Here is a 284,786-nt window from a genome sequence, read left to right as displayed (position 1 = left end):
GGGGCCCCAAGAGCGGGGCCCCGGAAGTCGCCCCAATTTGTACCTTTTGAGATAAAATCTCTAGTTGGTGCTGGTTTTAAATTGTATGGTGCTATTCATTTATTAAGGGATCTAATAAAATAACCTCATCAAAGGTTATTCTGTTTTTCTTTAGCCAAAAAACTTCCTTCTTAGGCCTAAAAATAGTTGTGGCATGGCTAGACGGTGTTGATCTGCAGCAAGACATCTTTAAGTCATCCTGCTTTATAGGTTACTTTCACATTAATTTGGTGCTCTTGATATCAATATCTCTGATTTGCAGATGAGGCCTCTGAGATCAAAGGCAGAATGTCCTATTCAGAGTCCCACAGCTGGGTCACCTGGGACATATGGCCTTTTCTGCTCCTCCAAACTTCCCAAGCAAGTAATGACTGGGTGAGATGAAAACATTCGTAAAATATTCAGCCACCCTTTTTGTCTGTCTTAGAAGTCATCATGTTCACCTTAGGAATGAGAAAAACTGTTTGGACAATGAGAAATGGGTTTATCAGTTACTTCTGTATTTTATTGCCATATTTTTTTCTATTGTGATAGCATCTGAGTGCTTCTAGAAGCTACCACTAAGCTCTATTTTGTTGTTGAATTATATTGAAGCTTTAAGTGAACAGAGCCTTCATTTAGAAGTTGATTTTGAGGATTTTGGTATCTGGGAGAAAGCTTTTTAGTCATTTGAGCATCCCCTTTAAAAAAATTGCCTAACCTGCCCATAATTCAGGTCCTTAATGGTTTAAAAAGAGGGTATGCTTTTTATTTATCATTTCCCTTCGTGATGCCCATCCAGCACATCAAGGCTCAGCTCAAATGCTCTCCCCCCGGCCTTTCCTTTCCCATGTCTTTTCCTTAACTCTTATTATATTCTTTGTTTCTCTCAGTCTTAAGCCTCCATTTAATGAGAACAGGGTTTGCATCTTAATCTGCTTCATCCTCATGACAGTGCTGAGCCGATGCCGTGAGCATGGAAGAGCATCTGCTGCTCTCCGTGGGATTGTCTGTCCCAGATACGCCTGCCAGCAGCCGCAGAAATCAGAGAACTAGAAACTTTACAACTATTATGCAACCTTGGAAGTGTTCACCAAGAATGGTTTTCAACATTGTCATTAATGTTTCAAATTTTATAATTAGCTGTTAGAAATCTGCCAATTCAGAGTCCTGTGATCAAAGAACTAAATTATCTCCAATTTCACTTTGAAACGAAAGTACAAGATGACACCCATTACAGCCTGGTGTTTTGCATTTTGCTTCTTTTCCATCTGGCCCCTGCCCACACTATATGCTCTAGCTCCTGAGTCATCTTTTTATCTGTACAGTACAGAATCTGCTCTTCCTAAAAATGATGTCACATGGACAGTTCTCAAGCTGTTTTTAAATTATCTCATGTGGACTGATTTTGCATTAGAGAGAGAAGGAATCATTGGGATGTCCAGTTCCACGAAGGCTGGAGAGCTTGCCTCTGGCACCATTTTACTAGCTCTTCTCTACCAACGACCTTTGTAACAGGGTTGGTATCTCCTCACTCAGTTTTAGTAGTGGTAAGTGTACCATGGTGTTGAAGAGATAATGGAGCCAAAAACTTCTTGTTGAAGAAATACTCATCTAGCAGAGATAGCCCAAGCTTTGATATTTTTGGTGTTCTCTGGAGAAGACACGTCACATTCAGTGGAGTTTGCCAGGTTCAAAACCTACCAGTCTTTTCCCTTCAAGGCTTCATTTTCCACATCCTTAAAATTTGAGACTGAGTTATATTATTTATAGGGTCCTTCCTAAACATTTAATTTTTCTTCCTATTAACAGAAATGCAAATGTGCTCACAAAAGTTTTATCAGCATGTTCCTAATTTCCATTATGGTTAACATATAGAGAAGTAGTGGAGTAGTTTCTGTAAGGCAGCTCTCTTCCCCATCCAGTGGAGCCTGAAGCTCATAGGGCAGGTAGTCAAAAAAGATGCAAAGTTGGGGAGAACAAGGGGGAACTCACAGGATTGGTTGGAGCCCATGAGGACATACTGCAATGTGTCAGTTCTTGTTGCCTCTGACCTTGATAGTGTGGGCATCCTGCAGAAACTGAGACCCTTCATCGGAGAAGCTGAAGGAAGATCCAGGGGAACGTGAAGCAGTTTCAGGCCCAGATGCTGATTTTTTCCAACAAGATGAGCTACTTAGTGTGGCTGCTGCATTTCAGCTCTCCAAATCTTGCACAAGAATTTGTGGCTCACCGTAGCTGGAAACATAGGGAAGGGAATTCTGGGAAATGAAGTTCAATCTTCCAAATTGGTACATTACAAAGCCACCAGTGGTTGTCACAGGATGGTGAGGTTTCAGGTGATCTTCACTTTATATTTTACGTGTTAATTCCTTACGATGAGCATGTATTATTTATATAATCTGAAAAAAATATAAAGCTATCCTCTTTGGGGAGAAAAAAAACCCAAAATCCTTTACTAAAGGGAGTTATAAGAATTGAAGGCTCACTATTAAGAATTAAGAGAGAGGCCATATATCAGGCAAGTGAACATCATAGCTTTTATCTGAAAGAGGTATAAAAAGATAACATTCTTTTTGTTTTGTTTTGTTTTTTGAGACAGAGTCTCACTCATTTGCCTGGGATAGAGTGCTGTGGTGTCAGCCTACCTCACAGCAACCTCAAACTCCTGGGCTCAAGTGATCCTCCTGCCTCAGCCTCCTGAGTAGCTGGGACTAAAGGCATGTGCCACCATGCCCAGCTAATTTTTTATATATATACTTTTAGTTGTCTAGCTAATTTCTTTCTATTTTTTAAGTAGAGACAGGGTCTCGCTCTTGGTCAGGCTGGTCTTGAACTTCTGAGCTCAAACGATCTGCCTGCCTTGGCCTCCCAGAGTGCTAGGATTACAGGCGTGAGCCACCATGCCCGGCCAAGATGCCCATGTTTTAATTCTTCTTTTGTCTCATAACAATTGTTGACATTGGTCCCAGGCCCTAAAAAGTAATCAAGATGAAAAATGAAATACTAATGAAAACCAGTTTCTCAGTCACTGTAGCTTCAGTGCCGAAAAGCAACCTGCATGTTGCACCATCCTTCATAGTCCAAGAGGTACTGTTGTAGATGACATAACTGACACCAGAGTTGGGCTCATAGGGATTCTCTCCCCTCAGATACCCAAATCCCTTTCTGTAGTGTATAGAAGATTCTGTGTTGACACACCATAAAGATATTGAGATAAAGAAGAAACTAAGAAGCACATTTTTAACACTTCTATAGTATTCTAAGATTTAGAATCAGTTCTCTAGACTTAGAAAAGTTGGGTGGCCTTGGATGATATCTGCAGCCATGAGTCTCACATATTTTACGAGCTTGGCACACATGACAGTTTCACCTAGCAGCACTTTTGGGTCTTCCTGGGGTTATGCCGCTGACAGGATGTTAACTATAATCTCACCCCTTCTTCCCCAACTCGTGAAAACACGTCAGAGAGCAAGTGAGTGAAAGTGATATTATGGAGATGACCTTCTGTCTTCTGGAACTTAGAAAAGGCAGTTTTGAAATTAGCCATTAGTGACAAAGTTTATTTGCAGTCTCAGTTGAGTGTCACTACACTGTGGTTAAAAAATTGTGGTCTCCAAAATGGCATGCATGTAAAATAACAGTTCAATACCATGTGGGTGTGGCAAGACAGTATTAGAACTAGTTATTTCTTTTTACCTCATCATTTAAAAATTAGAGTTTGTTTTATAACATAGTGTTATTTTAGAACTAACATTACTACATGTGTCAAATTTATAGATAAATATCCATATAAAGGGCATACATGCTAAAATTTTTTTTACTGATTGGGATATATAACCAAAAAATTTTGGAAATCATCAACCTAAAAGAAAGTGAAACTCATTTAAATGCAAACTTCATAGAAGAATTAGTACTCAAAGTTTTAGAAGATGACAGTGGTTAAGAAGTTTAAAGGCCCAGTGTTTTTTTCCTACTAATTAGTAAAACCCACACTAAAAGCTACTACAAAAGCTAGAAATAAATGTATAAAAAAGAAAGGAAACAGGGAGACAGTATTGGGATGGAATGAGAACATCTTTCATCCACCCATGCACACCCACACACACAGGTAGTTATAACTCTGCAACAGTTCAGGGAAAAAATATAACAAAATGGACAGCCTCTTGGCATTTTGATTGGCTTTTAGCATTTGGTCTCTTTAAAAAAAGGCAATTAGTCTTATAGTTCTACAGTCCCCAAGCCCGGGGGCCATGGCCTGTTAGGAACCCTGCCACACAGCAGGAGGTGGGCCTGTGCTGTGGGTGGGGAGCTGGGCGAGGGAGCAAAGCTTCAGCTGTATTCACAGCAGCTCCCCACCATTCGCATCACCACATAAGCCCCGCCTCCTGTCAGATCAGTGGCAGCATCAGATTCCCATAGGAGCTCAAGCCCCCCTTTAAATTGCACATACAAGGGATCTGGGTTGCGCACTCCTAACGGGAATTTAATGCCTGATGATCTGAGGTGGAGCTGAGGTGATGATGCTAGTGCTGGGGAGCGGCTGCAAATACAGTTTGTCGTTAGCAGAGAAGTCTGCACAGTAAATGTAATGCGTTTGAATCATCCCCAAACCATCCCTCTGCCCCCCTCCCGCATCCCTCTGGCCACAGAAAAATTGTCTTCCATGAAACTGGTCCCTGGTGGCAAAAAGGTTGGGGACCACTGCTATAGTTGACCCTACAGTATTTAGGAAAATGAAAGCCACATGTGAAACTAGAATCATTTAATTATTCACAAGCCACAACTCCAGGATGGAAAGGCACTGGGTACCTGGAAATGACTACACATGGCAACAAGCAGCTTATCTTCTTTATTAACCAGAAGTTTCTAGGGGCCATGTGGTTTGTGGTTTGAGGCCAGATCTTTTCCAAGGGAATAGGTACTATACATCATCTAAGTCTACACTGTCTTGTGAGAATCACAGTGGAATGAGCCATAGGCAGTGGGAAAAAGCATAACTCTCATTGCAACACTCATTGTGTCACGACCCTAAGGTGCAGCATGAACAGGATGTAAGGTTCTGTAATTTTCTAAACCAGTATGACTGGGAAGAACAAAATCTGCAATCATTTATGAGTTAAAAAAAAATCACTGGGAACATGGATGAACCTTGAAGACCTTATGCTCGGTGAAGTAAGCCATTCACAAAAGGATAAATACTGTCTGATTCACTTACATGAGGAACACGAGTAGTTAGTAGAGACACAGTAGAATGGTTGTTGCTAGGACAGGGGAGAGTGGGGAGATACTATTTAATGGGTACAGAGTTTCAGTTTGGGAAGATGGAAAAGTTCTAGAGATGGATTGGGGTGATGGATGCACAATAATATGAATATACTTAATGCCATTGAACCGGATACTTAAAGACAGTTAAGCTGATAAATTTTATGTTATAAATATTTTACCACAATAAAAGAAATTTTAAAAATCATGGAAGAAATCAATAAGGAAAAATAACTCAATGTGAAAAAAAACACTTTTTTTAAATCAAGAAATAAGTACATAGCTCCAAGCTCAAGGTCTAGGTTGACGACTAGTCATTGGGTCCTATTAAAGGGCAACAAGCTTTAAGAACAGTCAGACAAGCGACCATGTAGCTCCGCTTCACTCCATGCCTAGCTGTTCCAGACTTCCCAGTACTGATGAAGCATCACGTTGTTCAGCTTTGCCCAGTCCTGTCATTCATAATAGACGAATGAAAAGGCCCAGAAACCTGTTCTGTTTGGGAAGGTTTTCTTTTGTTCCAGGCTTCGGTGGTTAATATGCTTAACGAATTTCAGAGTCTCTCTATCTCTGTAGACCAATGCCAAAGAATTATTTTCTGGATTCACTGTTAGCAGCTGAAATAGATAAATACAATGACACATCAGAGTCCAGAGCTTATTCTCAACTCTTTAAGGATTCACCACTGGATGGTTTCCATATCAAGTACCTACACTGGGGATAGGAAGGTCCTCCCTTTACTAGGGGAGAGCTTTTGTTCTGGCTGTTAAGACATACTCTAACAAGCTCTATTCTAGCACATACCCAGAAAGGTTTTACCTATTGCAGTTATTTCTTACTGAAAGATTTGTGGGAATGCACCACATGGCTCTTCATTTGGAATTTCTCAGGAGGGTAGAATAAATGCTTAGTGATTACCATTTAGCATGTTTATTCCTTGCTATTTTTGGATAGAAATTAGAACCACTGCCAGGCAGATTGACATGGATTTATCAGCTAAAGACACTCGTAGAATGTCATAAAAATTGGGTCTCTGAAGAATGAAAGCTTTCTCATGAACTAAAAAGGATAGTTTGCTATCAGAAGCAACTTACCTCTTCATCTTCACCTTTAGCAATGTAGGAAGTAAAGCCACCAAACTCTGGCTCCCAGCCTTAAAGGGGAAAACAAACAGCATTGAGAAAGCTCTGTCACTGCAAGAGTTACATCACCATCTTAAATCACTGATCCCATGCTGCCTAACAGGAAGGGATCTGGGAGTTCAGTAGTAACCAACTCTACGACTGGTGAGCTTGAATTTATCATCTAGCTTATCAACGATTCCCTTTCCCCTAAATGCCTAATTTCCTGAGACAGCTGAACAGGCTCATTTCAATGAATTCTGAATAAGAAAATTAAATGCTAAATTTATACCAAGAAGGGCAATTATTAATACATAAAAGCTGTAAGCCTTGAGGGATACTTACGGGAAAATTATGGCATGGTCTCTCTCCCCATTTCCTAGTCCAGATATAAATCCTACTTTGAACTGGGAGACTGAAATTCATGACCCCCAAGATCCCTTCCAACTTTAAGGTCCTATAATCTGAGATTCTGGCCAAGGCAAATTACTTCTGAATTGGTACTGCTGTAGGGCGTCACTGGGGAGAGACGGCCTCTCCTGTGGGAACAGTTCACTGCTTTCCTTCCTCCCCCTTACCTTCACAGCCACAGTAGAGAATTAAGTCCAGGGCAAATTCAGCCTTGCAGTTGTCATGGATTAAAGTGTAGTGACCGGTCTTCCAATGCCTCAGTTCTCCTTGGCACGTGGGGACACTTACTTCTAAAGAAAAAAAACAACAGAAGAAGGACCAGAAAATTGAAACAATAACTTTAATGCAACTGGTAGATTGCAAGGGAATGATAATTAGGAAGGATACAGCAATAAGGGGAAATCGTTCCCATAAATCTTCAGCTGACCTGCTGTTCCACCAATTCAGCCTTATAAATGATTGTCAGAAATTACCACATCTAACTGGGGGTAAAAAAAAGTTGGATTTCAGTTTATCTCAGATGGAACAGATTTAGTTGCAAAAAATGAAACACGAATATTATTTTATCTAATCTTGGAGTAGAGAAGATATTTCTCAGCTTATCACCACCAAAAGCAGAAACCATGAAAGGCACAAATAGATCTGATTACTAAAACATTTAAAATTTAAAACATGCTCAACAAAATTAAAAAGCTAACTATTACAACCTGTAGAACAGGGGGTTAATAGTGCTATATGTAACATTTTTTTATAATTGGTAAGAAAATGACAAAAAGGCTAAAGGAAAAATACACTGAGGCCATGACAGGCAGTTCAGGAAAAAAAAATCAATAGGGAAAAATGTACAGCCATGTACCATTAATCAACCAAAGGCAAATGCCATGTTTACCTAACATGATCGTTAGTTTGCTAGGAAGAAAGAAAACATTATGTACAATGCTGGTGGGAGGTTGGCAGGTTTTTGGGAGGGCAATTTGGTAACTGCCTCAAAATTTGATGTATCATCTGTGTTTCTAAGAAGGCGTTCTGAAGAAATAACGGATGCATCCTCATTTATTATGACGGTGAAGAACTGGGAAAAAATCTAAATGCTCAACACAGGACTGATGAAGATCATTTGATGCAATAGCTTGCAGGCATTAAAAATTACACTTCGAACAGTGGTTTTCAAAACTTTTAGCTGTGGAATACATTCTTGAAATAAAAGGTTCTAGAAATGGAATGATGGAAAGCAGATATTTGTAAAACTGCTTTGGTTGGGGGAAGCAAGGATTTCCTAACTGAGGAATGTGTGCAGACCTATTATATTGCTATAAAGGATGTACGATGATGAAAAAGAGGTTTATGAAATAGAAGTTTGTAAAATATTAAGTGGGAAAAATATAGATTACAGAACAATATGGTATCATCTCATTAAAAAATGTGTGTGTGTGTGTGTATATATATATGTATATATACCCCCCTACTTAAGTATATACGTGTATATGCCTACATAGCAAAAAAGACTGGAAGGATATATTCTAAATGTTAATATGGCCGCCTGTAGATTATTATTTTCCTTTCACTTACTTGTTTTCCTAACATTTTGAAATTGAGAGTTATTTTTATGTTGTTTTTTAGAAAAACCTTAAAATTACCAGGTCTATAATGGTTCTGGTTATCCCACTAGATGTGCTCTCCTTATGCCAACATTTAACACGGCTACATGCCCAGCTTTTATCGATAACAATTTTAAAAGAAGCTTTATAGCTCTTCTTTAAGATGGTAAACTTTGTAAATAGTAATTTTCTCATTCACTTTTGTATTCCCCACTGTTTTGGCCCAGGACTTTGTATACAGCAGATGCTCCATAATAGAATACAGCATCTTTTGGTTGCCCGTATAGATTTTCTCCCAAGTTGCAGGTTCCCATGAAAATGAAAGCAAAAAGGAACAGAAGTGGACAAATTTTGTTACAAAGCTCTAGAGACTCCATGGATCCTCACCTGGACTCCTTTTAGGGTCTAGGCATAGATGCCAGTACCAATTATCAAGGAGAACTAATCTTTCAAAGAAAGGGTATCCTGTGTATTGAATAGCACAGAAAAAGCCACCTGGGTCTGGCTTTTCTAAATATTTGTGGTGACCAAAGTGACTGGCTAGTCAGTGTTGGGAGGCCACAGAATGAGTTACGTTGCTTTCAGTTAGCATCTCACACTGCTGATTTTGTTACCACAGGTATTCACCCCTATCTCGGCTCTCCTAACTGCACAGGGTTCTTCTCAAGAAATTAGAGTGGAAGCAGGGGTTGGTAAAACTGAGGAGAGGAACCAGGTAACAGATTTTTCTAATCTGACTTAGTAAGTGCTGAGACATCTAAGCTGAATTTGTAGTTATTCAGTTAATGGTGCCAAAATTTTCACAGGAGTATTACCTCTTACATTTTCTGTATTTTTCTTTTCCAACTTGTTTCTAGATGATTAAACTTCCTCTACTTGTAATAATTTCCTTCTACTTATTTGTCCAAATTCAAGCAAGTTTTCATAGACTATTATTTGTCCTTAGCTTTGATATAGGCTGCTAACCTTCCTCTCCTTTATGTTCTTGTGTTTTAGAGTAATTTTAGGCAAGTTATTTTTCTCTCCACCACTTGTACTATTCTTAGCCTAATAAAATGTACTAGCTGTTCTTCCTACTAGAATGCTTTTCCCACAGATCCTCTTGTCATTCAGATCTAAGCGTAAATAGCAGCACCTCGGAGAGCCTTTTCTAGATCACCCTAAGAGGCCACTCAGTTATCCTTATCATATAACCCTATTACTGTGTTCTGCATAGCACTGATCATTATTTGATGTTTTCAGTGCCTCTTCAGATAAGAGGCATGATTGATGCATGTCTCTGACCAGGGACAGAGGCATGCAGCAATCCTCAGGCAGAGGTATATAAGGGGTGGATGTGTCTGTACACGTTTAATCTGTCTTCTACTAGAATGTAAGCTCCCAGAGATGAGAGACCTTATCTGTTTTGTTCTCTATCTCCTAAAATAAGGCTTAGTGCATAGAAAATGCTCAAGAAATATTTGTTGAATGAATAAATGACTGAATGATGAATGGTTAATGGTAAATAAGGACAAATCCTAACAACACCTTACCTGACTTTGTTTCATTTTCCTCTGGCTCTGGGCCTGTCTGTTGGCTACTGTTGCCAACGGCTGCCTGATTATTCTCTGGCTCAGAGGAGCTATGGCTAGTCCCTTCTTCAGTGCTAGCAGCAGCAGAGGCTGCTGCTTCCTCTTTTTTGTCATCAATCTCATCTTCTTCTGAAGGAGCCAAGAAGTGAAGCTTCAGGCCTGTGAAGTTGGAGAGCAGCAAGAACAGTGCCTCTGAGCGAAATAACTCCATGCAGTCCTTCAGTATATCAGGAAGCTTACTCTCCTCAGCTTTCTCATAAAACCTGAAAAACAGCATTGTCAGTTGTCCATCAAAGCCACAGATGAAAAATTACTCACAGAATAAAAGTGGATCGTTAGCTTTGTACCTCTCTTCCTCAATCTTGGTATAACTTACTAAAGCCTAAGTTATTACAATAGTGAGATTTCGTTAGGGCCTTCTACTGGATGTCCCTGGGAACAAAACATCATTAGGGCAAATGTTCTATTATTGGAAGACAGCCCTGTAGAGAAAGAGGTGGGTGCTGAATGCAGAGGCAAATAATCTCAGATGATGGGTTCTACCTTTTGTTAGGGGGACCTCGGCTGTTCCATTCCACATCTCCTTTCTCCAAGGCCTCACAGACCTTTGCAAATTTCTCAGGCTGGAAAATGAGCAAATAAAAAAGAAGTCAGCAAATCTCACTGTGACCCACACTGGTTTGGCAGGTACAGCAGCTCTGCAGAACATCAACCTGGCTGATCCCTAAAGGTCCAGCTGACTCTCACTCCTTTAACACAATATCCCCTACTCCTGCTGTGGTGAAGCAGAGCAAAGACTGCATAGATCATCAGCTTGCTGAAGATAAGAGACTCGATGGCCATTTTGGACCATTCTCTTACGTAGCTGTGTATCTTACATTACATTGCTAAACCTCCCAAATTCCAGCATTTATAAAATAAGGATAATTAACACAGACTTTTTAACTTACGAGATACTGTGAGAAAAAAAATTAAATTGCATTACAATCAATGTCATTACAATGAAAATCTCTGTATAACAACACTCTCTCGGCCCCAGCTTGTTCCCTTATTTAATTAATAAGCTCTAAATTCCAAAAGTTAGGTACAATATAAGAAGCTGTTTGATTCATTATATATTCTCCATAAGAGGCTTTACATTTATTTGTTTAATGCAGTTTCCCAAGTGGTCCTAGCAGTAAATATGTGAAAAGGGGAAGGATTCCACAGCATAGTTTAAGTAAGCTCAATTAATAGGGTTAAATTTACTATAATACTTCTCAAAATCTTAATATGCTAATGTCAGCAATAAGATTCTGAGAGAGACAGAGACAGTATATAGTATCTCTCAACCTTTTTTATTTATTTATTTATTTATTTTTTATTTTTTTTAAAGCCAGTCAAATTTAGCAGTGGGGGGTTGAATACCAACTTTAGTGACACTAATGTGAATAAGTTCTGATAACCCACTACCATCGGACCAGCCTCAACCTTTATTCATGGAGGAACAGCTCTTAGGACTATGATTCCATGGGACCCATGGTTAACTGTGAAACACCACACGAGCCTGAGTTATCTCATTTGGCCCTCACAGCAACTCTGTAACAAAGACAAGGCAGGTATTATCCCAGCATAACTGCTGATGAAATAATGACCCAGAATGGGCCGGGCGTGGTGGCTCACACCTGTAATCCTAGCACTCTGGGAGGCTGAGGTGGGCAGATTGCTCAAGCTCAGGAGTTCGAAACCAGCCTGAGAGAGACCCCGTCTCTAATAAAAATAGAAACAAATTAATTGACCAACTAAAAATATATATACATTTTAGTGATAGTCAAACTATTTCATACCAAAAAAAAATAATAATAAAATATATACACAAAAAATTAGCAGGGCATGGCGGCCATATGCCTGTAGTCCCAGCTACTCGGGAGGCTGAGGCAGGAGGATCGCTTGAGCCCAGGAGTTTGAGGTTACTGTGAACTAGGCTGATGCCATGGCACTCACTCTAGCCTGGGCAACAAAGTGAGACTCTGTCTCAAATAAATAAATAAATAAATAAAGACGCAGAATGAGTTTGTGATTTGCTCAAGTTATTAAAACCACAGAGCGATGACACAAATATAGGTCTTCTGATTTCTGACCTCCTTCCACTATAAACAAGCTGCCTCATCCTTGTCAAATATTCATTAATAGATATTGATCCATTAGTAATCTGTCTATTATTAAAAGTAATAATAAGCACCATATCCATCAGACTAGAAAGGTAACTATACATAACTCCTCTGGGTGGAAGCTTCTGTATATTTGTGTTTACCATTAAGACTCTAGAGAACTGGAAAATACCCAAGGGACTCTTAATCCACAAAGCAAACAACTGACACCAATGTGAGCTATCATTATTCTTTCTATATTTTATGTGAAGAAGGGAATGACATGAACATTCTAATCAGGAACAAAACAAAAACCCCAGTGATGCCTATTCATCCATTCAGGAAGCAAAACTGCATGCCACACAAGATATATAGAACAGGATATGCTAGCCTACCTTAAGAAACTCCTTCAGGAGAATTTCAGAACTTTCTTCAAACTCTTCTTGAATTTGAACTTGGTAATCCATGTCCAGATAAGTAGGGTTGATCCAATCATATAAAATTTCATGCTTAGAAGCAGCAGATGCAAAAGTTAATTCCTACTGGTTTTGTTTTTACATCATTTCACACTAGTAAAACACATGCAAATCCTCATAGTTTAATAGGAAAATTTTGCCTGAGAAAGACACTATCAAAAGTGTAAGAAAAGTACAAGGGGCAAGCTCAAAGTCTAGTTTCATTATCAGGGAATAGTTAATTTTAAAATCAGAAAAACAAATGATATGCTATAGCTCCTAAGATAAGGATACCAGCAATTATCCTTACATCTTGTGGGATGTGAGGGCTTCGAGGTATGACAGGTTCAAAGTAGTTGGGCGGTCTGGTCAGTGAAGGACCATGAAACCAGCCGCTTATAGACAAACGTGACTTTTCTTCAGAGAGGACTTCAGACACCTGAAAAGACAAGTCCGGCAACACATCAACACAAAGAATAAGGGGGAACATCACCAGCCAATGCATATTAATTTCAGGGTCCTCTATGCTAAATGTACAATCTCATCAGATAATGAGTCTAACAGGAAGCTGTCATGTTTAGATAAAGGGTAACTAAAAAGCACAATCCTTAGTACTCTATTTGTGGCTTACAATCTTTACCTGGTGAAAGGACACTGGAGACACTTCAAAGAAAACCAGTTTGTTCCATGCAGGGATAAGAGACTTGACAATCTGCTTCGGCTGATAGTGTTCTGCACCAGAAGAGAACGCATCTATGAATGTGGTTCATTATCATTAACCAATTCCAGGCTGCCTCATTTGACTCTTGACAATTCCCAAATTTCCGAGGGTATCTAGATGTACCCTCCAGATCCTGAAGTACCACACCCTTCCATCTGTCTCACTCGTACTTGCTCGTTTGCCTAGATGGCATCTGTTCTTGCTACACTATCCATCTATTACTGAGGAGGGCTGGAATAAGTTCTGACAGTTTCCTGGAGTCAACCATTCAAAAAAACCTTGACTTTTTGTCAAATGGACTGGTCTCAGCAGATTCATAGCCACAGGCAGTTTTTTTTTTTTTTTTTTTTTGAGACAGAGTCTTGCTCTGTTGCCCAGGCTAGAGTGCTGTGGCATTAGCCTAGCTCACAGCAACCTCAAACTCCTGGGCTCAAGTGATCCTCCTGCCTCAGCCTCCTCAGTAGCTGGGACTACAGGTACGCATCACCACATTTGGCTAATTTTTCTATTTTTATTAGAGATGGGGTCTAATTTTTTCTGTATATTTTTAGTTGTCCAGATAATTTTGTTTAATTTTTTTGGTAGAGACGGGGTCTTGCTCTTGCTCAGGTTGGTCTCGAACACCAGAGCTCAAGCGATCCTTCTGCCTCGGCCTCCCAGAATGCTAGGATTACAGGTGTGAGCCACCATGCCTGGCCCACAGGCAGCTTATAGGAGGTCTACGCTTCCATGATCAGTATTCACAAAGTAGGGCCTGAACATTTCTCATCTTAAAATGATTCTATATCTCTGGAATAATGACTATTTTAAGTACAACTTAAAAAGGTAGTTGTCAGGGCTGGCATTAATTCCTCCTGAGGTAGGATATAATAATATAATGAATGGCTTCTACTTCCTTTGAGGAACCCAGACATTGTAGATAAGAATGGTGATACTGAAGCAACTCAGCTTTAATTCAGAAGTGGCCACTGGTGGTGAAGAGGACGCGCTTGTCTTACCATCGATGCTGTACAGGTCCAGGGTGCCCCCAAAGCTTCTGTCCCAGGAAGGAACCAAGTACAAAATGAAGGCTATCCGGCGCCCTTCCAACTCATCGTCATGGCAGAGTAGGGCATCTACAATAGTGTAAGGCACACATTAGATCCGTGTGCAGACAACGAACAGCTGACATCTGACTCTGCGTTTAATATCAGTCCACCTGACATTCATCTGTAATGTTAGTTTCAGCTTTAAATGTCCTCCAGCTTCAAAATGACACTTATTTTTTCTCTTTTGTAAGTACAGAAAGAAAACTCAGTCAATATAGAAAAGTCTAAAAACACTGAAGAATGCATGTATAGATAATCCAGATATAATCACTAACAATATTTTTGCATATATTCTTCCAGTATTTTTCTTACATAAATGTATTTACTTTTTTTTAAAAAATGACATCCTATAGTGTGATTGTGCTTTTTAAACTACATGGCAAGTGTCTTTCCATATCAATATACACACTGATATCACTTTTAATGGCTATAGTTATTCTACCATATGGATTATGAATTTACCTCCTTCCTTCCTTTTATCAATTTGTATTTGTTAATTAAATGGTTTCTATTTCTTGGCTTTTATAAAGAATGTTTAATGAACATTATTGTATATGGATCTTTTTGTACATTAATTTCTTTTTTTGTTTATTATTATTATTTTTTATTTTCTACATTAATTTCTTGAGCTAAATTTTGAAAAGCCATTTGGTGGGGCTGAACAAGGTAGTCGTCCATGCAAGGTTAGACACAGAGGGAAAGCTATGGTGAACTGAGATGTTTACACATGGAGGGATTGTTTCGATAAATACAAACATTGAAGATATTGGGAACCAGGCTTTTCACTGTTGAAAAGGGAATTACAAATATGGAAAAGGAGGAATCTAGAATGAACCTTGTTGTGTTAACTGGAATTAGAGGAATCACTATGAATTTAGTTTCCTATATCCCTATCTATAGTTATATAGAGAAATACAAATGTCAGTGTATGTGTGCATCTGTGTGTGTATGTATATACATATACATATACACACACACACACACACACACACACAACCTCTTTCCACTGGAAGGGTCTAGAAACAATGATATCCTAATAGCAAAGACACTTAGGAGTCAAGAGCTTGATTTTTAAGTATCATTCTTCAGTCAAAGGAACTGGGGTTCTTTGGAAGAATGGCCAACTCCAGGACATTCTAGGACCTGGGCATGGTAAATACAAGATAAGCCTGGAAAATCTTGTTTTGCTAAAGTAAGAAGTAAAAGAATGATGGGGATTTAGCAAAAGGACATAGAAGTCAGTTGGAAGGCTTTTGTTGATTGAATCAAGGACAGTAAGAGCATCAATATAATGATAGTAACGGAGAACAGCCCATTACATAAATGGTAATCCATAAATCCATACCAATATAAATGAATGAATAAGTGAGGAGAGAGAAAGGTTTTCTTCATAGTGGAATGTGACAAACAATAAATGTAGAGAAATGATTGTATTATAAAATCACCATTTGGCAACCTTGTTAAATTATATAGTACTAATAATTTAGCAAGAAACAACAGAGAATGCTGTAACAAGTGAATCAAAGTTTGATGGGAAATGGAATATTTATGTACTCTCCCCACAAAATACATACTGACAAAGGGAAAGAGAACAGTTGAAAATACTGACATGAGCTACCACCTTAATCAAGTGATCTAAGTTATCACTAATAATGTGACACACAGAAACTGTGTACCACCTGATAGGATGCAGTGAAAAGAATACAGCATTAATTCTGTGATATTCCTGCCATGGATCTAAGCATGAGGAAACATCAGACAAACTCAAACTGTGAAAATTTTACAAAATAACTTGTTTGTAAATCTTCAGAAGCCGTAGGATTATGGAAGTCCAGGAAAGACTGAGGAAGTGTTGTAAACTGAGGGAGACTGAAGAGACATGATAACTAAATGCAACATGCAATCCTAGACTGGATCCTTTTGCTATAAAGGACCAAATAATGAAATTTCAACGGGGCCTGTGAATTATATTGGAATAATATATCAACATTAATTTCCTAATTTTGGTAATTTATTACTATCACATAGGAGAATGTCCTTGTTGTAGAAATGCCTAAAGTATTCAGGGATCATGGGACATCATGACAACAACCAACTCTCAAGTAAAACAGGAAATATATTATGTGCATATGGTTGCCACTTTTCTGTAAGTTGGAAATTACTTCAAATTAAGAAGAAAAATAATAATGGGAAATGAAGGTATATGATATGGGTTTTTGTATGTATCACCGAATTACCCTCCAAAATTTATTAGCAATTTATACTTCCCCAGGACAGTATATGAGAACAAACCTAAATCAAAATTTTATTTATTAAATTAAAAAAAAACCCCACTTTTCCTTATAGGTAAAAAATGAAACTTGTTTTCAAAAAAACAATCATGGGGCCAGCCTTGGTGGCTAATGCCTGTAATCCCAGCACTTTGAGAGGCTGAGGCAGGACTGCTTGAGCCCAGGAGCTCTAGCCTGAGTGAGTGAGACCTTGTCTCAAAAACAAAAACAAACAAAAAAACAACAACATTTATATGCTTAGAAAGGGAACTGGAAGGATATACTCCAAACTGATGACAATGGGTATTTCTGAAGAGAAGGTCGGGCAGGGAGAGGTAAAGGAGACTTTCATGGTTTATATCGTTTACTTGCACATTGTTTGAATTTTTTTCCTTAAGAATATTTATTTATTACCTTCAAAATAAAAAAGAAGACAAAATAGCATTGAAGGAGATGGTTCTTTCTTAGGAAGTCTAAGTTTATATTAATAATATCGTCTCTGGATTTCCTGATACTTTATGCAAAGTTGGTGTATATGTATATAATGAGCATATTCCTGATAATATGGTCAATAGCTTTCATCAGATGCCCAAATAGAACCACTGCTTATACCTTCTGATAGGGTGGGAATTTCTACATATGAACTGGGTCCTTATTAGGAAGATCCTGACTCTTTGCAGGGACATTTAGTCTAGTATTTTGGTACAGTGATGATATCTTTCCATCATTGTTGAGTTAAAGCCTTTAAATCTTGCCAACATCAGGATTTTTTTGTTTGTTTTTAAGAGACAACGTCCTGCTGTGTTGCCCAGGCTGGAGTACAGTGGTATGATCATAGCTCACAACAGCCTTGAACTCCTGTGCTGAAACAATCCTTCCTCCTCAGCCTCCCAAGTAGCTAGGCGTGTGCTACCAAGCTGGCTAATTTTTAAGTTTTGTAGAGACGGGGCTTTGCTATGTTGCCCAGGCTGTTCAGACTCCTGGCCTCAAGCAATCCTTCTGCCTCAGCCTCCCAAGTGGCTGGGACTATAGGTGTATGCTACTACACCCTGTTAATTTTTTCTATGTTTTTGTAGAGATGGGGTCTCACTCTTGCTCAGGCTAGTCTTCAACTCCTGGCATCAAGCAATCCTCTACCTTGACTTCCCAAAGCTGTGGGATTACAGGCATGAGCCACTGCATCAGGTCCTGACATCAGGACTTGGTCTTCCTTACCAGTGAATTCATATTTAGCACAGGACATGTCAATAGTTGATTCCAGGTCAATTTCAGAAATGTCAGAAAGCCAGGTCCGGAAATCTTCAAACAGAATTTTCCTAGAAATGTAAATAAAAGATAACTTGTTATGCCAGTGTGGGCTCTGTTTGAATCTAGGCCACAACTGTTCTTTCCTAGAGGTCACATTTTATTCAACAGATTCATTCTCAGATCTTATTCAAGAGATCCTGAGAAATGTTTCTCAGTTTAAACTCGAATAGTTTAAGACTTGTATTTTCAGAGAATAAATGTAAATCTCTATCTACCATGGGATATTTTTGTTCTAATGTTGCCTTTTATATTTTCAGTATTCTCTTCCTCCTAAACTATTTTTTTCTTTTTGAGACAAAGTCTTGCTCTGTTACCCAGGCTAGAACTCATGGGCTTAAGCAGTCCTGCCTTAGCCTCTCAAAGTCCTGGGATTATAGGCATGAGCCACCACGTCTGGCCCCATAACAGTTTTGTTTTTTTTTTAAATAAGTTTGTTTTTTCACCTATAAGGAAAAGTGTTGTTTTTTTATTTAATAAATAAAATTTTGATTTAGGTTTGCTAGAGTGCAGTGGTGTCATCACAGCTCACTGCAACCTCAAACTTGGGCTCAAGCAATTCCTCCTGCCTCAGCCTACCAAGTAGCTGGGACTACAGGTGTGTGCCACCATGCCCAGCCAATTTTTTCTATTTTTTGTAGAGATGGAGTCTCTTGCTCAGGCTGATCTCAAACTTGTGGCCTCAAGCAATCTTCTACCTCGGCATCCCAAAGTGCCAGGATTATAGGCTTGAGCCACTGTGCCAGGCCCCTCCTAAATGTAAAGTATGCACTATCATGGCAGCAGTTTGGCCTTTGTCATAACAACTTATCATACCAATGTTCTATTCCAAATTACTGATTTTCAGACATGTTTCCCAGCATTAAAATGGAAAGCTCAGTTGTTTTCCTTTACATACTTTACTTCGAATATCAAATGTGTGGGTTTTTTCCCCCCACACTGACCAGTTCACTGACACCAGCTGGGGTATCCTACGATTCAATTCTGACACCACCTACCTCGGATTAGCACAAGTTAAGGGCTTAGTCCCAGAAGACTGCCACCGCCCCGCTCCCTGCAAACACACACACCAATTAACTTTTTTTTTTTTTTAGACAGAGTCTTACTCTGTTGCCCAGGCCAGAGTGCCATGGTGTCAGCCTAGCTCACAGCAACCTCAAACTCCTGAGCTCAAGTGATCCTTCTGCCTCAGCCTCCTGAGTAGCTGGGACTAAACGCATGCGCCACCATGCCCAGCCAGATTTTTCTATATATTTTTAGTTTTCCAGCTAATTTCTTTCTATTTTTAGTAGAGACAGGGTCTTGCTCTTGTTCAGGCTGGTCTTGAACTCCTGAGCTCAAACAATCCACAAGCCTCGGCCTCCCAGAATGCTAGGATTACAGGCGTGAGCCACCACACCTAGCCTACACCAATTGTTAAGTCCAGCATTAACAGAAAAACCCCCAAACCCTGTAAAATAATTTAAAGAGGATTTATTTTGAGCAGAGTATGTGTGACCGACAGCCTGAAGCACATGGTTTTAATAGGTTCTGAGAAAATGTGCTTGAGGCAGCCAGGTTACAGTTTGGTTTTATACATTCATGGAGATAGGAATTACATATAAAATAATAAATCAGTAAGTGGAAGGTGCATATTGGTTTGGCCTGAAGGTGGGTTTAAAGATTCTTTGATTCCTAATTGGTTAAATAAATGAAGCTTTGCCTAAAGACTTGGAATGTTTTAAGATAAGGAAGTTTGTTAATCAGAATAAAGCCACAGACATATACCCAGACTCAAGTGATCTGTTAAGTAAACTGATGGCTTGCAGGTGTGGTTTAACCCTTGTCTTGCCTGGCCATAGGCCTGTTAATGATTTAGTATCTTACTATTACAAAGAATAACTCCAAAAGGGAGGGCAGTAACAGGGCTTGCCTGACCTCCCTTCTCAAGGTTGGCAACTCAGCTTTAAGATTTTTCCGGGGTCACCCTTGGCCAAGAAGGGGTCCATTCTGTCGACTGGGGGACTTTTTAGAGGTTCCCACAACTTCCCCCTAGGTTTGATAATTTTGCTACTGATATGGGGCAGGGACCTCTCTTAGGGGCCTGCCAAGTTCCCCAGCATGGAAACAAAGGAAAATCTTGATCAAATCCCTTTTAGGGAAGTTGCAGGCACCTGGCTAGCCTTGAAAAGTGAATAGGCAACCAGATGAGAATAATGGCTCTCCAAGTAAGCCAGAGTCATAAGGTGTTTTAGTGTCCCATGGAAACTAAAATACAGCATCTTAACATACATTCTAGAGTTGTTTTTCAGAAACATCCATGGATATGGAAAATGCAGAAGGGAGAAGTAAGGGAACTGAAATCTGATCTCCATTCTTTGTTCTAAATTTCTGCCTGAGGGGCCTGTCCCACATCCTAACATTCCTTTCCACTAATGCAGAAATGTCTGAATCCACCTATGACTCCTCCATTTCAAGACAGCCACCTTTTTGGGCCAGGCAAATGTATTTCCACTTATTGATTTACAATTTTGCCTGCCTTTAAAAACCCTGGCTTGTAAGCCATTGGGGAGTTTGGGCCTTAAGCAATAGCTTCTCATACTCCTTGCATGGCACCCTGCAATACAGATGTCCCTTTCTCCAGCTGCAACTCTTAGCTTTGGTATCACACCGGGTAAGTGGACTCTAGTTTTGTTCGGTAACCCTAGAATGCCTCAGAACTCAGGAAAACAGTTTGCTTACTAGATTACTGGTTTATTATAAAAGGATACAACACAGGAACAGCCAGATGGAACTGCCCACCCAACATGTGGAAAATGGCATCTCCAGTGTTAATTTGTGTTTCCTTGGTTACTAACAATGCAGAACATTTTATCATTAAGAACTTGAGTCTTGGAAGGAGACAGACTTGGGTTTGTATCCTAGTTCCCTTAAACGTAATTTCTCAGTCTGTAACATGCGATGATAATGTCAACAAAGATTATATGACATAACATGTAAAGCACTTAAGTAGTCTGCCTGGCACATATTAGGCATCTAACGAATATGATTACTTGCTTACCTTAAAGCAGAGATATGAGGCTCTTTTCTCTTCTTCAAATCATCAGACTTGATCATGAAATAAGAAAAAAAAAGGAATTTCTTCATATATTATACACACAAAAGACAGTAGTTTAGTGAGTTACTCTGGCAGTATAGCATTGTAGTTAAGGGCCTAAAATATGAAGCCAGATTGCCTAAGTTTGACAAAGGGCCCCTCCATTTAGTGGCTCTTTGACTTGGGCTATTTAGCCTTTCTGCCATATACACTGAACAAATACTTAAGTAGTTATTATAGTGAAGTTTATATGCTTGTTGAGGGAGGTAGACAACAAACACAAAAAGTGTTAGTATAAAGAAGGTGGTAAGTACATAAGGGAAAAAACCACAGGGAAAGAAGGATGGGGAGTATTAAGAGGGGGAGGGGCCTGCAATTGTAAACAGGGTGGCCGAGGCAGACTTCAGTGAGGTGAAGCAAAGACTTGAAGGAAGCTGGGAAGTGTGGCAAGGGAACAGCACGCAAAAAGCATTCAAGGCCCTGAGTGTGAATGCATGCCTGGCCTATTCAAGCTGTTTCCAGGGGACTGCATGGCTAGAGCAGACAGTGAGGGGGAGAGCAGTAGGAGATGAGGCCAAAGGGGTAATGGGCACCTTAGAGCCATTCTACATATTTTGGCTTTTACTCCAAGAAACGAGGAGCCATTGGAGTTTTTGTGCAAAGGAGTAATATCTTTTTGAGGTAAAATTCACACAACATAAAATTTACCATTTGAACTATTTGAAATTGAAAGTGTACAATTCAGTAGATTTTAGTATATTCACAATGTTGGGTAACATCAGCACTATTTAATTCCAGAACTTTTTAACACTCCAAAAATAACCCCTTCTCCTGTACCTAGAAGGTCACTCCCCATCCTCTCCTTGCTCCAGCTCCTGGCAACCAATAATCTACTTTTTGGCTAAATGTATTTGCCTATTCTAGATATTACATATAATTGGAGTCATACAATATGTAGCCTTTTGTGACTGGCTTCTTTCACTTAGCTCAATGTTTTCAAGGTTCATCCATGTTGCAGCAGATAATAGTACTTCATTCCTTTTCATGGCCAAATAATATTCCATTGTGTGGGTATACCACATTTTATACATTTTGGTGTTTATCTATTCATCAGTTGATGGACATTTGAGTTGTTTCCACTTTTTGGCTATTGCAGATACCAGTACTTCATTCCTTTTCACGGCCAAATAATATTCCATTGTGCAGGTACACCACATTTTATACATTTTGGTGTTTATCTATTCATCAGTTGACGGACATTTGGGGTTTTTCCACTTTTTGGCTATTGCAGATACCAGCACTTCATTCCTTTTCATGGGCAAATAATATTCCATTGTGCAGGTATACCACATTTTATTTATTTTGGTGTTTATCTATTCATCAGTTGACGGACATTTGGGTTTTTTCCACTTTTTGGCTATTATAATGCTGCTATGAACACCTGTGTTTTTATGTAAACATATGTTTTTCAATTCTCTTGGCTCCACTTACATTTTAAAAGAACACCATGACTGTGACTGTGTAGGTGGGTGAGGGTAGAAGGGAAACTGGATGATACATTAATAGAATAATCATGGTGAGAGACAGCTCAGACTAGGTGTTGGCTGTTGGCAATGGAAGTAGTAAGAAGTGGGTTTTTCTGGATATACAATTATGTGTCACTTAACACAACATATTGTGATAAAGTCGTTAAGAGATTTCTCATTGTTGGAACATCATGGAGCATACTTACACAAACCTAGACAGCATAGCCTATTACAAACCTAGGCTATATGATAGTATAGCCTATTGCTTCTAGACTACAAACCTGTGTAGCATGGTACTGTACTGAATACTGTAGGCAATTGTAACAGAATGGTAAGTATTTATATATCTAAAAACAGAAAAGGTACAGTAAAAATGAGGTATTATAATCTTTTGATACCACCATTGTATATGTAGTCCACTATTGACAGAAATGTTGTTATGCAGTGCCTACCAGTATTTTGAAGGTAAAGACAGAATCTCCCAATGGACTAGATATAAGATGTAGGAGAAGAATCAAGGATGACCTCATTTTTGGCATGAGCCACTGGAAACATTAGGTTGCCATTAACTGAGATGGGGAAAACTGCAGAGGAGCAGATTTAGGGGGAGGAGACCAGGAGTTTAGTCTTGGACTTAAATGTGAGACACTTACTAGAGATCCAAGAGGAGAGGCAAAGCCATGAGACTCCATGGAAATTTGTGTACCATAGGGAAGTGGTCCAAGGATTAAGCCCTAGAGTACTCTATCATTAAGAAGTCAGGTAGAAGATGAAAACCTAGCAAAGGAAACTGAGAAAAAATAGCCAGTGGGGTAGAAGAAAAATCAAGAGCATGGTAACCTGAAAGTAAAGTGAAAAAAATGTCTCCAGGAGGAAGGAGTGAAATAGTAGGACAAATACTGCTGATAGGTCAAGGAAGGACTAAAAACTGGTCATCAGATTTACTAATGTGGAGGTTACAAGTGACCTTAACAAGTATAGTTTCAGTGAAGATGTAGACGTGAAAGCCCGATTCAAGTGGGCTTACCAGAGACTGGGAGGAGAGGAATTTAAGACAATACAGACAACTCTTATAAGGAATTCTGCTGTTAAGGGGAGCGGAAGAATAGGGTGGTAACTGAAGAGGAAAGTTAGGTGAAGAACTTTACTTTTTCTTATGATGAGAAGAACAGTTATTTTGTATGTTAACCGGAATGATCCAGAGGGAAGGAAAAACTGATAGTTTCCTCACCTGTAAAGTGCAATATACTTCTTTTGCAGAAAGTGCAATATACTTCTTTCTTGAGTTGTTATGAAGAATTAATAAATATACAATATTGGGCAACTACTAATGACAAACTTGGTTAGGGGGGGTTGAAGATGTCAGAGATCCAATTATCAAGTCATTACATACCACAAGCAAAGAAAAAGGATATGGATGAGGACCGAAAGGGCAGGAGTCTGAGAACAGGTTTTATATCTGCTGTCTTAGGGTGGGAGGTCCCATCCAAAAGTGATCATAGTAAAAATTATTCACAGCAGTTTCACCAAACTGCTGTGATCCAAAGTAATGTGGATCCAAAGTAATGGCTGCTCCTTTTTTTTTTTTAAACACCCAGAGCACTTTTTATTATCTTGCCTCTCATGTACTTCACAATGAAGCATTTTCATCTACCAAATTACATTAAGTAAAAACCACTTTGATGTCTCAATTTTAGTAATCAGAGATGCATATAGCCCTAAATCAACAAGAGGCCAAGTGTTTGATGATTACAAAGGCAGATAACTGAGGTTTTTAATTAACCTGTGCAATCTTACTATGGATAATTTAATTTTCATTATACTTCCTGAATTATTAAGAGTCACATCATTCACGTATTTAACCTAGTTAATTCAATCATTTGTATAAAGTCCAAAGACACACAGATTGGGGAAGGGCTGGATACAAGATGACCAGATGATCAGCTCTAGTGTAAAAGACTAAAAGAGAGAGAAATCTGTTATTTACTCTTATCCCAGATAAAATCAAATGGGAAAATGCAAAGAAAACAAAATAATTTGTCTTTATTTTATTTTTTTGCAATTTTAAGGACTGATATCTTTGAGGTTTTTCTAACGGATTTCTAAGAGTGATGTACTCTATGTACTGAAAGATATATTCCGAAACTGGGGAAACCAATGTCCTATTAATATATTTCTATACCTAGACTGGGTTGTATCTTTAAGAGCAGAAAAGCCTAAAAAGATAGTCTTTTCTGCCAAATTATAAGTAAACTTTCCACCAAAAAAAGAATGGATTTAACTCTCTGCAGGACATATTACAATGCAGAACATACTGTAATACATCAATTCACCTAAAAGAAAGACATGAACTCAAAATTTTAAATGGTAATTATTTTCCAATGTACAACTCTCTTCATTATATCACTCCTTCAAATGTACTTAACTTCTTTGTTTATAATGTACTTACTCACTGGGTTAATTTATTTCTTGACTATCTCTGTCACCATCCATTATCATCCTTTTTTTTTTTTTTGAGACAGAGTCTCACTTTGTTGCCTAGGCTAGAGTGAGTGCCATGGCGTCAGCCTAGCTCACAGCAACCTCAAACTCCTGGCTCAAGCAATCCTTCTGCCTCAGCCTCCCAAGTAGCTGGGACTACAGGCATCCGCCACCATGCCCGGCTAATTTTTTTCTATATATATTAGTTGGCCAATTAATTTGTTTCTATTTATAGTAGAGACGGGGTCTCGCTCTTGCTCAGGCTGGTCTCGAACTGCTGACCTCAAGCAATCCGCCCGCCTCGGCCTTCCAGAGAGCTAGGATTACAGGCGTGAGCCACCTCGCCCGGCCTATCATCCTATTTTTTTTAAAGTCTTACAGGGCAGGAATTGTCAAAGTCTCCCATACAATAATTATAGCAGTTAACACTCGGTAAGCTTAGGTTAAATGAAAGAATGCTTTTAACAATGTCAAGGTGAGGCCCTTCCAAGGCAAATCCAACTTAAAACCTCTAAAGGTATTGAGTGATTTTATAGACAAAGAATTTCTGAGGTGGAAGAGCTAATGTGACGGGAATAAATACCTGCTGGAACTTATATAAATCATTATACTTTTCATGGAAGTCCAAGTTCAAAAGTTCCTTCTGAAGCTCTTCCAAGAAGTCTTGGCTTTGAATGAAATTTGGGATCTGGCAGTGAAGAAAGGGGTCCATGTCCATGACAATGGCTTCTGTTGGAAGGAAAACATTACACTATGGCTTTTTCCCCTTTTGTATTTTATTTCTTTTCTTTTGTTTTTTTGAGACAGAGTCTCACTCTGTTGCCCGGGCTAGAGTGCCGTAGCCTCAGCTTAGCTCACAGCAACCTCAAACTCCCGGGCTCAAGCAATACTTCTGCCTCAGCCTCCCGAGTAGCTAGGACTACAGGCATGTACCACCATGTCCGGCTAATTTTTTTTTCTATATATTTTTAGTTGGCCAATTAATTTCTTTCTATTTTTAGTACAGACTGGGTCTTGCTCTTGCTCAGGCTGGTTTCAAACTCCTCACCTTGAATGATCCTCCTGCCTCAGCCTCCCGGAGTGCTAGGATTACAGGCGTGAGCCACCATGCCCTGCCTGTATTTTATTTCTGACCCCCAAGTAACACAGCAGAAAGAATACGAAAGGAGACGGTCATGAATTTGGGGGAACCTAACACTTAAAGTCTAAGATTTGGGGTAAGATTTATAAGCTCTCCCCTTTCTTCCTTTAACCACTCAATGCTACTTTTTAAAGATACTGTTTAAAATACTAGTCCTTAAGATGAGTACACTAAACTAGGGTTGATGTCACTAAACTAGGGTTCCTACTCTTTTTTTTTAGTTTCAATGATTATTTATTGAATTGAATGTATTTTAGATTCTTAATTCATTTTCCCCAAACTTACAGTATAAAAGTAAATGAGAGTAGCAACACTGGCTGGTAATTTCTCTTTAATCCTGCCTTTTCTTTTCCCAAGTTACTTTTGGAGGGATTTACTATATATTAGTATATCTTTAAAAAAAAAATCAATTCAGGCATAACTATCTCTAATTCCTTGATTTCTACCCCAACATTTTACTCACTGCCTCTGATAGGCTAGATTACCACCCCTGTAATAATTACCAACTCCTAGGTGCCAGGCCCAGTGGTACTTTAAAGGCATTATCTCATTTCATCTACTCAACAACTCTAAGGTAGACATTACCACTATACCCATCCTACAGATGAAGAAATAGAGAAGTCTCTTGAGAGCACAGAGCTTGCACTTTAAACATTAACCTATCACTTTCTGTATGTCTCCAGCACACCCAGGACTCACCTCTTCAAAGCACTTCAGGACTAAAACAAAAATCAGGCCAAACTTTAGAAGGGAACATATAACGCATTATAAGGTGATATTTGAAGTTGAGGCTGGAATCGTTTGATGTAGGTTCCTTCCCTTGGTCAAAAGGCATTTATTTTCATGAGTCATTTAGCTGAACTACAGGCATGTAAAAAAACGGGTAGGCTCAGGAGCCTAATATCTGGCAGCTCACAAGAAATGCTCTGGGCTAGACTGCCATGGGACAACGGAGCATTGCCTTTAGAGGAAAAATTACATAAGCCATTCAAATATTTGTCCACATGCTTATTTTTGTTCTGTTTTGTTTGAGACAGAGTCTTGCTCTGTCGCCCCGGGTAGAGTGCAATGGCGTGATCACAGCTCACTGCAACCTCAAACTCCTGGGCTCAAGCGATCCTCCTGCCTCAGCCTTCCGAGTAGCTGGGACTGCAGGTATGCGCCACCATGCCCGACTAATTTTTCCTATTTTTGGTAAAGACGGGGTCTCGCTTTTGTTCAGGCTGGTCTGGAACTCCTGACCTCGAGCGATCTTCCCACCTAGGCCTCCCATAGTGTTAGCATTACAGGCATGAGCCACCGCGCCCGGCCTCCAAATGTTTATTAGTCCTTACTCAGAGAAACATTTCTTGATGCCTGCAAACTTATTGATCCTATTCAGCATCTTTCTGAGGTAAATACTATTAACTACTCCGTTTTGCTTAAGAAGGAATTGAAGTTTAAAGAAGTTCAATCCATTGCCCAACGACGCAAAATCAGTGGAGAGGATTCTAACTCACTAATCTGATTCCAGAATTCACCTATCAACTTCCTGAAACTCTTCGGCCTATGTTTCTTCCTCTTCTCAGGTTTCTAATTTCAAACTGAATTTGGAATGAAAGGGAGCAGCCGCCGAGACAGGGGGTCGGAGGTGGCCAAAGTCCTCGAAGAGCCTCCTTCTCCCCTGCGGCCCCGCAGCCTAGGGCTCGGCTCTATTCCCAGGTCGTCTTCAGAGGCCCCAGACCCCTGCGCGGCGGCTGCTCCCTCACAGAGCCCGGTTACCGTGACTGAACGGCGTCCTACGTCTCCAGGCCTCTGCCACCTGCTTTTTCAAGGTTTCCTCCGTGACAGCGGCCGAAAACTCCGCCATCACCTCCTTCTTTCCCTTTTTTCCCACCCGGGCAGGGCCGGGCTCAGCTGGCCGTTTCCCACTCATCTCCTCATAAAGTATACAGCCACGCCACACTGATCAAGAGGCTACTTTCCTAAGGAGACTACAATCCCCAGAATGCCCCTTTCGCATGTGCCCCAGTGCTACCCAATGGGAAGTACCAAAGTAAGAGGAGGCGGAACCTGTGCCTCGCTTACCAATGGAAGCTTCAGATATTGCAGCCATCTCACCGGCGATTGGCCCAATGGCCCTCGGTCTGCCAGGCCACCGCCTCTCTACTTCCTGCCGCCAGAAGCGTCGGATGCACTTCCGGCGTGCGTTCGCCTCCTCTTGCGCTCTCCTGTTAATGGCGGGCGGCGGCTGCTGAGCGGTTTGTAGATAACCGCTGCCCGCACCGGGAAGGTCTGCCCTGCCTCCCACTTTCTGTTCGCCGCCAGTGCCGGAGCTCGCCAGCATGTCTGTGGTACCGCCCAATCGCTCGCAGACCGGGTGGCCCCGGGGAGTCAATCAGTTTGGCAACAAGTACATCCAGCAGACCAAGCCCCTCACCCTGGAGCGCACCATCAACCTGTAAGTGCGGCCCGGCCTTCGCGCGCGTCCTTCACCAGCATACCTCTCCTCACGAGCGCTCCTAAAGACTCTTAGTTTTTCCGGTGGCTCTACGCCTTCCTCACCAGCCCCGCTCTGGTTGCGGATGCGCGCCTTCCTTGCTCCCACAGGCTCTTTTCCCGTCCTCCAGCCCCAAGGGATTAGAATCTTTTTTGACGGTGTTAGATTCCTTTTCTGAAGAGAGGACTTGTGCCCATTCCCCTGTATTCAGTCATTGTGGGTAAAACTGAAGTTTGCTTTGAACTCGATGCTTTCCCCCACCTCTGCGGAGGTAACCAACTTAAAAATGTGGTTTTTATCCTTCTAGTCCGATGCGCTTTCACATCACATACGTGGTATGCTTTGTGTGTTTTCATTTGATGTGAATGTTATAACGCAGTGTCATTTTTGCAGTTTTTACTTTAACAGCTTTCGAGATCTATCTATAATGCCTAGGTCTAGTTTTAACCTTTTAAGTGCTATATAGTATTTCATTTTATGAATACATCACGTTTTATTCATCTGCTCAGGGCTATCTCTCCTACCCTATGCATTCACCTGTCTTCTCTGCAGCAGTGACGGTATTCCAGGTACCCAGTAGGCCCCAGCTTGGGAGTTTGGATGCTGTTATGGTTGGGCTTTCAGACTGAGGGAACCAGAATGTTGACCCAGAGAACCCATTGTGGACTGTTTTATTTTTCGACACCTCTCTGTTTAAGCACTTACAGCCATTGTATTTCAAGGATGTGCTCAAAAATAATATTGATGTAGCAGATAATTGGCATTTGGGGTGTGTCTTGCTCAATAAATTGTCAATATGCTTTTTTTTTTTATCGTTTCTGAGAGTATGATTTTGAGACAGCGTAGTGCTCACCCTGATGAACGAAAGTGGCCAGTTGATGCCCATCAGTGTTAACAGAGTGCAAAGGTTTGCTTTTTTTTTTTTTTTTTTTTTTTTGAGACAGAGTCTCGCTTTGTTGTCCAGGCTAGAGTGAGTGCCGTGGCGTCAGCCTAGCTCACAGCAACCTCAAACTCCTGGGCTCCAGTGATCCTTCTGCCTCAGCCTCCCGAGTAGCTGGGACTACAGGCATGTGCCACCATGCCCGGCTAATTTTTCATATATATATCAGTTGGCCAATTAATTTCTTTCTATTTATAGTAGAGACGGGGTCTCGCTCTTGCTCAGGCTGGTTTTGAACTCCTGACCTTGAGCAATCCGCCCGCCTCGGCCTCCCAAGAGCTAGGATTACAGGCGTGAGCCACAGCGCCCGGCCCAAAGGTTTGCTTTTATTGGTGTTTGGATATGATACTTTAGGTGTTTCTCTGTTTTACATTCAAATAAATGAACTTTTTCTTCCTCAAAACCAAAAGTGATTTGAAATTGAAAAGATGTGTATTATCACTGTTGTTTTGTTTTGCAAAATAGGTGCTGGCTTGGAAATTTAGATAATAAAATGTTGGGTTTATAAAATATGGAATTAGTTAACAATTGTGTTGTTTATAAATTAATCCCTGTAGCTACGGTATTACATTAACGTAGTTGCATTTTAATTTCATACCACTTTTAAAAAAAATCTTCATTAGATTCCCATCAAATGGAAAAGGCAAATATTTTCCTTTTAAAAAGTGAATGCACAGCTTCTGGATTACTTTCTGTGGTAATCAAAACTAACACCCACAGTTACTTCTTGTTTTGCCTTGATTACTTGATTAATTTGCATAGCCATTATGTAGAATTAACTTGGTGAAATAGTTATGCTTTCAGCAAAATGCTTTAATATTTGCTGTATTAAAGTGATGTTTGATTTACAGTACATTTTCTAGTCTATATAAATACAGTATTTAGAAATAATCATTGTATTGTGAACTTCAGTTATTAAATTGAAAACAAATCTCTTTCCCGATATATTTTCTTTTAGGAAATATTGCATGAACACCTACTTTCTACCAGGCACTGTGCATAATACTAGGTATACGGTGGTGAGGACATAAGATGTAGACCCTGCCTTATGAAGCTCACAGCATAAGAATAATATATAGATCTGGGCTGCTACTCTGATTTCACAGCTTAAAATTCTGACATTTTGTCTTGATACCTCCTTACTGATATTAGAGCTAGCTCTTGCAGTAGAAATGTATAACGGCTATCATTAATTCTTTCTAACTCAGGTTGTCAGAACTAAATGTTAATATATGTAATAAAAAATTGCCAGGCATATAGTGTTGTGTGACATAACTGCTGCTGCTCACATGATGGTATTAGGTATAGCATCGGGTCTATTGGGGAAGTTCTTTATAATCTTTAAAGCATCCTGGATGGAAATGGTATGTTATAGTTATTTTAGAGCTGCTTCATTTAGGTCTAGAATTTGGCTTCTAGAATTTAAAGTTTTGGCAGTCTTTATATTTATTCTCTTTTCAAGAATAGCTGTGAGTGGGTAAGATACGTAGTGGTTGACTGTTAATCAGGAGCTTTAGAATAGATACCTTGCGAATAGGCAAGTGTGGCCAAAGCGTTTAATCAAAGGCTTCTTAATGTAAGATTTATAATTAAGGTGTTACAAAATATAAATATGGAATTTTTAACGATCTTTAAAGAAATATTTGATTTTTACTGGGCAAGATGAAAACTGTCTTCAACAGTATGAGCTATATTTTGAATTTTATAAAGGAAAAGAGGATGTTCCGATTAGCTATGGAGGGTAGAAGATGTGAATGAGAAGGGAAGATAAGGATACTGAATACAATTAATGCTGAAGGCCAAAAAGGCATCTTAGGTTTAGAAGGGGAGAAAATGTATAAAATTTGATCTGAAAAGGAAAGAGTTGTGGTGCCAGAAAAATCTTGGGATAATTGACTAGGAACAGTAGAAAATAACTGGAGGAATGTTGATGGAAAGTAGTGGCTTAGTTTATAGAAAAAAAGATTAGCCATTAGTACCCATAATCAGTAAAATTTCTGATCAGATTGGTAGTCAAAGGAACCCAAGGGGACATTAGCCAGGTTGGTAATGTTGGAATAGCAGCCATGATCTAAAACCAGAGGGTTACTGATATCCAGATAACCACTTCTCTAAGAGTTTAAGGGCCTTAATGATAGTGTTATCTACACTTGAAAGTTATTGTGTAGTAGCAGCTTGATCTGATGGAAAGTCTGGTTTTAAGAGTCCAGAGAATAGGACTCTAATCTCTGCTGTTTCATTAGTTATGTAACTTTGTATAGATCTGTGTCTCTGAGCACAGAATATGTACTTATTTATTTTTTTAACCACAGTTTCTTTACTGTCGTGGTAAATTATGGTCTTCAGTTCTCATGTTAGATGTTTGCCTTTGGATCACAGGTACCCTCTTACCAATTATACTTTTGGTACAAAAGAGCCACTCTATGAGAAGGACAGCTCTGTTGCAGCCAGATTTCAGCGCATGAGGGAGGAATTTGATAAAATTGGAATGAGGAGGACTGTAGAAGGGGTTCTGATTGTACATGAGCACCGGCTACCCCATGTGCTACTGCTACAGCTGGGAACAACTTTCTTCAAATTGTAAGTGTTATAAATTAACAGCAAGACAACTTTTAATAGGTTTGCTGTTTATGCAGCTTTGGAATATAAGTTTAGCTCTTGGCTATTTATTTCAACAAACACTGCTGTTAATGGAGTCTTTAGAAAAAAATAATGAGTAATTTTTCTCCATTGCAGTCCTCATATATTTTCCTAACTCGTAATCTGCATATTTCTGTATTTTGATGTTAATGATTGAGCCCATGGAATAGATTAGTCCAGGATCAATGTCTAGATGTCATTTTAGCATTACTAAGAACAATTGATATTTCTTTCTTAGGATGAATAGTATTTCCTGTTCTTAAAGTCTTAAAGTCTTAAAGTCTTAAAATGACTTATGTTTTTATAGATAAGTTTAGTTTTATCATTTAAGCTCATCTCTCAATAAACATTTGGTCCATAAATGTTTGACCAGATTGTACCACAAAGAAAGGTCTCAAATACTTAGATTGAAATTCTTGAAAAATGTCTCATTCTTCAGGCCTAAAGAATGTGGTCTGTTGCTCTGTGGGCATTTCTAGACTCCATTATCACCAGATAGCTTTCAGAGAGGAGATTGGGGTGGACTGGTGGCTAGCAATTATATTTATGCTATGTTATATATTTTGTTTGTTTAATACTACGGTTTGTATAATGTTAGTCTGGGAAATTGACACTGTGAATTCACCTTTCTAGAATTTTCTTCCCCCTCCTTTTGACATCTGTTTTGATTGCCTCATTATATGACACCAAAGTATGTTAATTAGTTATTTAATAGAAATAACAATTATTGTGTTCTTCCTATTATCCTCAAATTGTATTAAGTTGAAAGCTGAAATTCTTAACCTTTGTACAGACCTGGTGGTGAACTTAACCCAGGAGAAGATGAAGTTGAAGGACTAAAACGCTTAATGACAGAGGTATTTTTCTGTTTAACAACTTTGACAGTTTTATTGCCCATCTGAATACCATCAACGTAATAGATTATTAGGCTTTTTATGTCTTGTAAAAAGGATGAGTTTATTTTTGAATATTTAGTTTTCAGTAGATACAACTGTAGCCCCAGGATGTTAGTACAATGTTTATTTTTTGCAAGTTAAACTTAGTTTATCTTAACATTTTTTAAATTGAAATGTGTTACAGTGGTAGATAAAAACTATTGAGTACTTTCTGTGTTAGATAGACACTATTCTAAGTGCTTTATATGCAGTTACTTTTTAAAAAGCACAACAGCTGTAGGAAGTAGACATTATTATTAAGTTTAAATAACTTGTTATATGTGTGTTGTGGAGCTGGAGATTTGAATGCAGGTAGTTGTGTTCTAGAATGGGCCTCTATAGAATTTTAATGAGAAAAAAATTCCTGTTATATGCTTATTTTCATTTTTGTAAGTATCTTTGAGACTTTGCCCAGATTGTGCTACTTTTTTTTTTTTTTTTTTTTTTTTTTGAGACAGAGTCTCACTTTGTTGCCCAGGCTAGAGTGAGTGCCGTGGCGTCAGCCTGGCTCACAGCAACCTCAATCTCCGGGGCTCAGCGATCCTACTGTCTCAGCCTCCCGAGTAGCTGGGACTACAGGCATGCACCACCATGCCTGGCTAATTTTTTGTATATATATTTTTAGTTGGTCAATTAATTTATTTCTATTTTTGGTAGAGACAGGGTCTCGCTCAGGCTGGTTTTGAACTCCTGACCTTGAGCAATCCGCCCGCCTTGGCCTCCCAAAGTGCTAGGATTACAGGCGTGAGCCACCACGCCCGGCTACTTTTTAAAAATCATTCTGACATTTGTCTCTGAAGATTTAGGGCCAAATGCATAGATACTAGAAGCTTTTTAGATCACAAATTGTTTTCATTATTAGTTTTCTTTTTTAACATGCAGTCTACCCTCCTTAATTATAAAACTAAAACATGCTCTGCAAAAACATTGGCAAAAACAGAAGAGCAGAGGAGAAACAAAACTAAAATTACCTGTAATTCTATCACTGTGGACCTATTGGTTTCTCTGTGAGGTATTTTTAAAAAATGCATTGTAACTCCTTAAGTTTACATGTGGTAGATCGAACCTGCTTGCTTATCTTCACTCTTCTTCAAACCCCCACCAAAAAGGCAGTAAAGGGATATCTTTAAAAAGATACAAATTCAGTAAGATTGAGGGAGTTCAAAATGAGACGGTAGCAAGAAAAAAAAATTTGGAAGCTGAAAAGCAGATGGGAAAATTATAACCAACTTAGCATAAACCTTAGCACATCAGGAAAGCAGTCCAGAATCTAGCACTGTAGAATACCAGACAGGCTGAGGAATTGGAGGTGCTAGATACCTATGAAAGTGGGGACATGCATGGGCTGAAAACTGTACTGGTTCAAAGTCTATATAGGACGTATTTATACAGGTTGAGTATTCTTTATCCAAAATGCTTGGGACCAGAGGGATTTGGATTTTGGATTTTTATGGATTTTGGAATATTTGCATTATACTTACTGGTTGAGCGTCCCAAAACCAAAATTCCAAATGCTCCAATGAGCATTTCCTTTGAGCATCATGCATGTCAGTGCTTAAGAAGTTTCAGATTTTGGATGCTCAACCTGTGTACCTAGATTGTCTTCCCCACTCTAGTTAGGAGTGGCTGGTGATTCTCTGTAGCAATTGAATCAGAAAACAGAGACTGGCTGGTGATGATTCTCTGTAGCGATTGAATCAGAAAACACCTAGTAGTGAAAAAGTTAGGGGGGGAGAATAAGTGAAAATTTCTATCGTGAATAGTAAGACTCCTGGACTTTTTTTTTTTTTTAAAGAGATAGGATCTCACTCTGTTGCCCAGGCTGGAATGCAGTGGTGTGATCATAGCTTATTGCAGCCTGGAACGCTTGGACTCAAGTGATCCTCCCACCTCAGCCTGGGACTACAGGCACATACCATCATGCTCTATTTTTTTTTTATTTATTTTTTTTAAAGAGAAGGAGTCTTGCTGTGTTGTCCAGGCTAGTCTTGTACTCCTAGGCTCAAACAATCCTCTTGCCTCAGCCTCCCAAAATGCTGGGATTATAGGTGTGAGCCACCATGCCTGGCTGAGACTCCTGAACTTCTACTAGGCTAACAGAATGTTAACAATTAGGCTTACACACCCAAGGCAGAGGGTTGGAGGTTTTGTTTCTGGAGAAACTGACCAGTCCAAGAGAAACTCCGGATGGTGCTATTTGGAAATTGTCTTAATCCATTTAATGTTGCTATAACAGAATACCCAAGGCTGGGTAATCTATAAAGAAAAGAGGTTTATTTGGCTCATGATTCTGGTGGCTGGAAAATTCAAGATTGGGCAGCTGCATCTGGTCTCATCCTTCTTCCATTTGTGACGGTAGAATGAGAGTTGGCTTATGTAAAGAGATCATGTGGCTGGAGAGGAAGCAAGAGAGAGAATCTGAGGAAGCCACACTCTTTAACAACTGTGCTCTCCAGGGAAGGTATTCATTGATTCCTTAGAGATCTGCTCCCATGACCCACACACCTCCCACTAAGTCCCACCTCCCATCACTGCCACATTGGGATCAAATTTCAGTGTGAGTTTTGGTGGGGACAAACCACATTCGACCATAGCAGGAGTCTTCCTAAAGAAATAGCATAGCCCTATAGCTCATGACACACAGGTGACAATTAAGCATCTTACTGTTTTACCCTTGTGATCAGATAACCAAATATCACCAGGCTTTTAGGGAAAGCTTCTTAACAAGAAAGAAATTAAAAAAAAGCAAAAGGAGCTCAATAGAAACAGAAATTCAACTATTGACAAACTATGATTAATATGTTTAATATTCTTGGTGTAATAAGGGGAAATTTTGCACCTAAGAAACAAGTTGCCATTAAAAAAAACTTTTTAGTCAACAGAAGCCTCATGAGTAATAAAAAGAGTTGGCAGAAATGAAAAATTCAGTAGAGGACTGAAAGGTAGCTTTTCATTCTACTTTCTGTTGAAATAAAAGTAAGAATGTTGGTGAGAAGAGATAAAATTAGTGGATAAGTCTAGAAAGACCAATATAAACTATAGATAAATAGAGAAAAAAGAGGAATTAGCAAACCATAATTACAGAAAATTTCCCAAACCTAAAGGGCAAGTTTTGAAATTGAAAAGACCTACTGGCCTGTTCTCCATAATGAATGTTTAAGGATCTATGCAAAGTCATTATCATTGTGAAATTTTAGGTCAGTAAGGATAAAAAGAAAATACAAAGGAGATGGGGCAGTAAGCAGGTTAAATACAAAGCATCAGAATCAAAAATGGCTACCCAGAAATAATACTGGAAGCTAAATAATCGTAGAGCACGTCTTAATAATTCTGGGAGAATATGATTTCCATCCTAGAATTTTCTGTCTAACCAGACTATGTATCAGCTGTGTGGGTAAAATAAAGTTATTTCCAGACATGCAGAGTTTCCAAAAATGGTATCGTTTGTACCTTTTTCTCAGAAAACTACTAGTGGGTGTTAACCACCAAAATGAAGGAGTAAAGGAAGAAAGAAGATACAGAATTCAGAATATTAGGCTCTAACAACATAGAAGAGAGGTCAAGGGAAACCCTAGGACTCCAGCTGTGAAGCAGTGCTGAGAGCATCTAGTACAGATTGCGGCATGATGGTAGCTGAATGTGTCCTAGAGAAAAATGAGATTGATAGAATAATTGATGTTTGAATTGAGAAGAAATTTAAGTTCTCTTGGAGACTGTGGGAATGAATTTAGTGATAGCAAAGGAAAAGAAACAGTTATCAACTCTAAAGAAAAGAATAGTTGACAAGTTAGGAAATGTAATTAGAGTTTACTGATTGCTCTGTTGTGACTGATTTATCTACTCATGTTAACTTTAGTACTGAATATTGACTTAAATATTGATGATGGGAGGATAGTAGAAGAAAAAGTACGAATGGGGGTTGTGGTTTTAATATCTAAATCTCAACCACAGTAGAGGGTGATAATAGTTTTTTTAAGGATTTTAAAAATGAAAAGTAATCAAGAAATGATCATAAAAGAATCTTTTTAAAAATATAACTTTATAGGTCAGGCGTGGTGGCTCATGCCTGTAATTCTAGCACTCTGGAAGGCTGAGGCGGGAGGATCACTTAAGGTCAGGAGTTCAAGGCCAGCCTGAGCAAAAGCGAGACCCTGTCTCTCCTAAAAATAGAAATTAATTGGCCAACTAAAAATATATAGAAGAAATTAGCTGGGCATGGTGGCGCATGCCTGTGTAGTCCCAGCTACTCGGGAGGCTAAGGCAGGAGGATTGCTGGAGCCCAGAAGTTTGAGGTTGCTGTGAGGTAGGCTGATGCCACAGCACTCTAGCCTGGGTAACAGAGTGAGACTCTGTCTCAAAAAAAAAAAGGATGCTTTTAAAAATAAAGGTAAGTATTGGGGAAAAAACAACTAAGAGTTGGAAGTTATAGCCAGTGGGAATGGGTGATGTAGGACAAAGAACTGCTCCTTCTCACCTTATAGAACTATTTAAGTTTAATGTTATGCTATACAGATTAATAAAAATGAAAATTGTGAATTTTTAACACATATCTTTAACTTGGTTAGGTAGGTGATTTACCAAAGGTATAGTTAATTCTAGGAAAATACCATATGCCATAGGCTGATGTATGTAACTAGATCACCTTTGGTTTTCCATGTGTAGCCAGGGCATACCATCGGATTTGTTGGTCCTATATAATTATGTTGATACTAGAGTGCCTGCTTTGAAGGAATACTGTATATCTTGGGCAGGGTAACATACATAATAATAAACAAGAACTCACAGAGAGGACATCTGTATGGAAGGCACATTAGCCATATGTCTCTGTTAGGAATGCTGCCAAGAATATTCTCTTCACTGAAGAAGGGTATTCATGAGTATGTATATTTAGTTGTTTATTGGCTATGTTATTTCTTTTTGACAGATACTGGGTCGTCAAGATGGAGTTCTGCAAGACTGGGTCATTGATGACTGCATTGGTAACTGGTGGAGACCAAATTTTGAACCTCCTCAGGTCAGTATTCAGTTATCTTTTTGGGCATTTGGGAAACAGAAAGCTGATTTAATTTCAGCCACTTTTGAAAAATCAAAATAGAATTTGATTTGAAATTTCCTTCCCTCGTTAATTTAGATTATAAAATTAAAAAGCCAAGCACTTTCTATTTTAAAGCAAAATTTCAAACACATACAGAAGTAGAGAGAATAGTAAAAGTAAATGAATCCCACCAGCTGTCATCCACCTTTAATAATTAGCAACTCATGGTCAAACTTGTTTCATCAACCCTCTCCTTCCACTGCCCCGTTCCCTTGCCCTCACAATGAATTATTTTGAAGGAAATCCTAGATATCATTTTAAGTATAATTTGTTTGAATTAGGGTAGTCTCCTAAGTCTCTTTTACATCTACAGGTTGGTCACCTGTCTTTTTTCCCTTGTAATTTATTTGTTAATGAAAACAAGCTAAAGTTTTCAGTATTTCCATTGTTGATTACGTCCCCCAGTTGTCATTGAACATATAGCTCTTTCTCCTTTGTGTCTTGGAAGTTGATAGATCTAGAGAGTGAATTCCATCTCAGTTAATTTGGGGGTGAGGGACAGGTAATAAGGCTTGTCATAGGTGGTATATTACTTATCTGTTGCTTCATAACAAATTACCTCAAAATCTAGCTGCCTAAAACAACAGACATTTATTACCTCAGTTTCTCGGATCAGGCATCTGGGAGCTTCTCAGCTAGATGATTCTGACTCAAGGTCTCTCATGAAGTTATAATCAAGTTGTCAGCTGGGACTACATCATAAGGCTGAACTGGGGCTGAAGGGTCTGATCCCAAGGTCACACAGGTGTGACTTTTCAATTCGTCCTGGGCTCTTGGACCGAAGGCTTCAGCTTTTGCTGACTGTTGACCCAAGGGGTGGGGAACCTGCCGCCTTGGGGCCACATGTTGCCTTCTGGGTCCTTGAGTGTGGCCTTTTGACTGAATTGGAATTTTACAGAACAAACCCTTGCAATAATTGTTCTGTAAAATTTGGATTTGGTTGAGGGGCTGCACTTGGGGATCTGGAGGGCCACATGTGGCCTTGAGGCTGCAGGTTCTGGCAGACAGCCAGTTATAACCTAATCTTGGCATTGGTATACCATCACTTCTGCTATATGCTGTTGGACAAGCAAGCCCACCCTAGTATATTGTGGGAAGGGACTGTACAAAGATGTGACCATCAGGAGACATCAGGATCATTGGGGTCATTGTGGAGGCAGTCTACTGTTTGTGGTTCTATAAGGAATTTGATGGTATTTGGTTGTTTCTTTGTAATGTTAGCTCATTGGTAACAATTTCCTGGATCTATGAATTCATTAGGGTTATGATCCTTACATAAAGAGAGATTTCTGTTGTCAACTACTTGGTTACCCTGAAGTATATATTTTGTAAAAGAATAGTTGCTGCTTTTCCTTTACTTAGCAGTTTTCAGAAAAATGAGTTAATTCCTTAGTATCTGCCAAAGACTTGACTTTATTCAAAAGAGAGAATAAGACAGACTTGGGTGCAGATAATTTGTTTGGGAAGTGATCCCAGGAAGCAGCAGAGTGAAGGGAGAGAAAGACTACCTGTGGGCCACTGGATTAATGCTGCTAAGGACTGTCAGGAACCATGTGGAATGCACCTCAGAACTGTCCAGAAAATCAGAAGGCCAGGGGCTCCTATCCTCCCCTTGGGTGAGGGTTGCTTTAACTCCCTTGCACTTGCATGTTGATTCTGAGCCCTTGTTGAGAGACTTTCCAGGCTTTGGAAAAACTTGGAGGCTGAAAAGCAGAGTGGAACAGTGGCAGCAAACAGGGAACTTTTTGACGCTTTTCAAATACAGCTGCCCTGAAATCTGAGGTGGGATGAGGTGCTGTGGTGTGGGCCACATGCAAAAAACAGCTGTTTCAGTGACCTTCAAGGTGTCAGTATGACCTTGTGGATTTAAATATATACGATATCTTTTAACTCATTGTGATAATTGATAATGTTACTGGTGTTCAAATTTTCCTATTTTGGCTAATGGGAGAACTTCTTAAAGTTGGATCCTGAATTCTTTTGACAAATCAAAAGCCATAGCTTCTTTGCATAATAAGATGTTCCAGGTCAGTTGTTGCCAAGCAGAATATCATTCTGTCCTCTTCTGATTCTCTCATATAGCAGAGGGATAGAAAGATGAGGGGCTGTGGAAGCTGGCGCTAGTGTTCACTACCAGAGAATTTCCTTGAAAACGTCTGGGTTTTGGCTTTAAGAAAGTACAGTTTCATATAGAAATAGTGAAGTTCTTGGTTCAAAGATACATAGAGCAATTATTCTAAACTTTTTCTGGTGTCTTAAACATTCCTTGATCTAATTGGAAAATGCTCAGTAATAACCCAAAAGTTTTCCAGACTACTTTTCTGAATACCTTCATTCATCTTCCCGACCACAGTCCTAGGACAATTCCCTTAGTTCACTGAAACTAGGGTTGACTTGGTAGTATCAAGTATAATATAAGGATTGTGTGTTTATTAGTAAACCCGTTCTAGAGTATTGGTTGGGTGTCAATGGGGAAAGAACTCAACAGCATTTCTGTATCTCACCCTTTTTGTATAAAGTGCAGTTGGTTTAAACATTAAGACCAGGACTGAAGAATAAGGCTTAACCACTTCGGTACCAGCGTGGACTGTAGCCACAGATGAACGCGCACAGCCCAGCGTCGACCTTAGCCGACAGCCGTGATAAGAGGGCACACAGCCGAGCATCGACTTTAGCTGACAGCCATGATATAACTTTCCTAATTTTTCATTTATCAAAATAATATTGTGAACATTTAAAAATAATGTAATGAAAACATGTATGTATATGTTACCTATTCTGATTTATATTACAAGTAAAGCTGCCTGTAAAGTAAAACAAGCTTTCAGTGCTTGAAAGCTTTCCTCATCACACAAGAGCAAAACGGATTCGTCGTCAATGTACAGCACAAGCTATCGTGTGGACTATGAGTGCTGGCTGTGGGCAAGGTTTCGAGGCTGATGAGCGCGGTACCGAAGTGGTTAAAAACAGGAACATGTAGCCTTGCATGGAAGAAAATTGGGGTAATGTCATTTACTTTGGTAATGGTTTGAGAACTTTTGTTGAATATGAACTGCAGGTCTCTCAGCCTGTGCTATTCAAGCCACTTCTCACTTTTGTCTCTGATGCTGGTAATATGTCTGATTTTCATGATAGTGTAGGGGACCTCCATGCCTGGGACGATTGCCTCAATTCATTGTACTCTAGGGATGGTTCTGGTATATAATTATTCTAACTTGAATACTGGTTAGGTGCCAATGAGTAACATAGTGGGAAATAACATAGGCTTTTATAATTAGATAAGAGTTGAAAAGATACAGTTGAATCTTGGCTTCACTCCTTAGCTGAGTAATCTTGGGAGAGATACTTAGCCTCTCTTAGCATAAGTTCCTATGTAAATTGGGGATGGTGATAATACCTCCTTTTGGCAGCCTCTACTTTTATCCCACTTTCCCCTTATATCTGTTTTCAGCAATTTTTAATTCCCTGGCCCTCAAATACAACTCCAAAAGCAAAAGTAGATTTCTGAATGTATTGTGGAGAGAAGCAAGAGAGGGCTTTGTAACATACAATTGAATTTAAAAAATTCCTATCTTAGATTTATTTTGTTCTTTGTCAAAATTTTTTATTCTATAGTAGTAACTCTCCTCTCTAATATTCTTCATCCTTTTAAATTCTCTAATTTATTTTCTTAGTTTTTTTCAAGCAATTCAGCTTTGCCCAGCTGGCAAAACGCCACTTAGCCTGCTCATGTGGTCTTCCTGAAGCATGCACCATGGGGATGGGGGTTGGGGTGGGGGATGTTGTAGGTAAGAGGGGGAAGGAACAAGAAGTAACTTTTCAAATACCTCATAAGCCCTATTTAAAGTTTAAATGTAGTAAACATGCCCACATCTCAATTCTAGAGTGTTAACTTAGTGATTATATTTTTTTTAAAAAAACCAACTTTTATTGAAAACACTAATTAAAATTAGACTTCATTGGTTGTAAGTTTCTCAAGCTATAAATCCTGTGACTACATATTTAATTATCTTGAGTGGTTAAGTAGTTTACTACTTACTATTTTATATGTATTGAAACATTTATTTACTATTGCATCTGTTAGATACTAAGTCCTAGTAAAGGGAAGACTATAAAGTAGTATACTTCACCTAGCAGTTTATACTGTACTGGGGGGTAAATATATAAAGAAATAAATAAAGCCATGGGATACAGGTTAAAATTGTATTCGGGATATAACGAACTTGATCCCAGAAGGGTTGATAGTTGAGCTTAATGTCTGAAATGGGAGAAGTTGATAATTATAAAGACATGACAGTATAAGAGATGGTGGGTCTTGGAAATTACAAATTGTTATCATTTGTTATTTTAGTATCCATATATTCCTGCACATATTACAAAGCCTAAGGAACATAAGAAGTTATTTCTGGTTCAGCTTCAAGAAAAAGGTAAGTTATTTTGCTTTTGAAGGCAATCATCTAAAAACTTCTATAGGCCGGGCACGGTGGCTCATGCCTGTAATCCTAGCACTCTGGGAGGCCGAGGCGGGTGGATCGCTTGAGGTCAGGAGTTCAAAACCAGTCTGAGCCAGAGCGAGACCCTGTCTCTACTAAAAACAGAAAGAAATTAATTGACCAACTAAAATATATTTACACAAAACATTAGCCGGGCATGGTGGCGCATGCCTGTAGGCCCAAGCTACTCGGGAGGCTGAGGCAGGAGGATTGCTTAAGCCCAGGAGTTTCAGGTTGCTGTGAGCTAGGTTGATGCCATGGCACTCTTGCCTGGGCAACAGAGTGAGAGTCTGACTCAAAATAAATAAATAAACAAACAAACAAACAAATAAATAATAAATAAAACTTCTGTAGAATAATTTCAAGGATATCTCTTTGTGTTTTCTCCAAGTTACTTGGATTTTGGGATTTATTGTAACTAAAAATACATACCATGTTTATACAGAGCAACCTAGTTTCTCTTAGATGTGCCTGCCATGCTATGAGTAGAAAAGAAAATTTAGAGCTTAAAATATAATATTATGGTATTTGTAATAATTGTTCAGTTACTGATACTTTTTTCCCCATTTTTTTTTATTACAGCATATTATAAGGGTACAAATGTTAAGGTTACGTATATTGCCCTTCCCTTCTCCCCCCTCGAGTCAGAGCTTCAAGTGTGACCATCCCCCAAACGTTGCACATTCACTCATTATGTTTGTATGCATCATGATAAGCTGCCGAAAACTTTGAGACAGATTTGATTTAAAAAAAAAAAACAAGTAAAAAAGAAACAACCATTTTTAGGCCTGTAATGCTATTATGCTTTAACAAGTAATTATTCCATTTCTTATAATAGTTTTATAATGGAATCCAAAATGAATTATAAACCCAAGGCTATTCTCTTTTCCCCTTTCTCCCATGGCCAGCAGTTATAAGGTTGGTTGTTAATAAGTATTGATTTCTTTAGAGAATCATTTATTTTAAAATGTGTGACTATGAACTATAGCTTAAAAGAGACAACCAAAAAGTATTAATGAGAATTATGCTTTTATTTAAAGGTTTTTCTCAAATGTAAAACTGGTGATTAATTTAAACATGAAACAGAAGCAAAGGTTATATAAGAGATTATAGAAAATGAATACTGTTTTATTTATTTTAGCCTTATTTGCAGTTCCTAAAAATTACAAGTTGGTAGCCGCACCATTGTTTGAATTGTATGACAATGCACCAGGATATGGACCCATCATTTCTAGTCTCCCTCAGCTGTTGAGCAGGTATGGAAAGTTTAAACAATTTGTGGTTCATTCATTTAAATTGTCAGTTTTGGAATATTCTGAGCTACTTGAAAAGGTATAGTTCATGCATTTTGGTCTTTAAGGAAGCTAAGACTGTATAGACTTTTGTGTGTAAGCCATATATCAAATATGACTGACTAAAAGTGTCTCCAGACTCTAAGTTGGGGCATGATGTTCTGGTATTTGTGTGAGTGCTTTTTCCCAAATCTGATATTCTCTACAGTTAAGGTTGTAGTCTTTATTCAAAGAAGAGACAATAAAATAATAGTCAATAATGTGTAAATATGAGGGGAGTTGTCTATATAAAAATGTAGAGAACTGAATCTCTTTGGTGTAATTTATTCTCTTTCCATTTTGAAATTTACAGTATTTAGGCCCAAATTGGGGCATATGGGATTAGGTCCCCAGTTTTACATGGAGTTTGAAATTTTAGGCAGATAGTGATGAAAAATTCATTTTTTAAGAAGTTGAGCCCCTTACAGCCAGCCATAGATAGGAATTGCAGAATAACATGGTGGTTAAGAATGTAGATTCTGTAGTGTTTGGGTTTGAATCCCATCTTCAGTACTTGCTGGCAGAGGGTGACCTTGGACAAACGATATACCTTATTTGCTTGTTTCTTCATTTGTAAATTGGAATAGAAGTCCCTACTTCATAGGATTGTGAGAACCAAGTGAAATAATGCTTATATAATGCTTAGAACAGTGGCAGGCAACTGGTAAATACTTAATAAGTGTTAGCTTAAAAATTCCAGGCCAGGCCCAGTGGCTCACGCCTGTAATCCTGGCACTCTGGGAGGCCGAGGTGGGAGGATCGCTTGAGATCAAGAGTTCAAGACCAGCCTGAGCAAGAGTGAGACCCCATCTCTACTAAAATAGGAAAAAAATTAGCCAGTCAACTAAAAATAGAAACGAAAAATTAGCTAGGCATGGTGGCTCACGCCAATAGTCCCAGCTGCTCAGGAAGCTGAGGCAGGAGGATCACTTGAGCCCAGGAGTTTGAGGTTGCTGTGTGTTAGGCTGATGCCACAGCACTCACTGTAGCCCGAGCAACAAAGTGAGACTCTGTCTCAAAAGAAAAAAAAAAAAAAAAACATTTCCAGGCCAGGTGCAATGGCTCACACCTGTAATCCTAGCACTTTGGAATGCTGAGGAGGTGGATCACTTGAGGCTAGGAGTTTAAGACCAGCTGGGGCAACATAGTGAGACCCTGTCTCTATGGAAAAAAAAAAAAATTACCTCTATGGTTTTCCTCTCGTTCTCGAGTCGGGAAATGGCCGCTGTGTAGTTACAACGGAGATAAGTCCTGGGAATCGTGTTTGGCGTGTCAGGTAGGCCTTACGCCGCGTTCAAAAAAAAAAAAAAAAAAATAAGCCAGATGTAATGGTGTGTGTATGTAGTCCTTACTACTTAGGAGGCTGAGGTGAGAGGATTGCTTAAGCCTAGGAATTCAATGATACAATAAGCTATGATAACGCTGCTGCTTTCCAGCCTGGGTGATAGAGCCTGTCTCTACAAAAAAAGACCCTGTCTCTACAAAAATAAAAACAATTTCAGTAGTGATTTTGTCTTTTTATGAAAGCTTGGTTAAGTATGAAATTGGTCTTGGTACTTTGTCATTAATCAAACTTCATCATTTGCTGCTCTTCTTTGGCCTCCTATAGGTTATAAGTTGAAGTATAGTGTGTGGGAAAAAGCCATATTATTTATTGATTGATTCATTCATAGACAGGGTCTGTCACCCAGGCTGGAGTGCAGTGGTGCCATCAGAGCTCACTGCAACCTCAATCTCTTGGGCTCAAGTGATCCTCCTGTCTCAGCCTCCCAAGTAGCTACAGATGCATGCCACCACGCTGGGCTGTTTTTTCTATTTTTTTATAGAGACTGTTGCTTGGGCTGGTCTTGAGCTCCTGGTCTAAAACAATCCTCCTGCCTCAGCCTCCGAAAGTGATAGAATTTTAGGCATGAGCCACCGTGCCTGGCCAATTTATTTAAATATCTATCTGTTAGGTACAGGAACTGTGCTGGGTAGTCAGAATACAAGGATGTGTAAAAACTTTTCCTACCTTCAAAGAACTTATTAGTAGATAATCAGATTTACACTCTTAATTTTTTAAAAATGATAAATATTCAACAACACTTTTTTGATGCATTAATGGTGTGGCCTGGTAAGAGAAAATTGTGTCTTGGTGTAGAAAATGCCAAACATGTCAAGGGAGGGTAGAAACATCTAGATCAATTTCCTGATTAACTAAAGTGGAAACTATGTAAATAATACTGTTTCTAATAAAGGTATTATTCTTTTTAAAATTCAGGTTCAATTTTATATACAACTGAATTCCTACACAATGGAGAAGTCAAAGAAGCCGTCTCTGTGAGCACAGCTGTACACAGTGTAGAAGAATAAATGTGGTAGAAAAGTCTTTTGATTTTATCTCTTTTCTGATCTCTAAATTGCTGCCTACTTTCTATTGTTTGAATAGTAAAGTTAACATGAACAACTAACTAGATAGTGGTGTAAGCAAATGTGATAATGTTTATTTACTTTTGGTTCAACTCATACTTTTTTGTACAACATTAAAGAAAATGGACTTATTTCGATTTGTATTTTTTTTTTAATTTCTCATTAAACTTCTAAAATTCTTACAGGTGAGGATTGTTTTTTTTTTTATTCCCTTAGGCTGGTGGATGTTAAGACACAATATTCTTTGCAGGTTTAGGTCAGTCAGGTTTATGAGATCCTTGCTCCAATACCATTCTTGGGCATATAGTTGAAGACTGTGTTACCTTTTTGTGGTGAGGATCTTCCATTACTTTTGGGAACTACATTTGTCTGATTGAGCCCAAGTTGCAACTCCTATACCAAATTTTACACTCTAATGAGTTGTAGTAATATTACGGAGAACTCTCAGTATAGTAACTGACTGCTATGTTTTATAACATCTAGGCCTCGGTTCACAAGTAACAGATCTTAAACATAAGAGAACCCATTAAAATTGGCTAGGTCAGCAAAGCCATAAGAATTGGTATAAAAAGAGACTCGTTTAGAGCTCATTTAGAGTTTTTTTCTTCACATAATAGGGGTATTAATTATTTGTGCTGTTGCAAAATTATGTCTTAGTTATTCTTAGAGCCATGGTAGGACTAGTGATCTGTGAAGGAAATTTCTAAAAGTGGGCGTATTAGGTTTTGAACTTTGAAATTACAAAATTATTTCAACTGACTTGAGGTTATATGTATAGAAGTGAATGAAAATTTGGTTTTAGCACATGATAATGCCTTTCAAAATATTTTGGAATAATCTGAATCAACTGAAATCTAGGGACAGACTGGGTGGGGAACAGATTTTGTCAGCCTAATAGAAAAATAACAAAAAACTTCTTAAAACATTGCCAAATTCAGATCAAATTTGAGGGAATAAATTTTAGGGCAATGGAATTTGCTGGTTGTGCCATTGTTGTAATGGTCAAAGTATATTATGTATACCTTATTACAAACTTGTTGACTGTAGGTTTAATATAAAAGAAATCTTGCAAGATGTAGTGACTTAATGAAAAAAAATTGGTGTAAGTTAAGTTTCTAGTTGACAGAAATGAACTTTTGATTAGTTCTGACATTTTTATGATACTGATCACTGGGCTAGTCTCCTGAATATTGGGTGATGTCAAAGATACTTGAGAAAATCAGGCCAAGTGTGGCTGAGCAGTTATATTATAAACATTCAAGTTTACATAGTTGGGATCATGTTATACCTTCACATGGTTGTGAAACAGTGACTGTAACCATGCCCATGCTTAGCAGTAGGGGTGAGCACCAGTCTCCATGACCAAAAATGAAACAAATAGTTCTGTCCCTCTGGTTTACATTATCGTATTTCTAATTTAGTATAGTTTTACTGGTAAACTCTGAGCTGAGTCAGCTCATCCCTTGGATTGGGGAGCAAGTCTTTCAGAAAAGTAGAGATGGCGATGGGTTGATCTAGCTCACCTTCCATGATTGCTTCTGGCATCTGAGTGAAAAGCTACAGTGACCAGATTTTAGATTTTAGCTCTTCCAATTTGGGGAGGGCTGGAGAGAGATGGATTTTTTCTTTTCTTTTTATTTTGAGGCAGAGTTTCACTCTTGCCTGGGCTAGAGTGCCATGGCATCAGTTTAGTTCACAGCAATCTCAAACTCCTGGGCTCAAGCAATCCTTCTGCCTCAGCCTCCCGAGCAGCTGGGACTATAGGCATGTGCCACCATGCCCGGCTAATTTTTTTTTTCCCTACATATTTTTAGTTGGCCAATTAATTTCTTTCTATTTTTAGTAGAGATGGGTCTTGCTCTTGCTCAAACTCCTGACCTTGAGTGATTTGCCCACCTCAGCCTCCCACAGTGCTAGGATTATAGGCGTGAGCCACTGTACCCAGCCGTTGGACTTTTTCTTGGTGTGTTTTATAAAGTGCTGTCAGTCAGGAGTGTTTGAGTTGAGGAGTCATCTGATTCAGGGCCACTCAATGTTCTTTGTAACTTAAGCTTCAACCTAGAAATTCTTTGTCAGTCACTTCCCAATATAGAGTCAGTGCTTGAATCAGTCATCCACACACTGGGCCTAGGTGAGAAAAACCTTTGATACAGGATGGCTGGGTTACTAACCAGGGGATGTAAGAGATCTGGTTTTGAATGTATAATTCACAACATAGAAACACAAATTTTTAAAACTGTTTTTGCTCTGGTCAGTTACAGGTGGATCCTAATCTGTTTCAGGTTTGATACTGGAACTAGGGGGAGTCAAATCTGGTATGTTCCTGCAGCATTAGAAGGGGGTGCAAGGGCTCTATATAACACTAAGCTATTTTGATATGTAAGTTCTTATCATGCTTCAAAACTAACAGTCTTAAATTGTGCATTCCAGTTATCTACACAATACTGAGTAGTTTTAAAACGAGCTCTTGATTAATAGGACCTGTTTTTTTTTTGAGACAGTCTCACTTTGTTGCCTAGGCTAGAGTGAGTGCCGTGGCGTCAGCCTAGCTCACAGCAACCTCACACTCCTGGGCTCAAGCAATCCTACTGCCTCAGCCTTCCAAGTAGCTGGGACTGCAGGCATGCGCCACCATGCCCAGCTATTTTTTTTCTATATATATTAGTTAGCCAATTAATTTCTTTCTATTTATAGTAGAGATGGGGTCTCGCTCTTGCTCAGGCTGGTTTTGAACTCCTGACCTCAAGTGATCCGCCCGCCTCAGCCTCTCAGAATGCTAGGATTACAGGCGTGAGCCACCGTGCCCGGCCAGGACCTGTATTTTTGAATGTCTGTTATGTTCTAGGCTTGTCAAGAGATGAAGGCCCTGTTTTGCACTGTATAACTATAATATTTGTCATCTTATTTCCCCCAAGTAATCCAAGTTTTATTCTATATAAAACCACTAAGTGGCACTGGAAAATGTTTAATAGATTGGAGGGAAAAGCTAAAAAAGTTATACTGATTTGTTTTAAATTACATTTAGGATTGGCTTATCCCTTTGGAGAAAAGTGAAATTTTTTTCCCCCCTGAATGATAAACAGCTTGTGATTTTTTAAAAAGTAGGTAATACTTAAAAATCATGGCATTATGATAATTCTGTACTTGAATTTATACTGTTAGCAAGCATATTTGGAAGGTTTTTTTTTTTTTTTTTTTACTTTTTATCATTGTCTTTTAACTAGTCAATTATTATTATTTTGTATATTTAAGGGTTTCATTAAGTTAGCATTGTATTTGTACAACATGTAACCAAATTAGCCACACTTTTTTCTTCCATATTTAGTTATAAGGGAGAGGTAGAGGTCATTTAAATTCAGCAGGCCAGCAAGTAGTTGGCTTATATTAATAATTCCCTTTCTTAAATGATGTGATTCGTATGCTCTCAGCTTTTTAATGATTTTATTTTAAAGCACCTGCTCAGTCATTTGAGATGAAATACTTGGAGTAGCTTGTCCCTTTTGAGTTCCTCAAACTTAATGTTTTTATTAGTTCACAGTGTTTGGAACAGTATGTGCCAATTGCTAAAACTGCTTCAGAATTTGCAATTTTGTATGTTTCTTTGCCAAAGAAGGCTTAGTGGTTGTTAACTATAATACACGTCAGCTTCTGTAGCATAAGATTTGATTTTCCCACTTGTTTCATATCATTTATAATTTGGGCTAAACTGGACTCATTTCAAGCATTTTGCCTTTAAGTATGTCTTGAGAAACATAATAGTATAATTTGACTTGAGCCATAAAACACATTTTAATATTAGCTTTAATATATTTATTAAGCTTGTTTTTGTGAAAAAACTTACTAAAACCTAGATAAGTTTAGATTAAGCCAGTTTAGGTGTATTATATTTAAGTGATGGATTGTATTGTAAGAATAGAGATAAGTTGGGAAAATATATCAATTATGCTGTTCTGTTGAGGGAAAGGTCAATGTATTTAAAAACATAAACTTTTGGTTATTGCATTCACTTCAGACTGTACAAACATCATTCTTTGTTTGGCTTTGAGAACTTTTCTGGTGTTAAGTTTATAGAAAATGTATAAAAGAAACTGGAGTTTTGGTTATATTTTTATATTTGTAAAGTAAAAGTTTGATTAAAATGGTCACTGTCCTTTTTTAAATTTTATTTTATTGTCATTTCAATAAAAAATATTTGAAACAGAATGACTCTTTGATGGTTTTGTTAATAGCCCTGTGTGTGTGGCTGCTCACCTTAGTGTGCCAGGAGAAATCCTGCATGGTTCTTTTTCAGTGTCAGTGGCCAAGGGCCACTGGGTAAGAGACAGCTTGGCATAATAGCAAGGGACTGATGGCTTGGGCCCTTGATGTTGCTCTTCTTTTGTGCTCCCCTCCTATGTTAGCTGTGTTCTTAGCACATTCAGTTTCCTGCAGTGTGAAGGGGCACTGGATTGGAACATGACTGGCACTTAGGAGTTGCTACACAGTTGTGTTAACTGTAGGTTGTTCATATCACTGGGGACTCGGTTTCCTCAACTGCAAAGAATGTTGATTCTTCTAGTGTTTTTTTTTTTTTTTTCTCAAACTTGCCTGGAAGTTGTAATGTTCTGTGACATACACCATGCTTGCTGCTTATGTAATACTGTGTAATTCCATTTCAGCATCTTAAATAGAAACAGTTCACCCAAAATACAGGAATATATGTGTGTTTAAAAAAAATGCACCCTTTGGGCCTTTTATGTCTGAACAAAAGTTTGAATAAAACCTTCTATAGTTGTTGCAAGGGTTTTCTGAACATTTACTACTTGTATATTTTGTAGCAGGCACTAAAGATACGAATGAAAGAAAAGTTAAAAATTGAAATATATTAATATATTCATTAATTTAGTTTTCCTAGATTTAGCAGTGGAACACAGGGTCCAGCTAATGAAACACCAGAATTCCATGGGAAGACATTTAAGGCTACTGAATTAGATATGAAATTTAGCTTCTATGATTTTGAGACTCTGAAGCAACAACAAAACCAACCAGCCTTTCTCAGGTTATGGTGAAAAATCAAATGTGGTCATGAATATGAAAGGACTTAAGATATTTTAAAAAATGAAAATAGCATTGTATCTAGGTGATACAATCTTACTCCATACAAACTGGTCTGAAATGACACATTTATTTCCTTTAAATCAAATCAGAGGCACTATCCCACAAAGATGGTAGGAAATTCAGACCATCAGTCCTTGTTGGAAGTGAAGGGCCTGTAGAAAGTCTCACATCTAGAAGGTATAGGTGGTACTCTGAAAGAAAGGTGTGGATGGAGAGAGCTCTCGTTTTTATCATGGATTCCACTGGTACTTTCTTGTCCAAGGAGGACCAACCTCTTAAAAGTTTGATGGTGTTGCCTCCCTGCCACACTTAGGGCTTCAGACTCAGCTGACACAAGTTGTCCCTGTGTCTTTAATCCAGCCTTCTTGGGCACACTAAGCTTACATCTCTTTTTGTCTTGCCTCCTCCCCTGGCCCTCTCTTGGAGTAGGATGCAATGACTGAGCGCACTAGAAGTATCAGCTAAGACTTCAGAAAGCTTGTTATTGCCAAAAAGGCCTTGAGTCAAGCATGTGCAAAGCACCTGTTTGCAGTGGGAAATGAAAAAAATGTTGATAGAAAAATTACTAATTATTCTAGTAAAAGATCCAAACAGACCTTTAAGTTCTCTTAAAATGCAAATCAAAACCTTATATAGTCGCTTTAATTTCACCTGGTCACATGATGAATTTTCAGAAAGACGAACTTTCACATCAAGCTTCTAAAACTTGAATAAGGGCAGATCTATTAACAGCAATCCCTTTCTTACTGTGACAGGACAAGTTTGGTGTGTGGTATTTTATAACAGTATTGTGGCTTGGATTGAATATTGATCACTAGTTAGTATGGTTATGGTGGCTCAGATCTTGACCTGTAAAGTTTTTTTTTTTTTTTTTTTTTTTTTTTGAGACAGAGTCTCGCTTTGTTGCCCAGGCTAGAGTGAGTGCTGTGGCGTCAGCCTAGCTCACAGCAACCTCAAAGTCCTGGGCTCAAGCGATCCTACTGCCTCAGCCTCCCGAGTAGCTGGGACTACAGGCATGCGGCACCATGCCCGGCTAATTTTATATATATATTAGTTGGCCAATTAATTTCTTTCTATTTATAGTAGAGACGGTCTCGCTCTTGCTCAGGCTGGTTTCGAACTCATGACCTCGAGCAATCTGCCCGCCTCAGCCTCCCAGAGTGCTAGGATTACAGGCGTGAGCCACCGCGCCCAGCTTTTGACCTGTAAAGTATTATAGAACACCTCCCTGGAAAATATCCTCATTTTTTAAAAATAAAGCTTTATTTTACCAACAAAGTTTAAAGTTTAGTATTTTAATCAAATGGCCATCAGCAGAGAACCAAAGGGAATTGATGTCTAATACTTATATAGGCCTCGTATAAAAAAAGCACAGGTGCACAAATGTAAATTCTCCTCCAACTTTAGTAAAGTCAAACTCTACTTGCATCGAAGACCTTTTGACAAGATGTTTCTAAAAATTCCAACGTCTTGCTTCCTAGTCCCTGGGGAAAAAAAGTTCCAAGACGGATGGTAACCCTGAGAGATTTTTTTTTTTGTTTTTTCATCAATATATTTAGAATATTAGGCATGAAAAGGACCTTAAAAGATAATTTAGTCCTTTTATTTAAGAAAGTTTGTAAGAGTCAAGAAATGTTTACAGAGCATTACCTTACTCTGGGCTGGGCACTATTACAGGCCTTGGGGATACAATGAGGAATAAGAACTCCAAGGTAACACTTTTTTTTAGTTTTTTTTTCTTCCTTTATTAACAGCTTTGAGATATTCACCTATTGAGATACAATTTACTGTTTAAAGTGTACAATGATTTTTAAATATATTCACAGTTGTGCAACTATCACCTCAATCTTACATTTTCATCACTTCAAAAAGAAACTGGTACCTTTGAGCTATCTCCTTCATCCTCCTATCCCTAAGCAACCGCTAATCTATTATACTTTCTGTGTCTGTATGTTTTCACCTATTCTGGACATTTCATAGCAACCGAATCACATAATATATGGACTTTTGTGTCTGGCTTCTTTGTCTTAGCATGTTTTCAAGGTCCGTCCATATTGTATCAGTACTTAATTTTGTGGCTGAATAATATTACATTTCATAGATTTCCCACATTTATCCACTCATCACTTGATGGACATTAGGATTGTTTCCACTTTTTGGTTGTTATGAATAATGCTATCAACATTTTCGTACGAGCTTTGTGTGAAGGTATGTTTTCGTTTTTCTTGGGCATATAACTAGGAGTGGAATTGCTAGGTCAAGTGGTCATTCTTGTTTTAACTTTGAGGAACTGTTTTCCAAAGTAGCTGCACCATTTGACATTCACACTTGCAGTGTGCAAGGGAACACATTTTTATTTCTTGCTAAATCAGGTTCTTTTTTTTTTATATTCTGCTGGAGGCTACTAATAAACACAAACTTAAGATTGTTGATTAATATTCTTTTTTTTTTTTTTGAGACAGAGTTTCACTTAGTTGCACAGGCTAGAGTGAGTGCCGTGGCATCAGGTGGCATCAGCCTAGCTCACAGCAACCTCAATCTCCTGTGCTCAAGCGATCCTCCTGCCTCAGCCTCCCGAGTAGCTGGGACTACAGGCATGCACCACCATGCCCGGCTGATTTTTTCTATATATATTAGTTGGCCAATTAATTTCTTTCTATTTATAGTAGAGACGGGGTCTCGCTCTTGCTCAGGCTGGTTTCGAACTCCTGACCTCGAGCAATCCTCCCGCCTCAGCCTCCCAGAATGCTAGGATTACAGGCGTGAGCCACCGCCTGGCCTTGTTGATTAATATTCTTTTAGGGTCAAGGCCTCTATTATTCCCTAAGCACTGTGACCCCTTTCCAACACCACGGAAGCTGCTAGGCCCTTAGGGGTTCTCGGGGGTAACCTGCTTTGCGAGGGGAGGGGAGCGTGTTAAAGGAAATGCAGGGGCAAGTGGCTGGAGGCCTGGGTGCCCGCGCGCCCTGAGGCCCGGCCACGCGGCCAGGCCCGGCCCGCCCGTCAGCGCCAGTGGGCCTGGGTCACGCCTGCGCTCGGGCCAGAGCGGATGCCCTCTGCGTCCGCCGGCCCAGTCGAGCCGCGGTGTCGGCGGAGGATAATGCTGGCTGCCGGCCCCCAGGGCCCGAGGCCCGGGCCTACGCCCGCGAGGCGGCGGCGCGACCGCTGGGGGCGGGGGACGAAGGCCGCGCCCCCGCGCCCGTCCCGCCCGCGTCCCGCTGGGGGCGGCGGCCTGCCCCCAGCCCGTCGAGGCTCTTCCGCGCCGGCAGGGGCAGCAGCGGGAGCGGCGCGGGGCGGAGCGGCGCGAACAGCCAGGAGCGGCCCGGCCCGGCCCGGCGCGGCGGCGGCGGCGGCGGCGGCAGCGACGCCAGAGCCCGTGGGCGCCGTTCGCGAGGCCGCGGCAGGGGCCTGGCCGCAGCGCGGGGAGGCCTGGGGTCTGGAGGCCGCCGCTGCCGCCATGCCGCTGCTCTTCCTCGAGCGCTTCCCCTGGCCCAGCCTCCGCACCTACACGGGCCTCAGCGGCCTGGCCCTGCTGGGCACCATCGTCAGCGCCTACCGCGCCCTCAGCCAGCCCGAGGCCGAGCCGGGCGACCCGGAGCCGCTAACGGCCTCGCTGCAGTCAGAGCCGCCCGCGCCCGCCGGGCCGAGCGCCGAGGGGCCCGGGGCGCGCGACGTGGCCCAGTACCTGCTCTCGGACAGCCTCTTCGTGTGGGTGAGCGAGGCCGCCGCGGGCCCGCGGCGCGGGCGGGGGCGGGGGGCGCCTGGTCACCCATTATGGGGGGGCGTGGCTGGGGCGAGGCCCCCTCGCGACCACCGAGCGCGGGCTCCTGGGGGGCGGGGCCCGCGAGCGCGCCGCGGCGGGAGCGGCTGGGGTGTCGGGGTCCCCGCGGTGGGGTTGCGCGGAGGCCCCGAGGGCAGGCCCGAGTGTGGGCTGGAGCGAGGCGCTGGGGCGGGGGTGGCGCTGGGGAGCGGGCCCGGCCCGGGGGAGGCGGCGGAGCAGAAGTGGAAGCTGGGGAGCGGAGTCGGGATTTCTGAGGAACCCTCGGGAGGGAGCTGGGAGACCTCAAGGGCGGGTTCGGGGGAGTTTGGGGTCCGGGAGTGCGGCACCCCGCGTGTGTGACGAAGTGGAGGGAAGTTGAAACGCTTTTCCGACTTAGTCAAGCCTGGGAACGTTGTTAGGGTTTCCGACGGAGAGGAAAGAGAATTGGGGGGAATTTTAACATTTGGGTGTGCGAGGACGTGCCCGTTGGGAGAGAGGCCGTGTTCTTCAACTTTTTGTTGTTGTTGCCATTGATGAGTAGTACTTTGATTGTCTTCTTTGGCCGCTATTTAATGGACCAAACACCAAACAAACCGCGCTTCCTTTCCTGCTGCTTTTACGCGATGATTCAAGACGGTTTCCTTTGATGTCTGAAGGCAGCAACACATTCAGTCAAGAGGCAGCTCATCATTTTAACTCAGTATTTCTCCTTTTAGTGATCCATTTTAAAACAAGGTTTCAGGGTTGTCTGCCCCTGCAAGATAAGCAACATTTACAAGGCATAAGTGCTGGTTTTGTTAATTAGAACAGATAATTTCTGTCTAGGCAGATCAACAGTATTTTGGCTAAAGAATTTTGCAGTCACCTGGGCCTTGAATGCCTTTTATATAAACCCCACAGTGATCAGAAAAGTTACTCCAGGATTTAAAGTCTGTCTCTTGGATATACCGTGGCTTCTTGGATCTTGTCTCCTGCAAGTTCTCGTGTGGGGCTGAAAGGAGGCTGTAAATGACTGAGAGATTAATATTCCAAGTTTATAGGATGATATGCAACTCATTTGTTATAATTAATCCCACTGTGCTTCATCAGGAAGCAGTGGGATTTATGAACTCTGGGGGCTGTGGATTAAGTCTCCTGGTCCTTTCTGATGGAGAGTTTAGTAGAAGGCAGTGAACTGTGAAGTTCCTGTTTCTCTGCTATGTAAAGCTGAACCTTACAGGACCAAAGAAGGCAGAAGAGAAAGTAACCACATCTCTTGCTTAATTTCAAATCTATTTTTGCATTTGAACTAGCAGGTAAACAAAGTTATGTGAAGGGTGCTTTTGCCAAATTTTAACGTTATAATGCAGTCTTTGGTATATTTTTTTCAAGTCTAAGATATAAATAAGTCTGAGAAGGAACCATTATTGTATTTATGTAACATCTGATATTACTTAATGATTTTTTTCCCTAGGAGCTGCTGCTTATAAAACTAACGTTTAAATTCCAAGATTAATACCTCTTCATAAAACATTACATCAAGCCTGTTGATTTTTCTGTGAAAATCATTAAGAAAATTTCCATTTCTTCCCAGCTTTTTTCAGTAAAGATGTTGTCTCCTGCAAGTTTATCATTTCTTCCTATTGATGATATTTCTCAGTTGATTCTTGTACCGTTTTTCTTCTGTCTTTCCTCTGAGATTGTCACATGTTCATTTTGGCCTGCCTTGGTTTCTCAGACCCTCCATGAATGCACTGTACATTTTTCTTATCACTCATTATATATTTTCTGCTTTAGCAGCTGAGTAGAAGTCATAATTTCAACAGCCTTCCTCAGTGGCCTGACATAAAATTGTTGAGTAAATACTCTATGTGGTGGGGCCTTTGCCAAATGGATCCTCCTTGCACCTTCCCCAAATTCTATTGAATTCAGATTCATTTTTTCCAAAAACACTGCCAGCCAAGGCCAAGCAAGGCAAAACAAAAACTGATCCTTCTGCCAGTTTGCAGATTCTGCTAGCTATTATTTAGCATATTGAAATCTCTAAAAGTTATCTTTATAGAGCACAATTTAGAATAATACAGGTCCGATAGCATCTCAGGAGGTTTTTTGATTAACAAATTCAATTCAAAACCTTCAAAGGCATTATTTTCGGCACTCTGGAGGGTATATTTGTGAACAACACTTTCTCCCACCTTCAAATATATGACAAAGTTTAATAAGTCATAATAGATACATAAACAAAATACAGTGGAATTTGGAGGGAAGAGAAAAGAATTGTGCTTAGGGAAGGACTCATGGAAAGTGGTGGTTGAACTTAGCCTTGGAAGATGGAAAGGGTATTCCAGGTAGAGAAAACAGCGTGTGAAGCTCAGTGTGGCATGGGAAGGACAGTGCTGGCCACATACTGAGTGGTCTGTAAACGGGGATGTCAAATTAAAAATCTGTTGGATCTTCTGATTTAAGAGGGAGATTAAAAAGGTGAAGAGGAGACCCAGTGGTACAGGAGGTGGGCAGGTGTGAGAGGAAGGAAGGAGTAAGCAACCCCTTTGAAGGTTTATTTCTCAAAGTGTGGCCTTTTGGCAACTTGGATTATTGCCATCTGGGGTAGTTATAAAATGTGGTTTCCTGGGCTCTACCTGAAGATTGATTGCAGGGACAAGGGAGGAGGCTTGGAATCTTCATTTTAATGAATACCCTCAGTGATTTTAGGCACACTAGTGGGTGAGAAACTGACCTAGGAAGATGATGGAGTATGGGGTGAAGGTTGTGTAACCTTGACCTTACCTGCTCTTCCAAGGATTGTGGACATTATTTTGTGGACTGTGGGAAGCCACTGATGGGGTTTAGGTGGAGGTGGGGCAGGGAGGAGTGGGAGGGCTGTCACAGTGAGATGATTTTTTTCAGAAGACAGTCTGGAAGCAGTGTGGAAGATAGATTTATGTATATCACCCAAAGAGAGAAAGGGGGGAGGGGGGAGAGAGTGGAGGGAGGCTGTAGGGGTTTTATACTAATAAATTCACAGATTTGACCTGATCACTTGTTTCCCTATGTCTTTTTAGAACTTCCATTCTAAAGTTTTATTCCAATACATAAGTTTTTGTTATTCATTTCTAGGCTTATTTTACATTGTTCAGATGTCACTTCCATTGAACTATCTCTTAGTCCATTCCAGAGCATTGTTTCAGATTATTCAGGTGTTTTGGGTTTTCTCCTTTATTCTTACTCATTATTTTCATTACTTTCCTTTTTTTTTTTTTACAGATTAACTTCTGCAATTATAAGAGCGAGCAAGCTATGTAGATGGAGAAATAGAAATATGAAACACATGTTAAGATTCTCACTTAATTACATGCAGATAATATAAGGTTCTCACTTAATTACATGCAGATAATATAGAATTATTTATTTTTAGGATTTTCTTATTAAATAATTCTCCAAACAAATACTTTAAATAGAAGTCTTGAGAGGGGAAGAAGCACCAAAAACAAAAATGGATACAAGTAAATCGACTATTTAGAATACATTGGCAAATTGCTCAGCCTGTTTTGGTGCAGTCTTAAACAGTTAAGAATGGTTTTTACATTTTTAAAGGGTTGTAAAAAAAAAAAAAAAGGAAGAATACAGAGCCTAAAATATTTACTGAGAGCCTGTTAAAGAAAAAGTTGCCAACTCCTGTTTTAAAGAGCCTATTTTCACGTAATTATAAAACGTTAAGAGCTGGAAGTGACTTACTAGCTCTGAGTCTTTATGAATTGAATACTCCAAAGAATATGAGAGAAAAATGTTTGCTCCAGAAATGTTGGGGGAGCAAAAGGAAAAAAAGACTAAAGTCACAAATAATTGGATATGAACCTAGGTAAACTGAAAATAAAGAGGACACCTTCTGAGTAAGGGGGGAAGGGACTGCTATTTAATTACCTCCCAGGTGTGTTTTGCATACATGCTCTGCATGCATTTATCTCCCTAATATTGTGAAAAGAAGAACACAATCATTATTGACTTGATAAGGAGTATGCATCTTAGTATTTTGTATTTGTCTCTGGGAGCCTGCAGCAGGGTAATGACATGGGAATTGGGAGAAAACCACCAAATGGTGGTGGGAGGGAGGTATTTTCTTGGTGTTAGGTAGGAGGCCAAAAAATATCCAGATTGAAAAAATATATATACATCCAGATTGATCATGTCTTTGAGACAGTCCTGGGTAGTTTTAACACCATGTCATCACAAACTCTTAAATAACCCCCCATTGGTGGATAGCTTTAACAGGGTCAAAAATACCTACATGGTTACATAGTGATAAATGTAGCCATACCATCTTGTTAATCACTTTCCTACCTTTTCCTCCCAGGCAGGCCTAACTGTTTTATAATTTGCTTTCTGTTTCCTCAAGTAGAAGAGTAGAGCCATTCTGCGAGGGAAATTTTCTTGCAGGGCCTTAGAGTAAAGGAATTAACGCTTGATTAAGTAGGGGCTGCTTGGGTCCTATTATAGACTGTTCAGGAACAAGCAAAACTTGTTTTTATTCTGTGTAGATTAATTAAAAAAAGGCATTTGGTGAGTTTAGAAAACAAAGTTTTTATAGGTGTGAGAAACTTTTCCGAAGTATTTTAATGTGCTAATACTACGTGTTTTAACAAGCTTAACTTGTGACTTTGGCCACCCAGTTTTGGTTTGTTACTCATCAATTTGCCATCATATGGTGAGAAAAATAATGTGGACTTTCAGAACTGGTTGGATTAGTTTAGTAGATTCTAAACTTTAAAAAAAATAATTAAAAAAATAGACAACATATACTCATGGTACAAATAAACAGTACAGAAGTGATATGCAGTGAAATGGAAATCTCCCTCTCTCCCTGCTACCTGATTCCCTCTGCTAGAAATGGCCATTACTAGTTTCTTATAATTAGTGCTGGTGTTAAGTGGGGGAGACTAAGAAATACCCAAATTGATCAATTCTTTGACACAGTTCATATCTACCTATTATACAAACTTGTATGTGCACATATTCTTTCTTTCTTACAGAGTGTAGCATAGCCTAGTAATCACATTTCTGCACTGTGCTTTTTTTCCAGTGAATAAATTATCCAGAAGTTTCTATATAATGCTAGTAAATATAAAGATGCAAAATTGGTTTTACTGGCTTAATTTAAATTCCACTGAATGGATGTTCTGCAGTTTATTCAACTAAGTCTCCCTGATGGACATTTGTTTTCTGTTTTTATAAACAGTGCTTCAGTGAATCCCTTTATCCTTTAAGTTTGGATTTTGCTCACAAGAAAAAATTAGTTAGCTCTGTAGAACAGATAAAATGAAGTTAGTGGTTTGGGTTTTGCTTTTAAATGAGGGATGGTGCAGTTATGTTTCTTTCAGATAGGTTAAATATCCCTCATCTGAAATGCTTGGGACCAGAAGTGTTTCAGATTTCAGAATTTTTTCAGAGTTTTGGAATGTTTGCATATACATAATAAAATATCTTGGGGATGGGACCCAAGTCTAAACATGAAACTCATTTATGTTTCATTTACACCTTACACATATAGCCTGAAGATAATTTTATTTTTCCCTTGAGAATACTGGATGAACTGTATTGTGCACCTGTGTTTTGACTGTGACCTGTCACATGAGGTCAGGTGTGGGATTTTCCACTTGTGGTGTCATATTGGTGCTCGAAAAGTTTCAGATTTTGAAGCATTTGGGATTTTTGAGTTAGGGAGGCTCAACCTGTATTTGCAGTTTTTCAAGCCTTTGTCCAGTAAGATTGAGAAGATATCATATGCTTATTGCAATGAACACAGTATTTGTGGAATTAAGACATTTTTCTATAAATAGACTTAGAATAAATAGTTGATAATCATTAAGGTGTTTTAGAAATATTTTGTTCATAATCTTAAAATATTTTTTTGTTGCTTCCCATCCTTTGTAGCTTTGGCTTTCACATAAAATTCACAAAAGGTTATTTCTTTCTTATAGAAATACTGTTTCTAGTGTCAGTATACTTTCTCAAGCCTTTTTTTCCTTCTTAGCCATGCCAAGTTTCAAATCTTCTATTTGAATTAAAATAGAAAACAGTTATCTATGGGTGATGGGATTATGAGAGGCTTTCACTTTTTTTTTTGGTATATCAAAGCACAAATGTCTTATACCTTTTTTTGAACTTAAAGACTTTATAAAAAAAAAACTTTAACTGAGAAATAATAATTAACACTTTATTTTTTATTTTGTAACCCAAGATGTACAAGAATGCTGTTTTGTATAAAGAAATGATTAAAAGCCTCTAAATTTGATTTTGTCTTCTTTACTCTCATAGTAGCCTGCTTGGTCTCCTGTTGCATCACTTACCATGTTCTGTGTTTTATGGATTCTAAAAGTTCTTTGAGTTTAAGGTTCAGATCCCCCTCACTTTTCTAATCTCCCACATGCCTTGAACAAGTGCTAAATTTGTTGCATTTATTTTTGAAATTCATATGCCTACATACAAAAACAGGAAGAATTCTGTTTAAAAAATTGTGTTATAATTAAGCTGGGGGATATTTGTGAGATGTCGCTTGAGGGGGTTGTGGTTTTATCTGATGACAGTTCTCTTCATTAAAATGGCCGAGATTGGTTTAGATCACAACAAAGATGAGCCTTTTTATATCTCTTCCATCTCCTTAAAAATTAGCATTCAAAGTTTTATCTGGACCAGTTTGAATAGGTCTGTTACACAAGGAATCACAAATTAGGAAGTCGCAATTTAAGATGTTTTAGGTAACTGGTTTGGGCTTTTTTTTCCTGGTAATTTGAAGGATTTAAGTACCAAAACTGTTTTTTTTTTTTTAAACAGAAGTATTTTTGTTTCAGTCTTTTGAAAATATATCACATACTTCCTTGCCCCATTAGGCAGACAGAATAGGACTTAATTTAGTCATTTGTAATGAATTGGGGCTTCCATTATGTGTTATGCCAAAGGGGGTGGATGGTATGAGATACTAAAGGAAACCTGAAGAGATCTTAGGGAGCTTGCTTTCTTAAATTACTGTCTTCCTTCACCTTTCTTTCAAGTTGTCATTTGCTCTTAAAAGTAGAGGGAAGAATAATTTGGAAAGAGGAATACGGTGGTCACTTCGCTGTAAACTTAGTGAATCAAAGGTTGAAGCAGCCTTTACATTGAGCTGGTGTTCCTTTTCATTTGCTCTCAACAAAAGTCATTTCTACTGTCTTTATCAAGGTCCTTTTGGTGTTTTTGGTTCATTCAGATTATTAAAAATCATTTCTGCATCAGTTATGTCTGTGATGCCCACACCTCAACACCCCTGCCCCCATCTCCTGCCCACACAGCAGGAGGTGAGTGGTGTGTGAGGGAGCGAAGCTTCATCTTTGTTTGCAGGGAGAAGCTTCATCTGTATTTACAGCTGCTCCCATCGCTGGCATCCCCGTATAAGCTCCAGCTCCTGTCAGATCAGCAGCGGCATTAGATTCTCATAGGAGCGTGAACCCTACTGCAAACTGCACATGCGAGGGATCTGGGTTGCACACTCCTTATGAGAATCTGATGCCTGATGATCTGAGTTGGAGCTGAGGCGGTGATGCTAGTGCTGGGGAGCGGCTGCACATACAGATGATCACTAGCAGAGAGGTCTGACTGCACAATAAATGTAATGCACTCGAATCATCGTTTCACATCCTCCTCCCCAACCCCCATCCGTGGAAAAATTGTCTTCCATGAAACCAGTCCCTGTTGCCAAAAAGGTTGGAGACCGCTGAGTTATGTAATATGCTGCACTAACCTCTTGTTCAGGAACAGCCCACTCTTCCATTTTGTAAGCATTAAGATTTGTTGTATGGGTATAAGGATATCCATCCCTTAATTGTTTGAAAAAAAAATTTCCTCACAGACTGTTGAAGAAGGCCTTGGTTTTGCATGGTATCTTTCATTTCTCAGCCCCTCCTACCAGTTTTCTTTTCTTCCTTTCTGTTTTCCCAATTCCATCCCCTCCCCCAATAATGCCCCAGAACCTTTACTTGGAAGCCAACACCAAGCATCGAGAACATTTATTTTTTGGTTGGCAGATTGTCCCCATTGCAATACATGTTAAAATACACCTATTTTTTTGGTTATCAGTTGTTCATGGTCTCGTGACCTTTTTGTAACCATCAACCCTTGCATTCCCGACCTCATATTGTTTGGCAGGGCAGAATATTTGAGTGTTGGATTTTACTGTTCCTGATAACTTCATTTTCTAGAACAGTTTTCTTCAAGGCTGTCAAAATCTTAATGTAGGAAATGATGTGCCAGGGAAGTACTTGCAGTTTACAAGGTTCATAGAGTTTTGTACATACAGCATGAAGTTTACACACCGTTCATTTAAGACTGCAGGGTAAGGTGGTCTGCTATAGGGTCTATATTGGGACTAGGAACTGTGAATTAACTGGTAAATTGATGCCTCTCTTTGCCACTCCTTATCCTTACCCCCACCGCCCATAAAATTGTGCCTACTTTTGGAAATGCTCACTCATTAGAAATGATGGCTGAATTCCTAATATGAAGTTTTTAGAGCTGCTTTTATTTTTCAACAGGAGAAAATAAACTTTCTTTCTTTGATTTGTATACAGGTTCTAGTAAACACTGCTTGCTGTGTTTTGATGTTGGTGGCTAAGCTTATCCAGTGTATTGTGTTTGGCCCTCTTCGAGTGAGTGAAAGACAGGTAAGTCTAGATAGTAAGGATGGATTCTTGTGACCGGGTATATATTTTTGTAATTTGTATTTCATATAATTTCAAACTTATGAAAAAGTTCCATGAATACTGCAACAAACTCCTATATACCCTTTATCTAGATTCACCAATTGTTATAATAATATTTTGTTCCATTTGCTATAACAATTGACTTTTTGTTTATAAATACATTTTTTTCTGATACATTTGAGAGTAAGTTGTGGCCATCATACTCCTTTACCCGCAAATACTTCAGTACGTATTTTCTAAGAGTAAGGACATTTTCTTACATAAACACAGTTCAGTGCTTAAAATCAGGAAATTTAGCAATGATAAAATACTTTGCCTAATCCACAGTCTGTATTCAGTGGTGCCAAGTTGTTCTAGTATTGTTCTTTATAGCCGTTTTCCCCATGACTTTTATGAGTGTAGTTTTTAAAGAAGCATAGATTTTTATTTAATCATAATACTCTTTAGAATATGGGTTTTCTTCCAAAGGAATTTACTGAGAGGTTTTTCTCTGTGGAAAAGTGAATTAAGATTCATTGTTCAACAAACATAAAATGAGGTGACTTGTTCTTGTTTTAGGTGAGATTGTCAGACATTTGAATGTAACTCTCACAGTGTATGTGTGGGCAGGGATGCTTTCAATAAAGAATTATGCCATAAGCACGCTGTACAGATTGGCAGTTCCCCAAGGATTTTAGTGGGTAGACTGTAGAATGGTATGTTATAAAGTAAGAATTTAGAACTGGCCTTCAAAACAACAACATAAGAACAAAAGTATATTTTACTCTCTCTTACCCCAGTGATAAGACACAGGAACCTACAATATTAAAAGTATAACAGTGGCTTCACAGAATGTTCAAAGTGAAGTGTTCTAGTCTCACCTACCCTTTTCATTCCAAATCTCCTTTTATAAAATCAGATGAGGTCCTAGTTTAGAACTGAAATGTGGTTACTCTGTGGTTGAGCCCTTTAATGCTTTAAGAAAGTAGTACTATTTTGTTTTCCCAGGGATTTTTCCTTAGTGAGTATTGAGCACTTTCTCCAAAATATCAATTCCAGAGGTTTCCTGGACAGATTCAGGAGAACATAGAGAGTTTTTTTGTAGTTGCAAAAGCTCCTTTTGATACTTCTTTCTTCTTCAACTTTTTCTTCAAATTTTCTTTTCTTCTTCAAGTTTTTGATTTGTAAAACAGAAATCAGTCGGGCCAGGCAGACCAGGTGGGCCTCATATATTAATACTATCTTGCCTTCTAGCTATGAGGTCAAAATTTATAGAAAACATAACTGTGGAGTATTTCAGAGATTTTTACTTTATCTAGAGGTAATTATAATGAGCATATTTGTTATCCAGCTCTACTTTCAGTTTTGTCAGTGTAGATCACAGCTTTCATGCTTTCATGTTTGTGTTGGCTTATTTTATGATTAATGTCATCCAGTGGCATTTATTAAGAACCATTTTGAGTTAGAACTCTATAGAATTGACATGGGTTTGCTCTGTGGGTGCTTAAAGTTCAAGAAATAGAGGAATGCTAGAGGCAAAGACATTTAATACCGAAAATGGACCAAATATTAAAATGTTGAGTAGAGGTTTAGGGCAAGGAAGTGTTTTTTTATTTATTTATTTTTTTAAGCACTAATGCCTACCATGGCACTTGTCTAAGCACTTTACATATATTAATTTATATAATCTCCCCAACAATCCTTTGAGATATACTGTTATTAGGGATGGGGAAACCAAAGCACAGAAATGTTATATGACTTTCCCAAGGTCAAATAGCAACTAAGTGACAAAGCGAAGATTCAAAACTGGAGCATAAAATGTCATAGGTTCATCTTGTACTTTACCTGCTCCAGGTCTGGACACAGACATTCACCAAGGTTTCGTAGTTCATCTTATTGCATAATGATATTTAGAAGCCAAGATCTACACTAGCTACATGTGCTTACTGCTGCTGGGATGTCTTTGCTCATTTGGTGGACAAAAGTAGGGAATATTCTTTGATTTTATTTCCATTTCATTTTGTTCTCTGTACAAGGTGTACGGAGTACAGTGTGTGTAAATTCTCAAAATCTTATCTTTAAGGACTCATATTATTAATTTGTTATGCATTTTGCTTACTTTGGTTTTTAAAACATTTTTTGAATTTGCAAAACATTTACAAGGTTCCAATTATATGTAAAACTATACTTAGAAGTCATACTTCCATTCTTACTCTCTTCACCCAGTTCCCCCCACCCCATAGATGGCTTGATAGTATATTTTAATATCTGGTGGGGATAGACACCCCACCATTGCCTTTTTTTAGGGTAGTAAAGATTTTAAAACTGAAAGTCCTCAGTGTAGAAAAGAGTACAGTGAAGCAAATATACACACACACTGCGTACAAATGCACACTGCCTGTGAGAATATACACTTACACAACTTCTTTGGAAATCAGGTGGATATTATTTATAAACCATAAAAACATTTGTAATCTTTGATTATGCTGAAGATAACATACAAAGATGTTTATTACAATGTTTTCTGAATGGTGAAAAATTCAAAACAGTGTCATTGTTCATCTAGAACCACTAAAATGGTATCTTGGTGTATTCAGAAAATATTCATTGACATTGGTAAGGTTTTCACAACATGATAGGTAAAAGAAAGTAGTGTACAAAAATTAATGTGTTTTGCACATAGGAAGAAGATAAGAAAGTGCATAAAAAATATTAATGCATCGTTTTAATTTTTTGTACTTTTTGTGCTCTATTATGGCTGGAAAATGGTCATTTATTATTTTTTAATCTGGAGAATATTTTTCTTTAAAGTCTAACCTTTTCTATTGTTGAAGAATCTAGAGGACAGAAATATTAAAAGTGATACTGATAGCCCTTAACCATTCATTTTTATTGTGCATTGAAGAGTATAAGGTGTTTTTATTTCTTAATACATAACCAGACTAATATCACTACCCTTGTAATGGCTAAAATTCCATAACTGATTTAGGGTTACAATCCAAAGTATACAAATTACTTTCTGTGTGTCTCACCTCTCTTCTTCAGGGGGCTTCTTTCTTTCTTTCCTTCCTTCCTTTTTGCTTTCTATTTTCTTGTGGACAAATGTTAGAAAGCTAAGTATGGACTATTTCTTCCACAGAAGCCAGCTTTTGTTATGTTGACTTTTCTTAAACCATTAGGTGTGATGGCACTTACCTTTATAAACATTTTTCGTTTTAGCATCTCAAAGACAAGTTTTGGAATTTTATCTTCTACAAGTTCATTTTCATTTTTGGTGTGCTGAATGTCCAGACAGTGGAAGAGGTCGTCATGTGGTGCCTCTGGTTTGCTGGACTTGTATTTCTGCATCTGATGGTTCAGCTCTGCAAGGACCGGTTTGAATATGTGAGTTTTTAGCCAAGTCCTTTGCTTGCTTAGTCACACGTTTGCCAGGTTTGAATTGTGCAATATGAATGAGCCACAGCAGGCTTGTCTGGGGTAGCTCTCAAGGGAAAAACTCCTGGATCGGGTTCCATTGCCTGTTTCTTGAGGGACTTTCTACAGCAGCCAAGGGATGTAGAATCAATGTCTCCTGGGAAGTTTCCGCCATAGCCCCATGGTGTATTACATTACAGCCCAGGTGGGGTCAGTTCACCTTTACAAAAAGTTTTAATCCCAGTGTAAGGAAACCTTGATATATTAAACTGAGTAAAAATCTGGTTTCTTCTGTGTATTTACTATTCTAGTCTCCTATTTTTGCCCCCTCTCACCCTGTATCTTGGAGCTCTTCTTTCTGACTAGTTTACATTGCTTTCACCCCTGGGCCAGGACTGAATTAGCTCTCTCAGCTTCCTTGGTCATGGGAGATGGTACCCTTTCTTGTCTGGGTATAGATCTGGCTCTTGGCTTCAGATCAGAGCTGTGCCAGTGCCATTAGTGCTTATGAGTCCTGAGTAAATGTGCACCCACAATTCTGCTGTCAGTGAAACCCACTCCAGGGCCTTGTTTTCCCCTGTCTTTACCCAATCCTCATGGACCAGGTGGCCCTTGCACCCCCATGTGAGTTAATGTTACTCTCATTGCCTTCATTCTTTCACAATTCAACCCCCTTTCGAAGTCACAAACAGGATTTTCTAACCTCCCAAACTGGTTTTTATCTACACCTACTACCTCAGAATCATTGCTCCAGGCCTTCTTTCCAGGCTGTTGCCTCTCCTTGCATAATATTAACATAACATTGTACCAGTAGTAAATCTGTACCTGGATTACATTTCTGTTGTCCTATCCCTAAAGGACTAGGAATGTGAATTTTGGAGAGGAAGAATAAAGCAAGATTGAAAAAGAAGCACAACAGAACATGGCGCTGTCCTGAGTCCTGTAGAATGTTAGAGGACAGAATTGCATACCCTTGGAAAATTACTTCTAGAGGTTTATAATCTCTGTGGTAGGAGGATCCTTGAGAATAAGAGATGAATATATAATGCATATTGTTAATTTGACAAATTAAATGATAAAGATCTCTAAATACTAGCTTATACTCACATTTGGTCATTGTAGAATTTGCCATATAGTAATGGGATGCTTTTCTGTGCTTGGCATGGACAGACCCCCAAGCAAGGACACCAAGATTGACCTTGAGTTTCTCAGTGACGTTTAATACTGCCATGAAGAAGAATGAGCTGTCTTCCTGTTTTGTGCGTTTCAGCTTTCCTTTTCTCCCACGACACCAATGAGTAGCCATGGTCGAGTCCTGTCCCTGTTGATTGCTATGCTGCTTTCGTGCTGTGGATTAGCAGTCGTCTGCTGTGTCACAGGCTACACCCACGGAATGCACACCTTGGCTTTCATGGCTGCAGAGGTGAGATGCTGGACACAGGGTTTGCTCTCATTATACTCCTGTGTATTTTCAAGGACACTGGAATATTGTTGACAGATTGTTTTCACCCATGAAGTGATGGATGGATATTTGGACTTTCATTTTAACAAGCATTTATTGAGTTCCTTTTGTTGTGTTTGGTACTGGTACTGAATGCTTTTGTGTGGTACTACAACCTAATAAAAAAATAATCATTGTTTTCTAGCATTTATAAAGTACTTACTATATGCCAGTAATTGTTCTAAATACTTTACATGTATTGACTCATTTTATTATTCCTGTTTATGAAAGGGGACACCGAGTGAGACATAGAGGGTAAAGTGAATTGCTTAAGGTTCAAGAGTGGCAAGTGGCACAATCCAAGTCCTCTGATTGGTGGTGATTAATAACTAAATACTCTATTATGATTCTTTTTTAGATGGGGTAATTTGCAGGACAATGTAATGAATGTGTAAACTTTATTCATTGTTTTGAAGGAAAAATCTGAGCTATCCATGAATATTTTAAATTAAAAAAAATTTTTAGTCTTTTAAACTTTTCTGAAAGTACCAATTTCTGTTCAGTAGAAGTCAAATTCCTTGCATGTCCTTATATTCAATGGCTATATTTTCTTTTTCTTCATGCCAAAGGCAAAATACTTTTACCCATAATTACTGTTATTAATTTTTAAAAAAGATATCAGATATGCTGAAGCTAATTGGTTAATATCATAACACTTTATTAAGTTTGAACTACTAATTAGGAATTTGGTAGAGCAGGGTTAAAATTTATTTCTGGGCCAGGACATGTTGGCATCTGCCTATAGTTCTAGCTACTTGGGAGGCTGAGTTGGAGGATCATTTGAGCCCATGAGCTGTGATTGAGCCACTGCATTCCAGTCTGGGTGACAGAGCAAGACTGTCTCTGTAAAATAAATTGATTGATTGATTGATTGATAGATAGATAGATAGATTAATAACATTCATTTCAGAGTACAATATAGTAAAAGTAAAATTAGAAAAAGAACATTTAAATACTTAAAAACATTTGCAATCCTAGTTGAATACTTTCTGTATATGAAAGTTATATAATTATACTTTCTCTTGAAATAAAATCTGTTGAAAACTTCATTTATACTAACTTCCGTTAATTTGTTTGCTTTAGATATATTGTGTTATAAAGCACTATTTGAATGATATTTATATTTACCTTTTTTGGTTCTCTAACTTTCAATTATTTATAATATCAGGCCAAACTTTGAAAAACATACACCTAAAAATAAACACATTCAATTGGGCTTATTTGATCATACTATAGTGTATACTTTTAGCTTGTTATTATATATTCTTTTAAGACAATTTTTCATGTTATAGATTCAATATTTTGAACTAAATCATATTCCTTATTTTCATAGCATTTCTCATGTAAAATTTCTCATTTATAAATGGGAGTTTAATCTCAAATAATGTAACAGTTCTATTCTGATTAAGAGAAAATTTTTCTTAGTATCAGTTTCTATAATAAAAAGATACTACGAGAGGCTTATTTTGTTTTTTATTTCCTTTGTTCTCTTTTCTTCTGGCAGACCAGGGAGTACATAGGGCACTAGGGAGAGAGCAGTACTCACATCTAGGACAGTAGTACCTAAACTATACTTGGAGTTATAATGTCACCAAATAGTAAAACACCTTTCAGGTAATCAATTATGGTGGCTTAATGCTGCATGAAATTGAAGTGATTGTTAAACCACTAAGGTGAAGCTCAGGATTGTAGGACTCATCCCCAGGAGATAAACGGATGTGATTGGTTGTCACCTATTAACAAGAAAAGGCTCAATAAAAGTTAAGTTTCTAGGTCATGAAGATAGTCCATGAAAATTTGAAGGAAAGGAGTTAAAATGGTTGGTAAACTTGAACAATCTGCTTTTTAATTGAACTGAGAAATGTTTGTCTTTTATGATTTTATAAAAGTGAGTTTGGCCTGAGCAATTCTAAATTTTACTAAAAAATATATGTATATATATTCTTTTTTACAGTCTCTTCTTGTGACAGTGAGGACTGCTCATGTGATTTTACGGTGAGTAGAAATTTGGGAGGGAGGTGATTGAGATCTCATACAGTTGATTTTAAGATGTAAAAGTGTGGTTTTTTTTAACATGTTTAAAATTCAGCTGTAATAGTAAGTTATTAGGGTCTTTTTCTCTTTTCATTGTAGATATATAATTCACCTCTGGGACCTCAACCACGAAGGGACCTGGGAAGGAAAGGGAACATACGTGTATTATACAGATTTTGTCATGGAGCTCACTCTCTTGTCCCTGGACCTCATGCACCACATTCACATGCTGGTAAGTTCTCTCATGAGGAGCTTTGAGGGCTAGACTTTCAGAATCAGGAACCTTGGTTTGTATGTTAAAAAATATGAAATCTTTAATAAGATGTGGATGAACCACTTAAAATACTATAAAAATGAATGCAGCTGTGCACCTTTTTTTTTGGCCATTGGGTGTAAAGCAGTGTCATGGAACCACTTTGGCTGGTGCCCAACTCAGGAGGTGTTTGCTGATCTTGAAGACTTGGTCCGTTCTGCTGACCAAGTCAGTAGATAATTCTTTTAGCGTGAAATTAAGGGGCTGCTTCTTCCCGTAGTCTCTATGGCTTTTAATATTTAGCAGTTACTTTGTAATGGGAATTCCTGCAGTGTTAGCTGCTTCATGGATTCATAAATTTTCCATCTTTATAATTGAAAACAAAGTCCTTATACTTAATTCCTGCTGCCTTCATTGTTTACATTTTACTTTGATGTATCAGAAATTAACAATATTGTAAATTTGCTTCATTGGTTAGCACTTCTGTGATCTAACAATGGTGAGAATCAACATAGTTGATGGGCAATTTATTTAAATTAGAAAGCTATTCAAAGTAGCATTGAAAAATTATTGGGTTAGAGACAGCACATTTCTAAGTCTACTTTTTCAAAGTAACTTTGAAAACGTACTGTTTTTAAAAAAAGTACAAAGTGCCGTAGTTCGTGCCTATAGTCCTTGCCTGTGGCGAGGCTGGGGCAGGAGAGTGAGACCAGTCTCAAAAAAAACCCTAGAAGGATAATAATTAATAATAATGTTAAAAAAAAAAAAAGAGCCCTCTCTCTGTCCCAAATGGAGAAAACAAGTGCCCAGAGGTAACTGTTAACATTTTGTTGTATTTATTAATAATTGCTTCTTTATTCAAATATATACATTCATAAATTGAGATCATATTTTGGACATATAGTTTAGTTTTCTTAGCTAATGTATTAACATTTTCCTATGCTAGCGTCAATTCTTCTAAACCATTTTAATACCTTAGAATAAAAATTTCATCATATAGAGGTACCATGATGTAATTAACCAAACGTGTGATGGGCTGTTTAGATTGTATTCAGTTGTTTGCTATTTCACATCTTTACATAATTTATCACATATTAGTTTTATAATGGTAATTATATCCTGCTTTTTTCACTTAAATATTATTTTCACATGTAATTTACCTTCAAAACTGTTACATATGAAAATAGAATATTAATATGTAATTGTATATTACAATTAAAATAATTAATGGCTATATAACATTATATGAGTGTACAGCCTAACTGTTCCTCTGCTGGGCATTTTGTTAATTTCCATATTTTCTTTTTTATAATTGCATGGATAGGCCTCTTTTTGCTTAAAGCTTTTGAATTTCCGATTAGTTTCTCAGGAGAGATTGCTGGTGGTGGAATGACTGGGCTTAACAGTGTGTATGTTGTTTAGGGTAGTAAAATAAACATACACATTTGCTGTCTGAAAGATTGTTCCAGTTCACCATCACCAGCAATTAAGAGTTTCTAATGTACTCACTAGAAACTAGCAGGTTCACATGTGTTTGCTTGTGTGTTTTATTCTCTTTGTCTCTATGTTTAAGTTGTTTGGCAACATCTGGCTGTCCATGGCCAGCCTGGTCATCTTCATGCAGCTGCGTTACCTGTTCCACGAGGTGCAGCGTCGGATTCGTCGGCACAAGAACTATCTGCGTGTGGTTGGGAACATGGAAGCCAGGTAAGAGAGTACTGGTTAATGTCACCCAAATTTACTCCTTTTAGCTCTTCAAAAATAATAAATCCCAGAGTGTATCAGAACTTGATTCTATAAGCTGTTAACAGAATGGTGAAGAATATAGGCTCCAGAGTCTGACTATCTGGGTTAAGTAAATCCTCACTTAATTCCTATGTGATTTTGGGCAATTTACTTAACTCCCTGTCTCCCAGTTACTTCAACTCTAAAATAGTGATAATAACAGAACGTTCTTCCTGGAACTCTTGGGATAATTTCATAATATAATTCATGTACTTAGAATAGTACTGGACACATAGTGCTTAGTGAGTATTAGGTTCTTAGTTAGTTAGTTAGTTAGTTAGTTAGTTAGTTAGTTAGTTAGTTAGAGACAGAGGCTCACTCTGTTGCCCAGGCTAGAGTGCCGTGGCATCAGCCTAGCTCACAGCAACCTCAAACTCCTGGGCTGAAGTGATCCTCCTGCCTCAGCCTCCTGAGTAGCTGGGACTACAAGCATATGCCACCATGCCCAGCTAATTTTTTTTTTTCTATATATTTTTAGTTGGCCAATTAATTTATTTCTATTTATAGTAGAGACGGGGGTCTCACTCTTGCTCAGGCTGGTTTTGAACTCGTGACCTTGAGTGATCCGTCCGCCTCGGCCTCCCAGAGTACTAGGATTACAGGCGTGAGCCACCGTGCTCAGCCTAGGTTCTTATTTTTATGTTATTATTTTATTATTCGTATCAAATAGAAGCTTCCTTGGGCTTCTGCCCTCTTCCTTTCATGAAGATGGGTCTCTCAATTATTCTTTACACCTGCGTGTTTGCACATACACTTAACTTAATTGAAAGGCTAAACCAAGCCTGAAGGTGTAAGATTAATGGGTATCCTTTTTGTGCACAGGGGACAGTTTGGGTCTCTGGGGGTCTTAGCCATCTGATTTGCCCAGAAGTGTTTTTTGAAGTCATCACTAACAGCAGCCATTATTAAGATGAAGTTAGTTTCTGTGTATAAGTTTCTCACTCGCTTTTTAACGGGCTATGAAGAAAAAGCAGTTACAATGTTTTTGACTGTGAAAATGTTTTTACTGAACATGATTTCTGTACCTGTGCTGTTATAAAGGTGAAGTCTATAAAGTGGTGTTCAGTATGTGCGGCATTGACAGAGGACTCGTTTTGTGTTTGCAGGTTTGCAGTTGCAACTCCAGAGGAGCTGGCTGTCAATAATGACGACTGTGCAATCTGCTGGGACTCCATGCAGGCTGCAAGGAAACTGCCCTGTGGACATCTTTTCCATAAGTAGGAGCTTCACGAAGGGCCACTTGGGACTGTTACTCTGTCCAGGGCACGTGGGTGCTTTTTATACCCAGGCTCAAGACTAATCCTAGCAGAGGATAGCTCAGCCTGGCCTAGTTGCTGACATTGAGTGTTAAGGGAAGCTCTTGAGTATCCTTCTTTATCCCTTAGCCTCTTCCCTATTCAGCAGAACTGTTTCCCATCCACAATTTGCCATCTTACTTTCAGGGCATATTAGCAGTCTTCATATTTCTCCATTTCAGCTCAGAGGTACAACAAATATGCCTATAAGATTTAAAAGAAAGGGTTAGGGGGAAACTTTTGCTGTCAAACAGTTTATCAAACATCAAGACACACACAGCTTATCAAACATCAAGACACACACCAGAGAGGGGGGCTGGGATGAACAGTGCAGAACTGTGGCTGCTGCTATCAAGGATTACAAAATAGGCTCCTCTGTAAACCTTCACGATTGGAGTAGTGTATCTATTATTTATTTTCAGAGATCTCGTTAGGGGCTCTGTCTGTTTAACCTAAATCTTTCTTTTTATAGATTGGATGTTTTGATGTTTCTGGACCTTGAAGTATTGTTTGGCCTTTTGCATCTGTAGTCATTTTTGCATGTTGAGAAAGTTCTGATCTTTATATCTTTAATCCTTCTTTCCTTATTTTATATTCCCAAATAGTTTTTCTTCTCCTTTTTAATATTAGAAGGGCTCTGGAGCTGGAGTCTCAGTAATACAACAAATTTATTGACAGATTTTTTTTTTTTTTTTTTTTTTTTTTTTTATGCCCTGGGTGCTGTGTTGGGCTTTGGAGATAAAATGAAAATGACATGTATGGTCTTTACTCTCATGGAGCTTATAGTCCAAGGGAGGAGTCAAATGTGAATTAACCAGGCACATTTATGAAAATAAAAGTATCAATTGAGATTAGTGCTCTAAAAGAAAGGAATATGGTTCATGAGAGCTTGTAAGAAAGGAATCTGACTCAAATTTGGAGGAAGTGACTTTTGAGGACAAGTAGTAGTTAAGTCAGCAAAGGGAGGGGTCAGGTGGAAGAGTATTTGAGACAGAGGGAGCATTTCTGCAGCAGGAGGGAATGTGTTGAACTAGAAGAGAACCTGTGTGACTACGAGTATAAGAGGGAGGAGTGTTTGCTGGGCAGGAGAAGCAGGCAGGGTCTAGAGGGCCATTGGGAGGGATGAGAAGCCCTTGAAGGTATTTAAGGGTTGGCTGCTAATATTTGTAGTTTGAAAAAATCAGGGGGGCTAGTTAGTAGCTGCTGTAGTGGTTCCAGGGATACATTGAGAGTGGCTTGGACTACAGTGGTGGGAGTGGAATTAAAGAGAAGATAGATTTGAGAAGAATTAGGGAGGGCGTGGTGCTAGAAGAGCTTAGGGGAAGTGAGGAATGGGAGCGGTGTCAGGATTTCTCCTAGTTTTGTGGCTTGTACCGTTGGTTGTATAGCGGTGCTCTTTGTCAAAGTTGGGAAGACCAGGGAATTTGCACACATTTCTCAAAATCTTTCAGTTAGTTCCAGTGGAGCTTGGAGGCTAGTTGGGAAGAATAACTATAAGTATATTTTAGCCCAGAAGTTATATTTTCAAGCAAATGATTTGATTAATTTTAGGATTTATATTTTTTGATTGAGGCAAAATTCAGATAACATACAATTAACCATTTTAAAGTATACAATTCAGTGGCATTTAGTGCATTTACAATGTTGTGCAACCATCCTTCTGTCTAGTTTCAAAACCTTTTCATCACCCCAAAATAATGCTCCATACTCACTAAGTAATCACTCCCGCTGTTCCTGCCTCCCCACTACCTGACAGCCACCGATCCACTTTCTGTCTCTGTGCATTTGCCTATTCTAGACTTTTTCATATAAAAGGAATCATACGATATGTGACCTTTTGTGACTGGCTTCTTTTACTTAGCATAATGTTTTTGTGGTCATCCAATTATAGCATGTATCAGTACCTCATTCTTTTGTATGGGTGAATTTAAATCATATAATAATTAAACAATTTGTTTATCCATTCATCCATTGATGGACATTTCGGTTGTTTCTACATTTTTGGCTATTGCAAATAATGCTGCTATGAACATTTGTGAACAAGTTACCAGTTTGAGTACCTGTTTTCACTTTTTTTGAGTGTATGCCTAGGAGTGGAACTGCTGGATCAGATGATAATTCTATGTTTAATTTCTTGAGGAACCGCCAAACTGTTTTCCATAGCAGCTGCACCATTTTACATTCCCACCAGCAAAACATGCGGGTTTCAGTTCTCTTCACATTCTTGCCAACACTTGTTATTTTCTGTTTTTCTTATTATATCCATCTTTGTGGGTGTAAAGTGCTATCTCATTGTGGTGCGTTTTGTTTTGTTTTGTTTTTTTAATAATTCTCAAATGTAATTTTCTTATTATAAAATATTCATAACATAAAACTTACCATTTTAAGCATTTTTAAGTGTACAGTTTGATGGCATTGGGTACAGTCACATTGTTGTATAATCTTTATCACCATTCACCTCCAGAACTTTTTCATCTTTCCAAATTGAAACTATGTCCCCGTTAAATTTTATTTATTTATTTATTTTTGAGACAGAGTCTCACTTTGTTGCCCTAGCTAGAGTAGCTGGGACTACAGGCATGTGCCACCATGCCCGGCTAATTTTTTCTATATACTTTTAGTTGGCCAGTTAATTTCTTTCTATTTTTAGTAGAGACGGGGTCTCGCTCTTGCTCAGGCTGGTTTTGAACTCCTGACCTTGAGCGATCCTCCCGCCTCGGCCTCCCAGAGTGCTAGGGTTATAGGCATGAGTCACAGCGCCTGGCCAAAACTATGTCCCTATTATATAGTAAGTCCCCTTCTGCCCTTTCCTCAGCCCTTGGCAAATACCGTTCTATTTTCTGTCTCTATGAATTTGACTACTCTGGGTACCTCTGCTGCCTTTAGGTTACTCTTTTTCTGGTTCCATAGCTATAAAATTAGGATGTTGATTCGAGATCTTTCTTCTTTTTAGGCATTTTTAGCTATAAATTTCTTTCTGAACATTGCTTTCACTATATCCCATAAGTTTGGGTATGTTGTATTTTTGTTTTCATTTGTCTCAATGTGTTTAATTTCCCAAGTGATTTATTCTTTGATCCAGTGGTTATGTAGGAGTTAAGATTTAATTTTAAAACACTTGTCTGCCATGGGTTGAGTGAACAAATCATTGCTAAGACATCTCTTGATTTGCTTTACTTTGTAGCTTTGGTAATGGAATGGTAGCAGGATCTCACGCCAGTAATAAGGCAAATTCATTTTAATCTGTGGTAAAGGTAAATGTTTAGATTCTTGTAGACACAATGGCTAGATAATTTGTTGCTATAGAAGGTGTTTTTGCAAGATTTTGGAGTCCAGAGTCTGTTTTCTCTGAAGTTTGGTTTCTTTCAGTTATGGAAGTGTAGAATTTTTTTTAAAGGGCAACCATTATCTACTCAGTTGTACTCACCTTGGAGTTTTTAGGCTATTATATTTAGTGTGGGAGGTGTTTGCAGTCTGTGAAATAAATTTAGATTTGCTTATGGGGAAAGTATGTCACAGTGTAGCAAGGAAGGCAAGGATCTTGCAAGCTTTTGTAATCCCCACAAGGCTAATTTTACTAGTGGTATGATTGATTTAAGGGTGTTCATCAGGAGAAATGGACTTTTTAAAAATAGAATCACTTATTTGACTAAATTATCACAAACAGGAACTATAGGTACTTTATTATTTCAAAATGTGGTAGAGTTGGATGTGCATACAGACATATTGCCTTACTTTGTCACACACTCTTACAACACAGAGATAGTAAGAAGTAGCTCCATCTTGGTCTCTGGAAAAGTTTTGTTATGTAAGTACTGTTCGATTGCTGGAGACTTTGAGGATCATCACATTATGATGAAGTTCTCCTTTATAACTTTATATATGCACATGTTTATAGATATTATAAAAAAAAGACAATGTGTACTTGAGCTCTTAGAAAAATAATTCTCATAAAATGGGAAGGGAGCTTGAAGATCACTTCATTTTTTAGTGGAGAGTACTAGTCTAGAGAGGTTGAAGAATTTACCTGGATCACACAGCCAGTTAGTTAGTGGCACAGTTGGGACCAGATGTCAGATTTTCTACTTCTTATTCTAGTACCCTTCCCTTTAATGGACACCTTAAATACACAAGTATTTATTGAGTGTCTGCACATTATCATCTCCTGAAAAGAAGCTTCAGGCTTGTTGGGAAAGCAGAATGCAAAGAGAAGAGTGGGGAGGAAGTTAAGGGGGTGAGTGTAAGGATGTGGTGATAGGTAAGCTAGGAGAAGAGGGAAGGAAGGACCTGAGGGTCATGCTTGAGGAAAGAGTGGATTGGGTGGGGGTGATTTAGCAAATTTGGTCCCAGAGAAGTGAGCTGGAAGGAGAGGAGCTTGAGTGAGTGAGGGAGATCTTGGAAGTCAAGATTTTGAGGACAAGGTCAAAGTTAAGGTTATGACTATGTTAGTGGGCAGCTAAAGCAGAGTGAAAGCAAGATCATTGGGGTGGAAGACTCAAAGACATGAGTTGTTTATCATTTATCAGGTTGTTTATCATTTGGCCACATGCATTGGAAAGGAGGAAGGTGGTGAGTCACGCTATGAAGTCTTACTGAAGAGGGGTCGTGACCAGGAACTTGATAGATCACTGTGTATGGTAGAAAATTAACGTTCACAGCTCTAGTATACGCTACAGGTATATCAGAGTGAAGTAGGACAAAGAGGTAATGTCCACAAATGTTTCTCAAGTTTTAAATCTCACTAGTGGAAAACAGAAAATAAAATTGGAACACATTTGATACATTCAGAGTACTTCTGGTGAATTCTCACAAAATACACTAAGGAAGTATGTTCACATGTCTTATTTTGGACTTTTTGGTAGCTCCTGTCTTCGTTCCTGGCTAGAACAAGACACGTCCTGTCCAACATGCAGAATGTCTCTTAACATTGCTGACAATAACCGTGTCAGGGAAGACCATCAAGGCGAGAACTTGGACGAGAATTTGGTTCCTGTAGCAGCAGCCGAAGGCAGACCTCGCCTAAACCAGCACAATCACTTCTTCCACTTTGATGGTTAGTTGGTTTCAATCTCTAAAGCTATGGTCAAGGGGTTTTCTCCCCTAAGGGTATGCTGTTTTAATTATAAATTGTTCTGTACAGAGCACTTTAATATTGTACAGTCTTTGGCCTCATAATGATCTTTTGGTCAATGATGGACCCCATATATAGCAGGGGTCCGTAAGGTTATTATAACTAATGGAGATAAAAGTTAACTGTAAAACAGCCTCAGCAGGTCCTTTGGGAGGTATTCCAGAAGAAGGCATTGTTATCATAGGTGACAGCTCCATGCATGTTATTGCCCCTGAAAACCTTCCGGTGGGACAAGGTGTGGAGGTGGTAGACAGTGACATTAATGATCCTGACCCTGTGTAGGCCTAGGCTAGTATGTGTGTTTGTATCTTAGTTTTTAACAAAAATATTTATTATATAAAGTAAAATCAAAAAATTGTAAAAATAGACAAATAGCTTATGGAATATGGATATAAAGAAAGAAAATATTTTTGTATAGCTGTACAATATGTTTGTGTTTTAAGCTGTACAATGTGTTTATATTTTAAGCTAAGTGTTACTACAAAAAAGGCAAAAAGTTAAAAAACATTAAAAAGCTTTTATAAAAAACCTTTTTTGTAACAAAGTTATAGTAAGCTATGGTTAAATGGGTAAGGAAAAATGTTTTTATAAATTTAGTATAGCCTAAGTGTGCAATGTTTATAAAGTCTGCAGTATGACATTACAGTAATGTCATAGTTCATCATATTCACTCACCACTCCCCACTGACTCACCTAGAGCAACTTCCAGTCCTGCAAGCTCCATTCGTGGTAAATGCCCTATGCAAGTGTACCATTTTTTAACTTTTTTTTTTTTTTGAGGCAGAGTCTTGCTTTGTTGCCCAGGCTAGAGTGAGTGCCGTGGCGTCAGCCTGGCTCACAGCAACCTCAAACTCCTGGCTCAAGCAATCCTCCTGCCTCAGCCTCCCAAGTAGCTGGGACTGCAGGCATTCGCCACCATGCCCGGCTAATTTTTTGTATATATTAGTTGGCCAATTAATTTCTTTCTATTTATAGTAGAGACGGGGTCTCGCTCTTGCTCAGGCTGGTTTCGAACTCCTGACCTCGAGCAATCCGCCCGCCTCGGCCTCCCAGAGAGCTAGGATTATAGGCGTGAGCCACCGCGCCTGGCCTTTTTTAACTTTTATCCCATATTTTTACTGTATTTTTTCTTCATTTAGGTATGTTTGTATACACAGATACTTAGTATTGTATTACAGTTACCCGATTGCATTCACCATGGCAACATGCTGTACAGGTTTGTAGCCTAGGAGCAATAGGCTATACCTATAGCCTAGGTGTGTCGTAGGTTTGTGTAAGGACACTCTGATGTTCACACAAAACAAAACTGCCTAACGAAGCGTTTCTCAGAACATGTCCCTGTCATTAAGCTATGCCTGACTGTATGTCAGTTTTAATTGAAAGTGTTTAGTATGAATGGATGAATGGATAGACAGAACTGAGGGCCTCCTCCAGGCATTTTGCTAGATTCTGTGTCAGTGTATGTGGGTGGGGGCAGGAAGGTGGAGGTAATGAAATTGAATCAACCACGCCTTCAAGGAGCATACTTAATCAGTTTAATAGTTAACCTTTGCTAATCATTTATTGCATTGGTGTAGTATTTAAGCATATAATGAAGGATCATTGAGTAGCCTTTCCAGTGAGTACCAGAAACAGAATCAAAGTTGGAACCCTGTTGTTTTGTTCATAAAATATGAATATTCTGCCTCCCAGCAGTGTTGAAAGGAGTTGTAATAAAAACCACACTTAAAATTCTAAGGCTGTGGGCACCATATCTGGGGCTGATTGATCATCCTTCCTTTATTCACATTGAGCTGCTGTTGATTTTCGTCAGTCCATTACCACTAAATTCTCTGAGTTCATGTTTCTGATTATTACTGCAAAACAGGCACCGCTGGAATTTTGTTAGGAGGAATGCTTTCCAGATCTTTGATTTGAGTTTCTGAGGGTGGACTATGTGGGACGTTGGTGAAATCCCTCAAAGAAAGGACCAAGGGGAGTAGAGTGATGTCTCCAAGATTAGGCGAGGGTTGCTAGGCCGGCTGGGCCTGGAATGCTGGGGGGTCTACAGGGCCTGGTTTGGTGGCTGATACTGTAAGAGATCTGCTAGGTAGCACTTCCAAAATACACTAGCAGTATTGGAGATGGATCCTGGCTGTGTCATCCATTATTTTATCAATTATTAATACTAAAAATTTAGTCAAAATAGATTAAGTCAACTTTATTTCTCTGTAGTAAGTACATGAAATAAGGATCTATTTTTTTAATGAGTGCATTTTGTTTGGCAAGACCTCTGAGATGGCCTTTTAACTTGATTTATATTTCATGCCTCAGTGCTTCTTTGGGAAGGAATGAAAAAGCACCCTTAAATGGGTGGCTTGGTGTTGGGTTTACAGCCAGTACTTGGTGGTGGTATATCTTGGGCTCCCCATTCCTTCAGAATATAACAGAAGCAGCAGACTTCTTGATGCCGGTAGCCCACAAGTCTGTATTATAGAATAGAACTCTTTGAAAAGAATTTTGAATTCAAAACTTGAGGTTTTTAAGATTATTGGAGAAGATACTCCTTGAAAGCAAATGTCACAACACTGTCTCCAAATGAGTAGCAGTGTGTGTACAGTGTGAAAGGGAAGGGCACACACCGATCAGCTGTAGCAGTTTCAGAGCCAGGAAAACCTTCCGTGTGTCCTAGGCCGAGAGAGCGGGTGGGGCTCGTGTGGATCCAGGGCCACTGGGAAGCAGTGTTGGAAGCAGTGTTGGACGCCTATTGGTGCAGTGTTGTAGAGCCTGCCTGGCTGGCTTCACATCTTTGCCATCGTAATTAAACTGCGTGATCTTGGACAAGTTACCTAACTTCTAAGTGCCCTGGGGACCAAAGACCAAGGGGATTAGAGTCATGTCTAGAAGAATAAAAGTAGGACGTAGCGTGTGGGGGTTTAGTGAGAACTAAATGAGCCAGTCCACAAGGAACAAGAGGCCTGGCATACTTTGAGCCTTCCATGAACACGGGCATTCTTACAGGGTGGTGACTTGAGAGCAGATGACACACATGGGGAGAACCAGGGCTCTAAACCTTGTGCTGGATTCTTGTTCGTTTCAGGGTCCCGGATTGCAAGCTGGCTGCCGAGCTTTTCGGTTGAAGTGATGCACACCACCAACATTCTTGGCATCACGCAGGCAAGCAGCTCCCAGCTCAATGCCATGGTAAGGACTGCCGACCGCGTTAAGGAGGGCGCATCTGCGCTCTGCGGATGACCTTGTCGGGCTTGCTCTGCTCTGGCAAAATAGCAGCATTTTCAGGGGCTTTTTCTTATTCATTGAGACTGCTCGAATTCCTGTGTTGTAACATTTGAAATGAGTTTAGAAGCTGGCCTTCATTTTGTCTCTGTGGCAGGCGGTCTCACCTTTTCTGAGTGCTACTAGGCTCACACCGTGGTGACCTCGGCCTCCCTTGGGACTCTCCCTTGATTTTACCAGAATGTTTTTAGGGAGTTATTGACTAGAGTGAATGATGTGCCTTTTATTGAAAATTGTATGAGGCCTACCAAATGTGGGTTTTGTCCCCATCCCCTCCTTCTCCAAAAATAAATGTGCGTGTGTGTGTGTGTGTGTGTGTGTGTGTGTGTGTGTGTGTGTATGGGTATCATGTGGGTGTATGCCTTGAGATGTTGAAGCATGCTGTTGGCTCAAGGATATTACTCAGATACCTCACGTTTCTTTGTATTTTTCCAAAGATGTGTGTTTTTATTTTATAATTATGGAGAAACATGTTTCATCATTGTTGAAAAATCTAGACTCATTGTTATAATAAATGCATGAGTCTTAAAATGCAAACCATCTTAGTCCTGCTTGGATTAGGCCTCTGCCTGACCTGGCTAAACATGGCCAGCACTTTGGAAGGTCATTGGTTCATTTGTTCATTTGTTAATCTTAATTTGCTTATTGAACAACTGTGTACTGAGAGCCTGTTTCTGCAACAGGCCCTGTGCTGAATACGGCAGCTGCATCGTCAGTGACAAAGGCGTGTCTTACTCTCACGCAGGGTAAACTCTCCTGGGGGGGGGCAGATTGTAAACACAAACAAGCGAGGTAGTTGCTGGTGCTGATGGGTGCTCTGGAGGCAGCGTGGCAGCGTGGCTGGGTAAGGGCTGTTGTAGAGGAGGCGTTTGGAGACATTCTCTCTGAGCAGCTAATGTTTAAGCCGAGACATGAAGGACGAGATGGAGGTAGATTGGGGGAGGAGGCAATGGAGACAGCAGGTGCAAAGGCCATGAGGTGGGAGAGAGTGCTGGTAACTGAGAAATGTCACTGTGGTTGGAGCCCAGCAAGTAGAGGACCAAGATTGTGATGTAAATTGAGCCAGAACATGCAGGGGCTTGTAGGCTACAGTCAAGTTTAAGTCTTTTTCTTTTTTTGAGACAGAGTCTCGCTCTGTTGCCCGGGTTAGAGTGCCGTGGCGTCAGCCTAGCTCACAGCAACCTCAAACTCCTGGGCTCAAGCAATCCTCCTGCCTCAGCCTCCCGAGTAGCTGGGACTACAGGCATGCGCCACCATGCCTGGCTAATTTTTTCTATATATTTTTAGTTGGCCAATTAATTTCTTTCTATTTTTTTAGTAGAGATGGGGTCTCACTCTTTTTCAGGCTGGTTTTGAACTCTTGACCTTGAGCAATCCTGCTTTGGCCTCCCAGAGTGCTACGATTACAGGCATGAGCACCGGCCACAAGTTTAAGTCTTATAATGAAAGTATTTGAAGGCCACTCAAAGCTTTTTATACAGTCCTCCATCACCACCACTACCAGGAGACTGACGGGACATTTTAAAGAATGGATTTGCTTCTGGGGGGAGAGTGAATTTTAGAGGATCAAAAATGGAAGCAGTGAAACAGGTTAGGAGATTGTTGCAGTAGTTTAGGCAAACTAAAATGGTGGTGGCTTGGATGGGATGTTAGAAATACAGATGAAAAGAAAGGGCAGATTTAAGATACTGTTGTAAGATGAGCTGACAGGACTTGATGCTTTGATTTGGATGGGGTGGCAGTGGGGTGAGGGAGGGGAGGAGTGAAAGCTAGGTGTAGGTTCTGGTTAAGCAGCTGAGTCGATGGTGGTCCCATGTACTGAGATAGGCAAGGCTCCGGGAGGAACAGGCTTGAGGACTGGGCTGCAGCTTTATGTTTGGGCAGGTTTGGGATGTCACGGAGGCCATTCTGGACCTCAGTGAAGAAAAGAAGCAAGAGGTGCACCTTGGGAATTTTAGGTCTGTAGGTGACATCTAAAGCAGGGGACAGAGGTCTAGCAGAGGGGGAGAAGCTATGACAGCCAATCGAGAGGAAACCAGGAGAAAGTGACAGCACAAGCCCAGAGGAGTTTGGGTTTCCAGGAGGGAAGAGTCAAGTGTGTGGGAATTCTTAGAAGGTGAGGTCACAGAAGGGCATGCTGGCTTTGGCAGAGTGGAAGTAATTGATTAGCTGGAGAAGAACAAGCACTTTTCGTGGCCTGAGGGCTAGAATACTGCTTTGTGGTGGATTGAAAAATGCATAGGAGCTAAAGTTCCCTAAGGTGGAAGCTTACTTTATTGATTCTTAGATCTTGTTTTCTAATGTGTGCACACAGGGCTATATAACTTCCTCCAGGCCCTGCTTTCACCACATCTCACAAATTTTGATGTTGTGTTTTCATTTTCATTTAGTTCAAAATACGTTTAAATTTATCTTCAGATTTCTTTGATCTGTGTGTTATTTAGAAGGACTTGTTCAATCTCCATGTATTTTGGGATTTTCCAGTTTTCTTCTGTTACTGATTTCTAGTCTAATTCCACTGTAGTCTGAGAACAGACATTGTATAGTTTCTATTCTTTTAAATTTGTTAAAGTGTGTTTTATGGCCTAGAATGTGGGCTGTCTTGGTGAATGTCCCAGGTGAGCTTGAGAAAAATATGTGTTCTGCTGCTGTTGGACGAAGTAGTCTATGGATATTGATTGTATACAGTTGATCGATGGTGGTGTTGAGTTCAACTCTGTTCTTACTGATCTTCTGCCTGCTTGGTCTGTCTGGTTTTGATGGAGTAGTGTTGTAGTCTCCAGCTCTTGATACTGGATTCATGTGTTCCCTTTGTGGCTCTTTTAGTTTTTGCCTCATGTAGTTTGATGGTCTGTTGTTAGGTGTGTACACACATTAAAGATGTTATGTGTTCTTGGAGAACTGAACTCATGATCATTTTCTAATGGCCTTCTTATCCCTGATAGCTGTTCTTGCTTTGAAGTCTGCTCTGTGAAATTAATATAGCTGCTTCTGGTCTTTTGATTAGTGTTAGCATGGTGATATATTTTTCTCTATCTGTTTTCTTTTATCTGTATGTGACTTTATATTTAAATTAGATTTCTTATGAACAGATATAGTTAGGTTTTATTTTTTAATTCAACTCTGACAATCTCTGTCTTAATTGGTATGTTTAGACCATTGATGTTCAAAGTGATTATTGATATATTTGGATTAATTTCTATCATTTTTGTTGCCTAGATTCTTGTTTCTATTTTTGTCTTTGGTGGTTTTAATTGAACATTTTGTAGGATTCCATTTTTGCTCCTTTTTTAGCATATTAGTTATACTTCTTGTTACTTTCTTCAGTGGCTGCCCTAGACTTTGCAATATACATTTGCGCCTAATCCAACTCCATTTTCAAATAGTGGATACCACTGCATGAGTGCTTTATAATAAAACAATCTAATTCCTCCCTTCCGTCCTTGTATCATTTATTGCTGTCATTAATTTTGCATATATATGGGTACATAAGCATATATATATATATAGACACAAGCATAGGTAATTGAATTGTTGCTATTATTTTGAACAAACTTATCTGATAGATCATTTAAGAATAAGAAAAATAAAAATTTTCATTTTATCTTATTCCTTCTCTGATGTTCTTCTTTTGCATGTAGATCTGCATTTCTGACCTATATCAATTTCTTTTTCTCCAAAGAACTTCTCTTAACATTTCTAGTAAGGCAGGACTATTAGCAACACATTTCCTCAATTTCTGTTGGTCTGAAAAAGTCTTTATTTCTCCTTCACTTTTGAAGGATAATTTTTTAGGGTATAGAACTACATTAGTGGGTTTTTTCTCTCAACTTTAAATATCTCCCTTCACTCTCTTCTTGCTGGCAGGTTTCTGAGAAGTTGATGTAATTCTTATCTTTGCTCCTCTATAGGTAAGGTATTTTTTTTCATTGGGCTTCTTTTAGGATTTTTTCTTAATCTTTGACTTTCTAGAATTTGAATATGATATCCCAGGTATAGTTATTCTGGCATTTATTATTCTTGCTATATTTTGAGATCTGTGGATTGGTGTCTAACATTGGGGAACTTCTCAGTCATTATTGTTTCAAATGTTTCTTCTCTTCCTTTCCCTTTTTCTTCTCCTTCTGGTATTGCCACTATGTATATTTATGCCTTTTGTAGCTATCTCACCATCCTTGGATATTCTGCTCTGTTTCAGTTTTTATTCTCTTTGCTTTTTAGTTTTCAAAATTTATATTGAGATATCCTCAAGCTCAGACATTCTTCTCTCATACGTGTCTAGTCTACTAATAAGCCCATCAAAGGCATTCTGCACTTCTACTGTAGTGTTTTGATCTCTAGTATTTCCTTTTTGTTCTTAGAATTTCCATCTCTGCTTCTGTTGCCCATTTGTTCTTACATGGTGTCTACTTTATCCATTAGCGCTCTTAGCATGTTAGTCATAGTTGTTTTAAATTTCCAATTTAAATTCCCATCATCCCCTACTGTGTCTGGTTCTGGTGCTGGCTCTGTCTCTTCATAATGCCTTTTTTGTCTTTTAGTATGCCTGAGAATTTGTTCACGATAGCTGAACGTGAGGTGCTGTGTAAAAAGGACTGTGGCAAACAGGTCTATAGTGATGTGTGTGAGGTGTGGGGGGCGGGGAAGCTTTCTCTGGTCCTGTGATCAGGTCTCAGTCTCCAGGTGAGTCTGTGCCTCTGACCGTGAACTTCACGTGTACTTCTCAGTTCCCCTTCTCACGTGGGACAGGATGGCTAGCGTGGGCTGGAGGTCCCCAGTCGGTTTGGCTCTGGTGAAGCCCAGCAGATTCAGTTCTGGTTAAACAGTTTCTCCTGAGGGCAGGCCTTGAGAACAGAGTGCTCCGACTTATTTCAGCATGGGTTTTCCCCTCCCCTGCTGAAAGCAGGAGACTTTTCTCAGATATTTTACTGCAGGAACCTGGTGGAGCTCCTGTGGGTAAACCTCATAATATTGTTGAGTGTCCCCTATGCCTGAATCCCCTGGAGTTTTTTTGTTTTGAAACAGTGCCTCACTCTTTTGCCTGGGCTGGAGTGCAGTGGCATCATAGCTCTCTTTAACCTCAAACTCCTGGGTTCAAGTGATCCTCCTGCCCCAACCTCCCAGGTAGCTGGGACTGCAGGTATGCACCACCATGCCCAGCTAATTCTTTAAAATTATTTTTTGTAGAGACAAGGTCTTGATATTGCCCAGGCTGGGGCCCTGGAGGATTTTTTTTTTTTTTTTTTTTTTGAGACAGGTCTCACTCTGTTGCCCGGGCTAGAGTGCTGTGGCGTCAGCCTAGCTCATAGCAACCTCAAACTCCTGGGCTCAAGCAATCCTCCTGCCTCAGCCTCCGAGTAGCTGGGACTACAGGCATGCGCCACCATGCCTGGCTAATTTTTTGTATATATATTTTTAGTTGGATGATTTAAAGGTCCCCCAACCTTTTTGGCACCAGGGACCAAGTTTCATGGATTAGTGGGGGGAGGGGGAGGAGGGTATGGTTTCGGGATGATTCAAGCACGTTACATTTATTGTGCCGTCAGACCTCTCTGCTAGTGATAATCTGTATGTGCAGCAGCTCCCCAGCGCTAGCATACCGCCTCTGCTCCACCTCAGGTCATCAGGCATTAGATTCCCATAAGGAGTGTGCAACCCAGATCTCTTACATGTGCAGTTTACAGTAGGGTTGTGCTCCTATGAGCATCTAATGCCACTGATAAGAGGTGCAGCTCAGGCGGTGATGCGGGTGATGGGGAGCGGCTGTAAATACGGATGAAGGCTCGCTCATTCACCCGCAGCTCACTCACCTGCTGCTCACCTCCTGCTGTGCAGCCTGGTTCCTGATACCAGTCCATGGCCCAGGGGTTGGGAACCGCAGCTTTAAACCATCTCTAGATTACTTGTATTACCTAATGTAATATAAATGCCATGTAAATAGTTAGTATACTGCATTGTTTAGGAAATAATGACATGAAAAATAGCCTGTACATGTCTAGTACAACCATTGTAGATCCACGGTTTGTTGAATCTGAGGATGTGAAACCTGAGAATATGAGGGCCTACTATTCACTTACAAATGGTTAAGATGGTAAATTTTATCAGTTTTTGACCATTATTAAAAAAGGAGGAGGAGGCATGGCTCCTGCTGGCTCTTTGAGGGCTTCTCCATGAAACCCTCAGCCAGGTCAGCTGCAGAGAGCAAGAGTGACATCACAGTGGGCCTAGGTGGTCTGGCAGTGCAGCAGCCCAGTATGGCCACTGCTGGGCTCGTGGCAGGCTCTGTGGGTTCTTCGGTATCAGGCAACTGTTGAGGCTCTGCGGCTGGACCATCCCACCTGTCTCCTTAATAAAGTCAGGCGTCATGGCGCGTGACCCTCCTAGGAATGAGAATTTCATTCTTGGAATTGGTGTGTTTAGAATTCTCAGGCAGGCCCTGGCTGTTCTTCCTCCAGCTCTGTGATGGTTTGGAATGCACTGTTTTTAGTAGAACTAATTTACTGGAACCATGCATTTTTTTTATTAAGATCCAATATTTAACTTGCTGGATTTTCTAGAAGAAAAGATGTGGTCTAGTAAAATGAGTCTTAAGGATTTTTTTATTTGGGAAATGAGGGGGAAGCTGTTTAAGAATAGAGAAGAATTTTGTCTTATAGAGATTTTTATGTAGTCTTCCCCAGTTAGCTTTGATTTGACCTAGGAGGAAAATCATCAACTCATATTTACATGAACACTGGAATGTGGAGGTCCTGGGGCCCCTGAGCACGGATTTTCCTGCCAGCGCCCACCAGCAGTGGTCTGAGCAAAGCTCTGCAGGCATCGCCTGGTGTTGAGACATGGCCCCCCTCCCGTATAGTTCGTAACGACATGTTCCTTAGGAGCTAGTAGCTCAATAATAGACTTTATATGTGATCCTAAAGCAATTATTTTTTCCTCCATTTTCTTTATTTGTTTAAATTTTTGGGACTTTTCCACAAATAAAACCTCAAACATAAGTATTTATAAAATAAATATATGTATGTGAAAAGCAAAAATAAAATCTGGAGCTGCTTGGATGGAAGTGTGGGTGGTGGTGTCCCGGGCCTGTGCCTGCCACCCCTGCACACCTGCCCACCCTAGAGCCGTAAGTGGACTCTGAGTAGTTTCTAGAGTACACTTTGAAAACTACAGCTCCAGGGCAGTACTAGGCATTTGCAATCTTTTTTTTTAGACAGTCTCACTCTGTTGCCTTGGGGCTATGGCATCAGCCTAGCTCACAGCAACTTCAAACTCCTGGGCTCAGTGGACCTTCCTGCCTCAGCCTCCCAAGTAGCTGGGACTACAGGCATGCACCACCATGCCCAGCTAATTTTATATATATATATTTAGTTGTCCAGCTAATTTCTTTCTATATATTTTTTAATAGCAACAGGGTCTCCCTCTTGTTCAGGCTGGTCTTGAACTCTTGAGCTCAAAACGATCCGCCCGCCTCGGCCTCCCAGAGTAGTGTCCGGTTCAGCTCCCACCATTGTGTAACCATCACCGTAATCAAGAGAGAGAACTGTTCCATCCCCCCTCCAAAATTTCATCTTGCCCCTTTGGAGTCACTTCCTTCCCCCGCCTCCAGCTCCTGGCAACCACTTACGAATTTTCTTTGCCTCTAATTTTGCCTATTCCAGGATGTCATATAAATGGAATCATGCAATTGGGCTCTTTAGTCAGACTCTTTTCACTTAACATAATGCATTTGAATTTCACCCGTTACGTGTTTCAGAGGTTTGTTCCTAAATTTTAGGAATTACATCTTTAAGGAGAACACATTTTTATGCTGAAGTTATACTGAGCTTTAAAATTAATTCTTTTAAAAACTAGAATATTCTAGTTGAGCCTGTGTTGGGATCCAGTGGGATTTCTCTGCTTTTTTATTTTTATTCCCAGTTTCCTGTTGGCATCCTGGAAAAATACTACTAAAGGGACTGTAGTTTGAAGGTGATCTTCAGACTAGAAGTGGCTTCCTTGCTGTGTTTTTGAGGCATGACGTCGAAGTCACTGCCTGCCATGCACTATGCCTCAGTGACTCACTGTCGAGAATGAATGTTTCTGCTCTGTCTGTATTCCTACAGGCTCATCAGATTCAGGAGATGTTTCCCCAGGTTCCATACCACCTAGTGCTGCAGGACCTGCAGCTGACACGGTCAGTGGAAATAACAACAGACAACATTTTAGAAGGACGGATTCAAGTACCTTTCCCCACACAGGTAAAACCGGTTTTAAGCATGACAAATGGAATCTGTTTTCATGTTTAATTCTCTAGAGCAGGCGTCCTTAAACTATGGCCTGCGGGCCACATGCAGGCCGCCTAGCACGTTTATCCGGCCCTCTGAGTGATTTTGCCGCCACTGCCTGTCCTGCTTAGCAGCTGACTCGTCCTGGGCCCATAGTGCGCACTCTCTAACAGTCTGAGGGACAGTGAACTGGCCCCCTGTTTAAAAAGTTTGAGGACCCCTGCTCTAGAGTAACTTTTTTAGTTACTTAACAACTGAGTATCATTTGTGATTTAATGCAGGGTTTCTGTAAACTCCCTAACTTTCCCTAACTAGTGACTGAGAACAGACCCACCAAAGACAAGGGCAAATGTGTTCGGGTAATTTTTTGTACAGATGTACACTGCAAACCAGCCTGGCCTTGCCAGTCTAGGAGGTCATGGCATCGGGTCCTGTTGGACAAGGATCAACAATTTTTTTCTGTAAAGGGCAGATAATACATTTTTTTTAGGCTTTGCAGGCCATTACAGTCCCTGTTGCAGCTTCTCAGCTCTGCTGTTGTGGCACTAAAGCAGCTGTGGACAATATGTAAATGAAGTGCTCACTTGGGCAGCACAGGCACTAAAATTGGAACAATACAGAGAAGATTAGCATGGCCCCTGTGCAATGATGATATGCAAATTCACAAAGTGCTTTTTAAAAATATGTAAATGAATGAGCAAGACTGTTCCAATAAAACTTTATTTACAAAAATAGGCAGAGGGGTGAATAATGCCATCTGTCCCTGATTGGCTCTGCGCATTGGTGTGGTTTCCATTCGGTATGATTCACATCTCTCTGAGGTATTTTTGATTTTTAAAGGAGGTCAGATTTTCCGGCCCATCACATAAACACTTTGATGGGTACAAGAAGTGTTAATATATTATAGATGAGTTTTCTGGCAGGACCAAGAGACTTATATATGACCAAGGAATAATCTATCAAAAATTATTCATTTTCAGTGTGCAAAAATATATGGAAGTCTACTAATAAAATTCTAAACCTTGAGACTCATTGAAGAGAGAAGGTACATGGACTCCATCACATGGGCTAAGATACTAACGTGTTTCTTCAAAATTAAGACCTACCCATAAAATAAGCCCTAGCAGGATTTCTAAGCATTTGCGCAATAGAAGCCCTACCCCCAAAATAAGACCTAGTGATGGGCATGGCTACGCAGTGCATCTGCACAACCCATGCATGTCGTCGTGGAGCAGTAAAGAAGACGAGCAGCCCTTCTCATCTGCCCCATGAGAGCTCTAGTGCTTGACGTGAGAGATTGGGGCCAATGGTTCTAAAGGAAATAGAGTCGCAAGAAATTCAGGATGGAATTCGGGGTTTGGAGAGTTATGATGATGTTCCAGAAGAAGATGACTTAACTATATTTGAATAAATGTAGATTGTTGTACCATACTTAAAAAATAACACAACTCCTGAAAATAAGCCCTAGGGTGTCTTCTTAAGGAAAAATAAATATAAGACCCTGTCTTATTTTTGGGGAAACATGGTAGATGTGGCGCCCCAGTGCTCGGCTATCTGGCCTGGTTCCTGGCCTTGGATTTTCCCAGAAGCAGACCCTGAAACAGGGATTCGAATGCAAACAGTTAATTTGGGAGGCGATCCCAGGAATCATTGGTAGTGGGAGGGATGTGAAATAGGGAAGGAACGCGGCCAGTAAAGGGTTAGTTATCAAGCAAGTTACCCCCTGAGTGACTAACGCTCACTCCCACCTGGGCCCTCTGGAACCCAGTGGAGAACATATTATCCCTCCTGAGAGGTGAGCAGCCGGGGTGTTTAGCCACTAATTCCCATCAGTCACTGGTTGAGGGCTGCCTCTGGGGCTGGCAGAGTTACCTCGTGCAGCCAGAGAAAGTGCTCAGGCAGCGAGTGACACACAGGACCTGGCCAGCACTGAGACGGTCGGACTCGAGGGACGGGGCCGGACCCCACAGCACGCGCAGCGTTGGTTAATGGCCTGCACCCGCTAAAGATAATTTCCTCGATGCTGTAGACTTCGTTAAAGTTACAGACTGTTAGGGACCAAAGCAGCCTCTGCCCTTCAGGGTTTCCCTGTATGTTATTTAATTTCCGAATGACTCTGCGCTGTTTGTGGTCCCGTTTCTCTTTCAGCGGTCAGAGAGCATTAGACCTGCACTGAACAGCCCCGTGGAAAGGCCGAACAATGACCAGGAAGAGGGAGAAACTTCTACTCAGGTAAGATCAGCGTGCTAGCAAGAGCGAGTCCACGGGAATGTGGAGGGGTATTGTGGTCCCTGGCAGTGGTCGTCTCTGTCCTGATGTTTGTGAAGTGTGTGTAGGGCGAGAGTACAAAACAAGGCTGTGTGCTGTATCTGTCTCAGTGTTAAAGATGGACAAACTAGGCTGTGCCCGCAGCGTGGGCCGCGTGTCCACACAGGGCTTGCGGCCCACTCCCTGGGGATTGCCCTCGTGCCCTGCAGGAGAACGGACTCTGGCTCCCCAAGCCAGCCCTGCCACCTCAGCTTGAGTGGGAGCCCAAAGAAGGGCAGGAGGAGCCAGATGGGGGTGCACTAGGGCAAGGGAGCTGAGGCCATGGCCATACTCTCCCCCACACCTCCCTGGTCCAACTCAGGATTTCCAGGTACTTCTATCATTTTGCAAAAACAAGGCCTCCTGAGCCAGTTTGATGTGGGGAAGCGTGGCTGTCTTGGGAACCACTTTGGGTGACTTGGGCAGCCTACCCTAACCAGAGCAGCCCCTCTGTCTGGCATCACTCCCCTGTGCCCTCAGCCCTACGCCAGGGGCTCCAGCTCCTGTGCGTCTGCTGTCGTTCCCATTCGCGTCATCAGTGACCACACTTTCAGAGCATTTTGTTATGAGCCCCAAAATAAAAACCAGACAATCCTGTCTTTGTGTCTCCTTGTTTGTGACGTGCGGGCCTTCCTGCACGTGGGCTTGGGCTTAAGGTGCTGCTGCCTTCCTCACCAGGGTGGCCCAGGGCTCTTCTGGAAGCAGTGACTGTCACTGGTAAGTGACACGGAGGCTGCTCCCACCTCTCATGTTTTTCCTGCAAATAGGAAACAGTAAAAACTACTAGGACTTCTTCAGATCTGTTTTTGGGTTAAAATTTTCGTATCCAAATCTATAGTTGGATGTACGTCATTGGAAGAATGGTGCATGGCTTCTGAAGAAAGGATTCATTTCTACGTTTGCTGTTTTGGGGTAGCTGGCTTAGCTGAGCTACAAACGCTCGACTGGCTTGGGGGGACAGCTGGGGGTACAGCACGTTCTATCTCTGTCTTACCTCAACTCTGTGTTTAGAGTTAGCATGAACATTTCTGGATTTTTTTTTTTTTTTTTTTTTTTTTTTTACTGTAGTAGAGGAAAGTACTCATTTCACAAGGAAACGTGCTAGGTAACATTTTTTGGTCATTTCTCAGGATCTGCTAAGTCCTTGCATAACAATGTTAATGAAAACCTCAGTCTAGCCCAGTAAGTCCATCGACCCCACTCTTCCTCAGTTCTGAGTCTGCGCCGCCCAGCTCAGGCCGGTCTGTCAGGTGTGGAAGCCTGCGGCAGAGTGGGGGCTAAGCAAGGGGCTTCCGCTTTCTTTCTTTCCTCTCCTCCTCTACTCACTAGCTGTTTCCTTCTAACTGCTGTAGGGTCAGGCTAGGGGGAGAGGGTTGGGATGGGCCGACGAGACGCCAGCTGCCCGTGTACATGCGTGTGTACGTGTATGTGTGCGTATATGTCACAACTATCTCCCTGCCCCATCTTGCACCAGAAACTTCCTCAAATGTGCTTCCTTTGAACTCGGGCCAGCTATTTATGACCACCCCTGCCTTCATGGGGGTCACATTGCCCCTCCAAGTAGTCCTTTGGGGCATAAGTCTATTTTCAGCGACCTTAGGCTGGTTCCCTCCATTTAAATGCCAGGATGCACGGTGTTACCTGTAGTTAGCGGAACTTGGCTCCCATCACTGCACACACATCCCGTTTTTTTGTCTGCTGCAGCCAGTTTCTTTCAAATTTGTCAGGTGTATGTAGTCGCCAGTCCCTGTGTCTCCCAGACGCTAGGGGATACGAGTCAGGCTCTCCACGTGGGTCTCCTGAGCCCCCTTGGGCTCAGCTGAGGGCAGGAGAAGGGGCTGAGGGTGGGTACAGAGAAGCTCCGCACACCAGGAGCTCCTCTGCCTCCGCTCTGTCGTACCTAGAAGTGGGTGGCGGGCAACAACGGCAGCCTGGGTCTGCATCTGGTAGTGTGAGCAGCCCGGATGGTTGGCACCTGCGTGAGCGTGGGGGGGCGCCTGGCCATTGTCGTGGCCTGTGGAGCTTCACCCCAAACCAGGGAAGAGCCCCATTCTAACATCCTCTACACAAGGAACCACGCAATCTATTATGTCTGTTATTTTAAAAGATGGCTAATATTTACCTTTTTTACCTGCTTGACTCTATTTTGTGCAGTGGATATGATAAAACTTTTTAAAATTTTTGAGCAATTAGTAGACTTGAGCAGAAAATTCCCAGAATGCAAACTAGCAGTTAACTTTGTGTTACAAGAGCACAGCGTGGAGCTGCGTGTGGTTTTCGTACAGTGATCGTTTGCTCGTGTGAGTCAGGTGCTGTCCTAGTGGTACACAGGCCTCGTCAGCAGGGCTGCCCTGCGCCCCCCGATGCGTCTGCGTGCGGCTCCCATTTCCTGCCTCCCTGGCTGGCGCTGGGCCTCTGTGAGTCCAGAGGGACCTGTCTAGGGTGCGCCCAGCTGCTGGATGCATCTGCTCGGGGGGCGGCCCCGCTCACACCCGCCTCCTTGCTCCCCCGTGCCCAGGCCGAGCGCGTGCCGCTGGACCTCAGTCCCCGCCTGGACGAGGCGCTGGACTTCAGCGAGGCGGAAGCGGAGCCCAGCGAGGCAGAGGACTTCGAGGCTCGGGGCAGCCGCTTCTCCAAGTCTGCCGACGAGAGGCAGCGCATGTTGGTTCAGCGTAAGGACGACCTGCTGCAGCAAGCCCGCAAGTAAGTTGGTTCTCCGGGCCCGGTGGCTACAAAGCCCGGGTCGGGAACCAGCGGCTAAGTGTGGTTGTCGCGTTGGGTCCACAGATGTCAGCATTGCAGAGCCATTACATGTCACGCAAACACTCAGATTACGAGACTCTTGAGTGAACAAGAGGCTCTGGCAGCAGTGGGCGCAGCTGGTAACGTCCAGGGGCTGGTGCTGTCACTCGTCTCTGCTGGACGTCTCCAGCCATGCTCGTGTGGGAGAGCTGTGCACGCCAGACGCTCTAGGCCTTAGATTAAGATGTGAACTGCTCTAAGAGGGAGCGCTGCTATACCCTTTTGGCAGACTTATGGCTGGAGAAACTGAGGCCTAGACAGGTAACACTGGCCTGGCCTTGGTGTCATTGTCCAAGTCCTCTCTCGGGACCACGCTGCCTCTCTGCCCAGTGTGGTAGCTGCGGCGTGTAGTGGACTGGGGGGGTTATTTCCACTCTTGAGGACGGGGCCAGTGTTGTGTTCATTCGGGTGGGTTTTGTGCCCTGCACAGACCTCATGATTGTGGGGACTCTGTGCTGGGCGTGGGGACAGGCTCCTCCCTGGCGTGAAGTGCTCTCTGCTCACCTGGTCAGGGGTAGATGTCTTTCTCGTGGGCCGGTGCCGAGTGACAGCTTCATGAAGGTGCCTGGGAAACGGGGGAATTTAAAACACAGAGCCATTCTGCCCGCGTTCCAGAGCCTCATATCTCTCACGTGACTCTTGCTTTCTGTAGGCGGTTCTTGAACAAAAGTTCTGAAGATGACAGGGCCTCAGAGAGCTTCCTCCCCCCAGAAGGCGCGTCCTCTGACCCTGTGACCCTGCGTCGAAGGATGCTGGCCGCCGCCGCCGAACGGAGACTTCAGAAGCAGCAGACCTCCTAGCGCTTCCTGGCCCGCCGCCTCCTGAGCCCGCGCCCGGCGGAAGAGGCCCGTCCGCTCCGGCCGCCGCGCGGAGAAGCGGGCTCGACTGCATTGCCGCTGTATAAAGCATGTGGTCTTATAGTGTTTGGACAGCTGACAGATTTAATCCCTCTTTGTAATACTTTCTATGTGACATTTCTCTTCCCCTTAGAAACACTGCACATTAACTCTAGGCATGACCTCTTCTGCATCGACTGGCTTCTCGGGGGTGGGGCGATCGGGAGGAGGGGGGCGGCCACCTGCCTGCAGCGGGCAGCCCGATACTGCTTTCTGCGTGAGTCTCAGCAGAGGCGGGGCCGAGCACCACGTGCGGCAGGAAGAGCGCTGGGGAAGGTGAGTGCAAAGCGCTGAGGAGATGTGCAGCGGGAGCCCGACTCCGAGCCGGGGCCACATCTCCCGTATCAATGCTGTCCTTGTTGGGGAAGCAAGCAGAATGCGCCGGAGGCCAGACCCACCGGCTCGGGGACCCTCGAGCTGGCAGGGTATCTTGGAAAAAGAACTCTTGGTTTGACACCTGGAGCAGAGGAGCGGAAAGCCCAGGGCTGCAGAGCGCGGAGGTGACCCTGGTCCCATGACATTTGGGACGGCTCTCTGAGCCCCCGATCCAAAGCTGGCTTTATTTCCGTTAACTCTGGTGCTCTTGCATCCCACGAGGACACCTGCGTGTCCCCTCTCCTCTCCGCCTCTCCTCGCCCCTCTGCACGCGGGATGGGTTGAGCAGCGAGCTTTGGTTTATGGTTGAAACTCCTTGGTCAGGTAAATTAGGCAATGCCAACAAAGCCTGTGGGTTTGGTCCTTGGAGAAGACGTGGGGGCCTTGCGAGATGGGAGAGCAAATTTTGGAGGGCTTTATTGAAGAAATAAAAGATAACTTTTATATCTTTCTTCTCTGGAGCCCTTCATTTTCTTTGTTCCTATTGGTTTGATACAGAGAGGTGAGATGTCGAATCCACATGCCTCGGAGCAGACCCAGGTCCCAAATCTTTTCAAATTCTTCACACATTTAACTTTAAGGGTTTGAAACATGCAATCATAGGTTACATAGTTCAGTTTTATGTCCCATTGGATTAAGTTTTTTTAATGTTTGGAAGCATAGTTTTATGATAGTCCTTTTGGGAAAATCCAGTATTATCCAAAATAATCGGCAAAGTTAAATGTATTTTACATAACTGAAAGTTTTTAGAATGTTGAAAAGTAATTGAAAAAAGGGTGATAGGTGACTAGGCAGAGATAATTTATTTCAATAAATCTTTCAGAAGCCTTACTTTGAAATGCTGTTAGTAAATTTCTGTGATTTTTTTTTTAATTTGTTTTGCTGAGAGCATAGCTGTTTGTTTTTATTGTAAAAAAAAATAATAAAAAGCAAACTCTTCTAGTGTGTTGTGTGTGGCTGGAATTCTAAGGCAGCTTTTCTCAGGGGTGCCAACATGGACTCCCACCTTGATTTTGTGTGTACCATTTTGGTTGGAGGGCTTTCCATCCTTTTGAATTGGGAACTTTTATTTTTCCTAGCATTTTATTTGGAGAGGGCAGAAATGAATTTTCTTCCTCTCATATTTATTTCATGTTTTTTTCAAGGTGAGTGGGGAGAAAAAGGTTATTTTATTTTCCTTGAATCATGTTATACTTTGCACGGTACACACTAATTAAAGATGACACTGAAATTCCACATGTTCTTACGTTTCAGATGTGTGAAAAGAAAATTTTTGGAGTCAATTTTAGAGGGTCCTGGAACATTGAAATACAGCAACATGAGAGTGATCGGAGCAGGAGAAATCCCTTAAGTAGCTTAAAATGACCACGGAGAGAAGTCCTCCACCACCCGTAGATTTGGCACCTGACAGCTAAGGATTCAGGTGCTACGGAAGTCCCCTGGCTTTCGGCACTTCCTGGGGGCACCTAGGACAGGTGCTGAGGGCAGAGGCAGTTGCTGGGTAGCTCCCCATCCCAGGACCCTGTCCCCAAGCTGGCAGGGACAGGCCGCTGGCCCTCAGCTGGGCTCCGCTGGAGCAGCACAGCTGCTGCTGGCCTGGGGCCCGGCTGTGTGTGAACGCAGCACAAGGAGTGTTCAGGCTCTGGCGGTGGCGGTTGGGTCACCCTTGCCCTCTGGGCGCTTTCGGAACTAGTCTGCATTGCGCTCTCCATTTTCTTACTGGCCCTGTTTCGTTGACCTCTTGGTTCTCAATTTTTTTTTTAATTTATAAAATAATTTTAAACATTATAAATATCTCTTTTTCTTTTTTTGAGTCCAACTTGCCACTAACTTGAGACAATTTTTGTTTTTGTGGTTGCAAATTTTGAGGCTCTTATGTACATGGAGAATGATGGTCCGCGGTGATGTGAATCCCGGGTGCCCAGGCGGCCTCGTGGACCCGATTCCCACTTGAGCCGTGTGTAGACAGCGCGTTCCTTGATCTCTGTGGTGTGGCTCCCCACTCCGGGCAGGAGCTCAGGGCTGTGCGGGGGCAGGCCTCACCTGGAGCCTGCACCTCGCATCCCTCCCGCCTTTAGGTTAGAAGCGGCTCGGAACCTGGCTGCACATGAGAACCACTTGCGGAGCTTTTTAAAAATTTCCAACAAGGTTCTGCCCACTACGCTCCTTGTTCTAATTTAATTGGCCTTTTCCCTGAATCCCTTCCAAAGTGCTTCCTCCCTTTTAAGATAAATAAGGCAAAATCTGTTGGTTTATCTACAAATCTCATTTGAAATTTAGGAAAGAGCCCTATGAGAATATGGCTCACTTTTAGACAAATTTGGATATGACATATGTAGAGAATGTCACGGTTTCCTTTCAGCCTTCATCTGGATCTCAGTTTGTCCCCCAAGACCAGTGTTAGGGAGTCAAGGCAGTGGCCTGGACTGCGAGCGCTCCCATCAGTGGAGGTGGAGTTCGTGTGCCCTCTCTGTGGGTACCAAGCTGGGGTGAAGCCCTGGCAGACAAGCGCTGCCCAGCAGGTGCACGGGCTGCCCGACTGGTTGGGAATGCACGAAACCACATCAACCCCAATCTCCACCCCCACTAGGTTCAAAAGACCATTGGAAACTGCCAGGGAGAGGCCTGAGCTGATAATTCCTACTTGCTGGGGACATGGAGCGGATTCCAGCTAGCTGCCCTGGAGGCTCCCCGGCTCACTAAAGGCGGCCCGACACTGCGCTTGGCAGCGTGGACTCCACCACCGTGGACGTGCTGCAAAGATCTCAGTGGGCTGCTGTGCCCTCCAGGTCCCAGTCTCAGCTGCTTTGCTCGGTATTGCAGCCAAAGCTCAGCAGTCTAGGGGAGACACAGCGAGACCTCCAGCCTGGGGCAGACAGGGATCAGGGTGCCAGGCTGCAGTTACCCCCACGTTTGGCCTGCAGAGGCTTCCTGTGCCCCCTGCATCCAGGTGCCCTCGAGGGCCCTCCGTCCTCTGGGGCCGCTTATGGGAGGCAAAGGACCGAAAGAAAACTTCCTGGCCAGTCTGGCTGGCCCAGAGCTTGTCCTTGGCCTGCGGCGAGTGGATGTGACCCCTTGGGTGCAGAGGGCCCAGGCAATGTGGCCTCATTCTTGGGACCACCCATTCTCTCACTGTGGTGCAACCCCCACGGGATCCTGTACGGGCAGATTTGAGATTACCTGCCCTCCCTCCACTTCCCCTTTCTAATCCTCGGCTCCACCTGTTCTCAAAAAACGGCAGGCAGCAGCCGAGAGTGCAGAGGGGCTGGGAGCAGGTGGGGTGGGGGCTAGGGGGCTGAAGAGGGTGTCACAGGCAGGGAGAGGCCTGTTCCCTGGCCCTTGCTCCCCAGTGACAGTGGACAGCTGTCCCCAGACTCACTCTGAGCTGGTGGCCTAGGAGCAGCACCGAGGGGGACGTGGAGAAGGGCCTGTAGGGGGGACTCCTTACCCACTAGCCTCCCAGCCACGTCCCTCCTTCCCTTTCCTGTCAGTGACGCCCACCTTGAAGACCACCGGCTGGAAGGCAGAGGGTGAGAGACTCGGCAATACAGACAAACATTCTCTTTATTGAGCTACACATGAATTTTCCATTAGTCAGAGAAGTAGACTGGCAGTGTGTAAGATAGCACAGAAACCTCACCGATTGGGAATAGAAAGGCTTAGAAAGACCCGTGGGCTTTTTTTTTTTTCTTTTTTCCTTTTGTTTTTTTCAAGTTTTTTTAAATTTTTTATTTTTTTGTGTTTTGTCTTTTTGCCTCCTCCTTATTTGAAATGGCTGTGACTGGTCTTCTTCAGCAAATATTAAGTCTGAAAAGTGAAACTGTGGAGAGGTTTGGGGTTTGGATACTGGTCAAAGTAGAAATGACATAGGACTGATCATGAAAACTGTGGCTTTAATGTAAACACTACATTCCATCTGTTTTTAAAATTTTTTGTTTTTTTTTTCCATCTTAACGGTATTTAAAAATTTTTTTGTTGTTCTTTTTATCTGCAGCACAAACAATCCCACATGAGAAAGAGCGAACACAGGTCACTGAAACAAACGAGAAGGTGTGGGGGGAGGGCACGCACACGAGAGGGGAGACGGGGAACCTAAGATGTCAAAGGAAAAAAACCACAACCCCATTTCCCAAAGACTATGGAAGCAGATCTGGTGTGTAATACATAGTACTCAGCAGGACAGAAATAAAAACAAAACTACCAAAAGAAACCCAAAAACAAACAAAAAAAAAAAAAAAAAAGAAATCTGGAGAGAGGGGGGTTGGTGGGAAAATTGTTTTCTAGAGGGTTCTATTTCCATTTATGATAGGTTTTCTTGTATTCTTTTTGGCAGCTACTGGCCAGTGAGAGCTGTGCTTTTGCTGTACAAACCTGGGCGAGTGTGGGCTTGCAGTGGTGCAGGGCTGGGAGAGCGGCGGGAGCTGCCGCCGCCCGTGGTGCCCGTGGTGTCCGGGTGGCCGCAGGCAGCGGGGCCTGCGGCGTTCTGGAAAGCCCTGCCCGCGCTGCCGCTGACCCACGCACGCACGCACGGGAGCCCCCGGCAGCAGACGGGCCCAGCACCTCAGCGTGTGCGCTGGGGGCCGTGGGTGCAAGTGTGTGGGTTTTATTTTGAAAGAAAAAGAAAGAAAGGAAATATGGATGAAATGGTGAGTTTTCCTTTTCTTGTTTTAAGCTACAAAGCACATGAGAAATGTTTTTTTTTTTTTTCCTTTCGAATTCTAAATGTAAAGACTCAACTAAAACCTGATTCTACAGCATTCTACAGAAATACACAGCCGTCAGTCACTCTGGGGTCGTAGGTTAGACAGGGGCTTGATACAGAAAGGCTGTGTGTCTTACAAAGGCCAAAAGGTCATGCTACCAGGAGATCAACGTCAACAGCAAAGAGTCCGTGAAGCAGTCTGTAGAGAGAGAGATAAGGGGTCCAGTCTGACCATTTTCCTTGATTTTAAAAACCAACCAACCAACCAAAAACCCTAGGGCATTCTTACCAACGCTGGCGCGGGGGAGGCGGGCAGCAGCGGAGACCCCAGCGCAGCCCAGCCCGGGACCCCGACCCCGGTCAGATCCACAGTCCAGCCCTCCCCTGGCCATGCCTGTCCCCTCGCTCCCCTCCTTCCCACGTGCCCCCCTGGAGGGGCTGGCTTCAACTCTGCAGGGGACTTGAGCCCCGGCCCTCAGAGCCCGAGTCTCCCCTTTCCCTGACTCTTGCCTCGAGACCATGAATAAAGAAAACTCAGGAGCCAGTGGATTGGTCGGAGCAATGATTCTTCTCAACTCCTGACATTAACTGCCACCACCACCCAAAAGAGAAGAGTCCTTGAATTGCTCTGCTGTTGGGAGTATAGGGTAGGGAGGCGCTTAGGGCGTTGGCCGTTCCCTAAGGGGTTGGGACTTCACACGACAGCAGGACAGAACTGAGAGCACACAGCCTTAGCGGGCGGGACGCCGGGGACCGGCTGCACAGCCGGGCCTCGCTCTGCCCTCCCTCTGCGCACAGAAACGGGGCTCAGAGAGTGGAACCCCGGGGCTGTCCTTAAAAGGAGGGACTCGCAAACCAGGCCCCCATCACGACACGCGTGTGCTCACGTGCCCTGTCCCAGGAAAACCTCGCTGCGCTATGGGACGGTCAGTTCTGTCTGCAGCTCTTTCTAGTACAAACTAAAAAGATCTTTTAAATATATATTTATATATATCTTATAAGGTTTTGTGATGCCTCTTTAAAGTTTATTTACCAACTTGCATTTGTGAGTGGGGTGTGTGTGGGTGTGTGTGTGCACGCAAGCTTTTCTGTGAGTGCTGGAATCATTACCAAATAGGTTGCTATACAGGACAAGAGGTCAGTACAAGCCGCAGCCCCGGAGGTTGTTGGCAATGATGATGTCGGTGACGGCGTCGAATACCACCTGGATATTATTCGTGTCTGTGGCACAAGTCATGTGACAATAAATTTCTTTGTTGGGTGAGCGGTTTTTGCTTTCAAATTGTGCTTGGATGTAGGCGGCGGCATCTTCGTAGGTGTTGGGGCCTGCAACGAGACACAGAGGAACGGGGGGCCCTGGTGAGAGCTGGGGGTGGACAGGGCTGGGGACGCGGAGGCAGAGGTGGGCTGTGGCATGTTCCCGGACGTGGGGTGAGACGGGAAGGGAACGGCGGGAGGGGCTGGGCATTCCTCCTCCAAGGAGTTTTACGTTAACTACAATTGCCTGGCGTTTGACTTTTCAGGGTCTTTTGCACCAGATCTTCTCATACCAGATCTGCCCAGGAGCCCTGGGAGCCCCAGGGCAGGGCATCCCTTTTGCTTTCCAGATGAGTAAATTGGACACCTCCCCAAAGTCTAAACCAATCCTGCGGATTCTAATAAATCGAGAAAGTAAAGTCTGACGGGGCAGTTGCTTGACAGGGTGGTGACCGGGGACGTGTGGGGGGTGCCAAGCGGGACCCGTGCCCCCTCCTCTGTGGGTTCCTCTAACGAGAGGTCACGGCAGGGCTGGGAGCATCTGGGTAGTTCTGGTTCCTGGCGAGTGGCCAGGACGTGGGAGCAGAGGTGTCCCCAAGACGGGGGTTTAGTGGGGTGTCAGTGTGTGTGACACCAGTGGGGCCCCCATTCTTCCCGCCAGTCCCTTGATCCTGGTGGGGCTGGGTGGGGTCTCGGAGCACATCTGTGGATGATGCAAGGACAGTTTTCCAGCCAATTGCGACCCAAACGCCGTGGCCGTGCCACAGTGAAATGCCACACAACACAGAAGCTCAGAGAAGCCCACTACAAGGGCGATGCCCATTTCCCTCAGTGCCGCTAGATCTGTCCAGTGTTACTCTGGGTGCGGGATGATCCCTGTCCCGGCCCCACCCGGCCCCGCCTCATTCTCCAGCTGCAGGCCAGGTGCGCGCCACAGGTGGGGTCGCTGGTGGCCGCTGCTGCAGGGATTTCCTTTCCTCCAAAGCCATAAGAAGACCTGACTCCGGGCCAGTGACAGCACATATGAGGGCTGGGGTGGGGGCCCCGGGGTGTCTGGCAGCCCGGCGGGAGTGCCCTGACCCTCCGCTGCACAGATGCCGAGAGCAGGGCAGGCGGAGCCCACAGCGAAGCCATCAAAGCCCAGACGAGTGCCTGACGGGGACCCTGCCAGGGCACTTCCCGTCCACAGACAGCCAAGACGGGGTGCAGACCGTGGTAAAAGTGCCACAGGCGTCCCGTGCAGATGGTGGGAACGTCCCCCGTGCCTGCTCTGAGTTTGCCGAGTCCAGTGTCCCTGCCTGGCCCATGCTGGCCCACACGGTCCCTTACACGGCCACCGCCCGCCCCCCACCCCTCCAATTCTTTTGTGCCCCACAGGCCTGCACGACATGGGGCCACCGCATTGCTGACCATTTGTCATCCTGGAGAACTCAGACATTTCCCAAATTCCGACTAGGGGCATCTTCTGGAGGAGTCCGGCACTCCAAATGCACAGCAGTGAGACTGGCCGCTTATCAGGCCACATCGCAAACTGGGCTCCAGTGGGACACTGGACAAGGAAGGGCTTAGTGTTGGGCCTGCCCCTGAGGGGCCTGTCACCACAACTTTATGAAGACCAGAGTAGGTCCAGGAAGGTCTTTGCTGAGGTCGGAAGAGGTCAGGTCAGCAGTGGCTGCTAAGCCGGAGGGCTGCGGCAGGCTCTGCCCAGTCAGGGCTCTTCCTGGCCCCGGTGTAGCCGGGTCTGGGCCTTTCGAGGCCTGTCCTGTGCCCCCCTGCACTCGCTCCACCCTGCAGCAGGCACCTCCTCCTTGTCCCCCTGACCTTGGTTTCAGCCTCTGGGTGACAGCCAGTGTGGACCTGGCGCAGCGCACGCGTCGCCCCAGCCATCCTCACGGCCACCCTATGGGGAAGGCATTATTATCTACCCTGGTGCCTGCACAGAAATGAGGCACCGGTGAGCGAGTCACTTGCTCAGAGCTGCAGAGGTCTGGCTCCAGAGGCTACTTTGGCCACCTGCCCTACTGGAGACTTTGTGCTCCTGGCATCCGTCAGGCCAGAGAGCCCGAGTGCAGGGCACGGTCCCTGGCCCTGCCTCCATCTCTGTGCCCTGGGACGGCCGGCGCCTTGCAGATTCCCAGGCAGCACAGAGCATCCGGGAGGGTACAGGTGCACGGAGCGAGTCTATGGGGCCTGCCTCACACTGCTGTTCCCAGCAGTGGGGAAGGGTGGAGAGAGCTGCATCGATGTACACTGGAATTTGGGAGCCCTGTGACTGGGTGTGGGGACCCATGCAGCCCTGAGACTCAGTCCATGGCTGTAGGCTCACTCCAGGGCTGTTAGTGGGTCCCTGGCTGAGTCAGCCTGTGCCCGAAGCTGGAGGGGGACACGACACATCTTCCTCCCCTGCAGGGTGCTGGCCCCTGTTCCCAGCATGCAAGGTGACTTCACCCCAGGGACCCCTAGAGTCTTCTCCCCAGAGGGTCGAGGGCTGGACGCTGGTATCCCACCAGCTCTGCTTCTAGCCTCCAGCAGCAGCCCAGAGCTGGTCCGCCCTACGCACACCAACCTCCCTCATCCACCCATTGGCAAGAGCCTTGTTTTGGGGGGGGGGGCGGATCTCTGACACATTCCCGAGAGTAGGAGAAAAGCCCCAGAGAAGGCAGAACAGGGGAGGCAGGGGGTGGAGGAGGCTGGCAGAGAGTGGAGGTTGATTTGGGGGAGGACGGGGTGGAGGAAGGGGACAGGGGTGGGGGTGGCACCACAGTGGACAGCAGAGGAGGCAGGTGGGGCTGAAACGCAGCCCAGGCCCCACTCACAGGCCACGTCCCCCTTTCTGTTTCCCACAAAGGTGCCATGTGGCCCCGCCCCGGGCAGGGGCGAGGGGAGGCTCTCCTGCTCATCCTGAGACCCCTTCTTGAGGGCGACCAGGAGAGGGGAAGCGGAAGCCTGTGGTCCCATCCTGGCCGCTGCTCCCTGCCCTGTCACTCCAGAGCCACTCGGTCACAACAATACGGCTTAGGAGGGGCCACTTCCCACCACGCTCAGGGCTGTGTCCCGGGGCGGGGGGGGGCACACCTGGTGGCACCCTCCCCTCCTTTCTCTCTTCAGCCGACTCCTGCAGTGAGTCCCTCTCACCAGGGCCGCGTGACACCCACCTGTGTATTCAGGAAAGCAGATGGTCAAAGGTGACTTCTTGATCTTCTCGCCAAAGAGATCTTTCTTGTTGAGGAAGAGAATGATGGAGGTATCGATGAAGAACTTGTTGTTACAGATGGAGTCGAAGAGCATGAGAGACTCGTGCATGCGGTTCTGCAGCCCCAGGCGGGGGAAGAGAGAGCACGACAGACAGCAGGAGGGAGAGACACAGAGACAGGGAGAGAGAAGAGGAGAATTAGGTTCCAGAGGGCGGGACCGGGCGGGACAGCAGCCCGAGGGGGGCCCCGTGCCCCCAGCTCCTCCGGGAGGCTGTTGAGAGAACCCGCAATTGGTAACGTGTCACAGAGCGTCTCACCCCCGACTCCCGGAGCACCTGTCAACTCAGGGCCGGTGGCAGAGACTGGACTGGGAGCCGGCGATGGCTCTCTGGGGAGGCCGAGGACAGGGCGACCTGGGCTCCCCCACCGCAGAGTCCACAGCCACGGGAGGGTCTCTTGACACGTGTGTGTGTGTGTGTGTGTGTGTGTGTGTGCTGCGTGTGCAAATGTGCTGGGGGTCCTGGGGATGCTGGATCGGACCTTTCCTCCCAGACCCAGTTTGTGGGTGGGGGGTATTTGCTGGTGAGAGGAATTTTTAGGCCCCTTGCGTGCGCCAAGGGAAGTCAGGCCAGGTCCTCCAGCCTCCTGGGGATGCCCTGCCCAGGGCTGCCTCCAGGAGTGCCGGGGGACTGGCCACGCCCCCTCCGGCTGGTCCGGCTCAGCCGCATCTGCCCTGCAAGGTGCCCCATGCGAGGCCGAGGAGTGCTGCCTCCCGCACAAGCAAATGGAGGAAGGTGCTGGGCGCCCCACGAAAAGCCGAGAGGGAGGCGGCCAGCCTCTTGCCCTGGGCAAGGCTGATTTATTCCACTTGGGGATGCCAAGGCCACTCACTCGGGTAACCTGCGCCCCGGCAGTGCAGAAGAGCGTGCTTCCTGTGAACCCACCCATCTCCGCATGGGAAGGTGGGGGAGGGACAGCTGCCCTTATTTTCCCCAAGAACTCTGTCCCAGCCCTGGGGGCTTGTCCGTTGCAAACCCAACTCCGTGGGTCTAGAGCCCAAGCCCAGAGGTAACCCAGGCTGGACTGTTTAGCAGTAAGAAGATTGGAACAAGTAATAGGAATGAGAAGAGCTGGTGTAGCTGCTGCTGGGCATATTCACTTGAGAGATGAACTCGGCCCCCAGGGACAACCAAACAGCGGAAGCCGAGCGAATTGCTGCGTCAACTGCCACCGCCGTCCCTGTCTGAGCAGGAGGGTCGGAGATGCAGTGACACCCAGCAGCCGGCACTATACCTGCCTAGTGTCATTCAGCCTCGTCGACGCCTGGGGGACACTGAGGTGGCACAGCTGGCACCCTAACGTGCAGAGACTTGCACCAGCTCTGGGCCACATCTAGAAGTTACTACCAGGTTTCTCCGGGTCGGTATCAGCGTCTCGAGTGGGAGCATCAAGGAGTAACGAGGAAGAGACTGGGGCACCCCACTCGTCTCTGGCTCGTCCTCCCCTCAGTAACGTCCCCCCCTGCATTATGACACCAGCCCTGGCAAGGGTATCAGCCCCAAACCCTGTCCTTACTGGCTGAGGCTGGCAGCGGAGGGGTGGTCTGAGTTCTCAGTCTCCCCCCAGGAGCGCCCAGACTGCGGCATGGCGCTGTGCCCCTCTGGGACCTGCAGCAAACGGCACTGTCCTTTCATTCTGCTAAACAAATGCAGCGAACGCGTGTGACCCCAGCACGTTCTCACCCTCCGCCAGAACGCCTCACTCTCCGGGAAAGTCTCCCGGCGTCTGCACCGTCCCACCCAGGGAGGAGCAAGACTCGCTGGCCCCGTGCGTGCGGTCTCAGCAGAGTCTGCTCAGGGCAGGGCATTGGGAGGTTTCCCGGCGGCCCGTGAACCCGCGTGCGGGGCTGGAGCTGTGCACACTCAGGCTCACTGGACCGCATCTGGGGGCGGCACGCTGAGGCTCGGACACCCGAGGACTCAGTGGGCACCACAGAGGCGCCTCGCCCTGTAGCTCTCAACAAAGAGCTGAAAACCCGCAGCCAGAGGCAAGTTCCCAACTCGACTGCACATCTGTCCCGGACGCTGCTTTGGTCTACACACGCTGGGGGACACGCTGGGGACATATGGCCTGGGCACCCCCAGGGCCACGTGGGAATCAGAGGGGCTGCCAGCGGGACTCGAGCTGAGAGTGGGGACTGTGCCCCTTTGATACGTGGGAGGGGCTGAAGGTCTCTTCTTCAACAGGCCGTGGGGCTTAGGCTTGGAGGAAGAAACCCGGCCAGCTCACTCAGGCTCCTCGGGTCCACCTGCCAAGGCTTGCCCCGCCCCCAGCGTCCGGTGCCCTAGCACACGCTCACTCCTTCCCGCCAGCGCCACTGGCGCATGCAAGGCCCTCCGCTGGGGGCCACAGGATGGAGGAGTGACAGGTCAGGCTCCTGCTCTCTGAGAGCTCACAGTCTAGTCGGGGAGAGAACGCACGCACATTAAGAAGGTCTGCGGTCCCAGGAGTGACGCAGAGCAGAGAGGTCCAGGGAGCAGAGGACATGCACAGCCAGACCTGGGTTTTGGGGTAGAGGGCCTTGGAGGGAGCCCGGAAAGAAAGGCTGATCCCAGGGACTTGGGGAGGGCACTGAGGAGGGGAGATAGATGCTGCAGGGCAGGGAGGGGACGCACCGAGACCCCCGCTGTGCCCCCCAGGCCTGACTGCCACCCCCCACTGAGCAGAACCCGTCACCAGGAGTCAGAGAACAGCTCGTCCTTACAAGCTTCCCCGGAGGAAGCAGACTCGAGAGCACTCCAAACGGAACCACCATCACGTGAGCAAAGAGAACGAAGCCAGGGGTCACAGCCAGCCAGCAGCCACCTGCCCCTGCCTGTGACCCCATCCCGCGGAGCCACTGGGAACCCTCCCCAGGCCGTCTCCCCCAAGTCCTCCACCTGCCCCAGACTTCAGGGGAGCCCAGGAGCAGCAGGCAGCGGTGCTGGCGCGGCCTGGCTGGCAGCAGCGCTGAGGCCAGCACCAAGCACCCGGGACAGGAAGGTGCTTGGCACGGGACAGCGCTCCTGCCCGGCGGCACTCCTGACAGGCGGCCAGTTGCCCTGGTCCTCCTGCCCGAGGCACGGCTGTGCCCGCTCTGCCAGGCTGCCTGCCATCCGCCGACCAGGGCAGGGCACGAGGACATGCGTCGTGCGGGTGTGCCTGGCAGAAGCTCCCTGGGCACCGACACAACACATCACGCTCACGCTAGGAAAAGCTGGCACTTTTTATTAACGGTAGGTGACTAATAAATACATTACGGCAGCCAATAAATTATTACAATAACTAGAGATTTATTAAACCAACAAGTCACTTCTCTTACAAAATGACAGTTAATATGGGTGGGTGGCGGCGGCGGGTGGAGAGGGGACCACTGTACCTAAGAGCGAAGGCTCCGCTAAGGAGGGTGTGGGCGGGAGGGGCGCGGGGGGCAGTGGGGGTGGGGGCCAGGCCAGCAGGGTAGAGGAGAGCAGGGGTGAAGGGCCCGCTGCTGAGAGCTGGGAGGGCAGACACGGGGCGTGTGGCGGGCAGGGGAGGGAGACGCCCCAGGCACGGCCGTGGGCTCTGCTGGGAGGGGCTGTGTGTTTACGCTGGTGGTCTTGGCGCTGGGCCTGGGATGACAGCTCCCCTTCCAGAGGGAGCCCCTCTCAACGAGGGGTCCGTCCTGCCCCTTCCTTGACAGGGGCCGTCAGCTGGCTGGAGCGGGGTGTGTCCGGAGGCTCCAGCCCACTCTCCGGGCAGGGGGATCAGGGCTCTTCTTGCAGAGGAGGGGCAGCCCGACCACAGACCCCGTCACAGCAGGTCAGGCCTTGGCCCTGTTCCCTGCGCTGCTGGGACCCCTCACTCTGTCGGCTTGTGGCCTGACCGGGGAACTGGCTGGAGGGGTGACTGTTTTCAGCACCCCAGACCGGACCTCTGGTGGCCATGATGCCAGAGCCTCGGGTCCGGAGCCTGAGGACTACCTGAAGGCTTCCAGAGACTCCGAAAAGAGCAGAGGCAGCGGAAGGGGCTCTGCGCCCAGACTTCCCAAAAAGGGGGCGTGCAGGCCACCACGCGGTCTGGAGGAAAGGGACTGAGGGTTCACTGAGAACCCTCCTGGGCTGTGTGGATTTACTTGCCAAGGGTGTTGAAGAGGGCGCTAGGTCAGAACAAGAAAGAAAGGGGGAGGTGAGGAAGGATGCGGGCTAGAGATAAGGAAGGACTTCCAGAGAGAGCCCCCGGCTCTAACCGTGAGCCGTGCTGGGTGGGAGCTGGGGCTGCTCTCCCCTGCAGGACTCACTGGCCGAGGGAAGGGCTTGGGTGAAACCGGCTTGCAGAGAAGATGGCCTGTTTATGGGGCTGAGCGGTGGGGACTTGGGGCTGCTCCTGTCCCTGGGGACACTCGGGGAAGCCCAGTACAGTACCCAGAGAGCAGGGCCCTCCAGTTCCCACAGTGGGGTGTGGAGCTGGGCTGGGGAGGGCCCAGGAGCAGAGGCACCTTCTGCACCAGGTGTGGTGGGCTCCTGCCTGGGTGTGCCCACTAGCCCCGGTGGGAGTGCACAGCCACAGACAGGCCCCAGGCTCTGCTGGGCCCAGCGGGGAGAGGAAGGGACAGGGCAGCGGGCACCTAGGGTCTGCACGGAGCCCAGAATGCCAAAGCTGTCGGCGGGGCCCACACTGTGTTCTCTGCTCAGGGCTGGACAGACCCCACGCCCTCCTCAGGCCAGAGTCCAGCTGAGCCTTGGGCCTCGGGCACCCCTCACCCCTCCAGTCAGGCCAGAGAGCCTTGGGGACCTCCGTCAGTGCTCAGAGGGAAGGATGAGACCTGGCTCGTACGACGGCCATGGTGCAGGGCACGGAGCGTGCCCACAGGCATACACGTTTGGCATAGGCACTTCCTAGAAGTCACTTTCCCCTTGGCCTGCTAAGTTGGAGCCATGCCGAGAGCTGCCCATGGCCCCATGGCAGCACACGCGGGCCACTGTGGGCAAGACACCCCCACGTCTGTTCACTTGCATTTCCCCACGTCCACATTCACGACGGAGCCGAAACCTGCCTGTCACCCTCAGTCGTCCTCCCCTGGTGGAGCTGCCAGCGATGACAGAGACGGGAGACGCGCACGGGGAGACAGTTTCTCCCTGGATACCTCGGAAGGACAAGGACCCCGGCAGGCCGGTGGGAGGCAAGAGGCAGAGAGCCACGCACGTCTGGGGGAGGGAGGCAGCCTGGGGCCAGGGGTGGGACGGCCCGAGCACCTGCTCCCCACCCTGGTTCCACAGAGGGGTCTGCGGTCCTGAGCCCAGCCCTGAGCCCAGCCCGGGGCTCTCTGGCCACTGTCCCCCTGTGGTTTGAGGGGCGGCTGGCAGAGGTGGAGAGCTCTGGGGCTGGAGGGCCGGTGGCCCACTGGCAGGTGATGGCCTTAGAGGTGGGGTTTGGCCTTGGCCTCTTGCCAGCTGCTCTGAGTTGGGGTCACAGTCTGGAGCAGCATTAGGGGCATGGCTGCCTCAGCCAGGGCGGTGATGCTGGAAACGGCTGCTGTCGGCAATGTGGGCAAATGGCTTGGCTGGCCCTGGCCGCCCATGGCAGGACATGGACACTTTCTGCCACGTCCCAGCACCTGGTACCAGTTCCAAAACACCATAGGTGAGCAAACAAAAGTGGATTTGGGCTGGCAGGGCAGCTCCTGCAGCCTGGCTGCTACAGGCAGCAGCAGGATGGCCAGACCAGGGAGGGGCTCCTGGAGGCACCGTCCCTGTAGGCATTTGGCACCAGGGAGGGTCCCCTGGATCTCCCATGCACCACCCAGAGCTCTGTACCTGTTGGGGCCAACAAGCCCGAGCTGTTGGCACAAGCTCTTCCTGGCTCTGGGGCAGTCCAGAGGGCTGCACGTGCGAGCCCAGGGGCCTGCCCGGCCAGGGACTGAGCAGGGCCCAGAGTGGCGGCCGGGGGAACGGAGGGCTGGAGGAGGGAGGCAGAGGCCTCTCAAGGCGCGGGCTGGGTCCCCAGGCACAGCCTGCCACGAGCACACAGGCCGGCCTGGGCACCTCGGAGTGAGAGGGGTGTGTCGATTACCCAAGGCCAGCTAGGACCGGGGTCACAGAGGATACCCCACCCCTTTCTGCTCAGGGGTCTCTGCAGTGAAGCCCCTCTAAGGGGTCCTAGGACTCTCCCCCTAAAGTGGGGGGCAGGGGGGCGTGTTTGAGTCTGACTGGGCCCTTCACAGCTCACCCAGGCGATTGGTCCCATCCACCCGCTCCCTCTGCCCCCAGGGGCTGGGGGGACACCAAATGCTGCAGACAAACTCCCCGATTTCCTCACCAAGATGAGCGAAGCAGGGCACTGGCCGCAGGGGCCTGCTCCACAGACCCCACCCGGGGCCGCCCCAGCTACAGAACCCCTAAACCAAAGCCCTCAGCCTGCGCCTGCGGGCTTGAAATGAATTCACTGTGAATCAGATAAAGCACGTCTACGCACACCTTGGGGCGGCTGCCTGAGCCCAGGGCAGCTGGAGAAAGCAGACGGGTCATCTTTGGGCCTGCAAGGCCCAGGCGGAGGCCCCAGGCCAGGCAACGCAGAGCTGCCCCCACAGCCCCTCGCCGGCACCCCCTCCTCTCCCGAACCTCTGTCCCAGCCGCGCGCTCAGCCCTCCTGCCACCCTGCCCGCTGCCTTTGGGATAAGGCGGCTTCAGAAGCATCTCCAGGCCTAGGCAGGGCAATGGCCGCGGAAGGGCACACAGAGAAGGAGGGGCTGAGCCCCAGGGGGAGGGAGGAGCAAGGCACTCGCCCAGGCCCGAGCCGCAGACGCACAGGAAGTTTGCTTGGTTCTGGAGCTGCCCTGGACCAGAGACCCCAGGCAAAGCTGGGGGATGGCCCCTACTGCCTCCGACCTGCCAGCACCCTGCCACGGGGCTGTCCTGCCACCCCCGATGACAGGAGGACACTCCAAGACTTCAAGAGAGTCATTAAGTGCAGGCTGTGCCCCTCCTGGACAAACGGCGGCCCTCCTCCCTTCCCGGCCTCTAAATGCAACACGTGGCGGCAGTGACAGCGGAGGCCACAGAGGCTCGAGTCTCCTGGCCTCCTGGGCTGCGCTCAGCACCCCAGCCCTGCCCCCGCGTTACCCCGGGTTCTGATGTCGCGGGCCTGGGGTGGGGCAGGTGGAGGACACTCCCCGCCCCTTGCTGCCAGCCTCTGGGGTGTTCTTCCTCAAGTGCAAGGAGTGGTCTGAGGGTGGCGGAGCTCTGGTTCCGGGGGTGGGGGGGGCAGCAGGCGGGGCAGGGCGGTGGGTGCCAGGCAGGGCGGCCGGGGCTCTCAGTAGAGGCCACAGCCCCGCAGGTTTTTGGCGATGATGACGTCCGTCACGGCGTCAAAGACAAACTGGATGTTGTTGGTGTCCGTGGCGCAGGTGACGTGGGTGTAGACCTCCTTGTGGGCCGACTTGTTCTTGCTCTCGTACTGGGCCTGGATGTAAGCCACGGCTTCCGTGAAGGCGCTGGGCCCTGCGGGACAAACAGGCAGCGAGCCGGTGAGCGAGGCCTGAGGCCCGCCTGGCGCAACAGCCCCAGCCCTGCCCGCACGTCCACCCCGCGCGGGCCTCTCCGAGGCGACAAGAAAGGAAAAACCTGATGGGGTGGGGCAGGCTGACCAGCCATATCCACAGCGGGTCACGCATTCAGTCACCGGTTCCAGTCCAGTGTAAAAATCACGGAAGGAAGGAACAAGATATCAAGTCTTCCCACGTGTCACCTGTATTAAGGGTGAGTGCTATTTAGTGACACTTCTGTTTCCCTCTCATGTGTGCAAACTTTACGTCTTACCACGGGGTCACGTGGAAAGAGGTTGGAAAGCACTGGTCTCCTGCAGTGGCCCTGGCTGAGGCCGCCCTGGCTGGGCCCCCTCCTGCTGTGAACCTGCAGAGCAGCCCTGAGGCCGGGCCGGGAGGGAGGACCAGTCTGTGAGCGCCTCCCGCTTCAGGCGGTCACTCTGGGGGAAGAACTGCCTGGCTTGGCCACCTGCTGCCTTCGTCTGCGTGCACCAGATTGCTCTGGTGCCCAGGTAGGCTCAGGGAGAGGGGAGTGCACGAGAGAAGCTGCTGGTTTGGAGGGAGCAGGAGAGCGGGACCCAGGCTTTGCACGGAAGCCCCACAGCCTCCAGGAATCTGGACCCAGCACAGGGAGAGCTGAGATGGCCCATGCAGGGAGTGGCAGGGTGGGGAGCTGGAATGGCATGCCCAGAGGGGCTGGGCCATCTGAAGCACATGCGCGCAGGCCACCAGGCCTGGCCTCGAGGGTCTAGCAGACCACAGCTCTTTGCCAAATCTGGGCTGGAGGGGAGGGGAGTGTCCCTGGGACTGCAGCAAACTACTCAGACCCCTTGGTCAGTGGTACCCTCCTTCCCCACCCCAGCCCCAAGCTGGCCTTGGTGACTGACCCACCCTGCCTGTTCCACTGCCCCACAGGCCACAAGCCCAGGTCACTCGGATGAGAGCCGCAGGCCCCCAGCTATGGCTAGGGAGAAAGCTGGCTGCAGGGGTGAGGGGGATCCAGCCCTGACCACCTCTGGCTAGACACGCCCGGGACCAGGCCTGTGGGGCAGTTGGCCTGATCCTGAGCGGGGAGGAAGGGAAGACAGGGGGTGGGGAGAGCTATGACGCCTGCCTGCCCCAAGCCCACTCTCAGGGAAGTGGAGTCAGCCCGAGGCCTTCCCTGGCAACCACAGGCCCGCCCTGCGGGGACCATCTGCACCTGCTCTGTGCTCTCTGGGCCTGAGGGCAGACCAGGCTGAGGACAGCCCCGTCGCCTCTGGCCAGGGCCTGACCATCTCCAGATAGCTGATGGGCTCTGGGCTATGGCCCTGCAGCTCCTCAGGGGCCCCGGTCAGTCTGTCCTCCTGCCCGCCCGCCCTCCCCATGGTCAGGGTCGGGTAAACCCCGACAGCGCTGGCCTCTTGTCCACCGCACTTCTACAGGGCAGCCAGGGCTCTGCTGCTTGCGAAGCTCTGTCATCTGAATCTTGTGGCAACCCTGGGTGGGAGGTGCTGTTGGGATGCTGCTGAGTTAGTCACGCTCCCAGCAGCAGCAGCAAACGCACAGCAAGTACCACGACACGCCGGGCCCCACGCTCAGGTCTGCATGCGCATCCGCTCATCCTCATGGCAAAATGCGAGGGAGGCCACCAAGTCACAGCGACCCCCCCATCTCACAGATGTGGAAACTGAGGCTCAGAGAGGTCACATGATCTGCCTGGGCTGCTAGGGTATGAACCTTGGGCTGCCTGACCCAAGCTCCTGCTCATCACCCCTCGGCAACTCAGTGTCCCCCTCAGAGACAGCATCTGTTTAAGGACGGCCCCGCGGCGGCCAGGGGCAGAGCCAGGCTCCAGCCCTGCTCCCCTTGGTGGGAAGCCCTCGCCATCCACAGTCCGGGCGCGGGGGGCCTATTCCGCGCTGGATTCCGAGGGGCACCGCGGGCGGGCTGCGGGACCCCTGTCCTGGGGCGGGTCTCTACCTGTGTATTCAGGAAAGCAGATGGTCAGCGGGGACTTCTTGATCTTCTCCTCGAAGATGTCCTTCTTGTTAAGAAACAGGATGATGGACGTGTCCGTGAACCACTTGTTGTTGCAGATGCTGTCGAAGAGCTTCAGGGATTCGTGCATGCGGTTCTGCAACAGAGCGGAGGGGCGAGTGAGGGGTGGCAGCGTCCAGGGCCCTGCCCACCGCGGCCAATGACACAGCGGGACAAGCCAAGGGAAGGTCCACCGGTGCGGCTGAACGCAGCCTGGGACGGAGACGGGAGGATCCGGGGACAAACAGGAGACGGCCCTGCTTCATTCCACACGCAGGCAGGGTGGGGCAGAGCAGGGCGGGGGTGGGAGGATGCTGCCCCCTTCCAGAGCTGGCCCGGGCGGGGGCTGTGAGGTCACTGGAGAGGCTCCAGTGCATGGAGAGGACATGCACCATGCATGTTGAGGGCAGGGGCCGCAACCACCACCGAACAGGTCTACACGGAACCGCGGGTCATGCAGATTTCTCTACCGGGGCGTCATTCGGTTTCGACAGCAAGGTTGGGAGGGTGCACGCATTCAGTTGGGAAACATTAACCGAGGACTTAGAGATCCTCGAATTAATCCCGAGTTGGAAGCAGATGCCAGGGGGACAGCGTCTCGGGGGTGATCTTGCTGTGGCCTTGGTGTGGTTGGGCGTTTTGGTTGGCTGGCTGAGCCATGGCTGGGGCCGGGGAGGCTCTAGGAGAACTGGTTGATGGGGCTGGTTTCTCAGCAGGGGGCCAGAAGAAGCCCAAGATGAAACACAGCAAAAGAGATTAAAACAGAGAGGAAGATAAGAGGGAAAGAGAGAGGAAAAAATTGAAAAATTGGTTCAACCAGTCTCGGGCCAGGACATCCGGGCCAGTCCGCGCGGCGGCCCCCCCATGCAGGCTGGTGGCGGCCGAGGCCGTCCGGGGCCCGCGGCCTGCGCGGCTGGAGATGAAGGCCGGCGTGGCGAGGACGAGCCTGAGCCGAGTGCGGGCGCAGGGGCGGGCTGGGCAGGCGTCACAGCAAAGTCACCAGCGGCACCCTGAGAACCTGCTGCTTTCAACTCTTAGCTGATGGACTCGATCAGAGGGAGGTGCTTCATACCTGCCCGGCTCGGAGGGTCTCTCAGAATCTGCCCATGCTTTTGGCCTTGGTTTGGCAAGGTAAGGCCCTGCAGGCGGTGGCGGCGGCAGTGATGGTGAGAAGTTGTGGCAGCCTGAGGCCTGGCTGGGCGGTGCTGAGAGCAGGAACGAGACCAGGACCGGGCCCTCGGGGTCCCGGGGTGCGGCAGACAGGGTGGCCAGATGGCAGGCGGCAGCCATTAGCTCCGGGGACCTCTTGGCCTAGCTTCAGGAGCTGCCGGCAGACACTGTGGTCTCGGGCAGCCCCAGCTCTCACCCCAGGCCAGGGAGGGACGCACAGGGCTGACCAGAAAGACCAGCTGAGGACAAGGCCTGGGTCCCCAGGGCCTCGCTCCTGCCCCCCTGGGGCAGAGCACCCATCCTGCAACCTGCCCTCTAGCCCGGCGGCCGGACGCAGTGGTGGCAGCTGCCTCTTACGGAGCGGAGGCTCCCAGGTGCAGCCACGCTTACAGCCCTCAGCCCCGAGGTCCTCACACTGCCCGCAAGGCCTGCCTACCATCATCACCACTCACAGAGGCGGAGGTGGAGGCCCGGGCAGGCGGGGCGATGGCCCACGATCGCACACAGCTGGCCGGCGTGGCCCAGTAGACCCTGGGCGAGATCTGTCCGGTTCCCCAGCTGTCCACGTCTGCACACGCCCCCCCCCCAACACGGTGGCCACTTAATCCTACGGCAGCGATGTTGATCGTGCTGCCACCAGGCAATGGGCTTCGAAGGTTGCCAGTTTGGGGGGAGGGAAGGACCCTAAGGAAGAACCCATCCTGACTGTGGCCCATGTGCTGTGGCTTTGTCCAGGCCCTTTGCTCCAGCCTAGCAGACCAGGGCTGGGGGCAAGTGCTCCGGGGGGAGAGCCCTGCGGGGCAGCCAGGGCCGGCCAGCCGGGATAGGAAGGGCAGACTGGAAGGCCACCCAGTGCGAGGCCAGTCCCAGGCTCAGCCCCTACACTCACTGGAACCCTGCCCCTGCCCTCAGGGTCAGGACCAGGCCTACTCTTTGACCCAACGAGAACGACGACAGCTGAAACCCAACTCAGGGCACAGCGGGGCCTGCACGAGGAAGAGCGAGGTGGCAAGCTGGCGCAGGGCACGGGGTTCACCCACCCGCCCATCAGCCCAAAGCCCCCAACTCTGCATAAGCCCCTCAGGGCGGCGGCTCCTCCTCCCCATAGCAGTGGCCCTACAGCCCACACGCCAGAGCTCACCCGTCCCCACAGCAGCCCTGGGGGCCAGCAGGGCAGGGCTGATGAGGAAGCTGAGACCCAGAGAGGAGACAGGCTTTGCTCAAGGCCCAGCACGGCGACAAGTGCACCTCAAACCCTCGGAGCCGACCCCGAGAGGCTCGTGGCGAAGGTCTGTGTGTTCCAGATGGAAGGTGATGACAGACGCCAGGGTGTGACACACAGCCCACAATTCCTGCTCCTGGGAGCGCTGGGGCTTGTCTCTGGTGACCCAGTGGGCCACGCGCAGGGACTGGCCTCCCCTGCAGGCTCTGCGGACAGGCCCACAGGCTGGCAGGTTGCAGCCCAGACAGGGGCTGCTCAGGGCACCCACCAACCACCGTACAACCGCCAGCTCGGCGCTGCTGTGCCAGAAACGGCTCCAAAGTGCTGCACGTGGATCATCTCGTTCCACTGCCAACAACCTCCACAAGGCAGGTACTATTATTATCTCCTTTTCACAGAAAATAGTAACTGAGGCAGAAAGGGTGCTGCCTAAATTCGGCAGCAAACCAGTGAGTAGCAGAGCCAGGACTAGGCCCAGAAGAAGGCTGCGCCTCTTGCAGATGACTGTCCCCCTCTGAAGCCAGTCCAGCAGGTCTCAGTGGCCAAAGCTAGAGCCCCAGGCTGCAGGACGAATGCAATGTACACACAGAGGTGGGAGCCTGGCCTGGTGTCCTGCAAACAAGGGGCTCAGTGCCATGACTCGCTTACCAGCATTCCTTATCTCTGCTGCCCTTCCCGGCCCACCAGGCCCTCCATGGCTCCTGCAGCACCCCTGGCCCCCCACACGGCTCCTGCAGCATCTTGGCCCCCAACGCATGGTTCCTGCAGTACCCCTGACCCCCCACACGGCTCCCGTAGCATCTTGGCCCCCAACGCATGGTTCCTGCAGCACCCCTGGCCCCCCACACGGCTCCTGTAGTGTCTTGCCCCCCAGTGCATGGTTCCTCCAGCACCCCTGCCTCCCAATACGGCTCCTGTAGCATCTCGGCCCCCAACACATGGTTCCTGTAGCACCCCTGGCCCCCCACACGGCTCCTGTAGCGTCTTGCCCCCCAATGCACAGTTTCTGCAGCACCCCTGGCCCCCAATACGGGTCCTGTAGCATCTTGGCCCCCCGCACGGCTCCTGCAGCACCTGAGCCTGGTACTCCAGGGAGGGCTGTCAAGGCTAAGACTGCTATTTCTGTTGCACGTACATTCTTGCTTGGTTGCACCCTGGTTTGTTAGGGATTTGCTTAATTTTGTCCTGGCCTCTATGACACAGAGCCTCCGTGACTCTGCTGAGTTTACTTTAGTAAACTTACTGCCCAAACCCAAATTCTGCAGAGCCGTTTGTGATCAGTTTGCACATGGGCTCTGAGCTGGGCGGCCCCGGCCCCCTTTGCTGTGCTGGCATCACGAGGCGTCTGCCTCTGCAAAGTGCAGTCAGGGGAGCGAGCCAGCACGGCCTGCCTACGGTGGGAGCCCCAGCTGCTGCAGCTGGTTGGATCCCAGAGCTGCCAGGGACAACTAAAGCCCAGGTTCTGGCCAGCCTGTTCTTCGGCCAGCCCCTCTGCACTGCCTCCTGTCCAGGGGGCCCGGAGACACTCACCGTGGTTTCATCTTCGTGGAGCACCTGGTCATAGCCGCTGAGCGCGACACAGAAAATGATGGCCGTGACGTCCTCGAAGCAGTGGATCCACTTCTTGCGTTCAGATCGCTGGCCCCCGACGTCGAACAGCCTGCGGGAACAGAGAGGCTGGTGGCGCAGGGTCCAGGCGGGTGGGGGTGCCTGGTGGTCAGGCTGTGAGTGTGCCCTGCAGGGCAGGAGGACAGGGCTGCGTGGTGCTTGCAGCCTTGTGGGGAGCCCTGGCTCCAGGTGCTGGCAGACGGACAGCCGGGCCACTGCCATCCCCGGTGCAGGGGCAGCCTTCACCGTCCCGAGACCCTGCTGTGCTCACACGTAGTGACTCAAAGACCTGTCCTTGCGGCTGACGCGTTTTACTAAGAGGGTGCACCTGAGCTGGCCCCCCAAGCAACTCCCCTGAGAGGTCCCCCTATCGTGGCACATTCACATTCTGGTCCTTTCTGGCATGTTCTCTGGGCAAACTCCAAGTCAGCCTGGGAGGGAGGCCGGCAGGAACTGTCACCTATTATGTGGATGGTTGAAGCGAGCCACCAAGGGGCTGAGGACGTGCCCAAGCTCCTGGTGAGAGCCCGGCCGTGGTGGTGCTGGGATCTGACCCAGGTCTGGCCGAAGACAAAGCTGGTGCTGTCACCTCTGCCCTGTCCGCCCTCCCAGCACAGCCTGACCTCTCCTCCCCTCAGACTCCACCCACCAGGGGCCACGAGGGCCGTGGGCGAGACTGCGGGCAGGTGGAACTTATCTCCTGGAAGAAGTCAGCCTCCCACCCCAACCCCCTGAGCGAGGAGCCCTGCAGCCTCCCAGACCCAGAAGCCTGTTGGCAGGGGCTGTGCCCTGACCCAGTGTGGACAGGACCCCTGGTCCCCCCAGACAGAAGAGAATAGCTGCAGGCAGAGATTAGAGTGGGCTTGGAGCAAAGAAACAGGTCTGTCCTATCACCACCTCCTGTGGGTCCTGCCGTCTCGGCTGAATTGCAGGGGTGGTGGCCCAGGGCCTCTGGGCCACTCCAGAATGCTTGCTCTCTGCTTTCTGAGGGCTGAGCCGAGGTCCCCGTTCTGTACTCCTGACGGGTGAGCAGGAGGGACTGAGAGGCCCATAAGACAAGGGAGGCCTCGAGGTTCCCGGCCCCAGCGTGGCTCCCAGAGCCCCACAGAGGGTGGCCTGCTGGGCCTAGGAACCTGGATACAGCGCCTCGGCCCCCTGAGTCTCACAGGAGTGGGCAGGGCTGGGGACATGGGAGGCAAGGAGTGTTAGAATCCAGACCCACCCTGGGCAGGGCAGAGGGCCAGGAAACAGGGCCTTACTCTGGCCACGAGCCTGAGCTCCCTGCCCTCACCTCCCTCCTGGCCTCTCTTCCTGCTGAGACCTAGAAGCCACATCTGGAAGGCTGGGCCGGAGCTCCCAGGCCTCAGAGCACGGAGGTTACTCCAGGTGGGGACACAGCCCTCCGGCAGGGCTGGAGAAACCGGCCTTACTGCTCAGGCCCCTGTTCAGAGGCCCTCACAGCCCTGGCTTCTGGCCGTGCCTGGGAAAGCCTCCTTCTCTCAGGCCTCACCCCCACGTGCCCCGGGAGGCCTGGGGCAGCCGCTCTCTCAGCCCTTCCTGCCCCAGACTCCGCGGGTCCTCAGGGTCTCGCAGGCATCGCCTGGCTTCCCCAGCCCCATCCCCCACTCTCCCCACAGGTGGCCCTGGAGGGGCAGCCTGGGTGATCCTTCTCCTCCCCCCCTCAGGAGGCACCTCGGGGACAGGAGGCACCTCGGGGACAGGTCGCCCCTCCTCTGTCCATCCAATCCTCCTGTCCTTACACCGCACATCGGGACCTTCCTCCGGGAAACCTTCCTGCTCACTCCAGCCCCTGAACCTGGCAGCAATGAACACGAAGTGCCTTTGGTATCTCACCACCTGCCCCAGCGCCAGGGCCCGGGCGTGCCCCTGGGCCTCACCTGAAGTGGAGGTTCTTGAATGTGAAGTGGGTTTCTACGATGCCCGTGGTTTTGACCCTGGTTCGGAGGATGTCCTGCTCGGTGGGCTGGTAGTCGGCGGCCCCAATCCGATCCAGGCTGTCCAGGTAGCTGGGGATGGCAACACACAAGGGACCATGGACCGAGGACCCGGGTATTGCTCAGGCCGGGCCACCCACCTGCAGAGTCCCATCTCGGCCAGGGTCCCTCACCGGCTGACTAGGGAAATGACTGTGGCCAGCCAGGGCCAGCGGGGGGTGGGGTCGACCGAGCAAGAGGAGCTTATGGTCCCGGCCTCGCCTCCTGAGACAGCCTCTAACTCAGACCCTCAGAGAGGGGCTACGTTCAGAGCTCCAGCACACTCAGACACGACTGAGCATTTAAATGAGACTACCATAGTTATAATACGATTTTGTATTTCTTCATTTTAAAAATAATAATGGCCAACAGGTAGCTTCTATTCTTTACACGTACAATAGTGTTTCATCCTTAACTTCCCTGAGTTAAATGTACTATTTTACAGATTAGAAAACTGGGGCTCAGAGAAGGTAAGCACCTTGCCCAAGGGCACACAGCTTGACCTGGACACCTGCCTCCAGAGTCCACACTTTTAGAACTCTGTAGTGCTTTGAGAGGACCCCAAGCATGTGCCCACATTTTCCACACTCCACACTTCCTTCTCGTTTACCAAGGGATCTAGTGCATCTTCCTCTTTGATGCTCTTGGAAGGGAGGTTTGGGGGCTCCCCAGCCGCACAGTGGCCAGGCCTCCCTGGGACTCAAGTCTTTGGAATCAGGGCTCTCTCCCCTTGCCACCACTTGCTCTGGGGTCAGACTGGGCCTTTGCACTTCACCTGCCCAGGCCATGAGCCAAGCATGCAGAGAATGCTGCCTGCAAGGGTTATGGATTAGGTTTGAACCTAAAGCCAGGGTGGGACGTGGGAAACCAGGAAGTGGGGAGCTGGGCCAGGCCTGGAGGAAGATTCAGTGATCCATGGGGCCAGCCAGGCCACCCATCTCTGGTGCCAGGATAAACAACATGGGAGGAGCCCCGAGTGTTTGAGCCGGGGTGATGTGGGGACCCAGGTTGTACTTGCTGCAGGACTGGCCGGCTGCATTCACCGCAGCATGAGAGGTGGGCGTGCTGACCAGCTCGTGGACATCCACAGGGCTGGGAAGGGCGAACACCTTTGCCAAAGGCGTTTATGATAAGCCAATAACCTAGGCCTGCCTCCAATCCCTGTGAGAAGGTCCCCTAAGAAAATAAAACAGAAGGGTTGGATTGGTTCTAAGGCTCAAGGGGTAAGCTTGAAGTCGCAGTGCTAGAAATGGACTTTGCTGGGACTCCAGCCTGGGTCTGACTGATTTACCCTAGGCCTGACCGTGTCCCCCGTGGGGTGGTAGGGAGCTAAGGCTACAGGGTGAGCCGTATGCTCCAGCCATCGCGTGGCCTCCTTGTTGGGCCACTGGGTCTGGGCAGGCTGTGGTCTCAGCCCGAGGAGCCCCTCCCAGCCCCTGTGGGCCTGCCCCCGTCCTGGCTCCCACGGCCTCTGCTCACAAGCTGTGCTGGATGCCCCATGCTGTCATCTCCAGCTGGACACCAGGCCTGGGCACCTCTGGTCTTGCCCCTCCTGTACCAGCTAGAGCAAACTTCCTTTAGACAGACAACCCGGCCCTCTGGTGTGTCCCTGTGCTGGCCGAGCCCCACACAGGAGATGGCCGCGGGAGGGCGGCGAGGTGTGGGAGAGGGGTTTATCGTGCTCCAGCCAGCAAAGCCGGATGTGCAGCCACTGCCCAGCCAACCTCCCCACTGCTTGGGGTGCCGGGCAAGGGGCGATGAACAAGATCAACACAGGTGCCACCTTCCCAGGGCCTTTGTCCTAGTGTGTGTGTGTGTGAGACAACAGACAGATGGGTACGATAAGACGTGTCAGCATGTGGTGTCAGAGGAAGAATCAGGTGATTGGGGAGGGAGGCCTGCTGGGGCGGCTATTTGGTGAAAGGTGGCTGGGGAAGGGGTCTGGGACTGTGGAGACAGAGGGGACTGAGCCTTGAGCGGCCCAGCAGAGAAACCGGCAGGTGCAGAAGCCCACCCTGGAGTGGGCAAGGCTGGGGTGGGTGGCCGAGGGAAGAGCGGCAGGTGTTGGAGTGGGGCATGGCACTGTGTGCCCTGGAGGTCACTGTCGGGACTTGGCCTTTTCTGCTGGTGAGTCGGGAGCCCTGGCAGGTTCCTGCCAGAAGTTCTGATACACAGCCGTGCGGCTGTAGTGACAGCCAGCAGCATGGTGGGCAGGGGCGAGGGGCGAGAAGGGGTCAGATGCTGCCTGTGATGCGCAAAAGGAGCCACCTTGCTGAGGTTCAGGTGTGGGTACGACAGGAAGAGCTGTTAAGACGCCCCACCTGCTAGAGTGAGATGCACTTGGCAGGAGAGGAAGGCGTGGCAGAAAGGGCCCCGGGAGTCCCACTGGCACGTACTGACTTAAGGCAGAAGTCGGGGGGGAGGGCAGCGCTGGCGATGGGAGTTTGAGAGTCATCCACATGTAGGAAGAATTTAAAATGAGCGGCTTAGGGAGGTTCACCCACACACCCGGCCTTGACAGGAAGAGGTCCCAGCTCGGGAGCTCCAGGGCCGGGCAGGAGGCAGTGAGGGCATCTGAGAAGGGGGCCAGAGAGGAGGGAGCAGCCAGGAGGAGGGTCACAGGCGCTGAGCAGGAGGTGGTGGTCACTGGTAACCAGAGGACCAAGAGCCTGAAGGAAGTGGCTTCAAGACAGAAGGCCAGGAGGGGAAGGGCTGACAGCCAGCAGGGTCAGTTCAGCGGGGGACTGGATTTGGGAAAAGCCAAAGCTAACCAAGCCATGGAACCCTCTTGCACAGCTCCCGGCTGGATGAGCCCAGGGTTCCCGGGTTTCTGGGAGCTGCCTCAGAGCGACCGTCCAGAGGGGAGAGCCGGCCAAGTTCACAGAGGCTCCCTGCTCAGGAGCCTGGCCACGCGGACCCCACCCTCTGGGCCCTGTCCCTCCACTGGGAAGGGCTGGGCTGAGAGCTACTGGGGATTGGGGCTTCCTGTTTTACATACTGGACCCATGATTTGACTTTGTCCTAGGATGAGCTCTAACTGCTGAAACGCCACCACCACCACCACAACTCTGGGCCAGAAATCGTGTCAGGTCCTCCTGCCCTGACTGCCTGCTTGTCCCCTCTCTTTCCTGCTGTGGGACCTTCTTGCAGAGGACAGGCACAGAAGACCTAACCCCGGATAACAGGAGAGAACGGCAATATTATAAACCTTGAAAGTGGAAAATTTGAAAGGAGGCAGAGAGAGAGAGAGAGGGAGGGAGAGAAGGTGAATTTCCTCAGCTCACTCGGGGGGAGTTGATAAAAACTGACTCAAGTTTCAAGCTTCTTATTTAAACCTATAATATAAAGGTAACCACCGGAAGAACTAAAAATAATCCTGTAACTAGCAAAAATCTGGAGCTGGGGTGGAGAGAGCTGGAAGGAAGGAAGGAAGGAGAGCTGAGTTCCCCGGATTTCACAGTGGGGGTTCTAAGAAGGTCAAGTTTTCCTGGATGTCACTGGGACAAATTAATGGAAATGGGTAAAAGCGGGAGAGGGCAGGTCTGGGGGTGGAAGAGACGATTGCCCCTCTGTGTTGTTCAACATTACTTCTGCAATGCACTCATGGCATAATTAGTGAACTGGGTAAAACTTTAAGGGGAGGATCTGATGAGCCGCCAGCAGGCAGACCTGGGCGGGGGGCAGGGAGAGAAGGGAGGAGGGCCTCTCTGGCCTGCGGCTCTGGGTCTGTGACCGAGCGTGCACAGGAAGCTGCAGACCCCAGCCTCTGGGTCACAGCCTTGCCCACCGAGGAGTCTGTGGGGCTCATCAGGCCGGGGGCCCAGGGAGCCATCACCCGGGACTTGCAGGACCTAGGTCTGTGCCCTGGGGACAGTCTAGGTGTGCAGAAATGGCCTACTCAGGTCCCCAGTTTGTCAGCCACCACCACGGCCAACAGAAGCGTCCATTAGTGAACGCCGTGTGTGGGCCCTAGCCTCCGTTAAGATTAGAGTTTCTTCATCTCGGCACTACTGGTGTTTCGGGCCAGGTGACCTTTGTCTCGCGGGCTGTCCTGTGCACTGTGGGACGTTTAGCAGCATCTCTGGCCTCCACCCACTAGATGCCAGGAGGCCTGCCCTCCTCGCGATAATCAAAAATGCTTCCAGGGCTTCTCAGCCTTGGAGCACGATGGCCCCCGCGGGGAAGCCCTGGTAAGGACCGCTGAATCCAATCGGGTCAGAGCCCTGCGTCCTCAGCTGGCAGGATAAGCCAGGGGCTCCTCGCTGGCAGCTCCCACTAAATGCAGGGGTTCCAGACGCAAAACTGGGTGCGTCTGCTGAGAGCCACGCTGCAGTCCCAGTGTCTCCGTGGCAGAAGACACGACGCTGACCAATACTGCCCGTCCTAGGGCTCTGGAGCCTCCGATCTAGAGGCCAAGGGCACGTAACCAGGGAGGATGTCCTTAGAGACACCTGGAGTGACAAAGCTGCAGAGGGCAGGCCTGTGACCCCTGCCCCTGGTGGCACTTTCTTTGCCGTTCTCCTTCCTGCCCCTTCTAACCGGCTCTGGCTTCTCGCTTCCCTCTTCCCCATCCCCTCCTCTCTTCTCTTCCTTCTCCTGCTCCCCGCTTTCCCCCTTCCTCCCCCTTATTTAGTTACGTCACAGTATTAAAGTATATGCCTAATTATTTACCATGTTGATTGAATGCAGTTACATATTCTTTATTCCTAATTTTGAATACAGAGAAATGGAAATTTTATTATTTCCTCTAAAATAAAATAAAAGGGCACCATTAAAAAAAGGCGGCTACACTGAAAGCCTTAGTGCTGGAGTGCCATGCACTCTTAGAACAAGCGGGTGACAGGGTCCTGTCCTTGGGGCATTCCCGCTCTTTGGCCGTCTCTTGGGCCCCTGCCTTCCCCCGGCCTCCTTCCCTGACACCCACCACCTGCGGCAGAACGCCTCACAGCAGGTGTGGCCTGAGCCACCAAGGCCTCCTTGCTCCACCAATACCTGTGCCCCTTCGGGCGCCCTGCCACCGCCCTGCCCCCAGCCTCCCTCCCCGAGGGACACTCACTATTTGGCAGAGTCGTTGAGCTGATACTCCCGAGACCGGTTGAAGCACTCTTGGATTCCTGAGTCACCCCAGAGCCGCATCATGGCGGAAAGCAGCTCTGCAGAGAAGGGCTCGGTGTCTTCCATCCGGCTCACCACGTCACACACCATCTTGGCGTCGGCCTGTGAGGAGAGATGGGTGGGGGCTGTGAGGCTGCAGGGGACAGAGCCCCCTGGCCGGGACTGTGGTAAGGGCGCCACCAGGGCGGCAGGTTGACGGCTGAAGCCACAGCCTGCTCAGGAGGAGGCGCCACTATCTGCGTGCATGGCGGCTTCCTGGGGCCTGCGGGCTTTCTGTCACCTGGGAGTCCTAGCGCAGGAGTTTCAAGCCATGGCCCAGGGAGCCCTGGAGCATCCCGTGGGCAGAGGGGGAGAGCGGGCCGGGCTCTGTGCTCCACCTTCCAGCTAACCAGCAGCTCTGCTTTCATCTATTTTAAAAATGGGGTTTTGTACAGTATTTTGTTTGGGAAAAAAATCTTAAAAATTAATGTTTTTGGCTAGAGTTGTAATTTGCTACACTTCTTACCCAAGGTGGAGCAGTCGCTGGAACCGGGCTGTATCAGGGAGTGGCCGTTGGGCTGAGAATCGGGTGAGCAGAGGTACAGTGGAGCTAACTGCACCTTAGGGCGGGCAGCGGGGGGCTGGCTGTCAACCGAGTGCAGAGGGTGACAATCCCTCGTGCCAATATTCAATCTCAAGAACTGAGGCTCTTGGATCGCCCAAAGCTAAAACTTAATTTTACTGATTTTTATTTGTCTGTGACCTGTGTTCTACCTTCCTCTGGGTGCAGGCGAAGCCCAGGTCACACAAGGGAAGGGTGGAGGGGAAATGATGACCTTGGGCGCTCCCTCCTTCTCTGCCTCCTCCCCCTGCTCATCTGAGTGGGTGTAGCTGAACTTGCTCCAGGCGCACAGTGTAGGCTGGGACTCAGCCGGAACCGCAGAAAAAGTACCAGTACCGCATGATTAACAAGTTTCTCCCCTCCCCTGTCCTGGATACCAAACAGGGCTCACCTGTTTTCAAAGACTACGATCAAATACACATAGCATCATAGCACATAGACCAGGAGTGCGGTGGTCTCTGAAGACTCAGAGGCTCTTGGAGGAGTCCCAGGACTGCACACCACGACCTTGCACTTGCAAGTAGCACTTTACAGTTTACAAAGGACTCTCACATGCCCACACACACCCTGCTTCCTCAGAGCGCCACATCCCTGCATGGGGGACCTACGTCCCTGAGCCTGATGCTCTACCCTGCCTCATACCCAACCCTTGGCCCTGCATTCACCTTCATGATGCAAAAAGAGATATAAACTTAACAAATGATATATTTTTAAAATAAAATTAATTTTGACCAAAGAAAGTACAGCTGACCTTTGAATAATACAGGTTTAAACTGTGCAGATCCGCTTAGACACAGATTTTTTTTTTCAGTAAATACAGCTGGCCCTTCGTATCTGTGGGTTCTGCACGCGCAACCAAAGGTAGATTAAAAACACAGTATTCTCGGGATGCGCAAACCACGGATATGGGGGGGCCAGCTTTCCATACGCCCCCTGTGGGACTTGAGTAGGCTTGGATACCCTCCACCACGAGAGGGAGAACATGCTTCCTGTCTCCTTGGCTTTGGGCACAGCCACAGGACTTGCTGTGGCCCACAGTGTGTGTTTGTCTGTCCTCGTGGGCCTACCGCTGCCACGAACATGCCCGAGCACTCTCGTTTACCCAGGAAGAGGACCTGGGACGCACAGTGCAGAGCTGAACCGGGATCTCTGGTCCTCAGCTACACCAAGCGGCTCGGTTGCGGGGAGGTCTGTGGTGGCAACAGCTAACACAGTAGTTGCTGTTAAGTATTATCACCCCCAGTTTATAGGTGGGGAAACTGAGAGCCACGGAGAGGAAGGTGCTCACCTAAAGTCACAGATGGTGAGTGGCAGGGCTGGGACTCAAGATTAGGAGCCCTCCGACTCCAGGGCCAGCCTCTGTGGCCAGAGCCCGGTGTGCTGAGAGCAGTCACTGACCACGGCAAACGGTACCTGGGGGAGGGTCCAGACCAAGCGTGACGTGGCGTCACCCAGAAAGGTCTGCGCTCCATCTGAGACGATCGCTGCTTCTAATGTCTACCTGAGGGCAGGTGGGGGGAAGCGGTGCTGTCTCCAGCCCATTCATACCCTCACTGCCCCCGTGCGCCGACTGGCCTCCCGCTTCTGCCTAAGGAGCTCTCTGCTCCTGGTGCGTGGCGGGCTGCACCATCTGGGAGTCAGCGCCCAGGACACACAGTTGGCAGGCAAATACCTGGGCGGCCCTGCCCTCCTGGGAGACAATTCTGGGACAGGCTCCACACTGTCTCTCAGAGGATCCCCTGGGGATGGAGCCCACCCACAAACTCACTCTGCTGGGCTCCCTCCCCACTGGCCCCGGGCTTCCTGCAGTGACCTCCCAAATAAATTCCTGGTCTCACCGGATCTTTGTATTGATCCTTGTCTCAGGTCAGTTTCTAGAGGGACCCAAAGCAGGATGACAGGCACCTGTCTAAGCCCAGGCAACACCCCCCCCCCATTTGCTCACTCTTCACACGCTTCTCTGGCTGGCAGGATTTTGCTCAGATCACTCTCCTGACTAAAGAGCAAGGTGACCACCACCCAAGAGGCCCCCCTGTCCCTGCCAGTATCCCAGGACTCCCCGAGAACACGTCTCCCATGTGACCACTGCCCACTGCGCCTCAGTGCGTGCTCCTGCTGCTTGGCACGCATGGGTCCCAGCGACAGGGTGGGGGCGCCCTGCACCCTCGTGCCCCAAAGCCCACAGTCCTGCAGACACCTGTGGTCTTCCCCTGGGATTTTTCAAGTGGGGCCAGCTTAAGAGGCTATGTCCCCAGAGTCACTGGCATCACCAAGACCTGTGTCCCCCAACCTATGGAGAAGCCTCTCAGAATAGAGCTAGCAGAAAGAAGCAGGAAAGTGTCGAGGTGCTTGGGTCCCTGAGGCTGGGTCCCCTCACCCTCTCTGAGGTTGGTTTCTGCCACTCCTACACACCAAGGCCTGACACCAGGTCTCAGAGTAGACACGCAGCTAGAAGAGGTGGGTGCATGGAGCTGGAGAGGGCACAGGGCCAGAGTGGGCCCCAGTGAGTCCTCGTGGGCTGGGCTGTTGGGCCCCTCCTCCAGCGCCTTGCCCCTGGTTTCAGCCTGCACAAATCCTCGAACCCAGGGTGACACTGAGCCCCTCCTGGGGGCTGGGAGTGGGATGTGCCAGGCCTACCATCTCCCTGACCTCCTGGGATCTCGAGAATTGGAATATTTTATTCATTAATGCAATTACTATTGCTAGACATTACTCTGCTGCAAGCCCTTTCAACCCCCAACTCTCCAATTAGGCCAGAGGAGAGAGAGACGGCCCAGCCCAGGCGCGTGGCTCAGGGAGTGGGTGGGAGGCACTGGAAATCTGCCGGTGTCCTTTGGGATGAGTGACACAAAGGAAACAAGTCAGCACCTGGAAGGTTTGTGGCCAACTTAAGGTTCTGCACAAAAGGTACATGGGGCCAAAGCCTTACTGGAGACGTTTCCAGAACGGAGCTGTCTGGCTAAGTAGCTATGTACGTGTCAGAGCCTGTCCACTGCACAAGGTTGATGGGAAAGTTCTGGCAGTGGTGCCCCCTCCCCACTGCCTGCCCTGGGAAGGAGGTGACAACTGGCATGGAGGTCGAAAGTCCGAGCCACCTGCTACCCCAGACCCAGCTCGCCAGGGGCCCTGTCCCAAAGACCCCCGACATGGAGGCTGCCCACCAAGGAGGCCTGGCCTCTGGAGTTCAGGGCTGGGATGGGTGGCAGTGACCTGGAAAGCTAGGACTGGGCCTGGGCCTTGGGTGCCCCAGGCAGACAGTGATGACTCAGGGGGGCGGGTGGGTGGGCAAGGGTGGCACTTCCACCTGGGGCTAAAAACAGTACAAGGCCTGTGAGTCTGGGACCTGCAGCTGATCCTGCCTGGCCCACCTTGGGGGATCTCGGTGTGTTTTCCCATCTGAGGAATTCGGGTGTGGACCTGGCCAGAGTTTTCCAAACTTCCTCCTTTGGGCGCCACCTTCATGGAGCAGGCAGGGCTGGCAAGACTCCTCCAATCTGAGCACCCTGGAGCCAAGACCCACTCGAGAGGGTGTGATTTATAAACTGTGGGCCCCCCAAAACCCACTTTGTCTTCCGATCTTTGTTCGTCCATGCATGACCTGGAATTTTATGAATCCCATCCCAGGGGGATGTATCCCACCGTTTGGGGACCGCCAATTCCCTGGGATTCTCCAGTGGACAGCCCAGGGGTGTGGGGCCTTCCCCCACAACTTCGCATCCTCAGGGTGTTGGGGGTGGGGTCAGGCGTGGGGTCCTGAGCTGGCAGCACCCCCGCCCCCATCCTTCCTGCTCTCTCCTGACTTCCCCACCTGCCCATCTGCTCAAAGCCAAAGACCAGGAGTCCTGCCTGACTTTGCCTCTTCCCTCGCATGCCCAGCGCCCTGTCACTTCTCCTCATCTCCTCTGTCACCCTGAGTCCAAGCCACTGCTGTCTGTCTCCTAGCCGTCCTTAGTCCCCTCTCAAGGGCTCCCCGCCTCGGTCTTGCTTCTCTCCAGTCTGTTCCCTCCCCAGCAGGAGACTGTTAGTTCCCTCTTAGCACCAATTCCCCCGTTCTCCTTTAGAAAAAGATCCCCAGATTTTTAGCTGGGTACACTGACATCAGCAAAAAGACCATATTTCCTAATTTTGCATGCAGGTAGGTGTGACCACGTGACAAGTTCTGCACAATGAGAGGTAAGCTGAAATGCTGTGAGGTCTCTGGAGAAATCATTTTAATGGCAAGGGGAACCCTTTATCTCTCTCTCCCTTCTTCCTACTGCTTAGAACTTGGATGTGATGGCTGGAGCTCTAGCAGCAAAGTTGGATCATGAAGACAAGGTCTGGTGGAACAGTGGACAGTGGAACAGTGATCTAGAAACCTGTCCCTCACCTTTATTCTGGCCTTCTTAGGCCCTGAGCAAAGAACCTGGCCAGACTGTGCAGCACTTTTAACTTGCTGTAATAAATAGATGTGGTTTTAAGTTGTAAAAATAAATAAATAAATAAATAAAAACCCATCCTTGACAAGACTCCATACTATCTAGAGTCATACTAACACGATTTTAGGTGGTTTTTTTTAACACTTAAAATAAATTTCTACCTTATTTAAGCCACTATTTTTAGGGTCTTTGGTTTTCAGTCAAACCTAATCCCAATGGATACAATAATTTTCTCTGTTTAAACTATTTCAATAGCTTCCCATCATTCCAGAATTCCAAACTCCTTACTGTGGCCTACAAACCCCCTGCATAAACCCCTGTCCTAATATCCTCCCACTTTCCCCTCTCAAGGGACCCCAGCCACACAGCCTTGCTTCCTGTTCCCCAAATAAACTGGAGTAACCCAGGTCAGTGTGCTCCACCTGTCCAGGTCACTCTTGCCCTGGCCCCTCCCCATCTCAAACGTCACCTCCTCAGGGAAGCCCTCCTTGATGCCCCCAGGCGAGTCTGCTCCCACGGTGCACCGAGCCCACTGTGTTACTGCCAGTGCTGAATGTGCCAGTTCCTCAAAGCAGGGACAGTTTCCTGATTTCTCACGCTTGGTACCTCGGGCCTCGCACAGTGCTTTGTAGCTAGTTGGTACTCAGCAACGGCTGTGGGATGAATGGGTCCTCGGCATGGCCCCAGGTCCCTACTCCACCGTATCTACCCACCAACTCTTGCCAATTTGAACAATATTTGTATCTCATTTAACCACTATCGCGACCCTACTAGGTAGGCATCCTGTTTGGGGGTGGTAACTGCTCAAGACCACACAGCTGGCAGGCAGGAGAGAAACCCCGGGCTCAAAGTCAGCCTTCTCTACCGTGCGACGGTCAACAGCCCTGGACTTGCATCCCAGACAAGGCCTGGCCACCCGAGGCCGGAGCTGAGGACTCACTGTGCCCAGCCCAGCCTGTGAGCAAAGTGGAGGGAGATGGGTAAGAAGGAAGACCAGGCTTGGAGGGGAAGGAGGGGCTTTGCCAGTATGTACTTCCCTGACCCAGTCTCAGTGGCTGGGCTGGGACTCTGTCCTCCGATTCCAGGGGTGGACACACGCTCTAGGCCGGGCCAGTGCTGCCTGCCGGCCTGTGAACTGTCTCGGTTGGATGAAGAATCCATATTTGTCCAATTAGACTAACAACTGGTCCCCTGCCCCAACCAGCCGCAGGACACCTGTAGGAACTACTGGGAAAGAGAGACTCTGAAAGAGAGGGCCCACCCGAGCGTGGAGCCACGACGGAGGACAGCAGAGCAGAGCGAGGGAGACACCCCAGTCACGGTGACACGGCAGCGCCCGGTCTCAGCTATGCCTGCAGCCACGCGTACCTCTGGGCTTTCTAGTTACTTGAATCTATCAACCCCTTGATTTTTAAAGTCCAGTTGAGGATGTGTGATTGGTTTATGTTTGCACTTGTACCCCAAGTCCTACTGTACCCCCTGGTCTGCCAATGCTATTGTGGGGCCCATCTCCCCCAGGAACACCCCTCCCATTCCCGAGCTCTGTGGGGCTCTGCTGGCGTCTGAGTCCACGCCTGTCTTACTGCAGGACCATGGCCTGCGCAGAGCGCCACACGCGGCACTGTACTTCCTGCGTTGGGTGGCTCCTCTCTCCCCCCCAGGACTGGCGTGGCACTCACTGTGTTGCTGGCACTGGCCACGTGTGGGACACTAGAGGCAGTCTGGGGGGATTTGGTAGCCAGCCCTGCAAGGAGTTCACGGACATGTGTGTCTGCCCAGGGAGTGGGCCCCCCTCTCCCCCACTGCCCCTGCTGTCTGAGGCCAGCTGCAGGGGGAGGGAGGGAGGGATGCTTTGCTGTGTGAGAGGGAACCCGACCGTCGGACAAGCAGGCCTGGGGGGATGGGTGGCGCACTCCCTAGGTGCCTGGCATGCCCCCACCCCGCCATCCTCGCCCGCCGGAATCACCCTCGCTCTGATGCCTGGCTCTCCTGCCACCCCACATGCTCCAAGGAGCCTCCTCCACCGGCCTCCTTTGGTCACTCCCTCTTTGGCCTTCCTCGTCCCGAACATGCAGCCTTCTGGGGGCTTCAGACCACAGACTAGGGAGCTACCCAGACCTGGGCCTCCGCCCAGGCCTCCGAGCAACGACTTAACCCCTCTGAGGCTTACAGTCCTCACATGCAAGACTCGGGTGGCCCTGGCATTTTCTTTGCAGGGCTGCTGTGTGAGCTGAGAGCACTTAGCACAGGGACGGCGCCGAGGGGTGGCTGTGCTGGTGCCCACCCAGTGGACGAGCATACACTGCCCGACCTCTTGGCCTGTCCACGGGCCACAGAGAGAAGAAAGGACCAGCCTGCCTGCCCTTACGATGATCGGGGCACGGGAGGAGGACAGGACTCTTCTCGGACACGGCTGGGACTGTGCACTCCGGATGTCAACAGCAGGGGCAATGCCGTTCTTGTGGGTTGAGGATTAGGAGGCTGGGAGAGGCTGTGACTTCTCAAGGCCACCTGCAGGCTTCTTTTTACCACATCAATGATTTAAAAACAGCATTCACATTTTTTTTTCACTGTAGCCAGTGTAACCTTTCGGTTAAATGATATCTTACTCATAATGTTGACACAGAAATGGCTGAGCCATTAAATGGCTGAGCTCAAGGTGGCGGTGAGGCATTGTGGGGGGGGCCCTGGGACTCCGGAGAACCCCCTCTGTAAACCTCTGCACCCCACCCACGAGCAGCTGGAGACAGGGTGGCCCCCAGATGGGCTGCCTTGGGCCACTGCAGGGTGCCCTGGGTGGGGTGGGGGCAGTGCAGCCTGGGCCTGGCGGCACACAGGCGGTTCCTGGAAGGCGTGCTGCTGGGGACTGGTCATCAGCGTGCTTGGGAAGCAGCATCAAGACCTGAGTGACAGTCAGAGGGACAGCTCACTGGTACACAGCAGTGAGTGGCACTGCTTTCAGAAAGCTGTCCCCAGGCAGCCAGCGCGTCCCTGAAACTATGAGGAGGGGCACGGGCTCCCAGTGCCCCGTCAGGGCCTTGCCCACCTGCGCACCTGGCTCCCACCTGCTGTGCCACAGAGAGTCCCCCTGCACCTTCTTCTGTCCTGGCATCTCCTTCCCACCTGCTCAGAGATGTAGCCGACGCCTGTGTGTCCTGTGCCACACCCCACGCGTGGAGGGGTGGTGACCAAGAGAACCTGAGCCATGTTTTCCACTCACACGCCAGATACTGCAGGGACCTGGACGTGCTCAGGTATATTCATCGTCTGAAACCAGGATAGCAAACCGCACTTTTAACACGTGGGGCCTCAAAGCCCTTCCCCACTTCTCTTCAGGGCAGTATGGGCTTTTCAATAAACAGCAGCAAAGAGGCCTGGAGCTGAAGTATAATGAAAGGCCTCTTCCCTCTTAAGGGATGAGATGCAAAGGATGCGGTGGGGCAATGAACAGGGATTTTTAGTCGGGTGACCCAGATTCAAATCCTAGCTCTGTACCTTTTTAGCTGTGTGACCTTGAACAGAACACTTAACCTCTCTGAGCCCCTGTTCTCTCATTAGTTCCCACCACAGGGCTGTCTGTGCAGATGAAATGGGCCGAGGCCGTGACACAGCTCTGCCGCATGAGAGAGCCCTGCGAATGGTAGTTATTATAGGCAGAGATGAAGTGCCTCAGACACAAACACAAGCTGACATAACATAAGCCCGCTTTGTACAAGACTTTCCAGGCAAGCACGATCATCCTGATAACAATAATCATAGTAATTATAATAATAACCCCTTCCACTTGAGGAGCTGCTCTGGATCGGTCAGAGCTTTCCTCCATCTCTAGTCTTTTAGGCCGAGGGAAGCGTGAGTGTGCACGCGCGACACACCCAGGCCTCCCTCCAGTCGCAGGGAAAAGCCTCCGCCCGCCCGCCCGGCCCCACGTGCTGCAGCTGTCCCTGCGCCCACCAGGGGGCAGGGACGCACAGGCCAACGGGCAGGGAGCAGGCGCGGGGCCTGCGGAGGGAGACCAGGCGGTGGCCACCGCCGCCTTCCTTGGGCTGCTGGCCTGCTGCTCCAGGGGAAAGGGCGGAGAGACGCCAGGCGCTGGAGCCCAGCCCGGGCGCCGCAATTCCGGCAGGTGGAGCCTGGTGGTGGGCGCGGCGTCGGGGCACTCAGTATCTGCCAGACCCATCCCACCCAGGCCCCCGCGTCCCGGGAAATACAGCCCTGTGTCTCTCTCCCACAGGAGAGCACCCTCCCTCCTCCCTGCAGCTGGGCCCCAGAACAGTGGGGCTCTCCCTCCCTCCCAGGCAGGGGCTGCTTTCCTGGCCCTGGGCCAGCAGATCGCTAACTGACTCTCCTGGAAGCGCGACCACCCCCCCCCCCCCACCCCTCCAGGGGCATGTTAGACATCTATGCGCGTCTTTGGTAGCGGCAGTAACTGGGGCTCTGCAGGCATCTGGTGGCCGGGGGTGAGGCATGTTTGGGCTCAGGCGTCTGAGCCAGGCCCCTGCCTGCTGTCGGTTCATGGGGTCTCTCAAGGAAGTTGGGGCCTCGTGGGTCTACCATTGCTCTAGGGAAGGGAACCTTCCAGGCTCCCCCAAAAGATCCATCAGCAGAACCAAGGATTCAGTGCCGTTTCTAATCTCGATTTCCTTCCCCAGTTAGGAGGATGATCCTCTGTTCCCTCCTGTCAGATCCGCCCATCCCTTCTCCAGCCAGCCATCCGCGCAGCCTGTGCCACCTCCCAGGCCACCTCCCTGTCAGGCCTCGTGCCTCCACCCACTTGGCCGCCGGCCCCACGCACGTCCATCCGCTCACTGCCCCACCCCACCCTTCCCAGTGCCTGTCTATCCCTGGTCACTCACCTGCTCCTCTGACCCACCCCGCCCCCCCCCGTTCCTCCTCTCCTTGCCCACCCATCCACTCACCTGTCTGCTCGCTCATCTGCCGTACACCTGCTAGGCGGCAGACACTGAGTGGGGTCTTGGCCTTAAGGATTTGCACACGTGGCATAAAGGGAACACACTGCCTGCACCGCCCCAGCCCAGCAGCTGGTGCCTTGAGCACAGCGGGGAGAAGAGCCGCCTTCGACGTTCTCTCCCTCCCTCCACGCCGCCGGCATCTTTGTCGGGGCCGTGGCCCTGTTAGGGAAGGCTTTTCTGAGGCCTCCGTCTGGGTGCAGAGAGCAGTCCAAACTTGCCGGCCTGCTCTGGGCTTTGCCCTAAGCCCTTCCGAGAACCTTCCTTGCTTCGGGCCCAGGCTGCCTCCTGTGCAGGACAGAAGCTTGGGTTTTCGATCCTAACTTTCTGCAGACTCACGTCCTTTCCAGCCTCCTAATACTTGCATCTTCCAAGTATTAGGAAGCAGCTTTTTCCTGGAGTGAAGCTGGTTCACTATGGATCTTCAAGAACCAGGGGCTTGGGGGTGGGGGCCACTGTGGCCTAAGTCCTCGGGTTCCTGCACTAACGGTGTTCCCTCAGGAACCGTCTGTCAGCCCCTGCAGTTGGTGTGGCCCAAGTTGGGCGGGAGGAGCCAGGGCCAGACCAGTGAATGTTCTGGTCCCACCACCGGCTGGCTGACGTCTCGTGTGAAGCCCAGGGCTGGGTGCTGGGGACAGACCCGCCAGCACCTTGGCCCTTCCCTGCCCAAGCCTGCAGGCCGGTGGGGCACCTGCAGTGGCACCAGGGAAGGCAGCTTCGCGGCGGCAGAGCAAGGAGGAGCAGGAGCACAGGTGGGGACGCGAGACGGGTGTGTCTGGGAGATGGCAGGGCACAGCCAAGACGCTGGTCTCCCTGGGGGTGCTTGAGGAGGGAATGAAAGGGAGGCAGGCAGAGACCCAGGCGAAGCCAAGGGCCCTGCCAGGCAGCAGGAAGTCCTAGGTACCAGAGGCCCTTCCAGCCATCAGCAGGGCCTGAGGATGACGGTGGGGCTGGGAGGTCGACGCAGCCCTCAGACATTCAAGTAAAGACAGCCACCCTGCTGCACACAGATGGCACGGAGGTGCACACGCAGACGGCCTCCCAGCCAGGCTGCTTGGCACGCGTGTGAACTCGTGCTCCAACCCCAGTGGGGCGGCCCTGATGTGTGAAAACCCTTCCCCACCGGGCCTCGGGGAGCAAATGCTAAGCCTTCTGCATGTGGAGCGGGGACACGGGCTCTCTCCCGCGCTGCCTCGGGTCCCGGACCCCTCCTGTGGGTCTAGGGGAACTGTCAGTCCCATGCAGAGGGTCAGAGGGCGTGGGGAGCCCGCTGGAGGGTGGCAGGTGTGGAGCTGCAGGACGGAGGCCCCACCCAACTGCGTCAGAGGCAGAAGACTGTCCTGGGCCCCAGGGGACAGCGATGTGTTTATGTCACCAAGGCCTCTGACCACCCCAGGTCTCAGAGGATGGAGTGCGGATGCCGCCAGTCTAAGCTCCAACCGTTGCCCCCTTTGGGGCAGCGCTGTGTGGCGCCGCTTTCTCTTGGTGCCTGCTTCCCTTGTGGCAGTGCCAGACCTGCCAGTCTGCACCTGCTGGGCGTCTCTCCTAGACGGGGCTCAGCGACCAGCACCGTCCGGCTGAAGCCCTGAGCAGGCGCTGGCAGTCGTGAATAAACTGGGAGGTGAATGGGACGGGAGCTTCCGAATTCTTAATGCTCTCACCCCCCGCCTCCTTCCTCCTGAGCGCCAGGCTCTAAGATGGGAGAAAAGAACTAAAACGGGATAGACTACATTTCTAAGAAACGAGCAAGGGCAGAGTGAAATTACCCACCCAGAGCTCAGTCAAAGGGAAGGAAGGATGATAATGGCTAAGAACATGAAGTGGCGGTGGTGAATAGCTTAATGAGAGCAGCCTCGGCCGGGAGCTACTGGTGACACAGTTGTGGGGAGAAAAGACGGGTGCTGGAACACTCCACGGGGCGGGGTGGGACAGGCAGGTTCTGACGCTGGTGCGGCCACGGCGCCCCTCCCCAGGCCCCTTCACTGACAGCTCGCCCCGCCCCCTCGCGCCTTCTCGGGGACTCACCAGAGTGGTCAGGCGCTGTTTTTGTTAGGAAAGGGACGCGTCACCTTACTTCCGGGATCTTGCCGCCCTCTGCCTCTGACTGGCTCTGGTGTCCCCAGCTGCACGTGGAGGGGGCTGGCTAGATCAGCGGTTCTCAAAGTGGGGTCTGTGGACCACCCTTCCAGTGGGGTCCGCAACATCAAAGCCATTTCACAACAAAACTAAGATGGCATTTGCCTCTCTGATGACGTTAACGTTTTGTACTGATGGCGCGAAAGCAGTGGCAGGTAACACTGCGGTCCCATAGCAGGAAGCAAGGCAATGGCACCCAACGGTACCAGTTGCCATTGCATTTCTTTACCACCATGCATTCACGAAGAAACATCACACTCACAGTTTTACTGAAGAATGTCCTTGCTGAAGTAGTAAAGATGATGAGTTTTTGAAAATCTCCACCCTTGAGCACGTCTTAATACCGTGTGATGAAATGAGAAGTACACACGGGACATTTGTGCTGCAAATGAAGGTGGCTTGAGGAAGGACTGAGCTGCCAGCAGAACCAGTCCCTGTGTTCACAGGACACTGCTTTTACTCAAAAGAACACCTGACAGAGAAGCAGTGGGATTTCAGCCTTGGGTCCCTGGCAGACATTTTCTCAAAAGTGGACCAAGTGAGTCTATCACTTCAGGGAAAACAACCGACATATTTGTCACCAAAATGATAAAATTCCAGCTTGCAAGTGAAATATTCCCAGGATTTATATTTACTACTGTAAGCTTGATAACTTAAAACCTAAATACCTGAAAACTTTTCTGATAAAATCCGTGTTGATAGCAACAAATATGAGTTTTTGATATTATATGCAGCAATATGTCAATGTTCGGGAGGTCTGTGTAACTCAGAGAACCAGTATTTTCCAAATGGCATTACAGAATTATGCAAGGGTAAGAGATCCATTCAAAGTGCAAGGCAGATCAAGTGTCATTGATACAGGTTCAGATTCCACATTGCAACTATCCTTTAAGAAAGTACCACTTGCCCAGTTTTGGTGAGTTTCAAAGAATAATTATCTGACAGGGTTAGTAAAATACTCCTTCCCTTTTCAACCACATATTTGCATGGGGCCAAATTTTTCTTCAACCGAACAACACATCACAGCAGGCAGAATGTAGAAACACCTTCCGAGAATTGAGCTATCTTCTATTAGGCCAGACGTTAAAGAGATTTGCAAAAATGTAAAAACAGTGACAGTCTTCCTACTAAAATATTCTTGGAAAATATAAATTTTTTTCATAAATATTTTATTTATACTAATGCGTGATGGGTTTATTATAGTTATTTTTAAGTAAATGAATATTTAAGATTTTTCTTGGTCTTAATTTCTAATACAATAAAAATGGATAGATAGAAGCTCTATGACTGCTCACTAGGGTCCTCAATAACCTTTAGGAGTGTAACCCAAAGTGTCTGAGAACTGCGACCAGGTCATTCTTTCCCAGATGCCATTCCCTAGTATGTTCATACCTCTACCAAAGTCCTGCATCAACTAATCACTAATACGTGTTATTTTTCTTAGACACATCTTTGTACTTTATAAATGTCATATCCCTATGGTCAATGAAAAACCTATATAGAGTATCTTAAATAGAAGATCCCCATAAGAATAACTGCAATGAAAGTAGAACACTATTTTTAAATTCTAGTGGGATCCCGTTGCCTGTTGAAGGCTCTCAGCCTTAGTCCCCGCTCCCTTTGTTAACAAGCGAGATAAGTTAAGAGGTGTTAGAATGTTCTAGCACCAGCCTGAGACTTGCTCCTTGAGGTTCTCAGAGGGGCTGAAAGAGGAAGGAATCTCTTTCTGACTTGGTGAATCCATGTTATTAAATGTTGTGACCCTGTTCCACTGAAGCTATGTCATCTCCCAGAGCGGTGGCACTGGCACGTGCCCCACCTGGAAGGGCCCTGGGCACACGGCAGGGCCAGCTGACCGATTCACGGTAGACCTTCTCATGGGCTGAGAGCGGGGCCGTAGGCTATACCTCTCAGTTAGAAAATCGAGAATTACGAGTCTTTGCCAAGGTTAGTGATGGTGGGAAGGCTGTCAGGGTTAGGCTTGAGGGGGGACCCTGGGTTCAGGGGTCAGAGCAGGCTGGGCCGACCAGCCCAGAGGGACAGCAAGCTTAGGCTGCAGCCTCCTGAGTGTCCACTGTGAGCCTTGGCGCTTACAGACAGACACACGCCCACCCACCCACAGACGTACACGTGCACGCATTCAGAAGCCTATAACGCCAGCAGCTAGTATTCAGTGAGCACTCACCGTGAGCTTTGTTCCCTTTAATGCTCACAACTATAGCACTTCCCTCATTTTATAGTCAGAGAACCCAAAGCTCAGCCGGGTTACAGGACTTGCTGAAGGTCACTCGGCCAGTGGGTCGTAGGGCTGGGATTTGAATTCCAGCCGCCTGACTCCAGAGCCCACGCTGCGATTCCCATGCACACTGCTTCCTCTAGCGTTTAACTGCCTCATTTTCCCAGGGGAAACGTGAGGCCTGGGAGTAGGAGCAGGGCCTCGACCGAGGCCATCCAGCAAGCCAGAGGCAGAGCGGGACCGGAGCCCGCCAGCACTGGAGGGCATGGTCTGGGGAGACTGGCCCCGGGGACACCCTCTGGTTGCCGCCACCTGTTCTCCTCAGCTCCCAGAGGGCATGATTTGTGCCCACCCTGGGGACCCAGCATTAGCATGTTGAGGCTGGTAGTGTTTACATGAGGCAGGTGAGAGGGAGACAGGTGTAAAAACAAGGGTGACAAATGTTCCTGTAAACCATAACACAGGAGAGGCAGAGAGGGCCCAGCGGGCCGCCCTGGGCAGGGCAGGAGGTGGAAGGCACAGTGGGGTCAAGGCTGGATGCCAGCTCCCCTGACCCCCAGAGCCTGGCCCCGGGGTAGCAGGGAGGCTTGGGGGGCTGAGCAAAGCCCCTTATGTTGGCAGGGAGGGAGGAGGGTCATCCCACAGGTTCTGAGTCCAACTCATGGTCAGGTGGATGGGAGCTGCTCCAGCCTGGGCGCCACCACCCCAACAGCTTCCTCTGAGGCCTGGGATTAGGGTCATGGCCTGTCCTCCCCACTTAGCCCCTGCTGTCCTCATCCTCCCTCACACTGGGTGACCATGGGCATGGGGGCAGAGCCCCATAGTGCTCACTGGGTGGGAGGGTCAGCAGTGGTGCTCCCTACCCATTGGACCAGGTGGGCACTTACTCTCTGAAACGGCAGAGCCACTAAGGAGGCCAGACACCAGAGCCAGGACTGCCCTGTCCCAAGCCTCCAAGGCCCCACCTAGCCACTAAGGGAATTCACTGAGACTCCCAAACAGAAGCTCTCTGTGCCCTTTATCCCACTTCAGACTTGGTTTGCTGAAAAGGTGGGGGCCGGGGCTCTGGCCCCCATCCTAACTTGCCCTGGGCCTGCTTCCCCTCAAACCACCAACCTCTTCCTCCCCCGCCTCCCGCCAGGGCTCTCAGTGCCCTCTCCATTATGCCCCTTCTCTTCTCTCTGGGTACCCGGGCCATAGGCACTGCTTCTGGGTCACCTTGATCCCCCATGAGCCCTCCTGCGTCCCTGTGGGCTCCTGTCCCTCCACCCAACACTTAGATGCCAGTGTGCCCAGGTGCTCAGTCCTCAAACTCCTTGCTTTCTCAAGCCACCTTCTCCTCGGGCCACATCCCCTCAGCCCCTCCTCGGTGCAGGGGGCGTCTCAGTGGCCCCCATCTGACTCTGGGTCACTGGCTCCTCAGACTCAACTCAATGTGCCCCAGTGAGACACGCCCGCCCACCCCTGTCTCCCACCCCAGCCTCCAGTGCCACATTTCGTCCCGTCTCTGTCACCTTCTGCCCTATCAGCATGCCACTGCTGCTGTTGACTCAACATTTTAAAAGATTACATTAAATTGACTCGTTTAAAAAAGTCAACTTATCCTAAGCTACAATATCCACAAAATCAGATCGTTTGTGTGCTAATTTTTCTAACACACACTAAAATACATAAAACTATTAAAACAAAAGATTTTGGTCTGTATGAACCACTGGGTCATTTGTGTGCCCCAGGAATGCCCATGCTGCTCTTTGGGGCATGTGGCCTCTTTGCGACCGCATTTCTGTGCCTCCATCACCCAGGCTGGACACCCCAAGGTTGCCTCCAATCTCTCCCCTTCCTCCCTTCCTGAAGTCAACTGATTCCCGAGAACTGTCTCGTGCCCCTGGAAAGGTCTGAACTCTGCCCCTTCTTCTCGCCCTCCAAGGCTACCCCACGTCCCCTGCGTGGATGACGGCGTGCTGCCAGGCCAGTCTCCTGGTCTCCAGGCTCTCCCCTCTCTTTCAGTCACACAACGGTGGAAGCCTCTATGCCCCCACTGCCCACCACGGAGCCCAGGCCACCCTGCCTGCCCCACTGCAGCTCCTCCTCGCGTCAGCCCACGCTCACTTGGCGCCTCATCGTCCTGCCTCCTGCCCCAGCTGGGAGCTGTCGAAGGGCCTTTGTGGGGAGTGGCATGGTGGACGGAGGGAAGGGATGGGACAGACACTGTGGTGGCTCCACCAGGAACCGCAGGGGCAGGAAAAGTCAAGGGGAAGTGGGAAGTGGCGACATGAGCAAGATCACGGGACTGGGAGAAAATGCCAGGATGGAGGCCTGGTCTAGTCAACTCTGTGACTCAGTTTCTTTAATAGTGTATAAATGGTATTCTCCACACCGTGTTCTCCTCCCAGGGCATCTGGAGAAGCCAGCATCTGGGAGAAGGGACTCCCCGGACTGTGAAACACTTAAACCATGGGTGCGTGTGTGTGCGTGTGTGTGAACGTGCATGTGTGCAGATCAATGTTAGCGGTATGAGTAATAATAACAGTAACAGTAAAATCTGCTTAGTTAAGCCATCTCTGGGATAAGCTAGGGGTGGACAAAGGGAAGGACATGCCTTTGAGGGCTGATGGCTACGTCCTGCTGGGCCAGCGGCCACCAACCTCCACCCCAACTCAGAGGCCCATCCGCCTTTCTCCCGAGTTGACAGAGGCTGGGGCTGCCTCTCCCGGGACCTGGGGCAGGAGGGAGCAGGCCTTGTCCACCTGGTCAGTCTCGGAGGCTGGCAGGGAAAAGTCCTTCCCAGAGAGGGTGCTGGGTGTTACCCATGAGAACCAGGCCTGTTTCTGCAGCACTTGGGGAAGACTGGGGTGTGAGGGGTGCCCGGGACCCGGCCAGGCCAGAGCTCTGCCCAGTGAGTGCCCCCACGATGGGCCAGGCTGGACCAAAGCTCACTGTCCAAGGACAAGCCACTGCCTCAATCAGCTCCTCCCAGGAGCGGCTCCACTTGTCCCCTCAGAGGCACAGCAGGCTCCCCAGGGCTGCGGCCCCCCACGGCCCCCAGCCTTTGCCAGAGTTCCCAGTAGCATTGTGCCCGAGGCCCTGGGCGGCCCTTTTCACTCCCTTTGCCTGGCCAGCAGTAGGCGGTGCCTTTGAAGTCCTGTTTTCTGTTGCAATTGGAAACTTCACTCAGAACCAAAATTAGAGAGGCCGCACAATCAGCTTGCAATTTAAAATGCCACCCAGGCCTCCTCCTACCCCCCCCCTTTTTAAAATGTCATCTTAATTAGATGGAGCCTGGCTTCATGTTTTCTGAATTTCAAGGTAGTTTCTCTTGGACATTTCCCTCCTTGTAGTTATTTTTATCTCCGGCAGAAGGTGGAGGCAGTGACTGAGGCTAGTCCGCAGGTCTGTAGGCGGCAGGTCCTCGACAGGGTGGGGCCACCTGCCACTGGCTCTGGAGGCTGAAGAACCCTGATCTGAGGGGTCTCGGGGAAGGCCGGCCACAGGCCCACTGCATTTAAAGCAGCCGGCACTTGCTGGGCCTCTCTCGGGAAGGGGCCATGTGAGGGTTGGGAGGGAACTCAGGAGGGACCAGGTGGCCCGGCCAGCTCTCCTGTCTCCTCATCTGTCCACCTACCTTCTTCACTCAGCTTGTCACTCACGTCCCTGCCCAACCTCCGAGGAGTCTTCTGCAAGGAGTGTTTTCCAGACTATGGGACGAGGTGGAGTCCATTTGTTCTGGGACGCTGCACTGATACCACCCACCGAATCACACCAAGGTTTTTGACTAATTGGGGGTACAAACATCTGTTTGGTGCCCTGATGTCTTTGACACCCCAAACACTTGCATCGCACTGGTCTCCTCTGGCCTCCTGTGGCATTTTGAATATGCTGATCCATGATCCCCACCTGGTCCTCGAAGAGTATGTCAGGGAAGGCAGGCCCCTGTTAGTGTGTCCCCCCGAAATTCGTATGCTGAAGTCCTAACCTCCCGTACTTCCGAATGTGACTGTATTTGGAGACAGGGTTTTTGAAGAGGTGATTACGTTAAAATGAAGGCATCAGGGTGGGTCCTAACCCAATGCCTGGTGTCCTTATAAGAAGAGGATAGGACAGACTAACACAGAGGGGAGACCACGTGGGGACACGGGGAGAAGACGGCCGTCTGCAAGCCAAGGAGAGAGGTCTCAGAAGAAACCAGCCCTGCCAATACCTCGATCTTGGGCTTCTACCCTCCAGAACTGTGAGAAAACAAATGCCCCAATCTGTGATACTGTGTTATGGCAGCCCTAGGTAACTAATACAGCCCCCAAGAGGGAGCTCTCCTTGGGCCTGGGAGTAAGGCTTCTCTCTCCACCATCCCAACTCCTGTCTCCGCTGAGCCTCACGCGGAGGCACCCCTCGCTCTCGCTCAACGCCTGCCTCCCTGCCCCTTTCTGGGCTTTGCACATAAGCCAACCCCATTTCCACCTCAGGGCCTTTGCACTGGCTCCTCCTGGACCTCAAGTCTTCCTGAGATTAGCTCCTCCTTATTTTTCTAGTCTCCATTTAAATATAACCCCCGAGAGAAGGCCTTCTCTGACTACCCCCACCTCAAATCTCAAGCAGGCATTTCCAGTTGTTCTCACCCCAGCATGCCTCTTTTCTTTAACAGCACTCATCACACAGTGTAATCAGACAGGCGTGCGTCCTTGCTGACTTTCTCTTCCTAGGGAGCTGTGAGCTCTGTGAGGGCAGGGCCCCGTCTGCTTTGTCACCGTGTCCAGTTGCGAGGTGCTGCCTGTGGAATGACTGAATTCCAGGCTATGAGCTGAGCGGGGTACTGGGTGCTATCTCCCTGGTTTTGGAAGCTTGGCAGCACCAGGCAGGGCTGAAGGTGCAGACAGGAAGCAGAGGAGGGACTGCCCGGCGCTTGTTCTCAAGGTCTGTGCCCACCACAACAGGAAACCCAGGAGAGCCAGGTCCTGGGGCAGACCAGCCATGGGAGGAGCTGAACCGTCACTGGTGAAGCGGAATGCGGTGCCAGTTAACCCCGCCCGTCCTGGAAGCCTGCAGAGCGAGTGGAGAAACACGCGCTGGTGTGTTCCCGCAGAGGTGGACAGTGTCCTGTCTTGGCACCCACGTGTACCAGCTGAGCACTGACACGACCACACAGTGCTGCCTGCGTGTGTAGGCACAGGCCAGGCCCCAGCTCCCAGCCAGCTGGAGCGGGGCGGCCAGTGCAACCATGGAACTGACTCACGGATGGGACAGGGCTGTTTGCAGGGGTGGAGGCATTTGTTTTATTATCTAAATTTCAGATCCTTTAATATTCCTCTTAAGAAATTGTCTGGATTGGAATGTAGAAACTAGAAACTGGAATGGAAACTAGAAAAAAAAAACAACCATGAACTATACAGAAAAGTGGAGAATGTTTAAGTTAAAAAACGAAAAAGAACTTGTAAACTGCTGTTTGAACTTAATTGTGTAACTGTGTCCACATTGGCCCCTTCTACCCTTGGGGACTGTGAGGAACCAGTCCTCTCTTGTTGGGGACGTGAAAGCTAGCTCCCAACGATGCTAAAGTTGATATTAAGTTCAGTGCATGAGATAGTCCCTTATTTTGAACAACAAGGAAACGATTTTCAGTAATAGACCCACTGAATAAATGATGAGCAACATTTCAAGAGTACCAGCTTGAGGAGGGACTTATGATCTGTGGATGGCCACGGGTCTTGATCAGCCCTGTAGACAAGACTGCAACTGGGGTCAAGGACTTCTGAAAGAAATAGAACACAGGGACCCAGCTCCACAGACAAAACCCCTGAGAATCAGAAAAAGCAGAGACCTCTCTGAAAAGCAGGGTCTCTCTGAAGTCTGGGGTCACGGGGTCCTGAGCGAGGGTATAGTTCTCACCCCCTTCTGTGTATGTGTATGCTATCCCCAGTGGACGCTGAGGCCAGGTTCAGTGCCGTGACTGACAAACAGTGACTTCCAGGGATGAGGGTTGGTGGTCATGGTAGCACACAGGCCACATCTGTGCCACCCTTCGATGCGATCATCTCTGAGGTCCCCGTCAGCCATCACACTTTGTGATGCTTCGACAAGCACGCGTGCAGTTAAACAGTGTGACAGGCACAAGGGGCTCCGCTGCTCCAGAGGGTGAAATTGCTACCCAAGGCCCCTTGCCGCCTGCAATGCCAACTCAAGCTCCGCCTCCTCTAGTGTGATGCTCCACAGCCTCTTCCACGTCAGGGTCTGTGCACATAGAGCACTTGGCAGTAAATGCAGGGCGCCGACTCCCTGGGCAGACCTGTCACCCATTCTGTGTGCCAGGTCACTCTGGTGGGTTCTCCATTTGCACACCTTGCTCTTCTGTGAATTCTGCACTAGGTTTTGAATCACACCACTTGGTTGCTGAATGGGCTTCTGTGTGTCCGTCTTGAAAACAAGACTGAGTCCTCTGGGTGTAGGAGCTGTCTTCCCCTGGTACAAACCGTGCCAGCCATGGGATGGGGCACAGAGCTGGGCACACAGAAAGTGGTAGTGAAATCCTGAGAAACTGTCCACGAGAGGGCAGACTGAGCAGCCAAAGGTGCTCCACGGACCCCAACTTGAGCCACCTCGGAGGTCCCGTTTCAGGCTGGGGAGCTGCAGAGACGGCTGAGACTTACGTGAGTCCAGGCCGAGCAGAGAGACGGCATGGGCTGGTGTGTGCTGACTGCTTGTCGCAGCATTTTATCCTCCCAGAAAAATTTAGGTGGAATTATTTATAGACAGAAAAAAGTGTTTTTCTCTGATTCATTCAATTAATTATAAACCAGCTGTTTTGAATAATTTGGAACACATAAGAAAAGGGAAATGTCAGGGCAAGCCATAAATATAAATTGAGGACGCGAGGCTGGGTGAGGAACCAACACGCACAGTGATGGCTTCAGCGACACAGGTGGCAGGTCCTGACAGCCGCTGGGCTGGTGGCGGGTGGTGTTCAAGGCGCATCTGAGCAGCAGCCGGGGTGTGACTCTGATCACGTAGGGCACCACCGGCCACGGAAAGGAGTTTCGCTTTCATTCCAAGTGGGGAGGGAAGTCATGGAAGGTTTTAAAAGCAGAGAGAGAAATGACATTCCTTACGCTGGCTGCTGTGTGCAGCCAGACTGGGGCGGCGCTGGGAGAGTGGCCCCAGGAGAACACCCAGGCGGCCACTGCAGTTGTCTGAAGAGACATGGAAGAAGTCTGGAGAAGTGGACCAGGTCTGAGCTGGACGGGGCTGCAGAAATGGTGCTGTCTATGCTCTCTCATCATACAAGTTGGGAAACTGAGGCACAGAGAGGAGGGGGCCCAGCTCAAGGTTCCAGGGTCACTGGTGGCTTAGCTGGTGGCACCCAACAAGGAGGTGGAGCGAGCTCAGGCTGGCCAGGAAGAGGGGCTGGGGAGGAGACAGGGAGTTGGTGGGGGAGACCTTCTAGGGAGAGGCCAGCAGTTTGAGCCACCAAGTTTCTGAGGCCCAGAGGACTTCAGTCTGCCTGGGCTGGCACTGGTGTCCCTGAGAACTGAGCACCACCTGTGAGTGGGGACGGGTGTCAGTGGGGCTAGAAGCAGCAGATTCTGAGCTGCAGATCAGAGAAGACTGTTCATAGCAGTGTGAGACTGGACGTAGGTGCCACTGGCAGGACCCCCAGGCGAGGGCACTCAAGGCCCCAGGACTTTCTGCCCACATCAAGACAGCAACGCTGTGAGCACTGACTGGACTTTGGAACCAGGCCTGTTGGCCTCTCCGAGTCTCAGCACCTTCCCCTGCAAAGTGGGGATGGCAACAGCACACACCTCATGGGACGGCTGTGAGTTTAACCGAGTTAGTGCAGCAGGGTGCTCGGCTCACTAAGTGACACGTGGCAAGGAGGCAACGTCACGGCCACCGCAGCTTATTCACACACAGCTACAACTCTACGACGGAGCCACTCAACCAAGCAGAATGGTTTCGCTGTGCTCCACTTGGAAGAAAAGCACAATAAAGTGAGCAAAAGTCAGGGGTTTGGTTGCAAAGAACTCCCCAAAACAAAACAAAAAGACTGCAACCTCCCAAAAATCCTAACTTCCCTTCCCACACATAAAAATAATGAAAATAATTACGGGCTTCTGTGACGGGCGCTCAGAGGGTCAACAGAGAAAGCCCTGCCCCCCCAGCCTCGCCAGGCCCGAGTAGTCACCACCGAGAACAAGGCAGGGAAGGCTCGGGTCCGAGGGCACAGAGCCGGATGCTGGAGCGGGGATCGGAGTCTAGATCTTTCTGACCCCCGAAGCCTCTGCTTCTGGCTCCCCCACATCCCTCCTGCAAGAGCTTTGATCCCCCAAAGCAAATCTGAGCCACCTCAATGTACTTATAAGGTGTGTTACATGGTCCACTAATATTTGGGGGGAAGGGAGTTTAAAACAAAAAAGGGCCGAACCCCTCCATCAACTGCACTGCTACGGCGAGCCCGAGCTCTGGTTTCTTGGCCACTGTGACTGCCTGTCTCTACTGTTGCCCAGTGTGCACCGTCCACGCCAGCTGGCCCGTCCTCACGCTGACCACACGGGCTGACATCAGAGCCTCAGGGGCCCGAGGGAATGTGGCCTTGCACCGCGGCCCTCGGCCCGCAGCACTCGGCAGGGAGTGCGTCCGTGAGAACGGCCACATCGGGTGGGACATCTGGCTTCTGGAACTAAAACGGGCGTTGGCTGGAACTTGGACGAGTTGTGGGAGACTGGCCAAACTCTTCTGATTTGTAAAATGAGATTTAAGTAAAATCCCTCACATTGGTGGTTCAACGGGCAGCCCTGAAGGAGTTGACGCAAACTAGGAACTGTCCCTGCCACGCCATGCCACCAGCTCTGCCACGGGCTCCAGAGCCTGGCGGGAGCCGGAGTCTGACTTTCAGATCTGAACTCTCTGTAAAAGTTGATATTTTAAAAAATATTCTTATTTGCTCGTTGGGGATAGGCCAAATAGGAATCAACCCATTGTATGGATGAGAAAATGAAGTCTGGAGAGGCGAGTATTTTACCCAGTGAGGCATTTAGAGGTGGATAACCCTAGACTTTAGTCCTGACTCTGCCGCTAACTAGCTATCTGTGTGACCTTGCTAAACCTCAGCATCCCAAACAGCCCCAACTTTGCAGGGTGTTATGAGGATTAAGGGGGTGAATGTGAGCCTTTCGGGACAGTGCCTGGAGCATGGGGAGCAGTCAGTGGAGGTCACCAGTTACCAGGTCACCCAGTTGGCCACGGGTGAGCTGTGGCCCGAGGCCAGCGGTTACCACCTTGACTGGGAGAGCTACCCACTGATTTAAACTATCTGGTGTTTTTGTTTATCCTCTTCTTTAAACTCTAAGATCCATGAGAATCATTCTCTCAAAGGCCTCAGTTAGCAGCTTACATGCCTGGTAACTAGTAGGTTTTTAGTGCAAACTTTTTAGGATTATTGGAGGCCCCTTTGAGATGGGATGAAAGCTAGAGCCTCTTTCCTTAGCGAAGGCACGTAGCGCACACCCCAAGCACGCACAGGAACACCTAACTACACCTAGGCACAGGCATACATCAATCTGCCTTTTATTTCTGGAGTGGGAGCCCCAGAGTCCCTGGTTAGGAACCTGCCAGTTATAAGATACAGGCCTCTAAGGTTTCTAAGCCACAGCAGTTGCTCTGATTGGGTCACTGCCGACTTCTCCCTGTAGAGTGACAAACCTGGCAAAGTTGCTCGTGTGCCTGTTTCCATCCCGCTGGAGATGCCGTTTCCTCATTTCCCCGTCATCTATACTGTGTGCGAGTGGCCACTCTGCTGGCTCCCCATGCAAGTTTAATAATGTTCTGAAATCTTGGTCCCACATAAATTTAAATGTGTTTCCCAGTCTGAGGCTTCAGCTATCAGAAGGAGGCTTTCAGAAATCATTCAGGGAGGTATTTGATTTACGGAGTCGACAGCTTATTGGAAAAAGTGACTCAGAGACAAAGACAGAAAAAAAAAAAAAAAGGAAGGGGTAGGACAATCCAGGGAGGAAAGGAAAGGGGGAAGAGGCCCTTTGGGCTGGGTGGAGCTGGGGCCGGGCAGTGAATCCTTGGCAGTTGCAGCTCTGCCAGTCACATGCAGCATCACGCCAGGCCCTCTCTGAAAAGGCTTTTATTCGAGAGAATTAGATGCAGCAGATTGGAGGAAGCAGGCCCCAGGGCTCTACCACCCCAGAGCCGGGTTTGCCTCCATTAATGCTTCCCTAAGGGGTGAGTAAAGCCTTCCCCCTCCAGCAGACAGCCGGGAAGGCTGGCTAACCTGATGCCGGGGTGGGGGGCTTCACCTGGAGGGTGAAGCCGGAAACGTTTGTCTGTACTGCAGCCCCATCCCTGCCTCTGGAGTCAGGAAGGCCTGGGTCTTGGTGCCGGCTCTTCATTTATTAGCTGTGTGACCCTAGGCAAGTCACTCAACCTTTCTCAGTCTCGGTTTCCTTATCTGTAAAATGAGGTTAATTATATCATCTCGCTCATATGGACACTGAAAATTTTCCCAGACATCAGTCTTGTTTTCATAATTGCTGCCCAATCCATGTGATACCCTTGCCCTTACGTTCATAACATGTTTCATTTACTTAACTCACTTTTAAAAAAAAGTTAAACCCCTATGTTGGCCTTCTTCTATCTGGGCAATTGTGAGCTAGATGGATTATGTATTTATTTATTTTTGATTCATATTAAAATAAACATATCACTAATAAAACGAAGACTGTCAGTTAATAGTAACACTCGAAACAACAGAGTGTCTGGCACAGAGCCTGGTGTATGTGTGCTCCACACGTGGGGGTGGTTGTCACTGCCCTTGTCATCACCATCACCAGTAAGTAAGCGCAACTGGAAGGGAGGGGACGGTGGGGTCTATGCGCATACCTGGTCCAAGAACCTTTGCCCCATCTGGGGCTCCAATCCCCTTCCTGCCAAAGCCTGGGCCCATCCTGGGCTCTTCCTTCACCTGATTCCAATAATAGCTCTTGTCTGCACATACAGAAAAGCATCCTACAGAAAGAGAACTATTTTTTCATTGCCTAGTTCTACACATAAAGAAGGGAATACACCCCCCCCCAACCCAACCCAACTGCACACATTCTTCCCATCTTCACAACTCCCTCCTCCCCATTTGACAAACCTCAATTTCCAAACAGGGGGAAAAGTACTCCATCCAGCACTGCCTGGTTATTTTTTAATTCTGCCTAGCTGACTAACCCAGAATTTTCTAATTATAACTCCACCAAGAAGCTGTAACAGTTTCATTAAAAAAAAAAAGAAGAAGAAAAAGAAAACCCAAATTCAAACCTTACAAAAAATTCTCACCTTGTAAACACACATACACACACACACAAACCAATCAAACAAAGCAGGTGGATTGTGTCCACGGCATTCTTGCAGAGGCTGTGTGTACACGGGAAACAGAAATCCAAGGTCCGTAGTATCTGCACTCGCCAGCTGTGTGATGCTGGGCTAGGCACTTGACCTCTCTGAGCCTTGGCTTCCTTGCCTGCAACTGAAGGTCAAGGTGGCACTGGCTCCTGAGGCTGCTGTGTGGATGAGGGGACAGGGTGGGTGGTGAGTGCTTTGTGAGCTGTGGTGCACCACACAGACATTAGAGATGCAAATGCTTTCTGGTGTGAGAGGTGACATTTGGGCCTGGCCTTGAATGAGCTGGGCGGCCTGCCAGTGTAGTTTATGTGGCCCCCCCACCCTGGGTGCAGAGAATTCTATGTCCTACTCCCAAAGGGCTGTTTTCTCATTAGCTGATGGCTAATCCCTACTGGTAGATGCCTCTCCTTGTAGGGGTATTAGTACTGTAACCAGCATTCCTAGAGACCTAAAAACCTTTAAAACCCTAAGGGCTTATCTCTAATTGGGAATTTTAGGCACGGGGGAGACACTTTTGAGTGGGGCGCCATCACCACTCTTAGATAATGTGTACTTTGCAGGAAGAGTTTGGGAATGGCTGCAGCATGCAGAGAAGTGGGAGCCTCTCATTTCATTGCTAGGGAAGGAACTCAGGTCCCTGGAACCAACTCCGACTCTGACCTGGAGCCCCGGCCTGCTCCCATCACAGCCCTGTTTGTCTTCCCAGGAGTATCTGAAAAAGCAAGGTGCTCTGGCTAGAGACAAAGCATTGCATTTCAATCTCCACCCTAGTTGGGGAGCAGAGCAGGCTGTTACTGGTTGAAGGCCAGCCCTGCAGGTCCTGGGCAGAGATATCAGCAGGGGCCTTGGCCCTTGGCCACGGCATCCGTGTGTCCCACTGGGGAGGGGCTAGAAGCAGTCTGAGCCTGGACGAACCACTGAAGACACTCCCGAGTGATCAGTGAGCCGCCTCTGCACTCCTGTTCACACGGCAGCCTTGAATGCAGCCTTGTTGGGGGCCACTATAACTCGACTCCACATGGGAAACAAACGCTTCTCCCTTCAAAGCTGAAGGACTCTGTTTAGCTGAGCTCAATTCCGGAGCCCGTTGCCCTGGCAACGGGTCTTTGGGGGATTTACATCTCATGCATCACAACAGGGGAACAGCCATTCAGCAATAAGGGGGGTGAAAACCCACAGCACAAAACCAGTGTGCCTCCCCCACCCCAAGAGTGCCACCAAGAAAGAAAACGGAATCAACAACAACAACAACAACAACAACGATCTCCCACAGCCCATTTGGCCCTGGCTGGTAATTGGCCAAACAGGAATTCAAACTTAATCAAACTTCCATGTCTTCCTTGTAAAGCTCAGGAAATCAGTAATTGGTTTTATAATTGAATTTTCTGATCACATATCAAAGGAATGAGTCCTGCCAAAGGCCAAGGAATGGCCTGTCTCCAGTAAGGACAGCCAAGGTCCGTAATGGAGGCTCTGGAAGGTCCAGGAGGAGAATTAACTGCTGGTTGGCTAAGAATAGAGCCTGTTATTTATAATCAGAGAAGAAGCCAGTGACAGCTGAGCCTTGCCCTTGCAGAGTGGTCTCCCCCAAACACCCACACAGGAGCCCCAGGTTTCTGACTCAGAAAGGAACCTTTGGCAATAGTGGCAGTGGCATGTGCCACAGAAGATGGGGAGGCAGAGACAGGGAAATTGTTTTGGTAGGGAGCTACTCCACCAGCACTGGGGAGCGGTACCTGAGATTAGCATCTTGTTTAATCTTCACAACAGCACAAAGAGGCAGGTGGTTTATTATACCCATTTTACACACCAGAAAAGCAAGGCTCAGAGAGCAGAGGTGAGCTATGGGACTTGGACCCCAGAGTCGCAAATTCAACCTTTAATGCCATACTGCCTCTTTACCTGCAGATGAAAGTATCGCACAGCTAAATAGAAATAATTAGAAAAGGATTGCCAATGCTCAAAAGGGAGGTGTGCACTACAGGTGGAAGCTTGAGAGTTGACAAATCAACATTCATTAATTAATCCATTTAAAAATGTTCACTGTTAAAGGCAAGCCACAACTGGGAGAAAATATGTGCAATACATATATTTGACAAAGAACTTGTATCCAGGATATAAAAAACAACAAATTAAGAAGAAGACAAACAAGCCAATAAAAAGGAAGAGTAAAAGATTTAAGCAGATACTTTACAAAAGAAGATATATGAACGGCCAAAAAATACATTAAAAGGTGTTAAATATCAGTTAACAGGGAAACACAAATTAAAACCACAGTGAAACATCGCTGTGCACAAACTAGAATAGCTAAAGTGAAAAGGACTGACAATCCAAATGTCAGTAAGACTGTAAGACAACAGGAGCTCTTACACATTGCTGTGGAGTCTTCCACAGTACCACCACTTTGGAGAGCAGTTTGGAATTTTCTTATATAGCTAACATGCCTGCACCATATGACCCAGCAATTCTATTCCTAGGCAGTTGCCAAAAGAAATGAAAACATATGTCCACTCAAAAACTTGTACATGAATGTTCTAGCGGCATTATTTATAACAGCCTCAGAATGGAAAAACTGAAACTGTCCAGCAACTGATGACAGGTAAACAAATGGTCTACACTGGGGTAAGTTTGCAGAGTGGCAAGAATCCAGAACCAGGCAGATGATCTGGGAAGGGCAATGCTTGTAGACACCTAGATCACATCCAGTCCACTATTTTTTTGTTTTTTTTAAGCAAAGGCTTCTGTGGTTGGAGCAAAGACAGCAACCCCCCAAGTTCTAGAAGACCTGTCCCCCACAAAGTACTAAACTGGACCCCCGTCCCATACACAGGAAGCTTGAGGGATGGGGTCTGCCCACAGTTACCTCCTAAGTTAGTGCCGGAGCCAGGATTGCAACTGGGACTTCCCTTGCAGACTCAGGCATACCAGGGGTCAGAACATGGCTCTGCTACTAGTTGGGCAGGTGACTTAGCCTTTCTTTGCTCATCTGTAAAATGGCGGTAATAACACCTATCACAGGATGGTTGGCACAGTTAAATGATACGACGTGGTGTTTCCTAACAACATTAGCATCCGATTCCTACTGAGCACATAATGTGTGCAGGTACTGTTGTTAATCACTGATACTCCAACCATCCCATACCCTATATGCATTATGGGGACATGCTTCCGAGGGGGAAGGCAGGTACAGAGAGGTCACACAGCTAGCAAGCACTAGAACCAGAGTTCAGCAAGGCAGGTGGGCAGCTGAGCCTTTTTACCTCATGCAATGTCCCCAAAATCAGTTATTCATGTGTCACTTTTACCTCCCATATGAGTATAGCCCTGAAATTAGTCTCATCTTAAATTACATATGTGAAATTATGGGTTTGATATGTTAGGATTTTTTTCAAATACACATTACAAGATATATAACTATAAACGTAGAAATAAAAGGGCTATCCATGTACTATTTAATCTCATATTCCACCAAAGTATGTGTGCCATACCAGTGGCCCCAGTCTTTCTGGCACCAGAGACCAGTTTCATGGAAGACAATTTTTCCACGGACCAGGGGGCATGGGGGAGGCGGAGCTCCGTGGCCCTGTTCCCTACAGGCCACAGACTGGTACCGATCCACGGCCCGGGCGGGGGCTGGGAACCACTGCCATACACTGACAACACAGAAGTTCCTAGAACACGGTCTCGCACACAGCACATGGAATCAAAATTCCAGGCGTGTCTGCACCTGAAGGACAATCCATGGTTACAGACTGGGACACAGGAGACAGGGTGAGAAGAGGAAAGTTCCACACAACAGTCACCGACAAGTGAATTTCCAGGTTGGCTCCATCATGTTACAAAGGAGTGACGCTCTGTTAACTCTCAGCCTCACAACTGGGGCAGGAAACAGCCAAAGGAGCCAAGAAAATGGACCTGTCCTTACAGCAGAGGCGGTGCTATGAGTTAGCAGCAATTTGGCTAAAATTCACACCTGAGCACTGTGCCAGAGACTGGCTCCCTGTCGACAAAAGTATTTTGTCTTTTTTACCTTAGGTCACAGCTAGGCATTTCCCAGAACCCCCTGCAAATGCGGGGCCAAGTCTGGCCAATGGAACGTGCCCTGGCCCCAGAAACTTCCCTTGCAACCTTCCATGTATTCTCCTTTCCCTGTCCACTGGCCCGATGTCAGGAGTCCAGCGGAAGACCCCGAGCTGAGGCTTAGGGGGATGGCAAAGCCACTGACCACAGGGTTGTTTCCTGCCTGCCTGGGACAGAGCAACTCCTACCACTTTCACATTAGATTGTGACAGGAGCGAGAAATAATCCTTTAATGTGTTGAGTCATTGAGATTTTGCGACTGTTTGTTTCGGCAGGTGAAGTTGGGCATTTTCCAGAGTGTCAAGGAACTCCTGTTGCTCCCACACTAGGGCTGACAGCTAGGGAGGCAGCAACACTTTCCGAGTATTGTTGAACACTGGGCCTCTCCCACAGTTACCACATAGGAGAGCAGAGGCGAACTTGCAGTCTGTAAGCCACATACATGCTGTGTAGTCAGATATACTGGATGGCTCCGTTGTAAATTCCAAATTTAAATTCTGTCTCCCTTTTATCCACAGAGTAGAAAAATAGCAGCATCTTTTGAGATTGTTCTGGGGATGCAATTGTTCTGGATGCAAAGCACCCAGCATCCAGTGGGTGCTCAGTGAACGGTGGGTCCCTCTCCCTCTGCCACACTTGTCTCATGGGCTTGTGGACACAGCTCATCACAAAGCCTCAGAACACCCCAAACTCAGGGATGACTGTAGCCTGTGTATGATTTGGAGCATTTGCCGGGCAAGAACTTGCCAGGGGAATGAACTTTGGAAGAGACCATCATCCACGGAGCAAGAGAGAGCCAGTTCCTGAAGCCCCAAGACAGTGCAAGCACTGAAGGCAGAGCAGCGATGATGCTACAGTCTGAGTATTTCTGTCCCTCCAAGATTCATACGTTGAAAACCTAACCCCCAAGGTGATGGTATTACGAGGTGAGGACTCTGGGAGGTGATCAGGTCATATGGGCTCCACTATCTCCAATGTGATTACTGCCCTTTATAAAAAGGCTTGCGGGAGCCTGATTGTCCCTTCTGCCATGTGAGAACACAGCAAAAAGGTGCCATCCATGGAGCAGACACCAAATCTGCTAGTGCCTTGATCTCAGACTTCCCATCCTCCAGAAATGTGAGCAATAAATATCTGCTGTTTATAAATTACTTAGTCTAAGGTATTTTGTTATAGCAGCCAAAAAGAAAAGAGACAGATGAAGTATGCCCAAAGAAGAGGGAGGCCTAGGCAAGGGGGCAGGGGCCAGGGGAGAATGGGGTGAGACTTCAAAGGGCTCCATCATGAAAATGGAAAGACAACCTGCAGAATGGGAGATATATGATTTGCAAATCATATTTCTATCTGATAAGGGACCTGTATCCAAAATATGTAAAGATCTCTTACAACTCAACAACAAGACAAATAACTCGATTAAAAAATGGGCAAAGGTTTTGAGTAGACATTTCTCCAAAGAAGATATACAAGTGGCCAAAAGCACATGAAAAGATGTTCAACATCACTAGTTATTATGGAAATGCAAATTAAAACCATAAGGAGTTACCATTTCACACCTGCTAGGATGGCTATGATAAAAACGAGTGACAATAACAAGTGCCGGCAAGAATGTGGAAAAACTAGAACCCTCATATAGTGAATATGAGAATGTCCAATGGTGCAGCCACTTTGTAAAACAGCTGGACAGTTCCTCAGAAAGTTAAACACAGAATTTCCATGTGACCCATCAGTTCCACTCCTAGTTATATACCCAAGAGAAATAAAAACATGACTCCACACAAAAACTTGTACATGAATGTTCATAGCTACGCTATTCATAATGACCAAAGAGTGGAAACAACCCATCATATGGATGAACAAAATTTGGTATATCCTTACAATGGAATAAAAGTCAGCTACAACATGGATACACCTTGAAAATACTATGTTAAGTGAAAGAAACCAGACGCGAGGGTACACGTTGTACGATTCCATTTGTATGCAATGTTCAGAGTAAACAAATCCATAGACAGAAAGCAGATTGGTGGCTGCCGGGGCTGAGGGAGGGGGAATATGGAGTGATTGCTAGTAGCAGTGGTGTTTGTTTTGGGGGTGCCTGCCCCTGTGCCCTGCCTGAAGAGGGGCCCAGTTCCAGGGGAAGATGCACAGAGCCACCTTTCAGGAGGCATCACCGCTCACATGTCACGTGTGCCACCCTGCTCACCTCCCTTCCTGCACAGTGCTTGGGCAGGGGGTGCTTCCATTCAGCAGCTGAAAAACTGAGGCCTGCGAGAGGACCTATGAGCAAGCCGGCTCTTGGATTCAGCTTCCAAACTCATTCTGGCTCTTCACGACCTGATTTTTACTACCTGCTCTGATTTCACTATCCCAGGTAGTAGAAAGGGCCATCCCAGGTAGTAGAAAGCAATGGGCCAGGTGTTCAAACATCTGGGCTCAAGAACAGCTCTGCCACTGACTATGGGCAAGTCACTTGAATTCTCAAAGCCTCAGTTTCCTCATTTGTAAACACCTTTTCCATCTGCCCCAAGACAGGAGGCCCAGAGTTCAAAACAGATGGTGGAAGTGAAAGGGGTTTACTTCTGTGTCAAGTCCAGGCTTGGATCTAGAAAGCAAAGGGCTCTCACCCTCGGGGGGCTCACTGCACAGCTGTGTCATGGGTAAAGGCCTATATACACACCAGGGGAGTTATGACCAAGGGCCAAATTAGGGTAGCAGATCACAAAGGCTAAATCTTTTCAATAAGAGTGCTATGAATTGAATATATATGCCCCCTGGCCCCCAAATTTATACGTGGAACCCTAAACCTCCAGTGTGGCTGTGTTTGGAGTAATTAAGTGAAGTCACAAGCGTGGGGCCCCGATGTGATGGAATTAACGTCCTTATCAGAAGAGACACCAGAGGGCACTGGCATTCTGACATGCCTGAGCCAGGAAGAGAGCCCTCACCAGAAAACTAATTGCCTGGAACCTTGATCTTGGACCTCCAGCCTCCAAAACTGAGAAATGGATGTTGTTGAAGCCACTCAGTCTGTGGTATTTTGTGACAGCGGCCTGAGCAGGCGACACAAAGAGCTGCGCATGCTGATGTCCTGGGTGCTCTCTGAGCGCTGTACGCGGTCCCACGCACCAGGCAGCTCCCACTATTACCCCCATTACACAGGAAGGAAGAGGAAGCACAGGGCAGTCATCTTCCCCAGGCCACACCCTGAGCAAGCAGCACGGGCGCTGGGAGGAGGCAGGCTGCGTGCGGAGCGCTCAGCCTGGGATGAAGGAGCCACGTCTGAGCTCCCCGCCTATAAGGACTGCGAGGGTTTCGTCCGCCGCTGGGCCCAGCGCTTACCGGGTGCTATATAAATGTCAGAGGAAGGATGCAGAGAATATCTGGGCCCAGGATGACGACAGAGTTCCAGGGCCACTAAGTCCTTCTGGCTCCCACATACAGAGGACACAATCTCTACCTTCTCACCCCATACCCTCTCCCAGCTCGGTAGGCTGCACTTTTCAAAGTTATTCTGGCTGGTTCGTCCACTGACTGACTCTGCTACACCCACAAGGCTGACTCCCTGAACATCCCAGGAGGCTGCGGCCCCTTGGACCTCAGGAGCTCCCCAGTCGGGTGGTCCAGAGACAAAGGACCCCACAGCTAGCTCCTAGCAAAGCTGGATCTGAAACCCACAACTGCTGTCCTGACTTTCCTTGCACCATCACCAGTTTCTTCTCAGGCCAAAGCTTGGGGAGGAGGAATGGCCCAACTTCACCAAGCCTGCAGCCTCGTCTACACAGGTGACCACAGGAAAGCTCAATTCTACGGTGCTGCTTCTGGAGGCTGCAGCACCCGAGATGCAGCCAGATCTGTAGGCCAAGAGGGCCGGGTAGGGCAGGGCCTGTCAATAGCTGTTTCCTACAAAGGTGGTGGGAGAGACCTCTCAGTTTTGAAAAGTGGACCAGGGAAACATTGCATCTGAACCCAGGAGACAACTCAGCACACCACGCCCAGTGACTTCATCTATGGAGCAAACTAAATAGACCATCTGGGCCAAGCACTGTGCTGGGTGCTGGCAACTGACTCCAACTGGAATCATTTAGGCCCTGTGCCCCTGTCCCTTCCAGCCTAGTGGAGGGTGTAGACATTGATCAAATATTCACACGCATGCACACACACATTTACGAACAGTGACAAGGCCCTGAAGTAGCACCCAGGGCTCTGAGAGTCAGGACAAGAGGCCACGCCTGTCTGGGGAGCCAGGAAAGGCATCCAGAGGAGGTGAGGTGACAGCAGAGCCCAGGCCTGTGGAGGGGGAGTGCTGGAGAATGTCCCCTGCAGAGCAGACAGCTCACACAAAAGCCCCGAGGCTGGGAGGTTGCGGCATTTGAGGAATCAGCTGCAGAGCCTGTGGCAGAAGCTGCTGGAGATAAGGCTGGGCTTTATCCTGAGAGCAAAGGATGCCACTGAGTGCTTTTAAGCAGGGGATTAGATATGCATTTCTAAAAGCTCAATTTGCCTGCTGTGTAGAGCACAGATTATGGGGTGGGGGCCAGGAGAGGTTGTAGGGAGCTGGGGAGGAAACCTGTGCAATTGTTTGGGGGACCAGGGCAGGGACATTCCCACTGCTCTGGACTCCAGATGTCCTGATGGGGCCATGGGACACTTGCCTATGTGCTCTAGGTTTGGGGCGTGGGCCAATCAATGAAATGTGTACAAAATGTTCATGACAGTGCCCTTACCCAGCTGCCCAAAGGCCTCCCTGGCCTTCATACCCCTCCCTGAGACTGTGCCGTATGCTCTGCCATCTCATCCTTGTCAAGCAAACTGCTACTGAAATCCATCCTCCCTCTCCCCACCACCCCGGAAGCCTTCCAGATTGATCAGACTGAAACTGACAGCTGTGCGTGGCCCTTCACCTCCTCCGGTGTCCCCAAGATATGGTTACCCTTGACACAGATGCAGAGATGGTAACACTTGACAGTGTTTTTCTACCTGATTTACTGGCTTCATCCTGATGGCTCAGTGGTCCACGTGTGCCAGTATACACCAGGGCTCCCACTGGGCAGGGACCATGCGCATATGTACCTCCCTGTCCAGGGCCACAGTCCCAAGCTGGGTGCTCACGACGGGCTCCATCTCTTGCCCGGCTGCTTTTGCTGCTAACAGCCTGCGGCTGCCAGAATACCAACTCCCTCCTTGTGAGAAAGTCAGTCTTCAAATGAACGCGTGTGTCTTGCCTTTGAAAACTCTGGGTTTTTTTTCTTTTTTGGATACAAAGGAAGAGCCTTGTGCTTGGCAATCACCTAAACTTAGCAATTAAGTTCTGCCAGGAGAATTTATAGAACTTTTTAGAATTTATAGAACTGAAAAGAAGATGGGGTTGGGAGGGGGAGATCTTAGATGTCATTCCTCAGATTTAATGCATAAAAAAATTGAGACCCTGCAGGGCAAGGAATCTGCCTGGGGTCGCACAGCCAGGGGTGGGGCCGGGCCTGGAGCCCGGCTCCTCTGCCAAGGGTCAGTGCTCTTCCCACTGGCCCCTGAGCCAAGGCCTGACACACCTCTTGGTTCGAGATGAATCCCTACCTGACGAAGCCCCTCCCTCGCCCTCCTCCCGTCCCTGGGCCCCTGTGCTTTCAGACTCCCGGGGGAGAGGAGGCCTTCATTGCTGTACCAGCACCTCGGCCTCAGCTGCCAGTGGGCTGGATGTGACTACAGCGCGGCCGGCCAGCTGCGGGCATGGCTGACGTCACCGCTGCTGACGGCTGCCCGAGGCGAGCCTTTTCCAGGTTTCTCCACACTCGCTGCTCGCGGCCCACGCGCACGGCTAGGCGCCCGGTCCAGGACTGTGGCTCCCAGTGATTTTCCCGGCAGGAACGCCGAGACAGATGATGTGAGCCGCGTCCTCACCAGACTGGCTGCAAGCACACGCTCTGGAGCAGACCCAGCCCCGCCACCTACCAGCGGTGTGACCTTGGGCCAGTGCTCTCTCTGAACCCCACTTTGCTCGTGTGGAGAGGGAGGGTAATAATAGAACCCACGTCTCAGTCAGGGCGCCGTCCAGAAACCCGGTGCCCTCGAAGGGGCAAGAGAAGGGGGTCACGTGCGCCGGTCTAAGGGAAGTGCTTGAACAGTGTGGGGCGCACGGAGGTGCCCGGCGCTGCCCTCTCCTGCCACTCCCAGAGCCCACTTGAGGGTGGAAGTCTCAGAGCCATGACCCCAAACCACTCTAGTTGATGGACAGCAAAAAAGAGATCGCTGGCCCAAACCTGGGTGCTTATTCTTCGTCACTGGCTGATCTGCGCCATCAGCAGGCCGAGCGCCGTGGGGCAAACGTGGTGGCACTAGACGCAGAGGGCTACAGCCCTGCCCTCCGACGGCCTGGGGGACCAGATACGGAAAGGGTGCGTGGCCAGGGGCCCTGCAGCAGGGAAGGCAGGCCCGGAATGGGGACAGGAAACTGGAGTGTGGTTCTTGCCATCGGTGGGGACGGCAGAGAGGCACACGTGGGAGGGCCCTGGGTCTCGCCGGGCAGTTGGGCGGTTCCCGGTGGCGCGATCTCAGGCGAGTCTCCTCACGCTGCGCCTCAGCGCCTGCCCGCCGTTAGGGGAAGGGCCTGGGGGGGCAGCACGTCCCAGAGAATGGTTACGTAACTTAACAGGATTACTCAAAAATATAAAAAACATCAGAAAAGGAAGGTTTGGGAAAGGCTGGGGGAGACACTTGTCAGCAGTCGCCCCCACTGCGGGGCTGCAGATGGAGCGCCTTCGACCCCATCAGGGGCACCTCGTGTCCCCAGGAGGAGACGCAGTCCCTGAGCCCAGACTCACTGGACAGGGAAAGAGAACACTGCGCCGTCACACCCTGGGATGAAGGTCTGGGGAACCCTGGGCCAGAAGAGTGTCAATGGTTTCTCTGCACAAAACCGCACGTTCACAGCAAAATGCGTACACGCGTGGCTGTCTGTGACAGTGAAGCTCCAACAAGGGACGGGGCTGCACGGCGGGAGGGGGCGCTGTGCCCCTCGGGAGGTGCCCTGGTGAAGCCACGCGGCCCTAGGACAGGTCCACCAGCAGGTGCCGGGCAAGCGGGGCCTGCGGTCTGCGAAGGGAGGCTCACCCCTCAGTGGCCAGTGGCAGGAGGTCTAAGAGTCTGCTGTCCTGGGCCGGGGAATACCCCTGGGCCTTGGAAAAACGGTAAATCTGAAGCAAACTGATATAACACAACCCGTGCTGGTGAGGGGACTTACGACTACCTTTGTGGAGCACTGCGTGGCTCGGGCTCTTCCCTCAACTCAGACACCTCTTGGTCCCTGCCATGGAGGGTCTACACTCCTTAGCCTGACACTCGAGGCCCCCTGTAATCCCCCTTCTGCAAAAGACAGCCTGCCATTTCCCTCTCTCCCTTTGCTGCCGGCTAGACAGGGCAGCCTCAGACCTGCAATGGAGCAGAGACCTGAGTGTGACAGAGAAACAGGCAGAGGGCCCAGTCCTGTGTCCCACCTGGGCTATTCCATCTCAGTTATGCCACTGAGATTTTGGGGGTCTTCATTACAACAGATGAGCCTGTGTCCTGACTGATATACACTGGTATTATTTCCATTTTACAGATGAAGAAACTGAGGTTCAGAGTCATTAAGGATCCTGCCTGAGGTCATGAAGCTAAAAAGGGGGGAGCCAGCTTTTGCCCTTGGGCCTGACTCCAGAGCCGGTGCTCTTTGCCCCACCACACCCGGAGCTTCACACCAAGGATGTGCACTGCGGTTCTCCATGAGAAGATACGACAGTCTGTGACCTTATCACCACACTTCTTGCTGCAAAGTGGAACTCTTGGACTTGGTCCCGGGGAAGGAAGTATCTGGCAGTCAAGGACTTCACCATTCAGGGCCACAACTACAGATTCAAAACAGCGATGAAGCCCCCAGCCTGGCCCAGGCCCCCCGCAGGTGCTCTGGCCCCCAGGACTGTGCCCAGAGAGATACCCTTCCTCTCCTTGGCCAGTTGTCACCAGGGGGATCAGCTGGTCTGGGCACCAGGCAGGGAGTAGGGCGGCCGTGGGAAGTGCGGCAGGAAGGAGAGAGGAAGGAAGACAGGGCTGGGAAAGTGGGGGGAGGGCCCCCATAGAGCTGGAAAAGCTGGCCCTGATGTGGCAGTGAGCTATTTCAGGACTGCCCCTGGGACCTCAGACCAGAGATACTGGGGGAGGGGCGTCTGGTCGTGCGAATGCTCCAAATCCACATCTCCTAACAAGCAGCTCCTGGGCAGGCTCAGGAGGGAGGAGGGAGAGCTATGGCCTGCTGGCCCTTGTGCTGGTGACACGAGCTTGCTGTCTGGGCCAGGAAGGATCTGGGGGCGTCAGTGGCAGTGACATGCTCACGTTGTACGTGGTAGAGCACACTGCATTGCAAGGGCTCCCCATCCACGATACCTGATCATCATAAGTAGACACTTCACCTGTATTTTACAGACGAAGAAACTGGAGCCAGCCAGGGAGCTGAGGGAGCAGGGGTCCGAATACCAGAAGGGGCTGTGGGCTGCAGGCAGGGGCTGAGGGAGGGAAGGGGCAGCTCTCCGGAAGCAGAGTCTGGAGGTGGTTTCCTTGACGCCTCCCAGTGCAACGAGGCCAGGGCTGCCGCTGTGCTCAGGGCCGGGGCCCATCTGTGTCGGTGGTTAAGGGTGGCGGACGTCCCTGCACTCACTGACAGACATCTGCAGGGGCTCACGGCCCAGCAGGCTGGCGTGGCACGAGGGTTCCACGTCGGGTGGACGACAGGCAGACCCAGGCAAGGCCCAGATCTTCCTCCAGACCGCCCTGGACACCTGCAAGAGCCTCGCAGCTCCTCTCCCTGCCGTCACTCTTGCCGCCTGTCCCTTCATCCTCCACGCGGTCAGCACAGGCCCCTCCTAAGGCAAGCCATGTCTTGGCCTGGCCTAAAACCTTTGGTGACTTCCGGCCAAGCTGGGAACAAAGCCAAGATCCCCTTCGTGGTCTGGAGGCTCTTCTCACAGGGCTAGCCCCGTCTCCTTTTCCTGCCTCATCTCTTGCCACCATCCCTCTGACCTCAGGCTCCAGCCACACGAACCTTCTTTCAGACCCTACGTTCTGCTGGCACTCCCCACCTCAGAGCCTTTGCACATGCTGTTCCCTGTCCCTCCTGCCCTGTCAGGTGTCCCGTCCCCAGTCCCCAGCACAGGCCCTCTGGCTCTCTGGCACTCTGGCGGGTGTCTGCCTGCTCCCCTGCCGAGCCCCGGGCGGCAGCATCCCTCTGCTTGCTCTAGCTCACCACGGTGCCTCCAGCGCTCCCCAGATTCTGGTGCAGAGAAGGCCACATACGTGTTTCTCAAACGAATAAGCGAGCGCAGGAATGGAAGAGAGCGCCAGATGCCGTGGGTGTCCAGCACAGGGAGAAGACGCTTGCAGCTGGAGGGGCTGGGAATGACACTCCCAGAGCCACGGGCAGCCCCAGTGAAGAGGAACAGAGCAGCTGCCATTTCAGGACACTGGGACACGGCGAGGCGACCCTGCCCATACGTGCAGCACCGTCTCCAGTTTCCCACGCCACACAGCCTTGCCTGTCGCTCCCCTCCTTTCTCTCTGTGATCACTCCCGCTCTCTCCCCGTCTCTGTTTCTTTGGTTTCTCTCTGAGGCCTTGCTGGGCCCTGAGTCGGGAGTGGCCCTCATCGGCTCTGCTCCCGCACAGCCTTGCAGCCCGGAGTCAGAACAGACAGGTCATTTCAGGAGGAGATGACGCCACCTCGCCCACCTGCAGTAGCTCAGAGGCCTTGACACTCCTCGGTTTTGAAACCACTGTCATACCCAGGCTTGGGGGCCTGACCCTCCACTACACAGGCAGTGGGGCGTGGTGAGAGGAGGCTGCCAGCAAGAGCTGCTTTCTGAGCACCTACTGGGTGCCAGGCACTTCGCTTAGCTCTCAACAGGCACTATTTCTTCCAGCCACGAGAACCCTGTGAGTAGGTATTATTATTATTATCTCCATTTTGCAGATGAGGAACCGAAGTTTGGTAAGCAAGTGACTAGCCGTAAGTCACTGGCGGGTGGATGGCAGGGCCAGGATCCAAAGTCGTGTCTCTGGCTCCATGGCCCGGCCTGCCCCCCACACTGCCTGGCCTGCTGGGTGGCCCTCCGGAGCCTCCTGCTGGCTCAGGGATGCCGGGCAAGACCCGGCTCTCCTGGGGGAGGCCTCGCCTGCCATGGGCCCACCTCCCCTTTTCATCTCCCACTCTCCCCTCACCCCTGCTGCAGCCCCAGTGGAACAGTGAGCTCGCCAGGTGAGTGGTGGGCTGGGGGCTGCGTGTCCATGTGCCCTTCTACCTGGGTCCTGGGGGAGAGGCCGCCGTGGGAATAGCAGCTCTGGCTCCAGGCCAAGCCCGGTCATCCCATGATCCTTTGGTGCTGGATTCAGCCCGGCCGGCCCTCCGCCACGACGGCATGAGTCATCCCCTCCACCGGCCGGCACAGCTGGCGAGGCCAAAGCCAAGGGGGGTTTGCGGACGGCTGGTGGCCTCCCCAGCACCCATTTCTTCTGCATCCATTTCCTTTTTCATGAGTTCCTGGTTTCCCACTGGGAAATTCACTCTCGTGTGAGGAACCCCTCAGCCCCTTGGTCATGGTGACTAGTGCAGGGAGGGGCGACAAGAGAGACTCGCAGGGCCATGTGGCTGCTCAGGGAGGGCCACCCTGCTGCACCTGTGCTCTGTGACACCCCGGGATGTACACAAGGTCACGACTGATGACTTAACTGCTGCAGCCATTTTCCTATGGGGAGGGGAGCGATTCTGTGGAGTCTGAGGGTGAGGGCCACACAGTGGGACCTCGTGGAGAGGCGGAGGGAAGACAGGGGCCTCCTGGAGCTGCTGAGTCAAGCCTCACCTACAGCTGTGCCTCTGGACTTCTTAATCACTGGGCCAGCTGTTTTGTGTTTTGTGTTGTTTTACGAGCAGTTTGCCAGTTTGATCGTGTCTTCTACTACTTGCAACCAAAGTGTCCTGACTTATCCAGAGGGGTCCCTTGGCAGTGATGCGAGGCCACTGCTGGTTGCCTGGCAGGTAGACAAGGGGACAGAGCCGAGGAAAGCAGAAGCAGATGGACGCGCGTGCAGCTTTCCTAGGGAAGGTGCACCCCGCCCCAACACACAGCAGGGCCGCTGAGCAGGCAAGGGACACAGATACCACCTTGGCTGTCCCCACCCAGCCTGTGACGCACAGCCTTCCCCACATGCTGCCTCATCAAACCTAACCCCTTTCTCGGTCCCTGGTACCCCATCAGTGAACTAAAATCTCCCTTACTGGTCCCTCGGGCTCCTCCATAGTGTATCTGGTGGCCAGGAGGGGACTGCACATTCACAAACGGCTCAAATATGGGGCCTGGGCCAAAGGAGGTACTAGAGTAGTAGTCACGGAGAGACCGCCAGGGTGAAAGGCCACAGTGCTCATCACAGAGCTCCGACCTGTGTCCCACGACAGGACCACATGGCCGGCACTGCATTGTGAGTTCATGCTTTTATAAATCCTGTAATTATTTTTTAGGGAACACAATTATATTCCATTGTTTTATGGTGGGCCCAAAGTATTAACTTGTTAAGTACATGCATTTAAAATATGCCACAATTTTGTGACCTTGTCTTGGGATTCTTCATGTTTCAGTGTTCCAGAAGTCGCAGCACATGGCGCTGGCCGGGCAGGCCCCGCTCAGCTGTTCTCCACGACTTCCAGCGCTGTGAGGTCTGCCTGGCAGCTTGCTTGCCACCTTAACACGGCTACTGTGAGCCCGGGGGATGCACCTACAGTGTCCCCTCTCCACAGGGGAGGCTCTCAGTTCTCCCTGTGGAGTGGCCAGGTGGGGGGCACTGGGCTGGGAGAAGGTAAGGGCAGTAATGGCAGGGGCTGGGGGCCTCTTAGACACCTGGGGACGGGCCATCAGTGGGGACCCACCTCAGTCCTGATGCTGGGGAGTATTCATTTGCATAATGAATAACACATTTTTCCACCACGAGAGCACAGTAATTAGGGCTTACAAGGAGGAGGGTGGGGAGTGTAATCGAGCAAGTAAAGAGAGAGACACACAGAGAGCGTGCCCAAGTGCAAGGCATGCCACTTGTGGTTTTCATTTACTGTTTGCTGAAGTCTTGTATTTAAATTTCCTTTTACTTTTCTTTCTCTTTAAAATTCCATGCCCCTTTCTACAGGCAATGAACATGTAGATATTGACGGTGGCCCAGACCTGAACGCTCCCACTGCACTCCGCAGGCCGTGGGATGGAAGTCAGGCAGGACCAGACGGGGCCAGCTGCTGGCTGGGGCCTCCGCAGCGGCCAATGAGCCCAAGTGCTGGGAAACAGTGAGGCTGAATGTCAGCCCCCTGCCTGCACCCCTTGAGGGCAGGGACTGGGTCTCACCCACCACCACATGAATGCATGAACAGAGGAACGCATGGGTGAACACAGGCCACACCTACTCTGGCTGGCAAGGGATCAAGAAAACATGGAAGAGAAGTGTATTCTGTATCTTTCATTCTTTCCACCCTGGACACATCTGTTCAGGGCACATACCTAGCACCGAGCCCAGCGCCTGGCCGGGAAGAGGCACGCCCCTGTTGGGTGAATGGATTCGCTCCTGAATACATGGACTCACTGACCCCTGCCAGGCACTGGGCTGAGGATATGGGGAGCAGGCGGATAAACAAGACCGACCACAGAGGTAGACAACCATGAAGTAGAGTACCAGGGGTGGGGGCAGCTGGGATGGGGTCTCTAAAACAACAAGGGTTCAGAGGAGGGAGCAACTGCTTTCAACTGAGGAAACACAAGACTCCAAGGAGGAGAGACATCTTAGAAGCCCGAGACTGTAGTCCCTCCTCTGCCTTTCCCATGTTGAAAACTGTTGCCCCTTTGAGTTGGCTCTTCCTTTTAGAGGAAGGCCAGGAAGAGCCCTGGTGCTGCCAAATGGGGCCAAGGTACCAGCAGCCAGGTCTGGGGCTCCTCGAGACAGGGCTGAGATAATTGTTCCCCCCTCTCCCATCCCAAACCAGGAGCCTGGGGCCTGATCCAGCCTTAGACCCCAGGAGCTGTGCGGAGTCCTGGAGGCTGGAATGTCAGAGCTGGGAGAAGCCTTGCAAACCAAGGAGACCCTCTCATCTTAGGGTCGTCCTCTCTGTAAAAGATTGGGAGCCCCTTGATCTTTGCATCTTTGTACCCATCCCTGCCATCCGGTGTACTGTTTCCCAGGAAGTATTTGTAAGTAGTAATTAATTAAGTAGTAAGTATTTGTGGAATGATTAACTGGCTGAGCGACTGAATGAAAGAAAACAGGGCCCCGAGTTGGCTGGGTATAGGAGGTAGCCTGGTGAGATGGAAAGAGAACAGAACGGTGATTCAGGAAACTGAAAGTTCTAGTCCTGGGTCTGCCACATATTCCCTTGAGTAAGTTTCTTCCCTGTTTGGGCCAGATGGCACCGATTTTGCCCCATCTGCAAAATGGAGCAGCAGAATTAGATGTCTTGAATGGAGGAGTTTCAAGCTCTATTGATCTGGGCAGGCAAAGGGCCAGACTCTGGGGCTGGTGCAGGGGAAGAGCCTCAGTGCCCAGCGGCAGCAGGCACACATGCTCCTTCCTGGCCCAGGTTTGGGCTATGGGAGTGTGAGGCCTTCTTCATCTGTCACCTCTCCCAGCCCCTATCAGATCTGACAACCACCACTGAAGTATCTCCAGGCCCCAGGGAACTAAGGCAGACACAGGCCAGATAGCATGCTTGTTTGTGTCTGTTTCAGGATTCATGCTGTGGAGATGGCACCACAATATTTCCATGATTAAAAAAAAGATAGTGTTCTGAGCTCCACTGTGTGACTTAAATGTCAAGATTTCTTTTACCAGAGGAGATCCAATGACAGACTGGAAATTAAGTGTGAAATTTGATTCTGCCTCCCCAAAGAGCTGCCATTATCTCCAGGGGGGACAGTTCTAAGGAAGCCCCTTGGTGGAACAGAAAAGCACAGGGCGGCAATACCGGCCAGCACCATCTTCCCTCATGCTTAGGTCAGTGACCCAGAATGGCCAATTAAGTGCTCTGTGCCTCCATTTCTAATCTGAAAAATGCAGATAAAACCTTGTCCATTCCTCACCAGATCGCTGCAAGGACAATTCATCAATCCTTCATCAATAACAATAATAATAATCTTAAATAATGAAAATAGCTAACATGTGCAAACAGCTTTTTCTTTGTCAGGCATGATTCTACGCATATTACAGCAGATGAATGAGGGAGACGTTACAATCATGACTATTTTACAGCTGAAACCACTAAGGCTTGGAGAGGTTAAATAATTTACCTAGGGCCAAATAGCCAGAGCTGGGATTTTTTTCCCCATACCCAATATTTCTTGCTTCAGGCATTGTGCTATTAATAGATGAACAATGGATCTATATGCTGTCCTCAAGGAGTTTATAATTGAGTGACAGGCATACACATGAATAGTGAAAATATGAAAATGAGAGTATTTCCTACTGGATAAAGCCATACACAAGTTCAAGGCATTACTTTGCTACTGGACCATTAATTTACAATATATTTTAAATATGCAAGGATAGGCATGCATATACATTTATGTTTACATATGTTTATATATACATATATGTGTGTGAGATAAAATTTATTAACGTGGGATTGTTCAAAGGCTTTCCCCATGTCCCCCACTGGTCAAAGTGAGCCTTCTAATCCTGCAATTGTCCTGTTTCCCCAATCTTTTCTGCCAACGTCAGAGTTTAGGCCAGTTCTTCTAGACAAGTTGGTCTGCTTTTGTGATGCAGATGCAGGCTCTGGGCTAAGGGTGCAGGGAGGAGGATCAAAAAACTTCGCTCCAAAGGTTAAGACAATTTACATAATAATGAACTGAGGAAGGAGGGAGGAACCAGGAGAGGGAAGGGGAGAAAAGGAGATTGAGAAGGAGGGAGGAGGAGAGAGAGAAAAGGAGGGAGAGAGAAGCAGCTGGGGAAAAGGGGAGAGAGAGGAGGGGAAGAAAGAGAGAAAGTGAGGAAGAGATGGAGAAAGGGGGAGAGGAAGGGAGAGGGAGCAGAATGAATGGTGAGAGAGAGAGAAGGGGAGAGGGGGCGAGAGTGGGCAGGCCCTGCAGGCTGGGCTGGAGGAGAGGGTCTCTGGAAGAGGATATATGAGAAAAGCAGGGCAGTTGTCTTTTGAGTCCCTTTGTATATTCTTGGAGAGATTTAGGATAAGTGTGGGATTCTTTAATGATTTGATTTGCCTGATTGTACCGTGCCCGTTTAAATGGGACTCCGCTCTGGGCCGGAACCACACAGATTACAGTTTTATTAGGGTTACATATCTGCATTATTATACATATGTATTCTGTACTGCCTCACCCTGGGCAGGTCGCTTAACCTCTGTGCCTCATTTTTTTCACTTATAAAAAGGGATAACAATAGAAGTCACTGCACAGGTAGTTGTTAGGATTAAATAATAATGTAAAATGTTTAAAACAGGTCCTGGAACATAATAATTGAAAGCCGCTATTATCCTGAGCCAGTGATTCCTGGAGCTTCAGTTCTCTGAATCCCTCTATTTGCTGACTGCTCCCACCTGGAAACCCTCAGGTCTGAAAGCAGACTTAACCACATTTGGCCCTGACTTTCTGCCTGGTTTCACCTTGTTCCTACCCATCTAGGCTGGTAACAGTAGAGTCTCAGTTTCTTGGTCCTCATCCTTTTGCCCCCAAAGCTTATTAGTCATCAGGCCCCTTTCCAACCACTCACTGAGACCCTCACACCTCATGCGTGGCGTATGGTGGCTTATCGCTGTAGCTTCCCAAACTGCCTCCCCACCCTCAGTCTCTCCCCACTAGTCTCTCCTGCACGTGTCATCATAATAATTTCCTAAAATCTCACTTTCATCCTGTCCCTCCCCAGCTCAAAATCTATCTACAGCTGCCTCCTGCCAACAGGACAGAACCCAAACTCCTTGGCATACCTTCCAAGGCCCACCAAATATGGACCTAACTGTACCCTCCGACTTTCCCACACTTTGCTCATACCCTAATCCTCTGTTCAGCCACTTTGGTCACTACCAACCACTGCCTTTACTCGTGTTTTTTCCTGGTGTCAAATGCCATTCCTCACCTTTACCTGTACCTGTCAAACCATATCTACGCTTCAAGGGACAGTTCCAGCCTCATTTCCTCTGAGAAGCTTTCCCTAACCGGCTTCTGGAAAGGCTGTGCTCATTTGGCCTGTGAGCTCTGGTCTCCCAGGAGGATAATCAGCTCCTCAAAGGCTCCAACTCACACGCCTCTGAACCTTCACACAAGGCTTAGCACAAAGCCTACAGACAGTAGGTACTCAATCGATAGCTGTTCATGTAGGGATGAAGTTATAGGTACTTTTCCTTTTTTTCTCTCAGAACTGGGAAAGTTAGAAATGTCATTCCAGGCTGAGCATGGTGGCTCATGTCTGTAAATTCCAGCACTTTGGAAGGCCGAGGCAGGAGGATCGCTTGAAGCCAGGAGTTCAGGACCAATCTGAGCAACATAGTGAGACCCTGTCTCTACAAAATATAGAAAAAATTAGCTAGGTGTAGTGGTGCACACTTGTAGTCCCAGCTACTTGGGAGGCTGAGGTGGGAGGATCCCTTGAGCCTAGGAATTTGAGGTTGCAATGAGCTATGATGATGCCACCGCACTCTAGCCCAGATAAGAGAGCAAGACTCTGTCTTGGAAAAAAAAAAAGAAATGTCATTTCATTAAAGGGATGGGTTCTGAAGACCTAAGTGCTGAGCACTGAGCATCTGTGCTTGTTGCTAAGGTGAGAAGGAGACCCAAAGATAAATGACACAGGTCTTAGTCGGAAGACCTTAAGTCATGAACAGGTTTGTGATGTTGTGATATATATACTGGTTTCTATCCACAGTTCCTATGGACTTACATAACTCCCATAGTCCTTGTTATAATGTTGGGGCACTTTTAGGCCTCAGGAGATATTAATAGAATCTCTCTCTTTGACCTTCTCCTGTCCTTTCACAGGACTCTAATTCTGATTGTCGGTCAAAAGACCTTCATTCCAGAGAGGGTCCTGCCCCATATCCTAGAGGGAGGAATGCTGCACAGAGAGGCCAGGAAGAATCTGAACAGACAGGCCTTGCTGGGTTTAGATCATGGGCTTTTTGTCCAATCACATTTCTATGCGGTTGTCAATCATGCCTATGTAATGAAGCCTCCATAAAAACCCAAGAGGACTGGGTTCCGATTCCGGATAGCTGCACACGAAGAGGCTCCTGGAGGGTGTGGCACCCAGGGAGGGCGTGGAGGCTCACGCCTCTCTGTGTCTCACCCTACGCATCTCTTAATCTGTAGCCTTTGTAATATCTGTTATAATAAATTGGTGAACGTAAGTAAGCGCTTCCCTAAGTTCTGTGAGTTGCTCTAGCAAATTAATCAAACCCAAAGAGGGAGAGGGTCATAGGAACCCCAACTTGAAGCTGTAGGTCAGAAGCTTTGGAGTCCTAGACTTGTTAACTGATGTGGGGGAGTGTGGTGGCCAGTCTTGGGGACTGAGCCCTCACCCTGTGGGATCTGACACTATCTCAAGGTAGATAGTGTCAGAATTGAGTTAGAAGACACGTAGCTGGTGTCTGCTGCTTGGTGTGTGGGGAAAAACCCCACGTTTGTCCACAGAAATCCTCTTCGGTGTTGACTGTTGTGGAGTTTAGAGGAAAGCACGGTTTGGGTTGTGTTTTTCCCAAAGCAGAGCTCTTAGCCTAGGGTCCACTGGTGGGCTTTTAGGGGGCCAGAGTCCCCCGAAATTGCATGCAGAATTTCCTAGACGTGTTCATGTGTCACTTGCGTGTGTAGCTTGTTCTAGAGGGAAGGCTCACAGTTTTCATAGCTGCTCAAATGGGCTCTGACCACCCGGAAGTAGAAGGCCCACTGCTCAGGGAAAAAGGCATAAACAATCTTCACACCAGTGCATGAAGGACTCAGTGAGAAGCACTGAGGTGAGTTAGTGTCTCGGTCAGGAAGGGGAACGGAAGCTTCGTGGACAAGATGGAGCTTAGCTGGTCCTCACTGCACGGGAAAAAGAAGAGAAGGCCCTAGAGGCAGAGAGCATGGCCTGAGTGAGAAAAGGCCTGAGGCATGAGAGTGTGTGGTGTCTTTGGGGAGGGGTGTACGGTCTGGTGAGGCAGGGACACAGTGGGAGCCACAGACTGATGTAAGGGGTCGCTGCCTGTTTGCCCTGCGTGGAGGCTGTCTCAGGCTTGGGCTCCGGCACAATCACGTGGCCTCCAGTGAGTCCACACCACAGAGAGGCTGAGGGAGAAGCCAGGGACACCTACCTGTTCTGGTGGCTGAGACTAAGGTATAGCAAGGAAGCTTTTAGGTGCTTTTCTGCATGGACAGTGCGAAGCTTGCTGGCCAACACAGGGGCTGGGTGGGGAGGGTGACAGAGGTGGGGAAGGCAAGAGAGGAAGGAAAGTCTTTTCCTTGCAGACTGAAACACCCCAACATCCCAATGGCAGACCCCCAGGTGGGCAGCCTCTGGGGACCTGAGAGAGGAAATAATCTGGAGACCCAGCCCTGGGGTCCTGGCGTCTGGGCATCGACAATGGACCACCTACAGGAGCTCAGGCTGAACAGAGCTTTATCCTCTCTCACAGGCCAGGCCCATTCCTCCCTCAGGGCCTTGGTGCTTGTTTGGAGCTTTCTGTCCCCTCATCCACCCTCGCTATAGGTAGCTCCCACACCCTCCTCCAAATCAGCCTCTTCGCATCCCCCTGTTCTGTTTCTTCACAGCCCTTACCATTGCCTGGGGTCAGGCAGTCACCTATTTATTTACTGTTTGCAGCCTGCATCTCTAAATAGGAAGCTCCCAGCTGCCTCCCAACACCAGCAGGTACTTCAGCCCTTTCAGGCCCTCCGTGTCCACCCAGTAGGATGGGAGAATCAACTGTCACTCTCCGGTGCCCAGCCCCGCAAACTGCTAATCCATGCCAGCCTGCTCCCAGGAAATACCTTCTCCAGCTGCCCGCTTGCTCTGGGCTGAGTCTTGGGTTCATTTTCCTTTCCTGCTCCTCACAGGTATAAAAACACAGGGAGGGGGTGCCCGAGTGCCTGGGGGGCCTCTGCCAGCCAGGAAGATCATGCCTGATAAGCCGGTGTTGCCCTGGAGATGGGCCGGGTGCCTGCCAGGGTGCCACCTGCCATAACAGGATTGGCTTGGACTCTGCCGTGTCCCGTGGACCCTCTAGGGAGTCCCCACTTGCTGCTCTCAGTCTTCCTTCCCCCTCCCCTCCCTCCTACCTGAGGGCTGACTAGACTGGGAAATCCCTTGGGAGAGAAACAGCCAGAGAAGGGCCGCTGTTTCCTAGGGACCTGCAGTATAGTCCTTAACATATAGTTTCAGCAATCCCAAGCAATCATCTCTCTGTTATAGATAATAAAATGGGGGGGGGAATCCCACAGGAACAATGAATATTTTCTAAAAGAGAAGGAGAAAAGCATCCCAAGGTCACACTGACTTTTCTGGATTGTAATCAGTTTGGGAGATTTTGGGAAGGAAGGGTTGGTTGGGAGGTGGGCACGGTCGTGAACACATACACTCTCGGAAGATCTCGGGTGCTGTGTGTGTAGGAGGTGTGCCTTTTGCACTGTGTCTGCCAACTCGTTAACTGAGATTCAGGCACTCTGCTCCTTCCTTGGCCAAGGGGAGACAAAGAGACCAAAGGCCTTTGCCTTGTGCCATGTCTGAAGATCAGACTAGGCATTACCAGCTCTGGGCTTTAATGCCTAAGCTAATTAAAATGAGTTAATCCATGTAAAATGCTTAGCACGGTGCCTGGCAGCGAGTGCATGCTCAGTGAAAGACAGCTATGTTTATTCCCACTGCTGCTATTATTATTATTAAGATGAATGAAGCACTGTGCACATCTGGGCTAAGTCTGATGATCCGAGTAGGTGTTTTCTCAGTGGCTGGTGTGTCAGGACACCATTCCCCGCTGTACTCATTCCTGTATCCCAGCACCTGGCACACTGCCTGGCACATCGTAAGCCTATAGTAAATGCTTAACGAAAGCAAGACTGGAGAACTAACTCGCCCTCCGTTTCCCTCTCCTCTTTCCACAGGCCCTGGCTCTAAGACCGAATCCAAAGCCAGGCTCCCTGGGGAGACGCGCTTCCTCCGTAGAGCCAGCTTACTGACTTGGCCTCCAGGAGGGGCAGCAGATGGGCTCAGAACCCCTGCCTGTGCCCGACTTCCCCACCCCAGGTTGTCACCGGATTCCCCAGTACTGCAGGAGCTAATGCCTGAGCCAGGATGACCCTGCCCCGTGGAATTAGGATTTTGTGCATAAAATATTAAATTTTACATTTAAAGCTATCTGTCACAGATGGTTTATCAGACCCAGAGCCGACCAGGATGGTTTTCCTCTGTGAGGGAAATGATTAGCGAAGACAGAATATGCGTATGAAGTACAATCGAATCACACAGTGTGACCAGAGACTCATGCTCTCTATCCGAGGCTCCAATGCTGGGAGGCTCTGCCTGCTCCCCTTCTCCACGGCCAGGTTCTCAGAGAGAGGATCACTGGGATTCAGGATCCCAACAGGGAACAAGGAGCTGCTTCTGGATAAGATTCTGAGGCTTTTTTCTCATCTCCCTCCCTTCTTTTGTTTAGCTTTGCCAGTGGAGCTGTATATAGTTCAGTCTTACAGTTCATGCAAATGTTTGCAAATAAGAAGCTTTTGTATAGTATTTATTCCATTCACTATTTATCAGATGCCTGGAAACTCAACTGAGAAAAACAGTCTCTGTTCTAGGACATCGACTTCCCACAGGAGGGAGAGCCCCTTAGGTCCTTAGACTGACCCAGGAGAGGCCGAAAACACACGCCTTGGTGGAAAGGAAGAAAGACAGTCAGCTCAAGTGGCCGCTGCCCATGCCCAACAAGGCAAGGAAAGTTCTTCTAAGGAGGGGAGAGGGTGGGCAGGTAAGGCCTATTTTGTTCAATAAAATTTTTTCTGTTCAAGTTAACTGCCCAAGGACAGGCACCTTACATAGTGTTGTGGCAGTCCCAATTTGGAACAGTCACCAACACTTTCTTAGCAGCAAAATAAACCGAGGTATTCTGCGGCTACTGCCGTTGTTGGTGACTTTGCCAGGTGGAGGGGTACAACGGCTTAGGTTGGCAACTGTGCCACCATATATCGTGTATATAGCACATTCTCTTCGTGCTCCTTTAAAGCAGCGGGCGTTACAAAGAGGAGGCGGTGTGCCCTCCTTTCACTGTGCGCATGGGCTCAGGGGCCTACCTTTCTCTCCTTGTCACCATATTCGATGCCCAAAGTGTCCATGGCCCGGACAATGGCTGCCAGGGACTGGATGGTGTTGCTGTAGACAACAGGCTTGTACTGTTTCACATCTTCTCCGGAGAAGCCGTCTTCATGGATGATCCTAGAGAAAACCACACACACCACACCTGATGAGTGCGCTGTCCTCAGTCAGCACAGGCAGCACCCGGCATCCGAAGTCCGGGGGCCAACCCTCTGGCTGAGCCTGCTAGGGCAAGGTCCCACTGGGATGCTGAATTACTCAGTTGCCGCATTAATGCCATAAAATCTGAAGGAAAAATCTATCTGAATTACTGAAAAATAATCTGAAAAACAGAATACTAGATAAAAGAAATGCAGTCTTTTCACATTCTATATACAGTGAAAGAAATACTAGTCACTGAAGTGTTGCTAATACTGGTAAGCACTTAGAACATGAGTGGCACACGCAGTAAGTTCTCAATGCATGTCAGTTATTAGTATTTTAAGCAAGCTCAGGGTCTTGACTTAAGTACACAAGCAGAAGCATACTGTTGAAGGTCCCTACAAGAAGTCTGCAAATGAATAATACAGTTTTCTTTCACAGAAAACCCATAGTGCTTCTAGTGAAGGCAGGATGGCTCACTTAAAATGAACAAATAACCACCTTCATCTTCCACAAGAGAAAGGCCAACAGAAGGGGTGTGCCTACTCTCCCAGCCTTGGCTGGGACTTAACCACAACCCCCCTTGGTCTAGTGGATCTGAACACGGACATGGAGGACACAAAGGGGCCGTCACAGTTCTCAGAGGCCACGTGACGCTCCCTGGTGGCCACTTAACATGTGCTCACTGTAGACGAGGATCTGGGCAGGAGGGAGAGCTAGAAGGCTCGGGTCACGCCCAAACTGCCAGAATCCTCTTTTAACTGAAGTAATCAAGAAAGAGCATGTGAATTTTAATACTGACATCCAACATCAGTCATCCCTCAATAAACTGTGCAAACTCTTCTGTGGCCACATTTTCAGTCCCAGGTTGAATCGCACTTGTAACTGGACATACACCAACATGACAGCTGAGACCTCCCTTCCACCGGACCACAGCCCCTTCCCATTCTGTCACTACCTTCATACAGGAGAAAACTGCTAAAATTTTTTTCTTTTTAAAAATCAGCTTTATGGAGATATAATTCACATACCATACAATTTACTCATTTAAAGTATATAATTCAATATTTTTTTTTAGCATACTCACAAGGTTGGGCAATCATTGCCACGATCTAATTTTAGAACATTTTTGTCTCCCCTAAAGGAACCCTGGACCCACTAGCAGTTACTCCCCACCCCCCACCTCAACTCTAAGCAACCACTGATCTACATTCTGTTTCTATAAATCTGCCTATTCTGGAGAGTTCATATAAATGGAGTCACATGATAAATGATCTTTTGTGACTGGTTTCATTCACTTAGCATGACGTTTTCAAATTTATCCATGTTGTAAGCATGTGTCAGTAGCTCATTCCTTTTTATTACTGAATAATACTCCACTGTGTAGATATAACACAGTTTATTTATCTAGTCATCAGTTGATGGACACTAACAATTCCTGTTGCAGAATCCGACGTGGTACTGGCTTGTGGGTTTTCATCCTGAGCTGCTCTGAGAAGCAGATGAGAATGGCACTATCAGCTTTTTTTTTGTTGACTTTTATTAGCCCTAAGTCCATTTATATAAAAGTCTCTTGAGGGGATATACAACCAGTACAGACCACTGGTACACGATGCCAGAGAGATCTCAAAGGGAGTTGCTAGCCAGCTCCCACTGTAAATGACAAGAAAAGTGGACAAAATACATGCAACAAGTGTTCTCAGACATTGGAGAATAGGTAGTGCAAGACTGGGATCCCTGAGAGAGGGGAGAACAAGGAGGTGAGTCCTAGATTGCCTGGGATTTCGCCTGGAGGTGTTCACCAGACCACAGTGCATGGAGCGAGAAAGCAAGCAGAATGTAGCCATTTCACAGAGCTGAAGGGATGAGGATGAGAGTTCAGGCAGGCTGAGGCGGCTGGAATCCAAAGGGCAGAGTACTGGAGAGGAGAAAACTACATAAAGAGTGAGCTCCAGACCTCGGCACAGGGGTTCCCTTGAGTCTGTAGCTGGGTAGCGTGAGATTCCACAGGGGTTCTCTTGAGTCTGTGACTGGTTAGGGTGAGGTTCCAAAATCTGGGCAAGGAAGAACTACCAAAGAAAGAACAAGTATCGGGGAGTTCATAAGCTGAACACCTCCTGGAGCCCATTCAAAGCTGGGGGATTAAAAAAAAGAAGAAGAAGAAAGAAAAAGGCTGGGGGATATTCAAGTTCCAAAGAACGACAGTGGAGAGTCCTATTGAATGCTCAGAAGGCACATGACATAGTAAAGGGCTAAACTAGCCGTAGAGTAAGGCTACTGTAGATATGCCTTCACAAAGCTTAGAAATAAGCTTAAAAAAAAATCAAGCTAACCTGCAAGTAACTTAACTACCTCACAAAGTCCACGTCTTTAAATGAGAACAACGAAATCTCTAGACATTCAACAATATAATATTCATAACATCAGCATCCAATAAAAAATTCCTGAATGTGCAAAGAATCAGGAAAGTGTGACCCATAAAAAAAAGTGTGACCTAGAAGAAAAATCAGTCAGTAGAAGTAGACTCAGAAGTGACAGAGATGAGATTTACAAATAAGGATTTAAAAACATCTATTTTAAATATTTTCAAGAAATTAAAGGAAACCATGAACAATGAAGAGAGAAATGGAAGACGATAAAAAAAGAAGAACAAAATGGAATATCTAGCCATGAAAATACACTATCTAAAATGAAAATTTCACTGGGCAGATTAACAGCAAATTAGACACATAGATGATTAGCGAACTTAAAGACACAGCAATAGAAATTATCCAAATCAAAGAGAAGAAAAAGGCTGATAAATGTATTATGATGTTTATAACATACATGAAAGTAAAACTTACACTATAATAGCACAAAGGATGAGTGGGATAAAATGGTAATATATAATAGAAAAATTCTTACATGTGAATACAGTAGTATTTATTACTTAAAAGTAGAATGTCATAATTCAAGACATACATTGTAAACACTAGCACAACCACTGAAAAACTGTCACCCAGACTCGCCTAAGAGGGTGGGGCCCTCTGGGTGACCGGAGAGGTGCAAGTGGGAATTGCTGGCCCCTGTGACATAATATGCTTCCCCAGAAGCCGGTGTAGTGAGCTTCTCATGCTGCATTTTGGCCCAGCAGGCCCTGCCACTACCCTGGGAATGCTCTCTAGACCCTTTGCTGTCTGTGGGATTTCCATCCACTTGGGGATGGGACTACCACTTTTCACATCTATTAGTATCATTAACCTTTGCACCCACCCAATCAGGTAGGAAGGGTAGGCTTTTATTGTACCCATGTGACAGAAGAGGAAACTGAGGCTGAGGGAGATTAAGTAACTGACCCAATGTGTCCCAGCACGTAAGTGCCAGAGCCAGGAACAGAGCCCAGTTCTCCGAGCTCACAGTCCTTTCTACCGCACCTCAATCCATGGGCTGGACTAGGCAGAATATCAGCTAGCAAGTCTTAGCCTGGTTCTGGGTCCCAAGATGAAGAGGCTTCATTTGAGGTTTGAGAAATGTTGCAAATTGAGGAAAATTGGTCAAATCATGATTATTAGCCCTATAGCTGTTCAAACTGGAAAAACAGGCTTCCTATTTCAGGGTAGAATTTTATATCCCCGCCCACCACGAAGAAGTAAGTACTCAAAATTAGAACAGCTGAAGCATACAGAAGAACAAGAAATATTATTCATAAGCCCACCACTCAGAAAAATACTGACTTTTAAAATGTAAGTCATTCCCCAGCATTTTTTTTCCATGCCATATTCCTCCTCTTTTCCCCTCAAAGCACTGATTTGAGGCAAATAACCTTAAAAGTATCAAATAAGGCCCCTTTTATTTCCTGTCTCCACACACCATTCTGAAGAGGTAGAGCAGAGCAGTGGTTAGTGCTTAGGTTCAGGCAGACCTGTGCCGAGCCAGCGCTATCACTGCTGAGCTGTGTGTCCTGGTAAATAATTTAGCCTCTCAAGCCTTGGTGTCCTCATCTACAAAAAGTTGTTGTAAGGAATAAATGTAAAGTGCCTATCATATAGTAACTATACAACAAATGTAGCTATTAGCGATAGTGCTCTCCTTCTAAAGTCCAAACCCTGCAAATATAATTTCCTCCATTGGTAGCATAAAAGCAGCAGAGTAGTAACTGTAGCTCATATTGAGGGTTTATCCTCTGTGCTAAGTGCTTTATATGTATCACTTCCTTTAATCTTCCAAACAATCCTAGGAGATAAAGATTATCTCCTCTTTACAGATGAGGAAACTGAGGCTTAGGGAGGTAGGCCATTACCCCAGGGCACACAGCTGGTGAGTGGCAGATGCTAAGAGGCAGGGCTGATCCTTCTGCCCTGGGTCCCTGTATCCAGGCGGACCCAGAGATCAGAGCATGTACACACAAAATGAGCAGCATCAGAACTCTCCCTGTGATATCTGCCCAATGTCTGGAGGCTAGGGCAAGGGAAGGAGGCCTCCGGGTTGGGGTTGGAGGTGCAGCCCAGGGAGTTTAGTCTCATGTGATGGCCTTGCTCTGAGTCCTGGAGGTGACAAGGCTAAGATTTGGAAATCAGGGGTGTGGCTCCACGAGACGCCTTAGCAACAGTCAGTGGCATCTCACACCGCAGCAGCCCCAGATGGTATGTTCTTCGTCATGTTCTTCGTCACGCAGCTGAGTGCAGAATCAAGTTCTAGAAACATCACTTGAGCACCTGGATCCAACTATGCCTAAAGCCAACGCTATCTCTACACTTTCGAGTGATATGAGCCAAGTAATTGCCTCCTACTTTTGCATAAGCTAATTTGATTTTGGTTTCTGCCACTTATAACCAACAGAGACAGGACTAAAACATGTTTTGTACCTTGAGAACAACAATAATCAGAGATCATCTCCCAGCAGAATTAAGTCAGCCCTTGGCACCACATCTCACCCATCTCTGCTCCCCCTTCCCATATTACCTGGCACAGGGCTGGGCTCTGGACAGTGCTCAGAGAATGTGGGACATAACCACACAACCCAGGAGTACACAGATCGACAAGACCCGTCCCTCTCCAAGGCGCTCGCTAAAGGAGGCAGACGAGTGCAAGTCCAAGCACGTGCATGCCCACGTCTGTGTGCGAGTGTGTGTGTGTCAGGGTGAGGATCCACCAGATTTCTCACGACCGCAGAGCCAGAGTATCAAACGGAGGCCAAGCTAGATTCTGCACTGGTGCCCACCCAAAACGCAGGGACTTTGAGGTGTGTTCCAGGCCACCAAACCGGAAGCACCAAGAGCAGCAGGAAGTCTGAACGGCAAGGGCTGACTCTGCAGCCCTGAGTGTTCGACTTTGGACAGAAGCTGCCAGCTGCACTCTGGAAACCCGGCAACGCCGCTGAGAGGGGTGATCTCATGTGGACGTGGGGAGAAAGGGGGGTGGTAGCCAGGCTCACCCCAGCAGGTCTATGCTTTCTGCAAACCAAGGAGGACTCTGGCCCTCCCCCATACTCCATCTCTTTTTGCTGCCTTGGGGAGTCTGCAGGGGGCCTAGAGTTGGGCCCCTTTGCTCTCTACTTTCTCTCTAAGTGCAGGACTGCACTTAGCTGCAGTGAGACTCCCCAGGCAGTGGCCTTATATGGTCAAAGAACCACAGGCTTGGGAACTGGAAGGGACCCTGCAGGCTCATGGGGCCCAGCAGCCATTCTCCTCCTCTGAATCACAGACCCCTCTGAGATGGTGACACATGCACCAGCACACACAGTTTTCCCCCCAGTTTCTGGAGGTTCATGAACTCGAAGGCCCTAAGCTGGGATACATGATTTTTCACTCCCTCCCCAGGCTGGATTAGACGCCCCTCCCTTCCCTTCATCAGCACTCTCTCCCCTGCACTGGGACTCTCTCCATCCTTCACTATAATTCTTTTAATGATCCAGATTAAAGGGGCCTTCTGGAGCCAGACTCTAGCTGTGTGACTGGGTAATTTCCTTAACTGCTTGGTGCTTCAGTTTCCTCAACTGTTCCCCAGAGATGGGCATGGCAAAAGCAGCTACCCTCACTGGCTTTTGTTCAGGATGAAAAGAATGAATACATGCAAAGGAGAGTGCCTGGCACGGTGTGGCAGGGGGCGAGAGTGCAGTTGGTCGGGTGTCCTGCGGCTGTCCTCTTGAGGAAGAGGAGGAGAAATGGGTCCATGCAGAGAGAAGGCAGGGAAGCCCTGGGAGGACCACTGCCTGCCTGGAGGACAAAGAGGAGGAGGAGGAGGAGGAAGGGCTAAGCCACAGTGAAAAAGGAAGATGGTGTGGCAGAGAGGGCATTCTCTGTATTGGAGCAGAGAATCTGCTCATTTACCAAATGAACATCCTGGGAGTCGCCATGGGTTGAAAAGCTGAATTTCCTGATCTGGGGCCATCTTACTGTGCTCCTGGACATGAATGAAGACGCACGCCATGGCTGCCTGGGTTAGGGTCAGGGCTCGGTGCTTTGCTCGCGTGACTGCTGACAACGGTTTCCTCTTCAGCGATGGGGATGTGGTCCTGGAGCCATCTACCTCCCCAGAGGAGGTGGGGCCGACCAGCATGGCCCCACGGAACACATTTTTAATCAAGCAGTGGGCAGTCAGATGCCCATAAGTGAATGTGCCACATGCCAGGAATCAGGGGCTCCGGCCCCCATGAGAACACTGGACCCGGACAGGACTGTAAACCGGAAACACTGGCGGCAGTGTGTGTCCTGTGCAGCTGTTTCCATAAAACTAGGCCTGTGTGTGCCTGTGTCGGTGTAGGGGTGCAGGCTGTGCGGAGGGAGACGGAAGACGATATGTGTAACAAGGTAGATCACTTCTGGGTGGTGGCATTCAGTGATTTTTTCTTTTTTACTTTCTTCTTTATATATTTTTTTTGTTTCTTTTCTTTTCTTTTTTGTGAGACGGGGTCTTGCTCTATTGCCCATACTCAAGTGCAGTGGCATCATATGATGATTCACTGCAGCCTTAAGTAGCCTCAAACTCCTGGGCTCAAGCAATCTCCCCACCTCAGCCTCCAGAGTAGCTGGGACTACAGGTGTACATCACCAGGCCTGGCTAAATTTTCTATTTTTTATAGAGATGGGGGGAGTCTTGCTATGTTGCTCAGGCTGGCCTAGAATGCCTGGCCTCAAGCGATCCTCCTACCTCAGCCTCCCAAAGTGCTGTGATTACACATGTAAGCCATCATGCCCAGCCTGCTTCATTTTTAAAAATGTTCATTCATTATCTGAAAGAACAGCGAATCATTTTCAATGGGAGAGACACTTGATGTTAAACACGGGCATGAATCTGACCAGGAGAGAAGATCTGAGTGAAAAGGGGTAGAGTCATAATCAGTAGGAATCTCCAGACGTGCCTCACGTGGGTTCAGCCTGGTCCCCACCTTCCAGGGGCTCTCAGTCTAGATGCTAAAATAAGGCTGGTGCCGAGAACATGAAAGTTAAAACATCGAGTGGCATCTGCCAAGGCCGACTGAAGGATACATGTATGTGTTAGATGCACTGGCTGTCACTCAACAGCCATTCCCTTCTCACCACGAAGAGTTCCCCTCCCTGCCTCTCTTGCAGCTAAGAGTGGTCATGTGATCTAGTCAAGCCAGTAAGATTGAAGGCAAGATGACTAGAAATGCCTCTGGGAAACAGTTTTCCTTCCTGGTCCTCCTGGGGAAGGCGTAAACAGCAAGCTAACTCAACGTGGCAAATGTCACAAACATTAGCCAGGCTAAGAGGCACTGGCAGGAAACAGCAGGCCAGTGTGGAGGTGGGCACAACCAGAGGAAGGCACCCAAGCAGAAATGGCAGAGAGGGCCCTGCCTGAACCCCCTCCCTCTTCTCCTCCCTGTTGGAGCACTGATTCTGTTCTCGTATTCCTTTCACTTTAATGAAGTCTTGTGACCAGTGGCACTGACCTGCAGGAGGGACCTGGCTCCCTGACTCAGGGGATGTCATTGAGAGTAAGGACTAGGCAGAGTGGTCTACACTGGTCCAGAGGGCAAAAGGTGTGGGCAGGGAAGGGGATGGGTGAGTGGTAGGAGTTTCTAGTAACCGTAGCAGCCCAAATCCCCTAGAGAGCACGATTCATTCATTTGTTCATTCATTCATCCATTCATTCCACAAATACATACGGAGCACTTGTTAAGAGTTGGACACACCCTGACTCTCCTATTCACTGACAGTGTGGACTGTGGGTAGTTCCCAACCTTCCTGGGTCTGGGTCTGTCCTCTGTAAAATGGGGATGATGACTCTGTCTCTTCAGGGCTACTGGCAGTATCAATGTGTGAGGAGTGTCTGGCACATAGTCTGGCCCAATTAATGTCAGCTGCTAGTATTGTTTAAAAGTCACAGACAGATCAGTGCCAAAGCAGGGCTGGACCACTCGTCTTATTTCCCAAGCCACAGGTCCGCCTCCTATGTGATATGGCAGTGCCTTGACTCAAATGAACGGGGTGCTGGGAGGCCGGAGAGTATCCATGTTTTCAATGACTGGCTCAGAGACCCTAGCTGGGCACAGGTAGAATGTGTACATTTTGCAAGGCAATTGCACTGGGGCCTGATCTCCCGGAATTCCAAGAGTGCAGAGGCACTGAAACCTGGAGGCTCCTCATGGGAGGCCAGAAGCTTCACTCTTCTCCAGGCATAAAGGCTGGTTCCTCAACTGGCAGAGCCGGAGCCATCCCCAAGATCTGTGGTCCCCAGCCCCCAGGCCATAGACCGGTACCAGTCTGTGGCCTGTTAGGAACTGGGCCACACAGGCTCTACCTCCAACACCCCACCCTCCTCCACCCTGTGGATGGAAAAATTGCTGTCCATGAAACTTAGGGACCGGGCTGCACAGCAGGAGGGGAGCAAGGGGAAGCTTCGTCTGTTATTTACAGACACTCCCTATTGCTCGTATCACCGCCTGAGCTCTGCCTCCCCAGCCCCAGCCCCCATCGGTGGAAAAATTGTCATCCATGAAACTGGTCCCTAGTACCAAAAAGGCTGGGGGCCACTGCCCAAGATTACTGCCTCTTTCAGTCCCCAACCAACAGCCTCCTGCTGTCCCCCAGGAGAACTGACTGCTGCGTGCCGGTGCAGTTCACGTGGTGCCTAGGAGACTGTGGTGAGCAGGACAGACACAACCCCTGCCTTTAGAGGACTCACGGTTTAACAGGAGTAGACAGAAAAGAAATAAGTAAACAACTACTATAGAGTAATAAACACAAGCCAGATAGACTGATGGGGAGGTAGAGTTAGGAGGTGACACGTGAAGCTAAGGCCTGAGTGATAAGGAAGGGGCCTTGCACATACATGAAGAAGAACATTTCAGGCAGAGAGAGCAGCAAGTGCAAAGGTCCTGGGGTACCTTGCATGTTGGAGAAATAGCCAGGAGCCAGCAGAGCTAGAACAGAGTGACAGACAGGGAGAGTGGGGGACAGGGTCAGTAAGGGCACGGGGCCAGATCACATATGGTCAATGCACTACTCATGTCTTTTCTTAACTACACATTCAAACACATGCTTGCCTATTAAAATAAAAAATGTTCATCCATGTACCTCCCCAAACTATACTGACTCCTACCAGTGGTTCTGCTCTAGTCATGGATCACTTTTAAATGACAGCTTTCCCTCCTCTTTCCCTGACTTCTTCAGCCCTGACTGAAAGGCCTGTTCTTGGAACACTTACGGATTCCAACCCACACAGCTAAGAAAAAAAGAAGAAAAAAAAAATCAGCTACCATCCCACCAGCTGGAGGGAACCACCGTCCACATGTTGGTGTATATTTCAGTCCTTTTACCTGGGAGTCCATATGCGTATTGTTTTTCCTTAAATAGAATCACACTGTAGATTTTTTTTTACACTGAACTCGATGTTCATTTTAACAATCGTCTTTTAAGTGCCTTCTTCATGCCAGGCGCTGGTGCAGAGCAGTGGACTCGAACCACGCGGCTGAGCCCGCCTTCTGGAGCCGCTGACTCGTAGGAGAGCCGTGGGAGCAGAGGAGGGCACAAACTCAATCCAGCCTGGCTGGAGGAGACTTCAGGAAGAAGTCACCGATGTGGTTCCACGTCACCCTGGGTTTTCACTGGCTGCCTGGTGTCCCGTCATCTGCATGGGGCACGCGTCATTCACCCAAACCCCTAGCCGGGGACGTTTGGGTTGCTCGCAGATGAGAGCTTTCCCAGCTCAGATTCACCTGCGGGGGGTGGGGGTGGAGGGTGTTATCTGACTGCCAGGCTGCCTCTCCCAAGGGAGGCAGAAAGCGACAAAACCTGGACAGGACAAGACAGAGGCTGGGTGACCTCTGGGCTGGGCTCGTGTGAAGCCCACGAGCACAAATGGGATTTGAAAAGGAGAGAAAGACCCAACCAAAAATCCAGCTGTTTAATTATGGGGAGAAGTTGTGTGGTATGAGAAAAATTATTTAAAATATAGCTAAGATACCTTACTAATTGATACTATATTTAAAACTTGATATTCTAAAACTTGGTATTAGGATGATATATTAATAGAATCAAAGGGTATTTTAAAGAGTCCTAAAATAATAGTAACAGGCAAATCAATGCCCCAGAGGAATGACTGGCGCAAAACAAGGGGTATGTCCTGTTGACAGTGACTTGCAGAAATCTATTATAAAGATGCCATTTTTAATAAGGGGTAGTTTATTCTAGCTCTGGCCAGAAGCGAAGATGTCAGCTGCCAATTGTCACCAGACACAGCTGGGGGCCAGGCCAGGACTCGTGATTCCAGCGCAGAGCCTCTGCTGCCATTATTATAAAACAACGGGGACCCTGCCCTTTCCCAAGGCTCACGGCGCGGGGGAGGAGGCAGGTGGGCACGCACTGGCTCTTGTTCCACGGCAGAGTGATGCTTGGGCTCTGCCTTCTAGAACTCTGTTCCTCTTCTTCTTCTTGGTGGTGTGGCTGGTTTGAATCCGGGACCCTTGGCTTTGGATTACAGCCATTGTGCTTTGGACTTTGGAGGCAGAAGACCAGGTTCTTGTGTAGACTGTCCTTTAACGAGCACTGTAGCCCCAGGCAAAGTGGGCAGAATGAGCGCTTCTGAGGCCGGCATTATTGGCCTTGGCCTGGGATTCCACCTTGGTGGCAGAGAAAATCCTTCAAAGCAGCTCTGCCAGCCTCCTGTCGGGACACCCCTGAGTCCAGCCACTGCCCTTTCCATGCCTGTGTTTTTGGGAAAATACTGCCATTTCCTGTGGCAGTTTATACCCCAATTTTGTTGCTCAGGAGGTGTGGGGTCTAGTCCTGGCTCTGCCACTGACCAGCTGGCCTAAGCTTGGACAAGTCACTGGGACTCTGGATTCACTTCCTAAGTGTATGGCCCAGCCCCTTCCTTCCATTATTCCGTGCCTTTATCCTTCCTTGATTTCCTCCATCACACATACCAACACCGATACACACACTCGCATACACTTTTGTGTACTGTTTCCCCACATATCCACGTGAGCTCCACGAGGACAGGGAGCTTGTCCACCGACCACAGTGTCCTAAGCCGTGCCCAGTACACAGTGAATGATCAATACATGTTGGCTGAATGGGAATCTGCGGCCTCAAGGCCAAACGTGGTCCCTCAGATCCCCGAGTGCGGCCCCTTGACAGGATCCAAATTTTACAGAACAGGATTTGTTCTGTAAAAAAGCTGTATTCAAGGATCCAGAAGGCCACATGTGGCCCCAACGCTGCAGCTTCCCCACCCCTAGAGGACCTCTTGAGTTCTAAAATGATGATTCTACACACATCTTCCTTCTGGGAAGGCAGGTAGCCTTTAAATTGTGGCCCATGACAAACACACATCTCTCCCCACATCCCTCACCTGTACCCCTGGCTGCCTACCCTGGCTCCACCTTGGGTACCGAATAGTCTACTCCCTTAGTGCCCTCTTCTTAGTGACAGTAACCAGAATCACCCCCTCCTCCCCTTAACACTGACACCTTGGTTCTCATACGGTTTTTAAGGGCCAGGACACACAGCTGCCTCACGCTGTCCTCTCTCTGTTTGCTTCTGGGAAGATGCAGAACTGTTGCCTGAAACCCAACTGTTAACATTCACGGGTCATGCTGCAAAGACAAGACAGAGAGCTTTATGGCTCCTGAGGCCTTTTGACAACCTCTATGTACAGACATGAGCTTTCATTAAACACAGTAAAAGCCCATGTGAGTAAGGCAAATTGGTTCGATGTCGATTTTACTGCCTCGATCTCAGTAACGTTTCTGGTTTCCCATCTGTCTGATTAGAGCAGCTGCTAGATCGCCCTTTCTTCTGCTGCTGACATAATGAAGTAGCCTTTTCAGTACATTATATCTAATATATGAACAATATTGTACGTCGGGGGGCAGTTTGCACAGCTTTTTTATTACATTTTGTGGAGAATGCACAAGTCCGGCCGAAGAGCTCTGCTCATCTTGTTCAGTCTTTGGGGGGAAAAACTTCCTGCCTTCCTGTCTACAGTATGTTTGTTCATTATTTATGTTCCCTGCTCATTAACCTCTGGATGTGTTTTCACAAACCACAGGGAAGAGAGGAAAGACCACCAGAGCCTGCTGTCTTTGGCTGACAGCTCACAGACATGGCTTTTACAAACCCAAGTCACTAAGACATCTTCCTTTCTGACACCAGGCCACCAAGTCCAAAAGCCCCTGTCATCTACGCAGACCAGGTGGGGCTCTGACAGCCTGTGGGAGGGCTCCTATCTGGGCTCCTTCTGGCCCCCTCACTACTCGCGGAGGGGCGCGGTGATGACTCACTGCGGGATACGGCTGTAAGTGAGGATGAGCTCTGTAAATGACAAATGGGGACTGTAGTGGACATCTGCCGGTTTTGCTTGCCCAGCTTCTACTATCCCTTTTTTTGGGAGACAGAATTTCAACTTTCCTTTGGGGAACTGTCCTTCCTTGTACTTTGGGAACTCTCCCCACACCTAGCCTAAGTTCTAGCCTAAGTTCTGACCTGTACCTGCTGAGTTAGAGTAGCACACACCTGGATCCAGCCATACCTGAAGCTAGTCTACCCCTAGGCAACTCAGAGGAGCCAATGTGTTTCTGTCACTCTAGGGCACATCCTGTTCTTAGCAACCAGGAGTCTTGATGACTGCAGTGAAGCTGCATAGCCCTTGGAAGTCTGCTTGGAAGGAAGGCGGCAGGGCACTGCACAGCCATGCGGGCCTGCCGATCTGAAAGGGGCTGGGTTGCCGCATACCTTCCGAAGCTCCGAGTCTCCAACCCTGTGGGACAGCGTTCTCTCCCCGACTTCGCAGCAGCTGAGCCGGGCCGGAGTAACTTTCTCTTACAGGCATTTCGGGGATCAGCTGCTCTCAACACTGTCTGTTCCTCCCTCCCCTCCACCAAACCCCTAGAAACATCGAGAACGTCACTCTCCTCTTTCTCACTAGATTATAGACCTAGGCAGCCGGGAAAATGCTTTTCACGGGCTCTTGGTTTTCCCTTCCTGTTCTTTTCAAATGAGGACTTGTTTTTCTTCTCCTTCTAACCCATGATTGGGTAGGGAAGGACACCAAAACACCACCACCAACCTGCAGAGACAAAGGGGCATGAAAAGAATCCCTCGTTCTCGGGTTCAGGCTGCTTGGCATGCACGCAGGCGACGGCTTTGAGATTTGCCACAGAGCCTCCTAAGCACTGCCCCAGATGGTGGACCATTTTAGGTGAGCGCTTGTTGTGAAACAAAGAGACAAACAAGCGCCCTTCTCAGCTCCCTGCCGAGGACAGTTCAAGGCAAAAGGTACAGATCACCCCAAACGAGGCTCCTCAGGGAAATCACGATTTCTCACGCTCTCTGGGGGAAACGCTTGGGGTAGAGTCTGCCAAAAGCAAGTCTGAATGCACATTCCTCTCCAGGGTAACTCATGTCTCCCTCGAACGGAACAGCAGCGGTCAGTTGCCACGCCAACTTTGGCTGCGCAAAGAGGGCCAAGTCTGCTCTCAGCCAGGCCTGACCCTCGCTGAATGCACGACGTGAGCCACGTGCTTCTGGTTCCCTCTGCGTCACCCCTTTGTTGGGCCTTTGAAAGAGAGTAAGGGAGAATTCCAGGTGAGGGCGTATCTTGCCAGCCCCAGAGAAGCACAGTCACAGAGAGACACAGAAACAGCAGCCCGGCAGTCTTCCTTCCCCAGCGGTGGAAGTGGCCCACAAAGGATGCCAGTCTCTGTGTGGCGGATTGAAATAGCCCTGCCGTGGCTCTGGGCCTCCCATCCCAGTCTTTCTGAAGCAGATGGAAGCTCCTCATTAACAACCACGATGGTGCGGTCATGCCCCCAAAAAGGAGAGTCCACAAAAATCACTTTGTGGGCTTCCGCATCGATCCCCCTCTCTAAGGATGTTCGGGTGGGGCGGCGAGCTCTGGCTCTCAAGGCCAAGCGCTCGGCCGTCGGTGCAGCAGACCCTGCGGAGAGTTCAGCTGCGCCTTCTCAGAGTCGGGGCCCGCTGCCGGTCCGTGAGGCCGTCGGGAGGGCAGGTGGCGCCTCCCGCCTCATCTCAGTCTCTGGGCCCCCGCCGAGAGGCAGGCCTGCTCTGGGCCGGCTGCAGAAGGGTTCTGAGTGCGAGTCAAACCTGAAATTGGCTCAGACTGAAAGTAGGCAGTGTGAGCAGGGCAGGCCTCTCGAGCTGCCATCCTGAGAATATGGCCACTCTGTCCGGCTCTCCTCATTTGGGTTTCAGGGGGAGACAAAAGAAAAAATACACACAGCCCACGCTGCCTATTTGACCAAGCCCTCTCTAACGCACACCACTCGGCTACTCTGCAGTGGCGAGAGCGAGCCAGGCCCCGGATACAGTCCCGGCGTCTGTTGAACCCCTCTGCATGCCAGCACGGGCGAAGGGCTCCGTGGGCATTCCTGGGTTAATCCTCCCAACAGTCCTCTGAGGGAAGCTTGTTTGGACCTCACCTCTCAGCATCAGCCTTAGTAAGAGCTATGCAAGTTAGTGCTCGCTCCATCGTACAGGTGAGGAAATCGGTTCATAAGGAAGTGACGGAACTTTCCCACAGTTACGTGGCTGGTAAACGTGGGTGATCTCAAGAGCTCCTGCTCCCAACCAGGAGCTCTTGGGCTACAGAGGAACGGCCTCCAAGGGATACTGATGACTCAAGCACATTCCGAGGAAGGAGACCAGGCTGGGGAGGGGCAAGGTTTCTGGCCAATTGCAAGAGAGGGAGAAAGGCATTTAAAAATTTTCCACATTAAGGTCTCTCAACAATCAGGAGATTTGTGTCACCACACTGGCCCCGAATCAGAAACTCTTACCCTTCCTTAGATATCTTTCCAGTTTCACAGCTTAATCCTTATCAAAGGGACCCCTTGCCCTGTCCCTTCTGCTACACTCACAGCACTGTCTGTCCCACTCTGCTGCAGGAGTGAACGGTGAGTGAGTGGATGAACTGCCCAGGGAGAGCCCCGGCACTGCTGGGATCACTGTCACGTTCACGTCCGCCTGGCACCACCACGGCCAGCTTTGCTGAGGCCACTGTCAAGCTGCAACGTGCAGGTGGATCCGGATGGCACAGAGCAGGGGCAGTTAGGGCCCGGGAAGGAAAGTGGGAGGCGGCAGAGAACACACGTAATTTGCCAGCATCAGATGTGGCACAAACAGGGCTCCCAAGAATGGAATTCAATTCAGTAAACTTGGACCCAACACCTCCCGAGTACAAGGCACGGCACTGGCCTCTCTGGCTGGGGCGGATCTCATTCCCCGACGAGGGGGTGGCATTCGCGTGGCGTGTGAGGCTGACTGTGCGCTCAGTCCTGTCTCAGGCGTGGCGCTCCAGGTCCTGACGGGCCTTCCCGTGGTGGTGCCACACACGCCCTCTGCAACCCGGCGTTCCTCCTGCACTGGCTCCTGGGTGTCCCCAGCTCCACTGCGGACTTGCTGACTCCCTCTGATGACAAACATCCCCGGGGCTCCTCAGCTGGTCGTGGAAGAGTGCGTAAGCCATCTAAAGCAGGCGAACGTGTGCCTGGTGGCACTTTCCACTGAGAACAAAGGGCTGTATACAGGAGTGGCCTTGACAGTGACATCCACGGCAAAATGAGAAGCACCGACAGGGCTCTGGAGGCCAGAGCTGCACAGGACTCCCCCAAGAGCCACAGCCTGCCCCACTCCTCGTCTCTCCCAAAGGAGACGCAGGAAACTCTCCCTCTGTCTTCTCCGCACCCTCAACCTGGGAAGGGCTCTGTGACAGGCAGGGACTGCCCAGAGGCTGCAGGTCTGCCAGGTCTGAGATGTGGGACAGCAGCCAGGCCTGCCCCTGACACCAGCCCAGGGGAGGCTGCTGGGGACACGGCACCAGCTCTTCCTGAACAGTGAGTTCCAGGACTCCGGGAATCAATCACTATCATCTCGCCCTGCTGCAGAAACATGGCGAGGGCCTCCCGACCTGGCTGGTGAGCCACTACCTGTAACAGTGACAAATAACTAACACTTCCTTTTAGGTTTTCACCTGTTATTTATTGAACGAAAACAACAGTTCCTATTGCTTAAACACCAACTTTGTGCCAAGCATTTGTGTATATTTTCTCATGTAGTCCTCACAACAAATCCTGGGAATAAGTAACACATTTATCCCCATTTTACAGATGGGGAAACTGATGCTTACGAAGGTTAACTGGCTACTTGCCCAACATCTCAGAGCTGGTAAGCAGCAGGGCTGGGGGTTGAGGCAGAGCCCCTCCTAACCTCCGCCCCAACAAGCTGGTGGTGGCTCCATCCTGCAGTAATAGAGGAAGACATAAGAACCAGAGTGACTGGCTGGCCCCACTGTCCCAGAGCAGAAGTCTCCAATTGCCCATCTGCAGCTTGGATTTGGGCCAGAGAGATGTGTTTTGTTTGGCCTGCAAAGTTTTGAGCTTTAATTTTTTTTTTTTTTTCTTTAGGCAAACATTTATAAATCAGGAACATTTTCACAAAAGGATACTGATTTCTGGCTTCTCCTGAAAATTCAGACAGGTTGACCTGCCCTCTTGGGTGGAACCTGAGTTTGACTGCCTGCTATGGGGAAGGCCAGTGCTCTCCAGTGACCCAAAGGCCCCACCAGGCCACAACCCTGAGGCCGCCGGCCTGCTAACCCTGTCAGCACTGTGACCCCTTCACAGAGCCAGTGAACAGCATTAGCCACACATTCCTGGTAGAATAAATGTTTCCGGCATGCCAGTAGGAAGGAAAAGCGCTAAACTAATGGCAGATTTTTTTTTTTTTTTGTCATCCTAATAAATGTGGGCAGTAGCCATAAATTTGACAGGTCCAATGAATCTGGAACATTTAGTGTGAACCATGTTCAAGCTTGCAACGGGTTCAGCTTGCTTCCATCTTTTTATGTAGCCTCACAACAAATCCTGGGAATAAGTAACACAGTTATCCCCATTTTACAGATGGGGAAACTGACGCTTAAGAAGATTAACTGGCTACCTGCCCAACATCTCAGAGCTGGTAAGCAGCTCTGTGTATCTACCACACATCCTTGTATACAGCTAACCAGAAGGCTCTGCACAGCTGGAAGTTTGGCTGTGGTCCATGTTTGCACTTAAGTGCTGCTTGATCAGATGCATGGAACACTAATGACAATCATGGGGCCTAGGCTGCCGAGAAGTGGCCCAGAGTGATGGGAAGCAAACCCCTGAGCCAGCCAATGCAAAGGCATTAGCCAACAAGTGGGAAAGGTACTTTCTGCATTGGTTGGCAATGAGGAAGGAATCCAATCTCTAAACGCTGGAATGCCCCAGGGCTAAGACCTTGGACTGCAGACTCAACATCTCCACTTACATATGCAGAAAAAATGGGATTCCTTAGTGAAGGGCTGATTTTTCTCTCTAAGCAATCAACCTTCTCCACCACAGCAAATACTAAATGCCTGCTAAAGATTTTAAGTGTGACACTTGCTCTCTTTTTTGTTAAAAGGGAGTTTAATAAGTGTTAAAGAGGTGTCAAAGACATAGTAACACCAAACTGAAGACTTCCTATTTGTCATAATCAGAATTGAATTGAAAAAACAACTTTCCCACCATGGGATTCAATGTTATTGAAGACTATGTCTTAGTACAATCACAAACCATCTTGGGGGTCACCAGCAGTGCCCAGCCCACAATTTGAAGAACTTGAATATATGATTCTAGAATCTAGTCCAGTACCTAATCTGATCCAAGTGGACAAAACATAGCTGGAGTGGTGGGGAGGGGGGGTTGTTAGTGACTGCTGACTGCCAGCCATACAGACAGCCTGCCCAGAGAGAGGGGAGAGAGAGAAAGGGAGAGAAGAGAATGCTCCAGTCTCAGCTGATCCATCAGCAATTCAGAGAAGATGAAAGGGATTCTGAGAACTTGGCAACCTGAAAGAGATTATCATCTGTCCATCGTGAGTCAGAGAACTGCTGAGGCCTTTGGGCAGAAGGGGCACATGTGAGAAAGAAGGCCGAAAAGCTGGTGTGGGGATCTCTCCCTTTTACTTGCAGCCAGCTTCAGAGAGCTTTGGAGCAAGGATCAACAGCTACAGATACCAGGAAGAGCTTAGCCAAGAGAGACCTGTGGACTCCCACTGTGTGGGGACAAAGATGGGGGCAGAAACTTGCTTTGCCTGATGGTCCCAGGTGTCCCTGGATGCCAAGAGGCCAAGAAGTTGCTGAGTGAGCTACAACCCCTGCCCTTGAGGCTGAAGGAGAATCCAGAGGCAAGGGAGATGCCGCCAGGTGTCGCAGGAGCAGGCCGTGGCTGGCCTACCTCGACAGCCCCGGCCTGGAGGGTAAGGGCAGCTCCACCGGCACCAGCTGTGGAGTGCTGCCACTCTGGACTCCACTCTAGAGGCGCAAACAAAGAACAAAGAACACTCGCAATACGTTTCAAAGTCTCAGCTGAAGATCAGTCAGAATAAATGGTGCACAAGCCCAGTGAAACACAGCTTCTTCAGGACAGAAATGAGAACTCAAACAGGAAATCATAGGAGCCATAGAGCAATTCAGGGAAGACTTAAAAGACTTTCTACACATTAAAACAATGTCTTCCCAACTACAGTAGGCAAGCCCCGGTTGAGATGTGAATTAGTGGCCTGGAAGACAAAATGGAAAAACTATCTCCAAATATACAGCAGAAATATAAAGAGGTAACATTTATAAGAGAAAAGATAACAGACCTGGAGGACAGATTCAGGGAGATCTAACTTGAGAATATTGGGAGTTCTAGAAGAAGAAAAGAGAAATGATGGAGGACAGCCAATAATTAAATAACAAACAGAAGACAATTCCCCTGAACTAAAAAAAGACCTGATTCTGCAGATTGAAAAGGCTCACACAGTTCCAGGAAGGATGACAAGAAAAGACATAGGTTATCCTGGTACAATTGCTCAACTTGAGGATGAACACAAAACCTTAAAAGCTTCCAGACAAAAAGAACGTATTACCTATAAGGGAGAAAAAATCAGATTGACAGTGGACTTCTTATCTCAAACACTACAAGTTAAAACAGAGTAGAATACCATGTAAACACTACTCAGAAAAGATAACCAAAGCCCCTCAAATGGTTTTCCCATCATTTTTCAGGGCAAAAGATCTCTGCAGCCATGCAAGAATGCACAGAGTGTATCACCCACACAGCCAATCTGTGGAAAATACATAAAGCAACAAACGACAAATACATCGTGTTGAGACACCTCAAACTGGGGGAACATGAACAGGTCAGGAAACCATGAGTGAGGAAGCTTGCTCCCACCCCATCTCTCAAATTTAAATGAAGATTGGTGGATGCTCTAGAAGGGAAGTGCTAAATAAGGACTCTGAAAATAGAAGGGACATACTACAAGGGGAATTCCAACAACAGCCCAAAGGTAAAAATATTAAATGATCCTAAGAAAATAAAGAGGTGGAAGAGGAGGGTAGCAAAAGTGTTTTAAGGTCTCAGCTTAAGTAGGTACAGGGCATTTTAAGGTTTCATCTCACTGAAGTCGAGAAAAGCAGGGAGAGAATGGAGCATCTTGGAAGGAGAAATAGTTATTTCCAGTTATCTTGTTTTCAAATAATAGGAGAGCAATATGTATTTGATTATAAATTAAGGGGAAAAGAATGTAACCTTTAATAAAATGGATAAGTAGAGATCTCTTAGATCAACATGGGGAAAAAAAATGAAATGCAAAACAACTACATTAAACCAGCACAAACAAGGGAAACAAAATAGTGACAGAAGGAAATTACAAACATACCGAGATGGAAGGAATAAAATCAAGTACATCAGTTAATGGATTAAATTTCTCATTAAAAACAGAAGATGTTAGATTGGATTAAAAAATTAAAACAAAAACCAACATCCAGGTACATGATGTTTATAAGAAAACTGATTAAAGATATATAGAAATGTTGAAAATAAATGGGTAGGCAAACAGATACCAGGCAAACACAAACAGAATGAAAGCAGGAGTGTCAGAATTAATTAGATATGGGGGAAATTTAGTTAAAAATAACACTGCAGACAATAAAGATATTTGTAATGATGAAAGGAATACTTTAGGAAGACGTTACAGCCATCAGAAACCTGAATGCATTAAAAACAGAGGCTAACTATATAAACCATGATTAGAAATGCAATAAATAAAATTTTAGTGTGAAATCTCAAAGATATCTATTTTAAAAATGGATGTAACTTGCAAGCAACAATTAAGATAACAGAAAATGAATAATAGTCTGAATTACTAGAACTACATAGGGCTTTACATTCTTTGAACATAGAATGGACCATTTTTAGAGACCTGGATCATTTACAAAAATTGATCACGTACTAGGCTACAGAGATAAACCTTAACAAATTTTACAATGTGGTTTTTTAATTTTTTTTTTTTTTTTTTGAGACAGAGTCTCACTATGTTGCCCAGGCTGGTCTTGAACTCCTGAGCTCAAGTGATCCTTCTGCCTTAGCCTTCTTAGTAGCTGGGATTAGAGGTATGCACCAATGCACCCAGCAGCAATGCATGTTTTTAATAAAGACATTTTATTGAAATAAAACCAGATTAAAGCACATATGTTCCTGAATGGAACATTTAACATTATAAAAAAAATGCCTACCAATGTACATTGGAATTTAATACAAATTATAACCAGAATTTCAACAAGTTGTTTTTTTTTTTTGGTTTTGTTTTGTTTTTTAATGAGAAGTTCAACCCCAGTGAGAGCTGGCATCTCCTTCCCACCCCCAGCCTGGGGAAGAGGGAGAGGCCCAGGTCTGGCTCCTCTATCCCACAGAGCCACCACACATGCCCAACTCTGCTTCCACAAGTGACAAGGCAGGTAGCGCATTAGGTCAGAGCCTGACCTTCCAAGTCTGTGCACAACTCCTAGTGGGGACTGGACCTGAGAGGGGCCCGGCAGGGCCACACATAGCTCAGCATTGAAACTAGAAGGGTGGTCCAGTGAGAACGCCTGCTTTCACCTGCCAACCCCAAATGGATGAAGAGAGGTGGCCAACACCTGCCCCACTGGGCCGTAAGTGATATTTTCATTTCTCAAATTTACCTCTGGCTTGTTTTAAAAGCATTGCGTTATAGTTACCAACCTTCACAAATACCCTATTAGGAAGAAAAGATAACGATTCTCTTCTCCCATCTTCCAGGCAAAAAAGCAGAAGTTTGGAAATGAGGTTACTTGCTCAAGGTCACAAGCCAGCAAGCAGCCCTGCTGGGGCTCCAAAGCCAGGTCTTCTGACTCCACATCCCAGGCCTCTCCCTGCTAATCTCTGTGATAAGATCAAGTGGCAGGACCAGTCAGTCACACTCTGCAGAGGGGGAGATGGAGGAATGACGGGGTGATGGTTCCTGGCACAAGATCCAGGGTCCTCTAGGGAGTTTTTTTTTTTTGGGAGACTGGCCAGAAGCTGGGCCAGGCTAGAGGGTGGCCCAGAAGGGGGTGGGGATGTTCCCTGCTCAAACGCTTGGCTCCAGAGATGGCTGCTGCTGCCGGTATCTAGTCCGACACTCAGAGGTCAGCCTAGAGCACCTCCCTAGCAGAACTCCTGGCAGGAGGCAAGCATATGAGCCCATCAGCCCCAAGTCCCACTGCAGCCCGGAATCCGGCTCCAGCATGGCGCCTCCTCAGGGAGACGGGACTCCACCTGCCAGAAGGGCCCTGTGAGCTGTGGGAGGGCGGGCCAGCACACGCCGAGGCAGCGGGGCATCTGTTCCCTGAGACAGGGCCCACCTGAGCGCCCACGAGAAGGAACAGCTGGACTGGGCCGGGGCCAGGAGGAAGGATGTGGAGGGGGCGGCGAGCCCACTCCCGTGTTCCCGACCAGGGTACGAGGAGAAGCTACTCCTTGCCTGACAACTCAGTGAGGCCGCAGATCCTCAGAGAGGGCCGGTAGCTAAAGCAACACTCCCGAGACGCAGGGAGCACTGGGACCTCTGACGCAGGGCGGAAGCGGTGCGCAGCCACACTGTGGGGACACACTGAGGGACTGCTCTGCCAGACATTGTGCTCCGTGCGTTGTATGCGCCATCTCCTTTGATCCTCACAACTCTTTGAGGAAAGCACAATTACAGAGGGGGACATGGAGGCTGAGAGATTAACTCACTTGTTCAAGGTCACACAGGTAGTAGGCGGCGGAACTGAGCCTCTGTTTCACGTGGAAGCTTGTGCTCTTTGCAAGGCACCGGAGAGCCCACCTCTCTGCACCCCTCCTGGGCGGACTGCTCTCCCTGCAGACTCACGTCCTGTGGAGCCAGAAGACCTGGCTTCACAGAGGCTGTCCCAGGCTATATTACAACTGCTCTACCATCCAGAGACTAATAACCACACACAGTACCTGTAGACACACACAGTACCTATAATCACCTTGTACCTGTGCATATGTTCTCAGTGAGTCATAAACACAAGTTTCTGGCCTGATCAGCTCACTTGATGCAGAATTCCCTCTACCCTCCTCAGTGTGGTCCTACTTTGAGGGCAGGAGGATGATCCTATAATTTCTGCTTTTTGCTCCTTCTCCTGCAGGGAACAAGTCTATTTTGTTGTCTATACAACAAGGCCTCAGAAGATTGGTGCCTCTGGCTGGAAGCCTCTAGTTCTGTCTGGGCCCCAGAAAAGGTCCTTACAAACACCCAGAAATCTAACAAGGGTACTGTAGAGCTCACTTGGAGCCACCTGTCCATCAGGTTAAGTTCTGTTCTGGGATCTGCAGGCCTGTTAGCTGAGTGGTTTGAGTGTTGGTAAGGGGAGGGCAGGCTGGGGAGCGGGAGGAGACTCAGCCACAGGCAAGCTCTTCTTTATACGGGAGGCATCAGGAAACTCCAGCTTGCACTTGACCACCCAAGGGGTTCCACATCACAATCCTTCTCCCTAGGGCCCATCTCAGCAGAACGGGAAAATATTTGCTGACTATTTTGTGAAAGTTAATTAACTATTATTAAAACATGCCCTTGAGCTTAATGATGTTCTTTATTTTACCATTTACATATAACAAGCCTTCAAGTGATAGTAACTCCTTGAGCTGACTCTTCAACTTGATTTCATTTGTGCAGTTTTAAGAACTTCACTTCTCAAATACACATGCAGACTCAAAGCTAGTGGTAAATATAACAGGAACTATTATGGCACAGCAGGCAAGAACACTGGACCCAAGGGGCAGAAGTCCTAGGCTCAAAGGCCAGACTTGCCAATTTCTATCTAGATGACCCTGGATAAATAATTTAATTTCTCTGACCCTCAGTTTCTTCGTTCATAAATAGGATACTTCCCACCCAGCCTCCTTTGTAGGGATATTATTAGGATTGAGTGAGATGTCTATGTAGCCCGTTGTAGACTGCAAAACACACAAAGGAATGCTGAAACAAAATATGTTAGAGCTTTCTTGGACTTGGAGGTAGAATCTGAGATTGGACATTTGTGGTTTAGGACCACCTAATAGTCATTCTTTCACCTTTTTGCCAGCATCAGGTATTCAGAGAGCCACTCCTCCCCAACCCTTAGCCAATGCCGTTAAGATGGGGTCTAAGACAGCACACTGCACTCCCAAAGCTAGAATGGGTGGTCGGGGATGGAAATGCAAGCCAATCAGAATCCCTGGGAAGCGATAGGACTCCCCTGGGATAGCAGTGAAGAAGCTCACACTTGACATGGGGATTTGAAGCGGAGGCCATCTGCAGCAGAGCCATCCTGTGGCCCTGAGGGGCGAGCCCACCTGAGGCTGAAGTTAATGTGAAGGGAAGCAGAGACCAGGGAGGAGAGACACCAGGTACTGATGACATCTTTGCAGCCCACAGAGCCAGACTTTCGGTGTCGCTAAGCTTTTTTATTTGTGCCAGTGTGGGCAGGTTTTCTGTCACTTGCAACAGAAAGGGTCTGATACACAATCTGAATGACAGCAGGGATGACCAATGATCAGTATCAGCTTCTGGCTATGTTTTCCGAAGGAAAGCTTGCCCTGTGTGCTCTGCTTTCTTTGCAAGAGCCACCCAAATAAACACAGTGCCTACGCTGAGAATGGTCCACCTTCCCCACAAGCGGAACTCCTTAGGGGAATATTAACAGAGGCTTTTCCTAGTATTATATAATTGGCCAGGCCTCACGGTTCTTTAAGAATTCCTTCTTTGCGATGCACTGGCCTTTTAGATCTGTGATTTTCAAGGTCTGGTCTGAAGATCCCTGATCATCTAAGAGGGTCCTCAATAAGGTGTGCAGTTATGGTTTCTTTGTGGCCTTCACTCCCTGCCACACTGTACACAACTCATCAACCCAGCCAACTTGTCTGATGGCCACACCTTATATCCTCATGCTTCTGTACCTCTGCCCAAGCTTTTCACCCCACCTAGAACACCCTCCCCTCCCAGCTTCTCAGTACCAATTCCTCCTGCGGGTTCAAGGCTGGGCCAGACACTCTTGGCAGCCAAGCCATCCACCACGTTCTCTCTCCTCCTTCCTGGCCAAGTCCCAGCTGTGTCCTGGTGTACAAACTCCTTCTGGTTGGTCTAAGCTCATCATGTAGCTCCACTGCCCTGACCAGTGCCTGGCTTATGAAGAGACATGTGACCCAAATCTGTCCAGTGAGACGTAAGGGCAGATCTACTAGCAGGGCTTCTGGAACAGGAGGGGTTAGACGCTTTAATGCCCTGGATTCAGCTGTGTGAAACCATCATGACTGGAGTTGCTCCAGTGAGGAGCTAGCTGATGTGCTGAGGCTGGCAGAGGGAAAAGACAGAAAGACAGAAGCTGTCCCTGACAGTTTCACCGGGCAGTCTTGGGACTGCTTAATTTCTAGACTTCTTGATATACGTGCTAATAATTCCCTGTATGGTACAAGCCATCCAATACTTCCCATGGGCTCCCACTGCACTCAGAATAAGAACCCAAGACCTACTGCAGCCTCAAACATGGCCCAATCCTGGCTCTGGCTCCTTTTCTTAACTTGGGGTTTCGCCACCACACCCCTACTGCCCTCCAGCCACAGAGCCTTAGGTCTGTTTCTTAAACACGTCAAAACTACTCCCACCCCAGGGCCTTTGCACTTGCTATTTTCTCTGCCTAGAACACCCTTCCCTCGCCCCTACATTTCCGTCAGATCCCTGCTTAAATGTTATCTTGGAGAGGATGTCCCTGACCACTCTCACCCCCTCATTTTGCTTTACTTTTCTTCATAGCCTACCTGCTCCCACCACATTATTTTTCTGCTTGGTGTCTGCCTCTCCATCCTGAAAGCTGGGGCCCTGTCTTATCTATTGCTGTCACCCGCGGGCCAGAACAGCTCCAGGCACAGAGCAGGCACCGAGTAAACACTCGCACAATGCACAAACTCTTTCTTCTTTTGCTGTTCTCAGCACAGGGCTTTGTACACAGTAGGTGCTCACAAAGTCTGTCCACTAGGTTGGATGTTTATAATAGGATAACATTAGCACTTTGATGTAATTTCTGACAGAAACAAGAGTTTCTTTCATACATATGAACAAGGACTGGAAGGCAGCACAGAAAAACAGAAATGACAGTTAAGGGTGGTGGAAGGTTTTATATATTAATTTCTCTAAATGTTGTTATGACAGTTAGTACAATTAAAAGACACATGTTTTACTGTTAAAAACTGTTTCAAAGAATTGTGCATGTTTTTCTTAGTGTCGTTTAAAGTGAAGCAGTTTGTGTTTTGTTAAAGGCACTGACAGTTGAGACTGTACAGACAAAATCTCCCTCAGAGCCCCTCACCCCCAAAAAGACCTACGGAAAGACTTCACGCTTTTACAAATGAGCTTCTGAGAGCTGCAATCCTCAACCAGTGTGTGTGAAAATGCACACTCAATATCATAACTGCTTTGCCTTTACATTATATCTAGTTTTCAATTCCAAGTATCACAATGTGGGGATTATTTGCCAAGAAGTGCTACAGGTTAAACAACTTTCCACCTTAGAAAGCATCGAGTCTAACCCTCTATCTTGGGCAGACTGCTTGCGAATATTCCTTCATCCAGCCAGTCTTTATTGAGCATCAACCACATTCCTGCCCTAGGAGCCCCTGTCTCCCAGGGAGGCATATAGGTGCCTATTTTTATAGGATTTCAGGGAAGAAGATGTGAGTCGGGCTTTGGAGGAAGACTGTTCAATCCATTCCAATCCAATTATTTATTAAGCAGCTATTATGTACCAGGGTGCTCTACTAGGCCCTACAAATTCAAAGACATGGGGCTGTCCACAAGAAGCTTATAATGCAGTACATGAGATAAGACCTAAAAAAACAACCCCAATAAAAGACAGCAAAATGTCAGCTATGCTGCTAGAGAAAAGAAAAACCACCCATGTCTTAAAGGGGCTCGGAGGAGGAGGAAGCGCAGCTGACTGGAGAAGTCAGGTGCAGCTTCAGGAAAACCATGATACTTTGCGGCCTAGCAGGAAAGGTAGGCGTGACAGGCAGAGATGTAGGATGTGTGGGTGGGGTTATTCCAGGTAAAGGAAACCGTGCGCCCCAGGGCAGGGAGACAGCAAGGTGCAGGGCACAGGCCAGCGCGGCAAGGCAGTTCTGTTCTGCCTGGATGGCCAGCGCCAGCCCCTGCAGATGGGCCATGCGGGGCGGGGGAGGCGGTGACAGCAATGGAGGGAGCTGAGCTGGGCAATGACTGCTCCGGCAGGCATGAGGACAGGGGATTACACTGGGAGGGAGAAGTGGAAAAACGGCCAGTTAGAGAGGCTATTACTCTGGCGGAGGGCCACAGAGGGGACTTAACTTGGCAAAGTGGGCATTTTATTTATTCTGAATACCTTATATTGAGGTAAAAATACCTTATATATTTTTTCATGTACAAACCATTATATAATAAAAAGGCCTACCTGATTAATTCCTTTAGTCAATAAACATATATTAAACATTTGCTCTTTAAAAAACCTTTTTGAAGAGAATGACGCCCAGGGAAGAGAAATGAGAGGTCTGCAGGAAAGGAAGGGAGGGACAGGCAGGAGGGAAATGACAGCAGCAGATTGGCAATGATCTCGGGTGCAGGACAGAGAACAAGGTACAGCAGGGTGCTGGGGGGATAGTGGTACCGTGAGCTTTTCCTTAAGGAAAACCCAGGGCAGAGGAAAGAAACCTCTGGTTCATGAACACACTGGCCCCCGTCCTTCTCAGCCCCCAGCCAGGAAGTGTGCTTGAGCTGCATTCAGCTGGGAGACAATGAACTTGATCATCTGGCATCCAGAAGCACCCTCCAGGCTTGGGCGATGGCCGGCCACGGGTGCCTGCAACAGGATCCTTATTTCTGTGGACAGGGCTCTGATGTTCCCCAGTGTGACCTGGGTGTGTTACCAAGAACAGACACTCTAGGGAAGAGGTTTTCCCACTGACACCCTTTGTGATTGTAGCTGACAGATTTAAGTAGGGGTTTTCCATAACATGACCTTTGAAGAAAGGTTAACGACTGTTTCAGTAGGGCCTGAGCCTTGCATGCCCTAAGCAGTCGGATAGAAGGATGTGGGTGTTCCAGCGTCTTTGACATCACCTCAAGGCGTGCACCGCGGGAGTCAGCCACGTTTTTCCATCAGAGAAGCAGACGGTCCGTCCCCTGAGCCAACAACCCAAGTTGCAGGTAGGCTGGGAGGAAGGAAGGCTGACTCCAGGGGGTTGGGACACCTGACTTCTGTCCCTGACTCATCCAGGGACCCTGCAGAGGTCTCAGTTGGAAGGAGGCAGGGCTGTCATTATGGGAATGGGCTCTGGCCTCATCAAGATCTGAGTTTGAATCCTGCTGCCCTGTACCCTTAACATGCCCAGTCTACATTATAAACCTCCCATTGGTCTCTCTTAAAATGCCTGCACTTTTCTTTGCCAACACTTTTCACAGTTTAGAATAAGATTATTATAAGTCTACCCTCTAGATTTGGTACTGTGAGTATCTAAACTGCTATGTTTTTTGTTCTCAGTGGGCCATGTTTTGACAGAGAAAGTACACCATATCAGTTCCCAAATCTTAATGATTCCTTAGGGGCCAGCTCAAATGCCATCCCCTCCAGAAAACTTCCTTGGGTCTCCTTCATGCAATAATGGCTTTTTCCATTCCAGTGCCCCAGCCCTCCAACTCTCTGTCTCACTCAGCACTTTCTGCCTTTGCATTAGGTGCTATATCTGTGTTTACCTTCCCAGGTGCCCCTCAGCTCCTTCTGGGTCAGGAACACATCCTCATCAATTTCTTTCACACTCCCCAAATACCTAGGGCAATGCCTGTTGTGCATGTGAGTTAATGAATGAGTCAGTGAACAAGATTTTCTGACTGCCCTAGGGCACAGCACCCTTTAACTGGCCAGGGCTGTGAACTCTTCTACAAAAGACCTGAACCTCACCCCAGCCAAGCCGAATCAAATAGAATATCAAGGCTGTGATTCCAAGACAAATCCTTACAAACTGAATTGAGCAGCTGTGGAGCTGAAGCCCTCGCCTGATTTATGCGAATGGATGCGTTACCCTAATTGTCACCTCAGCCCCAGCAGCCTCCTGGAGGCCACATCACCCTGGACCAACAATGGCAGATGAGGCATCTTTTAAACAAACCAACAGAATTCTTTCATCTATAAAATAAATAAATGTTGTTCGGGGCTTTTTCCTGCCTTAGTTGTCCTGAGACTCTAGGCTGATCCTAAAGGCACAATTTACTCTTGGAAAATGTTTTAGTAAAACATTATTTGAAAATTAGTGCCTGGGAAAACTAGCACTAGAGTAGACCTGAGGGGCCATCAGTGTAGCCTGTACCCTGATCATGCCCAATAGGGTTAATTTTCAGAGGTCTCCAGGCACAATGGGGGCGGTGCTACTGAGTGGGCCCGGGCCTTGCCAGCTGGCTCTGTCCATGAGGGCCCTGTCCCTCTTCCTGGCAGCACGGGCGCTGGCCCAGCCCACCCACCCACTGCCCACCTTGGCTTGGGCCTGCCACAGGGAACTCCTGGGTGATGAAGAAAGGCCTCCTTAGCGGGGCAGAGGAAGCCCTGGAGTCCAAGGGAGAGCAGCTCCCATGGGGGTCAAATAGCCTTGGAGAATCACAGCCTGACAAAGCACTGGAAGGCCCCAGCCCTGAAGCTGGCTGTCCCCACCAAGGGCCCCAGAACACGGGCTGTGAAGGACTGCGCCACCACACAGCACTTCTCAAGCAATGAGGGATCCAATTTCTTATTCTTGTCAAGCAGAGTCAGATATGTGACTGCTAATCAGAGCTTCTCATCAGCCTGAGGTAACCAGGGTTACTGCCCTGGTTGGATGTAATTTCAGCCAAGAGCAAAGATGCTCTGTGGTCTCGTTAGTCTGCGAGGCCTGATCACAAAGAGAGTCGCTGCTAGATTCTTTTTCTTTTTCCAACGCTAACGGTTGTCCACAGACCAGCATTACCACTATCAAGAACCCCAGGGCCGATGGGCCCTCTTTCATCTTGCCTAAGACATGGTTTAAAGATGAGGAAACTGAGGCCCAGGAATGCTGTGCCTTAACTCAAGTCTCAGAGTGAATTAGTGTAGATGGTCGCCGAGACGGTGTTTCTCAGACTTCCTTCCCTTTCATGTACATACATTCAAGTAGATTGTAACTCCAGGACAGGGACCCTTTCCTTTATGTGTAGTGTAACATGGTGAGTGGTGTCAGACTGCGGTTCTGCTTCCACGAGCACTAGCTGCGGACCACGGACAGAACACAAATTCTGCCTCATTCTGCTGGTATGCTACCAGGGAGTTAACAGTACTTGGGCAACTCTGCCTCAGTTTCCTCAGCTGCAAAATGCGGATATTCATATATTAGGGCCTACCTCATTGGATGATTGTAAATGAGTTAATATAGGTAAAATGCTTACAACTGTGCCTGGTACTTAATAAAGGTTTTGACAGTATTATTGAGATATAATTCACATATCATACAATTCACCTACTTAGAGTATACAATTCAATGATTTTGGATATAGTCACAGGCATGTACAACTGTTATCATAGTCAATTCTGGAACATATATCTGCTCAAAAAGAAACCCTATAGCCTTAGCCTTCAGCTGTCATCCCCACCCTCCCATGCTCCTTCCCAGCCCTAAGCAACAAGTAATCGACTTTCTTCCTCTATTGAGCATCTTTTCATGTGCTTATTGGTCATTTGTATATTGCCTTTGGAGAAGTATCTATTCAGATCCTTTGCCCATTTTTAAAATTGGGTTCTTTGTCTTTTTATTACTGAGTTGTAAGAGTTCTTTATATATTCTGGATACAAATCCCTTATCAGATATGAGTTGCAAATGTTTTTCCTATTTTGTGGGTTGTCTTCGTATTTTATTGATGATGTCCTTCAAAGCACAAAAGTTTTTCATTTCCAACTTATCTATTTTTGTTGTTGTTGTTGCTTGTGGTGTCCTAAGAATGCTTTACCCAAATCATGAAGATTCACTCCTCGGTCTTTCAGTTTCTGTTCTTACATTTAAGTCTTTAATCCATTTGAATTTTATTTTTTGTACATGGTATGAGGTAAAGGCCCAACTTCCTTCTTTTACCTGTGGCTACTCCAGTTGTCCCAGTATCATTTATTGAAAAGACTATTCTTTTCGCATTGAATAATCTTGGCACCCCTGTCAAAAATCAGTTGACTATAGATATGTAAGTCTATTTTTAGACTCTCAAGTCTATTTCATTGATCTAGATCAGGCGTCCTTAAACTATGGCCCGCCAGCCACATGCCTCCCGCCTAGGACATTTATCCAGCCCACCGGGTGTTTTTGCCACAGCTGCCTGTCTTGCTTAGCAGCCGACTCATCCCAGGCCCACAGTGCGCACTCTCCAACGGTCTGAGGGACAGTGAACTGGTCACCTGTTTAAAAAGTTTGAGGTCTCCTGATCTAGATGCTCATCCTTGTGCCGGTACCACAATGTCTTAATCACCATTGCTTTGTAGTAAGTTTTAAAATCAGGAGGTATGAGTTTGACTTTATTCTACTTTATCATTTCTTGGGATTGTTTTGGCTATTCTGGGTCCCTTAAATTTCCGTATGAATTTTAGAATCAGCTTGTCAATTTCTACAAAGAAGGCATCTGGGATTCTGACAGGGGGTTGTATTTAGTCTGTAGATGATTTTGGGAGGAGTATTCAATAAATGTTAACTATTCTTTCATCTTCTTCACCCCCTCCTCTTCTTATTACTACCACTACTATTTAGCATTATGAGAAGTAATGCTAAGATGACCCATGTGAAGTGCCAGAATGTAGCAAGAGTTCGATGAAGGCTTCCTATTGGTGTTTTTGCCATCACTGCTGTGCCCCAGAGGCTGTCCTGGGCTGAGTGACCAACACAGCACATCCTAACCCTGGTGGTAACCATCCTGGAGTCTAGCCTGTTTCCAGACATGGTACAGGGCTCCCGAGGCCAGGGCTTTTCATCTTCCCAAGTGTGGCTTCCCACTGGGGCTCAGGCCAGCTTCTGCTGGTGGACAATACAACCTCTGCTCACACCCACCTCCCATAGGCCTGTAATTGGGAGCTCGTCATGAGTGATATAAACACTCCCAGTCAAACCAGATCTCAGATGCTTTGGCAAGAAGAGGCGCTGAAATGCAGGGCAAGCAAAGGAGCAGGTCTGGTTTAGCATTTCTCAAACTTGAATCACTCGGGGACCACCCTTATGACTTTTGGCTATAATCTGTACTGTTACACTTGATTTGCTTAGTAGTTTACTTAAATTCTACATACTAGAAACAAATATATCTTAATATTTAAAAAGGAAATTTTATATCACTTTCTTAAATGGAAAACCAGTATCACATGCTTTGAACGGGAGATAACCATGAAAGCAAATACAAGGGAAACAAAACCACCTAATAAAAGGCTCTTTGTTTAGAAAGACTGGCAAGACTTAGAGGAATGTTAAGGCATCCTGGTGCCCAACTGAGACTCCCTCCTCAACTTGATTAGAAGGACTGGAAGAAAACTAAAAGGGGCTCACTTCCCCCCGACTCAGTGACTGGGTAGTGTGCTGCGTGAGATGGACGGAGCTGATGCCACCTCCTGGAAGGGGTGCTCTCCTCCCTGGAGGCACCCTGGCCTTGGCTGCCATTCCCTTGGCTTCCACTTGCCTTCTCCCTCTGCACAGGGGTGGGCTTCCTGAGCGGGGGCAAATCAAACCCTAGACCAGAGAACTCGTCCTGTTATAGTGTCCTAAGCACCCTTCCCACTCTGAGGGCGGACCCGTACCAGGAGAACACCCTGGACTGCTTTACAGCTCATAAACCTCATCACCCTCAGCATCCAGCCGTGAGTAGCCCTGAGCCTGGAGAGGGAGACAAAAATCACAATCTAAACCAATCAATGGAACCTAAATCAAATCATGGAGTTCCTCTTAGGCTCCTGTGTAGGCATTATGCAGGGGAATTGGTAAAAGTTCACTGAAATGGGGAAAATTGGATTCTGATATGAGATTTTTTAGAACTCAGGAAAATCAGCAAGGAAAAATCAAACAACCCTATCAAAAAATGGGCAAAGGACATGAACAGAAATTTTTCAAAAGGAAATAGAATAATGGCCAACAAACATATTTAAAAAATGCTCAACATCTCTAATCATCAGGGAAATGCAAATCAAAACTGCAATGAGATATCACTTATCTCTAGTAAGAATGACCTTTATCAAAAAGTCCCCAAACAATAAAGGTTGGCATGGATGTGGAGAAAGAGGAACACTCCTACACTGCAGGTGGGACTGCAAACTGGTTCAGCCTCTGTGGAAAGCAATATGGAGATACCTTAAAGCGATACAAGTAGATCTACCATTTGATCCAGCAATTCCACTACTGGGCATCTACCCAAAAGATCAAATGACACTCTACAAATGGGACACCTGTAGTCGAATGTTTATAGCAGCACAGTTCACAACTGTAAAGGTGTAGAAACAACCCAGGTGCCCATCAATACATGAGTGGATAAATAAAATGTGGTATATGTATACCATGGAGTACTATTCAGCTTTAAGAAACAATGGTGATATAACACCTCCTGTATTTTACTGGATAGAGCTGGAACCCATTCTACTAAGTGAAGTATCTCAAGAATGGAAAAACAAGCACCACACATACTCACCAGCAAATTGGTATTAACGATCAACACCTAAGTGGACATATAGGAATAACATTTATCGGGTGTCGGGTGGGTGGGAGGGGGGAGGAGGGGATGGGTATATACAAACATAATGAGTTAGATGTGCAACGTTTGAGGGATGGCCATGCTTGAAGCTCTGACTGGAGAGGGGAGGGGGGACATCAGCAATATACATAACCTTAACATTTGTACCCCCATAATATGCTGAAATTTTAAAAATGGGAAAAAAAGTGCAAGACAACAGAAGAAATGCCATCAAACTGGTGGCTCAAATGTATATACATATAGGACCCACCACTCAATAAAAGCATTAAATAGGGCCATGACGGATTGATGGTACAAAACTCCAAGCCATTTTAGGGAAGTGGTTGCAAACTGATATACCCTGTGGCATGAAGTTCTTGGTGTTCACATCTCTCCACTCCAAGACACCATAGGCAAGGCCCCAGCAGGGCCCAATGGCAGTTTACTAAACTGAATTCAGTTATGGAGAGGCAGCAAAATACTTCCATGACCAGACAGATGAGCACAGGTCAGGGAATGGGGTCCACACGAGCCTGCCTCTTACCACCCCTGAGCCCTGAACACACTGAGCTAAAACCAATGAGGGGGCCTGGAGGCTGCTGCAGTGGCCTTCAGATGCACTTGAGGAAGAGTTCCCATCTCCATCATAAAATTACATCAGGGGCTGGCAGTGCCCCTGCCCTGGAATCAGAGCGTGTTGTAAGAAGCCTCCTGCCTCTTCTTTCTAGACCACCCACCCATTCATCTTCTGAGGCCCCAGAGGACAACTGTAAGTTGTTCTTCTGATTCAAAACTTGACCTATAAGAATCTTTATGAAGACAGGATTCCTTTTTAAGTGGCTTGAGGACAGTTGCTGAGATGTGCGCCCTCCCATCCCAAGGCACCGCCATAGCTGTATCTGTTTCTATCTTTTAGTGAATAATGGGCAATGCTATTCATCCAGTTTGGGAAAGAGATCCATGGCCAAGGGTTCTAGTGATAACAATGACATCTGCAAGGTTCCAGCACCTGGATTATATGTAGTGGTTCCATATTTGCCAATCTGCTCTAAATACAGCAATTTTTAACATTTTTTTCCAGAATAATAAACATCCAACAATTATCTCTAGAACTCATCACTGAAACAATTCTTCATTAAAACCTGAAGAATGTGATGCCTCAGCACCGAGGGATGTAGGCTCCAAAAGGAAACATATATTCTTATCAGATGGTGCTTTGTCAGTCCCTGTGGGCTCAGCAGCTGGGGACAGGGCCTGTCCAGTATGTCCCTAGAACCCTCTCTGTCCCTGGAGGGGTTTTCCCAGCTGTAGGAAGTCTAGGCTAGGGAGGGGACTGATGACGCAGGTGCTTTTTATTAATATTAAGGCACATAATTATTAAAGGGAGTTCTATTAAAACATAATTCCTTTTTCTCTGTTGAGACAACCTACTCAGTGTCCATGAATGACACCGATGCAACTTCCCACAGTTTCCATGGTGCCAAAGTGGGTGGTGCATTTTGCAGAGCTGGCCTCCACCTCAGCAATGCGTTGGCTGGGGCACCAGGCATACTCATGGTTACAGCCCAAAGCAGCAAGGGTCTCAGGCAGTATCTGCGATGGGCCAGTGCGAAACTTTTAAAAAGGCCCAAGATGCGAGTGTGTGATGCAACAGGAAAGTGTATTTCCTGTTGTCCCCATCTCTGATGGCAGGGAAAGGGAAACAAAAGGATAGCTCTTCTAAGAGATCTGCAGAGATGTCTGCGGGGCATTAAAAAGCCATATGCAACTATAGTTGTTGATGTGGGAAAGTGTTCAGAGTGTACGCTGAGTGTAAAGAGCGGCAACAAAATTACATGTTCAGTTTGATGCTAGTTTTTATTTAAAAATGCATACATGTGCATTGAAAGAAGTCTGGAAATACATACACCAAAATGCTAACTATGGTTTCCTTTGAGTACTAGGAATACAGGTCATATTTATATTCTTCCATTTTAAAGTCTATATATCCTAAATTATCTAAAATAAATAGGTGTTAATTGTGTAACAAAAATATTATTCCAGAATCGTGTGTGTGGACAAGGCACACTGTGGCAATGGGTCTGCCGCTGTCTGTCTTGCAGCCCCAGTGTGGGAACTGACCAGGAGTGGAAGCAGACCTGGGGAGAACAATTGCTCCCCTGAGCCTGTTTTCTAAAAGAAGTACCTTTTCAGGAAGTTTTTATAGCTATGTTGACATTACTAACATGGAAAAAAATGTCAACTGGATGGAAAAGCGAGACCGTGCGACTGTGGCACTGTGGTCATGTGCTTGTCCCCGCCTCCCCAGTCTGGTCTCAGTCCCGGGGTGTCAGGGCCCGCCGTGCCTCTGCCTGCACAGGCCGGCAAGGCGGGACTACAACCAAGGACGTGTGTGTGTCTGCAGCCTTTAGGCAAGGACGCAGCTTTCCCGATGAGGCGGGGAGATACGGAGCTGCCAACCTGTCTCTCAGCCCTGCTCCAACCCCAGGCCCTGCTGGTACCTCACAGGCTGTCACAGATCGGGGCAAGCCTGAACCTCTCAGTCTACATTTTGAAAACCTCACCTTGGGGCCAGACATCAGGAGGAGACAACAGGTGTGCTGAACAAAGTGATCCCACAGGAGAGTGTGTGTGTGGGGGTGTCTTCACGATGAGGTCCACGATGGAGACTTCTGCCACCTGAGCCTCAGCCCAAGCATCTCCTTTCACCCTCACGTCCTCAGAACGGAGCAGAATATATGAAATAATGCTGCTGGCCCCAAGCTCTGAGAAAGATGGGGAGAGAAGTTTATGTCGTGGGCAGCTACGGCTTCCACAGATGAGACTGTACAAGTGGTACCCCAGGTACCTAGACACTAACTTGGCTTTTTACCCACTGCCAGCTGGCCTTGCAATGTGCAGCTGCTAAACAAACAAAAAAGGATTCACATTTTAATTTAGAGGACGTTGTGCTTCATAATGTGTCCATTTTTTTTTTTTCTGGAGCCAGAGTGTTTGTTATTTCTTTGCAATTTCAGAAGTTATGAAATGATTCATGGTTTTGTTGGAGCTGAAGTCAACCAAAACCATTCATAATTGTGAACAATCTCTGTTATTGTTAGAGGGAAAACGCCAAGGCATCTGTGCTTCCCAAAAACACATGGGGGGAGAATTCCAGTTTGGAAATGGAACGGCTGTGTTGTTCCCCCTAGAGTTAAATTTAAACAAACTGATTTCCAGGGAGATGGCTGTGTTCCCCTGGTTGGAGCAGTGGAGTGGCCACCAGAATGGTTTCCACTCTCTTCTTCCTCTCTCAGACACAGGGCATCCAGGTGGCAATGCTCTGCACACTGGTAATTTACCCATAAATGTCTGTCTCCCCTGCAAGAGGAGCGAGGATTCACGAAGGTAGGACCATATTTGTCTTATTCACCCCAATATGTGGTTCCGTGTCTGGTACATAGTAGATGGTTAATAAATATCTGTTGAACGACTGCATAAACCTCACCTGCTAACATCATTACTCTTTAGTCCTTTGATTGTTCCTATTCTTTGTACTGTATTAATTTGCATTGGTTGATAACATGTACAGCTGTGGGAGACTGACCCAAAAACAAAAGGAAAAATAATAAAATAATAATAGCAAATATATTCTTTTTAGTGCTTATTATGTGCAATGTCATCCTCACAATAATTTTTGAATTAAGTTCTATTATTACTCCCCTCTTATAGATGAGGTACTGAGGCCCAGATAAATTAAGTAAACTTATCCAAATAACTCAGCAGTAACTGGCGAAACTAGGCACGGTTCCCCAAACGCACAACCCACACACTCCTGCAACACTGCCTTTGGTTAAAGCACTTCTGACTGCCATTTTCAGAATGTATTCAGGATCCGAAAATATCTAATGGTGGCAAAACTTCATTCTCTATTGGTGAGTCTGATTTTGTGAAACAATCAAAAGTCATTCAAAGCCATAAGGTATTTGATGATTACAGAAGATCACTGAGTTTGGGAACAAAGCGGCTGGTATGAGTATAATGCCACGAGACCGATTTGCTCTGGTGAGTCATGGACCAGCTTGGAAAGGTCAGTCCAGGCGACGAGTAACGTGGTATAGTGAAACCGAGCACTGGACCAGGAGTCAGTAGGCTTGTTTGCACATGCTTTGTCTCTCTGACTTTGGCCAATATAAGACCAAGCTGACCTGGAACAGTGTGGCTCAGACATATTTGGAAGTCATACCTGTAAATTTCTAAGGCCCCTAAGAAGGATACCTCCATGTTTGCTTCCTCTCTTCCAATCTGCCTCTGATGGTATGGTTAATTCTATGGATTCAAGCTCAATGATCGGTCGGTCGGTCGGTCTGTCTGTCTGTCTGTCTGTCTGTCTGTCTGTCTGTCTCTCTCTCTCTCTCTCTCTCTCTCTCTCTCTGTTTTAGGTAGGGAATAGAAAAGATACAATTTAACCCAAGCTCTCTTTTCTCTAACACATCCTATTTTGAAAGTCAAGCCTAAGGTTTGATTCTGTGATTTTAAACTATAGCCAGAATCGCCTGCACCGCTCATTTCTTCTCCCCAAGGTAGATCAATGTGGATTTGCCAGCAAAGACCAAAGCTTCAGGAAAGATCTGGGAAGCAATGAGAGGGGAACATTATTTCCTCTTTACCTAAGAAGTAGAACCAAGAATGACTGCCTGAACTCAAGAGGAGACCTGGGCTGACAGAATCCTTACCTTGAGACTGACGCCTAGACTCCTCATGTCATAAAGAGCTATGACTGACAGTCACCATCTCGGTGAAAACAGGGGAGCCTTGGTTCCCCTTGTGATAATTTCAAATGAGAAAGACCAAAGTCACGTACATAAAATACCTGTATTTTACCAACTTTCCCTTCCTATTTTACACAGAGCCATGAGATCCACACATGGCAAATGAATAATATCTTATCTCCTGCCAAAATCACTGCACATGCATCTCAATCCAACAGGCAAGTGGCTAGCGACAAGGCTCGGTCACTCTCTTAGCTCCAGGACGGGCCGGTGATGCCAGCAAAGGCTGCAGCCCACACACCAGGCAGCAGTGAAAGACTGTCCAGTGAGGCCCAGGGGAGCAGGGCACACTCCACAGCTGCACCAAAGTCCCATGGAAAACAGCAGGCACTCCACTGCGAGCACCACCTGTGGAGACAAGTGTCAGACTGGTGTGTGCTCTAAGGGGACACTGAGCAGAGCTGAGGGGCCAGGAGCCAAAGGGAAGGAGCCAATGGTGGACAGGCAGAGGCTGCCAGAGCAGGGGCTGCTCGCCTGGATTGCCTAGTATGCAGCCAGCCTTCACCTCTCCCTACGTCCTGTAGCCTCTGTGGGTGTCAGCTTCCTCATCTGTCAACGGACTGGGCTATATGCTCTCTCAAAGTTTCTGTCTGCTCTGAGATTCTAAATCTACATCAAGCTTCTGGATGATCTAGGTGGACTAGCCACCTAGAGGCAATCAGAGGAAAGTCCTGGAATCTCTTTGAGGGAGCCAAATGCTAGAAGAAATAACTTGCTTGAATCATCAGCCCTCAAGGGGGCATGAACTCTATACCCCACACCCCTGTACCTGGGGAGTTGAATTGTGGCTAAGCATCTCTGCCTGGTCAGAGCATGGGTGGCTTTGGCAGAACTCAAGTGCCCCAGCACCATATTTAAACTCCCTGAGGCGCTGTGGGCTGAGAGACAGATGAATAACATTCTCACAGGAACCTGGTGGCTGAACGTTAACTAGCCAGCTGTGATGGCCACGCACTGCCCACCCCACGTGAAACAGGTTCTCTGATCCAGACATGACCGAGAGGAGAGAGGCAGACTGGTTTCCTCAATTCCTGGGCCAGAATGTATTCTCTTGGAGGATCACTGAGGTGGAAAGGGCTCCCTGCACGCCCAGTGTGGAACAGGAGTGCGGGGCTGGCCCTATTCTGAACCACACTCCCTCAAGAACTCCTGTACCCTCACAGAGGACTCCCTGGACCGGAGAGGCAAACCACACAGGGACTGGGGAAAGGAAACTGTGGAACTGTGAAGCTGGATCAGCTTTGAAACAGTTCACAGGCTCATGCAGGCTGTCAACGAGATCTCCCCAAACTGGCTATTAGAACCTCACGGGTGAGCCCGAGGAACCACAGGCCTGGCTGACTCACAGCTAACCCCTCTCTCCAGCTGCACTTCCTGAAAGACAGTATTCAGCTGCAGGCCTTGAGTATGTCTTTCACCCCCTCTCCAGAGAGCAGCCCGATATGCCCCACCCCACTGACCAGAAGATTCCCAGCCTGAGGACATTCTGGGCCAGAGGCCAAGGCCAGGAGCCTGGCTGGCTGCACGAGTGTTTGCTCAGGCCTTTGCCACTCTCTGGACCAGTTGCCCCTGGGTTTTCCAGCCAGAGAGAGTGAGACAGGCAGACTATCCTTGGGGTGTCCCTCCCCACCTCCAACCAGACCAGGAGGGCTGGGCAGCTAGGGCCACTCTCAGCTCTTAAAAATACCTAAATCTGGGCAAACTCTGGCTCCTTTAGGAATATAAACAATGTCCGTGTGGGTTGCTGGGTGAACACAACTGCCATGAAATGGAGTGGAATCAACCTCCCAGCTCTGGAGCCCCACGCAGAGTTTAGGTCACGAAGGCAAAGAGAGGCTGGGGGCAAATCAATACCACACTTCCCAGCAGAGCTGGGACAGCACAGCGTCTGGGCTGCTTATTTTGGTCCAGTGCCTCCGTTATGTTTCCTTAAGAGAGGGCAAAATCAACACCAGCAGGCCAAGGGTTCGCATGCCATTCCATGGTGCCAACCCGCAGAAGAGGGGTCACGGAGCCTGTGGTGAACAAGAGTGTCAAGGTGGCCAAGGGGCTCTCAGTCCCCCTTTGACAGCTAGGGCCATTACTGCTTCAAAGGCGGCTCCGAAGACAGCTCCGAAGGCAGCATCTTCCCCGGGAGACTCCAAGGGCGGATGGCACTCACACTGGCAACTCTCTGGCTGAGCAGGCACAGACCTGTGTATAGTAACCAGGAATAGAAATCCACAGGGCTTGGAACCTCGAGGTCTGAAACATTCAGATGACACTGTCACCTTCCAGGAAACCACCTCACGCTCTGCTTCTGAGTTCCACACCGTGAGGTGCGTCTCCTAAGTGCTGGCTTCTCATTCATACACAGAGTGGGAAGGGAAGAGGAAGCAAAGCCTTGCCCTGCGGCAAGCCACTCACTTTTAACCTGGTGCCCACTCTGCTGCAATCTGACGCTCAGAAATGTGGGTGTTCTCTATACATGGAAGACCCTCCACTTACTGTATTGCTCACTCATTCACTCAACCCATCTTTACTAAGCATCTAGTTTGTGCCAGTCCTTATCTGGACACTAGGAGCACAGCAGTGAACAAAACAAAGTTGCTGTCAACATACAGCTCTCATTCTATGATAATAATAGTAATAGATAAGTGTTCATAAGTATTGGCTTTGCACTGGACATCATTCTAAATGTTAAACATGGATCCCATGTAATCCTCAAAACAACTTTTAGGCAGGTACTATGAGCACTTCATTTTACAGGTGGGGAAATATACAGCTAGATTAAGTGATGTTTCCGGGTGCTGGCAGGATTCAAATCCACTTAGTGGATGGGTACTCTCTCTCATGCTATGTGAGCATCGCTGATGGATTTTCCTAATGGCGAATTCCTTCTGGCCTGTTCTGAAAGCCATTTGTATAGAGGATGTGTTTTGCTGTACTCACAAAATGGAAAGAGCCTGTAGGCTCTTGGGACAACAAAGAATCACAAGGATATAAAGAAAGGGAGATGTCTTCATGAAGTTGTCTTTCTGGTTAGAAGAAATAAAATTTTGGCTGGAGGGCCTTAACCCCCACCCCTTTAGAGAAGGCCTGTATGTCATATTTTTTTCAATATATTGTACTACTAAAGTAAGGAAAAACCAGGACTGTATGAAATAAAAAGTAAAAGTTGGATACTGCCTTCAGTGATACGGTGGGTCTGTGGCTGGAGGAAGATGAGCTCTGTGAGAGTCTAGTAGTTTTTCATGCAAAAAGAGTTCTGTGGTCAGACAAGGGTGGGAAACTCTGAATTATACAAAAAGTGCTGCTGTTTGTTTTTAACTACAGAACTTCTCAGAGCCTTTACTATGCTAAAGTCCATTGTATCTCTCCAAGAGTTTTTATGGCAGGCAGCATTTTGTATGCTACTTGACCTTACAGCTCTTTTGAGGAGAGAGATAGAACACGCATTAAAAACTCAAAGAGCCAGAATTCCAAGGAATACAAACCTGGGAAATGCCTGACTCTTTTGAGCCACTCTCTCTGGCCAGAAACCCCCTTTGTCTCACTGGGCACATTTCTGAAGATGAATGAACTTCTCGGGGCTACAAGGCTCAAGAGGGCCAATCTGCTGGAGCAAGCCCCAGGGGGTCCTTGCTAAGCTTTGGGGCATTTTTTCTTTTTTTGTAGGGGAGGCTGTAGGAGGGAGGGAGCATCAGAACATCAGCAATAGTAAAAAATAAACTTTTTTTTTTTAAAAGCAGGCATCTGCCAGTGCCTTGCTATGTGTCCTTAGGTGGGAATGGACCAGATGGCCCGGGGCTCCTCCAGCTCCCACATTCTCTTTCTCTCTCTGATCTGCCAACCAGATGGGAAAAGTGCTGGCAGGCAGCCATGGAGATGGCTCTGTAACTGAGGCACACCTTCTCCTGGGACTGGGCTCCATCCCGCCAAGGGCCCCATCCTGCCAGATGGGGAGGATAATGAGCCTCAAAGGAGCAGAGGCCCCTTGGGATATGCAGGTTAGACCACTGGGGAATCAAAACCCTTGACTTCAGATGCCAGGGCCTCATACCAAGCCTGGGAATTTTTGAAAGAATCACAGATGAACCCTTTGAAGAAGCCCTATTCACACACAGTCTACATTCAGATTTATTTAAGCTGGTTTGGAAAGGGGTGTTCACACTCTCCCTGAACCCAGTTCCTCCCAGTTGCTCCCCAAGTCTTACTATGTCTCCTTTCCCTGCTCACAGAGAACATGCCACGTACATCTCTAGGTGCTGGGGATACAGCAGCGAACAAAACAGACTCTCAGAGAACATATATTCTAGAAAAGGAATACAGAAGATGAACAAATAAATACACGAGAGGTGGTAAGAAATGAAGAATTAAGCAGAGAGTGTGAAGATGGCAAGTGATATGAACTCCTATTTGAGACAGGGTGTCATGGAAGGCCTCTTGGGAGAGGTGACACTTGGGCAGAGACCTGAATGAAGGGGGTCCTTACCCTAGGTAAGAATGACTTTGCTCTGAACCTACCTACCAATGGCTCTCGAAGCCTTCCCCCTTAGAGTTCAGAGGGTTGGGAGGTGAGTTGTCAGCCAAGGACCAGACCCAGCCATGGAGAGTGCTGGGCTCAGTCTGAACATGGACCAACCAAGTCTTTCACATACAGAGTAAGCCAAACCGCCCAGGTAAGGGTGCCATCCTGTTTTGGGACTTGTACATCCTCATTCTCCTCACCGTTTCCTGTGTCTTTGGGCCCTGACTATGTGATGTATCCGTGGAGTGGGGATTAACCAAGTAAGAAAAGATGAATAAGGCCTCGGCTGTTTCCCAACAGGGACAGACATTCCAGGCACCAACTACATAGCTCCAGGCTGTGAGGGTGCACAATGACAGATCACAATAGTGTGGGGCCTTCCTTTCTGTCTCTGTGCCTCAGTTTGCCATCTGGGGAATGCAAGGGCTGGATGGTCTCTAAGAGGCCTTCTAGTTTTATTTATTTTATTATTATTATTATTTTTAAAGCTATCCTTCAAAAACAACTTCCAGTTATAAAACACTGTCTAACCCTGGACGTATGTGGACTCAGTTTCCAGGAAAAGGCAAACAAAGACAGGAAGAGAAACCTTACCTAAGAGTCAGCATAAATCCTGGAGCTTTTACTCCTGTTAAAGAAGATGCTCAGAAATCCAGTCACTGAAGCATTAACCCAAACAGAGGCCCTTAGCTACACAACATCAAAGTCCTGCGGGCTGAGTCTCAGTGGTCCATTTCACATACCACGCCGGACCTCTGGTTTATATAAAACAAACCATAAAGGTTATTCCAACAGCTTCAGGATATTTTGTACTCTCTGGGTCTCTCCCGCCCACTCTCTGATGGTGGATAAAGGGCAGAGCTATAAAACCTGCTTGAGAGGTAACCCCTTATCAGGGGACTGGGTAAGGCACTGTTTGCCGAAGGCTCCATTCGCCCAGGCGCAGCCATCACCCTGGTCTGAAACAACAGATGGTTGGGGCTTGGAAGTGAACGTCCCGCCTCCTCTGGACAAGCTCTGTTTGCACAGGGGACAAGCGGCACAAGATCCCACTGTGGGGCATGGAAGAGACCAGGCCTCTGACCAGCCGCCACTGTGGCCTTTGTAGACTGGGCTGGATGGCTCCTGGGTGCACAAAGCTTACACCAGGAACACACCACCGCTGGGGTGAACCCACAACAGCAGCTTTCACTGAAGTTTTTTTTTTTTTTTAAATATTATGTAATATAAGTGACTAAAATAATCAAAAGCATCATTTTTATAGTAAGACAAACAGGAGGAGTTTATTTAACTATATGAAGGAGAATACAAAAATTCACATGGATTTTTAAAATAAAAAGACAGATGTCAAAGAAACTCTGGGCTTCAGGTGGGCTGCTGCAGGAGATGCCCTTGGACCTCCCTGGGCACACAGTCACCATCCTCTGCTTGTGGGAAAGACTGGAAGCTCTGACGAGCTGGGGTTTCTTTCATTCCACAGACACTCCCCGGGCACCTGCCATCTGTCAGCCATGGTCTTAGGCACTTTGAAAACAGATACACTTGAGTTTTGGGGCTTCAAATATATATATTTTTAAATCTATAAAATGGAGACAATGGAACTTAATCTCCCTGGGTTATTGTTCGGATTAAATTCTTTCTATCTATTCATCCTCCCTCCTAGAACAGTATCTGGTAGTGAGCAGAGATTCAATTACGTACAGCTCCTAATTCTCAACCACAAAGAAGACAACAATAGGGTCTTCCAACAAAGCAGATATTCCTCAAAATGATTCCACCTCCACCCTCCAAATCCTTCTTTCAAGCATTAAGGTCATTTTTCATTTCTCCTCCACTATAAAAGTTTACTAATTAGCATTAGGTTATATAAAGAGAAAGTTAATTCATTCAATCAACACATATTTATTGAGCTTCTACTATGTGCTGGTCATATAGCAGAGAACAGCAGACAATCCCTGCTCTCATGGAGCACACACAGGGGAAGATAGCTAGCAAATAACATTACAGATCAACATGTCAGAGAGCACAAACCACTTTTAAGAAATATAAAGCAGATATTATTCTGGATAGAGCTGGAGCCCAGTCTACTAAGTATCACAAGAATGAAAAAACAATATCCACCTGTACTCATCATCAAGTTGGTATTAACTGATCAACACTTAAGTACACATATAGTGCATAACATTGATCAGGTGTCGGGCAGATGGGAGGGGGAGGAGGGGATGGGTATATTCACACCTAATGGGAGTGGTGCACACCGTCTGGGGGATCGACACGCTTGAAGCTCTGACTCAGGTGGGGCAAAGGCAATATACGTAACCCAAGCATTTGTACCCTGTAACATACTGAAATTTAAAAAATTAAAAAGAAATATAAAGCAGAGTTGAGTGAAGGGCTGATAACAGCAGGGTACTAATTTAATAGGGTTGTCTGAAAAGACCTAAGAAGGTGACATTTACACTGACCTAAAGGAAGTGAGGTGAGGAGATGTGCCCACTGCACACTGCAAATAATTAAACAGTTAGCAGAACTGGGGCTTGGAACCAGGCTTTCTGACCACCAAGTGCTCTTCCCACTGTACTGGTGCCCTAGGCCAGCAGCCTCGAGTCTGGGGTAGGGGGGAGCAGGAGGGATACACCATCACAATCCACAGAGGCATGGGAGGAGACATTGCATTTCTATATTTCTGGTTGCAATAATTTTTAGTTAACTTTTATATTTTTTGTTTGTCCGTATGTACTTAAATACACACAATCTCTATATTTTTATAAATATATATATTAGGGTATATATTGTACATATACATATACAATATATGTACACACACATTAGCTCAAACATCTTTTACTAAAGAGGTACATAAATAAAAACCTCTGGAGCACTCTGTCACTCTGTAGGTGTATCTCTACCTATCCTATTCCATCCTGGCCATGGCCCTGAGCCTGGGGAAACCTTCCTCTCTGGTTGCACTTGGAACATATAAACTGTCCAGACGGAAGTAGGCTGGCCTCCCTCCCTGGCTCTGGAAAGTACCGTCAGCCCTGGAGCAGTACTCAAGGGTACTTGGCCATGCCAACTTTGGGGTGAGACCTTCCTGTTAATACTGCTATGCCTCTTCAGGTAACTAGGCCCAGCCCCGCCCAGTTAGGGACAGAGGTCTCTCAGTCCAAGGGAGCCAGGCAGACGCAGCTACCAGGCTGGCTGTGTGCTCCTGTCGGACTACCTCACGGTGGCATTTCACTCAGTTCCAGCCACGCCTGGTGACAGTGAAGTACACCATTAAACTGATTATATCACCAGAAAGAAGGCCAAAAGGCTGCAGACAGAAAAAACACCACCTTCAAGCTTCGTTTTGTTAGTAAAACTATAACAATAATATAGCCAGGGACAGAGGTCGGATAGTTTCAGTATGCACTGAGTCAGGAAGACTCCAGTTCTTACCGCGGAAGTACAGTGACGCCCTCGGTAGCTGGCACTGTTTGGGAAGGAAGCAGCACAGCGTGCAAGGCATCAAAGGCAGCTTAGGGCGCCGCGGCGCAGGCGCAGGCCTGGGATGGGGTGGGAGCCATGTGCTCACTCCCTGAGGCCAAGGACCAAGCCAAGAACCAGCCTGCAGAGGCTACTCGGCCTGGGTTCCTCTAGAGCAAGGGACATGCAATGCCTCCTGGGCCAAGAGAGCATCGTGCGTGCAAAGTGGGCAGGTGGTGAGACAGCAGGGAGTGGAGGAGCCCAAGAGCAGTGGCGGGAGGGCAGACTTGCCTAAAGCAATTACATTTCTTTCTTTTCTTCTTCTTCATTTTTTTACAAAACACTATACAGGCCAATAAAACAAAATGAAGCATAGTCTCTCCTCCCCACCCCTCCCACCCCACCCCTTAAAAACAAAGCCACACAATACATCTGAGGGGGAGGGGGTTATGGTCTTTGGGCAACCATTCTGTAATTTCTGGTGAGGTCTGAAGGCTGTTCCAAAACTTTTAAAATCCCCAAAATGTAGCATCGAGCTGAGGATGGGACTGTTTCTAGGGGGCAGTCTATGCAAATGATTGGTTCTTGGGGGATCGTCAAACCCAGCTACATTCAAACTCAGCTCTGTCATTTACTGGCTATACAGCCTTTCGTCCTTAGTTTATTGTTCTGTGAACAGAGAAGAAACGACTAAACTCATAGATATTGAAAGGATTAACATTTAAATGAGATTAAGTATGCAAGTGCCCAGAACTTACAAAACAGGTGTCTAATGTGCATCTCCAAATTAACATGGCCAGAACAGGCCCTAGCACCACCCATGGGATTTCTCTCCACCTCTGGCCTATCCTACTTCAGTGGATGGCCTTACCATCCCTTCAGGGACTCATACCAAAGACCCTGGAATGCTCTTCAGCTCTTGTTTCCTCAGCCTCCACAGCCCAACTCAGTGTGCACAGGGCTGGCTCGTACTTGCTCAGCAGAGCTGGCTGTGTGCGCTGTTCACTGCTCAGATTGGTAGCTTGAAACCAGCCATGGTGGGAACATTACACCACAAAAACTGGCAAACTACAAACAAGGGCCCGCCTCCCACCCTTGGTGGTTTGCCAGCACACCACTGTCCTAATCATAAGTAGGCCCTATTGACTCTAACTCCAAAAGATGGCCTGGTTCCACTAATATCTCCTGCCACAACCCTGGTCCCAGGCCCCACCTCCTCCCCTCAACTCAAAGACTGCGATGGCTCCCTCCCTGTCTCCCCTTCCTCGCCTGCCTCTCCACAGCCCTGCTCCACACAGCAGTCAGAGCAAAGTGCAACTCAGACCATCTCTCTTTCCTAATTAACTTTCTCCAGTGGCTTCCCAACACACTCAGAACTAGAGCCCCAGCCGCCCTGGTGGTCTCCCTCTCTCTTGGCCACTACAAGCTCACCACTGTGTCTGTCTTGGTACACCTCTTCCTCCTGTTTGGCAAGTTCTTCCCCCAGATCTCTGCATGGCTGTCCCGCTCTCATCATTTGAGTCTTGGCTCAGATTTTATTCCTCCAGGAGCTCTCTCTGACCACCTCACCTAAAGCAGCTACCCAGCTATCCTCTATCACGACCCCAATTAGTTAACTGTTCCTGTGTTTGTCTTCATGAAACTAGAACACAGCTTCCCGAGGGAGGTGTGTCCGCAGTGACTAGAACAGTGCACACAACAGATACTCAATAAATGCTTACTGTCTTACTGATGAATGGGGCTATCATTATCATGCCACTGTTCTACTCATTCCCTATCTGCGAGAATGAACTTCATCCCCCAACCAGAAGGCAGAAGATGGCTCCGGCCCCATCAGATCTAGACAGAGTACACACAACGAGCTGCTGACCTGGCAACCAAAGGAAGCCCAGATTCAACTAGCTAGAGCCCACATAATTCCTGCTAGTACCCTCTGTGTGACCAGAGACAGTCACTACCTCCCAAACTCCATGGCCTCATCTGTAAAACTGGGCAAGTCATACCTGCCTCAAAGAATCAGTGTAAATCAAGTAAGCAATGCACAAAAGTATGAACCCCTGGGGCTGGTGTATAGTAGGAACACACATTAGGTCCCCTTTCCAGGTACCACCCATATATCCCATTCTTCCAGTGAGTTACCTGGTAGCCCTGACATCATGACGCTGGACATTTCTTGCTTAGGAAAGTCAATGCGGATTTTGCTCAAACCCTTCTCAAACACACAACAAAGCCCTAATCCCAATGAGACAGCATAAACACCACATCCTGCTCCACAGAGATAAAAAGGCTTTTCCTGTGGCTGCTTCATGTCAGAGGTGGCCTGGCACAGCCTCAGGGTCCAGAGACACTGGCCACCACCTGTCCTGCCTTAGCTGGCTCCCATGGAGATGCAGGTCACTACCAGCTGCCGAAGAAGACCTCACTGGCTGCCTATTGTGTTCAGCCTCAGCAGAGCCAGGAGCCCTTGGGAAAGCAGCACATCTCTGTGCCTAACAGAACCCACGTGAATATTCTTCAAACATCCCTCTGAAAGGGACCTGGAACCCGGGGCTGAGGCGCTGAAGGTGTCCAGATGCGGAAACTGAGTCCCAAGGAGCCAATGGTAAAACACGGGCAGACTGAAATCCAAGTCCCCTGACTATGCCCTGCAGTCCTATGTCAGAGCAGAGGGGGATTAATGCAGGCATGAGTGGGCCTCGGGCATCTGGTTGCTGTCCTGCTGGGGAGCTGTCTCAGGAGATCTGGGGAAGCCTGAGAACAAGTTTTAGACAGGCCTTGCCAGAGGCCGCCTCTAGGAGGAAAGACTGGGGGCTCTCACTCTTTGTGTCTGAAGCGCACCAGGGGCCAGGATCACATTCGACACCTCTATCCCACTGGATTGGCCTCTGGCTTAGCTTAGACTACAGGGTCTCCGGTGAAGCAAATACAGTCTAGTGCAAAGGAAGATGTAATGGCCAGACAGGCACTGGCTACACGGTGGGCCTCTGTGCTACCTGTCACTTGGGGCTGGCGCTTTCTCCACCTGGCCTCAGATTCCCAAGGGTAAGACAAGAGACTTGAACTTGACCTCTTCTAAGAGTCCCTCCATTTCTGACATTCTCTAAGTCTAATGGCACTCATACAAGTCACATACTCTTCCTGGTTTTCATTCATTCAACACATTTACTGAGCATCTTTTCTGGGCCAGGCGCTGCGGGAGAAGAGAGGTGAACACAGTGCAGTCCTCCTCTCAAGGAGAATGCATCCTGTTCCTTGGACGAGTTACTTAATGTCTCCAAATCTCAGTTTCCTCAACTGTAAAACGGGCTTGATAACAACTTGCACAGCTAAAACCAACTATTTACCAACGTGCCTGGTTCCCTGCTGAAGGACTTCATGTTCAATCCTCACAACCCAAAGGTGGGTACCATCGTCTTCCCCACTTACCAAACCAACAAGTCGGGTAAATTTCCTGAGGTCATTGTGATGAGCAGAATAACAGCCTTCCGAAGGTGTCCACACCCTAATCCCCTGGAACTTTACATGGCAAAAGGGACTTTGCAGATGCCATTAAGGTTATGAGATGTGGAGATTATCCTGGATTATCCGGGTAGGCCCAATCTAATCACATGAGTCCTTAAAAGCAGAGAACCTTTCCTGGCTGGATCCGAGTAAGAGTGAGAGATACAGCAATAAACGAAGGATCAGAGAGATGTGACTAAGAAGGACTCGACTCGCCTCTGCTGGCTTTGAAGATGGAGGAAAGAGGCTGTCAGCCAAGAAGTGCAGCAGCCGCCTCTAGAAGCTGGGAACAGCCCTGCATTTACAGCCAGGATGAAAAGGGGCTCCTATAACTGCAAGGAGCTGGGTTCTGTAAACAATCTTAAAGAGCAGGAAATGGATTCTTCCCCTAGGAACTCCAGAAAGGAATGCAACCTGGTGACACCTTGATGTTAGTCCAGTGAATGGGATTTCTGACTAAGAGAATTGTAAAATGATAAATTTAGATTGTTTTAAACCACAAAATCTATAATTTGGAATAGCCACAATAGGAAACACATACGGTTATACACCCAGAAGGTGCTGGAGTTCCCGTTCTGTATGCAGTGCCTTCGTGCATGACATGATCCTAACCACGCCATGAAGCTCATCTCGCGGGGTGCACGAATGATACCAGTTCACCACGCATGGAACACTCGAACAGCTCTCCAAACATGCTACTATTATCACCCCCACCATCAGTTCTCATAATCTAGCAGCAAAGCTGTGTCACATTGTTTCCCCACGTGTCAGATGTAGGGACTGGACTAAAGGCTGTCTGTGAATCTGTCTCGCCTGGGTTTGTCCTTGGCCTGCTCCATTTCTGCATTTCCGTTCTCCTCACATACGCCCACGATGGAAGCGTAAGCCGAAGGGCTCCAGGGTCAGCCTGAAGCCTTCAGTGGGGCTGAAGGAATTTTCTGCACCTGGTGAGCACACACAGGGGGATATATGATCTCACAGTGGGACAGTTTGTGTGTGTTTTTTGTTTTTCTTTTTGAGGAGGCCACCAATATAGGGGATGACAGAACTCCAGAGTTTGGGGAGGAAGAGGGCATTCTAATCTAGATGATCACATCACTCTGGCTATGGAGAGGAGAACCCTGTGTCCACCCAGGTTTTTAAGGACACTTTTAGATGGACAGCCCATTACTTCCTATAACAACCCTAGTGTTCTATAATTCGTGGGTTGGTTTTCTACCAACTTCATGGGTCTGTTGCAGAACTAATGAAAAAGGACTGCAGAGCACTTTGCACATGGAGGAGGCTGCCTCACTTGCCCTCCAGAGCTGTGAGCACACTGCTGCTCCCTCCCTCCCTCCCACTGACATGCTCTGTTCTTAATAAGGCTCCCATAAAGATCTCTCCTGCGAGATAATCATAGACTCTCAGGGGCATGCCACTCTTAGCTGTCAGCATCATTCAGGAAGACCTTATAAAGGCTTTCTAAATCTCCTGTTCGTCTCAAAGTTGAGCTCTTAAAAGCCCTGATAAATCACATAGCAAAACTTCTGTGCTTGATGACTTCCAGCTCTTTTTCTGAGTTTCCCAACATCCCACCTGGCCTCTTACCATACCCCCACAGAAGCAGAGCACGTGGGTCAGATGGCTACATTCTCTCCAAATACCACCACTGGCTCTGGTGCTGGCTGCTCCTCTCTCTGCCTTGGTTTCCCCTCCAATCCTGGGATGAAAAATCAAAGACCACAAGACACTGGCACACGTATAACTCCAACTGCCAAGACAATGATGACAATGACCACGGAAATCACCCCTGTGCTCTCATCCTCTGTTTGCTGTGACAAGCTGCCTTTAGAGAATTAATAACTGTTCTCAAAGAACAAGACTATAATCTCATCATCTGGTCCAGGGTTTCTTAATCTGCAGTCCACTGAACACTTAAGGCAGGGTGTGGTGGGTCCCCAGACTGCCTTTGGGCTACTGCTAATCCCTGTCTTAGTTCATTTGTGTTGCTACAACAAAATACCTGGGACTGGGTGATTTATAAAGAACAGAAATTTATTTTCTCTCAGTTCTGGATGTTGGGAAGTCTGACATCAAGGTACCAACACTCCATGTCTGATGAGGGCCTTCTTGCTAAATCCTCACATGATAGAAGCTGGAAGGGCAAAAAGGGAGGAAGGGGTGAACTTGCCCCTCATGTCCTTTTATTAAAGTGTTAATCCCATCCATGAGGGTAGAGCCCTCCTGACCTAATCACCTCCTAAAGGCCCTACCTCTTAATACTGTTACGTTAGGGATTAAGTTTCAACATGAATTTTGTAGGGGACACAAACATTCAAACCACAGCAACACTCAAATGCAAACATTTGATTTTAAATTAAAAAATGCAGGAGCATTCTTCTAAAGAGATTCTTCATAGCTTCAATCAGTTTCTCAAAGGGGTTTGTGACAACAAAGACATTAGGAACCTCAGTTTTAGGCTCTAAACTTCTCCAGGAGGCTGTCAAAGCTTATAGGACAAAGCCCAAGTGCCATTCTGCTCTGAAAGCCTGGAACTTATCATGGAACCTGGCCATAGTAGGCTCTTAGTATGTGATTTTGAAAAGAATGGTTTCTAAAAGCACCTTCCAAGGTAATTTTTTCATGGAGGAAGGGGTAGTGATCTTTTTAACAAGCAGGTGGGGCTAGGACTCAGAAGGCTTGGGACCTTGTCCCAGGTCTGCCTTCAACCTCAGTTTCTTTCCCTGCAAAAAGAGGCCAAAGATATCTATCCTGCATGGCTGTCCAAGGAGCTGTGGGGAGATTTCACAAAAATAATAGGTATGGAGAGCTTTGTCAGTGAATGTCTCCACCTTCTGCCCTTTCTTCTTGTGGCTTCTGGGGCTACCATTCCACTGCTTTTATTCCTCAGCATCAGGCTGATATGATCTAACTTTCCTCTACTTTGTTGGACTTTTGGACTGACAAGGGCCTTCTCTAGCTCCAGAAATTCAAATGCTCAGACCTTGGACAGCCCCAGATACCAAGACCTTACCCTGCAAGAGGAGCCAGGTAGCAGCATCCCCCAGTGCTCTGGGAGCCTTAGCACATGCTCTCAGATGCTTCTCTGTTTAGGGCTATTTTGTAGACTGTTTCAAGATTCTTCCAGAGAACAGGGGAGGTCAGAGCCATGATGGAGCCACACAAAAACAGAATGTGGTGATGGACAAGAGTCTGCATCAAGGGTCAAGAGATATGGGTTCAAATCTTGACCTCTGGTTTGCTGCGCAACTTAGGAAAAGTTAAATTTCCTTTGTGCATTAGTGTCTTTTTCTGGGGGAAGGAGCATAGGGTTGGACAAAAATAGATCTCCTAATATCTAATACAAAAGAAAATCATCTCTAAAGACCCCTGGCTTTCTGGAAGGCACACAGTCATGGTGATATGAAAAACCGAAGGCCCCCCCCCCCCCAAGAATGCTTTTGCTGTGAGAAAGCATAAGCAAGAGCAGAGATGCAATGGGGTGCCTTAGCTTTCCAAGCCTGGTAGGCTTCTAATCACACAGGGACTTCCTCCCTAAGCTGGGTCTTACCAGAGAGGGGTGGGCTAGGAGACTACTCACTGCCAGGTCACTGGAGCTCCAGGAAGGTAGGAGAATAGGAAAGATTAGCAATGGCAGACCTAAACCCAACATAATGGTTTCAATCCAAGATCAACAGAATGGAAAAGGTGTGGTAATCAGGCACCAATACACTCCCTGGATGTACCAACATCTCCATGAGGAACTGAGTCCTTGCCATTAGGTGGTCATGCCCCATGGTGTTCCTAGGGTGCAGTGGCCTCTCTCTGCCATAAGTCCACTCAGAGGTGTACCAGGGGGTTAGGGGGTGGCGGAGGCAGAAACAGCTCCAACTGAGCACATTCACTCAAAGTGGTGTCTTTCACATTTTAAAAATGTGTGGGCGCATTCCCACGATGGAAAGATAGAAGGAGTGGTGTAAAGCAAAGGTTGGTCTGTGCAACATTTAGTTGAAACATCAGCAGTCTGTGGGTTCAGAGAGGGCTTCTATAAAGTGGCAGCTATGCTGAGGCCTGGGCTGTGAGTGAGACCTGGCCAGGCAAAGCAAGGCTAAGGTGGCTCCAGGAACAGGGCACATCATGGACAAAGGCCTGGAGACCAACAAGAGAGCACACAAGTATGCTATAAAAAACGAAGGAAGATCAGTGTGCTCCAAGCACAGAAGGAAGCAAGGCAACTGGCAAGGGAAGGAGCTGGAGAGGTGGGCAGGGGCCAGACCATGTGGGTCCTTGAGGCTGTCCTAGGGAATCGGGGTCAGGGAGTAAACTCTCATGGGAGCCGAGCAAATGTCCTTCTCCAGAGCTGGCCCATGGAGCCAGGTATCATGATGATGGTGTAGTTGAGCCCCAAGTCTACCACGTCTCATTTACGGGAGAATTACCTGCTGAAAATCTCTTGCCATGGCAGGGCATTGATGTCTCACTTTTGTTTTCTCCACTGATATTGTCACCCCATATCCTACTTCCTCCCTATAAATCGCATCCCTGTAAGAACTGAAAGTCTGGTGGGTGATGGTCCATTCCTGCCTACCAGGAAAAGCAGCTGAGGCCCAGATCCAAATCACCTCTTCATTCAGGAAGATGTGAGCCAGATGGGCATCAAGCTTAGGGAGAGAGCAGCTCTACTCAGTACAGTGGAACATTGTTCATGTCTAGCAAAGGGGAGAGAGGAAATAAAGAGGGACACTATAGTGGGGCATTTTAGAGAAATTTCCTGGCCTACTTGGGACTAGGTACAGCTTTATAATTATTTTTGGCAATGCCTAGAATACAGAAATGCACACTTAGACATTCGGATCAAAATGCAAAGCCCAACAGAACTGATTTCAGATTATGAGTTCTTCAGGCATCTTCCTTGCCTCCATCTGAATAAATGTCATTTTCCTCCTAGGAACATACATAGAATGTTCTCTGCCCCTTATGGTACTTTACCATGTGTAACTGTCAATTTACTTCTGTGTTTTATCCCTCTTATCTGATTTTAAGCTACTCAGAAATAAGATCCTGGGGGCACCATCCATATATCACACACTGGGAATGATAACCCTGAAACAGCACAACATATGGTCCCAGGAAAGTTCTCACATCCTGGCTTGACTCCAGAAGAGTGAACTTGGACAAATGACTCTACTTCTTTATCTTTAGTTTTCTCATCTGTAAAAAGGAAGTAATAAGACCTAACTCATGGTGTAATGTTTGACAATGAAATAATCTTACATCTAAAACACTTGTCGCTTGGCAGACCTTCAACAAATGTATCCCCCTTACCCCTTCCTCTGAATTCCCCTACATTGCCTAGCCTAGGGCTTCACACACACTCATTCCAAAAACGAGATGAAGAAAGAGTTAACACCTGACTCTAATGACAGGGTTTCTTGCCCCCTTAGGTAGCACAGAAGCCACTATGTCATTGTATTTGACTTTTTCTTTTTTTTTTTGAGCCAAGGTCTCACTATGTTGCCCAGGCTGGTCTCAAACTCTTGGGCTCAACTGATCCTCCCACCTCAGGCCCCTGATAGCGGGGACTACAGGCATGTACCACCACGCCCAGCTTGCATTTGATTTTTAGAATTACAAGCCGTAACAGAAAGATGCACAGGCTCACCCGTATAACCAGTGTCCTGAATTTAATATGCACGCTACCTCACAGCAAGTGTTTAGCTAAATCTGGTGTCCTGTTAAAGATGACTATGCAGCAATCGCCTTGGATTGAACAAGAATACCCAGTCACTTTTTTGCTGAATTGTAAATCAGAGAGCTCACAATTGATGTTGCAGCAAAACTCTGAAGGCCAGGACAAGTCACAGGGGGCCTTTGTTTATTAAGTAACTTGAAAGAGTAAAGGTTTCAGCATGGAAAAACTTACCAAAAACAGCAATAATCAATCTCAAGTCCCAAATCATGGAAAATGTAGCCAGCACATGAAGTGGTTTATTCAAATGAGACCTGTTTTTCTATTTCCGTTTCTGCCCAGTAAAGATGTCCTCTCAAGGCTTAGCAGAGAACCTTGCCCGTGGCAACATTAGCTGCATAACTGAGCCCTGAGCCAAGTGTTTTACCTGGATTAATTCATTTAATCCTTAGTACAATCCTGTGGGGAAAGTACAGTCATTATTTCCATTTGGCAGCTGAGGAAACTAAGGCAGTACGGGGATAAGCACCTGGCCAAGGTCATGGTGCTAGTTAGCGGCAGGGCCAGGACCAGTGAACCCAGGCAGTGTGCCTCCAGAGCCTACGTGCTGATCCTCTAGGCTTTACTGTCCCTCCAAACCCTGCGGCTCTCAATATCACGGAATTAATCTAGGCTTGGAGGTGCATTTTGTTGGGCTTATGTTTTACGGCCCTGTAAAATTTTCACATCCATTATCTCATTTGATACTCCCAGCAACCACATAAGACTGATAAGGCAGGTCTTATCACTATTTCACACAGGGTAAAAAAAACCCTGAGGTGGCAGAGGCAGGACTTGAACCCTTGTGGTTCACAATGGCAGGTACATTTGTGCTGAAGAACAGGGCAGTGGACATGAATTCATGTGTTGGGCAGTTCAGGGCGTCTAAAATGGGCACCGGGCATCTCTTCCCAGGTGCAAATGTGAAAAACGAAGAAGGTTCACAGATGTCAATGCCTAGGAGTTGAGTAGGGAAAACCAGGCTGACTGGGGCATATCCTTCTCTTTTGAGGCTTCAAACACCTCCCCCCATAGAGCACTCCTCCCTGGTAACTGCAGAATTGGACACTCCTGAGGCTGGGGGACTCACAGCGGCACTGCTTAATTTCCTGTGGCCTTCTTTTGCTTAACAAAGAGCACTATTATCACCTTTTAAAATACTTAGATATAATTTACATATAGTAAAACATACAAATCTTAACTGTACAGCTCAATGAATTTTTATAGATGTATAACCTGAGTAACCACTGCCCAGGTCAAGGTGATATTTCTTTAACATGTTTTGGTCCTAGCAGAAGTGTAAGAAAGGGTAGGCTTAGCATTGTAACCCTGCCGCAAACTCCTCTGTGGCTCAGACCTGGCCCTAACACCTGCTGGAAAGAGCTGAAAACTCTAAAATCTGTAGGAGAAGGGAGCAGAGGGATAGGTCTAGGCTGTGGAGAAAGAAGATGGGGTAGTCAGAAATGGAATTCTCCTCAACAGGAAGAGAGGGAGTGGGCCCTTCCCTCTCCCCTATGGACAGCAAGTACCCAATAAAGGGCCGTGGTTTGATAGCCTCAACCATTCTGAATCCACTTGGGACCCAAATACACAGATAATGTACATTATATAGGTATACTGAAGTTTCACATAAAACTTGCAAAAACTTCTACACATAACAGCCAATTTAAGGGAAAACCCACAATGGTGTAAATGGACTACTCTACTACGTAAATTTACCCTGAATATTCACTGTGCACCATGGATCCATAGGAGGTGTATAGTCTAGATGAGGAAATAAATCTACACACATGAAATGTTTGCCAACGGGTGAACAATAGCAACCATAATTATTTTATTATGTTCTTAGTACTGGGCTAAATGCTTTCCATGCTGTTTCATACTGTCCTCAAGCCTACCTGCCCCAAGGTCACAGAGCTAGAAGGTAGCACAGCCAGGAATCAAACCAGGCAGGGCTGACACCAAAGCTGGCACCCTTCCTTATGCTGAAGCTGCTTCCTGTCAGGTGGCTCCCGCGCAGGGCTCCCTGCGAGGCTCACAGTGAGCAAGACTGTGCTGTTCTGGAAATAGCGCATGCGTGCACACTCATGTGTCCATGACACCCAGATAGACAAAGGGATCATCTCTGTGGGCCCATGATGGCATGCAAAACACTCTAATGGTGTGGTGCAGACATCATATATAAAATAATTTTGAGAATGGAGACACCAGTGTGGGTTAGCATCTGGAGGAACACTCCACAGAGCAGATGAGACTTGAGCTGGCCTTTGGAGGCCAGACCTGCAGGGGAAGAGGACAGAAGAGGCATGCAGCAGTTGTGGAAGCAGGTGTGGAGGCAGGTGTGTGGGCGGATGCCAGAGCAAAGGCGTTCTATAGAGTGGGACACGACTCAGGATCAAGGTGGTGGCTAGACTGTGGCATGTCCAGACCCAGTGCTGAGGGTGAAAGGAAACCATTTGAAGTGACGGAGCAGGGCGCTGAAGGGCAGAAATAGCATTTCTGGAAGACAGCTGAGGAGACTCTGTGCACCAGAACCAGAGGAAGAATGAGCAGGAGACGGCAGTGAGGGGCCCAGGCCAGGCACAGGCAACGGGAGAGACATACCTGGTAGGCAAATGACAGGAAGAAATGGGAAGTATGGGACAGCTCATGGACAGGGGCTGGGACAGAGAGACAGCTACCGTGTCCCCAAGTGACAGAGGAAAACCTCTTCCAAGGCATTCTCTCATCCCTAAGAGACAAGAGGCCCTAGTGAGGAACCAGCACTCCCATGCTGAGGGGAGGCTTGAGGTTAGCACTGTCCAAATACTATTTTTGTGCCACCTGCATGATTTTTATTGCCTTTTAAAAATGTCCTGTTTACTTTAACTTCACCTTAAGGAATAATTAGGATTATTATTGATATGTTAGGAACCTTTTGTCCTAAATGGTTTTGATATGGTTAGGACATTTTGTCCCAAAACACATTAAAATAAAGTGCTCCCTTGTATATCACTAAACTTCCAGGCTACACTTGGGAACACGTGCCCTGTGGTTCTGACTCCCGGGGATCTGCACCTAGACCCCAAGCTGGCTTGCTGAGCATGTCTAGGGAGGGGACCACAGCTGGGCCAGCAACCCTGATTGAGGTCTGGAGACCAGTCTCCTCGTCCTTACTTGAGCCTCAGTGCCCACAATCTGGTGATGGTGACACAGGCAAGTGTGGCAGTGGGCCAGTGCCAGTGCCACTGAGCCTGGGCCAGTGCAAAGTCCCAGCAAGAAGAGCCTCGCCCACGAGGAGACCAGTGGGACAAGGAAGCCCAATCCTTCCTAGGTTACACCAGCATGAACCCACTATGTCCATGGAAGGGATTCTTCCCTTCAATGTCCCTCCCTTGTCAGGACACATGCACGTACACACAGGACACCACCCCCAAGTAGCAGGCCTCGCAGGAGAGTAACACAATCCAAATGCCACGAGACACAGGTCCACGCAAGTCTGGGATGGAGCTTTCTTTCCAAGCCGTCTTCAGCTGAGACCACACCCCAAATAACTACTGCCCCCATGAGGGCACCTGTTTTTCCAGTATATTTGTGACTCTAGATACACAAACCTCCTTGTGGTTCCTCACGCACACCAAGCACATTCCTGACTCACAGCCTTTGTGCTTTCTATTACGCTGCCCAGAACACTATATTCTGGGTGTGGTGGCATATAATTCCAGCTACTCAGGAGGCCAAAGTGGGAGGATTACTTGAGCCCAGCCTGTTTACTTGGGCAAGACCCTGTCTCAAAAAAACAACAAAAAAACCCCACATACACACACACACACACACACACACACACACACACACACACACACACACACCTATAACACCCCTCCCCACTCCCTATCCTCCTTTCCTACTTAATTTTTCTCCACAGCATTTATCACCAGCTGACTATCATCTATTTTACTTGTTTGTTTATTGCAAGGGTCCTTACACTTTTTAAACAGGGGGCCAGTGCACTGTCCCTCAGAGGGCCGTTGGAGAGTGCGGCGCACATTCCACACATGTGCACTGTGGGCCCAGGTCGAGTCGGCTGCTAAGCAGGACTGGCAGCTGCGGCAAAAACACACGGCGGGCCGGATAAATGTCCTGGGCGGGCCACATGTGGCCTGCAAGCTGTAGTTTGAGGACGCCTGGTTTATTGCCTGTTTCCCCCCACCCACATACACAAGAATGTAAGAACACTCTGTGAAGGCAGAGAATTTGTGTGTTTTGCTCAATTACAACACCCAAGACAGTGCTTGGTGCACAGTAGGAGCTCAGTAAATATCTGCAGAGGGAAAAAATGAATGAACAATAACATTGGTGGAAAGCGTTTTAACTAAATGGTCCCAAACACTTTTGTATGAAGTCTACAATCATCTGAACACAGGCAAATTCACACTCCCTCTTCCCTGGAAGAATGGCTAAGTGTGGGCCTTGACCAAAAAGTAGCAGCTGGGTTTGGCCTGGCTTAGCTGTTTGACTTTAAGTTCTGCTGCAGGTAGGCAGATGGCTGTGGTGCTGGCCACTGGGCAGGGTCCCTGGGGATGTCTTGCCTGTCGGGCAGCCCAAGCCTGTGCGTGCCCATGTGTGCCCACGGCACCTGATAGGAAGGGCCCGGCAGAGCACCCATGCTCTAGCAATTTTTCATGCCGACCTCCTTGCTGCTAGAGCCAGCCCAACGTCTTTTTAACAAATGACAGTACATCACTCTCATCTGGAAGCTACTGGTCCAGAAATTTCTGTGCATTGAAACACTGCCATGACCAAGAAGGACACTGAAGTACTCTGGGCACCCATGTAGCACAAGAGCAGCAACGGCAACCTTGTCCCCATCACTTACACTTGTGTAGCATCTTGCAGTTGCCCATTCATTTTTGCACACACTTAATCCCGTGTCATATATGGCAGAAATGCATCTGGGCACTAAAACATAAGCACTCTACCATCAGTAGAGTTCCTCAGGTCCTCACTAGCGTTTTGATTATTCCTGCCCCACACACTACTGTGACAAACCCAGTCGTTTAGGTTTCTGGGCCGTTGCAGATTCAGAGTAGAAAAGAGAAGTGGAATACTACTTGAGGTGGGAACACGGAAAGCAACAAGACAGGGCAGATGAAGAGACAGGAAAACAGTACAAAGCTGATCCAAGCAGAGTTCACTGCCTTCCAGGACCATTGGTGGGGAGCGGGGAGGGGCAGGGTAGAGGGCAAACAGCCTGCCCTTAGGGGTGCCGAGTTTTAGTACCAAGCAGTAATAAAAAATGATGACTTGGGACTTCAGTACAAAGGTTAAACACTGTGTATAGCATTCAATTACTTTCAGTACACCATATGACTACTTTATTTTGTAAATGTCCCTCCAAGTTTCTGAAACTCTCCCTGAATTGATAAACAGAGTTTGAAAAGAACATTTACATTTTTTAAACAGTAAAGCCCACTCTCACAAGTAGAACTGTGACAGGACTTCCTGGCTTTTCTCAATCGTTAAGAGAACCTTCCTCCCATCAGTTGCCAAGTAGCCTAAAGTCTGCATACTCAGATTTCAGATCCAGGCTGAAATCCACAGTTTGTCCCTTCCTTTCCCCCTTTACTCCTCATTGTTTAACTGTGGAGTTGCATAATTTACAGTCACCCTGTGAAGAGCCGTGTGTTCCAGAGTAGGCAGCTGTCATGCTGAATAGAGCACTGCTGGGCTGTGTTCACAAACAGAGCGGTTCACCATTGCCTTGCACAGCCGGCAGCAGCAAGCCTCCTCGAGTGCAGGCAGCTCAGAGCTATCAACAAGCTGGGGGAGGGGTGCTGGGAAGGACTGCAGCCATAAATTCTCTCCAGTCCACTGCATAACAGAGCAGGGTCGTAAAATCCCAACCACACTGAAACAAGATGCCCAGGGCAACTCCTAATTTGGTTTCTAGAGCCCAACAAGTTTTGAACTAATTTCCCTGGTTGGGAGGGAACTAGGTGGGAGGAGAGAGGAACAGGGGTGGAGACTGACCTCAGAACCTTGGGTAGGAACTCAACTCCAAGAGCTGACAGTAACCAGGCCTGCATGAGTCTGGAGATGCGAGTACAGATTTATTAAAGGCAGCCCCAGATCTGCACAGTGCTGGGCCCCTGGGACACAGCTTGGTCAAGGGTAGGAGGCCAAGGGAGTTCTGCAGGCATCTAAACTCGAATGCAGAAGGCATGTAGTCTGATGTATGCATGACAAAGCAAGAGAAGTCCTCCAACCCTGAAAAGTTCTTTCAGTGATTGCACCAAGGTACCACCCTGAACAAGTGTTTTTGATAAACTTTCTGAATCTCACTTCCTCATCTATAAAAAGGGAGTATCAACAACCTGCCTTCAATGAGAGTTAAGCTGATCATGGATATTAAGCATCTTAAATAACAGGTATTCAATAAACGTTATTTCCGGCCGGGTGCTGTGGCTCACGCCTGTAATCCTAGCTCTTGGGAGGCAGAGGCGGGCGGATTGCTCAAGGTCAGGAGTTCAAAACCAGCCTGAGCAAGAGCGAGACCCCGTCTCTACTATAAATAGAAAGAAATTAATTGGCCAACTGATATATATAGAAAAAAATTAGCCGGGCATGGTGGCGCATGCCTGTAGTCCCAGCTACCCGGGAGGCTGAGGCAGAAGGATCACTCGAGCCCAGGAGTTTGAGGTTGCTGTGAGCTAGGCTGACGCCACGGCACTCACTCTAGCCTAGGCAAGAAAGCGAGACTCTGTCTCAAAAAAAAAAATAAATAAATAAACGTTATTTCCTTCTCCCCAACTGGCTTCCCCCAACCCTTCCTCAATATACTCACTTTGGAAGTCAGGAGAAACAGACTCACATTCATTCTTGCTCTGTTACTAGCCAGCTATGGGAACCTAGACAGATCACTCCCCTCCCTGGGCCTCAGAAGCTACAAATTAACTGTTAGAATTTATACAGAAATTAAGGTTGATGAATATAAAAATCAATACACAACATCTATTGTAACAGATACAAAATACAATTCAAAAAAAAGAAGCAATTATCAAGAGAATGATAGGCTAGGGAAATATTTGTAAAAGACACATCTGATAAAAGGCTGTTATCTAAAATATACAAAAAACTCTTAAAACTCAACAATAAGAACACAAACAACCCAATTAAAAATTGAGTCAAAGCCAAAACAGACACCTCACCAAAGAAGACATACAGATGACAAATAAGCACATGAAAAGATGCTCCACATCATATGTCATTAGAGAAATGCAAATCTCTCTAACAATGAGATATTACTACACACCTATTAGAATGTCCAAAATCCAGAACACTGACAGCATCAAATGCTGGTGAGGATGTAGAAAACAGAAACTCTCATTCATTGCTGGTAGAATAAAAAATGGTGCAGCTATTTTAGAAGACAATTTGGTGGTTTCTCAAAAAACTAAACATGCTTTTACCATACCATCTAGCAATTATGCTTCTTGGTATCTACCCAAAGGAATCGAAAACTTATGTCCACACAAAAACCTGCATACGGATGTTTATAGCAGCTTTATCACCATTGCCAAAACTTGGAACAAGCAAGATGTCCTTTGGCTGGTGAATGGATAAAATACTACGGTACATCCAGACAATAGAATATTATTTAGTGCTAAAAAGAAATAAGTTGTCAAGCCATGGAAGAATCTTAAGTGCATCTTGTTATGTGAAAGAAGCCAATCTGAAAAGGTTACATACTGTATGATTCCAACTGTATGACGTTCTAGAAAAGGCAAAGCTATGGAGATAGTAAAAAGATTAGGGGTCGCCAGGGGCTGGGGGAAGGAGGTGAATAGGTAGAGAACAGAGGATTTTTAGGGCAGTGAAAATACTCTATATGATACTATAATGATGAATACGTGTCATTATACATTTATCCAAACCCATAGAATGTACACCACCAGGAGTAAACCCTAAGGCAGGTTCACAGGCTATGACAGATGTACCCTCCCCTGAGGGCTGTTGATAATGGGGCAGGGTACACAGGAAATCTCTGTACCTTCCTCCCAATGCTCCTGTGAACCTAAAACTCCTCTAAAAATAGAAGCAGCAATTATAAGACTGTTTTAAATACCAAGTATCTAGCTATAAATCTAACAAAAAGTATGTAAGACCTCCACAGTAAAAATTATAAATACTTCTTAGAAATTACGATAACCTAAATAATGGTGACACATAACATGCTAATGGATCAGGAAGACTCAAGATTTAAAGATGTCAATTCTACTCAAACAGATTAGTGGATTCAAAGAAAATACTAATCCAAATCCTAATGGGTATGTGTGTGGGGGGTTGAGAAACTGATTCTAACATCTACACGTAAACACAAAGGGCTGAGAATGGCCAAGATGCTCATGAAGATGACCAAGGTGAGGGGATTTGCTAAAACAAATACCAGGAGGTGTTACAAAGCTGTAACATGTAATCAAGACGGTATGGCACTGACATAAGAAAAAAGAGTACAGTGGAATGCAATGGGGAGCCAAGAAACAGGTGCCTGCACATATCAACACTGCCCCAGTGACAGACGGGTTCCCCAGAGCAGCAACTGAAGAATGGCCTGTTCAACGAGTAGTATCTGCTAGGAGGAAAAACGCAACTGGACCCTATCGTACACCATATACAAGAATCAATTACAGGTAAATTAAATGCCTGAATAGGAAAGAAAAAAAGCTTCAAAGCTTTTTGAAGAGGGGGAAAGGAAAGATAATTTTTATTGCTGAAAATAAAGAAAGACTTCTTAAACAGGACACAAAAAACACTAAAGGGAAGACTGAAAGACATGTCTACATTAAAAATAAGAACATCTTTATCATAATACATCATTAACAAAGTGAAAAGCCAATCCAGAAAGGGAAGTAGTATTTGAAATGGAATAAAAAACAAAACCCCAAACAAACCAGAAAAGGACTAGTATTTAGAATACATAAAGAACTCCTACAAATTAATGAGAAAATTATGACCTAATTTAAAAAGTAGCAAAAGAACAGATGCTTCACAAAAGAGGAAATCTGACTGTCCAATAAATATATGAAAAGCTGTTCAACCTCCTTAGGAATCTAGAATATGTAACACAAAACCACAGTGAGATACTACTACTTACTCACCTATCAGTTTGGTAAAAATGAAAAGGTCTGACAATACTAAATATTGACAAGGACTTTGGAACAGGACTTTTTGCTAGTGTGAGTATAAAATGGAATTATCACTTTGGAAAACATTATGCATTATGTAATGCAGTCGAAGATTCCCAGCAATTCTACTTCAAAGAATCCTTCACAAATGCATATACCCCAGAATACACACACACACACACACACACACACACACACACACACACACGCACGCACGCACGCATTCAGAGCAGTATCTTTCATAACTGCCCCAAACTCAAAATGACTCAAAGCCACATCAATAATAGAATGGATAAATAAAGTGCAGCATAGTTAGAGCTGGTATATTACAATGAATACTAACTACATAGCATTAAAAATGAATAATATATCACATATTCATGAATATTAAATATTTATGAATGCTAGATAGAAAAATTTTAAATACTTATAAAATGAATGTCATAGAATACTATATAGCAATGAAAATGAACAAACTTTAGCTACGTGCAACAACTTGGATGAATATTATAAACATAATGTTGAAGGAAAGGGATAAGACACAATTGGTATGACTCTAATTATATCAAAATGAGGCAAAACTAGACTATATGATGAGAGGATGCATACATAGGTGGTAAATTCTAAAGAAAGGCAAGGAAACAGCATGAAAGTTAAGGTAGTGGGGAGTGAGGCTGGGAGCTGTGACCAGGAAAGGGTATTTAGGGACATTCTTGGGTGCCAGCATTCTTGGGTCCTACTTTGTTAACCTACCAATGACTACCTGAGAGCTTGCTTTTTAAAACATTTTTAAAACATGTTTTACTGCCCATTTTGCATGTATATTGATCTATGTCACAACAACAAAAAAATTTTTAAGATAGTTTCAATGTTATCTCCTCTAGGAAGTCTTCAGAGACCCTAAGGTAGATGCTCCCTCAGCATCCTCTACCTCTTACCTGGCTGTAAGGTTTATTCATTGTAAGAGTATTTCTGCCCTTCCAGACACACCTGGAATTCGAAAAAGTGGGATCTAGTTCCACTGTGTACTTGCCACATGCCCTTGAATAAATAATTTTTTCTCTGATAGTAAAAATGATACAAATAGCTACCATTAGTGAACTTCAACTATGTGCTAAGTGCTTTTGGCTGTGTTACCTCATTTAATTCTTGCAATGTATCTGCAATGGTGTTTATTTATTTATTTATTTTTGTCTCTTGTTAACAATTAGGAAACTGAGGTTCAGAAAGAATAATTTTCCCCCAATCACACTGGGAGCCAACAAATGGTAAAGCCAAGATATGCAAAGTTCATGCTTCTTTGATTCTGCTATACTGACTTCTTTTCACCTCAGTTTCTTCATCTATAAAATGGGGATATAGTAATGTCTGTGCAGCCTGACAAGATTATTGTAAAGCTCAAAGGATATAATGAATGTGCTTGTAAACTTTAAAGCATCACTCAAATGTAAGGAAAATAATATGTAATAAGCATCCATGGGCCCCCAGAAAAGAATCAGATAGTTTCCGCCCACACTGAAGTTTCAAACCAGTTGTGAAGGAAAGCAATCTAAACAGGAAAACTAGGAACACACATCAATAAACTAATTTAAGGAAGGTACCAGGAACAGCACATAATTGTAAGAACAGCTACTTGTAAAACGGCATCAAGTGGCTGACACACAGCTTGGACTGTGCAAGGGTCCCCTGCCCCCAGGCTTGCTCCCTGCCCTCCTCCCCCACACGGCAGCCACAGGGATTTTGTTAAGGCTTCCTGAAATTCTTTTTTTGATTAAAAAAAAGTGTATTTTATAAGTCAGGTGTATTGAAGTATAATTTACTTAGAGTAAAATTTTCCCTTTTAGGTATACAGTTGATGAGTTTTGATAAACACAGTGGTATAACCACCACCACCACAATGAAGACAGAATATTCCCACCACCCACAAAAGTTCCCTAGTACCCCTTTGTAAGTCAATCCCTCCGTCCTCCTAATTGCCCTCCCCCCCAAAACTACTGATATAACATCTGTCTCTATGGTTTTGACTTTTCCGGGATGCAAAGGGATCTTTTTAATGTGTCAGTCAAGTCAAGTTGTCAACTCCTCATGGCATTCATAACGAAATCCAAATGTCTCTCCATGGCCACCAGGCCCTGCACGTTGATTCCTACTGGCCTCTTTAACTTCATTTTGTGCCACTTTTCCTTCCCTATGGTCCAGCCCCACTGGCCTTCTTTTTGCTCATTTCTGCCTCAAGGCCTTTGCATCTGCTGTTCCCTCTTCCTCAGATCTTTCCTGACCTGCTTTCTTATACCTCATCTCCCCCAAGCACTCTCCATTATTTCATCCTGATGTCCTTTAGAACACTTATCACTATACTAAATGACCTTGCTTTCATTTATCTGTTTACTATTTCCCTTCTCTAAAACTGTAAGGTCCTTGAGGGCAGGGAGCTTGTCTATCTTATTAAGTGCTCTATTCCCAGAAACTCAGACAGTGCCAAAACATGGCTGGCTGGTCTTCCAATGATATTCATAGAATGAACAAACGTGTGCCAAAAAGATAGGGAACAGTGGGGTCCACGCAGTTGAAATTCTAAGGAAAGAAGAAATAGGAACACAGGGAAAAAACAGCAGGAAGAATGGCCACAAATCAAACTAGGTTCTCCCCACTGCCATTGTACCATCCCTTCCCCAAAGTCCCCCACTGATGGGGCCACAGAGCACCTGGTAGATAGAGCTGGTGCCGCTCCCGCCCTTGCCCACTGGTGCCTTTAGGTTTGTCCATCTCCCAAGGCATGGGTACCTCCAGCTCTTTGCTGGCCCTGGCTGGACCTCCCTTCCCCCACCCCCAGCCAGCTCAGGCTCACAAGCCTTTCTGCTCCTTTCCACGTGAATTCAGAGAGAGAGACACCGAGGGGTTGTTTTGTCTTTGCACTCTGGAACCATCTTCAGCACTTCTCCCTGTGGAAGAGCAGCACACCATCCTGGGCTTGCAACCCTGACAGTATTAGGAGACAAATCCTACCTCGCAGGGCGTTCTCAGTGGAGAGTACACGTGGACACAACATGCACTGGTGTCCACAATTCCCTGAGCTGATGCCCCAGTTTTCTTTCTCAATTAGCACTAGAGTTCTGAAAGCTTAATGTTGTTATAATTTATTATGTCAGTTGGGGGTGGCCAAGGGAGAAGGAGGGGAATTCCTTTGCCACAAGAACATCTGTTTGCTGGACAGCAAGATGAAAATTATGAACTCAAGACTTGAGGAGAAGCTTATAGATCATGCAGTCCAGTTTCCCAATTTTATATGTGGGATACTAAGTCCTAGAGAAGTTAAGGAACTTCCCTGGGACCACGAAACTATATAGGGCCGGAGCTGGATTGAGAACTTGGGTTTCCTGACTCTGAGTCCAGGCTTATTTACACCACCACGTTTTCCTGAGTTTGGCTATTAGCCCTTCACCTCCCTCAAAAGTGCTCTTTCAAGGGCCCACAATAGCTTCAATCTCCAAATACAATGGTCTTTTCTCAGTCCTTATCTAACTTGCCAATGCCATGGAACAGAACCCTTGCTCATCACCCAGAACTTCCTGAAGCACATTCCCTCCCTGTTTCACAGTGGCAGGGTGCTCTGGGATTTCCTCCTGCTCCTCTGACCCCCGGCCCCTTTTGCCAGTTGGAGTTACCTGTGGGTCTACTTATGGCAGGTTCCCTCCCTCATTTCCACAATGGGCCCTCCCTCTTCTGTCCATCTGCATACCCACCCAGGGGCATCACATCCGCACTTACAGCACTACCCCGAGGGCAGCTCAGCCCAATTCTCCTTCTAGCCCAGACTTACTTCTAAATGCCAGAACTACCTCCCAAGCAACCTGCTAAACATTTCCAGAAAGTTATCCTATATGGACCTGAAAGGCATCCTATAAGGACCTGAAAGTCATGCTGTGGTTTGACTTGCCATCTTCCCCTGCTATCTCTTTCCTGTTCCTATACTTCCTAACTTGGTGGCATAACTAAACTCCATCACACCGCGTCAAAGCTGGAGGACTTCTCTGAACTACTCTCTTCTTCCCATGTTCAACCAGAAACCAGGCGTCATCTATCCTGCCTCCAAAATCTCTTCCCAACCAACTCCTCACTGCCTTTCCTACCAATTCCCTAGTTCAGACTACAGAAATCTCTCTCTGGTCCTAAGCCTCATCTCTGGCCTCCCACTGTGAGGCTCTCCTAACTTGACACCCTACTGCATTCTAAGCATATATCCCTTCACAAAATGATCACAGTCCCTACAATAGGGCCCCACTCTTCCTTTCCGATCACTTTTGCTCACATTCCCACAAACCACAACTCTTCTGTCACACGAGACTGCCCACGACTCCCTGAGGGTGCCCTGCATGTCTGAGTCCTGCTTTTGGGTTTTAGTTCATACTAGCTGTTCTTCCTAGAAGGCCTTAACCTTCTCATCAGCATGATTTTGGTGGTAAGGGACAGAATCCCAGCTCAAATCAGTCTGTGTAAAAGAGATTATTGGTTCATATAACTGTTAGGTCCATAGAGTCAGCTTCAGAGATTGCATTAATATCATCAGATATCTTTCTGGTTTCCTCTCTCTCTCTTCTCCCCATTCTCTCCCCTGTCCCCCAATCTCTCAAAGCCTCAGTCCCTTCCATGATAAGCAAGTTTCCTCCTTGCAAAGGATAATGCAGATGTGGAAACATGGCCACAGACAGCTCCAGGCTTTCATCATTGCAGCCCAGTGAGGACATTACTGGGATCCCAGATGAAGAGCTCCTAGTGACTTTCTCGTAGTGACTATTAAGTTCCAGGGAAGGACTATGGTTGGCCTATCCTGAGTCACCTGTGTATTCTTGGGCCAATCCCCGTGGCCAGGAAAATGGGATTTTGTGAATGGTAAGGTCTGAGTCATGCGCACACTTCTGGCTTCAAGCAGCAGTGGGCGGTGACAGGGAGCCCCACTGGAACAGCCTGGGATGAGTGAAGCTGGGCACAGCAAAACAACGGTGTCCGCTGAACAACGGTACCCTTATTAAAAGGCTGTGTTCTGTGAAATTTGGATTTGTCAAAAGTCCGCACTCAAGGATCCAGAAGGCCACACGTGGCCCCAAGGCTACAAGTTCCCAACCCCCTACTGTGCCCAGTTGTTTGTTTATGAGGTTGTTGCCTGATTTCCCTAGGACTTGACTTATTCATCACTGAATCTCTAAACACCTAGAACAGTGTCTAACATATAGTGGGTGCTAGATTATTTATCATTCATTAGATAAATGAATAAATGAGTGGTTTGAATAGAATAAATGTCACCAGTCTTTGGTGTTCCAGTAAATGAGCACGGCTGCTTTTTAATTCTTCTTACTCCAGAGAGAAGAGTAAGTGCTAAAGTAGGAGCTCCCTCAGTTTCTGTCCCTACCATTCTACCCCCGAATTTCTCTGCACACTCTGCATCGTTACTGCTCTCCTATTAGTCTCAAAGGAGATACTCATTCACATCAAGATCAAGCTGCCCATCTTCTCAGGGGCTCTGGTCCTTACCACTTCCTCTTCTCTATACCTTCAACTTTTCCCTTTTTCTTTACAGCTTCTCAGTGGATCCATGCCCACCCCCCCATGTTAGCCAAATGAACAATAAAAATAAAGCCTCCCTGGACCCCGTACCTCTTTTCCTTTTCTACTTTCTCTTTCTTCCCCTTCTATAGTCCACAGTGCCTTTTCAGGGTGGGGGTGGGAGGTCTCCATTCATGACCTTGACTGACTTCCTTAATCCCATGCACTTCTTAACTCCCACTGCAGTTTGGCTCTTCTCCCACCTCTCCACTAAAATTGCTCTTGCCAAGGTCACCAACAGCTTGCCAGACGCAAGGGACACCTGCCAGTCTTCATCTTATCCGACTACTGCAATATCTGACTTAACTAACCATTTCTTTGCCTTTTTTTTTTTTTTTTTTTTTTTTTTTTTGAGACAGGGTCTCTTTCTGTCGCCCAGCCTAGAGTGTGGTGGCATCATCATAGCTCACTGCAACCTCAAACTCCTGGGCTCAAGCAATCCTACTGCCTCAGCCTCCGAGTAGCTGGGACTACAGGCATCACCACATCTGGCTAATTTTTTCTATTTTTAGCAGAGATGGGTCTCACTCTTACTTAGCTGGTCTCAAACTCCTAACCTCAAGCAATCCTCCTGCCTCAGCCTCCCAGAGTGTTAGGATTCCAGGCATGAGCCACCAGAGCCAAGCTTCTTGAAATCCTTTCCTTCCCTGGCTTTCATGATGCTGCTGTGCCTTGGGTTTTCCTTTCCATCTCTCAGATCACCCCTTCTCAGTTTCCTGGAGCTGGGGGAGGGATAGTTAAGGTAGGGGGACATCTTCTGTCTTCTCTTTCCTCCTGACTCAGCCTGGTAAGGTTACCAACTTCTATGGCTCTCACTGCCCACAAGCACCACAGAATTCCAAATTGACCCTTCTCCCCAGATGTGTCCTGTCTCCTAATCCACTGAGTGGATATCCACTCATATGATTCATAAGAATCAACAACATGACAAAATGAAGTTATCGTTTATTTCCCCAAGTCTTCTCTCTTCTTCTTATATTTTTCTATCTCAGGGAATGGTATTACCATCCACCTGGCCCAAACCAGGACTCCTGGACTCATTCTTGCCTATGCTCTCTAAAGTTTATCTCCTTCTCAGTGCCTCTGCAACTGAGCATCAAATAAGTTCAATTATTCCATTGCCCCAACATCTCTTGAATCTGTCTCCTTTTCCCACCCACACTACCACTGCTTTAATTTAGCTGTTGGATCACAGAATAACTTTCCATCTGGTCTCCCAATCTCCAGACCTGACTCCCTCCAGTCCATGTAAGTGATCTTTCTACAGAACAAATTGGTCCTGCTACCCATTTTTTAGAACCCTTGAGTGGCATCTTGTTATCTTCAGAATAAAACCCAAAGTCCTCAGCACAACAGATAAGGCCCTTCACGATCGGGTTTGTCTCATCTTTCATCTCTCATTTTTTAGCACTTCTTTTACATATTTTGCTCTAGTCAAACCAAATTAGTTTACATTCCTAGCATGTTCGATGCAGTAACATATCTTAGTGCCTTTGCACATGCTGGTCCTCTGCCTGGCATCCCTTTTTTCTACCTGGCTAACTATCACTTGCTTTTAAGATTCAGCCCACATGCCACTTTCTCTCAACTGACTTTCCTGAACTTTCGGCTTAGAGAAGGTTCCCTCTGTTCTCCCATAGCATACTGTGCATACAAATATCATGGCACTTCCTGCCCTCAAGTGCAAGAGTCTTTTGCATGTAGCTCCCTTTAAACTATGAGTTCCTTAAGGGCAGGGACTGAGACCTGCCTCTCTACCTCCATGACACCATGTATATGCCTAGTACAAAGTAGGCACTCATCAACGCTTATGGATAGATGGATGGGTGGATCTCCTACTATCCTGTCTTTCCCCAGTCTTCTTAGTCTTCTTCAAGACACCTGCCTCCACCAAAGCCAAAGCCTTCAGCAGCAACTTCTCTCTGCTGCAACTGAAAATGGTCCCCATTTCTCAGGTACAAACAGAAAAGGACTTCAGGGATTGTCCAGATGGTTGCTAGGGAACACTTTGGTATCCAAATCAATGTGATACATGGTGACTATCACCGCCACCTCAAGAAGGAACCCAGCACCAATCAGGCACCTGCTGTTCTTTCAGCCACCAATCTCAACCAAGGCTGGGAAAATCCCATTTACTAATGGGTACAGAGTCCCAGACTGCCAGCTCTCTGTTGACTACACTGGTTGTGGTCCAATAAGAATGGTGTGGCTTACAATGGGAAGAACATAGGTTTTGGAATTAGACAAATCACTCACGAAACTGTGTGGCCTTGGGCAAGCCACCTAACTTCTCTGAGCCTCACTTCCTCATTTGTAAGATAGAACTGATGACTATATTTTCTCATAGGTTGATGTGAAAAAAAAAACAACAGATGAGGATAATGGATTCAAAATGATGAACACAGCCCACGGCCATTAAAAGCTTTCAATATGATTATTCTAGCTTATGTAGGATAATGAGGTGCATTCCTTATGTACCTCATTTCTTTCTGTTTTCTTCAACTAATACATATTAAGCACCTCCTTTGGACCAAGCATCGGGCTCCATGCTGCACTATGAGCAAAAATAAGTCACCATCCTTACTTTAGGTAGCCTTGGTGGGGAAGGGGAACCCAGAATAGCAAAGGATACAGACACATAAATGCCTAATTAATTTACAATGTGTAATATACATTAGTGCTCTGAGACCCTGGGGGCAGGCCACCCCCCAGGTCAGTTTTAAAGCAAGAGGAAGCTAGTCCCATAATTAACTATTTTCCACAGAAAATCTGTTTGGCTAAGACTTAACATAGGCAGAGAATCCAGGGTAAATTCTTGGCCATGGAGCCTATTCTTATATATTATATGCCCTTTCTCTTTTTTCTATTCTGCTTGCTTCTAAGATGGTTGACAAATCAAGAGAGCAGGGGGACAGATTCAGGGCACTATTAGCCTTATAGGATTTCATTTTACTTTAATTTTTTGGTGCTATGAAAAGCACAATGTTTTTCCTCTTCTCTGTAAAGAAAATTAGAACTAAAGATGGCTCAGCAGATAAAAGCTGTGGGTGGTAAATACTCCCACTATACCCCACTGCATTTCAGGCTTCCAGGTTTCTCTTTGCATTTACTGTATCTTAGAACTGGAAACCTGAAAGAGGCCTGAGAAGTTCTATGGTGAAAGCCCCACATCTGAGTTAAGAGATGAACAAACTGAGGTCCAGAGGGACCAGATGACCTGCCCAAATTCAAATCGTCAAAAGTGAGTCAAAAGTGAAACGCAATTCTCCTGATCCTTCCCTTTTAATAGTCTGCAAATCTCCCCACTGCCTGGGTCTTGGGCACCTTGGCCCAGGCAAGTTCCTTTGCATGCAGCCATCCCTGGTGGATGCCAGGACTGTCTCCACTTCTGAGCATCCTCGAAGCCACAGAGTAACCACTTCTCTCTCCAACATCACTACCTCTCTCTTCTAAGAAACATCCTGTTTCTTACTAACAGGATACTTTCAGATCCTCCTCTTCAGCTTGAGAACCACGTCTGCATGAAAGGTTTGGTTAGTGGTGATTTTCTCAAAATTTCTACAAATTTCCTGGCTGACAAAGTTTTGTGGCGAAGGTGGCTATGCTGCAATTATCTTAGCCTTAGAATTAACTTTCATGGGCACCCCATACCCCCATGGGATAGAACTATAATTGATGCTTTTATATTAATATTTAGGAGCTCAAGACCTTGAAAATGAAGGGAGTCCCCAATTCAGACCATTTAAAACAGGAAAGGAGCTTGGGGCATCCTTGATCCAACTCTTTCAGGAAACTAAGCCCTCGGGGGCAGACGCAGAGCTACTGGTCTGGACTCCTAGTTCAGTGCTCCTTTCCATTCTTTGCAATATCACTCCAGCCTCTTGGGCTAAAGCAGCTGCGCCATCAAAAATGTCACATCAGTTATGACAACACAGTTTGTTATGTAACTGGTGCTGCAGAGCAGGCAAGGGGAAGAAGCCATGAGCATGAGCCATCATGCTCCCCTCTGGTTCTCAGGGTGGTTAAGTCCTACATCCTTGACAAGAGAACTCCATATGGGAAGGAAACAACCTAATCAATCAAAGGAATAAAAACTAGAGCTAACATTTGTATAATGATTCCATGTTCTAGACACTGCCATAAGTGCATTTCATATGTTAAACTCATTTCATGCTCATGACAACCCTATGAGGTAATTATTTTTATTTATCAGTCCCATTTTACAGGCAAAGAAACTGAGGCACCAAAAGTGGCATAACTTATATAAGGTTACACATCTAGTGAGTGGTAAAGTCAAAATTTGAAGCCAGGCAGCCTGTTTGCAGAGTTTATGCTCTTAAACACCTCTCAATTTTAGAGAACCATGCTAAACTGCTCTTCTAAATAACAAACTATGTATTTCTCTGAACCACTTAACAGGCTTTTTCCTCTCCTTTCCCCCTATGCTAATCACTGATTTGTTGGATGGTTTCCTTTCTACTAGTACTGTGTGTAAGAGGAATGGAATAAAATAATGTGATACAAATTTAAACAAAATCATAGAATGGAGTAAATTCAAGCACCTTCAAGCTTTTTATGATGAAACAATCAATAAGAAAGTAAGGGGAAGTACCCTTCTCATAGCATCTGTTATTTTTAAAACCATGTATTTTTAAATCTGTTTGTACAAGCATATACTTTTTTTTCTTTTTTCAAAGTTAAAAGTTGTTCTCTGCTAGTGTCAATTTTTGAGGTAACCCTTTCCAAAATGTTTTTTTCAGTTTGGAAGCATCCTCTTCATCTGCTGTTTGCTGTCTTTCAGATCAAGAAGTGTTCTTGTGATAATGGTCTATCTGGCTTCATAAGAAATGAGAATGAAAACACTTTGGGAGACACAGTATCAAGTCCCAGCACCCAGACGGGCTGAGCACATATCAGAAAAACAGAACCTCATTCTACTCACATTAGATCTCTAGTGTTAACAGAGATAGGGTATCATGAGCGGCTGACAAGCATGAGTGATCTTGTACTATCTTTAGCAGTGGCATGGTAAGAAGCATACTATAATATGGGAGCTCCATATGCTAAAAGAAACAAGACAGTGCTCTGACTCCGGGCATTGTAAGTCTAATCCAGTACCACACATACAGAACAGAAAATCCACATTCCTTTCCAGCCATGTCAATCTGCATGAAGCTTCATCCATTTACTCTAATTGGCAACAGCCCTTTCCAACAAGCATACAGGTTCCATTTCAGAATCCAGTGGGTAATTGAGATTCAAGAATTCCACAGCTGATTCCTGAGGAGATCAGGTGGACTGTTTGCTCCTCTTCTGGCAGGAAGGTCTGCTGGTATTTACAGCTCAGTGAACAGTAAGGAGGAAGAGCGCACCATCCATCAGCAAAGGAGACCTCATCTGCTACTTGATCTGACATTCTGTTCACGCTCTCACTGTCTCCAGAGAACAAGGTGCATCCATTTGAATAAACATAAAGACAGGAGGAAGGGAGGGGGCAAAACAGCCAACAAGATGATCTCAGCAGTAATAAGTCCACAAATCTAGAAGAGCAGCTCTCGGTGGAATGCGAGCCCAACAGGGGACCCTTTGGGCACATGTGGGAAACGCCCTTATAGATGGCTGCACTTTCACAGAGTAATGGCTGCAAATTGCTATTCACCTCCATTAATGCCTGCCAGTTAGTTGGTGCTGAACAGCAGTGTGCTGAAAATACGCAGCCCTGAACCCAAACTGAATGGTAGACACCCTAATTACAAAGTCAGGGTTAGCTGGGAGGAGGAAACCACTAGATTTTTGGCAGCAGGTGACCTTTTAAGACTGCCTTCACTGACAGGGTAGGGTCGAACCTTAGAATCACATCCCACTTGTAAGGGCTGGAATATTTATATGAGCAATGACATCTTCATCAGGCAAATCCTTAAATTCGTTTTAAAGTAGCACTGAGTAGGTACTGTGGGAATGAACACACATCCATCGTGCTCCATTTTACTGTGCCCATTAGGTAAAGACTACCAGCTAGCAAACAATGCTTCACTGCCACCTTCAAACTGTCTTCCTTTAAAAAATCCCCTTAATTCCCCAGAGACAGATAGCCTGAATTTGACATCACAGAAAATTCACCACCTCGAACAAGGGCAAACTCCATAGTTCATTTTACATTTTCACCAGGTACACTGCCCATGCAGATGTCACTATTTGTTCGGAACTGGGAAGTCACTTAAAGTGATATTCTATTGATTCTATACCTCATAAAATTATAACTCTTTAAGAGATTAATTTTATTAAGGGTTTGCTAATTTAAAAAGTTGACACTTCCTTTAAAATTTTTGATTAATTTGAATAACTAAGAGTCCTACTGAATGACAACAAAATGATGATGCTGTATGTATCACAGCTGAGGTCACGACTCCCAACCAAGCAAAATTATTTAAAATGCCATGCACAAAAAAGATTCATTGATTACTCATGGTATCCGTGTAAAATTATATTTGTGCTGTCTCAATTATCTCTGTTTATTTCTCGCTACCAAAATGTTTTGGATTGTCTGACCCAGAGCTCCCAAACACTAATTCACAATCACATACACATGCATGCACACAGACACACACGAACCCAAAAAGCTATGTTCAAATGAAATTTTTAATAAGAGTATTGAGAATCAGGCTTTTAAAATGATAATCTAATCTGTGGCATCTCTTAAACAGATGCAAGTTTCCCCTTACAACATGTAGCAAGCAGAAGAATTTCAAGTCAGTCTCTCTGCAATGTTCCTATGCTGATGAGGTGATGAGGGTGTTAACACTTTGTTCTAAGCAGCAGCTGCCAGTTCTTTAACTTCAGTTACTATGAGCATATACGGAAGCCTATTCCTTCTTCCAATCATCACATCACAACATGGATGAGAATACAGGCTGAATGGAAAAGCTCTTTGCTCTTCTGGAAATGCTGAATAAAAGGGTGGTGTCTGAATGCCAATATTCTTCCTCTTAATCCATCAGGCTGAGCTCTTAAGCCCCAGACCCCATTAGGAAATCATTGAGTTATCTATCATAGGGCATCACCTATGGAGGACTCTCTAATTTCATCTGCCCTGGCGAAATAACAGCGTATCCTAACCAGCTCATGCATGTGGCCTGATAAATTGGTCACCAATTGTATTGCACAGGGAAGTTGGAAACTGCTTTCTGTAAATGCCATCTAGATTTTTGAGCTGGTCTCACCCAAGGTACAATTCTCTTGCCTCAAAGTGACTCTCAGTTAAGTGGTGATCTTGAAAACCATGTCTGCAAGGGAGGACTCAAAAAAAATTTGTCACAGGGATACAGTAACACCAATCCCACATTTTGTGGTTAATAAAACAAGTCCTGCATCCAGCTTGGCATGAGGCCCTGATCTGATTTATTTCAAGCCAAGCTGGAGGGCTCACAGGAGAAGCTGCCATTCATGAATGCTTGGGGAGAACAGAATGCCAGGGTCACTTGCAGCAAGATTTACAAGGGCCAGGAACCTTTCTGACTGATCTTCTGAGTAAACGTAGCCTACTTCCTAAAGAAAGGTGGTGTATTGGGCTCTTGGAAAAAGATATTGTTTCACCTACAAAATCTCAGTTTTGCCTGCCATTTTTCTCCTAAAAGGTGTACAGTTAGGGAGAAGAAATGGGGAAGTGGGGGGAGGGGACAGGGAATGCTCTGATTTCCGGATTAACCATCTCAAATGTCAGACATTTCATTTTTCCCCCCTTCTCAGTGTAACCAAATACAAGACATATAGGACATTCCCGGGGAGTCTACATATAGCTTTAATTTAAGATTTCCTGCCCCAGTACATAATTAGGAATTTTCATTCTAAAGTGGCACACCTATTTCCTCAGAGAGCTCAGCTCTCTTTGAATAAAAAAGGTGAGGTATCCTTTGGGGGATTCAGCATATATTTTTACACTTCTTATTAAATCAACCTAATTTATGGGGCATATTCAGGAAAAGCAGTGCTTTGGCGGATGCAACGTTAATTTGTAGACTCTAGCCTGTCCCCCCTTTTCATCCCCTCCTGTGCGATCCCCTCGCCCTTCCCAGCCTTTCCGAATGCCTTCGGCCTCCCCCGAAGCGGCTCGGCTCTCGCCGCCGGAGCCCCGACTCCGCTCCGAACACTACCGAATCCCTCCGAGCCCCGCGCCCAGGCCGCACCGAGCCTTTCCGAGTGCCGCCGAACAGAGCCCCATCGACTTTTCCGGCCTCGGCTGGGCGCTGTCCACCACTTGCAACGCCTGAAACCTCACCCAGCTCTGGTGGCTGGGGCTTCTACCCGGCTCCGAGTCCGACACTGCAGATTACAGACTTCTGAAGTTTTAAAACGTCCTCCCTCGGGAGAAAGGGGTGGCGGGGCTTGCATTACCGACCTGCAAGGGCTCCAGGCAGATGCAACATGCACCTAGTTGCAAAGAGCAATTCCCCAGGCCCCGCCTCCCCATCCATTTGGGTTGCACAAGCTCCAGAGAAGCCCCAAGCCAAATTACGTGGCTCAGAGGGGTGCGGCGAGCCGAGGGGCCTCTGCGAAGAAAGCCCAGGGAGCTCTCGAACAAAAATAAGAACATGTCAAGCAGATGGGGAAATTGTCTCCGAGTCGCTACTCCCTACCATCATGGCGCCGCCTAGAACCCGCTTGTCATGCCTGTTACACATGCAAAATCTTTCGCATCTTGGTTCTGAAACCGCAAGCATGCTTCGTCTCCCTCCCACCCTCCCACGAAAGGGGTTTTTATTTTCTATTGTTTTCCTACGGGATGCAATTACTTCGGCTATTCTGTCAAGTTGAAAAATAATCATTTTTGTTTACTGCACAGCAACTCCTAATTAGGAGCTGTGTGTGCACGAAGGTGTCACAGCAAAACGACGTGGAATCCTCGCTAAACGTTCTTAACGAACTCCTCCGTCCGGAACTGACAGGCCAACCGAAGCAGCAGGGCCGGGAGGCCCCGAAGGCGTGTACCCCTTCCCTGCCGGCCACCCCCTCCCCAGGCAAAGCTGCCTGTGGGCTCACCAGGAACCTCTGAGCGGATGGGGCAAGAAGCGAGCCTGACAGTGGGAAGGAGGGGCGAGGCGCCTTATTGAGAAAGTGTGGAAGGGAAGGAATATCCCATTTTGTTTTAATTTTCAACCATCACTCAAATCCACCCCCAGTTAATTAGGAGGGGAAACTGATATCTAAGGCAGAAGGGGGCGGCAGCAAGTGGGCCTGAAATCCGCATTGTGGGTAGATTACATGGAACTTGGCCTATGCAGAGTGTAAATAAATACACTGATAAAGGCCACAGAGTGAATGAAAACTGCGGGTGTCAAGAGAGCAAACGCTGGGAGGGTGGGGGTGGAGAGGGGCCGGGGCAGTAAGGGGCATGCGTTCAGCCTCACGGCCAGCGTCCCCCTTCTACCTCTGCCTTGGATACAGCTGTGCCAGTCACATCCACTTGGAAACCCACCTCGTTCCTCTAACACGCATCCCCTCCCCTAACCCTCGCCCTCTTTTGGTGGGGGTTGGGGTAGAAACCACAGACTCCAATTCAGCACCAAATCCATGAACAGCAGACACTTGATCCTCCACCCCAATTGAGGGCTGGGGTCCCCTCCATGTTTTAGCCAAGTTCAAAATCACTGCCCCAGGAGAAGAGCAGGGGAAAGTGGGATTACAGCCGTGGAGGGGGGGCATGGAGGGAGGAGGAGAGAGAACTAGAGACAGAATGAAACAGAGATACAGAGAGACAGAAATGGAAGCAGTGAGACACACGAAATACTCCATGAGCAAGAGTAATGACCATAATCATGCCAATAGTGTGATGTTCTGATCAATATGGCGGACACTGTCATTCATACAACTACAGGCACTCCCCCTACCCCCCCCCAAAAAAAAACACCCACCCTGGGAGTTGGGGTGGAGGGCCCAAAACCAACGTAGGGAGTGGGGGAGGGGAGTCAAGTCCATGGCTGTGTGTGTGTGTGTGTGTGTGTGTGTGTATGTGCACACGAATTAAAAAGCAGGCCTGGAGAGCACTGTGGAATAAGCAAGGTAACAAAAATGATTTTTAAAATTATTCTTAATAAAAGTACAAATCCCAATGCCACAGGGACTTACTTCATCTGCTTCACAATGGTGCTTTTTCCTGATTCTCCAGCCCCTGTTGGGACACAGACAGGGGAAAAAGTGGTGAGTGTCAGCTTAGGGGAACGGGGCGGGGGGGGGCGGGGGGGGGGTTAAGGCATGCGAAGTGGTGGGAGATCCTGGGCACATGGTGGTGGCGACTACTGGGACCAGGTCTCCCTGGGCGCAGGTGGGATGGGGGTGCTGGCAGCAGGGGGTGCGGGTGGCCGGGGTCGTGGGATGGGGGTGGCATCCGAGGTCCTTACCCAGAAGGAGTAATTTCACATCTTTGGCGGCGCTGATGCCATCCTCTTTGAGGTTTTTCTCAATCGCCTTGCTCCGCTCCAGGGCGGCTCTCTCCTCTGCGCTCAGAGTACATCCCATGGTGGCCCCTTCCCTGCCACAGCCCGCACGACTCTGCTGGCACGGCTCCCCGGCTCGGCGCGCCCCCCACCCCCCCAGAGAGCAGAGCCTGGGCTCAAAGGGGGAAAAATCACGATATCCTCTCCTTGGCTGGAAACAAAAATGTCGGGAAACTAGAAGCCCCCCAAAAGACAGCCGCTAACAAGATTCCAGCCGCGGGGACTCGCGGCAGCGGGCGGGGGTCTGGGGTGTGGAGCCGAGCGCGGCCGGGGTCTGAGGCTCCGGAGCCGAGGGAGGAGGCGCCCGTGGGCCGAGGCGGCGCGGGCTGCAGGCACTGAGGCTTGTGCACGACCCAAAATAAATAAAATAATAGTCGCGGCTGGAGCCGCAGCCGGAGCCGGCGGAGGGTGGGGTGGGGGGCAGGGTGGGTCCTTCTGCCGCGGCTGCCGGCGGAGGAGGCGGCGGCGGCGGCGGAGGAGGCGGAGGCGGCGGCGGCGGCGGCGGCGGCGCGGGGTGTGGAGGGCGTGAGTTGGGGGGTGCTGCTAGTGCATGTGCATCGCCGGTCCTCGGCCGTCGGTGCGTCCGCGGCGCCTTCGCCGACCCCCGCGCGCTGGGCAGGGCTGGGCAGGGGGCCGGGCCGGGGGGCAGGTCTCTAGCGGGAGGCGGCGTCGCTGTCTCCCAGGACTCGCATCGCTCGGTGGAGCCTACCGGAGAGAGGGAGAGCGCGAGGGAGCCGAGGCCAGCCGGGAGCTCGAGGGAGAGGGAGAGAGAGAGAGGCAGGGAGGGAGGGGAAAAAATGAAGGGAGAGCGAGCGAGCGAGCGAGCGAGCGCGCGCGCGCCGGGGCCGGGCGGGGGAGGGGGCGAGCGCAGCGCGCGAGTGCGCCGGCGGCTCTGCGCACCCGGCTCCGCTAGCCGCCCGCTGACGTCAGCAGGGCCGCGCGCTGGGCCCCCGGGACCGGGAGGCTGGGGGCGGGGGAGGCGCGCACTCCGGGGCTCGCGTCAGCCGGCGGCGACGCGCACGCGCGCGCGCGGCCTCCCCTCCCCCCCCGCGCCCTCCCGGCCCGCGGCTCCCCTGGGGTGGGCGCGTGCGGGGCTGGCGGGGGCGGGGCCTGGGGCGGGCGCGCGCCGGGGCGCCCCACCCCGCTGCTTGCCGGGCGCGCTTTCTGCGCGGGCCTCCTGGTCGCTGGGAGCGCGGGGCCGGGCGGCCGGCGCGGCCGTCAGGTGGGTCCCCCGGCTCGCGCCCCGCGCGGCCTCTTTTCCTCTCCGGCCTGCTCTCCATCTTTTCTCCAGCAGCTCGCCTTGGTTGCTGTCCAGCTGCTGGGGCCGGAGCGGCCGCGGCCAGGTTACCTCAGCAAACGTGAGGAGGCAGCGGGTCAGAATAAACCTGCGCACCCCGTAATTCGCCTCTGGGGCACAAGGGCAGATTCGGATCTTTCGCTTCCTGCATCCGCATTTATTGAGCACCTAGTATGTGAGAGACGAGGCTGTGAGGAGAGGAACGCAGCAGGCTGGGACAAAGCCAAAGCCTGTACTTCAGGACCTTCTGCCCCCGTGGCCCTCGCGACCCTGCTCCGAGATTCCGGCCCCCGCTCTCAGTGCGGGAGACGCTTCCCGCCCAGAGGAGGCTTCGGTGCCCAGAGGGGAAGGACAGGTTTTCTTGCCATTGGGAGCTCCTAGCAAGTGCTTGCTCCCCAAACACAGTTTATTTAAAAAGCTTTTGAAAATGTTGGACGGTTTAGCTTGGTTGAGGTCGTCTTTGCCCAAATCCTCTTGTCCCTGCCCCTTCCAAAAACAAAAACACACAAAATGAATTTTGAATAGGTTTTTGATGAGAGAGGAGATTTTCTTCTTTTTTTTTTTTCATCTTTTAAAACAGTTTTACACATTTCTCCTCAGAAAAAGACCCAAAAAACCCAAGCCAGTTACTCAGTGTACAGCTAATCAAATACTGAGGAAACGAGTAGACATTTGCCAAAGACTGGGCATGTTATGGGTGGTCTCAGATTTTGAAGAAACTAATTCTTACTGCGCAAAATAGTTTTACAATCAGTTCCATCAGACAGCGCCAGGGGCTCTCCTAAGGAAAAGGGCCAATAAGCAAGGTTGCACGGGGATAAGAAAGGCAAGCGGCCAGTGGAAAACGTTTTTTCTAACAGTTGGGCATTTCTGTGGCTATGAAAGCGAACTTGTTTGTTTCATTTCAGCGATAGAAAAAACACTCCTGTTTTGGAAATGTTACCCAGCATAAAAATACATTTGCAATGGAGGGGGAAAAAGGCAGTTTAGGGCCACCCAGAAGTAAATATTTTTCCCCAGAATTTTTTTTTTTTTATTGGGTCTTTCCCAGTATGGGTTTGCCTCATTTTACAAATAGCTGTCTGTGTCAAGTTGTATGTAATTTAAATATTTAAATTTGAATCACATTGTACATATTCTAGAAAACGGACAAAGGAAACCCAGAGAGAATTGTTTTATAAAGTAAATAACTGCTTCCCTACTACCCCTCCCCATTCTTCTTGTGTGTGTGTGTGTGTGTGTGTGTGTTTGTTTGTGTTGAGGGGCATGTTAGTGGATAAATCTAGTTTGGCTTAAAATCCAGGTGTCAATAAAAACCAGCCCTTCAAATCCAAAACAGAGAACTTAGGTACCCAGCATTCTATAGAATTTATTTTTTCAAGAAGTTGCTAGGACAATTATGCAAATCTACCAGATGCAGGAAAAAAATTCAGCAACCTCACCCCAGTTCTGCTGTCCCTACAAGACTACATTTGAAAGACTGAAGAGGTAAGCATATAACCATTTCCTTGCAGATGGTGGGTCGCATTTTACACTTTACTGCTCTTTCATATCAAGTAATTTAAAATTTAAGATCTTAGACTCTTGGGGCATTCTGGTTTGCATGGTTGAATGAAATTATCCTTGACTTTGGGTATATTTATTCTTTTGTGGTATCAGACTTAGTATGGTGGTGGCACAAACTTGTGTTTGGTGTTTTTCTTTACTCAGTACTTATTTAGCACCTATGGACCATGTATGGGGTAATGTTCTAGGCACTATTGATGTTGTATTTCAGGTTTGTCTACTCTGTTTTCTTTTTCTGGGTCACTTTGCATCTTTATAGCTGGGCTTCTAATAATAATAATAATCCACTTCATCTGTATACTGCTTTATGGCTTACAGAGAGAGCACTTTTGCAAAAATTATCTCATGTGATCCCCTCACATAAACCTCACTTAAGCATTATGGTGTGGGAAGCGTCATAGCTGAGTGGAAAGAGCCTGGACCACGAATGCAGATCAGCTGGGTACCCATTTTACAGTTGAGGAAGCTGAGCCTTAAAGGGGTTGAATAACTGTTCAAAGTCACAAAGTCATTAAGTAGTAAGCTAGTGCTCCTTTTACAGGTTTGTGAACTGTCTGAGAAATACCGTGTTATATACATAGATAAAGTATGCTTCTCAGACTCACAGAAAGCTTACAACCCCAGAACCCCATTATTAAATTTATTCTGGTTCTCCCAAAGGAAGTAAGGATGAGAATCTCTCAGTTCACTGTGAATTATTAGTATTAATATTAGCTAATACCACAGTTGTTTAACTTGTTCACAATTAATTCCTGCGGGAATGAGGAAATTGGCATCCTAACATGAAGAGTGGGGGCATGCTTAAACCAAGGACAGATTCCATTTTGTTTTATATGGTTCTCAGAATTATAGTTATTTGATTATTGCTGTTGTCCAGAGAATAACTCTCACCCCACCCTCATTCAGCCATCCCCTTTGCTACACATGTACTGTTCAGCATATTTTTAATTTTAAAAGTGTAATTAGAATGTTTTAAATACTCTCTAGGCCAGGCGCGATGGTTCACGCCTGTAATCTTAGCACTCTGGGAGGCTTAGGCGGGCGAATCGCTCGACGTCAGGAGTTCGAAACCAGCCTGAGGAAGAGCGAGACCCCGTCTCTACTATAAAGAGAAATTATATAAATAGAAAGAAATTAATTAGCCAACTAATATATATAGAAAAAAAATTAGCCGGGCATGGTGGCGCATGCCTATAGTCCCAGCTACTCTGGGGGCTGAGGCAGCAGGATTGCTTGAGCCCAGGAGTTTGAGGTTGCTGTGAGCTAGGCTGACTCAGGGCACTCACTCTAGCCTGGGCAACAAAGCGAGACTCTGTCTCTAAATAAATAAATAAATAAATACTCTCTAAAAGGAACAACAGCAAAACCTGCATTAAGTTGCTTTTTTACTACATATGGCTCTTAGTTCTGGAACACAATAATTCATGATATATATATATATATATATATATATATATATATATATATATATGTATATATATAAGATTCCACAGCTCTGACTTCCAGAATGTGGGCTCCGATTAGGGAAATGGAATTTCCCTATTTGTTCCCTTTTATACTTTAATTAAATATGAAATTACTTTAATTAAATATGCATGTATTGACAATCTCCTATGTTTAATATATTGATTTAGAGGTGAAGGAAGGTTCAGATATAAGAGCTTGGAATCTGGAAATCTTGAAACCCCTGGAATGTTTTCTCAAAACCATTCACATTAGAATCAGCTGGGGTGCTTGTTAAAAATTCAGTTATCCATCTTGCTTCTACCAAGTCATATACTTCTGCAATTTGCATTGATAGCCACTCCCCAGATGATTTTTCTGTGTACAAAGTGTTGATCTTATACAGAATCTGGCTGTGCCAATTAATTCCACTAGAAGCTTACTTTCTTAAAGACCAGATATATCATCTGTTTCTGAATTCAACTTTTCTTTATGTTTACTAGTTTTTTGTATTTCTGTCAAAAGAAAAAAATTATGAAAATTACTGTTCCTTATGAAGACCACTTTCATGGGAAGAAAATAGGCTAAAATGTGTGGTTCATGAACTAAATGAAGCTAAACTAAATGTCAACTGAATTAGGCATTTTAGAGAGAATGGTAGATCACTACAAATTTTGGATTTTTGCACTGTTTCTATTGTAAAATTGACAGCTCATAATCCAACTTAGTGGTGAATATAATTTAGAAGTATGTTTGGGTTAGAATAAGAGATGACCTGTTTTCTGATAAATATCTGGCATTAATGAGGGAAGGTGCTGATCAATTTTTTTTTTATGTCCCTAAAAGACAAGCCCCCTATTCATTGTTTTGCTAACTGATATTTTGGGCACATCTCTCAGACCTACCAGAGCAGTGATTCTCAAACATTTTTGTGCATAGGAATTACCTGAGATGCTTTTTAAAATGCAGATTTCTGGGTCCTATCCCTAGAATTTCTGAATCAGTAAATCTGAGGTGGAGCCTGGGGATCTTCATTTTTGCAATCATACCTTCTCCCCCAAGTGATTACTGATATGCTTTGGGAAACACATTACTGGTCTCTAAACTCCTGTGAGGTTAGAGAATTATGGAAAATTGGAGGGGCCAGGACTAGTGCTTTCATGTTGATAAGGTAGACCAAAAGCTAAAATGAAGATGGAAGCTTCACTTAATATGACTCAACAGTACTAGTTTCCTATTGGAATTTTTTTGGAAAATCTTTCATCAGAAACAAAGATTCTTATTTGTTTTCATGGAAATAAGAATACTTTCAGCCTATCCGGATCGGTGTTGACAGATAAGATCAGCAGGTACATAATTGTAACGTATTTATTTAATACTTATTATATCCTCCAGAAGACAGGAGATTTCCAGATACAAAGGTTTCCTGCATTATTTATCATCTTTTCTATCTATAGAGCCTTTCACACATGCATCTCAAACATGTTTTAGACATTATCTCATAAGTCTTCTGTAAGCTTCAAGGTCCAAAGTCTATTACCACATTGCTCTTTGCAGATAGAACTGTTTTATTTATTCCTGACAGTTTTATTTGTGCAAGAAGAAAGTAGGTGAATTTTATCTGAATCCAGTTAAAACCAATTTGAATTGGCTGTAACAAGTGTGACTGGGGAGAAGGGGAGGCTGTCAGTTAGTTCAGACTTAGAAGTGGGTTGAGGGTGTTTGGCCAGACTAGACTGATTTAATTTTGTGACCCGTCTGCATCCACTAAAGCTGCAGTCACCAACCCCAGTGCCCATCCCCTGGCCTGTTAGGAAATGGGCTATCTATCACCTCCTGAGCTCTGCACCACCTTCCCTCAACCCCATGACACCCTACCCCCCACCCTTGGTCCATGGGAAAATTGTCTTCCATGAAACTGGTCCCTGGTGCCAAAAAGGCTGGGGACTGCTGAAAAAGTACATGTGGTTTGGGGTATTCCCAAAGTCAGCCAAGTATCGAGAACGAGGCGTTCCAGTGGGGCAATGTGGTTCTTTAGTTGAGCTGACATTTAGGCGTGTTATCTGTTCCCCAAAGGCCTGCAAAACCCTGACCTCTGTGGCAGAGAAAAACATTTTTGTGAAATTCCTGAGTGTGTAATGGAGCACATCTATAAAACTGAAAAAGGACAATTCAGAAAGAGACGCACATTTTCAGCCAGACACCTACCCCATAGAACTCTTAACTAGAATCACTCAGAGCTTGAAGTAAAAAAAAAAAAAAAAAAGAACTGCACTGATTTTCCTCTTAAGCCATCCCCGAAGTCCACTATTTCCCCCCTGGTCATTGTAGCCTTTGGAGAGGGCTAAGAGAAAAGAAAAAAAGACTCTGAATTAGTTACATCCAATATAAATTAAAAAAATGTACCGTTCCTAATGACCAAAGAAAGGATATACACAGATCTGAATTAAAAAACTGAATGTAATGACTTAATGATGACTCTGAAATTAATGAGATAGATGTTCAAAGGCAATCTTAAAAATAATCGATATTGGGGGTTAAGAAGTGGGGTGAATGGGGCAGTGGAAAAAAAAAAGACAGATTTAGGGATTGTTTAATTTGATCACTTTCTTTGATTCTACTTTTTTTTGTATAATCAGATTAGACATCTTAATTTTCTGAATTCCAAGACAGTGGTTGATATAGTTTGGATATTTGTCCCCTCCAAATTTCATATTGAAATTTGATCCCTAATGTTGGAGGCGGGGCTTAGGGGGTGGTGTTTGGTCATGGGGACAGATCCCTCATGAATGACTTGGTGCCTTCCCAGCATTGAGTGAGTTCTTACTCTTAGTTCTCCTGAGAGCTGATTGTTAAAAAGTAACTGGTGCCTCCTCCCCTGTCTCTCTTGCTCCCTCTATTGCTATGTGACATGTGGCTCCCCTTCCCCTTCTGTCATGATTGGAAGCTTCCTGAGGACCCACCAGAAGGTGATGGTAGTACCATGCTTCTGTACAGCCTGCAGATCCATGAGCCAAATAAGCCTGTTAATATTTTCTTTATAAATTACCCAGTCTCAGGTATTCCTTTATAGCAATGCAAAATGGACTGAGACATCATGCTACTTTCCTGTACATCATGCTACTTCCCTAAGATCCAGGATTCAAAGATTATATCTAAGTTACTCTTTTAAATAGCATAGAGTCCAATTATGTTATTCATATTTTAGTGAGTTTTTACTTTACTCAGTAATCTTTCCTCCCCATTGTCAGATATTATTGATTATCATAAATGAAATTTATCCAAGAAATTTATGATCCCATGATATCTATTCTGATAAATTATTCCTAGCTCTTAAAGTAGACAGATTATCTTTGTAGTGTGTATTCATCAGAATATTCTCCATATTTTGCAGGCCCTCCCTCCCCATAAAAGGTGACAACCATAAATTGGGAATAGATGCTATGAAACTATTAAGGGAAGATATTGTTAACAGCTTCAGTCCCGACAGATTTGGGCAAATAATAAATAATAGTGGAAGCAACATCAAGAAAGGACTAGCAGAGTGAAAAGAACACTGGGCAAAATGAAGAGACAGGACTTTTGGTCTCCATTCAGCCAAATTTGGGAAATTTAATTCACTGTCCAGGCATCAATTTCCTCAATCAAGGTATTGAATTTTAGGTACTTTCTGTATTCTCCATCCATAATTCTAAATCTGAGTTGTGTGGGCAAAGAACCTGGAGAGTGACATCAGAGAGACTACAAAAAGTAGAGCTGTAGGGGGTAGAAGCCCCTCCAGAGGGCAAGGCAAGAACATGCTACAAATCTATTATTCAATCCTTGAATCTGGGTACATCTGTTCCACTGTCAAAATGGTTCCCTTTACTTTTTTCCTACCTGTAAGTCAATAATAAATCTTTCATATTTCTTATGGTGTTTGCTTTAGAGATATAACACCTTGTAAACATAACAAGCCAATATTATGAAAAGACAGTGGCTTGACTTTGATATTCCAATTTATAAGTGACACTACTCCTAGAAATATTGGAATATTTTTTAACCCACAGTGAAAGGTTTTCTCCAGATTGCTTTGTATCACTTTCAGCACAGCAGGCAGATAATGGCTCCTAATCACCACCCAATTGATTTTGACTGTATCTCTTTGTGAATGACTAGGATGAGTGGGAAACATCCCAGGGGGCTGGGAAAGAATAGTCCAGGGAGCCACATAGATCCAGGAGTGAAACAGCCAGTGGTAACTAACTGAAGGAGCAGATCAGCTTGACAAGGTGTTTTCCTTTTCTTTCAGTATCCACTAGATCTTTTCAATTCTGTCTTGTGATTTTTCTCTGGCATGACTCTAACAGTCCTCCTGATTCTCCATTTACTTCCTAGTAATCACTCGGTTAGTGAATACTATTAAATAGTTGCTATCACTTGCTGAAATGTTGTCATTGAGGAAATGGAGGAATTCAGCATCATGCTTCTACAACATTAGAGATACCAGTATTCTAAGCATGAAGAAACTAAGAATTTATGAGTTTCTCCAATAGTGAGTTTAAAATTAAAGTTCTTAGAAATCCTAGAATGTATGTTATATATGTGGTTATGTTAGAACACTGGAACTCCAATCAGAGAACTTAAAGTCACCTTTGCTCTACATCAAATGTCTAATTCGTGAATGTATATTTATACGTTTTAGGTTAAAATAAAATGCTTAATGTAATGTATACAAAAGTAAGGTTTTTCTTTCACTGCAAAGTAGTCTGCTATTTAAAAAAATAAAAAGAATTGTGTAGAAAACACCTGGGTTCTTTTTCCGAGCGTGACTAAGCTCTAACATTTCAGAATTTCTTAGAGATGAACACATCTTGCTGTTGGCTGCAGAATATCCAACTTCCTCCGACCCCTCAGGGAACTTCCCTTGTCCCCCTCAGGGAACTACTGTACTTAGGAATCAGTTTCTTTTACATCTGGCTGCCATCATGGGAACTATTGAGAAAAACCATCATTACTTCTGTGACAACATCCTGAGCCTTATGTCTGAAACAGAATTCAGGTAGGGGATGGGAAGTTAGATCAGATAGATCTTTTCCAGGCTAACCTGTGTCACAGGTCCTAGATTAATCCAGGCCATGAACAGGGAAAATTCAAGTGTTGCTTGGTGATTAAGCATCTAATCAGTCTTTGTGCTGTCCTTCTTTGAGCTTATGCTGGCCCTGTGGAGTAGGCTGTCATTTTAGTCCTTGTGACTAGTTCTCGTAATAGGCCTTTTTTAGGTTCTGTGTAGCTGCCTCTGGCCCTTCTTTGGGATTGGAGTTCTACCTTGATCCCTTCAGCCTCATGGAAATTAGAAGCCAATCCCTAAACCAAAGTCTGCATGACTATTTAATACAAGCTGCTGCATTTCTGATGCCCATCATCTGTATGTTGGGAACTTTGCCTATTGTTGATGCCTGACTCCTAACATACCTCTCCACTTTGGGATATCCACATGTTGATATTGTGGAGCCTTCCTCTCACCCCTGTAATGGCCAAAGGAATCCTTTGCTTACTGTCAGAATCCCTTGATACCATGCCTTGTCTGCACATTTGAATTTCTTTTTGGTGTTTATTGAATGAGCCTGCTGTCCTGCCTGATTTCAGTGCAATTGCCTATAGTCATTCTCAAACTTTAATGTGCACAGAAACCACCAAGGGTGCTTTATAAAGTGTAGGTTGTTGGTTTCCACCCTTAGAGATTGTGATTCAGTAACTGAATTATAGCTTACAAATCTGCATTCTTATTTTTTTATTTATTTTGAGACAGAGTCTCACTCTGTTGCCCAGGCTGGAGTGCAGTGGCTTCATCGTCATAACTCACTGCAACCTCAAACTTATAGGCTAAAGTGATCCTCCTGCCTCCGCCTCTGGAGAAGCTAGGACTACACACATGTACCATCATGCTGAGCTAATTTTTTTTTTTTTTTGGAGACAGGGTCTCACTGTGTTGCACAGGCTGGTCTTCAATTCCTGTCCTTAAGCAATTCTCCCGCCTCAGCCTCACAAAGTGCTAGGATTACGTGTGTGAGCCATTGCACCCAGCCAGAAATCTATAGTTAAATATGTATCCCCCAAGTCATTTTGAAGTATCTTAGAAAAACCACACCTTGAGAAACCTGATCCAGTCTCTGGAGCTTCATCCTTCCTTATCAAGCACATCCCATCTCCACCCAAACTTGATTTTGACAGAACATGAGAAAATCACTTTTCCATGAGGCATTTTTGAATATTACATTTTAGAATATTATCTTCTATTTTTCTGCTTATTGGACTGTGGAAAGTTTATAGAAGTTGTGATATGCAACTAACTGAACTCTGGCTAGTAAGTCATTCACATATACCAGAATTTTAAGATTTCACCTCACACTTTGGGCCTTCTTTATCTCTTAGGTAGAGATAACATAGTGTCTTAGAAATGCATGAATTAATGATATCTCCATCAATGGCCTGCATTTTATGGCCTCTTGGATCTGGATTCATGCTTAAATATTGCTCTTATCAATGTGTGTATGGTGGCTTATATGAGGTCTACCCTGACTCGGATGCAGTAGTCCTCAGACTCAGGTTGAACATTTTTGGAAAGAATATTTTCAAGGACAAGTTGTAGACATTCTATTATGTCATGCTGAATGTATCATAAGGTGCTCCCAGTGGCTTAGAAAAATTCTGAGACATTTAGAGCCTGTGGGAGGCATCAAGAAACCCAGGGAAAGACTTATGTTTCTGGTCAAGATGGAATAATAGTTACTCCCTGTTTACCTACCTTCCCACCTGAAATAATGAGGGGGAAAAAAGACAAAAGACACCAAATAATGTTTTTAAGACCCTGTACATCAAGCAATGAATCAAGTGATTCCTAACAGACAAGAAACAAATGAGGTGACCATATGATTGCCACACCTTATTGTTTTAAGGGGGTTTTTAGATTATGGTGCAAGGAGGGGGAACACAGGTAGAGCTTAGCAGACTCCCTGGGTTTAGAAGATAGAGCTGAGAATCCAGGAAGACCAAGGGAGCTAGAGTTCTTAGGACAAAGTATTGGAGAAGAGAGAACTGCACAAAGAGAGGACTCTAAATATCTGCAGAGTTCCTCTTGAATATTCAGATTATTAATTGGCACATGCATGTAAGTTAACTGTCTAAGACTGGGGAGATAACCATCAAAGAGAATTAGAGGGAACAGTGCTAGCACTCACACAGGTCCAATAATAGTGTCTGTTCCTGTCAGCCAGACCAGAACATCTCATAATTCATGGAATGTTGGAGAGAGTACTTGAAAGAGTCTTGCCTCGGTAGTAGGGAATAATCAGCTCCAGACTAAATATTACATTGGTCCTCCCAAACAAGCAAGATTCAAAATAATCAAACTGTTTCCAAGGAACTTAACTGTGTCCTAAAACAAAACTCAACAGTATGTAAAGAAATACAAAAATATCCAGCATCCAAAAATGTAACATTCACAATGCATGACATCCAAGCAAATATCTCCAAGCATATAAAAAAGCAAGAAAATCTGACCTATAATGAGAGATTAATCCATCAATAAAAATCAAATCAAAACTGATATAGATAAGATATTAGAATTAGCATACAAGGACATTAAAAGTTGTTATAGTTGCATTATATCTGTGAATAGAGACTTATATTTTTTTAAAAGAGGACCAAATTAAATATCTAGAGATGAAAACTATGATGTTTGGGATGAAAAATACATTAGATGGGATCAACAGCATGTTAGACATTAAGGAAGAAAATATTAATGAACTTGACAGGATAGAAATACAAACTATCCAAAAAGAAACTCACAGAGAAAAAAGAATTTTAAAATTAGGCAGACATAAATCATACCATATCAGTAATTACATGAAATGTAAATAGACTAAATATACCAAGTAAAAGGCAGAGGTTTGCAGAATGGATTGAAAAAACATAATCCAACTATATGCTATCTATAAGAATAAATTTTAGATTCAAAGATACAAATATACTGAAAATAAAAGGATGGGGGGAAAAGATATACCATGCAAACAGTAACCAAAAGAGAGCTGAAGTGGCTATACTAACATCAAACAAATCTTAAGACAAAAATTTTTACCAGAGACAAAGATATTTTATAGTGATAAAAGGAATATAGGAAGATATAACAATTTATAACATTTGAGCATATAACAATTATAAACATATATGTGTACTTAATGACAGAGCCCTAAGATGTTATACATGAAGCAAAACCTGACATAATTGAAAAGAGAAATAGACAATTCAACAATAATGGGCTTCTATATCCCACTCTCAATAATGGACAGAATAACCAGGTAAAAGGTCAATGAGGAAATAGAAAACTTGAACAATATGTAAATCACTTGGCCTAAGAGACATCTATAGAACACTCCATCTGACAAAATCAGAATACACATTCTTCTCAAGCCTACATGGAATATTCTCTATGCTAGACCAATGGTAGGGCACAAAGTAGGCCTGAATAAATTTAAAAGGATTGAAATAAACAAAGTGCATCTCTTACCATAGTGGAATTAAATTAAAGACCAATAACAGAAGGAAATTTGGGAAATTCACAAATATATGGAAAATAAATAACACAGTGAACCAAGGAAGAAATGACAAGGGAGAATAGAAAATACTTTGAAATATTCTGTTCCATTGGTCTGTGTCTCTACTTTTATGCCAATACCATGCTGTTTTGGTTACTATAGTCTTGTTGTATAATTTGAAGTGAAGTAATGTGATGCCTCTATATTTGTTCTTTGTGCTTAAGGTTGTTTTTGGCTGTTCAAGCTCCTTTTTGGTTCCAAATAAATGTTCGGATTATTTCTTCTAAACCTGTGAAATATGATGTTTTGATGTTGTTATTTTGATGGGGATTGTGTTGAATCTGTAAATTACTTTTGGCAGAAATGAAACCATCTACCTATGACCAACTGATCTTCAACACAGCAGACAACAACATACACTGGGGAAAGGAAGTCCTATGGAAAAAATGATGCTGAGAAAATTGGATAGCTACATGCAGAAGAATGAAACAGAATCCTTATGTCTTGCCATATACAAAAAATTCATTGAAGATGGATAAAGGACTTAAATGTAAGGCATGAAACTATAAAAATTCCAGAAGAAAATGTTGGAAAAACTCTTCTAGGTATTGGCCTAGGCAAAGAATTTATGAAGAAGATCCCAATGGTAATCATAACAAAACAAAAATAAATAAATGGGACTTGATAAATTAAAAAGCTTCTGCACAGCTAAGGAAATAATCAACAGAGCAAATAGCCTACAGAATGGGAGAAAATATTTGTAAACTATACATCAAACAAAGGACTAATATCCAGAATCTACAAAGAACTAACGCCTCCTAGAAGCTGGAAAAGGAAAGGAAATAGGCCTTTCCCTAAGACCTACAGAAGGGAATGCAGTCCTGCCAACATTTTGGTTTTAGCCCAGTGAAACTCTTTCAGACTTTTGACTACAGAAGTCTAGGATGATACATTTATATTGCTTTAGTCATTAAGTTTGTGGTAATTTCTTGTGGCATCCATAGAAAACTAATGCAATGAGTATGAGATTTTTCTTTGGGCTGATGAAAATGGTCTAAAATTATATAGTGGTGATGGTTGCACAATTCCTAAATGTGCTAAAACCCACTAAGTGGATGAATTTTATGGTATGTGAATTGCATCTCAATAAAGCTGCTATAAAAAAAGAGCATGAGTGAAATGAAATATAACTTCAAGCCAATAATATATATATGTTGTGTGTGTGTATATAGATATGTGTGTGTATTTATATGAACCTTGAACCTTTCTCCTATTTCTAAAGGGAAAGCAGAAAAAAATATATGAAGAAATATTAACCAAAAATATTTGCGTTTTTATGAAAACTACAAATATATTAACCCAAGGATAACAGTGAACCCCAATCACATGAAACTTGAAGAAAACTACACTAAGCCTCATCATAATAAAACTTCTCAAAACCAGTGATATAGAGAAAATTTTAAAAGCAGCTGGGGAATAAAGATGCATTATGTGTAGAGGAATGAAGATAAGGATTAAAGTTGATTTCTCTTTGGAAATGCTACAAATGATAAGACAATGGAGCAATAGGAGCAATATTTTTTAAATATCAGAAAAAAATAGTATCAGCCTAGAATTCTATACCCAGAGAACATATCTCTCAAAAATGAAGAGAAAATCATCACTTTTTCAAAAATAGAAAAGCTGGATGTATTTATCAGCAGTAGACTGACCTTCACTATTAGAAATTCTAAAGGAAGTCCTTCAGGCAGAAGGAAAATGGCATTAGTTGGAAATATGTATTAATATCTACAGAAAGGAATAACACCAGAAATGGAAACTATATGGGGAAATACATATGATTTTTTCTTATTATTCAAATCTATTTAAAATAAAACAAATGATGTGGGGTTTATAGCATATGTATAAGTAAAATATATGGCAAAAAAGTAGGAAGGGAGATATGGAAGTATACAATTTAAAGCTCTTCTGTGTGAACTACTATCACTTGAAGTAACACTATGATAGGTTACAGATATATACTATAAACCCTAAGGCAACTACTAAAATAGCAAAACAATAGTTATAGCCAATAAACAAAGGAGATAAAATGGAATAATAAAAAATACTCAATCCAAAAGTAGGCTGAAAAAGAGGAAAGAGAATAAAGAATATTTGGGACAAATAGAAAATAAATAGCAAGATGATAGACTTAAATTTAACCATATCAATGGTTAACCTTACATGTACATTGGCTAAACACTCTAATTAAAAGGCAGAGATTATCATATTGGATAAAAACACAGCCAAACTATATGCTGTTTACAAGAAACATAGTTGAAATATAAAGACAGAAACAGGTAAGGTTGGGAAAAGATAAACCATACTAAACCTTACCAAAAGAAAGCTGGAGTGGGTAACTAATATTAGACAAAGTAAATTTCAGCAAAGAATATCACTAGGGATAAAGAATGTCATTTCCTAATGATAGAGGGATAAATTCATCAAGAAGAAATAACAATTCAAAACCTGTATGCACCTAATAACACAGCCTCAAAATACATGAAACAAAAACTGACAGAAATTAAAGGAGAAATCCACAGTTACGTTTGGAGTTTTCAACACTCCTTTCCCAGTGATTCATAAGACAAGTAAATAGAAAATCAATAAAAAATATAAATGATTTGAAAACCATTATCAACCAGATTGCCTTAAATGACATTTATAGAGCACTTCACTCACCAGGTACAGAATATGTATTCTTTTCAAGCACATATTCTAGGCCATAAAACACATTTTCATACATTTAAAAAGATTCAAACTATACAAACTATGTTCTCTAACCACAATGGTATTAGAAATCAGTAACAAAAGATGGAAAAAGCAACACAAGTCTGGAAAATCCACAAATATTTGGAAACTAAACAGCACACTTCTAAGACAACATGGATCAAAGAAGAAATCAAAAGGGAATTTAAAAATATTTTGAACAAAATGGAAGTGAAAACATAATGTACCAAAATTTATGGGATGCTGATAAAGCAGTACTTACAGGGAAATTTATCTCTTAATACCTACATTAGAAAAGAAGAAAGATCTTAAATCAATAACCTAATTTTCCACTTTAAGAAACTAGAAGAATAAGTTAAATCCAAAATATGCAGAAGAGAGGAAATAATAACATATTAGAATAGATATCAATGACATACAAAATAGAAAAACAGAAAAATCAATGGAACAAAAAACTGGTATTTAAGAAGATAAATAAAATTGACATATCTCTAGCCAGACCGATAAGGAAAAAAGATACATAACTTATGAATATCAATAATGAGAGAAGCAATATCACTGTAGATTATACTGATATTAATAAGGATATTGAGGGAATATTATAAACAAATTGTGCCAATAAATTCAACAACCTAGATGAAATGAACAAATTCATTTTGTAAGACCAAAACTATCAAGCTTACTTAAGAAAAGTCTCAATAATCCTATTATCTATTAAAGAAATTGGATTTGTAGTTAAAAATCTTCCCATGAAGGGAATGATGGGCCCAGATGACTTCATTCAGAATTCTATTAAACTTTTTAAGGAAGAAGTCATATCATTTCTCATAAATTCTTCTAGAAGATTAAAGAGAAGAGCATACATCCCAACTCATTCTATGAGGCCACCATTACTCTAATAGCAGAACCAGATAAAGACATTACTATAAAAGAAAATTGCAGACCAATATCCTTCATGAACATAGATGCAAAAATTCTAAAGAAAAAGGAACTCATAATCCTTTACTAAAAGCAAAACCCCAATGTCTCTCTTAATTCAGTTGAGGTTTTTGGTAGAAAGCCACATGCTTTTATATTTTTAATAAAGTATCTACTATAGATGTACATTTTGGTGTCTGATGCTCTTCCTAAGAAACTAATTCAGTGTGAGGAAGCATTGGAACATAAAAAAAAGCCACAAACAGAAATGGCTTTGCCCCTGGGAAGTTTTATAGCTGCCTTCACTATGTAAAGATATTAGTCTGGCCACCTCTATTTATGTATCATTTAATTTATTTGACAGTCTCAATAAGATTTAACTTTAAGGTGAGCTCAATTCGTTGTTTCCTTTGGCAATCACTTTTACATTTTTTAAAATCAGAAGTTATTACCTCACTTAGTTCCAGAATTTAAAAATTCCTTTTAGAATATGTTTTATTTATGATATTTGTACAATATTTCACCCACCTTTGTCTTATTTCTCCTGAAGTTTGTTAAGGTATGCATTAATGAAGGTAAAAGAAATATTCTATATCTACATTTTAAAAGTTGATTTGACTTATGTATTTTGTTGAGGACCCAATCTATTGAAGAAATGTATTCAATTTCAATATTTGTTATATGTATTTTTTCACAATGATCTTAACAGATGATAATCTTTACTCAAAATTATGAACCAAATATATTTTATTCATATATTTATTGTTTTACTAGAAATATTTTGGTTAACTTTTGAATTTATTCCAGTTTATCATGTCTTTAATTAATTGTGTTATTTTTATTTATTTATTTATTTATTATTTTTTGAATGGTGAGTTTTTCTTTTTTGAGACAGGGTCTCACTCCATTGCTCAGGCCAGAGTTCAGTGGCATCATCATAGTTCACTGCAACCTCAAATTCCTGAGCTCAAGCAAACCTCCTGTGTCAGCCTCCCAAGTAGCCCTCTTGAGTAGCTGGGACTATAGGCACATGCCACTATGCCCAGCTAATTTTTTTTTTTTTTTTTGTAAAGATGGGATCTTGCTATGTTGCACAGGCTGGTCTTGAACTCTTGGCTTCAAGAAATCTTCCTGCTTCAGTCTCCCAAAGTGCTGGGATTACAGGAGTGAGATACCACTAATTAATTGTTTTATTTAAAGGTTGCATACAGTACTATTCTTGATCCACAGAGGGATAACTGATTTTATTTTGTTTGTTTGTTTGTTTTTTAGTTTTCCTTTTTGTTTTAACTTTTCTCCCTGGCCACATGTTATATTTTTAAAAGTAAAGATTCTATTAATAGCAACATTACTAAGTTCCTGCTGATATTGTTTTATTATTATTGCTACTCTTAATTTTGAAACACATATAAATTTTACACTAAATTAACTCACAAAATCATATGGATTCTATGAAAAATACATTGTAATTTATTGTTGAAAATATAACATTATTAACACTATTGGTACAGTAATCATTTAGGTAAGATGATGCCATGATAAAACTATATGTCACTTAAGAGTGAAGCAAAAAACCATTTGGTAAGATACTGAAAATTTTTGTGGTAATTCAGAGTACCTCAATTATGCGTGGAGATGATAAACAAATTAAGGATATAATTGGAGGATGTGCCACCTTAATGACTCTGCAAAGGTTATATTCAAATAATTATTCCTCATTTGTAGGTTGATAAAATAATTAAGATAGCAAATGTGACCCTAAAACTGTTTCAGAAAACCTCTACTATAAACAAAAATCATCGTATTAACAAATAGTAATGAGAAATATTACTGCTACTACTACCACCATTTGTTGAGCATTTATTTTGGGCCATTCATTGGGTCCATCAGGCAATATAGATCCTTAGTTTCATTTATTCCTCACCATATTACTATAGTCTATACAAATCAAGGACAGTGCCTCAGTTTTCTTTTGTGGAACCTTATCTCCACTCTTGTTTATACATATGGTTCAGGTAGGTTTACCCCCAAACCAAGGTTCCAGAGGGGGTAACCAAGCTTAGGTCTGGCCAATTTAAGAAGTTCATCCCACTGGCCACAATGTTTGTTTTTATGGGGCAAATGACCCAAACTGATCCAGTAAGTCCTTCCCCAAGACTATTTCTGGAACTATTGTTATTTCTAGTAACAATATTATGGCCTATCTCAGCAAGATTGCAGCAATACACATGGAACAAGATTTGAGACTCAATTGCTAGTATACTTGTCCTAATAGCACTTACACTTTCTGTGTTTCTAAAATTGTGATGGAAGGTTGGGACCATTCATGAGTATGCCTAACCCCTGCTACTGTGATTCATGTGGGCTTCATAAAATGAACTATTATGGTGATACCTGCTTCAGCTTCATACTAAGCCCAAATATCAGTGAAATCATAGTTCTGATGTGCCAGGTATATTTTATTTCTGATATATATTAAAATATATACATAGCCATTAAGAAAGTTTCATCTGTATACCACCTAGAATGATTTGTTTCCAATATATTGGGAAATACTGGACTACAGAAGATGTCACATTGTCCTGTGTTGTTCAGAATGCTGCTTTTGTTTGTGCATTTGTATTTAAAGTCATATCTTTACATTTACAGTATAACACCTCCCTTCAACAAAAGAAGCTACTATGAGCAATTATGGGGGAATAAAGCATACCTAGAGAAAGGAAGAGACCTCTTGGATTGTGTTTTTAGATCGTATTTGAGCCAGCATGGACATGAAATAGTTACGAGGTGATCCCTTTTTGCATATTTGATGAAGTTTTTCTCTTGTATTCTATATCATTTCTCTGGAGTCTTACCTGTAGCACTGGGCAAAAGGAGGCTACAGCCTAAAGCAGAGGTGGGGAACCTACAGCCTTAAGGCCACATATGGCCTTCTAGGTCCTTAAGTGTGGCCTTTTGACTGAATCCAAATTTGACAACACAAATCCTTTTATTTTTATTAATACATTTTATTTGTCATTTGTCTTTTTATTTTATTTTTAAAATGAATGTATTTAAAATACTGAAGAATAAAATAAGTTTCAATGAAATAATCCTCCCAGATTGATCAACACAATTAGAACATTAATAAACCATAAGGGCTAAATTGATGGCTGCTATGCTCATGAGTTAGTTCTAACTTCCCCCACTTGACTGGTGCCACTACCACACAAAGCTGGTTGGTGAGAGTTTATAGGGGTTGAGTATGCTAGTCTGTTACTAGCTTTTGACAGTGGTGCACTGTGTTTCTGTTTGTAGTGGAATTTGTGAATAGTTGCACAGCTAGACAGTATTTTTTAATTTTGTCTGCTTAACAGTCTGTCATGTCAAAGATGACCAAGAGAACACTGAAGGAAGAAAACATTTTTTTCATGAGGATTGAGAATTGCAATATTATCTTGTTTCTGCTAAAGATAAGATGATTTGCTTGCTTTGTGATGCTGCAATATCAACATTAAAGTAATTAAATGCTCATCAGCATTATAGCACTTATAAGGACAACAGATATTTTGAATTAGGGGGAGAAGTACAAAAGATTATATTGCAGAAATTAAAAGATGAAAAGCAAAAGTAAAGACAATTCTTTCAAGCAGCAATAAGACCTGGAAATAATGCTACTGAAGCAATTTATAAAGTAGCTTATATACTTAGAGGAAAAAGGGAAGCCTTTCAAACATGAAGAAATTGTGAAAGAATGCATTGTCAAAGTTGTAGGATGTTTAGACCCTGATAACATTTCAAAGTACAAACAACTGCCTCTTCCAAGGAGAACCATAACATGAATTAGCCTTCAGATTAGCAGAACAACTTCATGCAATACTTCAAAATGAAAATATTTATTATTCAATCGCTTTGAATGAATCAACTGATACTACTGACTTGGTGCAGGTTTTATACCTCATTTGTGTCATAAAAGAAGATTTCCTTTGCTATGAAGAGTTACTCACTTTGGGCACTTTTGTGAACAGAACATGGGAATAGATATCTTGAACAATTTTCAAGATAAATGTCGTGAAGTTGGACTAAATTTGGTAAATTTAGTGAGTGTATTAGTATAGACAGTGCACCTTCCCTAACAGGAAAACATGGAGGGTTTATCGCACAGATTAAAAAGTGTTAAAAGATCCAGATGCTCTTATTTCTTTTCATTGTATCTTTTGCATCAGCAAAATCTCTGTGCTAAAGCTACTATTTTAAGTGACAGTTAAATGCTAAGAAAGATCCAATTGAAATATGGAAAAATGCAAAATACCTACGCCTTTGGCAGCATGCCCAAAAAATGCTTTCTTGCTTTTCAACCATTTATTGCTGTGAATCCACATTCTCCTATCTAATCTAAAACAAGACACTCTTAAGGTCACAAATGACTGATACTCATCTAGAGAATCACCTGAAACCGCGACCTCCATGCTGCAACCAAATATTCAATGGTTTCCAACAAAAAGCAGACACAACAAAAACATTAAAAGGTTAGTTAACTTTAAAATTAACAAATAGTTTTCATTTTTTGAAATTATTAAGTACATAGCAGTTAGATTTTTACAAAATAATGTACATTTTTAAGTATATCTGATTGAAGTTTCTTGAATGAGGTCTATTTGATTACAGCTAAATTAATGTGGCCTTCCAACATGAAAAGGTCCTCTACTCATATCCTAAAGTCTCTAAGTCAGAATATCTTTCTCTCACTCTTCTTGTTTAAATAAGACCTTTCTTTTTTTTTTTTTCCTTCTATTAATTGTTATAGACTGAACTCATGAGGTCAGGCCCATGTTTGTTTGTTTACTAGCATATCTGCAGCATTGTGTCAGTGCTCAGCACAGAGCAAGGCTCAGTGAATATTTGCTAAATCCGTGAATGAATGAGTGAAGAAAAGAGCACACTCATACAAGGGCTTGTCAGGTGGCAGGTTGAATATCGTGATAGCCAACTGAGGCAAGGAGTAGTTATGTCTTATTTTAATTTCAGAATATTAGGGGGGGTACAAATGTTTTAGTTACATGGATTACTTTTGTATAGTTTGAGTCAAAGTATAAGTGTGGCCATCACCCAGGTAGTGTACATTGTACCCATTAGGTGAGATTTCAACTACTCCCTTCTACGCCTCCCACCTGCTTGATTTCTGTTGAGTTTTACTTCCGAATGTGCTCATGAGTGCTGGTTGGTTAGTTGTGTTAAGTCATTAAGTATGAAATGTCCGATTTCCTTAAGTTCTATGTTTGTTAGTTGATATCTATCTACTGACACTTCACTTTGACACTTCTTATTTTATTTTTATTGTGAATGTACATCTTCAGTCTTTCAAATGCACAGTTTGGCTTGTGATTATCTTTCAAAGTTTTTTTTAGATCAATTTTTTGTGAAACCATGAATAAGTCAAAAATTTGTGTTATTTTCAAATATGAGTTCCATCATGAAACCAATGCTGTGTAGACAGATTGAAATATCAACAAAATGTTTGGGAAGGATGTGGCTAACAAATGCAAAGTACATGGATGGTTTCAGAAGTTCCATTCTGGTGATACTAATCTTAAAAATGAGCCATATGGGCGACCTGAGACCAAGGTGAATAATGATGAGCTGAAAGCTGTAGTGGAAGCAAATCCATCTCAACCTATGTGGGAATTAGCAGTAAGGTCTGACATTACTATTCCAAAAATATTAGACCATTGGAAACAAATCAGCAAGGTAAAGAAACTGGATAGATGGGTACCACATGAATTAAATAAGTGTCAGAAGAGAAATGTTCTTGAAGCTTGCCTTTCTTTGCCGTCATGACACAGAGGTGAACCATTTCTATACTATGTTGTTACATGTGATGAAAAATGGATTCTTTCTGACAATTGGAAGCATTTGGCACAATGGTTGGATAAAGATGAAGTGCCAAAACACAGTCTAAAACCCAATATTCATTAAAAAAGGTAATGGTGTCTGTTTGGTTGTCCAGTGCTTGTATTATCCACTATAGCTTCATGAGATGGTCAGTAAGTTACAGCGGATGTCTACTGCAACCAATTGGATGAAATGATGAGTATGCTTGTACTTAAGCAGTGAAGATAAGTCAATAGAGACAGGCCAATCCTCTTGCAAGACAACGCTCAACCACATGTCACACAATAATGCTCCTCAAACTACAGAGGCTGGACTTGGAAACTCTCTGTCATCCACCATATCCACCAGACCTTGCATCAACTGACTACCACTTCTTCCAGGCTTTGTACCACTTCTTGCAAGGGAAAATATTCAGTTCTACACAAGCTGTGGAAAACGCCTGTTGTGATTTCATTGCCACTCGCTCTCCAGGCTTCTTCGCTGCTGGCATAAACAAGCTACTGTTAAGATGGCAAAATTGTGTTGATAGTTTAGGTGCATACTTTGATTAATTGTACTTTTTTTTTGTTTGAGATATAATAAACTAAACTTTTGATTCAAAATCGGACATTTCTTATTTAATGACCCAATAATAGTGAGTCATGTGGTGTTTGTTTTTCCATTCTTGTGATACTTCACTTAGGAGAATGATCTCCAGTTCCATCCAGGTTGCTATAAAAAGTATGAATTCATGATTTTTTTCTTATGGCTGAGAAGTACTCCATGGTATACATATACCACATTTTATTAATCTACTCAGGATGTCTTTAATGTCATAGTATCAGTGACAGAATTGGGACTTGTAGGTTTTTTCTCTTTCACAGTATTGATCCCTGAAATATGTTTATCAAATAAATGAGTTAATGAAAGAACAATATATAGTGTTCTCTTAAACACTCATGTTTTTTATTGGATATTAAAGGAACATTTTAAAGAGAGACAAACTACATATGTGGCTTCCTGTTGTTGGGAACTGAGTGGGGGTGGGGGAGGGAATGAGGAAATAGACTGGACAGTTTTAAAATGAAATGTCTTTAAATATCTTAGAAGTAACTAGATATATTGTTTATTAAGAGTAATTAATGATAGAATGACAATGAATGTCTTAAACTAGTTCACAAGCTAGTATTTGTCATAAATGTGATTAATAAGAAACTTGTCTCGTGCTGGAAAATGTTTCTTGTGAGATCTATATTTTTATACACAATGCATCAAAACATTTGTTTCTATTTACCTTGAAAAAAATCCCCTTCAGAGATAGCATGTAGAGAGCAGCCATCTGTTCAGTATTACACTTTTGAATTGCTGTTTCTCTGAACTCTCCTGACTCTGTATATGTTAACTAAAAAATAAGGACCATTTTCCTCCTTTATCAAGTTCATTTATCAACTCTGTTTTGAGGATGCGTTTATATCCTAGTATACATTAATAACTGTTAATTGGCTATTGGATAACAAATTAAACCGGGAACTCTGGCATTTCTGAATTCAGTTGCTGACTGTTTTTATTCTGGCTTTGGAACAAGTAATTAAATGTGTCTTACCTTTCCCCCAAATAGCTTTGAATGGTCATGAAATTAGGGGCAACTCAGATGCTGTTTAGCTGATTGGGATCTGGTAGCACTGGGCTAAAGTACAGTGGAAGTAAAAGAAAAGTATGAAAAAATATTTCAAAGACTTTTTAAAAATTATTATAAACTTTTTAACTTTTATACTTTTTTTTCCACTAGACATCAAGGTGGCATATTCCAATCAAAGATTTTATTACAGGAAAAAAATGTAAAAGATCTCAGTATTTTATATTGATTACATATTGAAATGATACTATTTGGGATAAATTAGGTTAAATAAAGTATCTTATATATAAAATAAAGAAAAGTATGTATGCAATTGTTTTAACACTAAATAACCAATACTCCAGTTTGACCCATAAGGCTCTGATATGACACAAATGGAAATAGACTCAGCTATCACCAGGTAACCATCACTTTTGAGTCAAACTATATTGCCTCAACACTGATACAGAATTTTAAATGGCTGTCTTCATGTGCATAATCTCATATGAACTTCATTTCAATCATGGAAGGCAATGGGGCAACTTTTACTACTCTACCAGTTTTATTTTACTGGTGGCAAAACTGAGGCTCAGATTGGCTAGGTGATTTGATCAAGGTCCCACAACTATTGGGTGATAGAGCTGGGACCTGAACTCATACATTCTGATACCTCCTTATATTACATTAATTCTCTGATTTAAGTGGGAAAAGACATTATAAGGGGTTAAAACGACATTTATAGTTGGTTGGAATGTTAACTTATTTGTCTTGCAAGATTTTGTCTTCAAATAAAATCCTTTTACTTAAGCAAAAACTATACCAAATAAAACCATCTTTACAGTACATAATATACATATAAGGAATGAAAGAGTAACAATCCTTGCTGGAAAAAAAATCTTGTATTTCATTACAGAGCAAATAGTAATGATTATGAACTGGTTAAGAGATTTTTCCTGTTACCTTATTTGAGATGTTTCCCTATTGAACCTCCAAGGTCTCCCTCATCTAAAGAAAACAGGGTAATATCTGAATTTCAGAGAAAATTAGTTACTTCTCCTTAAACCTGTCCAATTACTCTGTTAGAAGATATAGTTATTAAAACATTAAAATGGAAGTATCAATATGTCTTTCCAAAGATGTGATTAGCATAGAGAACCTTCTGGATTCTATTCCATAGTTTGGTTTGTGTAACCTTGGACACTTATTTTTTTTAACATTTCTTAACTCATCTAAAACATGTCTCATGGAATTTAATTTTGGGTTTAGAAATGCTTTGATATTTTTGGATTAAGTGGTGAGGTAGATGGAAATGCTATTCCTAAAGAAGCTTGAGGTAATGGAATAATTTTATTTTTCTTTTCAACTTTCTTCTCGGGAGGGTCAGGGAGCATTTTATTCTTAGATCATTTACTTATTCATCAAACATTTATTGAGTGCCA

At 46.3% G+C, this 284,786-nt stretch overlaps 4 protein-coding genes and 1 non-coding gene across 7 annotated transcripts; 3 read left to right on the top strand and 2 right to left on the bottom strand.

Annotated features, from left to right (window-relative positions):
* Positions 1–4,768: 4,768 nt before the first annotated feature.
* OGFOD1 (2-oxoglutarate and iron dependent oxygenase domain containing 1) lies at positions 4,769–28,147 on the bottom strand. 2 transcript variants are annotated; one of them, XM_012755913.3, is made up of 13 exons: positions 27,938–28,147; positions 25,619–25,764; positions 20,993–21,039; positions 17,863–17,963; positions 14,288–14,404; positions 13,209–13,300; positions 12,879–13,007; positions 12,509–12,622; positions 10,528–10,607; positions 9,946–10,247; positions 6,983–7,105; positions 6,378–6,436; positions 4,769–5,900 (listed from the first exon to the last, which is right to left on the bottom strand). In XM_012755913.3, exons 1-13 carry the CDS (start codon positions 28,089–28,091, stop codon positions 5,739–5,741), a joined length of 1,626 nt encoding a protein of 541 aa, XP_012611367.2. In that variant the 5' UTR covers positions 28,092–28,147; the 3' UTR covers positions 4,769–5,738. The 2 variants fall into 2 exon arrangements, with proteins under 2 accessions (XP_012611367.2, XP_012611368.2); XM_012755914.3 differs by lacking the exon at positions 27,938–28,147 and adding an exon at positions 26,876–27,892.
* A 192-nt stretch (positions 28,148–28,339) lies between these two features.
* Positions 28,340–46,685, top strand: NUDT21 (nudix hydrolase 21). Its single transcript, XM_012755915.2, has 7 exons — positions 28,340–28,616; positions 31,975–32,175; positions 33,029–33,092; positions 38,095–38,184; positions 42,617–42,692; positions 43,900–44,014; positions 46,350–46,685. Exons 1-7 carry the CDS (start codon positions 28,501–28,503, stop codon positions 46,369–46,371), a joined length of 684 nt encoding a protein of 227 aa, XP_012611369.1. The 5' UTR covers positions 28,340–28,500; the 3' UTR covers positions 46,372–46,685.
* Positions 46,686–54,702: 8,017 nt separating this feature from the next.
* AMFR (autocrine motility factor receptor) lies at positions 54,703–98,317 on the top strand. Its single transcript, XM_012755918.3, has 14 exons — positions 54,703–55,307; positions 63,932–64,024; positions 67,262–67,426; positions 68,727–68,879; positions 70,912–70,952; positions 71,091–71,223; positions 72,818–72,951; positions 74,136–74,246; positions 79,187–79,377; positions 82,535–82,638; positions 90,834–90,968; positions 93,144–93,227; positions 95,821–96,005; positions 96,757–98,317. The coding sequence occupies exons 1-14, from the start codon at positions 55,053–55,055 to the stop codon at positions 96,902–96,904; spliced, it is 1,932 nt and encodes a 643-aa protein (XP_012611372.2). The 5' UTR covers positions 54,703–55,052; the 3' UTR covers positions 96,905–98,317.
* On the top strand, positions 91,572–91,678 carry LOC142862995 (U6 spliceosomal RNA). The gene has a single exon (XR_012913885.1). It is a non-coding gene; the product is annotated as a U6 spliceosomal RNA (small nuclear RNA).
* Positions 98,318–100,654: 2,337 nt separating the features above from the next.
* GNAO1 (G protein subunit alpha o1) lies at positions 100,655–259,752 on the bottom strand. Of its 2 annotated transcripts, XM_012755944.3 has the most exons (9): positions 259,218–259,742; positions 258,946–258,988; positions 178,348–178,489; positions 127,159–127,319; positions 122,007–122,135; positions 120,031–120,160; positions 106,490–106,643; positions 103,188–103,403; positions 100,655–102,276 (listed from the first exon to the last, which is right to left on the bottom strand). In XM_012755944.3, the coding sequence occupies exons 1-8, from the start codon at positions 259,333–259,335 to the stop codon at positions 103,216–103,218; spliced, it is 1,065 nt and encodes a 354-aa protein (XP_012611398.1). In that variant the 5' UTR covers positions 259,336–259,742; the 3' UTR covers positions 100,655–102,276; positions 103,188–103,215. The 2 variants fall into 2 exon arrangements, with proteins under 2 accessions (XP_012611398.1, XP_012611399.1); XM_012755945.2 differs by lacking the exons at positions 100,655–102,276; positions 103,188–103,403; positions 106,490–106,643 and adding exons at positions 109,651–114,045; positions 116,052–116,205 and having other exon boundaries at positions 259,218–259,752.
* Positions 259,753–284,786: the final 25,034 nt, after the last annotated feature.

The sequence above is a fragment of the Microcebus murinus genome, chromosome 20, assembly GCF_040939455.1.
Source record: "Microcebus murinus isolate Inina chromosome 20, M.murinus_Inina_mat1.0, whole genome shotgun sequence".
In the NCBI taxonomy this organism is placed as follows: Eukaryota; Metazoa; Chordata; class Mammalia; order Primates; family Cheirogaleidae; genus Microcebus; species Microcebus murinus.
The sequence above is the reverse complement of the archived record's forward strand: the minus strand, read 5'-3'. Positions and strand labels throughout refer to the sequence as shown.

Coding starts and splice junctions, on each gene's coding strand:
- OGFOD1 (XM_012755913.3), bottom strand. CDS start 28,091: ATGAGTGGGAAACGGCCAGCTGAGCCCGGCCCTGCCCGGGTGGGAAAA. Junction 25,765..27,937: donor TAGGACGCCGTTCAGTCACG/GTAACCGGGCTC, acceptor TCCTTCCAACAG/AAGCCATTGTCATGGACATG. Junction 6,437..6,982: donor TCTCTACTGTGGCTGTGAAG/GTAAGGGGGAGG, acceptor TTCCCCTTTAAG/GCTGGGAGCCAGAGTTTGGT.
- NUDT21 (XM_012755915.2), top strand. CDS start 28,501: ATGTCTGTGGTACCGCCCAATCGCTCGCAGACCGGGTGGCCCCGGGGA. Junction 28,617..31,974: donor CTGGAGCGCACCATCAACCT/GTAAGTGCGGCC, acceptor TTTGGATCACAG/GTACCCTCTTACCAATTATA. Junction 38,185..42,616: donor CAAATTTTGAACCTCCTCAG/GTCAGTATTCAG, acceptor TTGTTATTTTAG/TATCCATATATTCCTGCACA.
- AMFR (XM_012755918.3), top strand. CDS start 55,053: ATGCCGCTGCTCTTCCTCGAGCGCTTCCCCTGGCCCAGCCTCCGCACC. Junction 70,953..71,090: donor ACTGCTCATGTGATTTTACG/GTGAGTAGAAAT, acceptor TTTTCATTGTAG/ATATATAATTCACCTCTGGG. Junction 74,247..79,186: donor TGTGGACATCTTTTCCATAA/GTAGGAGCTTCA, acceptor ACTTTTTGGTAG/CTCCTGTCTTCGTTCCTGGC.
- GNAO1 (XM_012755945.2), bottom strand. CDS start 259,335: ATGGGATGTACTCTGAGCGCAGAGGAGAGAGCCGCCCTGGAGCGGAGC. Junction 122,136..127,158: donor CTCAACGACTCTGCCAAATA/GTGAGTGTCCCT, acceptor TGCCATCCCCAG/CTACCTGGACAGCCTGGATC. Junction 114,046..116,051: donor CTGCTTTCCTGAATACACAG/GTAGAGACCCGC, acceptor TTTGTCCCGCAG/GGCCCAGCGCCTTCACGGAA.